Genomic DNA, 277,590 nt, shown 5'->3' with positions numbered 1-277,590 from the left:
ATTGTTAGTTGCTGTAGTTCACTCATTATCAGGGCTGTATAGTACTCCATCATGTGGAATATTACATGCCACGGTTTATTTATTTATTTATGAAGTCTACTTGCTGTAGACGTTCAAATCACTCCCAGTTTTGAAATACTATCAGCAGTGCTGCTATAAATTTTCTTGTAGCATCTCATGGTGTATGTGTGTATATATTCCTGTTGGTTGAGACTTAGGAGTGGCATAGATGGGTCATAGAGTTTTATATGTTTAGCTTTCTTTTTTCTTCTTCTTCTTTTTTTTAAGATTTATTTATTTGAAAAGCAGAGTTACAGAGAGAGGGAGAAACACAGGAAGAGGTCTTCCATCCGCTGGTTCACTCCCCAAATGGTCACAACGGCTGGAGCTGGGCCGATCCAAAGCCAGGAGCCAGGAGTTTCTTCCAGGTCTCCCACATGGGTGCAGGGGCCCAAGCACTCAGGCCATCTTCCACTGCTTTCCAAGGTGCATTAGCTAGGAGCTGGATTGGAAGTGGAGCAGCCAGGACTGGAACCAGCACCCATATGGGATGCTGGCACTGCAGGTGGCGACTTTACCCACCACATCACAGCACTGGCCCCCACCCCCTGGCACTGTCTTAACTGCTGCACCAAGTGCCTGCCCCCAGTTAAAAGGGTGTTTATTTATTTATTTATTTATTTATTGCACTTGCTGTACACATGTATGTCTATAAATGAAATAGGCTGTTGTATAATCTACGAGGCGGGAGACAAGCTTGTTTTTTATTTTGCCTACAGGTGTCCAGCCGAGCCAACTCTGGTTTCTGATGAGCCCATCTCTCCCCAGCCGGTCTGCAGGATCCTCTTCATCCTGCATATGTTTGTCTTTTCCGGATTCTTCCTTCTGTTCCGCTGGTCTCGGTTCCCCGTCAACATTGCCACCTTATTACCACGGCTTTGTTGCGAGTTTCCTGCCACCTGGCTTTATCTGTGTTCCCACTTTGCTTTTCTTCTTGGATGCCTTGGCTACTCTTCATACTTTGTGTCATTTTCCACTGAAGATGTGGAATCAGCTTGTCACACTTTGTGGGGGGAGAAAAAGTCTTGTCAAGGGTTTGATTGGCATTGCATTGAATCTTCGGATCCATTTGGGCAGAATCGACGCCGTAATTCTTTGCTACCTGCGCCTAGCACATAACTGAATTTGCACGGCGATCTTAGATCCAGTAAGCTTGCTAAATTTCCTTATTATTTCTAACACTTTCACTGCAGGTATTTTTCTGGATTTTCTGCATACAGAGTCATATTGTCTGTTGCTAATGAGAGTTTCATTGTTTTCTTCCCAACCCTCACAACTTTTGTTTGTTGTTCTTGCTTTGGTTTACTGGTTGGACTTCCAGTACAAGCTGAATAGGAATGGTAAACAGAGGATATATTTTTTTTTTCTGATCTCAGAAGGAGAGCTTTTAGTATTTACTATTGAGAAGTAGCTGAAGGGGCTGGCGCTGAGGTGCAGCAGGTTAAGCCTCTGCCTGTGACTCTGGCATCCCAGATGAGCGCTCCTTTGAGTCCTGACTGCTCCACTTCCAGTCCACTTCCACGATAATGCACCTGGGAAAGCAGAGGAAGATGGCCCAAGTGTCTGGGCCCTTGCACCCATGCGGGAGACCCAGATGGAGTTATGGAGTCCTGGCTTCAGCCTGGCCCAGCCCCAGCTGCTGTAGCCATTTGGGGAGTGAACCAGTGAATGGAAGATATCTTTCTCTCTCTCTCTCTCTCTGTGTCTTCCTTTCTCTTGTAATTCTGACTTTTAAATAAATAAATAAATACATAAACCTATCTCTTTTTTTTTAAAGTAGCTGGAGCTTTGATTTAAAAAATTAAGAAATTACTTATTGCTCCTCTTTGTTATGAGGCTTTTTTAAAAAAGATTTATTTTATTTATTTGAAAGACAGAGTTACAGAGAGAGGGGTAGAGACAGAGAGAGAGAGAGGTCTTCCATTCGCTGGTTCACTCTCCAAGTGGCCACAATGGCCAGAGCTAAGCCAATCCGAAGCCAGGAGCCAGGAGCATCTTCCAGGTCTCCCACACAGGTGCAGGGGCCCAAGGACTTGGGCCATCTTCTACTGCTTTCCCAGGCCACAGCAGAGAGCTGGATGGGAAGTAGAGCAGCTGGGACTCAAACCCTTGCCTATTTGGGATGTCGGCGCTGCAGGCTGGGGCTTTAACCCACTGTGCCACAACACCAGCCCCATGCTATGAGTATTAAATCATGGATTTATATTGAATTTTATCAAATGCTTTTTGCCATCTATTAAGATGAAAATACCATTCCCTCTTTTATTCTGCTTATGTGAGTTACACAGACTGATTTCCAAATGTTAAGCCAACTTGGCATTCTGGAAATCGATTGTGATGTGCTATCCTTTCTACACATTGCTAATTAGATTTGCTAATATTGTATTTTAGGTTTTATTTAGATTTTTGCATCTACAGTCCTCAGTCAGATTCATCTGCAGTTTTTCTCCTGGTAAGCATTCTTCTGATATTAAGATTATACAGACCTCATAAAATGAGTTATATAAGTATTCCTTCTTTTTCTATTCTCTGGAAGAATTTGTTTAAGATCGGAATTCTTTCCTCCATAAATATTTGGATCCATTTAAGGTAAGATTCGATTTAGCCTAGCAGTTGAGACACCTGTGTCTTGTATCTGAGTGCCTGGGTTCAATACACGGCTCGGGCTCCCGACTCCACCTTCCTGCCAGGTGGAACTTGGGCCCCTGCCACCCATGTGGGAGACCTGGATGGAGTTCCTGGCTCCTGGCTCTGGCTCCCAGCAGAGAGGAGCTCTCTCTGTCTCTCAAAACTTGTTTTTTTTTTGTTTTTTTTTTTGTTTTTTTTTTTTGTTTTTTTTTTTTTTAAGATTTAGTTCTTATGTTGGTTTTAAAACTCAGATTTTCTTCTGTCCAATTGGGTAAATTGTGTTTTTCTAGTAATTAGTCCATTTTCAAATTTATTGTCATAGTTTTCATAATACTCTCTTATTACCTTATTTTTTTTTTTAAAAGATTTCTTTATCTTACTTCAAAGGCAGAGTTCCAGAAAGAGAGGGAGAGAGAGAGACAGAGGGGAGGGGGAGAGAAAGAGGTAACTCCCATCCACTGGTCCACCCCCTGCGGACCAAGGGCTTCATCTGGGTGTCCTAAGTGGGTGCAGGAGCCCAAGCCTTGGGCCATCCACTGCTTTCCCAGGCGAATTTGCAGGGAGCTGAATTGGAAGTGGAGCAGCTGGGACTCAAACAGGAGCCCATATGGGCTGGCAGCACTGCAGGCGGTGGTCCAACCTGCTATGCCACAGCACTGGCCTAACCTTAATGTCTGTAGGTTCTATAATGATATTCTCTTTCCAATTCCTGATCCTAATAATAGGTGTTGGTGCTTCTCTCTCCTCTCTCTCTCTCTGGCATAATCTTGCCAGTGGTTTTATTAGTTTTTTGAAAGAAAACAGAATTTTTATTCTATTTACTAATTTTTGCTCTTATCATTGTCTTTTTTCGTCTTTCTTTGGATTTTATTTTCTAGGTTTTTTTTTTTTTTGAGCAGCTACACAATTGGTTTTCTTTTTAATTTGTTCATACAAAACTAATCACAGTTTTAAAGACATCTCACACATTTATATATGTATATATTTATTTATATAAATATTTATCAGAAAACTTTTCATTGGGCTTTGTATAAAAGTGGGAATTTGTATGGCATAACTAGGTTAAGTCTCCACCTGTGGCCCTGGCATCCCATATGGACACAGGTTCGAGTCCCAGCTGCTCCTTTTCCGATCCAGCTCTCCGTTATGACCTGAGAAAGCAGTGGAAGATGGCCCAGTGCTTGGGCCCCTGACCCTTTGTAGCCATCTGGGGAGTGTTCTGTGATTTTAATACTTTGGAATATGCTGAGACTTGTTTTATGGCCAAAACTAGCCAGGACTAGCCTACCAGTAAACGTTCCTTTTGAAGGCTGAAAGCAATGTGGACTCTGTGGTTGTTGGGTGTCCCATACACGTCAATTAAGCCAGCTTTGCTAATAATCTTCTAATCTTCTGAACAGTTACTGAGTTTTAATCTCTCTCAGTTACAAAGATGAGTGCCATCAACTTGCCATAGTGATTATGGATTCTCTTTTTTTCTTTTAGTCTTGTCAGTTTTTGCTTTATAAATGTTTTAAGATCGTATTATTGGGTGTATACAAATTTAGAACTGTAATATCCTCTCTCTCTCTCTCTCTCTTTTAAGATTTTACTATTTATTTGAAAGGTAGAGTTACAGAGAGAAAGAGAGACAGAAAGAGAGAGGTCCTCCTTCTGCTGGTTCACCCCCTCAAATGGTTGCAACAGCTGGGGCTGGGCCGATCCAAAGCCAAGAGCCAGGAGCTTCTTCCAAGTCTCCCACGTGGGTGCAGGGGCCCAAGAACCTGGGCTATCTTCTACTGCTTTCCCAGGCCATAGCAGAGAGCTGGATTGGAAGTGGAGCAGTTGGGTCTCAAACCGCACCACTATGGGATGCCAGCACCGTAGACAGCGACTTTGCCTATTACACCACAGCACCAAGCCCCTATAATATCTTCTTGTGGATTGCTCTCTTGTATTATTATGAAATATGCCTGTTTATTCCTACCTTAATGTCTATTTAAAGAAACTACAACCTTCTTTTTGTGGGTTTCTGTGGTGTATTTTTCTCCATAGTATTTTTTTTTTTTGACAGGCAGAGTAGACAGTGAGAGAGAGAGAGACAGACAGAAAGGTCTTCCTTTTCCATTGGTTCACCCCCCAATGGCCACTGCGGCCGGCGCACCGAGCTGATCCGAAGCCAGGAGCCAGGTGCTTCCCCTGGTCTCCCATGGGGTATAGGGCCCAAGCACTTGGGTCATCCTCCACTGCACTCCCGGGCCACAGCAGAGAGCTGGCCTGGAAGAGGGGCAACCGGGACAGAATCCGGCACCCCGCCAGGACTAGAACCCGGGGTACTGGCGCCACAGGTGGAGGATACGCCTATTGAGCTGCAGCGCTGGCCTCTCCACAGTTTTTTTTTTTTTTTTTTTTTTTTTTTTTTTTTTTTTTTGACAGGCAGAGTGGACAGTGAGAGAGAGAGACAGAGAGAAAGGTCTTCCTTTTGCCGTTGGTTCACCCTCCAATGGCTGCCGCGGCCGGCGCGCTGCGGCCGGCGCACCGCGCTGATCCGATGGCAGGAGCCAAGATCCAGGTGCTTTTCCTGGTCTCCCATGGGGTGCAGGGCCCAAGCACCTGGGCCATCCTCCACTGCACTCCCTGGCCACAGCAGAGGGCTGGCCTGGAAGAGGGGCAACCGGGACAGAATCCGGCGCCCCGACCGGGACTAGAACCCGGTGTGCCGGCGCCGCTAGGTGGAGGATTAGCCTAGTGAGCCGCGGCGCCGGCCCTCTCCACAGTTTTTAAAAAATATATTTTATTTATTTGAGAGGCAGAGTTACAGACAGAGGAAGAGACAGAGACAAAGATCTTCCATCCGCTGGTTCACTCCCCAAATGGCCACAACAGCTGGAGGTGGGCAGAGCCGAAGCCAGGAGCTTCTTCCAGGTCTCCCATGTGGGTGCAGGGGCCCAAAGACTTGGACCGTCTTCCACTGTTTTCCCAGGCAAATTATCAGGGAACTGGATGGGAATTGGAGCAGCCAGGACTTGAACCAGTGCCCATGTGGGATACTGGCATCGCAAGAGGAGGCTTAACCTGCTATGCCATGGTGTTGGCCCTGAATTCCATGGTTTTGATACTGTTAATTCTCCCTGTCCCCTGGTCTGGAAATCTACTTCATGAATTTGTATTTGCTCTAATGTTTGCCCTCCTAGCCCATTGACCCTGCTGAGAGCGCCTCTCAGCCCGTCAGTCTCCCTGAAGAACTGGCAAACACCCCCGGCAGAGAGCCGGCCCTGGAGCCTGACCTCGCCCACCCAGCCCGCCCTCTGCTCCAGATCCTGGTCAGGAATGCTTTGCTTCTTCTTAGCTCTCAGATGATTTCACACACATAGCTTCTACATGTTCAGCTTTTCCATAGGAGTGCTGTAGGAGACAGAACCAGAAATGGAAATCTGTAGACACATTTTTAATGTTTCTGTTGTATTTGATGTTATACAAATGGCCATAATTTATTCTGCCAACCTACACAAACACACACACACACATTAAAAATATATGTACATCAGGGCCAGCGCTGTGGCATAGCAGGTAAAGCCACCTCCTGCAGAGCCGGCATCCCATACGGGCGGACGCTGGTTCGAGACCCAGCTGCTCCATTTCCCATCCAGCTCTCTGCTATGGCCTGGGAAAGCAGCAGAATATGGCCCAAGTCCTTGGGCCCCTGCACCCACAGGGAAACCCGGAAGAAGCTCCTTGCTCCTGGCTTCAGATCAGCGCAGCTCTGGCCGTTTCAGCCAACCGAGGAGTGAATGAGCAGATGGAAGACCTCTCTCTCTCTGCCTCTCCTTCTCTCTCTGTGTCACTCTTTCAAATAAATAAATAAATATTTATATATATATATATTTGTCCTAACTGTTAAGACGCCTGCATCCCACATCAGAGTGCCTGGACTCCGTAGCTGCTTCCGGCTCCCGACTCCAGCTGCCTGGTAACGCAGACCCCGGCAGGTGGCGGTGACAGCCCGCGTGACTGCGTCCCTGCCACTCATGTGGGAGGCCTGGATTGAGTTCCCGGCTCTCAGCTTCAGCCTCGGCCTAGGCTGTCTCATACACTTGGAGAGTGGACCAGTGGAAGGGAGCGCCCCCCCCACCCCCACCCCCCCGCCTTTCCGCTCTTACCTTGCCCCTGCCTATCAAATCATTTTTAAAAGAACTTAAAAAAAAAATAAACATGTACTCAGAATGCAAACTTGCAAAGTAGCAGCGAATCATCAAGGTCCCTCTGGTTTCCCAGTGCCACCACGCTCGCTGCGAGAGCGCCTGCGCACTCCTGGCACACGGCGTCCCCCCACCCCGCCCCGCTCTGTGGCCTGCTTTTCTCCCTTACCAGGAGATCTTGGAAGTTATTCCACGTTTGTCAAAAACAACCCGTCAGTGAGCTAAGGCCCCACAGCCACACCACCGTGCCTCCCCCCTGACTTGGAGCTGTCGCCTTGCTGTTTGGGCCCTGCCAGCCCAGCCCAGCTTCCGGCTGAGAATCAGCAGCCTGGGAAGACGCCACGCGGAAAGAGACAGCCTTGCCTAGATCGTGGGGCTGACACGGCGGCCCCGCGGGTGAAGCCACCGCCTGAGACTCCTGCGTCCCACCTTGGAGCTCTGATTCGCGTCCCAGCTGCTTGGTTTCTGATCCAGCTCCCGGCTCATCTCACGCCTGGGAAAGCGTCAGAAGATGGCCCAGTATCTGGACTCCTGCCACCCACAGGGGAGACCCAGATGGAGTTCCAGGACTTCAGCCTGGCCCAGTGCTGGCCGTTGTGGCCATTTGGGGAGTGAACCCGAGGACGGAAAATTCCCTCTCTGTTTGAGTGTGCACGTGTCTCCATTATAGTCTTTCACACAAATAAATAAAGATCTTTTTTAAAAAAATGTTTGGGCTAGCAGCTGAGACATCCAAGTTGCCTGTCTCACGTTGGCCCAGCTCCTGACTCGGCTTCCTGACCCTCAAGTCCTTGGTCCCTAGCGCCATCTTCCCAGCTTCCTGCTTCAACGTAGCCCAGGCTTGGGTGTTTCGGACATTTGGAGAGAAGACCCGTGGATGAGCACTCTCTCTGCCTCTCAAAACAGACAAACAGAGCCGGCGCCGTGGCTCAATAGGCTAATCCTCCACCTTGCGGCGCCGGCACACCGGGTTCTAGTCCTGGTTGGGGCGCCGGATTCTGTCCCGGTTGCCCCTCTTCCAGGCCAGCTCTCTGCTATGGCCAGGGAGTGCAGTGGAGGATGGCCCAGGTGCTTGGGCCCTGCACCCCATGGGAGACCAGGAAAAGCACCTGGATCTTGGCTCCTGCCATCGGATCAGCGCGGTGCGCCGGCTGCAGCGGCGGCCATTGGAGGGTGAACCAATGGCAAAGGAAGACCTTTCTCTCTCTGTCTCTCTCTCTCACTGTCCACTCTGCCTGTCAAAAAAAACAAAACAAAACAAAACAAAACAAAACAAAAAAAACAGACAAACAGAAAACCTTATGGATATGTCAGTTCTTGAAAACATACCAAGTCTTGTTTTGCGTAGATGCTTTTAATATTATCATTAAAACAAAAAATGTAGTGGTATAGCCCTATACGTATGGAACGTTTGCCCCTCGTGGGCTGGGTGGTTTTTCCTGCATCGCTGCACAGCCTTCCACTAAAAACGTCTCCCACATCCTCCTTGTCCACTCCACTGACCATCCGGCTCCTGACCCGCATCCAGCTCCTCGTTAGGATGACGTGATGGTTGTAAACCTGGGAGCCTCGGCAAGACAGCTTTGGGAGGGGGAGGGAGGCTGTATCCTCAGCAGAAGCATTGCTGACCTAGGGAATCTGTGTTCTTTCTTTTAAAAAAATTTTTATTGGGGCTGGTGCTGTGGCACCAGTGGTGCCATGGCCCCGCCTGCAGTGTTAGCATCCCAGATGGGTGCCGGTTCATGTCCTGGCTGCTCCACTTCTGATCCAGCTCCCTGCTAATGCACCTGGGAAAGCACGGAGGATGGCACAAGTGCTTGGGCCCCTGCACCCACGTGGGAGACCCGGAGGGAGCTCTTGGCTCTTGGCTTCTGTCTGGCTGAACCCTGGCCATTGCAGCCATTTGGGGAGTGAACCAGCAGATGGAAGATCTCTCTCTTTCTGTAGCCCTGCATTTCAAATAAATAAAATAAATCTTAAAAAAAAGTTTAAAAATGTTTTAATTAAGTTATTTGAGGGGCAGAGAGAGGGGAGCAGATAGAGACAGACAGAGAGCTCCCATTTGCTTGCTTACTCCCCAAATGCCTGCAAAGGCCAAGCCTGGGCTGGGGCCGAAGCTGGGAGCCACAATCCGGGTCTCTCACCTGGGTGGCAGGAACCGTCACCTGCGCCATCACGGCTGGCTCCTGGGGTCTGCGTAAGCAGGCATACTGGAGCCAGGAGCTGGGGACAGATGCAGGGTCTCCGGTGGCCCAACCGCAAGGCTGGCTACCTGCCCTGAGTGTGTGTTCTTCCCAGGTCGCCCTCCGGGCAGCTGCTCCACTTCCTGTCCACCCCCGCGGGACCTGAGGGCCCCGACCCCCCTGCCTGCCTGCTTTTCCGGAAGTGCTGGGTGCTGCTTCGGTTCGCCTCCCTCTCACTGCCAGCCTCACTTTCCCTCACTGAGGTCTCTGTGCAATCCTTCGCCCAGCGAGTCGTTGGGTTTCCTGTCTCTTCCTTGCTGACTTGCAGGGCTTCCCGAAGCTTCTGGCTCCGACTATCTTCTCGACTTTGCAGTGTCCACGCAGACGGTCAGTAGTCTGTCCACTTTGTCCATGGGGCACTCTGTAAATGGCCAAATCCATTGATTTAAAATTTTGCCTTTATGCATTTTTAAAAATCTTCTGTTAGAGATTCTGCCAGCCCTCCGTAATAATGCTAGGCTTCTACATTTTCTGTGGGGACAGCGTTTACCCAGAAACTCCCAGCATGCATTCTGCCACTGAGGGTCTCTCATCAGCGGGCTGCTGGCATTGCCACCCCTCCGTGGGAACACTCCCTTCCCCTGCACTCTTGTTTCTGCCTAGGGCCATCGGGATATTTATAGCTCAGTCCACTGGGCCGCACAAAATGATCAACTTAAACATCAGCCTGCTAGGGATGGGTTTGCATCTCGAGCCCCGCCTGCAGGGTGAATCTCTGCGACTACCCATGAATCCCAGCTCTCTGGGCAGCGCTGCATCATGGAGGACCTCTCCCGCGGTCACTGTCTTTTTTGTGACCCCGGGAGTAAATTAGAGCAAGGCATTTCCTCCGGGGGGGGGGGGGTCCAGGCTCAGGGACAGTGATGGATGCATGGGCGGGACTCCTCTGCCTTGGGACTGGGCTCCCTCCACCTCCCCAACTCTCAGCACCCTCGTCCAGACGGGTGGCCTCCATCTAACTCCCCGTTGCCCCTCTTTGTCATCATCACCCACCACCCGCAAAGCCACGGGTGCCATTCATTCAGCAGCCTAGCACCTGGTCCACTATCTTTCTGGACCACGTCTCACGTGCCCTTTCTGGAGGACCTCACACCCCACGTCGCTACAGCACGCAGCAGGCCGCTTCCTCGCTCCCAGGAACTGCTTCTTCCTCCCCTGCGTCAGTGCTCTTTCGCTGTGGCTTTCTCCCGATCTTTGTTCTTCCTTTACTCTTCAAAGCTCAGTTCCGGGGTGATCATTTAGCCTGGCATTTAGGACCCCGGTTGGACTTCCCGCAGGCGCGTATCGGCGTGCCTGGGTTTGAGCGCTGCCCATGGGAGGCAGCAGGTGATGGCTCAAGGGCGCTTGGGTCCTTGCCACTCACATGGGAGAGCTGGATGGGGCGCCCGGCTTCCAGTTTCGACCTGATCCAGCCTTGGGAGTTTGTGAATGCTTTGAGAATGAACTAGTGGATGGAAGCTCTCTCTGTCTCTCCAGTAAAAAAAAAAAAAAAAAAAAAGTAAATAAACAAAAGCTCATTCGCTGAGCACAGAGCTCTCTGGTCACCTCCTTTCTTATTTCGGCTCACTTTTCCCTGCCATCAGTGCCTCTGCCTCGCGGGACTGTCCCACCCGCCCATCATGCTCCCGGCGGCCCCTCCCACCCAGCGACCCTCTGACTGCGGAGTCATCACAGCTGCTCCCTTGCGCCTTGTGAGGCAGAACTCTAACCCAGCTCACTCTGATTTCCCACTGACTCTGGAAACTGCTGGGAAGTCGTGCTCCCACTGAATCATGCCACTGAAAATTGCATTCATTTATTTGCGAGATAGAGAGTGCACACCCCACCTCTGAGTCACTCTTCAAATGCTCACAGTGACCCCAGGCTGGCGCTGAAGCTGGGAGCTGGAACATAGTCCCCGTCTCCCATGTGAGTGAGCCAGCTGCTGCCCCCCACCCCAGCCTGCATTAGTGGAGCTGGGAACCGAACCCAGGCACCCTGATGCTGGGTGTGGGCAGCCGACTGGCACCTTAACCGCCGAGCCAAATGGCTGCCCATTATCTCATTTTTAATTCATGACCCAATGTTCTGAGTCCTATTGACTTTTGTCTGGGAGGAACATTCTACCCGATGCCAAATGATTCGTTCCATTATTTAATTTGGGTCCCTGCCCAAATCCCCCCTTCAGAAAGGCCCTTCCTGATCATCCTATGAAATCCCTCTCTCCCAGCACTATCTACTTCCTGCCTTGATTCTTCCTCATAGCATTTATCATCTATTCCTGTCTATGCCGTATCCCGGCACCTAAGCAGCCTTGTCACGCCGGAGGTTCTCAGTAATGTTTCTGAAGCCAATGAATGATGACGGCTCCAGGAAGCATGTCGCCAATGTGTTAAAAAAAAAAAAATGGACCATCACCTGGCGTGTTTGATATTATGGAGAGTATTTTAGAATTCTGGTAGAGAATGTGCTTATGGATTAGTACCAGGCGACAGAAGACCAAATACATGAAATCAACAAAGCGCTGATCAATTCTAGGAAAATAAAAGTTATTTCCAGAAAGAATTGAAATTAGAGAACTTTACATGACTCAACTCTGAGTGTTTATTTGGTTGCAACAATGCACACAACCCCCTTTAATGGGTATAAGCATTGAGGGGATTGAAATGGTTCACTAGAAAATATGTACTTCATACAAAAGACAGAAGAAACAAAGGAATACAGAAATGTAAAGAAGACAAAAGCTACAGAAGTAAAGTCAACCTGGCAGAGGCAAATCCTACTTTATTTTCTAATAAAATTTTTAGATTTTATTTATTTATTTCAGAGGCAGAGTTACAGAGAGAGGGAGAGACAGAGAGAGAGGGAGGTCTTCCATCTGCTCGTTCACTCCCCAAATGGTTTCAGCGGCCAGAGATGAGCCGATCCAAAGCCAGGAGCCAGGAGCCAGGAGCCAGGAGCCAGGAGCTTCTTCTGGGTCTCCTACGCGGGTGCAGGAGCCCAAGGACTTGGGCCATCTTCTACTGTTTTCCCAGGCCATAGCAGAGAGCTGGATTGGAAGTGGAGCAGCCAGGACTCAAACCAGCACCCATGTGGGATGCTGGCACTGCGGATGGCAGCTTAACCTTCCATGCCAGAGCACTGGTCCCAATGTCCCGAATTTTAAAAATCAAAGGAAACAGCATTGTGGTACAGCAAGTTAAGCTGTTGCTGGTGACACTGGAATCCCATATCAGAGTGCCATTTCAGGGTAGTCCCAACGACTCTGCTTCAGATCCAGCTTCCTGCTAATGTGCCTGGAACGTAGCAGGAGATGGCCCAACCTCTTGGGAGACTAGAATGGAGTTGCTGGCTCCTGGCTTTGGCCTGGCCTATAGCTGGCTGTTGTGTGCATGTGGGGAGTGAGTCAGCTGGTAGAAGATCTCTCTCTTTCTCTGTCTCTCCCTCTCTGTTGCTTTGCCTTTCCAGTCCATAAATAAATAAATAAAAAACAAGGCCTAATTGTTCATGGCTGCTCTTGGAAACAGAGGAAAATCCCAGGGAGGAAATTAAAGAAGTTAAAATAGGAGGCTGAGTGCAGAGACAGAGGACTGAGTTCTCCATATCAGCCTCTGAGTGCCAGCAGCCTTCAGAAAGAACCGGTCAATTCTATGACTGTAATAAAGCATAAAAAATTCAATTTGTGAAAAAAAAATCAATCTGCACACCAAGAACCGTCTTGACAAGCAAGTGATAAATAAGAGGCGAGGGTGAAAATACAGTAGCGTGTTTCTCCAAAGATACACAAGGAGAGACAGGCACATGAAGAACGCCTCAGCATCACCCATCATGTTGGAAGCCACGGTAAACCCAGAGAAGATCTTCCATCTGCTGGCTGCCTCCCCGCTGGGCCAAGCCTGGAGCTCCGTCTGGGTCTCCCAGGTGGGTACCAAGGACTCAAGTACTTGGGTCATTGGCTGCTGCTTTCCCAGGCACATTAACAGGGAGCTGGATGGGAAGTGGAGCAGCTGGGACTCAACCCAACGCCCGCATGGGAGGCGCGTCACAAGCAGTGGCTTATCCACTGCACAACAGCACGCGCCCGGTATTGGGTGTTGACAGTGGTTACGTTCAGAGCAGCAGAGTAGAACGGTGGCCTCCAGGGGCTTGAGGGAGGGGCGAACAGGGAGTTAGTGTGCAAGAAGGAGAGCATTGTGGAGACGGCTGGTGGTGACGGCGCCTCAGCACCGGGAATGTGTTCCACCCCCATGCACCGTACACTAACATGCAAAGGCCAGTACATTCTATACGTGGATTTGAGCACGATAAAAACTGGAAAAATGGGGCCGGCACAGTGGTGTGGCGGCGAAAGCAGCCACCTGCAGTGCTGGCATCCCACATGGGCACTGGTTTGGGTTCCGGCAGCTCCACTTCCCATCCAGCTCTCTGCTATGGCCTGGGAAAGCAGTAGAAGATGGCCCAAGTCCTTGGGCCCGTGGGAGACCCGGAAGAAGCTCCTGGCTCCTGGCTTCGGATCTGCGAAGCTCTGGCCATTGCAGCCAATTGGGGAGTGAACCAACGGATGGAAGACCTCTCTCTCTCTCTCTCTCTCTCTCTCTCTGCCTCTCCCTCTCTCTCTTTGTAACTCTGACTTTCAAGTAAATAAATAAATCTTAAAAAAAAAAATGGGAAAAGTGTGGTAGCATGCACAGTTCCTCTAGAGCTAAAGTCTTAAACAGCAGAGTGGAAGCAAGAGACCCTTAGATCCTAGCCGACCAAATCGCGGGAAGAGGAACTGCCACTTCTTTTTATTCTTCCCCGCGAAAATCCCCAGGTGTTGGGTATATGTTCTCCTTTTTTTTTTTTTTTCAAGACACATCATTCCAAATTTGGGAATGGAATGTGTGACATCATGAAATGGGGAAATTTAGTAATACTTCGGGTGTTTGCTTAATGTTGCCCATTGAAATTAAAAAGAATCTCCGTTAGTAAGTTCAGAAACTTTTTGGCTCTGGATGCTAATTATTTGAGTGAGGTCATTTCATTAGTGTCTAATGGGTATAGAGTTCCACTTGGCAGGGTGAGTGCATACATGTTAAACATACTTAACACAGCTGAACTGTACACAGAAGAATGGCTGTTCTTAACGTTAGGTAATTTTTGCTGCAATAAAAAAAAAACTGCATCTTTTAGTTTACAAATGGAGGCAAAATCTGGCAGATGCAAGCATGGCCTTAAACTTCCATTGTGTTAAGTTGTTTCATGAAATAAAATAAAAATTGGAGTAGGCGCTTGTTGGGTGGTGACTCGGACGTGCCTGGGTTGCAGTCCTGTCTCCACGCCCGATTCCGGCTCTCTGCTAATGTGCCCCCTTCCTCCTGGCAAGCAGTGGGTCCCTGCCACCGATGCGAGAGTCCTGAAAGAAGTTCCGCACTTGTGGCTTCTGTCTGGCCCTGTCCTGGCTGCTATGGGCCTTTGGAGCCTGAACCAGCAGGTGGGAGAGCTCTGCCTGCCTATTTGTCTGTCTGTCTGTCTCGCTGCCTCTCAGATCAAGAAAGTGAATAAAAATTGCTTTAATTTGAAAACTGAAAATTGTGCTGTGATCCAGTTGTGCGTTGAATACCTCAGCCCCTGTGAGATTCAAATACTATGATAAATTTATTTTAAAAATTTGTGAACCTATAGAATTCTTTCCTTAAACTTTCTGGGTAACACTTCTAGAGTGTAGCATTTCTCTAATTATTATTGGAGATAGTATTCATATATTTTAATGTTCATGTAAGTTTTATAATCAATGCTTTGAGGACTGATGGGATAAAATGATACTGAAATACATCCACTTGTCCAAATATTTGTGAATAACTGGAGTTCAACAGAATACTGCTGTATTGATAGATAATTTTGTAAGGAAATTAAGTGTGCACATTTACCTTTAAAAAAAATGGATCCCAACGGCTGGTGTTGTGGCATAGCTGGCAAAGCCTCCATCTGCACTGCCGGCATCTCATATGGGTTCTGGCTGCTCCACTTCCCATCCAGCTCCCTGCTAATGCACCTGGGAAAACAGTAGAGGACAACCCAAGTGCTTGGGCCCCTGCATCCGTGTGAGAGACCCAGATGAAGCTCCTGGCCCCTGGCTTTGGCTTGGCCTAGCCCTGGCCTTCGTGGCCATCTGGAGAGTAAACCAGGGGTAGAAAATCTCTCTCTCTCTCTTTGTTTCCCTCTTCCTGTAACTTTATCTTTCAAATAAATACAATAATTTTCAAAAAAAAAAAAAAAGGATTGCTAAGCAAAAAACCTAAAATCCAAAAGGATAATTTTGTGTATACCTCAGAAATATGTATTTCTCTATATTCCAGCCCTTATTACTCATATAAAGCCCTATCTCCTAATAAATATTCTCTCTTATGTTTCCCTAGGGGTATGCTAAGAATCCTTTTGTTTTTAAAATAAGCACTGTTGTGTTTCATGGCCCAGACCTGTGAACTCCAAATCAGGTTGGAGTCTCAAAGAAAAGGAGAAAGGATTCACTGCTCCGGTACCACCTGCACCTGCACTTTAACTCTGCCTTCTGTCTAATTAGGAAATACACTGGTTCTTTCTCAAGCCCAAAATGTTATTAACTGCTAGTAAGATAATCAATGTGATACAGGTTTGAGCTTATAATTTCTCTATGTGAGATTTAAGTTTGTCTTAAAATGAAGGTTTTTAAAACTCTAAATCACTCAAACATTTAAAATATTTTGCAATAACATTCTCTCTCATATACAGGTATTATAAGAGCACTTCAAACATCATAGAAAATGGAATTAAAAGGTAAGTTTATTGTGGTGCAAAAGATTCCAAGATTCATGCTTGGAATCCTAGTTTTTTTCCAAGAACTTTCTCAAGACGCCTTAACTGTGTATGTGTGTGTCTCATGGAAATAACCTCAGTTTGCTTTCATTTTTTTCTTGTTTTCTGAATGATCCATTTAAAATGTTTGCCATAAGCAGTTTTTTTCTTTTTCTTTTTCTTTCTTGTGCAAAGTGTTGAACTCTTTACCTAGAATAGAGTTAATCTGCTGTGTATAAAGTTCATTGAAAATAGAGCTTAGTAAAAAAATAAGGCTAGGAATAGGAGAGGGAGGAGGAAGAGAGGAGGGAGAGTGGGTGGAAGGGTGGGTACAATGGGAAGAATCACCATGCTCCTAAAGTCATATTTATGAAATGCATGCAGGCCGGCACCGCGGCTCACTAGGCTAATCCTCCGCCTTGCGGCGCTGGCACACCGGGTTCTAGTCCCGGTCGGGGCACTGGATTCTGTCCCGGTTGCCCCTCTTCCAGGCCAGCTCTCTGCTATGGCCTGGGAGTGCAGTGGAGGATGGCCCAAGTGCTTGGGCCCTGCACCCCATGGGAGACCAGGAGAAGTACCTGGCTCCTGCCATTGGATCAGCGCGGTGCGCCGGCCGCAGCGCGCCGGCCGCGGCGGCCATTAGAGGGTGAACCAACGGCAAAGGAAGACCTTTCTCTCTGTCTCTCTCTCTCACTGTCCACTCTGTAAAAAAAAAAAATGCAAAAATAAATAAATGCTAAAGAAAGATGTTTGCCATCAGCCACTTTCTTTCTTTTGCCAAGTCTGATGTGTCATGTTTTAGGAGCCTCTTGGCTGTAGGACTCCAGCCCTAGAGGTCATTGCAAAGTCCTAATCTGCTGCTCCTTGACACCTAGAACGTCTCTTAGAAATGCTGACATTTCTAGGGCCGAGGCTGTGGCTTAGCAGGTAAGGCCGCCACCTGCAGTGCTGGCATCCCATATGGGCATTGGTTCGAGTCCCAGCTGTTCCTCTTCTGATTCAGCTCTCTGCTAATGCACCTGGGAAGGCAGTGGAAGATGGCATAGGGGACCCGAAAGAAGCTCCTGGCTCCTGGCTTTGGATTGACGCAGCTCTGGCTGTTGTGGCCAGTTAGGGAGTGAACCAGTGGATGGAAGACCTCTCTCTCTGTGTAACTCTGACTTTCAAATAAATACATAAATACATGTTGACATTTCTTGAGATGCTCCAGGTAAATTCTGGTTGGTCAGAGGCCACCTGGGTCTAGTTTAGCATATAAAACCCTCTTCCTCTGTGGTATAGTGGGCTAAGCCTCCGCCTGCCCTGCAGGCATCCCATATGGATGCTGGTTCAGGTCCCAGCTGCTCCACTTCCGGTCCAGCTCCCTGCTCATGGCCTGGGAGGGCAGTGGAGGATGGCTCAAGTGTTTGGGCCCCTGCACCCATGTGGGAGGCCTGGAAGAAGCTCCTGGCTCTTGGCTTTGGATCAGCATGGCTTCCGTCATTGTGGCCATTTGAGGAGCGAACTGGTAGATGGGGGACCTCTCTCTGTCTGTAACTCTGCCTCTCAAATAAATTAATAAATTTCAAAACAAAAAACACCTTTTTGTCGCGCCTGGTGGCACAGGGATCCTCTTGTCTTGCTGCCACCCTAGACGTGCTATTGTCAGTGAGTTCTTACGCATAGGGTTTTTTTTTTTTTAAGATTTATTTTATTTATTTGAAAGACAGAGTTACAGAGAGAGAGAGAGAGAGAGAGAGAGAGAGAGGTCTTCCATCTGCTGGTTCACTCCTTCCACTGGTTCACTCCTGCAATGGCCAGAGCTGCGCCAATCCGAAGCCAGGAGCCAGGAGCCAGGAGCTTATTCTCGGTCTCCCACGTGGGTGCAGGGGCCCAAGCACTTGGGCCACCTTCTACTGCTTTCCCAGGCCATAGCAGAGAGCTGGGTCGGAAGAGGAGCAGCCAGGACTAGAACTGGCGCCCTTATGGGATGCCAGCGCTTCAGGCCAGGGCTTTAACCCGTGGTGCCACAGCGCTGGCCGCTGTCAGTGAGTTCTTAATAAATTACCCTCTATGTTCCTGGATTTGGCCTCCTCTTTCTTCAATCTTTTGGCACCTTCTGCCTTTGGTGGCCACTTCTCTTATACTGAATTTTTCATTAACAATTGTATGCACACATATATAGATCAGATCTAAAAAGAAATAGCGACCAGCCCTGTGGTACAGCGGGACAAGCCACCACTTGCCACACTAAGATTCATACGAGCGCCGGATCGAGTCCCCGCTGCTCCACTTTCGATCCAGCTCCCTGCTAATGCAACTGGGGAAGCAGCAGCAGACAGCCCAAGCACTTGGGCCCCCACCACTCACGTGGGAGGAGCTCCAGGCTCCTGGCTTCTTTTGCGGCCATGTGGGGAGTGCACCAGTAGATGGGAGATATGTGTCTATCTTTTTCTCTCTGCCTCTCTCTCTCTGTAACTTTGTCTTTCAAATAAATAACTGCATTTTGTAAAAAAGAAATCAACATAAAATCTCCAATGGTTCTCAAGGAGAGAAAAGAGCTATGTAAAGTTTACAGTTATTAGCAGTTGAAGACCTCTGCATCCAGTTAAGACGTCTGGTTATGGCATCTGCCTGGGCTTAGCACAGGAAACCACACAGAAGCTGGTCTCAACGCTTGTTCACGACTCCTCCCATGGTCTCTGCAGAAATGTATTGACCGGGCTGGTGCTATGGTGCAGTGGTGCAGTGGGTACAGCCGCCACCTGCAGTGTTGGCATCCCAAATGGGCCCCGGTTCGGGTCCTGGCTGCTCCACTTCTGATCCAGCTCTCTGCTATGGCCTAGGAAAGCAGTGGAATATGGCCCAAGTCCTTGGACCCCTGCACCTATGTGGGAGACCAGGAGGAAGCTCCTGGATCCTGGCTGGGATTGGCGTGTCTCTGGCCATTGCAGCCAATTGAGGAGTGAACCAGCAGATGGAGACCTCTCTCTCTCTCTCTCTCTCTCTGCCTTGCCTTTTCTTTCTGTGTAACTCTTTCAGATAAATAAATAAATCTTAAAAAAAAGAAAAAAATAAACATATTGACTGGGGCCACGTTCATTGCTCCACTGAGCTCGTGTTTCTGAACACACCATGAGGTTTTAGTTCCAACATATCGATTCATCGGAAGCAAATTATACAAGGGTGCTTCAAAAGGTTTTGTGGAAAAGTGGAATTTAAAAGATACATTTATTTTGGCCCAAACATTTTTGAAATTTCATATATATTTTTTTCAGAATATGCAGTTCCCACGAACTTTTGAAGTGCATGGATTTAAAATATTTGCACCAATATAAACGTTCTCTTTTAATTCCATTTTGCATGAACTTTTTGAAGTTCCTTCGTATTCACACGAAGCTCCATTCCGTGTACAAATTCTTTGGCTAAACAATGGAAGCTAAACCACAGAGAATAAGTAACATTGTTTCCAGAGAGAATGAAGTAGAGGCTGTGGCGCGTTTGGATCTACCTTGTTTTGTAAGTTTACAGCTATAATCATACGAATGCTTAACCGAAGGGTAAATCAACACCTGTTGGTGATTGGCGGCTTCCTTTCTGTTTTCTTGATCAGTCTATCTACAGGCTTATCAATTTTATTGATTCCTTCAGAGAACTAGCTTTTGGCTTCATCGATTTTTCTCTAAGGTTTGTCTGTTTTCTATCGTATTGATTTCTTCTCGTCCTTCTCTCTCTCCCCTTTGTGTTTAATTGGCTTTTCTTTTTCTAGTTATTTATGATGGAAAGTTCATTTTGGAAAATCTCTTTCTCTCTAATATGATGTGTGCACAGCTATACATTCTCCCCTTGGAGCAGAACCTGTGTACGTGCAAGCGTGTGTGTGCGTGCGTGTGTGTGTGTGTGTGCTTCTGCGCCTGCGTGTGTGTGAACCTTTTGTTTTATCAAGCACAGCGCTCCGTGTCCTTAACAGTTCCAGGACTCTGCAGATTGCCAGTCTCCTCCTTTTTTTGGTTTTGATGATGTGTGGCTTCCAGGGACTTTTCCGGGACCCTGGCTGGCTGGCTCTGGCTGGGCGCCAGGAGCAGCTCTCCGATCAGGCATTGCCCTACCCCCAGGTCTGCACCGGACCTGGTTCAGGCAGGTTCAGGAGTGTTGCTTCTTCCAGGGCCTCCTCCGTGGACAGTAGGTGTGCACTGATACACCTTGGTGTCTGTGTCTCTCCAAGTTGGAAACCATGCACCCACACAACTGCTCTGTCCCAGCCTCTCCCGCTCAGGGCAGCTCTGCGCCTTCCCAGACCTGCAGCCCCCATTCTCCCGCAGACAGAAGCCTGGCTGGCCCCGTCTGGGATGCACCAGGTGATCTGATGACGGGGATGATCTGTGTGCACAGTCTCCCTGCGTGGCTTCTGCCTCCCCTCCTCGAAACTACCTCAGCCCTCCCTCGCCTTCCTCCCAGCGCCCGAACTCCGTTCAGTCCTCTCCTCCCGCCTCACTGCCCCACTCTTCCCTGTCCCAGTGCCCAGGTCTTTTCACAGTAGACTGTATCCTGGTGCATTGCTAGTAAGTTGAAAATATCATGTCAAAATGGGGTTTAATACACCTACCTCTGGAACATCCTACCTTTTTAAAAAAACAGGTTATTTGAAAGGTAGAGTGACAGGGAGGGAGAGGACAGAGAGAGAGAGAGAGAGAGAGAGAGAGGTCTTCCATCCACTACTTCATTCTCCAAATGCTCACAATGGCCAGGGCTGGACCAGGCTGAAGTCAGAAGCCAGGAGCTTCCTCTGGGTCTCCCATGTAGGTGCAGGGGCCTAAGCACTTGAGCCATCTTCTGCTGTTTTCCCAGGCCACAGCAGAGAGCTGGATTGGAAGTACAGCAGCCAGGACTCGAACCGGTGGCCATATGGGATGCCGGCATTGCAGGCGGTGGCTTTACCCGCTATGCCACAGCGCCTGTCCCTGTGTATGGTTTTATATCATGACAACACTGAAGAGTTGTAAACTGACCCATTTTAAGTTAAGGATCATCTCTGGAAGTTATTTATGTATCTCCACCTTGTATTCAGGGATACTGCCAAACTCACGTTATTAGCTCTGGTATCATTTCCCCTCTTTTTTGTTGCATTTATCAGTGGTTGGTGTTGGCTACAGAGCAGTATTCATTTTTCCAAAAATACCTGACCCTATATCTAGTCATAGTGTGAAATTTAGATTTTCAGTTGTCTTTCTTAGAGTGACACAATGACAGCTTTTGCTCTTCCTTACTAGTGCTTACATTTTTTAAGAAAATACTTATTTATTTGAGAGGTAGAGTCTCTCTATCTCTCTCTCTCCCTCTCTCTCTCTCTCTCTCACACACACACACACATAGAAAGAGAGAGAGAGAGAGAGAATCTTCCATTTGCTGGTTCACTCCCCAAATGGCTGCAATGCCCGATCCTTGGCCAGTCTAAAACCAGGAGACAAACTCAAGCCAGGTCTCCTACCTGGGTACAGGGGCTCAAGCACTTGGACCATCTTCTGCTGCCTTCCCAGGTGCATTAGCAGGGAGCTGGATCGGAGGTGGAGCAGCCGGGACTTGCACTGGCACTCATTTGGGATGCTGATGTCATAGGCGGGGGCTTAACCCACTGCGCCACGATGCTGGCCCCATATTTATACCTTTAAATGCCCTTGCCAGATGGAATTAGCTGGAACGGTTGCTTTTCCACTGAGGCATCTCTGCATCCAGTACAGTGCATGCCATACAGTAGACTACTCATCAAATGAGCCAGAAAGTGGCTCTAACTCCATCTCGTGCTATTCCGACCCTCATTCCTTGGCGCGGGTTGCCGGTTCCCCCGAAGATGCTGTTGCCGACAGCTGGCGCGCACCGTGAGGTTTCTACAAGTGTCACAAGTCGCCAGCGCTTTCCTGCACTTCCAGGCCGCCCATGTGCCTCTGCCCACAGGAGTCATATCTTACTCAAAAGCTCCTAGATGGGTGGGAGTTCGGTCTAACAGTTGACTCCCGTGTCCCACAGTAGTGTGCCTGGGTGCCAGACCTGACTCCGGCTGCTGATCCCAGCTTCCTGCTAATGCAGACCTGGGAGGCGGCAGGGGTGGCTCATGTCATTGATCTCCTGTCACCTGCTCAGGATACTTGGATTCAGTTCCCAGCTCCCACGTTGGCCCTGCCTAGTCCTGCACAGCTGTGGGCATTTGGGAGGTAAATCAGTGGATGGGAGCACTCTCACTGTCTGTCTCTTTCTGGCTTCCTGTCTCTCCCTCCCTGCCTTTCAAATAAAGTGTTTGTTTTTTAATTATTTATTTATTTGAAAGAGTTACACAAGAGAGAAGGAGAGGCAGAGAGAGAGAGAGAGAGAGAGAGAGAGAGAGATGTCTTCCATCCGCTGGTTCACTCTCCAATTGGCTGCAACGGCCGGAGCTGTGGCGATCCAAAGCCAGGAGCCAGGAGCTTCTTCCGGGTCTCCCTTGTGGGTGCAGGGGCCCAAGGACCTGGGCCATCTTCTACTGCTTTCCCAGGCCATAGCAAAGAGCTGTATCGGAAGTCTAGCAGCCAGGTCTTGAACTGGCACCAATATGGGATGCCAGTGCTTCAGGCCAGGGCGTTAACCTGCTGCGCCACAGCGCCGGCTCCAAAACAAACCATTTTTTAAAAAGCAGGGACCAGTGTTGTGGTGCGGAGGGTTAAGCCGCTGCCTGCGATGCCAGTATCCCATATGGGAGCCAGTTTGAGACTCGGCTGCTCCACTTCCAATCCAGCTGCCTTCTAATGCGCCTGGGAAAAGCAACAGACGATGGCTCAAGTGTTTGAACTCCTGCCACTCATGTGGGAGGCTCAGAGGACACTCCCGGCTCCTGGCTTTGGCATGGTCCAGCCCTGGTTGTTGTGGCCATCTGGGGAGTGAACCAGCAGATGGAGGATGTCTTTCTCTGTCTCTCCCTCTTTTGTAACTCTGTCTTATAAATAAATAAATAAATAAATCATAAGAAAAAGAAATCCCTGCATAGTTCTTCATAACATGCATTTTTCCTAAGTGTTTTGAAGATTCCTTAAACTCGTGGATTTCAACAATTTTTATGGGGGCCAGCGCTGTGGCACAGCAGGTTAAAGCTCTAGCCTGCAGAGCCAGCATCCCATATGGACTCTGGTTCGAGTCCCAGCTTCTCCTCTTCCGATCCAGCTCTTTGCTGTGTCCTGGGAAAGCAGTAGAAGATGGCCAAGTCCTTGGGCCCCTGCACCTGTGTGGGAGACCCAGAAGAAGCTCCTGGCTCCTGGCTTCGGATCAGCTCAGCTCTGGCCATTGTGGTCATTTGGGGAGTGAACCAGCAGAATGGAAGACTTCTCTCTTTCTCTCTCTCTCTCTCTCTCTCTCTCTCTCTCTGGCTCTACCTCTCTCTGTAACTCTGTGTTTAAAACAAATAAGATACATTTTAAAAATATTTTTTACGCCACGTGGCAGGCATTGATGCTGTGGTTAGACCACTCTGGGATGCCCGCACGTGCCAGGGCCCCAGTCCCAGGTCCACTGGCAATTCAAGCTTCCTGGGAAAGTGCACCTCAAAGCAGTCGCTGCTCACGTGGGGGACCCCGACTGAGTGCCAAGCTTTGACTTCAGCCTGGCCCAGCCCTGGCTGCTGTAGGCCTCTGAGGCATGAGCCCACACTGGAAGCTCTCTGCCTTGTTGTCTTTCAAATAAGTTCTAAAAAGGAATAAATGCAAATAAAAAGTATAATGCTCTTTAAGATGCTTTGCACCAAAAATAAATCTCTCCTTTAATTCCGTTTCCCCGCACACCTTTCGAAGCCCCCTCTTGCGTGCCCTGTCCTGATGGGTCGCTTCCAGGCTTCCCCCAAGATAAGCGTCACCCCAGTCCTACGTTCATCGTTGCCCTAGAGCTGTTGCACTGCATCCTGTGTGCACAGTATCCCCCCCCCCCATCTGCAGCCTCACTTTTGCCCTTTTGGTTACTTGGGGCCAACCACGTTCTGATAGCATTGAGCGGAAAATTCCCAAAATCAGCAGCTCCTGACTTTTCAATTGCGCCCACCCCGCATAATGAAGTCTTCTGCGCTCTGTCCTGCCTGGGGCATGAGTCATCCCTTTGTCCGGGGAATCCCTGCTGCGGAAGCTCCCTCCGGTTGGTCACCCAACAGCCTCCTCTGTCACAGTGTCGGTGCTGTGTTCAGCCCTTGTGTGACAGCCGTATTCAGAGTCCATCCTCACTTCCCTTTATTCATCTCACACGTCTCAGGAACAGAGGCCAGGACAATGCCAGGAGGTATTTTAAGATAGCAACCACGTTCCCATAGTTTTTATCACATTACGTTCTTATTATAACGATTCTGCTATTGTTAGCTGTTGTTGTCTTAGTGTGCCTAACTAATACATCGGACCTTTTCTTTAAAGATTTATTTTAATTATTTGAAAGACAGAGTGACAGACAAAGAGAGAGAGAGAGAGCGAGAGGGAGAGAGAGAGAGAGAGAGCGAGAGGGAGAGAGAGAGAGAGAGGGAAAGAGGGAGAGAGGGAGAGAGACTGAAAAAGAGAGAGAGAGATCTTCCACCAGCTGGTTCACTTCCAAATGGCTGCAACAGCCTGGTCTGCACCAGGCCAAAGTCAGGAGCCAGGAACTCCCTCTGGGTCTCCTACACGGGCTGCAGGGGCCCAAGCACTGGGGTCACTTTTATCTTCTCAGATGTATTAGCAGGGAGCTGGGTCAGAAGCAGAGCAGCTGGGATTTGAACCGGGGAATATTGGTGTCCCAAACAGCAGCCTCACCCCCCCTCCACAACACCAGTCCCTGAACTGGACCTTTGCATGCCTATAGGTATAGGTATAGGGAAAACGTAGGCTGTAGAGTTCACTGGGGAGCTTGGAATGTATCCCCTGTGGATAAGAGAGGATGACTGCACCTAACAATTATATATTTTTGTTTGAGTTGTTTTCAACTTTTTAAAAAATATATATATTTATTTATTTGAAAGGCAGAATTACAGAGAGGCAGAGAGGGAGAGAGAGAGATCAGTCTTCCATCTGCTGGTTCACTCCCCAGATGGCTGCACCAACCGAAAGCCAGGAGCCAGGAGCTTCCTCTGGGTCTCCCACGTGGGTGCAGGGGCCCAAGGACTTGGGCCATCTTCAACTGCTTTCCCAGGCCATAGCAGAGAGCTGGATCGGAAGTGGAGCAGCCGGGACTTGAACTGGCGCCCGTATGGGATGCCGGCACTGCAGGTGACGACTTTACCCACTATGCCACAGTGCTGGCCTGATGTTTTCAACTTTATGTAAAGGAAGCTCACTCTCTGTAGTCTTTGGGGCCTTTTTTTTTTTTTTTCAATTTATGTTTTATTTCTATGACTCATCCCTGCTTCTGTGTCTTACAGAAGAGGAGCAATCCAGTAACTAGATTTTCTGATCATTGCTTTATACCTGTGATGAATCTGTGTTGGTCATTGTGTATTGCGTTTTTTATAAGCTTTGGCTTTGGTTGGACATACCTTGTTTAGGCACTTTACATCTACATTAATGTGATTATCCTGTCTTACAACATCTTTGTCTAGTTTTAGCATCAGCATTATCTTTACCTGAAAGACTGAAAGTGAAAGCTTGGATTAAATGGGTAAATCTGTTTATTGAAAATTTGGTAGATTCCATAAAAATTTTTGGGCCTCTGGGAAAAAAAAATCTTTGGGCCTGGTGTTTTCCTGTGGAAAGATTTTTCAACCACTGATTAATTTTTTTCATAGTTATGGAAACACTAGCCTTTTTTTCTCTTGTTCTTACAAAATACACTTTTTTACAGTAAATTTTAATCATAGATCATTAAAACTATAGTTTATAGGCTGGTGCCACAGCTCACTTGGTTAATACTCCACCTGTGGCGCCGGCATCCCGGGTCCTAGTCCTGGTTGGGGCACTGGTTCTGTCCCGGTTGTTCCTCTTCCAGTCCAGCTCTCTGCTGTGGCCCAGGAGGGCAGTGGAAGATGGCCCAAGTCCTTGGGCCCTGCACCCGCATAGGAGACCAGGAGGAAGCACCTGGCTCCTGGCTTCGGATGGGCAGTGCGCCGACCGCAGCACACCAGCCGTAGCGGCCATTTGGGGGGTGAACCAACGGAAAAGGGAGACCTTTCTCTCTGTCTCTCTCTCTGGCTAACTCTGCCTGTCAAAAAAATAAATAAATAAAATAAAAAAGTAAAAAGCTATAGTTTATATAACTACTAAAACTATAGTAGTGTATCATTCTTTTTAAAGATTTATTTATTTGAAAGGCAGAGTTACAGAGAAAGAGAGGTCTTCCATCCGATGGTCCCCTCCTCAATTGGCTGCAACTATTAGGAGTCAGGAGCCAGGAGCTTCCTCCGGGTCTTCTGTACAGGTGCAGGGGCCCAAGAACTTGGGCCATCCTCTACTGCTTTCCCAGGCCATAGCAGAGAGCTGGATTGGAAGTGGAGCAGCCGGGTCTCGAACTGGCGCCCATATGGGATGCCAGTGCTTCAGACGAGGACGTTAATCCCTTACAGAGAGAGATTTATCATCCACTGGTTCACTCCCCGAATGGCCACAATGACCGGGGCTGGACCAGGCCAAAACCAGGAGCCAGGAGCTTCCTCTGTGTCTCTAACATGAGTGCAGGGACCCAAGGACTCAGTCCATCTTCCACTGCTTTCCCAGCCACATTAGCAGGGAGCTGATCGGAAATGGAGGAGCTGGGTCTCAAACCAGTGACCATATGGAATGCCGGTGCTACAGGTGGCAGCTTTACCTGCCCCAGTAGCGTAACATTCTTAACCACTCTTAACCATTCTGGTTTGGCAAAAGAGCGGCCACTGGGCGATGAACCAATGAAAAGGAAGACCTTTCTCTCTGTCTCTCTCTCTCTCATTGTCCACTCTGCCTGTCAAAAAAAAAAGTTTTACAAAACTATATTTGCAGCAATACTGTTCCATATGTTCCTTTCTTTTCCTTTTTTGTTTTCTATGCTTGTAAATTTTAGCTCCCACATATAAGGGAGAACACGCAGTATTTGTCTTTCTGTGTCTGGTTTATTTCACTCAACATGGTGTCCACCAGTTGCATCCATTTTGCTGCAAAGGGTAGAATTTCATTCTCTTTTATAGCTGAATAATATTCCATTGTATATATATTAACACATTTTCTTTATCGATTTATCTGATGATGGACATCTTGGTGGATTCCAAATTATGCTTATTATGAATACTGCTACTATGGACATGGCCGTGCAGGTATCGCGCGCGCGCTCTCTCTCTCTCTCTCTCTTTTTGACAGGTAGAGTGGACAGTGAGAGAGAGAGAGACAGAGAGAAAGGTCTTCCTTTTACCGTTGGCTTACCCTCCAATGGCCACTGCGGCCGGTGCTGCGCCAATCTGAAGCCAGGAGCCAGGTGCTTCTCCTGGTCTCCCATGGGGTGCAGGGCCCAAGCACTTGGGCCATCCTCCACTGCACTCCCGGGCCACAGCAGAGAGCTGGCCTGGAAGAGGAGCAACCGGGACAGAATCCGGCGCCCCAACCAGGACTAGAACCTGGGGTGCTAGTGCCGCAGGCAGAGGATTAGCCTAGTGAGCTGCAGCGCTGGCTGTCCCCTTTGCATCTTAAGATTGCTGTTTGTTTGAAAGACTTATCTGTTATTAATACGATCGCATCTCTGTTCTTGTAGTTTATGTTGGTCTGATAAGTCTTTGCCATCCTTTTACTTCTTCTTCTTTTCTTTTAGATTTATTTATTTGAGAAGAAGAGTTATAGACAGAGAGAGGGAGACACAGACAGAGGTCTTCCATCCGTTGGCTCACTCTCCAAATGGCCGCAATGGCCAGAGCTGGGCCGATCTGATCTGAAGCCAGGAGCTTCTTCTGGGTCTCCCATGTGGGTACAGGGGCCCAAGGACTTAGGCCATCCTACACTGCTTTCCCAGGCCATTAGCAGGGAGGCGGATGATAAGTGGAGCAGGCAGGACTCAAACAAACGCCCATATGGAATGCCAGCGCCTCAGGCAGAGGCTTAGCTCACTACGCCACAGTTCCGGCCCTCCGTCCTTTTACTTTCAATGCGTGTGTTACTTTTGTTCTGAGTAGGTTTCATACAGCTGGATTTTAAAAGTCCAGTATTTCCCTTGTTATCTTTCAGAGGAGAAATTAGGTCGTTTACGATTATTATAGGATGGCACTTCAGAATGTCTGTGGAAATGGACTTACCAGGTAAGTTTGGGGCAGGTATTTGAGCGAGTTAACGTGCCTGTGCCCCGCATAAGAGTACCTGGGTTTGACGCTTGGCTCGGGCTCCTCACTCCAGCTTCCTGGGAGGCAGTGGCGACGGCTCAAGAAAGCGGGTTCCTGCCTCCCATGTGGGATACCTGGCTTGGGTTCCCAGCTCCTGGCTTTGGCCAAGCCCAGCCCTAGCTATCGTGGACATTTAGAGAGTAAACTAGCAGACGGGATCTCTCCCTCTCTCTCCCTCACAAATAAATAATTTTTTAAAAAAATTTAAATATTTAAAATTTAAAAATGCATAAACATTATAAACAGCTTATTTTGGTGCAAAAACTTTTGAAATCCATGATTTTTTTTCTATTTATATTTTTTTCTATTTTCTATGAGCTTTTTGAGGACCTTTTGTATACATGGATTTCAAGTTTATTTTTACATTAAAATAAACTTATCTTTTGAATCCATTTCTGCAAACTTTTTGATGTACTATTGTAATTATTTTTCTAATTGGAAATGTTCCCACTAACTTAGTTGGTTAATTCTTATTTCTTTTTATTTGATCTTATCTTTAAAAAAATTACTTTCTGTATCTCCCCTCTAAGAAGACAATACTCCATCATAGCGCCTCTCTACATATATTGCCTCTTACTTTTCCCTTAGATTTTTTAATTCTTCTTTTTATTTCCTTTTATTTTTAAATAAATTTATTAGGCCGGCACCGTGGCTCAATAGGCTAATCCTCCGCCTGCAGCATCGGCACCCCGGGTTCTAGTCCCGGTCGGGGCGCTGGATTCTTTCCTGGTTGCCCCTTTTCCAGGCCAGCTCTCTGCTGTGGCCAGGGAGTGCAGTGGAGGATGGCCCAAGTCCTTGGGCCCTGCACCCCATGGGAGACCAGGAGAAGCACCTGGCTCCTGCCTTTGGATCAGTACAGCATGCAGCCAGAGCGGCCATTGGAGGGTGAACCAACGGCAAAGGAAGACCTTTCTTTCTGTCTCTCTCTCTCACTGTCCACTCTGCCTGTCAAAAAAAAAAAAAAAAAAAAAAAGAAATTTATTAATACATTAAATTCTCAGGGCCAGAGCAAATACATGATAATTGCTACAACACAATTCTCGCCAATTCTCATGTTAGTGTGATATTAATACAAAGAGAACAAATTCAGTGTAGTTCAGAGATATAATTCTAAGAACTGATACTTCCCTTCCTCTCTCCCTCTCCTTCCTTCTTTCCTTCTTTCATTTCTTTCCTTAGACTTTTTTTTAAAGACAAATCTGATTACTCTTAATCCATATATCTCTGATACTATCTATTTGTCTCTCCTACTATTTAAAAAACAGACTTCTAGGAGCTGGCCTTGGGGTGCAGCAGATTAAGCTGCCACTGGTGACATAAACATCCCGTATCACAGTAACAGTTCAAGTCCCGGCTGCTCCACTTTTTAAAAAAAAATAATTAATTTATTTGAAAGTCAGAGTTACAGAGAGGGAGAGACAGATATATGGGAGAGAGATATCTTCTATCCTCAGGTTCACTCTGCAGATAGCCACAATGACTAGCACTGTGCCCGACCAAAGCCAGGAGCCAGGAGCTTCATCAGGGTCTCCCATGTGGGTGCAGGGGCCCAGATACTTGGGTCATCTTCTACTGCTTTCCCAGATGCATTAGCAGGGAGCCGGATTGGAAGCAGAGCAGCTGGGACTTGAACCAGCGCCCAAATGGGATGCCCATGTCGTAGGTAGAGGTTTAACCCATTGCACACAGAACGCTGGCCCCTGGCTTCTTACTAATGCACCTGGGAAGGCAGTGGAAGGTGGCCTGAGTGCTAGGGCCCCTGCCACCTATGTGGGAGACCCGGATAGAATTCCTGGTTCCTGGCTCCAGCCTGGTCTGGCCCTGGCTGGTGCAGCCATCTGGGGAGTGAACCAGAGGATGGAAGATCTCTCTCTCTCTCCCCACCCCACCCCACTCCACCCCACCCCACCCCATCCCTACACGCCACTCTGCCTGTCAAATAAATAAATAACTCTAAAGCAAAAAAGAAACAAAGATAAAGAGCAGTGTCTAGCGCGGATCTTTGTCCCAGTTGAGTCCTAGACAGAACTGACACGGCTGAGCCTCTGAGCCCCTGCTGAGCCGCTGAGCCCGGAGCGGAGCCGGCTGGCTGCAGGCTGTGGGGGGTGGGTCTCTCTCTGTGCTAACCCTCTCAGGCCTAGAGCGCCTGGGGGCATCTTTTGTCAGGTCCTCATATTCGAGCGAGAGTGCAGATGGATGCACTACGTGAGCTGTCTAAATTCCTTCTCTTCAAAAGTCTTTCTGCGTCCAGTTCTGCTATGGAGGGATTGCTCCTTTGCACCCTTGATTCAATCTCTCCCGCCTCTCGCAAACTTGAAAACGGTTCTCCTTGCAACACTCTTCGATCGCCCTGTCCTTTGCAAGGGTGTGAGTTTTCCACATCTCCTTTGACTTCATGGTCTGTGTCAGCCTGTTGGTTTAATTCTAAGGAACTCACCTGCACTGGGTGTGAAGTCACTTCCTCCTCTCCGCTTCCCCACCCCCACCCCCCTTCTGCACCTGCCCTTGTTTTTCTGTTCTTGTTTTTCATTAGCAACACTTTTTTGTGGGAGGCAGAATAACGTCCTCCCTTGGGACATCCCACACCCTGATCCCCACAATCTGAGAACGTGTCCCTTTTCCAGGTAAAGGGGAAATTAGGGTTGACCTCGAAATAGTAAGGTCAGGCTACATTCTGCTGGTGGGACCAGTACAACCGGCAGGGCCCTGGAGAAGGTGGGACAAGGGGTTTTCTTCCGGGGCTCCCGAGAGCACGCAGCCACCCACACCCTCCTGGGCCTGACTCCCAGAAAGAACCGTGAGGTCACACATCCGGGCTGTTTAAGCCACCCCCACTCTGTAGCGATATGTCATACAGAAACCAGATGCACCTCCTTTTTTTCACTAACTGGGTTTTGTTTTTGCTACTTTTTAAGAGGAATTGCTTTTCTTGTTTCCTCTCCTAACATTTATTGAACTCACCGTGCCTTGTTCCTTTTTTTTTTTTTTTTTTTTTTTTTGACAGGCAGAGTGGACAGTGAGAGAGAGAGACAGAGAGAAAGGTCTTCCTTTGCCGTTGGTTCACCCTCCAATGGCCGCTGTGGCCAGCGCACTGTGGCCGGCACACCGCGCTGATCCGATGGCAGGAGCCAGGTACTTATCCTGGTCTCCCATGGGGTGCAGGGCCCAAGCACTTGGGCCATCCTCCACTGCACTCCCTGGCCACAGCAGAGAGCTGGCCTGGAAGAGGGGCAACCGGGACAGAATCTGGCGCCCCGACTGGGACTAGAACCCGGTGTGCCGGCGCCGCAAGGTGGAGGATTAGCCTAGTGAGCCGCGGTGCCGGCCTTGTTCCATTTTTTTTTCCACTAATGCTTTGCAAGGTATCTGTGTGTGTGTGTGTTTTGTTTTGTTTTGTTTTGGTTTTGGTTTTTTTTAGATTTTTTTAAAAGTTTGTTTGAGAGGTAGAGTTACAGGCAAACAGAGGGAAACACAGAGAGAGGTCTTCCATCTGCTGGTTTACTTTCCAAATGGCTGCAACGGCTGGAGCTGGGCCAATTAGAAGTCAGGAGCCAGGAGCTTCCTCCGGGTCTCCCATGCAGGTGCAGGGGCCCAAGGACTTGGGCCATCTTCTACTGCTTTCCCAGGCCATAGCAGAGAGCTGGATAGGAAATGGAGCAGCCGGGACTTGAACTGGCACCTATATGGGGTGCTGGCACCGCAGGCAGAGGCTTTGCCTACTGTGCCACAGCACTAGCCTCATCTGTTGTTCTAATGTTTAACCTTAATTTTTCACTGTTAAAAAGTGTTTACTTATTTCTTTTCATTTTATTTGAGAGAGAGAGAGAATCTTTCATTGCTGGTTCACTTCCCAAATGACTACGACAGCCAGGGCTGGGCCAGGGCCAATCCAGGAGTCACGAACTCTGTCCCAGTCTCCCACATGGGTGCCAGGGGCCCAGGGCCTGCACTAGCAGGAAGCTAGAGGGAAGCAGAGAAGCTGGGACTTGGACCACACTCTGTTATATGGGATGTGAGCTTCCCAAGCAGCAGCTTAACCACCATACCCCCCCCCACCTTCTATCAATATTATACGCATACTTAGTATAAGAGTCAAATCATAGGCCAGCGCTGTGCCATAGCAGGGCCGGCATCTCATATGGGTGCTGGTTCAAGTCCCGGCTCCTCCACTTCTGACCCAGCTCCCTGCTAATGCGCCTGGGAAAGCAGCAGAAAATGGTCCAAGTATCTGGGCCCCTGCCACCCACCTGGGAGACCCGGAAGAAGCTCCTGGCTCCTGGCTTCAGACCGGCGCAGCTCTGGCTGTTGAAGCCATCTGGGGAGTGAGCCAGCAGATGGAAGATCTCTCTCTCTCTCTCTCTCTCTCTGCTAATTCTTGATGTTTCAGTTTTGGTTATCATCTGTTGACTTTCCACTTCCACTGTAGAAGAAAAAAACATTGAACTCTTTCATGGTTACTGCACACACACACACACACACACACACCCTTCTGAATCCTCCCAAGTTGGAAGGAGAATGTCCATACTTTGGTATATTTGCACAATGGAATATTACACATCTTCTAAAAAATGAATGAACTGGGCCGGCGCCGCGGCTCACTAGGCTAATCCTCCGCCTAGCGGCGCCGGCACACCAGGTTCTAGTCCGGGGCGGGGCGCCGGATTCTGTCCTAGTTGCCCCTCTTCCAGGCCAGCCCTCTGCTGTGGCCAGGGAGTGCAGTGGAGGATGGCCCAGGTGCTTGGGCCCTGCACCCCATGGGAGACCAGGAAAAGGACCTGGTTCCTGGCTCCTGCCATCAGATCAGCGCGGTGCACCGGCCGCAGCGCGCCGGCCACGGCGGCCATTGGAGGGTGAACCAACGGCAAAGGAAGACCTTTCTCTCTGTCTCTCTCTCTCACTGTCCACTCTGCCTGTCAAAAAAAAAAAAAAAAAAAAAAGAATGAACTAACTATAGAACCAGCAAACAACAGGCACAAATTTGGCCAGTATCGTAATGAATGAAAAAGTGCACACAGGGTGGCTCAGCAGGTTAAGCTGCCTCTTGGGACACCCACATCCCGTATCAGGGTGCCGGGTCCAGTCCCGGTTGCCCTGCCTTTCTGACTGAACTTCCTGCTAACGCACCTGGCAGGCAGCAGGTGGCGGCTCAAGTGCTTGGGCTCCTGCAACCCGCGTGGGGGCCCAGAGGGAGCTTCCGACTCCTGCCTTGGGCCTGGCCCAGCCCCAGCTGTTGCAGGCATTTGGGGAGTGAACCCCTGCCCTCGTTTGCTCTCTTGCTCGCTCGCTCTAGCCCTTGCTCTCTCTCTTTCTGTCACTCTGCCTTTCAAATAAATAAATCTCTAAAAGCAACATCAATGCAATATTTTTAAACCTCAGAGTATAATCCTTTTTGTGAGGTTCTAAACCAAGTAAAAGAAACAGATACATTGTTCAGGCACCCATAGGGGTGATAAAACTGTTTTTAAGGAGGGGAAAAAAGAGAACACAAAATTCCAAAGGTGGTCACCTTTAATTGGGGCGTGAGGGGCTGGGGGATGGGAAAGACAAGGAGCTCATAGACATTATTGGTTGGGTGTGTGGTGGATTCATGGGTTCATTAAATTAAAAAGAATACATAAATGCATGTGTGAGAAAATCAAAGTAGACAAAATGAAATATAGTGCATGGGCTACACAGTAATAGTGTACTTTTTTTTAAAGATTTAATTTATTTATTTGAGAGGTAGAGTTACAGACAGAGAGAGGCAGAGACAGAGAGAGAAAGGTCTTGGGGCTGGAGCTGCGGCACAGCAGATTAATCCTCCTCCTGTGGTGCTGGCGTCCCATATGGGCGCCGGTTTGAGTCCTGGCTGCTTCTCTTCCAATCCAGCTCTCTGCTGTGGCCTGGGAAAGCAGTAGAAGATGGCCCAAGTGTGTGCACCCCTGCACCTATATGGGAGACCTGGAAGATGCTCCTGGCTCCTGGCTTTGGATCGGTGCAGCTCCGGCCGTTGCGGCCATTTGGGGAGAGAACCAGTGGATAGAAGACCTCTCTCTCTGTCTTGCTCTCCCATTGTCTGTAACTCTACCTCTCAAATAAATAAATTAAATTAAAAAAAAAAAAAAAAAGAGAGAGAGAGAAAAGTTTTCCAGTTCCCATATGGGATGCCCGTGCTGCAGGTAACAGCTTAGCTTACTACGCCACAATGCTGGCCCTGTTTTTAATTAATGAGTTTATTTATATGAAAGACAGAGGACAGAAAGATCTTCCACCCCCGGTTTCACTTCCCAAATGCCTCCAACAGCCAGGTCTGGGCCAGGCCTAGCTGGGGATCCTGGAACTCCTTGGTCTCCCATATGGGTAGCAGGGCCCCAAGTACTTGAGCCATTATCTGCTGCCGCCCAGGCACATTGGCAGCAGAGCTGCTGGGACTCGAACTGGCACTCACAGGGGATGCCGGCATCGCAGGCAGCAATTCAATCCACTGTACCACAATACCAGCCCTGACATTGTCTTCTTACATCCAATGTTGTAAACAAACAAACAAACAAGCTGATAAAAACTTGTGTTCATTTTTAGATCATCCTGACGATCTCTCTCTTTTTTTCTTTATTAAAAATTTCTCTTTTATTGTCAGTGTGAAAAGCCTCCACGCTGTCTCCAGTATAGATCAGCAAGGTTTTTTCCTTCTACTTTTCCTTTTTAATTGACAATAAAATTGTATATATTTATAGTGCGCAGCACCATGTTTTGAAATATGCATTCATTGCCAAATCGCTAAATCAAGCTAATTAACATATGCATTACCTCACATACTTATCATGTATTTGTGTTGTGAAAATCGCCTTGCAGTCTTCAAGTATACAATGTATTGTTATCAACCACAGTCACCATCCACGTTGTGCAATGGCTCTCTTGGATTGATTCCTCCTGCCTGACACCTTGTGTTCTTTGGCCAATATCTCTCCAACCCACTGTACCCCAGTCCCCACCAGCTCTGCCAGCCACCAGTCTGCTGCTGTCTGCTGCTGTGAGTTTGACTTTTTTAGAATCCACATGTAAATGAGATCATGTGGTTTTTGTCTCTCTTTTAAATTTTTTCTTATTTTGATAGAGAGAGAGAGAGAGATTGAGCGCACTCTCCTCCTCGGGTCCCTTCCCAAATGGCCACAATGGCTGAGACTGAACCAGGGTTGAAGCCCGCAGCTGGAAACTCCATCCGGGTGTCCCCCGTGGGTGGCAGGATCCCGGCCGTCACTGCTGCCTCCCAAGGTCTGCAGTAGCAGGAAGCTGGAGTCCGGAGCTGGAGCCGAGAACTGAACCCAGGTTCTCTGATGTGGGAATCGGGGGACTTAACCGCTCAGGCTAAACGCCCGCTCCTATTTGTGTATGTCCAGGTTATCAACATAATGCCTCCAGGCTCAGAATTTCCTTTGGTTTTAAAGGTAGATAGTGTCCCGCTGTGTATGCTGGACACTGCTGGACACCCGGGTGGTCTCCCTGTCTCAGCTATTGTGAACGGGATTTCCACAAACAGGAGAGGGCAGGTGTCTCATCTCCATTCAGTGTAGACCCAGCGGAGAGGTTGTGGAAACTGTAGCTGGAATTTTTTGCAGGCACCTCCTCCCTGAGCTCCATGACGGCTGTATTAATTCACATTCTCACCACCACTGTACGAGAACCTCCTTTCTCCACATTCTCCCCAGTATTTGTTATCTCTCATTTTTCTGATGGATCTTTCTTTTTCTTCCCTCTTGCGTGGTCTATCTTTCTGCCCGGTGGCTTGCATTTCAACTGTGTCTTTTCTACTCTAAGGTGTTTTTTTTTTCTTTTTAAAGGAATTTTTTAATACATTAGATTCTCAGGTCACAGCAAATGCATGCTAATTACTATGACACAATGCTCATCAATTCTCATGTTAATGTGATATTAATACAAAGAGAGCAAATTCAATGTGGTTCATAGATACAATTCTAAGAATATAATGACACCTCCCTTCCTCCCTCCCTCATTCTCTCCCACCTTCTTTCTTTCTCCTCTTTTTCTTTCTTTCCTTCTTGAGATGACATATCTTTAATTTACATTATAGTCGAAGGGTTACTGCTCTACTAAATACAGAGTTCAACAAATAAAAAGACCCTAGTTAAGCAGGAATACAGGCAAGGACTATGGACAATAATGACGCTTCAGATCAGGGTAGCTCCAGCCACTGTGGCCATCTGGGGAGTGAACCAGCAGATGGAAGACCTCTCTCTTTCTCTCTCTCTCTCTGCCTCTCAAATAAATAAATCAATCTTTAAAAAATGAAATGGGTTGCCTCTCTTCCAGGCCAGCTCTCTGCTGTGGCCAGGGAGTGCAGTGGAGGATGGCCCAAGTCCTTGGGCCCTGCACCCCATGGGAGACCAGGATAAGTACCTGGCTCCTGCCATCGGATCAGCGTTGTGTGCCGGCTGCAGCACGCTGGCCGCGGCAGCCACTGGAGGGTGAACCAACGGCAAAGGAAAACCTTTCTCTCTGTCTCTCTCTCTCTCACTGTCCACTCTGCCTGTCAAAAAAAAAAAAAAAAAGAAAAAAGAAATGATTTCCACTTCACTCATATACAGTAAATGCTAAAATAATCACAGCTCATTACAATTGTAGTAGAACATCATTCTGAACTATCAGTTTGAAAAAGATATAAAACAAAGTTTGACAGGTGTGGCGCTGTGGCACAGTAGGTTAAGCCGCTGTCTGCAGTGCCAGCATCCCAAGTGGGTGCTCTTTTTGTGTCCTGGTTGCTCCACTTCTGATACAGTTTCTTACTAGAGCACCTGGGAAAGCAGCAGAAGATGGCCCAAGGACTTGGGCCCCTGCACCCACATGGGAGACCTGATGAGGATCCTGGCTCTTGGCTCCTGGCTTCAGCCTGACCCAGCCCTGGCCGTTGTGGCCATTTGGGGATTGAATCAGCAGGTGGACAATCTCTCTCTCTGCCTCTGCCTCCCTTTCTCTCTAGCTCTGGTTTTGAAATAAATAAATAAATCTTTAAAAAGAACAGTTTGACAAAACTATATTTGCTGTAACACCGATACACACAGGCATTTCTTTCTTTTTTTATTTTTTTGCTTTTGTTTTTTGAATTTTTTCTGTTTTAATTTTAGCTCCCACATATAAGAGAGAACATGTGGCATTTGTCTTTCTGTGTCTGGCTGAGAGCTTCTTTTCTTTTCTTTTCTTTTCTTTTCTTTTCTTTAAACATTTAATTATCTATTAGCCAACGGCTTCAATTCATTATTTTGCAAGCTTTTATCTACCTGAGGGTATCCCCCATTATTCATGTAAAGTCGCGTTGTGTCCTCTGCTTGCTGAGTGAGGTCTCTGGTTCTGGGGTGAGTGTTTCTGTATTTGAATGTCCGTTACCTTTCTCAGAGGCCCTGCAATGTCAGAGGTAAGGGGTCCTTGCTTCTTGCTTCCTAGGAGGACTCTCCTTGCCTTTGGTAGCTGTGTGCTCAGCCAGCCAGTGCAAAGGACAGATCGTGATGGCACTGAATGCTTTTTGTCCTTTCAGCCCATCTCTGTTCCGCTTCCCTTGCAGCTAGGGCCGGTGTGTGACAAAGTTCCAGCCACAGAGCTAGAAGTGGAAGTCTGCTTAGGGAGTTCTGGGAAAATGATTGCTTTATTATAAAAGGGACACTTTTGGTTTTTTTAAAGATTTATTTATTTACTTGAAAGTCAGAGTTACACAGAGAGAGAAGGAGAGGCAGAGAGAGAGAGAGGTCTTCCATCTGCTGGTTCACTCTCCAATTGGCTGCAATGGCCGGAGCTGCGCCGATCCGAAGCCAGGAGCCAGGATCTTCTTCCGGGTCTCCCACGAGGGTGCAAGGACCCAGGGACTTGGGCCATCTTCTACTGCTTTCCCAGGTCATGGCAGAGAGCTGGATTGGAGCAGCCAAGATACAAACCAATGCCCATATGGGATGCTGGCACTGCAAGTGGCAGCTTTACCCGCCACAGCGCCGGCCCCAAGGGACGTTTTTATAAGGGAAATGTCAATGATTCTCTGGCTTTCTCCTCGCCTCTCCTTTGACACTTGCTGTCTGGGGAGGACAGCGGCCATTGTGGGACCACAGGGCGGCCTTCATTAAGGACGGTGAAGCGCTGTTTTGGGGGGAGCGTCACAGAGTCAGAAGCACCAGACCCAAAGACACCCACCTCTAGGCATCTCGCCATGCGCTTTAATTAAACGTCTCTGTGTGTAAGCTGTGATTAGTCATCTTTGTTATTAACGATTGAACAGCAGGGTCACCGCCGGCTACTTCCTGAATCTAACAGTCAAAGTGGAGGAAGGAGGAAGGGCAGGTTCTGCTGGGAGTGTGGAACCCCCCTTAACTATCCACCCCCAAGGGGGCTGGCTCTCCCGTCGCTGACTCACAGCCCCCAGGCTACTCTTCTAGACCAATCTTCTCTTGCTCATGGTTTGTGCTCCCTCAGTCCAGCCTCACTCGCCTTCATCTTTACCATGTCTGCTCTCCTGACCCTGCTCCTTGTGCTACTGCTGGACCATGATTGCCAACGTAACAGGACAGAGAAACCATGGGGCCGCTGGGAGGTGCCTGCGTTGGGACAGCAGAGGCCTTGTGCCTGGATCAGGGGCCGTATAAAACGGTTGGACTGAGCGACTCCTCCTCTTCTGGCGCCCCCACTTTTGGCCACGGGAGGACGCAGTGTTTAACCTCCCTGGAGGGACACGGTGTTGAAGGTGATATCATTGGAGGCAGAGACCAGGCCCTCGCCAGGCAATGAACCTTCCAGCACCTGCCCTTAGATTTTGGAGCCCCTGGACCTGGGAGAAACAAGTTCCTTTTCTGCACAAACTGCCCAATCTGTGGAATTTGGTTTCGGCAGCGCAGATGGCCTAAGGCACCTTGCTTTCCTATGTTGTCATGCTGGGTGCCCACTTCCCTCGTAGCTGATCCAGTAACTGTGGCATAGTTGTTTTTTTTTTTTTAAAGATTTATTTATTTTATTGTAAAGTCAGAGTTACAGAGAGAGAGAGAGAGAGAGAGAGAGAGAGAGAGAGAGAGAGGTCTTCCATCTGCTGGTTTACTCCCCAGTTTGCTGCAACGGCTAGAACTGCATCGATCTGAAGCCAAGAACCAGGAGCTCCTCCCGGGTCTCCCATGCAGGTGCAGTCTCCCCAAGTGTGCAGACAGCTGGATCGGAAGTGGAGCAGCTGGGACTCGAACCAGTGTCCACATGGGATGCCGGCACTGCGGGCAGCAGCTTCACTCGCTACACCACAGTGTCAGCCCCCCGGCATAGTTTCAAAAAGCAGAGTCAGTCTGCATTTAGGTACAGAAGCCCTCTTCTAGGACTCTGTAAAGCAATGGCAGAACTGTAGTAAACGTTTCCCAAGATTTCCTTCCCAGCAATGTCTGTAACAGGGTCACCATTTCACCAGCTAGCAGAGTCTCCCCACGGACACGGCTTTCTGTGCGATTTGGAGCATCCGCCTGCCGAGAGGTAGACGTGTGGGAAGGAGAAATCTGAAGGCTTCCTAGAATTCACCCTGTCTGAAGTTTGCATTTCTTTGAAATTGGGGTCTGTTCTACAGTCAGTGTTGCTGGTAACAGCTGTTGGCCAGGCAGCAGACAGATATGGTGGTCATTTGCCTACACACATTGCAAATTTGGCCCGAAGACCTTTCCTGAATGCCCTTCTCCAAAGGCTCAGGAAGCCTTGCGGAACGTATCAGCAGTTTGGAAGAAAATCCCCGAGGCTGCGGCAGAGGAGCACTGGTCAGAAGATTCCACCTCGGGGCCAGCGTTATGGTGCAGTAGGTTAAGCCGCGGCCAGTGACGCCGACATCCTATATGGGCGCTGGTTCGAGTCCCAGCTGCTCCACTTCCTATCCAGCTCCCTGCTGGTGCTCCCGGAAAGAAAGCAGAAAATGGCTCAAGTCCTTGTGTCCCTGCCACCCACAACGGATGGAGTTTCAGGCTCCTGGCTTTGCTCTGGATCAGCACCAACCCTTACATTTGGGGAGTGAACCAGAGGATGAAAGATCTCTCTTTCTCTCTCTCATAAATAAAACACAATTAAAAAAAAAAAAAAAAACCTAGGGAGGCCGGCGCCGTGGCTCACTTGGTTAACCCTCCACCTGCGGCTCCGGCATCCCATATGGGTGCCAGGTTCTAGTCCCGGTTGCTCCTCTTCTAGTCCAGCTCTCTGCTGTGGCCTGGGAGTGCAGTGGAGGATGACCCAGGTCGTTGGGCCCTGCACCTGCATGGGAGACCAGGCGGAAGCACCTGGCTCCTGGCTTCGGATCGGCGCAGCGCACTGGCTGTAGCGGCCATTTCTCTCTTTCTCTCTCTCACTGTCTAACTCTGCCTGTCAAAGAAACAAAAACAAAAACAAAACAAAACAAAAAAACCACCGAGGATCCTGTTCCAACAATACTCAGGCATCAGTTTGGTCTGAAAAGTCACACCTCTGAGCAGGAAAGGTGTTGAGAAGCCGCAGTGTCCACATCACTGTCACTGTCTCCTGTAAAGAAGTTTCAGGAATGTCTTCGTCTATTTCACTGAGAGTTTCCCTTTTACATATGGACAGGAGTGATCTGTGATAAAAATATGTGTCTAAATAAGGCTTTAAGTAGGTTTCCCAATAAGAATAAGCCACACTTCTACTTTGAAAAAGCATTGTTCGTACTTAAATGGGCAGCTTGTTTTCTTTCTTAGGAAACCGAAAATAACAAATGCAGCTTACAACCAGGCACCAGTTCCAGTGAAATGCAAAATCAGAGAGAGGATGGAGACAGAAAGAATTAATATCCAGCTTCTGACACTGGAAATAGACATTAGCCTTGCAAAGCGGGTGTTTGTTCTAAGAGGAAATAGGAATCCTCGCCTTTTGATCCGAGGTACACACAACCCCCTGGTTCGGCCTAAGTGGAGAAGACAGCACTTCTGGCTCCAGAAAGAGGGGTGTGGAGGCCTGCCTGTCTGTCTCAGGCCCCGGGGCGGGCAGGGGTGGGCAGTGGGGAGATGAGAACTGTGGAAGAGAGCAAGTAGGGCAGAGATACCGCTTGACCTGGAATAAGGGATTCAATAACTGTTGCCAGGGGCGGCGGGGGGGGGGGGGGGGCTTTGCCTCTCCCCTGCCTGGAGCCCCTAGGGGAGAGGAAGCCCTGCATCTCTTGGAGGCATCGGCACATCAGCTCAGTGGGCAGTTGGGCCACTTGCAGGGAGGCCCTGGCGTGCACCTTCCTGAACCTCTGCAGAGCCCCGGGGTGAGTGGGGCCCCCTGCTTCTGCCACAGGCTGTGGAGCAGCCGGGGTCGGGGGGCGGGTCACCCCGAATCCAGAAGGGGCTTGAGCAGAATCCCTGGCTGCAGACAGATAACCTTCCAGCGAGCCCTGGTCTCGGGAGCTACACGCCTTCCCCAGCAATTCAACGGCGCCCCGCCCAGGAGCACAGAGCGGCCGCTTCTGCTGGAGACGCCGAGCCTTGCGAGCACAGTTATTGGCTAGGAATAGATTTCTATCGATGATTGATTATCTATCTATCATCAGCCATCTGTCTGCCTGTCTATCTGTATCTATCACCTGTATTTCAAGAAGCAGACAGGCAGAGTTCCGACCTGGTGGTTCACTCTTCAAATGCCCACAACAGCCGGGGCTAGGCCAGGCTGAATCCAGGAACTCAGTCCTGGTCTTCCATGCGAGGAGCAGGGACCCAACTATGTGAGCCTCACTACTGCCTCCTTGGCTCTGCAGTAGCAGGAAGCTGGAGTCGGTAGCCAGAGCTGGGCATTGACCCAGATGCACTGATGTGTGATGTGAACATCTTGACCAATGTTTTTTTTTTTTTTTTTTTTTTTTTTTTTTTTTTTTTTTTGACAGGCAGAGTGGATAGTGAGAGAGAGAGAGAGAGACAGAGAGAAAGGTCTTCCTTTTGCCATTGGTTCACCCTCCAATGGCCGCCGCGGCCAGCGCACTGCGGCTGGCGCACCGCGCTGATCCGATGGCAGGAGCCAGGTGCTTCTCCTGGTCTCCCATGGGGTGCAGGGCCCAAGCACTTGGGCCATCCTCCACTGCACTCCCTGGCCACAGCAGAGAGCTGGCCTGGAAGAGGGGCAACCGGGACAGAATCCGGCGCCCCGAATGGGACTAGAACCCGGTGTGCCGGCGCCGCAAGGTGGAAGATTAGCCTAGTGAGCCGAGGCGCTGGCCTTAACCAATGTTTTAATGGCTAGGCCGAACACCTGCTCCAGGCAAGTTTGAAAGTAACTGATCCCAGCACTAGCCAGAGAACAGAACTCATGAAGACCCAAAACAACTTCACAGCTACACTTTTTTTCTTTGCATGCAGATATAGTTGAACTGCATTTTGAAAACCTACTCTGATAAAAATTAAAGTGTGGAAGTAATTACATGTATTGCAATAGAAGAATAGAAGAATGTTTTTTTTTAAAGATTTATTTTATTTATTTGAAAGACAGAGTTACAGAGAGAGGTAGAGACAGAGAAAGAGGTCTTCCATCCACTTGTTCACTCCCCAGAAGGCTGCAAAGGCCGGAGCTGTGCTAATCTGAAGCCAGGAGCCAGGAGCTTCTTCCAGGTCTCCCACAAGGGTGCAGGAGCCCATTGTCTACTGCTTTCCTAGGCCATAGCAGAGAGCCGGATTGGAAGAGGAGCAGCCAGGACTTGAACCGGCGCCCATATGGGATGCCAGCACTGCAGGCAGCAGCTTTATCCGCTACACCACAGCACCGGCCTCTGTCAGGTCCTTTAAAAAAAAACATTTAGGCCGGCGCCGTGGCTCACTAGGCTAATCCTCCGCCTAGCGGCGCCGGCACACCGGGTTCTAGTCCCAGTCGGGGCGCCGGATTCTGTCCCGGTTGCCCCTCTTCCAGGCCAGCCCTCTGCTGTGGCCAGGGAGTGCAGTGGAGGATGGCCCAGGTGCTTGGGCCCTGCACCCCATGGGGAGACCAGGAAAAGCACCTGGCTCTGCTTGCGAGCATTTCTTAGCTTTTTATTTTGGCCCACTGATCTGGACATGTAGTACCCTGCTATTTTAATTATTGCAGTTCTAGGAAATAGTCCGGTAATTGAAAGGGGCATGTTCCCCTTTGTGACTCTTTTTAAAACATTTATTTTTATTTATTTGAAAGGCAGGGAGACAGAGAGAGACAGAGACAGAGATCTTCCATCCATTGGTTCTCTCCCCATGTGTCCACAACAGCCAAGGCTGGGGCAGCCTGAAGTCAGGCAGCATTTCAGAGGGAGGGGGGGGGGGAGAGAGAGAGAGAGGTCTTGCATCTGCTGGTTCATTCCCCAGATGGCCGCAACAGCCAGAACTGAGCTGATCCGAAGCCAGGACCCTGGGACTTCTTCCAGGTCTCCCACGTGGGTGCAGGATTGGCGCAGCTCTGGCTATTGTGGTCATCTAGGGAGTGAACCAGTGAATGGAAGACTCTATTTGCCTCTGCCTCTCTGTAACTCTGACTTTCAAATAAATAAATAAAAATTAAAAAAAAAAAAACAAACCAGGGTTCTGACAAAGATAGCACCCTTTCAGAGGTGTCCTTCGTGTGGACAGATGATGAACTGGGGGAAATACAAGCATGGGGAGCTCTGGATCGCGAAGACACAGCCAACTCATCGCGCGATCCTAGCACACAAACTTTGCACTTACTCCCAGGTACCTGAGGAATGGCTGGGCTGCGGTGGAATCCTTTCTCTGCCTGGCCCTGCTGTGCCGCCCCTGCAAGGCTTCTGCCTCGCACCCAGAGCTGCAGCCTGCTCTGGGAGACGCCAGTGCCCCCGACAGGCCTGTGGCTGTCAGAATGCAAGTGTAGATGGGACAACCTTGAAACCCTGTGCGCCGTGGGTGGTAAAATGGCACAGCCAGCATGGAAAACAGCATGGGGGTCTTCAAAACGGGAAACATAGGGCTGGTATGTCGCACAGCGGTTGAATTACTGCTTGGGACCCTGTATCTCGTATGAGAACGCCTGGTTCAAGTCCCGGATACTCTGCTCTGATCCAGCTTCCTGCTAATGCATACAATACCCTGGGTGCCAGCAAGTGATGGCTCAAGTACCCGGATGGATGCAGCTTATTACATGCCTGGCCAACCCCTTTCTGCTGTAGGAGTTTGGGGAGTGAATCAGCAGATAGAAGATTCTCTCTCTCTCTCTCTCTCTCTCTCTGGTTTTGAAATAACATGAAAATCAAAAGTTTTAAAAGCAAAGCAAAAATAGAATGTCATATGAGTCAGCAATCACACTGGTCAGTATTCATTTAAAATCATGGAAAACAGGGGTTCACAGAGGTACTTGTACCCCTGTGCCCTAGTAGCCATATTTCCAATAGCCAAAAGGTAGCAGACACCCGAATACCCACTGATAGATGAAGAGACACACAGAAGAGAGTGAACCGGTGTACCCACGATGGAATATCAGTCAGCCCTGAAAAAGGACATTCTGACACCTGCTACACCTAAGGACGTTCTGATAAGTGAAGCAAGGCAGTCACAAATGGACAAATACTGTAGGACTCCACTTCCATGAAGGACCTAGAATAGCCACAGAGTTACAGAACCAGGAAGAAGGGCAGGGGCTGCCAGGGCCGGCAGTGGGGAGGGGAGGGGCTGGGGATGGTTGCGGATCCGGCAAAGTTTCTGTTTTGCAAGCTGGAATGTGTTCTGTGGTCAGACGGTCAGATGACCACCCAGTAAAGGTGTAGGTACTGAGTACCCTGGAGCTGTGTGTTTCAAGCCGGCTAAGACGGCAAGTTGAATGTTACGGACACCCCAGCTTCAACTGAGAAAATGGAAAACAGACAAGCAAAGGAATGATAAACACACTGTTCAGACCGGTGGTTACTTCTCAATGGGGGAGGCTGGGGTCCGGAGAGGAGAGGAGCCCTGGGTAGCTATTGGCAACGCTCCCGTTGGGGAGCGGGTTAACGAGGGTTGGTTAGAAATACACACACACACACACACACATAAATGCACACGTAAGCAAATGAAAGTCAATGAGATGAGAGCGCCCAGGCAGGGAGTAAATAATGATAGCTTGTCCTTAACCAAGAGTGACAATCTATCTTACTGCGTGCACAAGCAGCCCCAAAAAGTAAAAATCATTTTAAAAATGTGCTGGAAGCAAACAGACTGCTAAGTCACCCATGATTTATTAACTATGGTTAATGTCTTTGCAGGCTTCAATGTGCATGTGTGTGTGTGTGTGCCAACACTAGAATAGGGGAACATTTCTTTTTCATCTAACAGTAAGTTGATAATGTTTTTGCACACCATTAAATATTCTTTAATAACCTTTAAAATATAGTCATACAACTGCATGGTGTGGATATTTGAGGATTTATGTAAATGAAATAACTATTATTAGAATTTAAATTCTTCCTATAGCTTCCCTACTATTTATTTATTCTTTTTTTGTTCCAGCTTGCAATATTCTTGCACATTTAAGATTTTTGCTCTTTTTCTTTAGTTTATTTATTTGAAAGTGACAGAGAGAGAGGGAGAGAGAGACAGAGAGAGAGAGAGAGACAGAGAGAGAAAGAGAGGAATATTGTCCATCTGCTGATTCACTCCCCAAATTGGCCAGGACTGGGCCAGGCCAAAGCCAGGAGCCTGGAACTCCCTCTGGGTCTCCCACATGGGCAGCAGGGACCCGAGTACTTGCACCATCTTCCGCTGCTATCCCAGGCACATCAGCAGGGAGCTGGACTGGAAACAGACCAGCCAGGGCTTGAAACAGAGCTCATATACGACGCCAGTATTGCAGGCGGCAGTTTAACCTGCAGCATCAGAACCCCAGCCCCATGTTTATTGTCCTGAACTTTATTTATTTGTTTGTTTGAAAGGCGAGAGACAGAGACAGATACAGAGAGATGTCTCATTGTGGCCAGCAGGGAGCCAGGCTGAATTCAAGAACTAAGAATTCAATCCAGGCCGGCGCCGTGGCTCACTTGGCTAATCCTCCACCTGTGGCGCCGTCACCCTGGGTTCTAGTCCTGGTCTGGGCGCCGGATTCTGTCCCGGTTGCTTCTCTTCCAGTCCAGCTCTCTGCTGTGGCCAGGGAGTGCAGTGGAGGATGGCCCAGGTCCTTGGGCCCTGCACCTGCATGGGAGACCAGGAGGAAGCACCTGGCTCCTGGTTTTGGATCAGCTCGGTGAGCCAGCCGCAGCGCGCCAGCCCCAGTGGCCATTAGGGGGTGAACCAACAGAAAAGGAAGACCTTTCTCTTTCTCTCTGTCTCTCTCTCTCACTGTCCATTCTGCCTGTCAAAAAAAAAAATTAATTCAATCCAGGTGTCCCACAGGGGTACTGGGGACCCAAACGCTGGAGTCACCACTGCTGCCTCTCAATTTCCCTGCTATTAACAGATTGGGACAAATATCCTTGTAGGTCTATCCTTGTCCCTGTCCCGGCTTTTCTCCTTGGGGGAAACTCACGGATGTGTGGTGGGCTGAGATGTGGCAAAGCAGTTCAAGAAGCCAGCATCCCATATGGGCTCTGGTTCAAGCCCCAGCTGCTCCACTTCTGATCCAGCTAATGCACTGGGAAAGCAGTGCAAGATGGCCCCTGCAGCCATGTGGGAGACCTGGAAGAAGCGCTTGGCTTCAGCCTGGCCCAGCCCTAGCCATTGCAGCCATGTGGGGAGTGAACCAGCGGAGGGAAGATCTCTCTGTGTCTCTCTCTTTCTGTCTGTAACTCTACCTTTCAAATAAATAAATAAATCTTAATAAAAACAAGAAATGGATGTGGAAGGGTTAAGGTCTTTAATATCAAACAAATGATTCTCAGAAAAGGTTTACCAAAGCGCATTCCAGCAAACAAAATACACAAACAATAAAGAATCTGTTTTCTTATACCTCACCAACGTGGGATTTTTGAGTTTTTAAATCTCCAATTTAAAAAAAAATCTTATTTCCCTGATGTTCTAATTTGCATTTCTCTGATTACAACAGAGATTGAATATTAAAATGCTTCCACAGTTTAAAAAATTAACTAGTTTTTAATTGGAAAAGAATTCATCTACATGGTAAAAATACCAAAGAGCATAAAGCACCACACTGGCCAACAAAAGTCTCCTCCCTGCCTGGAACCCCCGTTGCCCAAGGCAGCCACTGTCACCAGTGTCCTGTTTCCCCTGATGGAACCATTACCTACAACGACAAGCACACGTACAAGAACAGACGCGCTACGTACACTTAGACCAGCCCTTTACACTCTGAAGACGTGTTTCTAGAACAAAATAGGAATTCTGAGCCTTGTCCGTCACTCAGATCCCATCTGTCCTTCCCTCCCCCCACCCCGGCTCCCTGAACGGCCACCAGGCGCCCCCCATGCTGCAAGCGCCTTCCTGTCTCTGGGACTTTGCCCTGTTGGTGTCTCCTGTCTCAACTCCAACGGCACCGCCTTGAGAATCTTCCCGCACCACCTGTTCTTTCTTCTATGGATTTAGTTGTTAATTATTTATTTATTTGAGAGACAGACATAGTAAGGGAGAGAGAGAGAGAGAGAGAGGAGAGAGAGGGAGGAGAGCACATACCATCCAATAGTTCACTCCACAAAATGCCTGCCTTGCTTGGGACTGGGCCAAGCCGGGGACACACTTAGAAACCCAATCCTGGTCTCCTACCCGGGTGACAGGAACGCAGCTACTTGAATCATGATCTGCTGCCTCCCAGGGTCCGCATTAGCAGGAAGCCGGAGTCGGGAGCCAGAGGTGGGTATTGAATGCAGACACTCTGACGTGGGACACAGCAGCTTCACTGGCAGGCCAAAGACCCCATCCCAGCCACTCGTTCTAAAGCAGCTCCCCGCACCCAAACTCTCCCTGTCACAAGCTTTGGTTGAGTGGCCGTCATAGCATCTGCCACTAGCTGAGATCTTGTCTGAGATTCTCTCCTTTCGGGCCAGTTTTGCTTGTTCATCGTCCCTCTGGTCTACCAGGTGTCGGCTCCGTGGCGGCCTGGGTCTGCCGTTTGCTTGCCTGTGTATCTCCAGCACCCAGGACAGCACCCAGGACAGTTCCTGATGAAGGGATGACCACTACGCGCAATGTCCTGTGCTTTGCGATTTTCACTTAACAATAAGTTTAATAGTCCAACAGTGTGTGTAGCCACACATCCATCAGCTCTAGGTTTTTGTCTTGTTTTGCGGGTCAAGCCTTTCGGTGACTTACACACTATTAGGTTTGTTGAAGCAGTCGGTCTTCCAACAGATTGGCCACGACAGCTCCGCCACCACATTCAGCTAAAGTTCACTCCCGATGAGGGCGACCATTTCTGCCATTCTTGTGCACCTCCCAGCCCCCCAGGACAGCCAGCTCGGCCTTCTTCTCCTGTTCTCCTTGGGAATGGCATAAGATTACGTCCTTACCACCACCATAAAGTCTCAATGCAAGACACAGAGTGAACCCCTTTTGAATGCTGTAGTCAGACAAAGCACACCCATCGTCCAGCCAAATTGACAGCAAAAACCTGCTGGCTGGTCAGGAGGAATTCCTTCCTTCTCCTGGTCTTGGTCTCTGTACTCTCTTGTATCTGAGGATTCAGAAGGATGGGCTTCCCTGTAAGGACTTACTTTTAATTATTTCTATTTAATTATTTGAGAAGCAGAGGGGCAGGCAGAGAAAGAGAAAGAGAGAGAGAGAGAGAGAGAGAGAGAGCGATCCCATCCTCTGGTTCACTACCCAAATGCCTGCAACACTGGAATCACAGCCAGGAATCAGGGATACGACCTAGGTTTCCCACATGGGTGGCAGGAACCCAAATACTTGAGCCGTCACTGCTGCCTCCCGGGGTCCACGTTAGCAGGAGGCTGGAATCAGGAGCCAGAGCTAGAGCCAGGATTTGAATCCAAAAACTTACATGTGGGCTATGGGCAGACAAACCAGTGGCTTAATCAACTAGGGCAAACACCTGGCCCTCCTGTAAGATTTTTACAAAACTGTGCAGGAGCCTGCATTGTGGCTTAGTGTGTAAAGCCACTACCTGCGACTCCAGCATCGCATATGGGTGCCAGTTTGAGTCTGGGCTGCCTCACTTCCAACCCAGCTCCCTGGTAACGGCCTGAGAAAAGCAGTAGAAGGTGGCCCAAGTGCCTGGGCTCCTGCCACCCATGTGGGAGATCCAAATGCAACTCCTGGCTCCTGGCTTTGGCCTGGCCCAGCCCCAGCCATTGTGGCCATTTGAAGAGCGAACCAGTGGATGGAAGCTCTCTCTCCCTCTCTCTGTAACTTTGACTTTCTAACAAATAAATAAATCTTTTAAAAGAAAATCTGCATCTCAGTGGTGCAAGAGAAGATTAGTTTTTTCTTAAACATGAGTTACACATCACTCTCTTGAGCTATCCATCTATCTTGGCCCAACCTGGCAAGACAGAACAGCAAAGGCACCCAGATTGCCTACTCTGGCCTCACTGTGCCTTCTAGTGATGAGAGCTACCTTGCCAGGCAGGTGGGTGGGCCCAGCAGGCTCCTGCTGTTCCGACTCCCATCGTCCTCTTTTACTTGTGAGTTCCATCGCGGTTTCTACTATGGTACTTCAAAAAGTTAGCGGGAAATGCAATTAAAAGAGAAGTTTGGGGGCCAGTGCTGACGCAGCAGCTTAAGCCACTGCTTGTGACGCTGGTGTCCCACACTGGAGCCGTCAGCCCCAGTCTCTGCTGTCCTGCTTCTGATCCATCTTCCTGCTCATCTGCCTAGTAAAGCAGCTGGAGACGGCCCAAATGTCCGGGCCTCTGCCAACCATGTGGGAGACCCAGGTGGAGTTTTGGGCTCCCTGCTTCTGCCTGGCCCAGCACCAGCTATTGCAGCCATTTGGACAGTGAACCAGTGGATGGAAAAATCTGTCTCTCATCCTCTATATAACTTTGCCTTTAAAATAAATAAGTGAATTTCTCTGTTTTTTTGAAAAAGATAAGTTAATTTCAGGGCAAACATTTTTGCAATCCATAGTTAGGCACCCTGGGAGGCAATGGTAAGCCTGCTACCCAGGGGAAGACCCAGATCGAGTCCTGGGTTCCTGGCTTCAGCCTGGCCCAGCCCCAACTCTTGCAGGCACTTTGGGAAGTGACCCAGTGGATGGGAGATCTCTCTGCTTCTGTTTGCCTTTCAAATAAAATGAAAATAGGAGCAGGCATGAAGTACAGTGGTTAAGCCACCACGTAGGATGCTGCGTACCACACTGTCATCTCTGGGTTTGAATCTCAACTTCATTTCTAGCCCCAGCTTCCTGCTAATGCACACCCTGGAAGGCAGCAGGTGATGCCCAAGGCACTGGAGTCCCTGCCACATGAGATCTGGACTGAGCCCCGGGAACCTGGCTTCAGCCTGGCCCAGCCCCAGGTACTGCTGGCGTTTGGGAAATGTACCAGTGGGTGGGCGATCTCTGTCTCTTTCTTTCATATAATAATAATAATAATAATAATAATAATAAAATGAAATGAAAAAAATTTTTTTAATTTTTGACAGGCAGAGTGGACAGTGAGAGAGAGAGACAGAGAGAAAGGTCTTCCTTTTGCCGTTGGTTCACCCTCCAATGGCCGCTGTGGCCGGTGCGCTGTGGCCGGCGCGCCGCGCTGATCTGAAGCCAGGAGCCAGGTGCTTCTCCTGGTCTCCCATGGGGTGCAGAGCCTAAGCACTTGGGCCATCCTCCACTGCACTCCTGGGCCACAGCAGAGAGCTGGCCTGGAAGAGGAGCAACCGGGACAGAATCCGGCGCCCCGACCGGGACTAGAACCTGGTGTGCTGGTGCTGCAAGGCGGAGGAGTAGCCTAGTGAGCCGCAGTGCCAGCCTGAAATGAAAATTTAAAAGGGTGTTTGTAACTGCATTTTAGAAGGTGAAAATAATTTATTTTTTAATTTATTCTATGTATTTATTCAAGAGTAGAGTTACAGACAGAGAGAGAAGAGACATAGAGAGAGGTCTTCCATCAGTGCTGGCTTACTTCCAAATGGCTGCAATGGCCAGAGCTGGGCTGATCTGAAGCCGGGGCCAAGAGCTTCTTCCAGGTCTCCCACGGAGGTGCAGGGTCTAAGGACTTGAGCCACCTTCTACTTCTTTCCCAGGCCATAGCAGAGAGCTGGATTGGAAGAGGAGCAGCTGGGACACCAACCAGCACCCATATGGGATGCTGGTGCCCCAGGAGGAGGCTTAGCCCACTATGCCACAGCACTGGCCCCAAACAATGAAAGTCTAAAAATATTTTAAAGCTCATAGAAAATGTGTATTATGAGAAAACTATGGGGTGGGCACTGAGGTGTAGGTGGTAAAGACGCTGCCTCCAGTGCCTGCATCCCATATGGTTGCCAATTTGAGTGCTGGCTGCTCCGCTTCCAATCTAGCTCTCCGCTATGACCTGGGAAAGCAGTAGAAGATGGCCCAAGTCCTTGAGCCCCTGCACCCACGTGGGAGACCCAAAAGAAGCTCCTGGCTCCCTGCTTCAGGTCACCATAGCTCCGGCCGTTGCGCCAATTGGGGAGTGAACCAGCAAATGGAAAACCTCTCTCTCTCTCTGCCTCTCCTCTCTCTGTGTAACTCTGACTTTCAAATAAATAAATAGATCTTTAAAAAATTATGCATGGATCTCAAAAGTTTTTGTACCAAAATAAATCAAACTTTTAATTCCATTTCCACGGTTTTTAAAAAGTTTTATAAATCAATCAATTAATGCATCTAAAAGGCAGAGTGGCAGAGACAGAGAGACACAGAGAGCTCTCCCATCCACTGTTTCACTCCCCAAATGTCTGCAACAGCCAGGGTTGCACTAGGCTAAAGCCAGGAGCCAAGAACTCCATCAGGATCTCCCACTGGGGTTGTAGGGGACCAAGCACTTGAACTATCATCTTCTGCCTCCCAAGTACATTAACAGGAAGCTGCATTGGAAGCACAGCTGGGGCTCGATCAGGGCACTCTCATACGGGATGTGGTTGTCCCAAGGATCCACTTAGTCCTCTGGTTCACAATGCTGCCCCCCATGGACTGTTTGAAGTATCCTCGTGCTCTCTTCCTGATTCTTGTAAGCACTTTCTTAAGTGTGGCAAGGAAGTTTCGGAATCTCCACCCCAAGGCTCAAGGTTCAAGGTTTTCAGGCTCATCCACCCAAAGCCCCACCCGCCTGGCGCCATGACTTTGACAAATGTACCAAGGCTGCACACTCAGCCTGCACTGGCAGCTCTCTCACCCCTACACTCAGAGGCTCACCCTGATTTTCAGCAGCTGGCCTGGAAGCTGCAGGAGCCTTAGAACCTGGTGGAAAGCTCCTGTGGCTTTTACCCGTGTTAAGGCGGCTGTTAGCTGCCTGAAACGGGCATTTGCTTTCTTGCAAGATTTCCATGCTATCGAGGTACTTCAAAACACTCATGGAAAGTGGAATTAAAATATGTTTATTTGGGGAGTTGATGTTGTGGCAATGCAGGTTAAACTGCTGCTTGAGACGCCACAGGCATCCGGTATCAGAGTGCTGGTGCAAGTCCTGGCTGCTCTGTGTCTGACCCAGCTCCCTGCACCTGGGAAGGCAGCAGAAGATGGCCAAGTACCTGGGCCCCTGCACCCATGTGGGAGACCAGGATGGAGTTCCTGGCTCCTGGCTTCGGCCTGGCCCAGCCTTGGTTGTTAGGACAATTTGGGGTGTGAACTAGCAGATGAAAGATCTGTCCCCTTTCCCTGTCCCTCTGCTTTTCAAATAAAAAAAAATCTTGTTTTTTAAAGATGTCTTTTTGGATGCAAAAAGCCCTTTGAAACCAATGCCTAGTTTTTCATGTATACATTTCCATAAACTTTTTGAAGACCTTTTTTTTTTTAAAGATTTATTTTATTTATTTGAAAGACAGAGTTACAGAGAGAGGTAGAGACAGAGAGAGAGGTCTTCCATCTGCTGATTCACTCCCTAGATGGCTGCAACAGCCAGAGCTGTGCCGATCCGAAGCCAGGATCCAGGAGCTTCTTCTGGGTCTCCTACATGGGTGCAGGGGCCCAAGGACTTGGGCCATCTTCTACTGCTATCCCAGGCCATAGCAGAGAGCTGGATTGAAAGTGGAGCAGCCAGGACTCGAACTAGCACCCATATGGGATGCCGGAGCTTCATGCCAGGGCTTTCATCCACTGTGCCACAGCGCCGACCCCTTGAAGACCCTTTGTAACAGTAAAAGCTAGCCTACTCTACATTTCCTAAAATTATCATTACTCCCAAACCAGCCAAATGTCACGGACACCCCATTTTCTGGCCCAATCCTGCCTTCCACTTGCACCCACCCCTGCTCAGCACAGGTGGTTCTGGTGCGACTTCACACCGAGGGCCATGGCTAACCTCCTGACTCAGTCCCTGTTGCCATTGGAACAGTCATGATTGGACTTCACAACCCCACCCTGAGACACTCCTTCCTAGGACCACTCTAGGGACCCGCTAGCTTAGGGGCAAGTGGTGTGTATGGCTATGGGGTGAGGTGCAAGGCACAGTGTGTGTGAAGCCAGGGCAGCCCATGCGGAGCTGGCCACGGTAGCAAGGCAGGGCCAGACACGGTCAGGGCTGAGGCGGGGTGTGTGTGTGTGTGTGTGTGAACATGGGGCTGGGAAGCTCGGATGAGGCATTAAGAGACGTCTGAGCCCAAGACAGATCATGGATTTTCTTTCTAAGCGAGCTCCCCCCATTTGCATTTATTGATGTCATGTGATGGATGGGCTCGGTCCTCACTCTGGTATCTTATCTGATGTCAGCTTTCTCCCCTGAGTGCTTCCTTTGTTTGTGTCTTGGGCTCTGCGGTGTGCGGGTGTGCGTGCGTGTTTTCTGGAGGCTACTTCCCTGCACTGGTGGCAACGTCGCGTGCTATTTCTCGGGGAAACCACCCGACTTTGTCAGGACGAGACATGTCACTATGCAAACATGCGAGCTGATGCAGGCAGCCTGCGACTGCAGGCACGTGCACGCTCCCTTTTGCTTTGCTGCTATGTGTTTGTGCCTGACACAGAAATCCTGACAGAGCCTTGTCCTCCCAATGCCCATCGAGAGAGGTGGGGGGAAAGGTCGGCGTGTTTGTAATTACATGCACAGCTTCAGCGAGACCATTCCTAAGAGAACTTTGATTTTGACTTGTGTTAATGAGAACCAAATCCTTCTCTTACAGTTTCACCTGTCTGATGGCTGGAAGAATTTTCTACATACTAGCTCATACTAGCTTCTTGTTCTTTGTGTTTCATACCTTGTTCCTTTTTTTTTTTTTTTTTACAAAATCTTATTTATTTATTTTAATTTTATTTGAGAGACAGAGACAAGGCAAAGTGATCATCCTCATTTATTGATTGACCCCCTCCCCCGCCATGCCCCTAACAGTTGGGGTGGGAGTGGGAACTCCATCCGGGTCCCCCAGGTAGGTGCAGGAGCCCAAGCACTTGGTCCGGCCTCCTCTGCTTTCCCAGGTGCATCAGCAGGGACCTGGCCCCGAAGCAGAACAGCCGGGACTTGAACCCATACTCTATGGGATGCTGGCATTGGGAGAGGTGGCTTAACCCACTGTTGTCACTATGCTGGCCTCTCAAATAAATTCAGAAAATAAATTTAAAAAATTTTAAAAGGCTGTTTAGTGATGAGAACACCAGAGCAAGCAGGGTCGGCCAGCCCGAGGAGGACGGGAGTGCTGAATTGTGGAATCTGAGGTGCCTGGATGCTGGATCTTTGGCTGCCTTAACAAAGATGTTAAGAAAGGACGAGTTTAGAGCAACAGAACTTTCTGTAATAACGACAAAGCTCTGCGTTTGCACTAACTGCCCGTCGCTATTGAGCACTGCAAATGTGGCCAAGGAGATGGAGGAACTGAATTTTAAATCTTATCTGGGCTTACTTAAAATTTAAGTAGCCACACATGGCTAGTCCTACCACGGAGGGCACCAGTACAGACAGCCTGAGCAGCCATAGAGGCCAGACAGGGGGCGGGGCCTGCCACTCCCTTAAACACAATGGCTGGGCCCATGGTGCTTTTAGAGACTGTTTTAATGTCTTTGAAGACCAGCAAGAAAAAAAAAATGTGTAAGCTAAAAGAGATGCTGTAATGTATAATATCAGTAGAGGCAGGCACCTTTATGCTAATGCAGTGGTCAAATAAAACATAAACAGGGGCTGGCGCTGTGGCATAGAGGGTAAAGCTGCCACCTGCAGTGCCGGCATCCCATATGGGCACCGGTTTGAGTCCTGGCTGCTCCACTTCCAATCCAGCTCTCTGCTGTGGCCTGGGAAAGCAGTGGAAGATGGCTCAAGTCCTTGGGCCCCTGCACCCGCGTGGGAGACTGGGAGGAAGCTCCTGGCTTTGGATTGGCCCAGCTCTGGCAATTGCAGCCATTTGGGGAGTGAACCAGTGGAGGGAACACCTCTCTCCCTCTCCTTCTCTCTCTGTGTAATTCTGACTTTCAAATAAAGAAATTAATCTTTTTTTTTTTTTTTGGACAGGCAGAGTGGACAGTGAGAGAGAGAGACAGAGAGAAAGGTCTTCCTTTACAGTTGGTTCACCCTCCAATGGCCGCCGCAGCGCACCGCGCTTATCCCAAGGCAGGAGCCAGGTGCTTCTCCTGGTCTCCCATGGGGTGCAGGGCCCAAGTACTTGGGCCATCCTCCACTGCCTTCCCAGGCCACAGCAGAGAGCTGGCCTGGAAGAGGAGCAGCCGGGACAGACTCCGACTCCCCAATGGGGACTAGAACCCGATGTGCTGGCGCTGCAGGCAGAGGATTAGCCTAGTGAGCCGGCCCAAATTAATCTTTAAAAAAATAAAACATAAACAAATACTAATGGCGGGAGTGCCCAGGGCCCAGGCAGGTGGAGGTGCGCTGAGGCAGGCGCCTCCCTGGAATTCCCCCATCTCTGTCTGGCCACCTCCCCTTCTGAACGCCCCCACCCCCACCCCAGAGAGCCCACCTGCCCCAAGGCCTGGTACAAAGACCCCTGCCCCCAGACTTGGAAACCTCACCTGCAGGAAGTGACACGGGTGGGCAAAAGGCATGGGGGGAGGGGCTGTTGCAGAGTTGCAGAAGGGTTCCTGCCCGAGGGCAAGGCCAAGTTCAGGAGAGTGTGCGGCCATTAATCTGTGACACTGACCCCATTACACAGAGGACCAAGCCGCGGCTCAGAGAGGGTGCAGGACCTGCCCAGGCTCCCGCGGCTGGGGGATTCCTCCCTTAGCCACGGTGGGGTCGCGGACAGGGCCTAAGAAGCGAGAAGCTTCTGTGCGGACCACGCTGAGGGCCGTCATGTCCACTACTCAGAGCTGACACCAAGAGCGACCCTCGGGGGCTCATTTTCTCCCTCGTGCATGTGCTGGAGCAGGGGTCTCCCTCTCGGCACAAGGAAGGAGGGAGAGAAAAGAGAAGCTCACAGCCCCGCCTCCCTGGCATCCCCTGCCGCGGGTCTTCCCCACCCCCGCGCTAGGCCCACCCCGCTGAGAGCAAGGTCTGGCGAGCAGGAATGCGGCTCGGCCCCTTTAAATCCGTCCGGGAACGCCCGGGGCCGGGCGGCGCCGTTCCGGGACCTGCTGGCCGGTGCGGGTCTCGGCGGGTGCGGGTCTCGGCGGCCTCCGGGTGCTTCCGAGCGCCGGCTCACAGAGGGCACGATGAGCCGCATCTACCACGACAGCGCCCTGCGGAACAAGGCGGTGCGCAGCGCGCGGCTGCCCGGCGCCTGGGAGCCCGCCGCCCACCAGGGGTAGGCCCCGCCGGCGGGAGCCGGGCCGGGAGCTCGGGGCTGCGGGTCCCCCTGGGCAGAGGATTCCGACCCCCACGCGGGGCTCCCGGGGCGGCGCTGGCTGCGGGTCCCCCACCGGCTGCTGGGCACCCCCGGGCCTTTGCACAGCGGCCGGGCGAGGGCAGGACCTGCTGGAGAGCCAGGGAGCCGGGAAGCAGGGAGGGACCGCCCCTTGGCAGTTAGGAGCAGGGAGGATTCGTGCGAAGTGAAATAAGTGAGACGCAGAGAAGACAGAAATCCTGATGATCCCGCTTCCAGGGGCCATCTGGAGCAGTGGAACTGAGAAGCAGAGAGGCAGTGGGAGTCCCCGGGAACTGGGGCTGGGGGGAGTGGGGGAGTTACAGGGTACCCAGGGCAGCTGTAAGATGAGCCAGTTCGTCACACTGAACGTGGTAGACAGCACTGACCCACTGCACACCTCGAGTGTACACAGGCTTTGTCAGCTGATGTTCTTGGGAAAAAAAATAGAATTTCCGGGGTGTGTGTGTGTGTGTTATCTGGGCTCTGAGTTTTGCCGGGGCCCCCATGAAACTGGTGTGTGACGGTGGAAGGGTGCAGAGGGGGGCACATTATCCCCTCCCCCTGTAGCCGTGTGGTTCCCCCTTGGGAAACCAGCTGCCCAGGGCCCCACCTTCAAAGGCCACAATTGGATTAAGTTCTTAATTAATCCACTAACAAAGGGCTCCGGGGATAGGCAGCGAGTGCCCTGCCTGATAGCCACCCCTCACAGGGTGGATGCGGCAGGGGGGAGAGAGCCCCTTTTCCTCTTCCCACTCCTGTTCGTCTTCCGTGGGCTGGTGACCGCGTGGCTGTAAGGACAAAGTGGTTTCACACAGGTGGAAATGGGAGAGCGCATACAGCAGCTTAGACGTCTTCCCCCACATCTGGTGAAACAAAGATAAAACCCTTTCTATGGAGTAAGCACGTCTGAATGTACATTCTCAGCTCGTCCCTGGAGGAGCAGCGAGAGGCGGCTGTGTTCTCCCCATTTTGTAGATGAGGAACGCTGAGGCTGTAGTTACAGTAACTCCCAGCAGCCCTGCAGGAGGGGCCAGAGCTGGGTTTCAGGGCCGTCTGGCAAGGTTCCTGCTGTGCTCTGGGCACCGCCCCAGGCTTTGAGACCCTTGGAGGGACGGGGCCCCCGTGGCCTGCCGTGTCTGGTGCAGGCCCTGACCTGGGCCAGCAGACTCAGCGGAAGCTGTTTCCAGGGCACTGCCATAGCCGGCGTCCCGTCTTTCCTCTCCTCGCCAGGGGCAGCGGCGTCCTCTTGGAGGGACAGCTGCTGGATGTGTCTCGACACTGCATCTCGGATGCCCGTGGCAGCAAGGTGAGGCTGTGTCCTCAGTGGCTTCTCCGTCTTCACTCCCTGGGCGTCTCCTTGTGCTGGGCTCTGCTCCTTCCTGGTGGACTCCTAGCGTGGGTAGGAACGGAAGCCCACGCTGGGCCACCGGCTGGATAGGGAACCGCAGGGCTGGGCTGGGCTGGGCTGAGCGGCAGATGGGTGCAGGAGCCTAGATTCCAGCCAGAAGGGCCTGGCCCCAGGTGGGAAGGCAGCGGACCAGGCCCTGACCCACGTGTGTGTGAAGGCTGCCTCGCAGACACCCGCTGGGCCATCAGTCCCACGCCCCTGCCTGTCCCTTTGCCCTTAGCCTCCTAACATGGACCTGACTGTGCCTTTTGCTAGTTATCTATTTTTGATGGACATGGAACAGGAATTAAATAACTTTATTTTGGTGTAAAAAGCCCCTGAAACCCATTCATAAACGGCCCTGGAAAATGCGGATAATGGAAAACCCACGTATGGATTTCAGCACTTCTTTGTACCCAGCGCACTTGTCCTGGAGTTCTGTGTTTTCCTGGAGCTTGTAGAAGTCCTCGCGTGTTTGCTTTGTCTCTCCTGAGCGCGAGACCTGCTGTCCACTGCCCTTCCAAACACCGCACTCTGATGTGCTGGCTGGCTGTTTCCCTCTCTGAACCCGGGCTCTACCGCAGGCCCTCCCCAGGGGCTGCCTGCTGGTCGGTCTCCCACGCCCGCGGGAGCAGCCTCAGCTCCAGCTCACTGTTGACCCCCGTGCCAGACGAGGCTAGGCTGCTTGTACCCTCGCCTCCTTGGCACGCAGTTCAGCAGGGGGGCACAACAACCATCCGGGGCTGCCCTGGTGGACAGGCCGCGCTCTCACCCACCTTGCTTGCTCTGGGTTGCTGGTTCCTCCCGGCCACCCAACTGCCACCCCGCTGTCCCCTCTTCCTCCCAGCCCGGGTGGGCAATGCCAAGCCCCTTCCTTGTCTTCCCCTCCCCTCCCTTCCTGCTCTCACCTCCACTCGCCTGTGGTGGACCTTCAGCCTCTGCCAGCAAAGCCTCACACCCGCCCTCCTGCCCCGGCTGTCCCCGAAGCTCAGCCCTGGCCCGCTGGCATCTCCAAGGCTCTCACTGCTGCCCAGAAGCCTTCCAGGATTCCTTCTTGTCTACCAGATAACTCCCAACTCCAGATGCCAGCACCAGGCCCCACTCAAACCGGTCCTACCGGCTCTCCCAGCCCAAGCTGCCCCAGAGCCTCCAAGGGCACTGCACTGCCCAAACCTGCACGTGGCCTTGGCCTGTGCTGTCCCGGGCTTTGCACTTCCTCCTCCACTCCACAGGCGAATCCCACCCTTCCTCCTCCTCCCAGGAAGTGGTATCAGCTGCTTGGATCGGAGCAGCCGGCGAGCAGCGTCGACGGCACAGTCCAGGCTTTGCACTGTGCTTGCGTGTAATCCCGTTCCTGACCTAGACGTTGTGTCACCCCCGTGGGGACACTGAGACTCGGGTGGGGGTGGGGCTAGGAGTGACTTGCCCCAGGTGCTGCACCTGTCAGAGAGGCTACCCTTTCCCCAGAAACCACTCCTACTTCACGGGACAGACTGAGCATCCCTGGTCCAAAAGTACAAAATCTGAAACTTTGGGGGCACCCATGTGATGCCACCAGTGTGTGTGATCCTTGGTGCCTGGGTTCAGGGGTACTGTACACACCTGTCTCTGGCCATGTGGAGACATTGAGGTCCAGTGAGCAGGTGAATGAAGGAATAGTTGAGTGTGTGGGGGGAGCATCTTCCCAACCTGGACGTCTTTGGGGGCTAAGGTGGGATTCCAGGGTAGAGGATGAGGTGGGTGCGGGCTGTGGTCAGGGCCTGCAGGATGTTTTGGAGTAGGGAGAGGATGAAGCAGCCCCTCCCTCTCTCTCTTTCCCTCTCTCTCTGCCTGGCTGCAGGAGCGCTATTACGTGCTGTACGTCCGGCCCAGTCGCATCCATCGCCGTAAGTTCGACCCCAAGGGAAAGGAAATCGAGCCCAACTTCAGTGACACCAGGAAGGTGACCACCGGCTTCCTCATGTCGTCCTACAGTAGGTGTCTTTCCCCTCTGCCCCAGTGCTCCGCAGCGGAGCCTGCCTTTGTCCCTGTGCCTCTTGGTCCCAGCTTCGAAGCTGGTGTCTGCCACAGGGCCCCTGCCCCCACTGCTCCTTGCTGCCCCCCAAATTCACTGAGAGACTCCCACTGCCCCACCGTAATCCAGGCTGGCCCTCCCAACTTCCGCCGTTGCCTGCAGCCTGGTAGAACTCTTGGCAACCTTGGCTGCGAGCTCCAAGCGCCTCCATGCAGAGCCCAGCCCAGGCCCCCAGCAGCCGCTGTCTCATCACCAAAGTCCTTGTTAGGCTCCTGGGCCCTGCCTTAGTCTGTCGGTGCTGCTAGCTGGTCATTTATAAACAGCACAGGTTTGCCTCTCACAGTTGTGGAAGCTGAGAAGTTCAAGGTCAAAGTGCTGGCAGATTCAGTGTCTGCTTCAGAGATGGTGCCTTCTTGCTGTCTCCTTGCCATAGCTGAAGGGCAAGGCAGCTCCCTTACCCGATTTTTTTTAAAAAGAGATTTATTTTATTTGAAAGGCAGAGTTTACAGAGAGAGAGGAAGAGACAGAGAGAGAGAGACAGGGAGAGAAAGATCTTCCATCCGCTGGTTCACTCATCAAATGGCCACAAGAGCCAGGGCTGGGCCAGACCAAAGCCAGGAGCCAGGGGCTTTTTCTGGGTCTCCCACTTGCATGCAGAGGCCTAAGAACTTGGAGTGTTTTCCACTGCTTTCCCAGGTGCGTTAGCAGGGAGCTTGATCAGAAGTAGAGCATCGAGGAATTGAACTGGTGCCCATATGGGATGCCGGTGCTGTAGACAGCAGCTTAACCCATGATGCCACAGCACTGGCCTCTGTGTTACTGATTTTATGAGCGTGCCAGTCCCATCCCTGAGACTCTGCCTTGGTGACCTGCTCCTAAAGTCCCCCTTGGGAAGACCATTGTGTCAGGGACTGGGTTTCAGCATCCAACATTTCTGCATCCAGACCCTCTCCAGCTCGGCAAAGATCTGGGGCCTCTTCCAGCTTTCCCTGTAGAAGGGAGGGCCTCTTTGCTGATTGCCGCTGTGTGAGAAGACTTTGAGGTTGAAGGCGAATCGGGCATTTCATTCATTCATTCATTCATTCATGCTGTTGGTTGCTCATTGATTCCCGGAACATCTCAGTGAGCCGCTGCTGGGCCCTGGGCCTTGCTGGGCACAGACGGGGATGAACGACACTCAGTCCTGCACTTGAGGTGTCCCAGGCTGGTGGAGGAGACCTGGGCTGGCGCGTGGGAGGCTCAGTCAGGGGAGCCCTAAGGTGGGAACACCCATGCTGGATCTTTCTAGATCAGCAGAAGCCAGCCTGTGTTCCCGGGGGCGGTGGGGAGGGGGGGCAGTGTGCCCAGACGTGAGCCCAGGTGTTCCATCCAGGCCACCAGATGTGTGTGATGCAAGGGGCAGGGGCCGGAAGGAGCTGAGCTCCCATGGAGGCTTTGAGGCAGCCCTTCCTTGAGTGGCTGTCAGTAGGGAAGCGATGCAATGCGATTTGATTGGTTTGAGAAATTCTCCCGGGAGGAAGACAGCTTGGAGAGCCGGAATGTGGGTGCTGAGTGATTGAGCGTGCAAAGCACCCAGCCTCCCCTGGCTGTGCACAGGCCCCCACAGGTGCTGCTGACGCGGCAATGCCAACCCTGTGTGCCCGCAGAGGTGGAAGCCAAGGGGGACAGCGACAGGCTCACGCCCGAGGAGCTGATGGCACTGGTGAACAAGCCCCAGCTGCTGGCGTTGACGGAGAGCCTGGCCCCTGATGGGACCGTGGCGTTCTGGATGCCTGAGTCAGAGATGGAGGCCATGGAGCTGGAGCTGGGGGCCGGGGTACGGCTGAAGACTCGGGGCGATGGTCCCTTCCTGGGTGAGCTGACCCCACATTGCTGGGTGGCCTCCGAGGGCCCCCAGCCTCCTCTGTGCTGCCCCTGCACCTCCTGCCCAGAGCTCGTGAGCGCTCAGCCTAGCAGGTTGGGCCTGGCCTCTGCTGGGGCACAACCCACCCCCTGGGATTAAACCCTAGGCAAGTGCCCTGGGGCCGTGCAGCCTGGGTATGCCACCCAATCCCATGGCTCCTGTGAGTGGCCACTTCCATCTAGCTCCTTGGGGGGGTTCCCACCCAGGGCTTTAGGGACCCCACCAGTCTGGGCCCAGCCCCCCAGCCCCTGTGTGTCTGCCATCAGCAGAGAGGACCCATCAATGTCTGTTCTTCTCTCAGAGTCATTAGCCAAACTTGAGGCTGGTACAGTGACCAAGTGTAACTTTGCTGGCGACAGCAAGACAGGCGCCTCCTGGACAGACAACATCATGGCCCGGAAGTCCTCAGAAGCGGCCACGGCGGAGGTCCGCGAGCAGGGAGACGGAGCCGCAGACGAGGAGTGGGTAGGTCAAGAGCAAGCCGTGTGCCTGGTCTTGGTGCCGTTGCACAAGGCGCTTCAAATGTCCACGGAAAATGGCATTGAAATACGTTCATTGGTGTGCCAGCAATTTAAAATCCGTGTATATGAGGGTCTTCAAAAAGTTCATGGAAGTGCAAATTATTGAAACGCTATGTGTGAGTTTCAATGGCCGGAGATGTGCCAATCCAAAGCCAGGAGCCAGGAGCTTCTTCCAGGTCTCCCATGCAGTTGCAGGGGCCCAGGGAATTGGGCCATCTTCTACTGCTTTTCCAGGCCATAGCAGAGAGCTGGATTGGAAGTGGAGCACTGGGACTTGAACTGGCGTCCATATGGGATGCCGGCACTGCAGGTGGTGGCTTTACCTGCTACACCACAGCGCCGGCCCCTAGATTTACCTTTTAATTCCATTTTTCTCCAAACCATTTGAAGTCCCCATGTATGCTCTGTTCACATCTCTTTACCATTTGGATTTCTCCCAGGATGACTGAGTTGCCGGGACACAGACACCTCCTGAGCCCACCAGCACCTCCTACAACACAAGTGGGAATGTCTTCCATCCACTACCACCACCTGGAGCTGGAGCCCACTGAGCCTTACCTGGTTCCTCCCGACGGCCGCCTTGCCTTATTGCTTGAACAGGCTCTGCTGAAACCAAATCCAAGACCGTGACATTGGCCGTGGGGCCCTCGCTGTGGCTCGCGGCGGGTCCTTCCTGCCCATGTTCAGGACGAGCCTTCCAGGATGGCAGCCTTGCTTCGGGGGCAGGCGGAGGGCAACTTCCCCTTGAGCTGCCCGGCGGAGCTGGACTCGGTCTTGGTGCAGACTTGGGGAGCGTCCCATGTCCACGTGCGGAGTGGCTCAGAGGAGTCGGGGGGCTCCCTGCTCCATCCTCGTTGCCTCCTGCTTTCCTTCCACTCCTTCCCCCTCCCTGGTGCTCCGTGCCGTGGCCTCTGCTGCCCTGTTCACCTCGCCCTTGGGTGCCGGTTCTTTCTCCCTTCCCTGACTGTCTCCGGGGCCTCCCTGGCTACGTTCCTGGAGGATGCTGTTGGCAGGGAGGCCGATGGTGTTCACAGGTGTGGCTGGCTGGTCTGCCTCGCCCAGGCTCACTCTGCCAAGGCCACATTTTAGAGAACACTTTTGTAGTTGTTTTGTACCTTGAGAACGTTTTATCACGAGTAAAGCCTCAGAAAACAATTTCTGCACACGGCTTCAGGGGTCAGAAACCTCGCAGCTAAGCCACGCCCCCGGGCCCGAGCATTGGTCACGAGCGTGCCCACGCTGGGAAGGGATCTGGGGTTGGCGTCTACGTGTTTTAGGGACTTGGTGGCAGGTGGATCCCATGTGACTTGGGAAAGGGGAGATGGAGGTGACCTAGGAATTATCGAGGCCCCTTCCTGTGCTGGCCATGGTAATCGCTAAACACACTGACTGCCGAGTGCTCCTGGTGCTGGTACTTGGCGCTAGGCGCTCGCGAGGTCTTCCTTGTCACAGCCATCCCCTGAGGTCTGTACGCTTGTCATACTTTTTATATAGGGCTGCAGCTGGGCTCCCTGGGCGGTCTGTGGAGGAGAGAGGAATTTAAACCCAGGCAGTCAGATTTCAAGACCCACATTCTTAACTCTCCGGACCAGTCTGCTTCCTTGTGCATACGACAAAAAGAGAAAAAGGAGCTGGGAAGAGGCTCAGCAACTTGCTCACAGGTGCAGAACCAGGATGGAAATCCGGAGCAGCCAGAGGCCAAGTTTATGCCCCTTGCACGTGCTCTGCTTCCCTCGTCTGCAGTGCGGTCTTTGATACAGGGGCCAGAGATGGCAGAGCCACCTCACTGGTGTCCAGCATCTGGATGGGGCTGGCTCCCAGGCAGCTCATGCCGGGGCCTCAGCTATGGGGGTGTTGAGGGAAATGAGTGAGCAGGAGGGTAACTGGGGCTACTGACCGGGCATGGAGGCCCCAGTGTGGGGGATCCTGCTGCCCGATGCACTGTGGCTAAAGGGGACCGCAGTCCCGTGTGCACAGCACCCTTCCAGACAAGGATGCCCCATGTGTCACAGAGAAGCAAGAGAAAGGGCTGGGGGTCTTGGATAGGATTCAGGAAGACAAAGGCTACTGTGGGGGAGATCGGCGGTCGGGGTGGGGCAGGTGTGTGGGAGCCGAGGCTGGAGGTCGGGTTTTATGCCATCTCCAGGCAGAGCTGGGATTCAGAGACTTCACCCTAACTTCTGGGAAGCTAGTAAGCCCATGGAGGGCGACCCGGTCTGCTCTGTAGGTTTTGGAGATCACATGGCCACGGAGAGCTCACTGGGGAGACCGCTGGTGTTGACCAGGTGAGCCTGCAGGGGGCTGATGGAAAGAAGAAAATGGCTTGAGGGGCATTCTGGGGGGTGGGGGTCAGGACCCCAAGGAAGTGAGGAGAGAGCAAGGGTTGGGAATGATGCCCAGGTCACAGGTGTGTGGAGGTTCTCAGCAGAGACCTGGCTGTAGCCCGCAAGCAAGGGAGCAGAGATCCACGCCCTGGAGAAGGGGACAGGAGCTGGGCTCCAGGCTGGGCAGGCAGGGAGACTGAGGCACCTGTTCCATCTGAGTAGGATGGGGGGGGCGGTGAGAAGCTGCTGTGGCCCAGCGGCTGCCTGGGCTCACAGGGCTCACCCTGGCACCCTGCACAGGAGTCCCTGTGAGAGCACAGCTGTCCCCAGCTCCCCAGCACATGGGAGGCCCACGGTCCTGGTTGTACTGTGGCTCCTTTGTGGGCGAGAAATGGCTGGGTGTTAGGGTGGGGCTGGCCAGTGGGCCGGAGCACCTGTAGACACGTGTGGGGAGCTGAGGAAGGAGCAGGGGCTGCACCCGGCTTCCAGTGCCCCCCCACCTCCAGGGCAGTTTTCTGAAAACACCTTGGCCCCCATCACGCCCTTGATGAAGAGTTCAAATTCCCTCTCACAACTCACAGAGCTCGTGACACTGCCGCAGTCACACCCTCCTTCCTCTGCCTGCTCCCTCCTTATCAGCTCTGGGCTGTATTCCAGAGTAGCTAGAAGGAGTTTCTGCAGGGGCTTAATCAATGCTAGAAACAGAAGGTGGTGGTGGTAGTGTTTTTATGATCCAGTTTGTTGGCACAATGTTAAGTTAAAACTCAAACACTTCTATGGGATTTCTTGGAGCCTTTAAAAAATTAATTGGTTGTTTCAGAGAGACAGATCAACAGAGAGACAGATAGAGACATAGCTCCCAGCCATTGGCTCACTTCCCCAAATGCCTGTAACAGCTGAGGCTGAACCAGGCCAAAGCCAGGGGCCAGGAACTCTATCCAGGTCTCCCGTGGGGGTGACAAGAACCTAATCATTTGAGCCATCGCTGCTGCCTCCAGAGGTCTGCATTAGCAGGAAGTTGGAGTCAGGAGCAGGGCCAGGAATGGAACTCAGGTACCCTGGGAGTTTCAATAGGCTAATCTGCACCAAAACTCTTCAAGACGGACATGGCTATGTATGCGCCATATTTGTCTGACCACAGAACTCCCAGTGAGGGGCATCTCGTGGGACAGCTGCCATGAGACACTAGTTTTGGAGAGCCTGCCCTGGTCCCAGGGAAGCCATGTCCATGTCCCCACCTCCTCTGTGTGGCTGGAGCTCTGTGGTCGGGAGGCCCCTTTCTTCCTTTCCACCTGGATCTGAATTCTTCCTCCAAGGTTCCCACCACCAAGCCTAATGATGGAACAGGACACGTCATTCAGATCTCCAAAGGAACCCAAGCAGATCCTTGAGCTCCCACTTGTACAGCAAACACATTTGAGGGATTAAACTCATCTCCATAAATAATGCATTTGGAAGCCACATTTAGGGGGCCAGTGTTGTACACAGCAGGTAAAACTGCCATGTGCAACCCTGGCATCCCATATGGGCGGCGGTTCAAGTCCCGGTTGCTCCTCTCCTGATATAGCACTCTGCTGTGGCCTGGGGAGGCAGTAGATGACTCAAATGCTTGGGCCCCTACACCCACGGGGGGACCTGGAAGAAGCTCCTGACTCCTGGCTTCAGATCAGCCCAACGCTGGCCACTGCAGCTCTTTGGGGAGTGAACCAATGGACAGAAACTCTCTTTCTCTGTCTCTCCCACTCTCTCTGTAACTCTTTCAAATAAATAAGTAAATCCTTTAAAAAGATCTAAAAATATATTTAAAGGGGAAAAGAACCCATATTTTCACTGTTATGTTCATAATTTGTAATATTTTGAATAATGTGTAATTTCTGTACATGATTGTAATGCTGTGCCTATACATAAAACTTGATTCTACTTTTATAGTTAATGTCACATAATCTCTTCCCATGCTGCTACATAGTCTTTATAGCCATCATTTTTAAGATTGACTGTCATGGAAAAGTTCTAGCACGGTTCAATGTTAGATATTTAAGTTGATCCCCATTTAGCTAATATATTTAACGTTTCAAAAAATGCCGAAATGTATAGTTCCCTCAACTTTCCCCTCCCACACAAACACTATATTTCTGGGTTATTGCTTTGGAATCTTTTGTAAAGTACTTGTTCTTTCGGCAGATTGCTTCCCCCAAGGGTTATTACCGGCAGTGTAGTTAGAGAACCATTTTCAAGCTACCCTTGCCAGAACTGGGGATGAAAACATTTTTTAAATGGTATCTGCTAAGGTAAACATTACTGCTTTAGGAGTGGATGCCCAGCCTCGCAGTCTGGACGCCCACATCCGAGTCAGCGCCTGGGTTTCGTTCTTGGCTCCAGCTTCCTGCTGCTGCAGACCCCGGTGGCAGTGGACCTGCCACTCCTGTGAGATCCCACTGCCAGCTCTGATCCCAGCCCAGCCCCCGCATTTGGGGAGTGAACCAAGCCATGGGGGGAGCTCTCTCTCTGCCTCTCAAATATTTAGAAATAATAATACTTCAGGGGTCGGTGCTGTGGCGTAGCGGGTAAAGCTGCTACCTGCAGTGCTGGCATCCCATATGGACGCTGTTTCAAGTCCCGGCTGTTCCACTTCCCATCCAGCTCTCTGCTATGGGCTGGGAAAACAGTGGAAGATGGCCCAAGTCCTTAGGCCCCTGCACCCACGTGGGAGACCCGGAAGAAGCTCTTTGCTCCTGGTTTCAGATTGGCCCAGCTCTGGTCTTTATGGTCATTTTTGGAGTGAACCAGCAGATGGAAGACCTCTCTGTCTTTCCTTCTCTGTCTGTAATGCTACCTCTCAAATAAATAAAATCTTAAAAAAAGAAAGAAAGAAAAAAAGAAAGGCAGAATCGGAGAAGAAAGTCAGAGAAAGAGAGGGAAGTCTTCTATCCATTCCCCAAATGACCACAATGGCAGTAGCTGGGCCTATCCGAAGCCATGAGCCAGAAGCTTCTTCTGGGTCTTCCACAAGGGTACAGGGGCCCAAGGACTTGGGCCATCTTCTACTGCTTTCCCAGGCCATAGCAGAGAGCTGGATGGGAAGTGGAACAGACAGGACTTGAACTCACGCCCATATGGGATGCTGACACTGCAGGGGGTGGCTTTACTTGCTACGCCACAGCGTCGGCCCCACAACTATTTTCTATGTTTAAAAATTTGTCTTACAAAAATTAGAATCTCTCTAATTGTATATGTTCTATTTGTGATTTTTTATTGCTCCTACAATAAATATATTCTCTTTTAAGATGTTTGTTTTCCATTTTGATTATTATTTGGTTTTATACTAAACTCTGCCTATAACTTAAGGGTAGGTATGAAATGATGTAACTAATTTGCCTATTTCCAAAGTGCTAACCAGTTATCCTAAAACTTTTTTTAAAAGATTTATTTATTAATTTATTTGAAAGGCAGAGTTCCAGAGAGAAAGGGAGAGACAGAGATCTTCCATCTGCTGGTTCACTCCACAGATGGCAACAACAGCCAGGGCTGGACTAGGCTAAAACCAGGAGCCTGGATCTTCTTCTGGGTCTCCCATGGGGGTGGCAAGAGCCCAAGCACCTGGGCCATCCTCTGCTGCTTTTCCCAGGCCATTAGCAGAGAGCTAGATCAGAAGTAGAGCAGCCGGGACTGGAACCGGCGCCCTATGGGATGCCTGCACTGTAGGCAGTGGCTTTACCTGCTACACCACAGCGTCGACCCGGGGGCAGGGGGTGGGTGTCTTGAGGCACCTTTTCACACACCCTCAGCCATTTTATTACAAAATCTAGAACTGGAATCTCCGGGCCTAATTTACATATTTAAAGTGTGTGTGTGTGTGTGTGTGTGTGTTTTAAATACATATTGCCAAACAGCCCTGGAGAGAGCTCTGCAGCTCCATTCGCTGTGTACGGACGGGCTGCACCTCACATACACCAGCTCACGAACAGAAAAAAGCAAGAACTTTCCCAACTTGGGACCGCAGTGCCTTCCACGTGGAACTGCATTAAAGACCTCAGAATCCGCCCATTCACCAGCTACCCCGGCAGCAGCCCTCCTACACCTGGAGACGACCCTAATTCACAGCAGCATTGTGCGCAACACTGAGAAAGAAGCACGAATTAACCGTTCCTTAGCCGAGGAACTCAGCGGATCGTCCCGGGAAAGGACTGCGGATTCGACGCGGACGGTGCCGTTTCTGCCTCCGGATCTGCTTTTCCGACGTGCTCGGCTTTTCGCCCCGGCCAGGATTCTGGATATGCAGCGGTCCGTGTGGACGAGGGGCTCAGGATCCGGATTCGCGTCCCATCCGGTCTCGCTCCTTGCTGTCCACATCTGCCCCATCCCCGGCGAGCTCTCCGCCCTCTGCAGGGCCTCAGGGGGCCCCGGACCCTTTAGTGCTCGGACTGCGGGGCGCCGGAGCCTAGTTTCCGGGCGAGGCTCTTAGCCGCGTACCAACCGGAAGTGCCCGTGTTATGACGGGAAGAGGTGCTTTCTGGGAACAGCAGGTGCTGAGGGGGTTGCATGGTCCGCAAAGATGATTCAGGCGATTTTGGTTTTCAACAACCACGGAAAGCCACGGCTGGTCCGCTTCTACCAGCGTTTCGTGAGTGCGGCCCGGCTTCGCCACGCCCCTTCCTGGCGTCTGCGCCCTCTTCCCTCCCCCTTTGGCCCCTCTGCGCGCCGCTTGTTGACCACTTCGGGTTCCTGCGCCCCGCATGACCCTCACGCTCTTCAGCTCCTTGCGTCCCCTAGGCAGGGGCCGACATCCGGCCCGCAGGCCACCGCCCCACCGCCCTGTTGTCCTATGTACCCTTTCGGGACCCCGGCGCTTCCCGGGGTGGAGCCGCGGTGGAGAGTGTGCCTCGCCGAGAGTATGAGTGCTGGAGCCCCTTTGTTTCTACTTTCTGGTTGTTGGCCGCAGTTGCATGAGGAGGGAAAAGCATTGATCTGCTTTAAATTCTTGTCTTAGCCGGGAGGACTGAGAAAGTCCTTTTCTTGCAATGGTCTTGGCTTCAGTGTTGGCTTGGGACCGCCCGGGCGCTTCTCTGCACCGTAGGGTTGAAGAAAGCCAGCTTTAGTGCGGGAAGTTGGTGGGAAATGACGGTTGCTGCCGCGGGACAGCTCAATAAATGATCATGTGAATTTGGATTTTCCAAAAAAAAAAAAAAAAAAACATTTCACGAGAAAAACACAAACACAGCTCACTTTTCCTGCTTTTGGCAAGCTAATAAACCTCTTCCGGACCTGTATTCCAGTCTCTGTCCAGTACAAATGAAAAACAACCCTAGCCTTTTCGTAGGATTTCTAAAGCGAGATTTTTTCAGACGACAGCGCGCTAAAAATGACAAGCATTCAGCCTCACTGTTAAACCTGTATTTGTGTCTGTGGATCCTCCGCCCGCCACCCCAGTGTTTTTCTGACAGTTGCTGAGATCCCTCACCCACCGCACGGTTCACTTACTTGAAGTGTGCATGCGGGGACGCGGCCTCGAGGTGCTGCGTGGGCTGCCCACCTGCCGTGGTGGATGCCAGACTTCCGGTCTGGGCTCCGCTCCTCAGTCCAACTTCTGCGGACCTGAGGAGGCGGCAGGTGATGGCTCAGCTCACCGAGTCCCTGCCACCCCCGGGGCTGGATTGGTTTCAGTCTGGGTGCCAAGGACATTTGGGGAGTTATTGCTGTTTCTTTCCGTCTCTCTGCCTCTCAAATACCTTTAAAAATACACTGTAGCTCCAAGTGGTTTGTAGTGTTCACAAAGGTGTGCAACCATCACCACAACTTTGCTTAGAAGCCCTGCCCTTAGCAGCAAATACTGCAGGCCTGGGCAACCACTTAGCTCCCTTCTGCCTAAATTTGCCTATCCTGGACAGTCCATTTAAGTGGAATCCGACAATATGTGGTCTTTTGTGTCTATCTTCTTTTACTTAATGTTCTTCCATGTTATAGCGTGTATCTGTTCTTCATTACTTTGTGTTGCCTAATAATACTCCATTGTATGTATATGTCACATTTTAAAAACACGTATTTATTTGGAAGAGTAGAGAGAGGGAAAGACAGAAAGAGGCCTTCCGTCCTCTGGTGTATTCCCCAAACGATCACCACAGCCATAGCCGGCCGGGCTGAAGCCAGGGGCTCCACTCTGGTCTCCCACCTGGGGGCAGGGCCTGAAGCACCTGGTTCTGCTTCCCCCAGGTGCCAGCAGGGATTTGAACCGGCGCTCACGGGATGCGGTGTCACAGGTGGCTGCTTAACCTGCTGTGCCACAGTGCTGGCCCTGGAAGAAAATGTTAAATCTTTTCTTTCTTTTTTTTATTTAAGAGGCAGAGAGACAGAGAAGGAATGCCCCAGATAGTCCCTGGCTGGCAGTGCAGCCCAGATCCAGGAACTCAGCTTCAGGTCTCCCACGTGAGTGGACCCAGTCACTTGGGCCACCACTGCGGCCACCCCTGCCCGACCTGCATCTGCAGGAAGCTGGAGCAGGAGCAGAGTTGGGCCTTGAACCTGGGACTCAGCTGTCCGACCTGGCAGCTTAGCTTCCAGGCCAGACACCTGCCCTGGGTCCCCCACCTTTTGGTGTCCATTCATCAGTTGGTGTTTCCTGCTTTGGCTCTGGTGATAATGCTGGGTGGACAGTGAGGTTTTTGTGTGAACAGAATTTCTCTCATTCCTCTTGGGTGTGTACCCAGGAGTAGCATTGCTGGGCCGTATGCTAATTCTATGGTGAATGTTTTGAGGAACTGCCAGACTGTTTTCCACGTGACTGCACGATGTTTCATTTCTGTCAGCTTTGTATAAGCCTTCAATTTCTCCACCTCATAATAAACATTGTCTATCTTTTTGAGTAAAGGCATTTTAGTGAGTGCAGTGTATCCTTTTTTTTTTTTTTTTAAGATGTATTTATTTATTTGAAAGAGGTAGGAGAGACAGAGAGAGATCTTCCATCTGCTGTTTGCTCCCCAGATGGGAGCCAGGCTGAAGCCAGAGATTCCTCCAGGTCTCCCACTTGAGTCAGGGGCTCAAGCACTTGGGCTATCTTCTGCTTTTGGGAGGTGGATCGGAAGTGGAGCAGCCAGGACTCGAACTGGTGCCCATATGGGATACCGGCATCACTACAGCACAGTGCTGGCCCAGTGCGGTGTGTCTTACCCTGGTTTTGATTTCTAGTTCCATGAATATCTTGTCTATGTGCTTGTTGGCTATTTGTAAATCTTTGACTCTCATAGGGTTTTTATAAGAAACTCACGAGTGAAGATTGCAGAAGATTAAAGATAAAAGGAGTTGATAAAATAACTGGAACATGCAAGCAACTGGTAGTTAACCTTTTTATTGAACTAGAAATTAGGTAGTCTGACCGTTTGACATCATTTCCCCTCTACCACTTCCCCTTTAGAGTTAGAGAATAAGCTTGTAGTTCAGAAGATGTTCCTGCCCGTTTTTTTTTAAAGATTTATTTATTATTTATTTTAAAGTCAGAGTTACACACAGAGAGAAGGAGAGACAGAGAGAGAGGTCTTTCATCTGCTGGTTCACTCCCCAGTTGGCCGCAACTGGAGCTGCACCAGTCCGAAGCCAGGAGCTAGGAGCTTCTTCCGGGTCTCCCATGTGGGTGCAGGGGTCCAAGGACTTGGGCCACTTCTACTGCTTTCCCAGGCCATAGCAGAGAGCCCATATGGGATGCTGGCACTGTAGGCAGTGGCTTTACCTGCTATGCCACAGTGCCTGACCTTGTCAGTTTTTAAAAGGTTCTGATCTCAGCACTTTTTGTGTTTCAGTGCACACAGCGTTAACCATTGACAGTATCCTGGCATCTGTGAACTCTTGTGTGTTCTTTAAATTGCAACCAGGAAAGTAGTGATTGATTTACTTGACTTTATACTAAGTTTTCATTTGGGACCAGTGTTGTGGCCCAGCGGTTAAACTGCTTCCTGCCATGCTGGCATCTGTGTGGACACCAGTTTGAGTCCTGGCTGCTCCATTTCCAATACAGGTCCCTGCTAATATACCTGGGAAAGCAGATGCTAACCCAAATCCGTGGGCCCCTGCTGCCACTTCAGAGACCTGGACAAAGTTCCGGGCTCCAGCTTTCAACCTGGTCCAGCCCTGGCCTTTGCAGCCATTTGGAGAATGAACCAGGAGATGGAAGATCTCTCTGTATCTCCCTCTCTCTGTAACTCTGCCTTTCAAATAAATAAATGTTTTTTAAAAATTGCTAAAAAAAGTTTTCATTCGTTCATTTATTTTTTTAATATTATTTTGAAAGGCAGAACTACAGAGAGAGAAGGAGAGCTCTTCCATCTGCTGGCCCACTCCCTAAATGGCTTCAATGGCTGGGATTAGGCCAGGCCACAGCAGGGAGCGAGATCTCCATCCAGGTCTCCTGTGGGAGTGGCAGGGGCCCAGGCACGTGGGTGCAGTAGCAGAGCTGGATCAGAAGCTGAGTAGCAGGACTTGACCAAGCACCATGACGTACCATGCCAGCTTTCCAAGTGATGGCTTTATCTGCTGCCCCACAAAGGCAGCCCCATTCTTTACATTTCATTCCTTAAATACTGACGGCCATTCTATACTCACGTTGACTTAAAGTAATTTCCCTGGCTTTTTTTTTTTCGCTCTCTCCCTATTTAATTTTTTTAAAATTTACTGGAGAGGCAAAGAGAGGGACAGACAGTGGTCCCTCCTCTGCTGGTTCATTCCCTACCTGTCTGCTGGTCTGGGCCAAAGTCAGGAGCCAGGAATTTGATCCAGGTCTCCTGTGTGGGTGGCAGGGACCACATACATGAGCTATTGCCTCCTGCCTCCCAGGGTCTGCACTGGTGGGAAGTTGGACCTGGGAGTCAGAGCTGAGGATCAAACCCTGGTATTTCATCTTTCCTGGGCCAAACGCCCACCACCCCTATTTCCTACCAATAACTAACGGTTTCAAGCTTAAACTCAATGCTGTAGAGAGAAAAGGATTAAAATTGCTTGAATCTGTTTTCTCACCCTTGAACAAGTTCATTCTGAAAGTTTGCTTAGTCTTGCTACTCAAGTGTGGTCCCCAAACCAAAAGCATTTGGGACCACTTGGAAGCTTGTTAGAACTGTGGTCTCAGGACTTAACCCAGACCTACAAAATCCTTAACGACATTCCCAGCTGATTGCACATTAACATTTGAGATTGAAGCACTGGTCTAGAACTTCTACTTACTTTATGTCTAGAAGACCAGTTTCTTCCTTCCATCATCCTTCCACACTTGGAAAACACATATAAATGAGTAGAAATCAAATGTGTGTTATCAAGTGATTCCATCATAGTTGAGCTTTCTCAAGTGTGTAGTCAGTGAAAAAAGAAATTTTGTTTATAGCTGTGTTCAATAATTGGAACTTTGTCTTTCTCAATACTACTTTGTTGGTGAGCCACACAGCATCTTATATATAGTATCTATAGTACCGGTACGAAAGGTAGCAAATTCAGGGTTTTTGTGTGTGTGTGTGGTTTGTTTGTTTGTTTGTTTGTTTGTTTTTTTTTTTTTTTTTAAGGATTTATTTATTTGAAAGGCAGAGCCAGAGGGAGAAGGAGAGAGAGAGGTCTTCTATCCTCTGGTTCACTCCCCGAATGCCCGCTGGGCCGATCTGAAGCCAGGAACCGGGAGCTTCTTCTAGGTCTCCTACATGGGTGCATGGTCCCAAGCACTTGGGCCATCTTCTGCGGCTTTACCCAGGCACACTAGCAGGGAGCTAGATGGGAAGTAGAGCAGCCGTTACTTGAATTGCTGCCCATATAGGATGCCAGCACGCATGTGGCGGCCTTACCCACTATGCTGCCATAATGCCAGCCCCGAATTCAATGTTTTGAAACATGTTTGTGGTACATCTTGACCTTCTTAAAGCATTAGACCTGCTGAGATTTGTTATTTAGCTGGCATGGATATTTTTCAAATGAAGACAAAAATATTTCAGGATCAAGCTTTCTAGTTATTCTTTAACTTTGAGAGTTTATCAGTCTCCACTCCTTGTTTGAATATCAACTCATCCATCTAGAGGTCAGTTATGACTGAGACGTCTAGGTAAATATATCCTATCTTAGTATATAATATCCTATCTTTTATAGCAGAGCCTTCTTGTCTATTTTTCCATGGGTTCATTCTGTATTTATTCTTTTAAAAGTTTTTTTTTAAGGTTTATTTATTTGAAAGATAGAGAACGTGAGAGCTCTTCCATGCACTGGTTCACTCCCCAAATGACCACAACAGCCAGGGCTGGGCCACATGGAAGCCAGGACCCAGGAGCTCCATCCAGGTCTCCCATGTGGGTGGCAGAGGCCCAAGCCATTGGACCTTCCTCTGCTGTTTTCCCAGGTGCATTAGCATTGAGCTCGATCAGAAGTGGAGCAGTGGGATGCAGCTTCCACCACAGTGGCCGGCCCCCTTTTCTCCTCTTTCCTGGAAGTGAATATGAATGGTTCGGATTGTTCCCGGCTTGGAAGCACTCCTCTCCCTGGCGCCACCCCCTCCGCAGGATGTCGTTTTCAGCGTTGCTCACTCTTGTGCTCTTGTTTGTGCCACAGCCAGAAGAAATCCAGCAGCAGATTGTGCGGGAGACTTTCCACCTCGTCCTCAAGCGGGATGACAACATCTGTAACTTCCTGGAGGGTGGGAGGTGAGCTTCCCCCACTCGGGTGTCAGGGGGACCTGATGCTCTTGAACCAGTCAGCGTGAATTGCTCATGAAGAGACCCAGTTCTCCCTGGGAAGCAGTTGGATTATTTTGCTTCCAGCATTACTCATTCTGTTTTCTGGTCCCTGGGGAGACAGGCAGGCGGTGAGGGGAGGTAAGGTGGCTTTAGGATCTTCCTCCAAACCTGGTAGCAGTGGCCTGCTTCTAGCTCTGGACCTTCCTTCACCTTTCCACTGGGCCCTCTGTTACCTCCTGGGCACAGGCTGATGGGTTTAATTAGAAGGCAGGCATTTAAATGTCTACTGTCTTCCACAGTTTGATTGGTGGCTCTGACTACAAACTGATTTACCGGCACTATGCTACCCTCTACTTTGTATTTTGTGTGGATTCGTCAGAGAGTGAACTTGGGATCTTGGACCTCATCCAGGTATGTGTAGTCCGCTCTTACGCTCTTTATAGAGTTTGAATGGCCAAGCTGTCTTTTTGTCGGTGTTGGGCATCATTGCCAGGTGTCCACCAGGTGGTGCTGTGGGACAGCTCCTGAGCCACCCTCAGGCTGAACACTTTTTTTTTTTTTTAAAGATTTATTTATTTGAAAGTCAGATTACACAGAGAGAGAAGGAGAGGCAGAGAGAGAGAGAGAGGTCTTCCATCCGCTGGTTCACTCCCCAGTTGGCCACAACCACCGGAGCTGCACCAATACAAAGCCAGGAGCCAGGAGCTTCCTCCAGGTCTCCCATGTGGGTGCAGGGGCCCAAGGACTTGGGCCACTTCTACTGCTTTCCCAGGCCATAGCAGAGAGCTGGATCGGAAGTGGAGCAGCTGGGTCTTGAACCAGCGCCCATATGGGATGCCGGCACTTCAGGCCAGGGCGTTAACCCACTGTGTCACAGTGCCGGCTCCAGGCTGAGCACTTTTGCTTTTACTGGTTTCTACCCGACCCTTGCACTGCCCTTGGTTTTCTTGTTTGGAATTTTTTTTTCAACTATAAAACCAAATGACATTTAAAAATTTACAGTTTTTATTTTCACTTATAATTCTAGCCCAAAGAAGCTTGTTGCTTTAGTTAGTCTGTGTAATCGCGACATGGGGAAATATGATTTTTGTTAAATTTTTTGAAAATTACAAGTTACTTCTAGGTTGTTTTAATTATCTTCACGGACACTGAGATGTGCAGGGACCCCAGCTCAGGAAGCACTAATTTAGTCTAATGGCGTCGTTTATTCCTGAGATTCCAGGTGGGCTGCTTCGACGCGGCTTCAGTAAGCTCCGCGGGTAGAAAGCACTTCAGTAGAAGCTTAGCTTGAAAAGCTGCTTAACAATTATGGAAAAGAAAACACCGACAAAATGGCAAGTTTAAATGCTTACAACTACTTACTGTCCTATTAAAATTAAAGAAACTACATTTAAGCCGGCGTTGTGGCTCAATAGGCTAATCCTCCACCTTGCGGCGCCGGCACACCGGGTTCTAGTCCCGGTTGGGGCGCCGGATTCTGTCCCGGTTGCTCCTCTTCCAGGCCAGCTCTCTGCTATGGCCAGGGAGTGCAGTGGAGGATGGCCCAGGTGCTTGGGCCCTGCACCCCATGGGAGACCAGGAAAAGCACCTGGCTCCTGGCTCCTGCCATCGGATCAGCGCGGTGCGCCGGCTGCAGCGGCGGCCATTGGAGGGTGAACCAACGGCAAAAGGAAGACCTTTCTCTCTGTCTCTCTCTCTCACTGTCCACTCTGCCTGTCAAAAAAAAAAAAAAAAAAAAAAGAAACTACATTTAATATATTTGGGGACAAATAAATGGGAATGTTGAGTGTATATTTTTGTTTCAGATATGCTAACTCTTATGGGAAGTGATGTTTTAATTGGACATAGCAACTTTTAATTTATGTGTGTATTTATACCCATTCACATTTGGAAAATTATTTAAGATGATTAAAGATTCATATATCACATTTGCTTTTTCATATGCAAAAGTATAAACAGGGGACAGGAGTTTAGCCCAAGGTGAATGGCTAAGATGCTGGTTAAGATGCCCGTGCCTGTGTCAGAATACGTGAGCGTCAGCTCCTTGCTCAGCCAATGCAGATCCTGGGAAACAGTGGTGATGGTTCGGTAGCTGGGTTCCTGCCACCTATGGGGAGACCTGGCCCAGCGCAGCCTCAAAACCAGCTCTAGCTGCAGGCATTTGGAGAATGAGCCGGCAAAAAGAAACACACACACACTTATTCTCTCCCTGTTAAAATAAATAAATAATTGTCCAAATGAGATCAACACAAAGGCATTAAAATAATTCAGTATTGGGATGAAATAGGAACTGTTGGGAAAAAAGAATTGACTCCTTAGTGGCTCAAAATAGATTTTTAAAAAATGTTTAATAAAACCTCTATGTAAATGTTACATTCCATTGTTTTTTAGTCTTGGATCAGAAAATCATACTACTTAAGTATATTTACAGAGTAAATTAATTATTATCCCCCAATCCAACTCTAAAAAGGAAAATGTTACTCAAATATTGCATATTAATATTAGTACAAAATTACTAAATAAAAATCTTAGCCAGAAGTCTATTGAACCAAGAGGTCGGGAGACCTGGCCTTTTTTTTAATTCTCCCATTTTAAAGATTTATTTATTTTTTTGAAAGGCAGAGTTATAGACAGGCAGAGGCAGAGAGAGAGAGAGAGAGAGAGGTCTTCCATCTGCTGGTTTACTCCCCTAATGGCTGCGTCGGCTGGAGCTGCACTGATCTGAAGCCAGGAGCCAGCTTCTGGGTCTCCCACAGGGGTGTAGGGGCCCAAGGACTTGAGCCATCCTCAGCTGCTTTCCCAGACACATTGGCAGGGAGCTGGATCAGAAGTAGAACAGCTAGGGCTCAAACCTGCGCCCGTGTGGGATGCAGGTGCTGCAGGTGGAGGCTTAACCTACTATGCCACAGCTCTGGCCCCTAAAAAATAATTCTTAAAAAGCTTTATTGGTCTTCAGTTTTCTAGTTTGGTTTGTGTTTTAACCCCTTATTATGTTAGGAGTTTTTTTTTAATCTACAGAGATACTATATATCTTCTCTAGCCCCAAATTCTTTATCAGGATTACTGCAGGCTAGAACAATTATTCATTGTGTTTAAGCAGTATTTATCCCTGGAATGTAAATCTATTGCAGGGATTTAAAAACAAGAAAACCAAAACTGTAATTGCATCTGCAGATGGTGAGAAAAGTGACTGTCTAGATTCCTGAGAAATGCTCTTCAGTTGGAATAAGAAGCATTTTTACTTGATTAGGGTCATGGCAAGCAAAGTAAGAGGAGATCAAATCCAGCACAGAAGTAGATGCGGTCAAGGAACAGAATAAGCGTGGCGTATACAGAGGGACTTCAGAAGTTTGTGGAAAATGGAGTTAAAACTCTTGAGTTTATGTTGGTGCCAAAAAAATGCAAGCATACTTTCTTCATAATACATTTTTTCTAAGAACTAATCCTCCGGGATTACGGATGTGTGTGTGTGTGTGGTACATTGTTGATGGAAACAGCATCATGTGGTACGTGACTGTTCAGAAATGCTGTTTATACTGCCTGTAAACCAGGTAAGTGTATGTTTCCTCTTAGCTCCAACACTGAAATGTGTCAGGCTTAATTTCTGCTCAGAGACAGAGGTACCTCACAAGTGTCTGAATTTTTGCTTATATAATGCCTACTTTTTACATGTGAGTTTACAGTGTTCTTGGCCATGTCAGCCTTCTGTAACATAATCAAGCCACTTGTCCAGTGTAGACTGGGTCCAGCTTTATCTATTCTGTAACAGACATGTCATCACACTTGCATGACTTTAAGTCAGGATGTATGTTACAGTGCGTGTCTTCTTAGGAGTGTGATTGACGGCATTGTCTGCCTGGTTCACACATAAAATAATGATTTGCCTTAAAAATCAATGATAAGAGGCCGGCGCCGCGGCTCACTAGGCTAATCCTCCGCCTAGCGGCGCCGGCACACCGGGTTCTAGTCCCGGTCGGGGTGCCGGATTCTGTCCCGGTTGCCCCTCTTCCAGGCCAGCCCTCTGCTGTGGCCAGGGAGTGCAGTGGAGGATGGCCCAGGTGCTTGGGCCCTGCACCCCATGGGAGACCAGGAAAAGCACCTGGCTCCTGGCTCCTGCCATCGGATCAGCGCAGTGCGCCGGCTGCAGCGGCCATTGGAGGGTGAACCAATGGCAAAAGGAAGACCTTTCTCTCTGTCTCTCTCTCTCACTGTCCACTCTGCCTGTCAAAAAAAAAAAAAAAAAAAAAATGATAAGATAATTCTCAGTGTATTTTGAGTTTACTTTAAATTGAATTTTTTTCCAACCTAATTTTTTTAAGCTGTTAAGTGTAAATAATCCATTTTTTACCCCCACCCCCATTGAAGAAACTTTAGTAGCCTACAAGGTCCATGTGATCTGGCTCCTCTGGCTCCACCTGGTGTCACCACACACACTCTTCCCTGCACCTTGCTCCTCCTCCTTATCGTTCTTCAAACACAAGTGCGTCTTTGCCTCCGGGCCTCTGCACTTGTTCTGCCTGCCAGTGCCCTGATCTGGGCTCCTTTACTCTTCAGCTCTAAGAGTGACTTCTTTTCATCATCCATGTCCGCTCCATGTTCATTCTGTTTTTATATATATATATATATATATATATATATATATATATATATATATATATATTTGAGTGTCAGAGTTACAGAGAGAGAGGGAGAGACAGAGTTAAAATCTTCCATCTACTGGTTCATTACCCAAGTTGCCACAGCAGCCTGGGACCCAGATGAAGCTTCGTCTGGGTCCTACCTGGGTCTAGGGGCTCAAGCACTTGGCCCATCTTCCACTGCTTTTCCTAGAATGTTAGCAGGGAGGTGCTCCACAGAAGTGGAGCAGCTTGAACTTGAACTGGCAACAAATGGGACGCTGGTGTGGCAGGTGGCGGCTTTACCTGCTGTGCCACAGTGCCAGCTTCGTTCATTCTTAGAGACTTGCTGGGCACTGTCTCTGTAGTAACCCCTGTTTACCTCCTTCAGAGCACCTAGGACAGTAAGAATGATCTTACTTGCTTTCTTGTTCTTCCCACACCCAGAATACAAACTGACAGAAAGTGGCCAGTGGGTAATAATCACTCATTATCTGTTGGCTGAATGAACACCTAACTCATTGTAGGGTTTTGTTTTAACACTTCAGTTTCTTCACCGAGTTATGGTTTTCTTCCTTGTATAAGAAAAATCGATTTATTCATTTGAAAGTCAGAGTTACACAGAGAGAAGGAGAGACAGAGGTCCATCTGTTGGTTCACTCTCTAAGAGGCTGCAATGGCCAGCTGGGCCAGGCTGAAGCCAGGAGCCAGGGGCTTCATCCAGGTCTCCTCATGGGTGCAGGGGCTCAAGCACTTGGGCCATCCTCTGTTGCTTTGTCAGGCACATTAACAGGGAGCAGGATCAGAAATGGGGCAGCTGGGTCTTGAACCAGTGTGCATATGGAATGCCAGTGTTGCAGGCAGTGGCTTTACTCGCCACTCCACAACACTAGCCCCAAAGATATATTTTGCTTTATGCATTCGTTTTGCATCATTTGGTTACTGTTTTAACATAGCTACATACCTTGTAAGACCAGCAATTCTCTTGCAGTGCGGTTCTTGTTCAGTATGTGCTCTAATATTTATAACCATGTGTACATCTGCATATGTTTCTGAATAGTTTGTAAAGGTCTCAGATGTTCCTGTTGGATTTAGAATGAGCAGTGAATTAAAAATAGCATTTCTCTCAATTTATTCATTTATTCTTTTGAGTTAAATATTTTGTTTTTATTCAAAATATCTTAGTATCTCATGGTTATTATGAAGTTTTAGGATATTAAGCTTTTTTAAATCTAATTGTGTATTTACATTTATTCATTCAGTTTCCAGGATTTTCATTTCTTTTTTTTTTTTTTTAAAGATTTATTTATTTTTTTGAAAGTCAGAGTTACACAGAGAGAGAAGGAGTGGCAGAGAGGGAGAGAGAGAGAGGTCTTCCATCTGCTGGTTCACTCCCCAGTTTACTGCAACGGCTGGAGCTGCACTGATCCAAAGCCAGGGGCCAGAAGTTTCTGCTAGGTCTCCCATGTGGGTGCAGGGGCCCAAGCACTTGGGCCATCTTCTACTGCTTTCCCAGGCCATAGCAGAGAGCTGGATCAGAAGTGGAGCAGCCAAGACTCAAACCAGTGCCCATATGGGATACCAACATTACAGGAGGTGGCTTAACTCACTGTGCCCCAACACAAATCAGATTCATTTCAATATATACCAAGCTGTGGAACTAAGTACTTTCTTTTCATATCATTGTCTACTTTTTCCAATAGTAGTTGTAAGATATTCAGTCTATTTTTTTGCTACTCCTAGTTTAACTTAAATTTCTGTATAAATTTAAGCCTGTTTCTGAAATTTCAAATATGTTGCTTGGTTTTGAGTTTTTGAAATTATACAAGTAGTACATGGATGAATACATTCTTGCTGTATGACATTCACAGAGTGAGTTTATTAAGTAGAATGGAAAAATCTTCCCCACCCCACATCATTTAGCCCTCTGTCTCATACACTACTCCCTTCCCTAGAGGTAATTCTTATTCTTCTTCTTCCTCTTCTTCTTCTTCTTCTTTTTTTTTTTTTTTTTATTTTTATTTTAGAGGCATAGAGAGAGAGAAAGAGCAAAAGCTTACACCTGCTGGTTTACTTCCCAAACGCCCACAACAGCCCTGAGCTTGGCTGGGGACCAAAGTCGGGAACTCAATCCAGGTCTCCCACCTGGGTGTCATCAGTGCCGTCACCTGAGCCATGACCACTGCTTCCTAGGGTCTGCACTAGCAGGAGGCTCAACTGAGTAGCCAGAGTGGGGCATCCAGCTCAGGCACCCCGCTGTGGGGCACTGGCTCTGAGTCGGCTTCTTAACCATCAACCTCTAGCTCTCACTATTAGGTCTTTTATTTTTCTATCTATGTGAAAGGCAGAACAACAGAAAGGTGGGGTCAGATCTTCCATTCACTAGTTCACTCGCAGAATCACTGCTACAGCCTGGACTGGGCCCTGCTGAAGCCAGGAGCCAGAAATTCCATCCAGGTCTCCGACGTGGATGGAGGAGACCCAAGCACTTGAGCCATCATCTGCTGCCTTCCCAGGCACATTAGCAGGAAGCTGAATTAGAAGCAGAGCAGTCAGGACTGGAGCCCGTGTTCTGATGTAGGATGCTGGCATCTCAAATAGTGGCTTAACCCTCTGCACCACAACGCTGGCTCTCACTAGTCAGCCTCCCAGCGCATGTACACACCGACCACGTATAAAAGTCAAGAGCAGACACTGAAAATCTACTTTTGAGATTTTATCCTACTTCCAGCTTTTGTGTGTTTGAAAAGTAGACTTTTGAAACTAAAAAATACATGTCCTTCTATAGTCCTATCAGGTTTAATGGAAACGAATTTAACCGATTAGTATACCAACAGGTCAGATCTGATATTTATGAAGAAATCTAACTTTTCAATAAATTAAGGCTGATACAAATGAGTACAGAGTTCCAGTCTTACAAGACAGATAGAGTTATGGACATTAATGGTGGGGATAGTTGCACAGCATTATGAGTGTGTTAAATTCCACTGAGCTGGACACTTAAAAATGATTGTGTGCATTTTACTACAATTAAAAATAAGGGAAGAGAACTTGGTGCGACCCCATACAAGGAGGTGACATCAGAACAAGGGTGGACGCTCCCAGACGTTAAGTCCGATCTTTTCCAGACTGCATCCAGTCCTCACGTTGAGGATGTGAGACCCCTCCTGCTGCCCTGTGCGTGCTGTGTGATTTTGCCAGTTCACCCTGTGCTGACTTCCCACTCGTCCTGTTGCTTCAGCAGCCTGTAACACCCAGCTCCGTCTTCCCCCTTACTGCCCACTGGTTTCCTGTATGTGATGTTTTGGTCCTTGTTTTCAAAGTGCATCTTATTTCATATTTCAGCAGACTGGGATTAGTCCCCACTGTTCTTTCCTTGCCAAAGCATTTTCCTTTTTTTCTCTTGTTCATCAGATTACACTGGAGGCACAACTGCGGGGTCATAATAGCTAGGTTCAGCTACTTCATCTCTGCCAACGCTGTGGCTTGCAGGGCTGACCCTTGGGCTGCTGCGGCTGTCTCAGGAGTGACTTGCATTCCCGATGCCAACAGGGTGGCAGCATCGAGAGCAGAATCTCCAGTAACTGTAGTGGTTTCTTGTTTTTGTGTCTCAACGTCCTGGTTGTTTCGTTGCCCTCTCCAACCTCCTCGTTAAAGCTGCTCCTGATCCAATGCTGTGTCTGCCTCTGAAGGGAGCTGGGCTGAAATCCGGCTTTGGCGTCTACAAAACCTTTCAGGTTCTTGACGCTTTTCTTCCCGTCTCAGCCTCTGTGCCTTGCACGGCTGCTGCTTCTGCCCCCGTGCCCACATCCTGATGCTGAGCAGGAGCGAGATGAGACTTAGTTTTCTTTTCCTCCGTCTGGATCAGTTCTCCTGCCTCTTCCACTCTGTACCGTGATGCTGCCTTTCGCAAGATGGTGTCGTATGTGACTTCCGCTTCTTGATGACTCTCTGTATCTGCTCCCACCATTTTCGGAGGAATTTTCTTTGTAATTATGTTCCTCAGATTTGTTTCTTAGGGGATTTATTTTTGGAACCATGTCTTGCCTTAGGACGATGCAGACTTGTTATTTTCCTATCTGAGTCTGCAGTGTCATCAGCTCAGGGTGTTTGTCCATTTACATTCTCTTTGCTGCTTTTTCCACCTCCTGCATTTTCTCCCTTCATTTTTCTTTTTTTCTTTTTTCTTTCTTTTTTTTTTTTTTTCACTTTTTGACAGGCAGAGTGGACAGTGAGAGAGAGAAACAGAGAGAAAGGTCTTCCTTTGCCGTTGGTTCACCCCCAATGGCCGCTGCAGCTGGCACACTGCGCTGATCTGAAGCCAGGAGCCAGGTGCTTTTCCTGGTCTCCCATGGGGTGCAGGGCCCAAGCACTTGGGCCATCCTCCACTGCACTCCCTGGCCATAGCAGAGAGCTGGCCTGGAAGAGGAGCAACTGGGACAGAATCCGGCGCCCCGACCGGGACTAGAACCTGGTGTGCCAGCACCACAGGCGGAGGATTTGCCTATTGAGCCACGGCGCTGGCCCCTTCATCTTCTGACTTTCCTTTTCTTTCTCTTGACTTTGATCATGACCTTGAATGATAAATGTCTTCAGGCTCTAGGAGAAACTGCTGTATCTAACTGCTCATTTTCTAGACTTCTATCTTGGACTAGTCTGCCTTGTCTTGCATCCCTGGCCTACCTGAGAAGCCAGTCCTCATTTCATTAGTCCTCTCTAATGAAATCAACCTTGGGTCAGTGCTACTGCAGAGTTGTTTGTTTGTTTTAGATTTAATTATTTATTTGAAAGAATGATAGAGAAGGAGAGACAGAGATCTTCCATCTGCTGGTTTACTCCCCAAATGGCTGCAGCAGCCAGCTCTGGGCCAGGCGAAGTTAGGACCCAGGAACTCCATTCTGGTCTCCCATGTGGGTGGCAGGAACCCAAGTATTTGGGCTGTCTCTTGCGGCATTCCCAGGTACATTATTGGGAACGTAGATGAGAAGTGGGGTAGCCGAGACTGGAACCAGCACGGTGGTTGGGATGCTGGTGCTGCAAATGGTGTCTTAACCTGCTCCACCACAATGCTGGTCCCTGCTCCAGAGTGTGAGAGCCTTCCCCTGTGCTCTCAGCATCACAGTTCAGGGTCCAGGCTTCCCGATTTCAAGAATTCCAGCAGCCCCTGACTCAGTTGCTCCATCAGGAGACCTGGGTAGCAGGCAGTGAGTCTGCCAATGTTTCAGTTTGTTTCCTACATTTATCTCATTAGTATCTATAATATATCTTAATGTCTTCATTGAGATAGGTAACTTTATTCCACCCCCCCCCCCCAAGGATAGCAGTTTGTCCAATACTGTCTCAGCACTGTTTATAGTGTTGGTATTTATTGAATATCAGTACTATGCATCTATTCTCAAATGACTTAAAATATCACCTTTAAAAAATTGAATTCCTTTTAACTTGTATATTATTGCTGTTTTTTTTAGATTTATTTTTATTTATTTGAAGGGCAGAGATACAGAGGAAGAAGAAGAGAGAAAGGGACAGGGATATCAATCTTTCATCCTCTGGTTCACTCCCCAAATAAGCACAGTAGCTGGGTCTGAGCCAGGCTGAAGCCAGGAGCCAAGAGCTTCTTCTGGGTCTCCCACATGGGTGCAGGGTCCCAAGCAATTGGGCCATCTTCTTCTGTTTACCAGGCATTAGCAGGGAGCTGGATCAAAAGTGGAGTATCCAGGACTCAAACTGGCACCCATATAGGATGCTGGCATCACAGGTGGAGGCTTAACCTTCTACACCACACCACTATCACTGTTTTCCCAAATTTTCTTTGCATAATATTCTCTCATGGAGCAAGCATTGTGGCATAGTGGGTTAAGCTGCCACCCTAAAATGCCAGCATCCCATATGAGCACCGGTTTGAGCCCCAGCTGCTCCACTTCCATTCTGTTCCTGCTAATAGGCTTGGAAAAGCAGCAGAAGATGGCACAAGTACTTGAGCCTCTGCTACCCACATCGGAGACCTGGATGAAATTCCTTGCTCCTGGCTTTGGCCTGGCCCAGCCCTGGCTGTTTTCGGCGTTTGACAAATGAATCAGTAGGTGAAGATCTCTCTCTGTCTCCCTCTTTATATATAACTGTATCTTTCAAATAAATAAAGCTTTTAAAAATATGCTCTTATGTTTCATCTTCTATAAGAACTTAATTTTTTTTTTCATTTATTTTTATTCTGTTTAAAGGACAAAGAGACAGAGAGAGCTCTTCCATCTTCTGGTTCCCTCCTCAAATGATTACAACAGCCAGGATTAGCCCAGGCCAAAGCTAGTTAACTCAATCCCGGTCTTCACGTGAGTGGCAGGGACCCAGGTATTTGAGCCATCACGTGTTGCCTCCCAGGGTACACATTAGCAGGAAGCTGGATTGGAAGCAGAGTAGCCAGAATTCAAACCAGGCACTTCCATGTGGAATGTGGCATCCCAAGCTTCCCCCTATAAGAACTTCAGACTTCAAGTTTCATTCAAAAAAATCTTATTGGAAGAGCCAGCTGTGTGGTGCAGTAGCTTAAGCCCACTGCTGTGATAGCAGCATCCCATGTGAGTGCTGGTTCAAGTCTCAGCTACTCCACTTCCCATGCAGCTCACTGCTAATATGCCTGGGAAAGCAGCAGAAATGGCCCAAGTGCTTGGGGCCCTGCACCCATGCAGGAGACCCGGAAGAAGTTCTGGCTCCTGGCTTCCGTCTTGCCTAGCCTGTCATTGTGGCCATTTGGGGAATTAACCAGCGGAAGGATGATATCTTTCTCCCTGTGTCTCTCCCCCTCTCTCTGTAAGTCTGCCTTTCAAATAAATAAATAAATCTTTTTAAAAAATCATATCGGAGACTTCCACACTTCTTAATTCATTTTCTTCCCTTATAACTATAGAAAATGGGGGCCAGCATTGTGGTGTAAGGGGTTAAGCTGTTTTCTGCAACACTGATACCCTATATGGGTGTCAGTTCAAGGTCTGGCTCCTTCGCTTCCCATCCAGCTTCCCGTTAATGCATCTGGGAAAGCAGCAGAGGATGGCCCAAGTGCTTGGGCCCCTGTACCCATGTAGGAGGCCTGTATGAAGCTCCTGGCTCCTGTTTTGGCCTGACCCAGTCCCTGCCATTGTAACCATTTGGGGAGTGAACCAGCAGATGAGATATACCTCTTTCAAATAAATAAAATAAATCTTTAAAAAAAAAAAAACTACAGACAATGAAGTAAAAAGAAAGCGTATACACAGAGAGGACAGAACAGGAAAGGAGATAATATCCACAAATGTTTTGAAAGCAGCAAAGAATGTGAATGCCTGGTAGTGGACTTGGCAAGCCTGAGGAAGCCACATCCCAGGCCAGCAGTGGGGAATTCTGACAGTCAACCTGATCCACACCACAGAACCCTCAAAATGCACAGAACTGGCAGTGTGGAGTCCCTCTGGGGTGTGGGTATGGAGTGGGCAGAGAAAGCTGTCTGAGACCAGTTAGATCCAAAAGTCCTTTCCCCGGTTTCAGTTCTTTGGGCAGTTGCCCTTCCCCTAACACAAGGCTAGAGGTGTGTTTTTTTTTTTTTTTTTAAGATTTTATCTATTTATTTATTTGAGAAGTAGAATAAATATCTATTTATTTATTTACAGTGAGAGGGAGAGACAGGGAGAAAGTTCTCCCATCCACTAGTTCATTCCCCAAATGGTCGCAACGGCCAGAGCTGAGCTGATCTGAAGCCAGGAGCCAGGAGCTTCCTCTGGGTCTCTCATGCGGGTGCAGGGTCCCACACTTGAGCCATCTTCTACTGCTTTCTCAAGCCACAGCAGAGAGCTGGATTGGAAGAGGAGCAACCAGGACTAGAACTGGCACCCATATGGGATGCTGGCACCACAGGGCTGGTCCCAGGGCCAGAGGTATTCTCTGTAGAGGATAAAAGATTCTGTCTCTGGTTTGAGGAACACAAGGTACAGCTAATTGTGTGAGTCAGGACTGATGAATGTGTGCATTCTAATTTGATGTCAAATTCTGACTCTCCCACCTTTTCCCCCCACTCAGCTCCCAAATTTCTGGCAGCTAGGCCTTTACTCTCCAGGCAGGACAGTCTAAGATTTCCCTAGGGAGTCTGACCAAGCCAAGGGGAAAGAAAGTTTAGAAATCTGGGGAGTCCCTAACAAATAGCCATGATTATAGCACTCTCTGCTCAGCCTTTTATTAATACGAATGAAAAAACAACAAGGGTTGTCAGATAACTGAGGAGGATCCCTAACGTGGAACAAAGTGGCAAACAGTAAGAAGCAACTTAGAAGAGATAAACAGAAAACACTAAAACAACAATAACAACAGAAACACAACAAAACCAGTCCTTAAACCACAGAGGAATAAGGATTAAGTAAATGGACACCAAACAGAGAATACTCAGAGAACAAAATGGTCTCTTAGAAAGGAAACACCGGAGGGGAAGTGGCAACACACACTTGCCTCAGTTAAAGGACTGAAAGATCAAGTTCAGTGGAAAAGTGGGAGAGAAACAGTAAGACAGTAGAAGGCGATTCAGTGCCCTAATAGAAGCAGCTCCAGAAAGATTGATTAGGGGTGTGGAAGGGAGGAAGTTCTCAGCAAAATAATTTGGTAAAATTTCCCAGAAATGAAGGGCATCAGCTGCTGCGTTATAGGGGTTCACCACGGACCCAGCACAGCGATTGCAGACAGGCCCGTATTTAACTGTTATCTTGCAGGGAAAGAATTAGGAATAATACTGTCAGCAATGCTTGGGTTAGTTTTTGGCATACGTGTGTGTGTGTGTGTGTGTGCATTTCTGTTAGGTATGGGTCTAGGTGCACAATTGCCAGGTCATGGAGTATGAACACATCACATCAAATGGTTTTCCAAAGTGGTTCGAAGCTGTGGAACACTGAACCTGTCTTGGTCAGTCCCAGCGGTGCACTCTGCCTTCCGCCCTTGTGTTCTTTTTTTTTTTTTTTCTTTTTTCTTTTTTTTTTTTTTTTTTTTTTTTTTTTTTTTTTTGACAGGCAGAGTGGACAGTGAGAGAGAGAGACAGAGAGAAAGGTCTTCCTTTGCCGTTGGTTCACCCTCCAATGGCCGCCGCCGCCGGCGCGCTGCGGCCGGCGCACCGCGCTGATCCGATGGCAGGAGCCAGGAGCCAGGTGCTTTTCCTGGTCTCCCATGGGGTGCAGGGCCCAAGCACCTGGGCCATCCTCCACTGCACTCCCTGGCCACAGCAGAGGGCTGGCCTGGAAGAGGGGCAACCGGGACAGAATCCGGCGCCCCAACCGGGACTAGAACCCGGTGTGCCGGCGCCGCTAGGCGGAGGATTAGCCTAGTGAGCCGCGGCGCCGGCCCCCTTGTGTTCTGATACCAGAATCCCCCAGGAAAGCACCTGCTCCAGCGCTGGGTGGAACAGCCGTTTGTTTACATGCTGCAGAGCTGGGCTGGCTCCAGTAGTGTGTGATGGTCCCCATAGCTAGTGGTGTCCTGGCAGCTGCCGCAGGGCAGCTTACCTGTGTTCCCCCCTCTGGTACTACAGGAGAAGGGTGTCCTTGGTCCAGGTCACTTGCAGGCCTCTGGTCAGACTGTTTTCATGCAGTACTGAACAATTGATGCTAGTCCTGACAGGGCTGTGGATAGGAGGCCATTCTCTGAGGGAGAAAACAAAACAGGGCGATACCTGGATGGGAGTTATGTGTTCAGCCTGAAAAGTCATCCAACTGAACCCTTATGGTTTGTGCACTTTTCTGTTACATTATTAAAAAGTTAAAATTGGGGTCGGTGCTGTGGTGTAGCAGATTAAGCCGCCCCCTGCAGTGCCAGCATCCCCATATGAGCACCAGTTCAATTCCTGGCTGCTCCACTTCTGATCCAGCTCCCTGCTAATGTGACTGAGACGGCAGCAGAAGTGGATCCCTGCACCCATGTGGGAGACCCAGAGGAAGCTCCTGGCTCCTGACTTCGGATCAGCTCAGCTCTGGCTGTTGCAGCCATTTGGGGAGGGAACCAGCGGATGGAAGGTTTCTCTCTCTGTCTCTCCTTCTCTTTGTCTATAACTGTGCTTTTCAAATAAATAAATAAATATTTTTTAAAAAAAATTTGTAAATGTATAAATTAAGTGTATTTGTGTGAATATGTTAACTGAAATTGAGAAGATAAAACTAATGTAATTTTCAAGTATACTAAATTTTTTAGACGTGTACATTGAGGCTTGAGGAAAAGTCATAGTGTTTATGGAGTTGGTATTTTGATTTGTTGTTGGGTATAAATTGGTGCCTTATGAAGCAAGGGCAGGAAACCACACATCCCTGCTGACTGGGTTGCTGTACTAAAACCAAGGCTTTCTGTCCTGGACCATACCCTCTGTGTTGGTGTAAGTACAGTGATCAGCTAATGCTGGGGTAGGGTTTGTGTTTTGATTTTGTTTTTTTCTCCCCTCTCTTTTTTTTGAGATTTACCCTAAATTAATTAGTGTCGTGACTTTGACCTTTACTTTCAAATGTGACATGAAGCCATGAATATGTTCCCATTTCTCTCTTCTTTATCCATGTCTTCCTGTTTCGTAGGTTTTTGTGGAAACCCTGGATAAATGTTTTGAAAATGTGTGTGAATTGGATTTGATCTTCCATATGGATAAGGTATGTGTCATTCCGAACCAGGATTCCTGGCAGACTAAGAGTCCAGGGCATCTCTGGCCCCCTCTACACCCTCATATTCTTTCTTTGACTTTTTGCAGATACAGTCCTCAAATCTATTTTGTTTAATCATTAAGTTTAATAGTTGCGACAGAGATGGCTCAGATCTGTTAATAGTTTCAACATAGAGATTATTCCTGGGCCTATGTCATGATTATTCTGTTCACGGAAAGACTTCTTAAATTGGGCAATGATGACAGTAGAGTAAGTGACTACTTGGCCAAAGGTGAGATATAAATAGTTTTATGTTGATTATAGAATGAGGTTCACAGGCATTGATAGTGAAGCTTTGGCATAATCATGACCTGGGGACTTTGCTTTAATTAGTAGGGTATGTGCCCTTGCAAGAGTCATAGCGGTACTAAGACATCTGTAAGGTCACATGAGGCCAAGCGATGCACCGTAGGAAAGCAGACCGTCAGGGAGGAATCGGAACGGTCCCAAGCAGGTGCCCTCAGATCTGTTTTGCTGGCGTAACTGTGGCATGACCCGTGTCCCCACGTGTGAAATTAACGCAGCAAGGGGCTAAGGATGGCCACATGTATCTTATTTGGCTGGGCATACTTGCTGTCCCCAGTGCTGGCACAGATGAGGACTAATGTATCTTGGATTTGCTTGGTCCTGGTTTTCTCACATGACTGTGGTTGCTGTGGTCCACGGCCCTTGCAGGGAAATGGGAGTTTTAGGGAGCTGCTGCAGTTGCTAAGCCCTGGCCCTTTACTGATCTGTGTTTCCATTGTGATGAGTCAGGAGCTTTTAGATCTGTTGCTGCTGGCACAGCCATCCAGAGGGCTTTCTTGTTTTCCAGCGGGACCCTCAGTCTCAGTTGCCTGTGTCGAAGGGTGCATATCCCACGTTGCATGCTAATGCAGTGAGTGTGTTCTTGAGTTCGGCTGTTGGAATAGAGGGTAGTTTTCTCTCTCGACCTCTGGCTTGGCTGTGTGACTGCATTGGCAGCCTGGGGAATCTTAGAGGTTGAGCCTTCTTTAGACACTCAGACTCCCTGACAGCCTCCCAAGGCTCCCAGGGTTCACGGCTGCTTCTGAGGTGGTCACTCACTTTCCTATGAAAGGAGCTTGGAAACTTCCGAAATCTCTTAGCAGGCACTTGAGAGTTATTTTGTGTTTGTCAGTTGTTAAAGGTACCTTTCTCCTGGGATTCCTGTCCAAGAGAGCCATGGTTAAAACGTAGTTCCCTCTGTACTGGTGAGAAAAACAGGTGAATATAAAGAGACTTAGAATATTAGGGGAGTAGAGGTGTGTCTTCCGTAGGCCTTATGGTTGTTATTTTTAAAAAATGTATTTATTTATTTATTTGAAAGGTGGATTTACAGAGTGGGAGAGGCAGAGGCAGAGAGAGAAAGAGAAGTCTTCCATCCACTGGTTCACTCTCCAAATGACTGCAATGGTGGGGGTTGGGTCAGACCAAAGCCAGGAGCCAGGAGCTTCATCCAGGTCTCCCCTGTGGATGCAGGGGCCCAAGCACTTGGACCATCTTCATTGCTTTCCCAGGTGCATTAGCAGAGAGCTGGATGGGAAATGGAGCAGCCAGGACTTGAACCAGCACCCATAAGGGATGCTATCCCTGCAGGCAGTGGCTTAACCTGCCAGGCCACAGCACTGTCTGCATGGTGGTTATTTTTAAACTTTTTTTTTTTTGGTGGGGGGGTTTATTAACATTTAATGAACCGTGAGGCTTCAGCCCTCCAAAGACACAGGCTCTCGCCACCCACCCGCCATGCCCTTAATCTTCTCAGCCCTCCTTCCGAAGGAGCTGGCTTCACAAAGATGGGCTGCTCTGGGAGCTTTCCCTTCGGCAGAAGGTTGCAGGAGCCCACGCGCACCACCTCATGAGGGAGCAGCTCCCGTGGGTTTTGTTGGCATTTACCTTGTGTCTGCTCACTGCACAGGGCCACAGCTTATCACGGCTGACAGCTGGTTCCTCTGTAAGTGGTAACATCTCACACCAGCTTTCCCAAAGTAACCAGGGTGGTATTTACTGAAGTTGATCCTGTAGCAATGCTGGCTACCAGCATTAGCCTGGTGCCCCACGTGCTTACCCAAGTGGCTGTGCCATGCCTCATAGGGCTGTGAAGTTTCTGGGTCTTCCTCAGTCTGGATGGTGTGTCAGAAGCTGTGGGGAGAGCTAAATGGTTTTTATTATTATTATTATTATTATTATTATTATTATATACAAGGTGCTACCTTTGGGGTTACCTTCTGGTGTGCAAACTGGACCCCTTTAACTTCTCAACATGGCACATAGATTAAGGGTCGGATTTTACTGGGAGAGCAGGCATTTTTAAGCAAGAGAAGATGCGAGGCCAGCACTTTGGCACAGCGGGTTAAAACCCTGGCCTGAAGTGCTGGCATCCCATATGGGCACTGGTTCTATTCCAGCTGCTCCTCTTCCAATCCAGCTCTCTGCTGTGGCCTGGGATAGCAGTGGAAGATGACCCAAGTCCTTGGGCCCCTGCACCCACGTGGGAGGCCCAGGAGAAGCTCCTGGCTTCTGGCTTTGGATCGGCACAGCTCCAGCCATTGGGGCCATCTGGGGAGTGAACAGCGGATGGAAGACCTCTCTCTGTGTCTCTACCTCTCTCTGTAACTGTGTCTTTCAAATAAATAAAATAAATCTTAAAAAAAAAAAAAAAAGAAGAAGAGGCACGCATTGCTGAGATCTTCCTTCTGTCCGCTTGGAGAGGTGTATTCGGGCTCTTGTGACTCCTCCCTGCCCCTCCCCCAGTGCTCTCTGGTAGGCTGAGAGAGACACAAAGTGCTGGGACACCAGCCCGCGTGCTTGTGATTGCCAGCCGTGTATAGAAGTTGTCTGGGAATGCCAGCTGCCTAAATCCTGCACGCTGGGATGGGAGGGGGACCCTGTGGACTGATGGCTGGGAGGAGGCAGTTGTAGGTCCTGTGGGAAGTTGAGTGTGGGTGAGCTCCTCCCACTGCAAGAAGGGGGAATGTTTCCAGGCCAAGCTGGCTCATCGTCTGGGCAGCCCGGAGTGTGCTCCCAAGTTGGCTTGCAGAATCCTCACTTACACTGCTCGGTGTCTTCTTCTCTTGCCTGGTGGGGCATCACCCCGCGGGATTTAAATGTATTGCTGCATACGATTCCATTATGTGAATATGCCACCATTTATGTATCAGTTCTATGGATTGGCTTCATTTTGAGTTTGGGGTTATTATGAAACATGTTGCCATAGGTATTCTTGAAAATGCCATTGTAGATGTTGTCCCTGTCCCTTGGAACACTTTTATAGAGGAGTTGCTGGGTCATAGAGGGGGCCCGTGGGAAGCAGAAGTGGAAGCACACGGGCATCAGTGGCCAACAGCACCAGCACACAGACCTGAGACCCCAGGCCTGATGTGGGTCCTGACCAGGCCACCATGCCAGCCACTGTGTTAGATATCGCCAGCCTTTTCCAGAGTGGTTGTGTCAGTTTTTACTCTCACTGTAGGGGTGAATGTTTCCATTGCTCCATATCTTCACCAGGAATCCATGTGCTCAGTGTGGTGCGTAGTAGTACTGTTAACCAAGTAGTTCCCGTGTTTTCTCCTCAGGACACATGGAAGAATTATACTTCCACCTCCTCTTGAAATTAGGTATAGTCCTGTGACTTGCCTTAGCCAACGAAGTATGAGTGACAGAGCCTTTTAAGTAGAAGTTTAATAGCCAGTACACAGATTGTCTTTTCTTCTGCTGTGGCGGTTGTGGGAGTGCGGATACAGAGGCTCCCTAACGGCCCCACAGTGGACATGTGCAGCATGAGAGGGAAAGTTGTTGAGGTGCTGAACTGCAGGTTGACCCGACGTGTCCTGACTGATGCAGAATTTAGATCTCAGTCTGAGATGCACTGAGTGTGTGCAGTGTACTTCCCTGTGCTCTGGTTGTCATTCTTTTGGTTACTCAGAAAAATGAGTCTCTTGGGGCCAGAGCTGTAGCATAGCGTGTAAAGCCACTGCCTGTACTGCTGGCATCCCATATGGATGCCAGTTTGAATCCCAACTGCTCCAGTTCTCATCCAGCTCTCTGCTATGGCCTGGGATAGCAGTAGAAGATGGCCCAAGTGCTTGGGCCTCTGCACCCGTGTGGGAGACCTGGAAGAAGCTCCAGGCTGCTGGCTTCGGATCCGTCCAGGTCCTGCCATTGCAGCCATTTGGGGAGTGAACCAGGGGATGGAAGACCTCTCTCTCTCTGCAACTCTGCCTTTCAAATAAATAAATAAATCCTTAAAAAAAAAAAAAAAAAAAAAAAAAAAAAAACAGGTCTTGTTCAAAAAATCTTTCCTGGGGCTGGCATTGTGGCATAGCCAATTAAGCCTCCGCCTGCAATGCCGGCATCCCATCCCATATGGGCGACAATTCAAGACCCAGATGCTCTACTTCGGATCCAGCTCTCTTCTACTGCACCTGGGATAGCAGTAGAGGGTGGCTCAAGTGCTTGGGCACCCGTACCCACGTGGGAGACCTAGAAGAAGCTTCTGGCTCCTGGCTTTGGCCTGGCCCAGCCCTGGCCATTGCAGCCATTTCAGCCATTTCGGGAGTGAACCAGTGGATGGAAGATCTCTGTCTCTCCTCCTCTCTCTTGCAACTCTGCCTTTCAAGTAAATAAAAAGTCATTTGTATGTGTATGTGTGTGTGTGTTTGTGTATGGGATGATCTTTCCTTCCCTGAAGTGATAGAAGTGTTCTCTGTATCTACTAAAAGTTTTTAGTCTCTACCTCACCTGGATTGTCATTTTTATCTGGTAGGGTCTGCTTTCACTTTCCGCCAGCACAGACAGCTAGGGTGTCTAGCGCTTCCAGCCCACTTCCTTTCCCTGCTGCTCTTCCACGTAACTTGGGTCACAGATTAAGAGCCCATGTGTGCATGTGTCTGTTTCTATTCTCTGTCCTGTTGTTTGTAACTGTTAAAGAGAAGATCCAGCCACTTTCTTCTTCTCCCATCTACTGATTCACTCCTCAAACGCCTGTAATAGCTGGGGCTTAGGCCGGAACTGAAACCAGGAGTCAGGAATTCAGCCAGGCCCTACCCTGTGCCAAACACCCACCCCTACTGATGATATTTAAATTCATCTTTTTTTTAGTACTGCTATCACTGTGGAAGTCATTACATTTCTGTTTGTTGATGTTGAAACCAAAGATTGTGTTAAACTGTTAATAAATCTGATTTTATCTGTAGACACTGTACCCATTGTTTTTCCCATCAGTGATTGGTTTATCTGTTTCCCCTCACCCTGATGACTCATACCTCCAGTTCCATGTTCAGTAGAGGTGACAGTGGCATCTGTCTTGTTCCTGGCTCCAGTGGCATCTTTCACCCTGTTCTGTGAAGCACATAGGAGCATTTGCTATACTTTTTTTGTAAATATTCTTATCAGGTTAAACAGGTTTCTTCCCTTTTCCTAGTATCTCGGAATTTTTAACCATGAAAGCATGTTAGAAGTTATCCAAGGCTTTTTTCTCCATCTCCTGAGGTAATCGAGTTTTACCTCCTGGTTCTGATGTTTTTTATGAACACCCGCAAAGGCAATGAAGTAATCCCACCACAACGTGGGACGTGGCTTTGCAGGGGAAGTAGGGAGCCATAAACAGGTTGCTCCTCCTCATGTGATTCATCTTCAAATAAGTGCCATAAAGTATTCTGCTGTCCTGCACATTCCCTTTCCAGTCGCTCACTGTCTCAGCCGTTCACGTGGCGTCAGGAGTGACTTCTCATGTCTGCTGAGGGAGGTGAGAGGCAGCGGTCTGAGGAGTCGGAGCCCACCCTGCTCGCCTCCGGAGGACGGCTCTGGCAGGCAGCCAGGAGGAAGCTCACCTTTGCCCTCACATGGAGTAGTTGTAAATCTGGTACATCTGCCGTTGGTAGTAAAAACTGGTCTTTTTAGATGGGCAAAAGACCTGTCAGCAGACAACAGAAAGGTCGCCTTCAACTCCATCCAAAAAAAAAAAAAAAAAAAAGATTTATTCATTTTATTTGAAAGGCAGAGTTAGCGAAGACCTTACGTCTGCTGGTTTACTACCCAGATGGCTGCAGTAGCCCAGGCTGGGCCAGGCTGAATCCAGGAGCCAGGAGCTTCCTCCAGGTCTCACATGTGGGTGGCAGGGCCCAAACACTTGGGCCCTGTTCCATTGCTTTCCCAGGTATATTAGCAGGGAGCTGGGTTGAAGTGAAGCAGCTGGCACCCACACCAGCACCCACATGGGATAATGGCATCATGGGCGGTGGCCCAGCCCTCTGTGCCACACACCAGCCCCACCTCTGTCCTCCCTAAATTGAAGAGTACCCCCACCTTGAGCTCGGAAACACCTGTCGTTTAGGAAAGCCACAGGGCGTTTGGGAGCTGCAGTGGACATTCCCAGGTAGCTGCCCATCCCCTTGAGCAGATGTGCCTGGAGCAGTAGGCACATCTGGTAGAGAAGACCAGATATGACTGAATTCCTGCTGCCCGGCAAATTCTTTCTTTCTTTTGATGTTTATTCATTCATTTTTGTCTTCTTGAAAGGCAGGGCATCAGGGAGAGAGAGATCAATCTTCCATCTGCTGGTTCTCCCCAGATGCCAGTGACAGCCAGGGCTGGGCCAAGGCAAAGCCAGGACCTCAGAATGCAGCCACATCTCCCAGGTTGGGGGTAGGGGCCCAAGCACTTGAGCCATCATCTGCTACCTCCCAGGAAGCATTAGCAGGAAGCTGGAATTGCAAACAGAGTAGCCAAGGCTCAAACTGACCTTCTGATATGGGATGCAGACATCCCACAATGACTGTCCCCCTCCCCCCTTTTAAATATTGTTTATTTGAAAGGCAGAGAGAAGAGAGAGTGAGATCACCCATCTGCTGGTTCAGTCTTCAAAATGCCCACAACCAAGGCTCAGCCAGGCAGATCTCCCATGTTCCAGGTCTCCCATGTGGGTGACAAAGACCCAAGTATTTGAGCCATTATCTAGTGCCTCTCAGGATGCACTTTAGCAGGAAGCTGGATTGGAAGTGGAGCTGAGACTTAAACCCACGGACTACAGTATGGGATGCAGGTGTCCCAAGGGACATTTGCTGTGCCAAATGCCTGCCTTGGCAAATTGTTTCTTTTTCTTTTGTCTTTTTTTTTTTTTTAGATGTATTTATTTGAAAGGCAGAGTTACAGAGAGGCAGAGGCAGAGAGAGAAGGAGAGAGGTCTTCCATCCGCGGCTTCACTCCCCAGATGGCTGCAACAGCTGGAGCTGGGCTGATCAGGAGCCAGGAGCTTCTTCCGGGTCTCCCATAGGTGGCAGGGTTCCAAGAACTTGGGTCATCTTTTGCTGCTTTCCCAGGCCAAAGCAAAGATCTGGATTGGAAGTAGAGCAGCCAGGACTCGAACCGGCGCCCATATGGGATGCCAGCACTGCAGGTAGCGGCTTTACCAACTGCACCACAGCGCTGGCCTGGCAAATTATTTTTAACCTCACAGCTACTTTTTTAGCATTCTAAATTGTTTTTGTTAATATCCTGTTTTTATCACTGCTTGTCTCTTCTTTACCACCTCTCCTTTTCCTCCTAACAAGGTTTGTACCATTCTGTTTCTGGAGCTATGTCTTCTTCTTGTCTCTCCCTAACACACACAATATCTTGCTTCTTCAACTAGTTTCTGAAGTACCTTGTGTGTCCCTCTGCCTCTGAAAATCTCCAGACTGCCCCCGTCTCTCCCAGAATGCAGCTCCTCCTGTGCTTCTACTGCCCCTTCCAACTGTAGTTGTATTTCCATCATTCATTCAGGACTTGTTGACTAAATGATTCACACCAAATTTTTCAGTTCTACATAATCTGTTCCTTTCCTGGAGCCCTAATACTTGTGTTTCTCTCCAACCCAGAATCCTCTGATGATTTCCAAGTCTTGTGTCCATTCCCTGGTCATCACCTTCTTTGATGTTTTTGTAGAGCTTGATGCTCTTAGTCACTCTAATCCCTTTCCACCCTTGTTTCTGTCTCATAGAACTCCAGATTTTTCTCTTACCCTCTTCCTACTCCGTACCAGTAAATTGTCAGTGTTATCTCATGTCTCCTTCCTTCTCCATTGTATATTTCTGTCATAGGTAGCATCTATTTATCATATTTAAACTATGATCTAGGTAGGTAGTTCTTGAACTGGTAATTCTAGGCCCAGTGGCCTCTTCTGGTATTTCAGAATGGCCTGAGTCCTATTCCACTATTTCCCACTTGCCTGAAGATATTTCTTTCGAATGTCTTTCGAACACCTAAATTTCTTGCTGTTTCTTCAGGGCCAGCCCTCTCTGAAGCGAGTGTTTTCGGTGCTTGTGTGCTTCCCCAGCTGTCTGTGAAGCACATTCTTGTGTGTGAGTTGTGCCATTCACAGCAAGATGGTTAGAAATCCATCTTGGAAAACCCAGGAGACTGGGCCCTGCCACCCCAATTTAGACCTGCTGGTGCAGCCCTGTAGCCTCCACAAAGCAAATGTAAGGAGCATCATCTTTAGGGAAAAAAAAGATTTATTGTATTTATTTGAAAGGCAGAGTTACAGAGACAGAGGGAGAGACAGAGAAAGAGAGATCTTTCATCCACTGGCTCACTTCTCAAAGGGCCGCCACAGCCGGGGCTGGGCCAGGCTGAAGCCAGGAGCCAAAAGCTTCTTCCAGGTGTCCCACGTAGGTGCAGGGGCCCAAGCACCTGGGTCATCCTCCGCCACTTTGCCAGGTGCATTAGCAGGGAGCTGGATCAGAAGTGGAACAGCTGGGACTTGAACTAACACCTATACAGGATGCCGCCACTGCAGGCAGTGGCTTTACCCACTGTGGCACAACGCTGGCCCCAAGGAGCATAATCTTTAAGGGCTGAAGAAAAATTATCATATGGAAGAAATGAACTGAAGTACTTGAGCCATCACCTGCTTCTTCCTAGCGTGTGCATTAGCAGAAAGCTGGCTTCAAGATCGGAGCAAGGACTCAAACCCAGGCACACCTGCCCCAGATTTAAATGCATAAAACCTTTGACCCAGCAATCCTCTTTTGAGGGATTTATCCTAAACCTAAAGGGAAATGAACCCAGTACTTAAAGGCTCTGTGGGAGGCTTATTGCCACATTCCTTGTTACAGAATAAAAAAAAGGCCCAAGTGTCCAACAGAGCACTATTTTGTAATGAATATAGCACCTCATTGTTCTTTTTTGTTTACATTTTTAATTTACTTTCATTTGATTTGAAAAGCAGAGAAGCAGGTAGAGACAGACAGAGATCTCCCATCCACTCTTCACTCCCCAAGTGTGTGCACCAGCCAGGGGTAGGCCAGGCCAAAGCCAGGAACTGAAAACCCCACCTGGGACCCCCCCGTGTGTGGCAGGAACCCAGTTACTGGAGCCATCGTCTGCTGCCTCTCCAGGTGCACATTAGCAGGAAGCCGTTGGAAGTAAAGAAGCCAGGGCTCACGAGGCGCACTAATACGGGATGCAGGTGTCCCTGCCCCAAGCACTCAACCCCAGTTTTACGTTTTCCCTATCTTTGCGTTTGTCCTTGGATGCCTTCCCAGCTCTAGCACTGTGCCAAACTGGGTGGGATGGTCTTCAGGTGAGTGTCCTTGAGGAGTTTCCCAAACATAGCCCGGTAGTTCATGATTTAAACTGTTAGAGGCTTGAGCAAGGTCTGATTACGTGGTCTCAGCCATTTAGTGCTTATCTTCCAGGGCTAGTTGGTTCCTCTTTGCTTTCAGAAATTCCTAAACTTAACTGAACTTCCTGAGTAGTGAGCTGGGTGTTGCTGTTAATTATGGTGAATTGAATTCTCTCCCAGGAATGTGGGTGATCTGAGCTGCTGAGACACCAGTGTCAGCAGGAAAGTTGGATGTGAAATTCAGTTGGGCTTTAAATTTTTGGTCATCAGAGTCAATTCAGTGACTGGATTGCAGCAATTTACGCAGCCTGTCTGTAGATTTCCGTCTGCACGGGGCTCTCAGGAGAGCTGGAACCTGTGCTTCTGGGAGGCCTGACCTGAAGAACTGGCGTGTGGAATTTGCAGTCTGCTAAGGGTAGGCTGCTGAAATGGAGAAATGCTGAGGTTCAGAATTCAAACTGTGAGCACCCTGTTGGACTGTGTTTCTCAGGTGTCCCTCTGGGGAGCAGTTTGTGATAACAAAGCTCACTAATGCCTTCCACAACCTGATGACCTTGAAGCGGGTGTCCAGAAACGCAGGGAGGAGTGAGGGGTTCGTGATGTGTGTTTTTCTCGATGAAGGGAGGAGCAGTTTTGGCCTAGAAGGAGACATTCTGTTTGAGTTTGTGTTCTTGTAAAACGTGCTGGTTAGCATCTCTGACCATCCCCTGGCCACCTCTGTGGCTCTGTCTGGATGGATCTAAGTGAGAAGCAAAGAGCCAAGGCCAGCCTGGCTTGTGTCCATGTGTCCCAGGTCCTCTGCTGTCGCCTGATAGGAATCTTGTGTCCACTTTTTTTTTTTTTAATTTGTTGCTTAAGCAGCGAGGAAATTCATTTTCTCACATATGCAAAGACCACCTGCAGGGTGGAGTGAGAAGATAATGGAGACAGCAGTTCAGTAGTGTCATCAGGGGTCGGCTGTGGCATAGTGGGTAAGTTACTACCTGAGACGCCAGCATCCCAAATGGGAGCCGGTTCAAGTCCTAGCTGCTCCACTTCTAATCCTGCTCTCTGCTAATGTGCCTGGGAAAGCATTGAAGATGGACCAAGTGCTTGGGCCCTTGCACCCACTTGGGAGACCCAGAAGACGCTTCTGGCTCCTGGCTTCAGCCTGGCCCAACCCTAGCCATTGTGACCATTTGAGGAGTGAACCAGCAGATGGAAGACCTCTCTCTCTGTCTCTCTCCCTCTGTATCTCTGCCATATATATATATATAATTTTTATTTATTTGACAGAGAGTTAGACAGTGAGAGAGAAAGAGAGAAAGGTCTTCCTTCCGTTGGTTCACCCCCTAAATGGCTGCTACGGCCGGAGCTACGCCGATCCGAAGCCAGGAGCCAGGTGCTTCTTCCTGGTCTCCCACATGGGTGCAGGCGCCCAAGCACTTGGGCCATCCTCCACTGCCTTCCCGGGCCACAGCAGAGAGCTGTACTGGAAGAGGAGCAGCCGGGACTAGAACCCAGCACCCATATGAGATGCCGGCACCGCAGGCGGAGGATTAACCAAGTGAGCCACGGCACTGACCCCTCTGCCTTTCAAATAATAAATAAATCTTTTTTTTTTTTTTAAAGTGTCCTCAGAGATGCCAGGTACTGTCCATCTCCTGTCTCCTTTCCTTGGTATTGGCTGCAGAATAGTTTTCAGAGGCCAACACCTTACTCCCTCAGGATGATTGATAGAGATTAGCAATAGTAAGTTTTTTAAATGTCTAAAACCTCTGTAGTTTATCTTTAAAAAACAACATTTGTGATTGCTCATAACTACACAAAATATCTCTATAATACCTCCCACTTTTCTTAAATGAACTTTTGTTTGAAAAATCTTTAAATTTATTTTTACTTATTATTTACTTGAGGGACAGAGAAAGAGAGGGAAAGCTTCCACGCAGTGGTTCACTCTCCAGAAGTCTGCAGTTGGTGTAAGGCCTCCCCTAGGCTGGGACCAAAGCTGGGAGCCAGAAACTCAATCCAGGTGTCCTGTGTGGATGACAGAAACCCCATTAGGTGAGCCATCGCCTCTGCCTCCCAGGGTCTGCCTTAGCAGGAGGCTGGAGTCAGGAGCTGCAGGTGGGTTGAACCTAGGCACTCACATGTGGCGTGCTCGGCCCTAACAAGTAGGCTGAGGCCTGCCCCCCTTACTTGAACTTAAACTGCCTTGATGTAGTCTCATTGCTTGCCTGCTACTTGAGATTCAGAGAACCTCTTCAATTTGTTTAGTCATTGTTTGTTACTAGGTAAGAGCAGGAGGATCATTATGTACACAAAACAGCAAAATTTGACCTTTAGAACTACCTGTTTGATATCTATTCATTTCCATAACACCTAGTGGTTATCAAGATTGTGATCAAGAGCAGGGCCTGTTATCAGTGGTATTACTTGCCTGTGTCTCAGATAAACAAATTGCAGATTGCTTTGGTAGTTGGTTTGTAGCTGCCCTCACAGGTTGGCATTGAGATTGAAGTCTATAGTGCTGTTGCTGTTAACTCTTACATTGCGGAAGAGGATAGGCTACTGTGAGGTAAGAGGGAAAATTTCTGGATATTCCTAGTTAAAAATCCTCTGCCAGCCTTGATGTTTGTACCAAGCAGTGTGGGCTCAGTAATATGTTACTCCAAAATCCCAGTCACTGCTGACAAGTTCCCTCTCATTCATGCCACGTGGCCATTGTGGTGTCTTCACTTACTGAAGTCGCTTAGGGGTCCGAGGTGATGGAAGTCCTCCTCAGCTGGTGTTTCCACTGGGCACTCCAGTGTTGGCTCTTAAAGTGACATACCCCACCAATACTCACTTCATTCGGTCAAAGTAAGTCGCATGTCTATGCCCCAGGAACTAGGGAAGTGCTGTCCTACAGGGTATCCAGGAGGGGAAGAACCTGAAATAGTTTTGAATAATACTATGGCTACCACTTTTTTTTATTTATTCTCTTGGATATTCTTAGAAGATTCTTAGAGAATATTCTCTTAGAGCTGATATTTTTATCCAGTATCACTTTATAGGAGGGAACCTAGGAATTCTAGTATTAGAGAAATAGAGGAACACCCTTCTAAGAAAGAAACCTAGTTTAGGAAAAGGCATACTGTGCAGCAGCTTTATAGTTTCTCTAACAGAACACTGGACATTCATTTTTGTTTTTTTAATGTTCATTTTATTTGAAAGGCTCAGAGAGACTGATGGAGAAAGATCTTCCATCCATAGGTTAAGTCCCCAAATGTCGGCAACAGTAAGAGCCGGGCCAGCCAAAGCCAGGTCTCTCAGGTAGGTGGCAGGGGCCCAGGTATCTGAGCCATTATCTGCTGCTTCCCAGGGTACACATTGACAGGAACCTGGATTAGAAGTGGAATACCTAGGACTCGAACGAGGCACTCTGATAGGGATACAGGCATCCTAAGTAGTGAGTTAACCACTGTGTCACTTGCCCACCCCACCTTGGACGTACTTCCCAGATGAATTTAAGGTGACTTAAGAAATTAAAATTTTAAAACCTCCTAATGTTGTGGCATAGTAAGTTCAGCTGCTGTGGGGAGCAATCCGGACTAGACTGAGTTACTGGAATTAAGACTTATTCTATGCATCTGCTCTCCCACAATATGGCGCTGGGAGAGAAGTAAACAGCTTCCGCACAGCTGCCTCCAGTTCAACTAATAAACTGTAGGACTTGCTATTGATTGGAGGAGAGCAGCGTACTCGGCGTGTGGGCAGCCGAGTTGGGATTGGCGGAGGAGGACTATAAAGGAGGAGAGAAACGGCATGCACCGGGAACATCTATGGGGAACATCTAGCTGAAGGAACACCTGTGCAGCCCCCCAGAGAACCGGCCGGCGGTGTGCCGCTCCCCTGCGGAAGTGGGGAATGTGGCCAGGGGGAACTGCCCTTCCACGGAGGTGGAAGGGATAGTAGCCAACCCGGGAAGAACCAGCAGCAAACCCGGGGAGGGCCGAGCAGACGAAAGAACAGCGCAGGGTCCTGTGTTGCTCCTCCACGAAGAGGGGGAGCGACATAATGGTGCCGTGACTCGGATATGAAGCCTAGGCAGGGCTTAGTGTCGTTCCTCCACGAAGAGGGGGAGCGACAAAATGGTGCCGTGACTCGGATAGGAAACTTAGGACGGATATGAAACTTAGGAGGGAAGAAACGGGAAGAACTAGGGAAAATATCGGAGAGAGAAACTAGCAAACAGCCTAGGGAAAATATCGGAGAGACTAGCAAACAGCCTAGGGAAAAGCCGGACGAAAAGGGTGCCGGAAGAAGCTATTGAAAGCCTAGGCATAGATTCGGATACGGACTATGGGGGGAAGCTGGGAGAAATCTCTAAGGTTGAAAGCGAAAGTGAAAGCTAGAACAAACAGACTCGGATGCGGACTGTGGGGAGAGGCCAGGAGAAATAAGGGAGGAATATTGTTGGAAGAAAACTTAGGGAAACATACCGGGTAGAGAAAAATGTTAGGGAAATTGAAGCCGTGGGGGGCAGGCCAAGGCGGACACGAAAGCCACTTTGGGGTTCTCAAGTTAGCCCGGGAATAGGGGGCGAAAAGTTGAAACCAGAAGCTGAAACGTGAGCCTGGTTGGGATCCGTCTGATTAGCCCGGGGAGCAAAGGACGGGAAGCCAAACCGTGGGGCGGAGACGTACGCTGGGTTGAATTCGCCAGGCTAGCCCGGGGAACTTAGATTGAATGCTAGTGGCGGACACGTAAGCTACGCTGTGTTACTCGCGGAAGCCGCCGCGTGCAGAGAGAGCACGGAGCGTGAATAGATAGGGAACGGGGCTGGCGTAGGCCGTGGTGCAGACGCGAAGGGCGTGGAGACCGCGGAGCGCGCGAAGCCAAGCCGCGCAAAGCCGGGAAGCTGCGCAGATGAAAGAGGCGCGGGCTGAAGCAGCTCAGCTGGGAAGCCGCCGAGAAGTAGCCTTGGGGCGGGCAGCGGGAAGCCGCGGGGATAAGAGAAACAGAAGTTTAGAAATGGAATGAGAGCGGGAAGCTGCGGGGATAAGAGAAACAGAAGTTTAGAAGTAAAGTGAGAGAAATAGGAATGCTGGTAGAAGTAAAATGGGAGAAATAGGAATGCCCGGAGATAGAGAAATAGAGAAAAATAAGGCCTCCCCTCAACATGGCAATGAGAAAGCTTGGATTCGGCCTGCCTGATTAAGTGAGGCGATGAGCACCTGGGCGGCTAGCAGCTTATGCGCCGCAGGTCACCGAAGACAGGCACGAATTAACATCAGTAAGGCTTCCCCACAATGTAACAATTAGAAGGCTTGGATTCGGTCTGCCCGATTAGTGAGGCGATGAGCACCTGGGCGGCTAGCAGCTTATGCGCCGCAGGTCACCGAAGACAGGCACGAATTAACATCAGTAAGGCCTCCCCACAAAAAGGCAATGAGAAGGCTTGGATTCGGTTTGCCTGATAGGTTTTGTAAGCCCCTGCGGGCAGAGCAGAGCATACGCTGCAGGGCACCGAACACAGGCACGCATCAGCGCCTAAAAACCTCCTCACAACATGGCGAAGAGAGGACCCGGATTCGGTTTGCCTGATAGGACTTGTAAGAGCCTGTGGCAACTCTAGCAAGTAGAACAGAGTGTGTGCCGCGGGACACCGAAGACAGGCGCGTATCAACGCTAAAAAATAAAAAGAAAGGGGGATCTGTGGGGAGCAATCCGGACTAGACTGAGTTACTGGAATTAAGACTTATTCTATGCATCTGCTCTCCCACAATATGGCGCTGGGAGAGAAGTAAACAGCTTCCGCACAGCTGCCTCCAGTTCAACTAATAAACTGTAGGACTTGCTATTGATTGGAGGAGAGCAGCGTACTCGGCATGTGGGCAGCCGAGTTGGGATTGGCGGAGGAGGACTATAAAGGAGGAGAGAAACGGCATGCACCGGGAACATCTATGGGGAACATCTAGCTGAAGGAACACCTGTGCAGCCCCCCAGAGAACCGGCCGGCGGTGTGCCGCTCCCCTGCGGAAGTGGGGAATGTGGCCAGGGGGAACTGCCCTTCCACGGAGGTGGAAGGGATAGTAGCCAACCCGGGAAGAACCAGCAGCAAACCCGGGGAGGGCCGAGCAGACGAAAGAACAGCGCAGGGTCCTGTGTTGCTCCTCCACGAAGAGGGGGAGCGACAAGCTGCCACCTGAGACACTGGCATCGCTTACTGGGGCACCAGTTCAGCTCCCAGCTGCTGTGCTTCTGATCCAGCTCTGATCCAGCTCTAGGAGTGAACCACCAGATGGAAGAGCTCTTTCTCTTTGTCTCTCTCTCTCTCTCTGTCACTCTGCCTTTCAAAGAAATAAATAAAATATGTCTTTTAAAAAAAATCTTCTAGGCTGGTGCCGCAGCTCACTAGGCTAATCCTCTGCCTGCGGCACTGGTACTCTGGATTCTAATCCCAGTCGGGGCGCCACATTCTGTCTGGTTGCTCCTCTTCCAATCCAGCTCTCTGCTGTGGCCCAGGAAGGCAGTGGAGGATGACCCAAGTGCTTGGGCCCTGGTCTCCCGCATGGGAGACCAGGAGGAAGCACCTGGCTCCTGGCTTCAGCCATTTCGGGGGTGAACCAACGGAAGGAAGACCTTTCTCTCTGTCTCTCTCTCTCTCACTGTCTAACTCTGCCTGTCCAAAAAAAAAAAAAAAAAAAAAAATCTTCTAACAGAATAAGTTGTTTCCATATCTGGGAAGCAAGTGCCTCCTTCATATATAATTATTATTTGAAAGGCAGAGTTACAAAGAGAGATAGGGAGAGAGAGAAAGAGAGATTAAGATCTTCCATCTGCTGGTTCATTCACTAAATGTCCACAACGGCCAGGCTGAAGCTAGGAGCCTAGAATTCCATCTAAGTGTCCCACATGGGTACAGGGACCCAAGCACTTAGGCCATCTTCCACCACTCCTTTCCCAGGTACGTTAGCAGGGAGTTGGATCAGAAGTAGAGCAGCTGGGTTGGGACTCAAAATGGTATTCTGACTTGGGATGCCTGCTCTGTGGTTTAACCCACTACCCCACAGCGCTGGCCTCACACCTCCCTCCTCACAGAGACTTCCTGCAAGTCATCTGTCCTGACCTTGGCTCTTTTTTTTTTTTTTAAAGATTTTATTTATTCTATTTGAAAGGTAGAGTTATAGATAGTGAGAGAGAGAGAGAGAGAGAGACAGAAAGAAAGGTCTTCTGTCTGCTGGTTCACTCCCAAAATGACCGCAACTGCTGGAGCTGCGCCAATCTGAAACCAGGAGCCAGGATCTTCTTCTGGGTCTCCCATGTGGGTACAGGGGCCCAAGGACTTGGGCCATCCTCCACTGCTTTCCCAGGCCACAGCAGAGAGCTGGATTGGAAGTGGAGCAGCCAGGACTGGAACCAGCGCCCATATGGGATGCCGGCACCGCAGGCAGAGGATTAACCTACTGTACCACAGCGCCAGCCCCCTGACCTTGGCTCTCAGATCTTGGTGAAATACTATAGTGTGTTCAGAGTGTTTTTGCCTTTTTTTCTCTGATTATCAGACAAGCATTCACTGTGAGGACTCCACGCTAAATATGGAGATACGAAGGTGATAAAGATGAAATTTGTCTTTTAGACAAAGTCTCCCCTCTCAAGAAGCTCATTGCCCAGCTGGAAAGATGAGTCAGATGAGTTTTGGGAAAAGTGACTTGTTCAGGAGAGGTGCTTCTCAGTAGGCCTCGTGCTGTGTGACGGAGCTGTCGTCTTGCACTGCTGTTTACAGCAGTGATCTCAAGTACTGCCTTAGTCAAATATGTGTGTGCAGTGTACCTCATACTGTACTTCATTAGGCTGAAACGCTTGTAAATTGTGTACATAGAGGAGTACAGTATTTAATCACAAGCTGTTATTCAATGGTATGACTCAGAAGTAGAGAAAGATAAATGGGACTCAGAAGAATATGGGCAGGTAGTCCATGTGCAGCTTTGGCTGACAGTCTGGGGTCCTAGATAGGGGAGTGTACTGCCCACAAGCTGTGTGAGGTGTGTAATGACACCTGCAAGGCTGGCTGAACACTGCAGATATGATTGGCCTTGTTCAGATGGGTAGGGGACGCTCGGGCTGGGTGAGGGAGATCAGTGCCGAGAGAGGAGCAATGAGGGCTGCATAAATTCCAGAGTCCAGAAGTCATTAAGGGAGGGGGAGTCACAGGAAGGGAAATTAATGCTGCTTGGGCGGTCACCAAGTGCCAGGCATTGTGCTGGGTGCTGTTTGTCAGGTCGGTGATAGCATTCCTGGGAAACAGGAAATCGAGACTTGGGCCAAAGTACCTGAAACTGAAACCTATATTTCACTAAGCCACAGAATTTGAGAATTTTAAAGCGTGAATATTATTATATGTGTAAACAGAGTATTTGTCGATTTCCATTTCAAAAACCAAAATTCTTAGAGACAGAACGGTAGGAATAAAGTCCCCCCCCCCCCCCCGGAATGTGTGAGTGTTGGGGATGAGACCACAAGGGCTTTGGAACTGGGCATCAACTCCAGCTAGACAGAGGGTCTCCCAGAGGAGGCACTGTTGCATTGTGGGCATTACTGGTATTTAGTGTCTCCAGCCCCTCCTACTCAATGCCTGTAGGGCCAGCCACACGGGTATGCGTGTGGGATTAATGGAGGAGATCTGAAGTAGAGGCCACGTGGTTGTATGAGCCTGGGCTGCTGTGTTCCTGAGTGCAGTGGATGTTTTTTCCAAGCACTTTTGATACTTCCTCATTTTTTAAAAAGATTTTATTTATTTATTTATTTGAGAGGTAAAGCCACAGACACAGAGAAGGTCTTCCATCCGCTGGCTCCCCAAATGGCCACAATGGCCAGAGCTGAGTCCATCCGAAGCCAGGAGCGAGAAGCTTCTTCTGGGTCTCCCATGCAGGTGCAGGCCATCTTCTGCTGCTTTCCCAGGCCACAGCAGGGAGCAGGATCCGAAGAGGAGCAGCCAGGACACGAACCAGCGCCCATATGGGATGCCAGCGCCGCAGGTGGAGGCTTGGCCTACTATGCCACAGCGCCATCCCCCAACACTTCTCATTTTTAAGACATTCTTTGTCCTCAGTTTCCATGAGACACTTTCACCTGGTGTGTTTTCTACCCTTCTGAGCATTCTTTCTGGCCTGTTGACTTCTTACCATTTAACTGCTCCCTCTTTTCTTTGCTTTTAGATAGCATCTCCTTAGGAACTCTTCATACAGCCCCCTGAGTTCATCTGTCTACCTGCTAGAGGGTCATCAGTTATCACCTGATCTCAGTGTGTCCCAAATAGAATCTCTAGCCGCCTGCATCCTGGACCCACGGTTCTGACCTCACCTTCAGGGAGGGTGGTCCTCAGAAAGCCTTGCTGCTCCTGCCCACCCCCAGACAGAGAGAGGTTTACTTGTCTTGTTCCCCCAGCACCCTGGGCTACATGTGTCACCACAGACAGGTGGTTTTGCTTATTTGCATGGGTAAGAGCAAAGATTGCAGAGCCTGTGTGGCCGGGCTTGAGTTCTGGCTCCACCACTCAGGAACCGTAAGACTTTTGCCTTGGGAACTGACGTGTGATCGCATGGAGCTTATGTGTGGCTGTGCGGATTAAACATAGGGCAGCGCCTACTCCTAGAATTTCGTCAGTCTGTTCGTTCGTTCTCTCCCCCTCTTCCAACAGCGTTGTGAAGATCGGGCTCCGCCTGTCTTGTTCACCACTGTCTCATAGCAGTTGGCACAGACAAGCTACTCAGTCCCTCTTGAATTCATGTATCCTTGCACTGTTCTGTATGCTGGGAAACAGTTAACAAAACATGCCTGTTTGTGAGCCCCACATGAAGTAGGGGAGACAAATAAAATGTATGTTAGGTGGTGATAAGTGTAGGGAAGACCACACAGCACCGTAAGGGTTGGATTGTTATAGAGTTGTCAGGAAAGGTGTCTGATAAATAGCATTTGAGCAGAAATTGAATAAAGTAAGAGATCTGTGATCTGTGAGGAAGAATATGCCAGGCAGGTGCACCAGAAGTGTGGATACCTTGGGGCCAGGAGCATGGTTGATAGGTTCGAGGGCTAGCAGGTGAGCCAGCAGGGCTGATCTGCAGGTGAGCAAGGTGCGGTGGGAGAGGGGAGGACAGGTTGTTGGGGCGAGGAAGCAGGTCCCTGTGGGGCCCGTGGCCTGAGGATCACAGGCAGGCCTAGCGCTACGTGAGCTTTCTTGCCTACAGAGACATTTAAATAGCTCTCTGCTACTCTAAGGCAAAGTCTCATGCCAGAGCTAGATGGACTGATAGGTTGTCTACAGATTGACCCTTCACCTTGGCCTTGGTACTGCACATCACTCCTGAGTGCAGGTGGGGCGGCTGGGAGAGTTACACAACAAAGGCACTTGGCCCCGGGTGTGCTCTGGGACACATTTTGGGGTCTGGGAGTAGATAATCTTCATGCCTGGTGGAAACAGTTACAAGTTAAATCTTTGTGACCTTATCAGCTTATGACTCCAGGAATCGAGGTTCACATTCTGTACAGAACAAGTTGTCAGACCTGTTACTGAGCTCAGCCAGGCCCACACCAGCAAGCAGCTTGTGGCAGAGGGATGCCCAACCTGCTTCTGCTCCCCATGCCCTGGGTTTAAGAGCAAATGGTGCTGTCAAAGCCTGGAGCTGACATTTCCTGGGTTTTACCGGTCATTACATAAGTGTGTCCCTTTTGGATTTACCTGGAGGTACCCTACAGGTGTCATGTTTGTGTTGGTTAGAGCCTCAGAGAAGAAGTGGGACAACTCTTTCCCGGCTCCTCAGAGCGAGTGGGGCAGTGGGCATATTGCCCCCAGCTCTGGCCCTGGCACTCCACTGGCTGCTCTCTCCATGCCTTTGTCCTCGTCCACTTTGACACTGCTGGGTCACAAGCCTGTGCCCATTCTGACCCGAGTTACAGGCTTGTGTTTCCACCTTCCTGTCTGGATCACCTGCCTCCACCTCAGACTCAGGATCCGCCAAGCCACTCAGCAGCCCCTCCCTGTGCGCCCCTTCCCCGCCTGCCCCGCACCCATCCTCTGCTCTTCCTTCCTCATTCTCAGCGACAAGGCATGAACTCGGGAATGTCTTCCTTTCCTTTCTTTTCTTTCATTTTCTTCCCATCACCTGAATCCAGGCACCTGTAACATCAGGTCTGGGTGACAACAGTACAATCTCCAGTCTTGCCCCACCTCCTTCTCCCCAGTTTCTCTTTTGTAGAAAGCATCCCTTCCACCTCCCCTTCTATCTACTTCTTCCCTCTGGCCTTCAGGGAGCCCTCCGGCTTCCTCTGCTCTGGGACGCAGAGCCCTGTGGTGCGTCGTCTTGTCTTCTTCTGCCTCCATACGCGTCTCACCAGGTCCCATCTCTGTCGTTGCTCATGTCAGTTCCCTGCCTCTAAATGCCCTCACCATCTCCAGCAGACTCTCCACACTCCAACACCCGGTCACATTTTCTTTTCTTTTGTTTAAGATTTATTTATTTGAAAGAGAAAGAAATTTTCTGTCCCCTGATTCACTCCCCAGATGACCGCAGTGGACAGGGCTGGTCCAGGCTGGAGCCAGGAATTAGGAGTTCCATCTGGTCTTCCACATGGCTGGCAGGGACCCAATACTTGAGTCATCTTCCACTGCCTTCCCAGGTACATCAGCAGGGAACTGCATTGGAAGCAAAGCAGCCAGGTCTCTAACTGGTGCTCCAAGATGGGTGTTGCGGGTGGCAGCTCAACACCAGCCCCCAACTCACATTTTACCTTTGATGAAGCCTTCTGTGAGCTCTAGTGTTATAATTCTCCAAGCAGTTTGTCCTCTTGCTCATAATCTGATGTTTCAGTCCCACTTGTTCCCAATGGGAGGTAAACTCCTTTGCAATGGTGTCGGTGTGTGACACTCGGTTGATGAGCACAGTAGCCCAGAGTGCTCTTTTTTTTTTTTTTTTAAGATTTATTTATTTATTTGAAAGTCAGAGTTACACAGAGAGAGAAGGAGAAGCAGAGAAAAAGAGGTCTTCCATCTGCTGGTTCACTCCCCAGTTGGCCGCAACCGCCGGAGCTGTGCCAATCTGAAGCCAGGAGCCAGGAGCTTCCTCCGGGCTTCCCACGTGAGTGCAGGGATCCAAGGACTGGAGCCATCTTGTACTGCTTTCCCAGGCCATAGCAGAGAGCTGGATTGGAAGTGGAGCAGCCAAGACTCGAACCAGCGCCCATATGGGATGTCATTGCTGCAGGTGGCAGTTTTACCCACCACAGCGCTGGCCCCTGTAGGTCTATTTTTAAAAACTGGTTCCTAACTAGACCTTGACTTTGAAAGTCGTAACCTGTGCATCCTTGCTTGTCTCCAGGGTGGACTCACTCACTTGCCTTTGCTGCCTGGAGATAGCAACCTGGATAGACTTGGAAGGAGCCTGGTGTCCTGGCCTGGGGCTGGTTCTGCATGGAGGGGCCTCCCCAGCTGTCCTACTTCGCAGCTATGTGATGTAGTGCCCTGAAAGACCTCTCTACCCCAGGTTTCTTCAGTTGTAAAACAGGGTGGTCCTATCCCATCAGTTCTTAGACTCACTTTTGGGGGAACACTTAAGATTTTAACATCTCAGATGTCAAGATTTGTTAAATGTAATAATTTCATTGGCAATATTTTTCTTCAGAGAAAATCATTGTTCTTTTTTTTTTTTTTACTATCAGTGAAGTCTTCAGTTTGATTAAATACATTATCGCCCACCATACATGGTTATTTTGAGGACTGGAATTCGTGAGTGAACGGTGAATTCGTCTTTTACTTTTTTCCTTCTGCTCTCTCTGCCTCCAGTTTTACCACATTCAGTCACTGCCTTGCCTGGCTCCCTGCCCTGTCTAAGTGGCAGCAATTCTCCCAGCCCCTACCTTGAAACCCTGCTGAATGTTAGTGGACACTGAGTGATCAAAGGGGTTGTGTTATGCAAGTGAATTTTCATGAGTGTAGAAAAAAGTTGGGGCCACTGCCGGGAGGAGGAAGCTGAGGTCTGTTGACCCAGGTAGGAAGACTGCTAGAGCTCTCCCAGAGCTCGCCTCTCGCCATTTTCCCGCTTTGAACTTGATGCTCCAGTGACACGGAACTCTTTGTATAACTTGGCTTCAGGGATGTGAGAGTTTTGCAGCTTTCTGACCTAGTATATAAAGGGCAGTGAATGAGCAAAGCCACGAGCTGTCCATGGGCAGTGGCTTAGAAGGAACCGGGGTGCCGGCGCTGTGGCTTAGCAAGTTAGGCTGCTGTCTGCAGTGCCAGCATCCCATATGGGCGCTGGTTTGAATCCCGGCTGCTCCACTTCCAGTCCAGCTCTCTGCTGTGGCTTGGGAAGGCAGTGGAGGATGGCTCAAGTCCTTGGGCCCTGCACCTGTATGGGAGACCCAGAAGAAGCTCCTGGCTTCGGATCGGCGCAGCTCTGGCCGTTGTGGCCAACTGGGGAGTGAACCAGTGGATGGAAGACCTCTCTCTCTCTCTGCCTCTCCTTCTCTCTCTGTATAACTCTGACTTTCAAATAATCTTTTTAAAAAAAAAAAAAAAGAACTGGAACTTTGGAGATGGAGACCATCTTAGAAGTTTGTGGATTCAGGCATGGCAGTTGGAAAATTTTTTTTTTTTTATCTGATAAGTTGTGCTTCTTTTACTACTGCTCAGCTGGAGACTGGGCAGCTCAGCAGAGAGCTCTCACCACAGCGGTGAGGGTCTATACTGTCTCGAGACAGTGGATAGATTCCAGCCCTGGGATAGAGGTTCAGAGGACTTGATTTTAATTACCAAGTTACCACCCATCTGTTACTTACTCCTCTTCGTTTCCTGCCTCTTTTTTTTTTGGGGGGGGCCTTAGAATAGGCCTGGCAGCCAAGTACGCTAGTTCTTATTTGTTCACACATCTTGGAAATGCAGACACTGGCGTCTGTGGTAGCCTGCACTCGACACAGAGCTGTGCCTCTTTCATCATCCTACACATGAGAAAAGACGCGCCTGAGTCCTGTTGGTCAGCAGAGAACCAGCCAGGGAGCAGGTCAGACTCAAGAGGACACAGTCTGGCTCAGGTCCCGTGCCCAGCACAGTGCTTGGCATTTGGGACCCATCCTGCAAATAGGTAGGAGATAAGGAAGATGAAACAGTAGGCTAGAAAGAAAAATCTTGCTGGAATTTATTTGGAAATTGATTCACAAGAGAATTCTGACTCATAAAAAAAAATTTTTTTTAAAGATTTTATTTATTTGATGAGAGGCAGAGTTACAGAAAGGTCTTCCATCCACTGGTTCACTCCCCAGATGGGTGCAATGGCTGGAGCTGTGCCGATCCGAAGCCAGGAACCAGAAGCATCTTCTTGGTCTCACACACGGGTGCAGGGGCCCAAGGACTTGGGCCATCTTCCACTGCTTTCTCAGGCCATAGCAGAGAGCTGGATCAGAAGAGGGGCACAGGACACGAACTAGTGCTCATATGGGATTCCAGTGCCACAGACAGAGGCTTAGCCCACTACACCACAGTGCTGGCCCCAAAAAATATTTTTTTTATTTTTTAATATTTATTTATTTATTTGAAAGAGTTACACAGAGAAGGAGAGGCAGAGAGAGAGCGAGAGAGGTCTTCCATCCACTGGTTCACTCCTCCATTGGCCGCAACGGCTGGAGCTGCGCCAATCCAAAGCCAGAAGCCAGGGGCTTCCTCTGGGTCTCCCACGTGGGGGCCCGAAGACTTAGCCCATCTTGTACTGCTTTCCCAGGCCATAGCAGAGAGCTGGATTGGAAGTGGAGCAGCCATGACTCGAACTGGTGCCCAGATGGGATGCCGGCACTGCAGGCAGCACTTTACCTACTACGCCACAACACTGGCCCCCTAAAAATTGTTTTTTAAAAGGGAAGGAACAGAGCAGGCACTGTAGTTCAGTGGGTTAAGCCAACACTTGGGATACTCTGATCCCAGTTTGAGTCCTGGCTACTCCAGTTCTGATACAACTTCCTGCTGGTGCATTCTGGGAGGCAGAAGAAGATGCCTGAAGAACTGGATCTCTGCCATCCACACAGGGGACCTGGATGGAGCTCCTGGCTCCTGGCTTCTGCCTGCCCAGCCCTGGCTGTCGCTGGCATATAGGGAGTGAACCAGTGGATGGAAGCTAGTATGCTCTTTCTCTCTCTGTCTCTTCTCCCCCCTCCTCATTTCTCTCTCTCTTTGTTCCTCTGCCTTTCAGGTAGATGGGGTATCTTTGCCACAGTCATAAAACAAGAAGCCAGTGAGTGATCCTCTTATTTTAAAAAAAGATGATGATGAATTAGTAGAGCATGGAGGATAATTAATGCGTTACTAGGTGATTTGCCACTCCTACTGCCTGCCTGCCTTCTCCTCACATCCTAATGAGTTCAGACCTGCTGTCCTCTGAACTAACAGCATTTTGTACTTGGGTCATGTACTTATTATCATAGTCTTCCTTTTATTGTAGTTAATTCTGTTTTATGTTTTATCTCCCTTCCTTGATTCTAAGCCCTTTGAGAACAGGGTCCATGTTTTATCTTCACTTCCTCAATTCAGGTCTCCCATATGGTTTGCGAGGACCCAAGTACTTAAGCCACCACCTGCTCCCTTTCAGGGTGTGCACATCAGTGGGCTCCGGCTTCGGCCTGGCCCAACCCTGGCTGTTGTAGACATTTGATGAATGAAGCAGCAGATAGAAGATCTCTCACAGTCTCTCTGCCTTTCAAATAAAATGAAAATAAATTAATTGAAAAAATAAATAAATAAATTGGGAAAAACCACCAAAGCTTGAGTATTTCATTATTGGCATCGTAGTGTTCCCATACGAACACCGTGACCTTGTGCTTTGTATTTGTCTCCTGTGTGGTAGCAGTTACTTTCTATTTTTATTTTTTTATTTTATTTTATTTTATTTTTTTTGACAGGCAGAGTGGACAGTGAGAGAGAGAGACAGAGAGAAAGGTCTTCCTTTGCCGTTGGTTCACCCTCCAATGGCCGCCGCGGCCAGCGCACCGCGCAGATCCGATGGCAAGAGCCAGGTACTTATCCTGGTCTCCCATGGGGTGCAGGGCCCAAGCACTTGGGCCATCCTCCACTGCACTCCCTGGCCACAGCAGAGAGCTGGACTGGAAGAGGGGCAACTGGGACAGAATCTGGCGCCCCGACTGAGACTAGAACCCGGTGTGCAGGTGCCGCCAGGCAGAGGATTAGCCTAGTGAGCCACGGCGCAGTTACTTTTAAGAAAGATGAATGTGTCAGAGTACAACAGACAGACAGGTGGAGTGTGAGTCCATCTCTTGTGATGTACGAGGCCTTTGTTGTCTAGTACAGTACACCGGGAGGGGCCGATGGGAGCCAGGGGTTCCTGTGGCTGTGGTTAGGTTTGGAGTGCTAAGTACATTCATGTGCCGCTGGTGTCTCAGGCTTTACCTACCCTCTCTGCCGAGAGTTCTGCTGGCTGGAGTCGAGAGCTGCAGGGTGCTCTGGGTAGCATGATGGATTAAGTCTGCCTGTGTGAGCTGCTAACCTGGGAACCTTACTTACTGTATTAATGGGAAAATGCGTTGTAAGTATAGTACTTAAACTTCTGGGACATGATCAGTTAAAGGTTTGGAGACTAAGTGTTTTTATTAGAGAAGAACAATTTAAAGGCCTTGCCTCTGCCTTCTTGTTTACTATCTTCAGCCTCCAGATCAGCTTGTTTTATGGTGGTCTCTCTCTCTCTTTTTTTTTTTTTTTTTAAGATTTATTTATTTATTTATTTATTTGAAAGTCAGAGTTACACAGAGAGAGGAGAAGCAGAGAGAGAGAGAGGTCTTCCATCCACTGGTTTACTCCCCAAATGGCTACAATGGTCGGAGCTGGGCCAATCCGATGCCAGGAGCCAGGAGCTTTCTCCAGGTCTCCCACATGCGTGCAGGGGCCCAAGGACTTGGGCCATCTTCTACTGCTTTCCCAGACCATGGCAGAGAGCTGGGTCGGAAGTGGAGCAGCCAGGACTCGAACTGCTGCCCACATGGGATGCTGGCACTGCAGACGGCAGCTTTACCTGCTACGCCCCAGCTTGGGCCCCAGTGGTCTCTATTGAATGGAGTTAGATCCAGATGTTCTTTGGCTTCGGTGAGAAACATAAGCAAGAATGGAACTCTTTTTTTTAACTTTTATTTAATAAATATAAATTTCCAAAGTACAGTTTATGAATTATAATGGCTTTCCCCCCAATAAGTTCTTTTTATTTATTTATTTAATAAACGTGAATTTACGAAGTGCAACTTTGGTATTGCTGTGGCTCCCCCCCCAACCTCCCTCCCTCCCGCAGCCCTCCCCTCGCCCACTCCCTCTCCCATCCCGCCCTTCATCGAGTTTCAAGAATGGAACTCTTGCTTAAGGGATCTTGAAGATCCCAGAGCTCCTGGCCTCGGGAGGGTTGTTGAAACTGACTTGTGTCTACTGCCAGCAGGTCAGAGCGAGGTTCCTGAGACACACCTGTGTCCTTGAAGTGACACTTTGATTTTTCTGTCTGGACTCCATCAGTCTTCCATCAGCTCTTACCTGTTGACGTTAGCTCTGTGTCCCACATGGTAGCACTTGTTTCATAATGCCAGGGTGGCAGCGTGTGCCAGCCCAGAATGCCTGAGCCCCCCACAGCCAGGGCGTGTGAGCACGACCAGCCTCTTCTTGCTGATCAGCCAGCGTTTATGAAACAGCACTTCCTCAGTGTGGTGCTCAGCACTGGAGACCCAGGGAAGAGTATGACGTAGAACCAGCCCCCAAGGGATTGTGGTTGCGGAAGAGGCAGAGCGACAGTGCACTGAATGAAGAGCCTCATGACACCCTCTCCACGTGCAGCAGTGTCACTGAGGGGAGGGCCTGGGCCTTTCCCAGTTCATCTGGCCCACGCCTTGGCTATTCAGCCTGTCAAGTCCTGGAGGAGCGTCCACCTGGTGCAGAACTCTGTCAGGAGCTGCCTGAAGAACAAGAGGGGAAGTAACGGTACGGAGCACAGACAGGGCACACGAGGAGCCCTGGCTCTCAGGTGGAGAAGTGCTGGCTGTCCGTTGGGAATCCCGGCAGGTCAGCCACTCCACTCTCTTCTGATGGCATCTGTCTTGCTTTCCGCTTCTGTGCATTTTTACTGTGGGGCTGCTGGCCAGGCCTGTGTTAGGCCGACAGCCTCTGGTGTAAGGAGTCCCAGCGTTGAACCGAGCCCCGGGAACCCTCAGCACTCCCAGGTGTGTTCTTCCTGTTTTATCTGTTAGTAAACCGAGGCGCAGCAGAACTGATGAATACAGAACCCCGAAGGCCCTGTCCCCCTCAGGACACTGCTGGCTGTGGGACTGTGGGAAGCTGTCACTGAGAGGAAATAATAGAGGACAAAGCAGATGCCCGCGGGACCCGGCTACCGAAGCGGGAGCCTTCAGGAGAGGGAAGGTTGTCTGACAGCTCCCAGGAAAGAGCCGCTAGTGGGACAAAGGCGTCCAGCTCCCTAGGAAGAGTAGCTAGCGGGACCTCGGCTCCCAGGCGCACTGGGAGGAAGCTCGGGGTTGCTAACAGTTAGACTGCCTTCAGAGGTCGACGTTCTGATTCACCATCATTCCTGCTCTGGACTCCTTTGAGGGCTTTCAAAACAAATTCAAATGGGACAGAACTACGACCATCAACTTCTAACTCACTAAATTGTGGCCATGGGGGCTGGCACTGTGGTATATCAGGTAAGACTACCTCCTGCAGTGCCAGCATCCCATATGGGCACTGGTTTGTGTCCTGGCTGCTCCCACTTCCAATCCAGTTTCCTAGTAATGACTTGGGAAAAGCAGCAGAAGAGGGCTCAAATGCTTGGGCCCCTGCCTCCCACGTGGGAGACACGGAGGAAGCTTCTGGTTCCTGACTTGGGCCTGGTCCAGCCTTGGCCATTGCAGCCATCTAGGGAATAAACCAGCAGACAGAAGGTCTCTCTCTTTCTCCCTCTCTGTCTCTCTGTCACTCTGACTCTCAAGTAAATAAATAAATCTTTTTTAAAAAAGAAAATAAAATGTGGTCATAAATGTGTATATGTTGATCTTGGAAAACATGAGTTTCCACTCCACGTTTTTCTTAAGATTTCACATTCACCACCCAAAATATCTTCTCCATTGCCTGCTCCTTATACCGGGAAATCCTGTTGGTTTGTTGGAATTATCTTAATCTTTAAGTTCAGATGAAACTTCCTGATTGTGGTTATTTCTAGGTCAGATTACTACTGAATTCTCCAAGAACTAATAAATCAGCAGCACTTTTGTTTAAGCTCAGTTAACCACTTCTGAGTGAATTTGCTGGTGTCATTATTTAGGGAGCTTGCTGAGTTAGCAGGAAGCAGCGGTATTATGACTTGATAGTTCATATTTGTTCAGGACACACCGTGTCAGGGAGTTTTAGGGCTCGTGAAGACCTTTGCCTCTTTGTTCTCTCCTGTTCCTGTGGTATTAAATGCCATCTCCCTGACTCAGATCTCAGAAGTCCTTTCCTGTCTGCCCAAAGTGCCCTTTGTTGGTCGGTGCCTCGCCTCTCAGTGTTGTCACAAGTATGCCTAGTTTTCTGCTGGCAGCCTCACGATTCATCTGTCCGTCACCTCCTGTCACTTAACAGAGCCCTCCTTTGTCCTCTGACTGTATCTGTACAGGTGTGTGAGCTCAGTATGAATTTTTGGACGCGTGCCGCCAACACCCATGCTTGGCAACCTCCAGCTTTCTGAAGTCCCCTTGTCTCCATGGGCAGCTCTGTGCTCCACTCTGCACTCTCACCGCCTGAGTTTCTGGATCTGGTTAAGCCTGTCTACTGGTTGTGTTAGAATTATGTAATTTGATTCAATGATGGCTATACTAGAAGTGAGAAGAGAGAATTGTTCTGTGCAAACTAAAGTGAATGCTTTGGAAAGGCAAGTTCCTTAAAACAAGAAACAAAGTTTAATTAGATTCAGGCAAGATGAGGACTGGCGCTGTGGCGTAGTGGGTAAAGCTGCCGCCTGCAGGGCCAACATCTCATATAGACGCCGGTTCGAATCCTGGGTGCTCCACTTCCCATCCAGCTCTCTGTTATGGCCTGGGAAAGCAGTGGAAGATGGCTTAAGTCCTTGGGCCTCTGCACCCACTCGGGAGACCCAGAAGAAACTCCTGGATCCTGGCTTCGGATCAGTGCAGCTCTGACCATTGCAGCCAGTTGGAGAGTGAACGAGTGGATGGAAAACCTCTCTCTCTCTCTACCTCTCCTTCTCTCTCTGAGTAACTCTGACTTTCAAAAAAATAAATCTTTTTTTAAAAAAAGATTCAGGCAAGAAAGCTGGAGGCAGAGGGATTCTGGAACTCTAGAAGGATTCTGTACTTACTGTTCCCTGGAGTCCGAGTTCTCCCTCTTTAGAGAAACAACACTGTGGGTAAGTTTTATAGAATAGTGGCATAGAGTGTTAATCAGCAGAAAAGATCTTGTCCCCTAATCACAAGTTTGTTCTAACAAATGATAGACTTGAACATAGAATGAGAAAGTCACAATAGAAGTTATAAGAAGGGATGAGTGTTGTATCCAAATCCCATATCAGGGTGCTCATTCAGGTCCCAGCTGCTCTGCTTGTGATCCAGCTTCCTGTTAATGTGCCTGGGAGGTAGCAGAAGATGGCCCACGTACTTAAGTTCCTGCCACCCATATGGGAGACCCACATGAACGTCCTGTCTCCTGGCTTTGGACTGGCCCAGTCCCAGCTGTTGTAGCCGTTTGATAAGTGAACCGGCAGATAGATCTCACTCCACCTTTCAAATAAATAAATAAATCTTTTTATAAAAGTCATAGTAACTGGGGCTGGTGCTGTGGTGTAGAAGGTAAAGCCTCCACCTGTAGGGCCAGCATCCCAAATGGGCACCTGTTGGAGTCCTGGCTGCTCCACTTCCAATTCACCTCTCTGCTAATGCGCCTGGGAAAGCAGTGTAAGATGCCCCAAGTGCCTGGGCCCCGAACCCATGTGGGAGACCCAGAAGAAGCTCTTGGCTCCTGGCTTCGGATTGGCCCTGCTCCAGCCATTGTGGCCACTTAGGGAGTGAACCAGCATACAGAAGACTTTCTCTCTCTCTCTTTCTCTCTCTCTCTGTAACTCTGTATTTCAAATAAATAAATAAATCTTTTTTAAGAAAGTCATAGTAACTGTCTTTATTACTTGTATTGTCTGTTTCAGATGCTATCTGAAGGCTGTCAGTTGTTGAGGGCCGAGAAATCCGTGCTGTTTTGCCTCCCTCCCTTTTCCCCTTTTCTTGTCCTAATTTGTGCTAATTGAAAGGCATGAGTTCAGGTTAGTGCTGTCGTCCTCATCCCATTCTAGTCTTACTCCTACCCTCAAGTAGCTTCAGTCTTCTTTTTCCGCCACCTTAGCCCATTGCCTTTTGTAGACCCCTCAGCACTCAGGGGAACAACCTGTCCAGGCTGTTCCTCTCGACGGATGACTCAGTATACATCTCTGAGTCACCTCATCCCCTTGAAAATGTTATGAAGATTGCTGCTTTTTTTTTCTTGCATTAAATATTAATGTGGAAAATTTTCAAGTTTTGTTCCCCTTTCTGTGATTTGATCTTTGTACCTGGGTGCAGATATCCAGAATTGATACCTAAGAGGTGTGTCATGGAGCCACAGTGCAGTGGCCTAAGCTGTGTCCTGTGGCACCAGCATCCCATACCAGTGCCGGTTCAAGTCCCAGCTGCTCCATTTCCACTGTGGCTCCCTGATAATGTGTCTGGGGAATCTGCAAAAGATAGCCCAAGTCTTTGGGCCTCTGCCACCCACGTGGGAGACCTGGAAGGAGTTCTAGGATCCTGGCTTCAGCTTGACCCAGCCCTGGCCATTGCAGCCATTTGGGAAGTGAACCAGAAGATGGAAGGCTTCCCATCCCACCCCTGCCAGTTCGCCTTTCAGATAAATAAATAAATCTTTTAAAAAAGAAAAGAAAACAGTGTTTCATGGCATTGGCGGGGGTCTGTTTTCCCTGGGATACACCGTGCTCTTGAGTGTGTAGATCCCAGCCCTCATGGAGCTCAGACTCATCTCGAGTTCTGTCTTCATGTCATCTTTAGGAAGAAATTTTAAGTATTTTTTCCATTTGTCTCCTTTGCTGTCTTTTCTATTTCCTTTCTGTGCCTTTTAGCTGTTTTTAATTTACTTTTTTCTTTTTAAAAATCTTTATGTATTTATTTGAGAGGCAGAGCGACAGAGAGCAGGAGAGGCAGAGATCACCCATCCGCTGGTTCACTCCCCAAATGGCTGCAACAGCCAGGTCTGGACTGGGCCAAAGCCAGGAGCCAGGAACTCCCTCCAGGTCTCCCATGTGGGTGCCAAGGACCCAAACACTTGGCCCATCTTCTGCAGCCTTCCCAGGCGCATTAGCAGGGAGCTGGATGGGACGCAGAGGAGCCAAGACTTGTATGTGATGCCAGTGTCACAAGCGGGTGTAACCAGGGAGGCACAACCCAGCCCTGTCGTTGCATTTACATTTTCCCATCTGTCACTGTCCCCTGCTGTCTCTTCTTGCCGCGCCTTCAGTCTTACCTTCACGTCTGGGCCAGTTTTTCCTTCCACTTCGCTGAGCTCTGTTGGATCCACCTTCTCGTCTTGTGTCCCCGCCTCTGCCGGAAGCTCTTGTGTTTGTGCTCTGAGCTCTTCCTGCAGATGGCCGTTTCATTCACTGGGCTTTCTCTTTGTCACTTTTGCAGAATGCTTTATCGTGGCTTTAACTGCTCTCTGGCGCCATTTTCCAGGGTGTGGTCTTAGTCTGCTGTTTTGTTTTCCTGTTTCTTTCCTGATTTTTTTCTTGTTGTACCTTTATATAGATCCTGTGCAGATTTATCTTTCATGCTTGTCCCTAAATAGATGCGTTTTTTAGGGACTGGCTATTTGCAGGATGCTGGAGCGGGGGCGGGGCTACGACTGTGCCCCAGGCTGCCTTTGGACTCTGGGTGAGTTCACTGACCCCGTTCTTTGTACACGGGTGGAGGGGAGCATCTCTGAGCAGTGGCTCCCTTGTGCCTGAGACGACTCTGTGAGGCACGCACAGCTTGTTTGTGTGGTTATTCATTTGTCCCAGCCCCGGGTCCCAGGAAGTTCCTGCTCCAAAACTGAGGGTGGGCTGAGGGCAGACCGGGAGCTGGGCGCTCAGTGCTGCTGCTGCCGTGCTGCACGGGGGCGTCGTTGGACTGACTTCTCCTCCCAGGTAACATGAGGGTTACCTACCTCAGGCCGCTGGTTAAAGTTAAAGTAAGTTGCAAAAAGTGCTTGGCGCGTAGTACTACTTTGCACCCAAGAAGGCTTGGTTAGCAAAATGAACAGAGTACTGATATCGAGGCCTAGTTCTTTCTTCGTTTCTTTCCTTCCTTAAGCAATTTAGTAAGGTGCACGTACATCAAGTTTGGCATCCTTGCCACTTTGAAGTTTGCAGTGCGGTAGCTTTAAGTACATTCACGTGGCCGGGCGTCCGTGACCATCGCCCGCCTCCAGAACTCTGCATCCTGCAGACTGAAGCAGTGTGCACAGGAGACAGCTTAGTCTCTTCCCTGCCATTCTTCTTTCTGTCCCTGAAGTGTGACCGCTCCAGTACATCCCGACCTCGTCCGTTGTGTCTGGTTTACTTCATTTAGCATAATCTCCTCAGGGTGCACTCCTGTTACAGCATTGGTTCCTGCACCCACGTGGGAGACCCCGATGAAGCGCGCCTGGCTCCGGCCTGACCCAGTACTGGCTGTTGAAGACATCTGGAGGGTGAACCAGTGGCTGGAAGATCTCTCCCTGGGTCTCTCCCTCTTTCTCTGTAACTCTTTCAAAATAAATAAGTAAATCTTTCTAAAAAGTTCATGAAGACACATATTATGAAAAAACTGGGCATGAATTTATTTCTTTCTCTCTCTCTCTCTCTCTCTCTCTCTTTCTCTCTGGCAGAGTTTAGACAGTGAAAGAGAGAGACAGAGAGAAAGGACTTCCTTCTGTTGGTTCACCCCCCAAATGTCCACTACGGCCAGCACTGTGCCGATCTGAAGCCAGGAGCCAGGTGCTTCCTCCTGGTCTCCCATGGGGTGCAGGGCCCAAGCACTTGGGCCATCCTCCACTGCACTCCGGGGCCACAGTAGAGAGCTGGACTGGAAGAGGAGCAATTGGGACAGAATCCGGCGCCCCGACCAGGACTAGAACCCAGGGTGCTGGTGCCACAGGCAGAGGATTAGCCTACTGAGCTGCAGTGCCGGCCTCTCCTTCCTTTTTAAGGCTGTATAATATTCTCCTGTATGTCAAGACCACCTTTAGTTTTTCCACTCATCTGTTGATGAACCCTTGGGTTGCTGCCACCTCTTGTTTGTTGAGATTATCTTTGCTTTGAACATAGCAGTACAAGACAAGGACACTGCATAAAGTTTGTGGGAAACTAGAATTGAAAGATAAGATAAGGGCCCCTGCGCTGTGGCACAGCGGGTTAACGCCCTGGCCTAAGGCACCGGCGTCCCATACGGGCGCTGGTTCAAGACCCAGCTGCTCCACTTCCAATCCAGCTCTCTGCTATGACCTGGGAAAGCAGTAGAAGATGGCCCAAGTCCTTGGGCCTCTGCACCTACATGGGAGACCCTGAGGAAGCTCCTGGCTTCGGATCAGCTCAGCTCCGGCCATTGTGGCCATCTGGGGAATGAACCAGGGCGTGGAAGCTCTCTCTCTCTCTCTCTCTACCTTTCTCTGTAACTCTATCTTTCAAATAAATAAAATTTTTCTTAAAAAAAAAAAAAAAAGGTAAGATGAGAGACAGGCATTTGGCACATGGGTTAGGCCCTGCTTGAGACACACACATCCCAGATCAGAGTGTCTGGATTTGAGTCCTGGCTCTGCTCCCAACTCCAGCTTCCTGCCAGTGTGCACCCTGGGAGGCAGCAGGTGATGGTTCAAGTGTCTGGGTCCCTCCCACCCATGTAGGAGGCCCGGTTTGAGTTCCTGGTTCCTGGTTTTGGACTGGCCCAGCCCTGCTGTCATGGGTGTCTGATGAGTCACTGGCTGCTGGGAGCTTGCGTTGTCTCACTCCTCTCGGCCTTAAAAATAAATTTAAAAAGAAAAAAAGTTATTTTGGTGTAAATAAATTGAAATTCATGGCCTGCGCCATGACTCACTAGGCTAATCCTCCGCCTGCAGCGCCGGTACTCTAGGTCCTAGTCCCGGCTGGGGCACTGGTTCTGTCCCGGTTGTTCCTCTTCCAGGCCAGCTCTCTGATGTGGCCCAGGGGGACAGTGGAGGATGGCCCAAGTGCTTGGGCCCTGCACCTGCATGGGAGACCAGGAGGAAGCACCTGGCTCCTGGCTTCGGATCGGCACAGCGCCAGCCGTAGTGGGGGGTGAACCAACAGAAGGGAGTCCTTTCTCTCTGTCTCTCTCTTTCACTGTCTAACTCTGCCTGTCAAAAAAAAAAAAAAAAAAAGAGAGAGAGAGAGAAAGAAATAAATTCATGCCCAGTTTTTTCATAATATGTGTCTTCATGAACTTTTTAGAAAGATTTACTTATTTATTTTGAAAGAGTTACAGAGAAAGAGGGAGAGACCCAGGGAGAGATCTTCCAGCCACTGGTTCACCCTCCAGATGTCTTCAACAGCCAGTACTGGGTCAGGCCGGAGCCAGGCGCGCTTCATCGGGGTCTCCCACGTGGGTGCAGGAGCCCAAACATTTGGGCCATCTTCCACTGCTTTTCCCATGCCATTAGCCAGGAGCTGGATCAGAAATGGAGCAGCTGGGACACAAACCAGTGCCCATATGGGATGCTGGCATTGCAGGTGGTGGCTTTACCCACTATACCATAAAGCCACTCCCCCCTTTTAAAAGATTTATTTGAAAGGCAGAGTTATAGAGAGGCAGAGGCAGAGAGAGAAAGAGAGGTCTTTCATCTGCTGGTTGACTCCACAGTTGGCCTCAACTGCTGGGGCTGGGCCGATTCGAAGCCAGGAGCCTCAAGCTTCTTCCAAGTCTCCCACGTGGGTGCAGGGGCCCATCTTCCACTGCTTTCCCAGGCCATCGCAGAGAGTTAGGTCAGAAGTGGAGCAGCCAGGACTTGAACCAGCGCCTAGGTATGCCGGCATTTCAGGCAGTGGCTTTACCCCTAAACCATAGTGCCGGCCCCCTCACAACCCCTTTCATGAATTTCTTGAGGACCCTTTGTATGCAAGAATATAAAAAAAATTTGCACCAAAATTAAACGTTAATCCCATTTTCCATGAACTTTGTGAAGTACCTTCATACAAGTATCTCCTTGAGTCCCTGTTTTCAATTCTTTAGCATTGAACATTCAGTGGACTTGCCACATAATACATTCAGTGGACTTGCCACATAATACGGTAATCATCTCTTCAGTGTTCTGAGGAACTGCCCTAGTGTTCTCAGAGGTCTGTTTCTGGACAGGGAGTATAAACTATGGAGTCCCTAGGGAGGAATCTTCAGACAGTCTGGTGCAACACTGTGTAGACTGTCTGAATATGAGGAGTGGGCATCACGGTGCAGCAGGTTAAGTCACTGGTTGGTCTGCACTTCTGATCCGGCTTCCTGCCAGTGCACATGGGAAACCCAGATGGAGCTCCTGGCTGCTGGCTTCAGCGTGGCCCAGTCCTCTTCCTCTCCCCCCACCCTCCACATCACTCTGTCTCTCGAATAAATAAATAAATCTTTAAAAAAAATACACAGATGTGCAGATGCATCTTTGTTCTCAGCTTCATTGGCAAGGAGACTGGTGCTTGGCTCTAGACTCGACATTGGGCAGTGTCTGGGGCCATGTTTGGTCGTCACACCTGGAGGGAGCTCCTGGCATCTAATGGGTAGAGAGCTGGTATTGTTTGGGTATAACTGACATACTTAATGCCAGTCGGTGTGGATGGTAATATTAGTCATGGAAACCATCGTTCCTTAAGTAGAACCCAGTGTGTGTGATGCATCGGGTAGGCAGGGTGCTCTACACAGTCCCTCATCCAGCTTTCTCCACACCCCTGCAAGGAAGCCGACACACTGAACAGACGCCAAGGTTTAGACACTACCTGTCCGACTGTGCGGCCTGTGCCCCCAGCCAGCACCTCTGCGGCTGCTACAAGAGGTTGGTGCTGCTGTGTGCCCTGACGTGGGAGAAGCCCCTCCTGGTCTCACTGGAGAGGTGGCAGCGCCAAGAGCTGAGGCGTCTGAGTTGTGACTGAGGACCTGGCCTTGTGTCTGACTGCTGGGCTGCAGCAGCAGGACACCCGCCCGCCTGGGCTGCACGCCGAGCCGCCCAGAGCTCTGACCCTGCGCATCTCTGCTCTCCGCAGGTGCACTACATCCTCCAGGAGGTGGTGATGGGGGGCATGGTGCTGGAGACAAACATGAACGAGATCGTGGCCCAGATCGAGGCTCAGAACAGGCTGGAGAAAGCCGAGGTGAGTCAGCAGCTGCGCTCACCCCGGCAGCGTGGAGAGGGGAGGCGCGCGTGTCGGTGGTGCTGTGGGGTGTTAGGGAATGCCCCCCTCTTCCTGGAGTTCACGAAACCGATCGATTGGCAGCTCAGCAGCTAAGCAGGTTTGAAATCTCAGACTTTGGAGCAAGAAGTATGAATGGAGAAACCAGACGGCAGAGAAAGGCACCCAGAGGGACCCAGAATGCCCCTCTCCGATTCCAGCGTTGTCCTAGTTTGTGTGCCTTGTGAACCTGATCTCCCAGTAGCCCTTTCTCGTGTGTCTGCCAGACCTCCGCGTTGCAGTGCCCTTTTTCCCAGTTAGCCTTAACAGTTGAGTTTGGTCTGGGTTTGCACCCCGACGTGGTGCTCACAGCAAGGCTGCCCCCCCATTCCAGCCTTGCTGGGAGCAGAGGTTACACGCACCGCTCTCCCCACGTGGCAGAACAGTCACCTCCTCATGCTCTGAGTGTCTGGAGAGAGCCTGGGCGTCTTAGGCAACCGCGAGCGCGAGCTCTTCGAGCCTGGGGACGGCGTCCTACTGAGGAAGCTTTCCCACCCCGGCCCCCGCGGCGCTGCGTCTCTTCAGAGATGCAGGCTGGGAAGCTTCCGGGAGGAGTGAGCGAGTCCGCAGCAAGGGGAGACACGGGGCCTCTGGCTGGGGTGCAGCTGCAGCTGGCTCCCTGAAAGCAGCCGATGGGAGTGGCCTTGAGTCTCCATCAGCGCCTCCCCTCCCCCCCCCCCCCCCCCCCGCACTGGGAGGGAGCCTGGAGGTTGGCGCCGACCGCGCGCACCCCTCACAAAGCGCCGGCGCCTGTCAGTCACCGGTCCCGCCATGGCCTCTACACCGCTTCCCGTGCTCCCAGCTCCTGGCCAGCCGTTGGCTACCTCACACTGGTGGCTGGCGGCTGGCGAGCAGTTGTCCAAGGGCCGTGATGGTTGTTCCTTTTCCCTGTGACTTTGCCCTTGTCTGGAGGGATCTCCAGCCTCCTTAGGAAAGGGTTTTGTTCGCCTCAGAACCAGGAGGGCGCGCAGTGCTTCATCTGACTGGGATAAAAAACCTATCGGGGAGTTATCACACACAGGAAGTCAGCACCTACCGCGCACCAGGCTCTGTTGGCGGGAAGTCAGCCCCCACTGCGCACCAGGCTCTGTTGGCGGCTGGGCCATGAAACTGCCCAAGACGCAGTCCCGCCTCCAGGGAACCGTGGTTTAGTTCAGGCCCGGGCTTCGGGTCCCTGAGTCCAGACCCCATCAAACCTCCCAGCTGGTGGTGGTGGCTGCCTTGAAGGACACGGAGGCAGAGTGAAACTTGGGTGTGCTCGGCTGGAACGTCCCCAGGCCGCCTCCCCGTCGCTGCCTGATCGTTGAAGCAGTGAGCGGAAGGCCCTGAGAGCTGTCTGCTTGTCCGCAGGGCGGCCTCTCAGCAGCCCCTGCGCGGGCCGTGTCTGCTGTGAAGAACATCAACCTGCCCGAGATCCCGCGCAACATCAACATCGGCGACCTCAACATCAAAGTCCCCAACCTGTCCCAGTTTGTGTGAGGGTGCAGGAGCGGGTGAACTGGAGCCCTGGAGTGAGCAAAGCCAAATCAGTCCAGAAGCAGAACCGTTTTGAGCCTTAGAAGTCAGAGGTCGGGACCTGAGCCTTTCTGTGTGGCGTGCAATGGGAAGGGGGTTCACGCTTCCACAGCTGGGCTCTGCTCTGACCTGTGGCCTCTGCGGATGGGAGGGCCTTGCCTTCCTCGGTGGGCATTGGCCCAGGCCACTCGCACCTTCGCCTCCCCTACCACGCTCCAGGGACTGCCTCCCGCGGCCGCTTGCTTCTCTGAGCCCACCACCAGGACCAAGCGCGGTCCCTGGCTGGAGTCTTCAGCCTTAGCTGAAGCTGAGCTCCAGGTGTGAGGTCCTTAGCACTTCCTGGGGGTGAGGCACCTCAGGAAGAGGGCTGGCCCTTCAGATTTGGGGTGTCGGGGTGGCAGGTAAGGGCAGGGCCTTACGAGAGCCGCCCCTCCGCTGGCTCTGCAGGTGCGTCACACCTCTGCAGAGCGTTCTCCCCACCTTCACCGCCCCACTTGTCACAGGTGTGGAGGGGCAGGACACAGTCCAGATCAGAGGCCTGGGGCATGCCCACCTCCCTTCTGTGGGTAGGGCGAGCACCCCATCCATGTGCCAGAGAGGTCCCTGGGTCGTGAGGAGGGCCCCGAGGCTGCAGAAGGCTGCAGCTGACGGCCTGTGGAACATCCCAGAACTGGGACGCTCTCCAAGTCTGAAATACACTCTCCTCACGGGAGCAGAAGGCCCAGTTGCTGTGTCCTGAGTGCTGAGTTGCATCCGTGGGAAACCCACGGGCGTCTGTGCCAGGGTCGAGTGTGGAGCCGGAGTTGGGGGGTCACAGTCAGGGTTCGGACAGAGGAAACACCCGGCTGAGAGCAGGCGCCAGCGCTGTGGGCCCCGCCCCGGGGGCTGCCCTCCCGGGGCTCGGGTGACATGTGATAGACCCTTTTCCAGAGCTGAGCTTGCTCCTGCCCCTGCGCTGTCACAGCCGGCTCTCAGCTGTGGTGCTGAGCTGCCCTGTAAACGTTCCCGCCGGGGGCGCTCTCGAGCCTGCGCGCCTGAGACTGCGCCGGGGCCGGTCACCCTCCGTTTCGGCCCGTGCCTCTCGTCCCCACGCTGTCACAACCTCTGGGGAGCCCCAGAGATGGCGGTGGCCAGAAGGTGGGAACCAGGGGGACTGTGGGTGAATGGGCCGGACGTCGCGCCCCAGCGGCGTTCGTCTCCAGGGCGCTGCTCGATGTGGCGGCCCGGGCGTCCTTCCACGCTTGCTGACGCGACGCAGGGGAGAGGCGGGAAGCAGCGTTGCTCTGCACCTGCGAGGGCCCGAGCCTTGCCCACAGCGTCCTCCTCCCCATTTGCAGGGAAGAGTAGATGCACTTTAGGACCCCCAGGACCAAGGTCTGAGACTGCCCACCCCCTGACCCTGCAGGCTCCCCCACCCTCCCTGTGCCCAAAGTGACTCCTCCCGATGTTCTCATCGTATTTGTAGAAAGGAGACAGCCTCAGAGCTCGCCAGGTAACTTCTCATGAACTCGGGAACAACACGTTTTGTGTCCCAAGGCAGCCAGTGACCGTGTCACATGGTGTAAGCACTGAGATGGCCGCCACGCCCCTCACAGTCCCTCCTCGCAGCTGCTGGGGAATCGGAAGGCCTGACTGAGGCGGGTCACTAAGCTGGACCCGTGTCATTGCTTTCCAGTCGAGTGGTGATGGGCTCCAATGCCTTGCGCAGGCGGCACAGGAGCCGGGTTTCCTGGGAGAGCCTGACTTCCAATGGCCTCGGCCTGCCAGAAACCGGTGGTGCCAAAACCATGGGCTGGCCCTGGAAGTCCAGAAGTGAGCACCCGGGCAGCATCCCTCACACGGCCTCTGAAAATGGCACAGAGCCCAGCCTGTATTAGTAGTTTGGAATAACTGTTCATTAACTACTTGTCTGCAACCGGCAAAGCCATTAAGCCTCTCTTTTTTTTTCAATTTTTAAGATTTTATTTATCCATCTATTTGAAAGGCAGAGTGACAGAGAGAGACAAGGAGAGGCAGAGATAGAATTCACTCCCCAGATACCCACAACAGCCGCAGTGGGGCCAGGAACTCCAGCCAGGTTTCCCACGTGGGCGGCAGGCACTCCAGTCCTCATGCCGCCACTCGCTGCCTCCTGGGCGCATTAGCAGGAAGCTGGAGGAGAGGCAGGGGTGAGACAGCCCCAGGTGCTCCAGGCTGGGGTGCGCACGTCCCTAGGGGCAGCCACCCCGCTGCACCGCAGTGCCTGCCCCAGCACCTTTCCGAAAAAAATCAGAGGAGGTCCTCACTGGCCTCTGGAGGCAGGCCTCGGTTTTGCTGCTGACGGACGTCGCTGGTGGGAATAGAGCTGGCTTTGAACGTGCTCGGGGAGTCCTTGGCCCTGCACGACTCACACGGAAGATTCCCGAGGCGGGGAAGATGCTGCGTTCTCAGGGCTCATTGACACTAACTAAACCCCACTCTTCCATCGTGCGACTTCCAAGTAGCTGGCGATGGCCAAGCTCTAGGCTCCGCTTCCGATGGTTGCCCCGTGAGGGTTGTTGACAGAACGGACTGTTGGGGTGGGGGCAGTTTGACTGTCAGCCTGACTCTGTGGAGAACAAAGTTTACATTGGTGACACTTGGGAAATCTAAAGGACAGTAACCTGTCTCCCGCCTTCGGCTGACCCCCTGTCCTGCGGGGCTGTGCCCCCAGCGCCCCGTCTTCCCAAGTCCCTGTTTTGTCACCTGTCCCTCCCTCCCCACCACGTCTCCTGCCACAGAGCCAGCGCCCTGGAAAAGGAGTGGGGAAAAGCCAGGTTGCCGGCTCATCTTGCCTCCAGGGGGGTTCCCAGGTGTGACCATCTGTGGTTTTCCCGACGGGAAGCAGCGTGAGCAGCCCGTGAAGATAAAGATCAGGTACGGGCCAGCGCCGCGGCTCACTAGGCTAATCCTCCGCCTAGCGGCGCCGGCACACTGGGTTCTAGTCCCGGTCGGGGCGCCGGATTCTGTCCCGGTTGCCCCTCTTCCAGGCCAGCCCTCTGCTGTGGCCAGGGAGTGCAGTGGAGGATGGCCCAGGTGCTTGGGCCCTGCACCCCATGGGAGACCAGGAAAAGCACCTGGCTCCTGGCTCCTGCCATCGGATCAGCGCGGTGCGCCGGCCGCAGCGCGCCGGCCGCAGCGGCCATTGGAGGGTGAACCAACGGCAAAGGAAGACCTTTCTCTCTGTCTCTCTCTCTCACTGTCCACTCTGCCTGTCAAAAAAAAAAAAAAAAAAAAAAAAAAGATCAGGTACGGGCCTGGTGCAGGTGCAGCAGCAGCCAGGGTGGAGGGCGCACAGCCACCCTGGGGTGCCCATCTCACTGCGGCTTGGTTACGCTGTGCCCACCGCTCCTCGAGCACCAGCAGGGGCGGCCCTTCCCAAAGACACCTGAACGTCTTTCCTAGTTCAGTTCTTCCCTCCAGGGAAGGAAATGCCTTCACGTAGTTCAGACTTTGAGAAAACAGAGGCTGCCCAGCAACTCTGAGCCCGCTTCCCTGGAAGCAGCAAGGTGTGCGATTTGAGGGGTTAATAAACAAAGTCCCTGGCGTTCCTTCACCAGAACCGGCTGTGTATCTGCCTGCAGGTGTGTTAAGTTCTATCTGACCTCGGCCTCGCCTTCTGCCCTGGCCCTCGCGTGCTGTGTTTGGTGTTTAACTTCCTGTTTCCCTGCTAGTACACAAGCCCTCGGGGCGGGGGCCCCTGCCCCGTGCTGCATCCGGGCTGCTGTGGACAGCGCCTGCACCGAGGGGGCACGCGGGAGGCAGACGGGCGTTCAGGTCATTCGTCTCCCAGCCTCGCTGCCCATGTGCCCAGGACCCTGCCCTCAGCACTGGGAGAAGAGGAACCAGGCAGAGCTGATGGGTGCTGGCAGCGGAGGAGGGGAGAGACGCGTGGGTGCCACATCGAGGAACCCCTGACCAGTTTCCTGCTAACGCACTGGGGAGCAGCGGGGATGGCTCAGTGCCACCGTCTGGTTCCTGCCACCCCCAGTTCGAGTGTCCAGGTCGCTCTCAGCCTGGCACAGCCCCAGCCACTGCAGGCATTTGAGGTGAGAACCAGCGGATGGGAACTCTCTCTCTCAAATAAATAAACTTGGAAAAAAGAAAGGTGTGATGTGGACACGTTCAGGTTGCAGTCTCCCAAGAACCCCTGGGGCAGATGTCCAGCAGCTGGCTGTGTGGGCAGGAGAGGAAGTGAGTGTCTGTCCCACACATGACATGGCCAAGCAGTTGGGGGGGTGGGGCTGAGGACGGAGCCCAGGGAGTGGAGGTGACTTGGAGCCCAGGGGAGACTTGAGTGGGGAGGGGACTAGGAAGAGACGACCTCTCAGGCTCGCGGCCAACCTGGCCAAGCCCTGGAAGTGACCCAGCCAAGTCGAAGAACTCTGAGGAGGGCCAGGGTCCTGCCTGCAGGGGGTGTGGGCAGGGTGGGTCGCAGTCAGCCTGCAGCCGATCCTGTCCTAGTCCACTGGAAGAAGATTAGCCGAGGGAATGCACTCCCCCGGGGCTCGGTGCACACTGGCAGTGGTCGTCCAGGGGCTTCTGCAGAGGGAGGGGCTGGCTTGGGAACCGCAGTATCTGGTGCTCAAGTCCTGGCTGGGGGTGGGGACTGGGATGGGGATGTGAGGTGGACGCCAAGGCGTGCCCAGAGGTGCTGGCCTGGCCCCAACAGAGAGGTCCCACGCACGTAAGCGGAGGCGCCACTGGATAAGGGGGCGGGGTCTGTGGGAAGTGAAGCTTCCCTTGAGATGAGGAGGGTTGGAAGAAGAGCGAATGTGATTGGTGGGACGGCCAGTATGGGAGCTGGCAGGGAGAGGAGCCCAGAGCTGCCCTCACAGAGGCCCAGTGGAAGGGCCTGGCATTTGTCCAGCACACGGGGTGGGATGGGGTCTCTGGCCAAGCAGGCCTGGTCGAGAGTGGGAGACCCTGGAAAGACTCCACACCTCCCCTGAGAAGCAGGGACCACCTGCTGTGTGGCTGAGGGCGCCCTTTCACGCCCACGAGGTGAACGCTCGGCCGCAGTGGGCTCCAAAGGTGCATCCTCTGGTCCCCCGGCTGGGGTGACAGAGTATCCCCAGCCGGTGTGGGCCCGGCACTGCCCGGGCAGAGGAGGTTCCGGCTGGGGAGCGTGACTGGTGGTTTACCTTGGCCCTGCTGCTGGGACCCCGCCTCCCTGAAGCAAGGGGCCCCCAGGGGCTCCACATCAGGAGGCTGGTCAGGCGCTCTGGGTGGCCTGGTCAGAGTCCGCTGCCCCCTCCCATGCCGGTGCTGTGGCGGCAGGGCCAGGCGCCTTCACCCTGAACCGTCCAGGGCTGGGGGTACAATGGCCAAGAAAGCCGTAAGCCCAGGGCACTGCTGCCCTCGCCCTGCGCAGCCTGGGGCTGGGGGCTTCTCCAGCTTCTTGCCCTGACCCCCGGCTGCAGGCCACACAGGCACAGCAGCTGTCCCCTACGCTGGCCAGAGGCGGCGCTCAGCCTGCGGAGCGGCCCTTTCATTGTCCCTGACAGGAGCTGGGCTTTGAGCTGTGCAGCCGGCTTCTCCTGAAACTTCTGTGGTGGGCGTGGTGGGCAGCCCAGACCCTCCACCAACAGGCCTGGCTCCTGGGGGCGTTCTCTGCTGAGGCTGCCCTGAGTGTCCCAGCCTCCATCGGCTGTGTCTCCACCCCAGCGCGTGATAGCAGCTGTCCAGGCCCCTGCTGGCTCCCCCACAGCCCCTCAGTGATCTCTGCCCCCTGCCCACAGCCACAGGGAACCTCCCAGCGCCGTCATCAGACCACCTCGTGGGTGTAGAGATGTCCCTCCAGCTCAGGACCAAACACGGGGCCTGCTTGGCTGGCGCCCACCTGCCTCTCCGTCTCCACCCGGCTCCAGCCTCTGCCTCGCCCCTGGCCGTCCACTCTGCCTGTGTCTGCGGTTCCTGGCTCCTCACTTCATTCGGGGGCCACCCCTCCCCAGCCACACCCCCACCCGGCCCCTTCCCCTTCCGGCTGCCTGCACCTGCTGGGAGTGCGCGAGTGACAGAGCTGTCCCCTGCTGTGGTAGAAGGAGAATACAGAGAAGCAACTCCTATTCCACTCTCCGTGAGCATGGAGCGCCTCACTGGCCCAGGCTGGAGGGGTCCTGGGGCCTGATGCCCAGGGCGACCCCGCACGAGTCGCTCCGGCTTCTAATCGTTAGAAACGCCAAGACAACATTCACCAGACAGATGGATGCAAAGCCCCGCATGAGACATGAACTTGGGCTGAGTGCTGCTGTGTGACCTTGGGCACCACACCTGACCTCTCTGTGCACCATTTCCTCATCTGCAAAATGGAAATACAGCAGTTCTCTTGCATCAGGCACATTCTTGGTTGCAAACAGAACCAGCCCAGAAACGGAATCCCCTGGAGGGCTATGGGAGGCTGCCACAGACAGGAGGCAGGCAGGGAGCGTGGAGCCGAGCTGGCTAGGTCGAGTCGAGAGTCGTCTGGGACAGGCCACTGGCACTGCCCATGCTGGACCCAGGGCCATGGACCCCTGCTGACCCTCCCCAGGGGGAGACAAACTCCTAGTGGGCTTTGGGACCCTCGGGTCACTGGCAGAGCCTCATAGCCTAAGGAGTAGGAGGGGGTGGCTCCAGGGTCACCCAGTGAGAAGACACAGGACGGCTCCCTGCACATCACACGTGGAAGGGGGTTGTGAGGACCGGGAGTCAGTCCAGAACTCGCATGCACAGCTGGTGGAGCCCGCTGGAGTTAACACACGCTCTGCCGGTGACTCAGCAGCCCAAGGAGCGCCCGTGAGCAGCAGAAGGCACAGAACCGGTGTTGGCAGCGTGTGCACTCGCACCTGGGAACTCGCACGGTGCCCACAGCGATGGAACACGTGTCTCTCGAATTACATACATTCACGGTTACTTATTCAAAGTGAAATCATACAGGCCTAAGGGGAGAAAGGGTGCCGTCCATGGAAGCGCTTGCTATGGCTCACTGAGTGCGCTGAGCAAACGCTCCGTGGTCGCCGTGACGTCACTGCTGTCCATGCAATCGCTGTGACGTCACGGATGACCGGGCAGCTCCTCTCCGCCTTCCTCATGGGGCAGCACGGGGGGAGGGGGCCTGGGAAAGATGCCCCAGAGAGGATCTCAGTTGACTCACCCAGGAATGCAGCCAGGGGAGGTGGTGTGGGTGGGAGGCAGGCCTCAGCCCAGTCGGAGATGGGGAGGCACCTGGCAGAGCAGGGGGCCCCACAGAGCCGAGCGAGCATGGCCGCCCCCAGCACCTCCACCCGTGTGTGTGCTTGGAGGGGACACCGGTTCTCTGTCCACTTTGCACCTGCCTCAGCGCACAGGGTGATGCAACGTTGGGGTCCACTTTGGAGGCGTTTGGGGGCAGCAGGCACTGAGAGGCCTCCGCTAGAGAAGCTGGGCTGGCCCAGGGGGACCGGCCTGGTGTGAGGCCCTGGCACCGTCTCCAGCTCAGGGAAGGGCTGAGTGGTGACAGCAGTGGCGCTGGTGAAAGTGGCAGCAGCATTCTTCCTGTTCAAGGTTTCGCTTGCCCCCCCCCCCGGGGAGGGTGGGGGCGGCACCGCTCACACCTCTGCCTTCAGGCTCGGCCGAGGGACTGCCCCTGGCCAGTGACGGAAGCAAAAAGCAGCTGTGCTACTTCTAGAAAGAAAGCTTTTTTTTCTTTCAGGTTTATTTTATTTGAAAGAGTTACAGAGAGATAGACACACAGAGAAGAGAGAGACACACACACACAGATCTTCCATCCACCATTTTACTCCCCAAGTGGCCACAATGGCCAGAGCTGTGCCAATCCAAAGCCAGGAGCCAGGAGCATTTTCCGGGTCTCCCACACATGGGTTCAGGGCCCCAAGGACTTGGGCCATCTTCCACTGCTTTCCCAGGCCACAGCAGGGAGCTGGATGGGAAGAGGAGCAGCCGGGACTCAAACCGGTGCCCATATCGGATGCTGGCGCTACAGGCCGCGGCTTCAACCTGCCGCACCAGAGCACTGACCCCTAGAAAGAAATCTCAAGAGTCACAGAACAATGGGGATTCAAACAAATCCATAGACAGTATGATAGAGGGGTAGCTTTATTTTGGTGCAAAAATATTTTATTTATTTATTTATTTATTTATTTATTTATTTATTTATTTATTTATTTTGACAGGCAGAGTGGACAGTGAGAGAGAGAGAGACAGAGAGAAAGGTCTTCCTTTGCCGTTGGTTCACCCTCCAATGGCCGCCGCGGCTGGCGCACCGCGCTGATCCGATGGCAGAAGCCAGGTGCTTCTCCTGGTCTCCCATGGGGTGCAGGGCCCAAGCACCTGGGCCATCCTCCACTGCACTCCCGGGCCACAGCAGAGAGCTGGCCTGGAAGAGGGGCAACCGGGACAGAATCCGGCGCCCTGACCAGAACTAGAACCCGGTGTGCCGGCGCCACAGGTGGAGGATTAGCCTAGTGAGCCACGGCGCCGGCCCGCAAAAATATTTTGAGAGGTCGGTGCTATGGCATAGCAGATAAAGCCGCCGCCTGCAGAGCCAGCATCCCATAATGGGCTCTGGTTTGAATCCTGGCTGTTCCACTTCTGATCCAGCTCTCTGCTATGGCCTGGGAAAGCAGTGGAAGATGGCCCAAGTCCTTGGTTCCCTGAACCTGTGTGGGAGACCTGGAACATCTCCAAGCTCCTGGCTTTGGATCAGCTCAGCTCTGGCTGCTGTAGACATTTGGGGAGTGAACCAGCGGATAGAGTGAACCATCGGATGGAAGATTCTCTCTCTCTCTATCTCTCTCTCTCTGCAACTCTGCCTTTCAAATGAGCAAATCTTTTTTTAAGATTTTTATTTATCTATCTATCTACCTATTTATTTATTTATTTGAGAGGTGGAGTTACAGACAGTGAGAGGGAGAGAGAGAGAGAGAGGTCTTCCATCCACTGGTTCACTCCCCAATTGGCCCCAATGGCCAGAGCTGCACCAATCCAAAGCCAGGAGCCAGGAGCTTCTTCCTGGTCTCCCATGTGGGTGCAGGGGCCCAAGCACTTGGGCCATCTTCTACTGCTTTCCCAGGCCATAGCAGAGAGCTGGATCGGAAGAGGAGCAGCCAAGACTAGAACCATCGCCCATATGGGATGCCGGCACTGCAGGCACTGCAGGAGGATTAACCTGCGCCATGGTGCTGGCCCCTCAAATGAATAAATCTTTAAAAAAGAAAGTATTTTGAAATCCATGTCTCATTTTTTTCATTACCCACATTTTCATTTTTAAAGATGTATTTATTTGTTTGAAAGGCAAACAGAGGCCAGTGCCGCGGCTCACTAGGCTAATCCTCTGCCTTGCGGCGCTGGCACACCGGGTTCTAGTCCCGGTTGGGGCGCCGGATTCTGTCCCGGTTGCCCCTCTTCCAGGCCAGCTCTCTGCTGTGTCCAGGGAGTGCAGTGGAGGATGGCCCAAGTACTTGGGCCCTGCACCCCATGGGAGACCAGGATAAGTACCTGGATCCTGCCATCGGATCAGCGCGGTGTGTCGGCTGCAGCACACTGGCCGCGGCGGCCATTGGAGGGTGAACCAACGGCAAAGGAAGACCTTTCTCTCTGTCTCTCTCTCTCACTGTCTACTCTGCCTGTCAAAAAATAAAAATAAAAAATTAAAAAAAATAAAATGAAAGGCAAACAGAGAGAAGCAGAGACAGAGATCTTCCATCTGCTGGTTTACTTCCCTATGGCCACAATGAGCGAGGCTGAAGTCGGGAGCCTGGAGCTTCATCCGGGTCTCCCACAATGGTTGGCAGGGGCCCGAGCTTCACCCTTTAATCGCCAGGTGACCTTCAACAACGAACTGAATCCCGAAGCGCCTCTGTCATTCGGGATGGGAGCCCAGCCGGTGCTGTTCCGGTAGAGCTGTCACTTTTTACTAAACATCTTTAAAATATGTATTTGTTCATTTATTCATATGAAAGGCAGAGAGAACAGCATCCGAGCGCTGATCTCGGGGCTACCACCAGGTGTGTAGCTTGCTCCCACCGCGTGCCGCCCCAGCTGGCGGCAGCAGCGCCATCCATTCCCTTCCAAGGCCCGGCGGGATCAGCGGCCCTTGTCTGGGACGCTGCCGTCTCTGACAGAGGTGGACGTGGACACAGCAGTGACATACGAGGAACCTTTGACATGTTCCTGCCTGTGGGATCTGGCGCTGTGGCACAGCGGGTAAAGCCACTGCCTATGATGCCGGCATCCAATACGGATGCCGGTTCGAGTCCCGGCTGCCCCACTTCCAATCCAGCTCCCTGCCAGTGCACCCGGGAAAGCAGTAGAAGATGGCCCAAGGGCTTGGGTCCCTGCCATCCATGTGGGAGACCCAGGGGAAGCTCCTGGCTCCTGGCTTCCGCCATTATGGAGCGAACCAATGGATAGACAATCTCTGTCGCTCCCTCTCCCCTTCTCTGTAAGTCCACCTTTCAAATAAATACATAAATCTTAAACAAAACAGCCCTTTGCTTCTGCCTAGGAATGGAATTTGTGTGTCAGCTGCAAGGGCCAGGAGTAAGAGTTCCTCCAGAAGCCTGGGGAGCCACTGGGGGCCTGGAGAAGATGGGCAGGCACTGCCCCCCAAGTCTCCTGGGAGAGAGGCTGCACCTGCACAGAGTTGGGGGAGGGGGAAAGCCACCTGCAGCACTTACCATGTGCTCCTTGGGGACACAGGTTCCAGCCCCCTGTGGCGGGGCTGCCGTGGCTGCCCGGGGTTCTGTCCTCCCCGCTCCGCCGTGGCCGCCCGGGCCCCGGCCTCCCCGCTCCGCCGTGGCTGCCCAGGCCCTGGCCTCCCCAGTCTGCCATGGCTGCCCGGGCCCCGGCCTCCCTGCTCCGCCGTGGCCGCCTGGGCCCTGGCCTCCCCACTCCGCCATGGCCGCCCGGGCCCTGGCCTCCCTGCTCCGCCTTCTCTGCTAGCTTGAGGTCCTCCAGCTGTCATCGGGAGATGACTGACGCCAGAGGTATTCATTTTTGCTATCACGGAGCCCTTGGGTCTCGGGCCACCTGCATGGGCGTCGGAGCAGGAGGCTCAGAAGAGAGAAGCGATGGGAGCCTGGGCGGGGAGGCCCCAGTCCTCATGATCAGGTAGCAGGTGCACCCGGCAAGCTTTTATGCGCGCGCACACTGAGCGTTCAGAGGAAACTGGGCTCCACAAACGTCCTTGCCCAGGGCCACTCAGCAAGCAAAGCCTGACCTTAACCACCACTGTCCACCTGCACCCCACCTGCAAAAGTGCCAGGGTCTGGCCCCACCCTCCCTTGAAACCTCCAGCCATGTGTGGACCCCAGGCCCCCAGAAGCCTGGAGTGGCCCGGCTCTTCCAGGGGCCGTGCAGCAGGTGGGGGGCCTCTGTTGAGGGAGCCCTCAGGTGAGAGCCTCAAACCACGCCTGCGTGCCCCGCCCGGGCACTGCCACCCCCGGGAGCTCCAGGTCTGCGGTGAGCAGGCCCACTGACATGGAGGCGGGGTCCCTAGTGGTGTCTTCGCTGCTACGCTCAGTGCCCACCCAAGCCTGAAGAACTCCTTCAGGCTAGGACAGGGGCACGCGTAATGGACGAATCCGGCTGGGCTGTGAGGCGGTGGGGACCACAAGGGGGCTGCAGTGGCCCTGAAGCGGGGACACCAAAGTGGACAGAGGGGGTTGACCCGACAGGGAGCAGGAGGCGATGGGCCTGACCCCACCCAGCCCAGGGCGCCCCGTGCAGGTGCCCAGGGCATGTGTGGGGGTAGGGGATGGTGTCCAGGGAACCGGGGGTGAGACTGCGCCCCGGCCAGGTTGGACTCACAGCAGAACAACAGGTGAGCAGGGGGTGGGGTCATGGAAGTGGCTGCGAGGCCGGTGACCTCCCACGGTGGCTCGGGTCAGAGCGGGTGGGCGGAGGAGGGAGTTCTGGAAAGCTCTCTGCCTCCGAGCCCTCAGGGGGAGACAGGATGGAGCAGGTGTCCGGGACCAGGAGGGCGGCGCCTGGGGGCGGGCGGGAGGGAAGGCTGCCCAGGATCTCAGATGCGGGGGGGGGGGGGGGGGGGGACAGGGGAGGGGCCGTGGGGGAGGGGCGGGGCGAGCTTCAGGTGCTCTGAGCTGGGGCTGGGCCCAGCTTGGTGGGGGACGGTGGGGGGCGTTGGGGGCAGGGCCTGCTGGGGTGAGGGGCTGAATGGCAGCCTCCCTGCAGATCTGGCTCCTTCCAAATCCTGGCCTGTTGGGAGTAAGGGTCGCAGGCACGACTATGGGTCTGGAGATGAGGTCATCTTGGAGTATCTGGGTGGGTCCGGGATCCAAGGACAAGCGGCCTGTGAGGCCGTGTGAGCACAGAGCCAGGGGAGCCTGGGCCACCAGACCCGGGAGGGCCACTCGCTGAAGGTCCTGCCCTGGGCTTCAGGGGTGGCCGATGGCCCTGTTGCCACCCTGGCTGCATAGCCCTGGTCTGCAGGGTACAGTGGGACAACGAGGAGCCCCAGCCCCACTGTGCTCCCCACGAGGTAGGAACCCAGTGCCCCAAGAGGGATTACAATGACAGGGCAGCACCTGCCCAGCTGTGGGCAGCGCCAGGGCAGGAAGGAGGAGGCCAGCCGCCCAAGCCAGTACGGGGGAAGGGGGAGCGGAGGGATGGGAGGGGCCTGGGGCTGCAGGAAGTGTGGCCCAGGAGGCACAGCAGGGTGGGGGGGTGTCACGTTTGGAGGGTCCCAGGCCAGTGCCAGCCCCTCCTGGGACACAGCCACCTCGGGGTCCCTCGCAGGCTGGGCCCGGCCACTCAAGGCGAGCCTCATACCCCTGGGCCTCAACTCCCGCCGTCCACATCTGCCACAGCAGGGAACATGGGAGCTGATGCCACAGTGACTCCCCCAGGCCACTCAGCGCAGGGCTCCCCGCTCTGCCTGCCTGCCTGCCCGTCACCCAGGTGGGTCTCAATTCCAGGATCCAGTTCTCAGGACAGGCTGCGCGGTACAAAGTGACAACAGAGCCCCTTACTCAGAAATTGCTCAGGGGCCCGCTGAGCGGGGAGCCCCAGGTGACGGCGCAGGGGCCAGGGGCCAGGCCACGTGCCTCCCCGTGGCTCCATGTACCCCTCTCCGGGCAGCACCACACCCCCGTCACCCCTAGGACTCCTCAAACCTGGGAGAAGGAGGAGGCAAGAGCGAGTGGCGGCTTCCCTCCACCCCCATCCCTGGCGGAATCAGCACCCTCCACGCAGCCCGGCTGGACGTGGCCATTACAGTGGCGCCTGGGGCTGCAGGCAGCAGCCGGGGCCTCCCCTGCTCTCTGCAGCCCGATGGGTCACTTCAAGAGGGACCCTCAGTGTGCTTCCCCACGGCCACCACTCAGGTTTGCAGGCCGCTGTCCAGCTACACTCCTGCGCACCCTCCCTCCAAAGCAAACACGCGAGCCCCGGGGCGGGGGGGGGGCCGCTGCAGGGGCACCCGGACCCCGCGGACCCTTCCCCAGAGGGCACTGCCAAGGTGGCACAGACGGGCGCACGGGCACGGCCCAGGGACAGCACTGCAGAGGTGTCCCCTGCAGAGGCCTTCTTGGGGGACACTCTGTTGGCTCGCTCTCGACAGCTCCCACTCTCCAGGAATCTGTAGTACAGGGAAGTGACCCCCCCCCCCCGCTGCCCAGGCCAGCTGCCGGCTTGTGCCAGGCCCAGAGGAGGGCTGCAGGGGCCGGCTGAGCCCTCCCAGCAGGGTCCACGCCCCAGGGGCCGTCCCTCCCTGGGTTCAGGGTCCCTCTGTGCTGTGCCTTCCACGCCAGAGAGCGGCACGCCTTCCCTACTTCCTGCCTCTCGGAGAAAGTTCTCTAAAAGCTGCTGTTTTTAATCAATTGGATAATAAAACCCAAACTGAGTTCTTGAAAACAACAGCAAGGAGAAATAATTTTGTAAAACATCTCTGGCTCCGGGAAGCCCCACCCCTCCTCTGTCCCAGCCCCCCTCACCCCTCCTCTGTCCCAGCCCTGCCCAGCTCCCCAGGCCCCTCGCCTGGCCTCTGACACTAGCCTATGGAATGAAATGTGGCCGAGCTGAGCCGCCCCCCACACACACCCAAGCCCTACCCTGCGCCCTGGCCTTGGGGGACCCTGCCCCCTCCCAGCTCCTCCTGCCCCTCACTTGGCTCCCTTCCCAGCTGGGACACCAGCAGGGAGCCGACGCCCCAGGAACCCAGCCGGATTCCCCAGCGCTGCATTCCTGGCTCCACCGCCCTCGCCTTGCACCTGAGCCCATGGGTTTGCACCCGGTGCTGCTGCTGCCACACCCTTCCTCCCCCTGCCCAACTGGCTAACTGTGCTCATTCCCCAGGACCCAGCCCCCACCACCCCACATTGGATGACCTCCCCAGGCCCAGGGAGGGCCCCTCCCAGCTGGCAGAGGCGCCCCGTGGAGCTCAGTCCCACCCTGCGCTAGGGCGGGGCACCATGGGAAATGGTGCAGGCGGCCCCCACGCAGCGGACTTGATGGTCCCCGCAGGGTTCCCTGAGGACAGGGCTCCCCTGTAGCCACAGAGTCCAGCTGGTGCCCGCCAGCCGGGAGCTTCTTAGACGCTTGTTGATCCTCCAGCCTCCACCCATCGGCTTCCATGAACCCCTTTCTTCCTCACTGTCTCGGGCAGGGGCAGGGGCAATGCTGTGTGGGCCTCAGAGGCGAAATTCCCAGCAGGCGCCCTGTTCTCAGAGGGGGCGCACTGCTCCGCAGGAGAGCAGGGGGCGTGGGGGGAGAGGATCCATGAGGCAGGAGAACCCCAGAGAAGAGGGAGGCACCTGTCTCCACCAATGGACTCCAGTCTGGGGCTCAGGGGTCCCCAACTCATGGAAGTGGGGGCTCTAGGGACGGTCCTCTCAGTGACCTGGTGCTGCTGCACCCAGGGCCCCCTCCCTGCCCGGGCTCAGCTCACCCCCTCCAGGCGGGGGTGCCTGCGATGCTCGCCAGCCCCTGCGCGACCCCTTGCGCCTCCCCCTCACTGGCATCCTTGTCTCCTTCTCTTTTGTTATATATATATATATATATATATATATATATATATATATTTGTTTTGGACAGGCAGAGTGGATAGTGAGAGAGAGAGACAGAGAGAAAGGTCTTCCTTTGCCGTTGGTTCACCCTCCAATGGCCGCCGCGGCTGGCGCGCTGCAGCCAGTGCACCGCGCTGATCCAAAGCCAGGAGCCAGGTACTTATCCTGGTCTCCCATGGGGTGCAGGGCCCAAGCACTTGGGCCATCCTCCACTGCACTCCCTGGCCACAGCAGAGAGCTGGCCTGGAAGAGGGGCAACAGGGACAGAATCCAGCGCCCCGACCGGGACTAGAACCTGGTGTGCCAGGGCCACAAGGCGGAGGATTAGCCTAGTGAGCTGCGGTGCCGGCCTCTTTTGTAATTTTTTTTTTTTTTTTTTTTTTTTTTTTTGACAGGCAGAGTGGACAGTGAGAGAGAGAGACAGAGAGAAAGGTCTTCCTTTTGCCGTTGGTTCACCCTCCAATGGCCGCCGCTGCAGCCGGCGCACCGCGCTGATCCTGGCAGGAGCCAGGAGCCAGGTGCTTTTCCTGGTCTCCCATGGGGTGCAGGGCCCAAGCACTTGGGCCATCCTCCACTGCACTCCCTGGCCACAGCAGAGAGCTGGCCTGGAAGAGGGGCAACAGGGACAGAATCCAGCGCCCCGACCGGGACTAGAACCTGGTGTGCCAGGGCCACAAGGCGGAGGATTAGCCTAGTGAGCTGCGGTGCCGGCCTCTTTTGTAATATTTTAATAGGTTGGGTGGTGCCAGGCGATTGCTCCAAAACCAGCAATTGTTCAGACAGTTTGGAAACCATTCAGGTGTATAAGCCAATTATCTCTCCTGTATCTCCGTCGTCGGCCCCACCCTCTGCGCCCAGGCGCGATAGTAAGGGCAGGAGCCTTGCCATTCTGTGCTAGCCGTCAGGGCAACAGCGATGCATCCTTCCTGTGGAAGGCCTGACCTTGGAAGTGGCCTCGGTCACCAGAAACTCCGCTCCCTGCCCCCTCTCCTTAATAGCTGTGCAATGTCCCTAGAGGGCTTGGAATAGCTTGCTTAGAAGTGGTGGCTCGGTTGATCAGTCAATCAACAAGCATCTAGATCATGGTGGGGGTAACAGGAAGCCTCCTCCAAACACATCTTTACTGGCTTCATCCCCCTCTGGGTTTAGGACAAGTTCCCCAGAACATATTTGCTGGGTCAGAGGGCCTATGCCTTTACATCTGGGGGCAGACGTGCCTGCATTTGGGTCCTGGCTCCAATCCTGAATCCAGACTACACACCCTGGGAAGGAGCAGGTGGCAGCCCAGGTGGCTGAGTCCCGGCCACCCACACTGGGCTCCTCCTGGCTTGGCCTCACCCAGCCTCAGCTATTGCAGGCATGTGGGGGAGTGAAGCAGTGAATAGGAGATCTGTGTCTGGGCCCAGCATTGTGGCACAGCGGTCAAGCCATGGCCCGTGACGCGGACATCCTGGAACACTGGTGCCAGTCTGGAGAGCCGGTTCTAGCTCCCTGCTGATGCACTTGGAAAGGCAGCTGAAGGTAATCCAAGTACTTGGGGCCCTGCCACCTACGTGGGAGACTTGGAAGAAGCTCCTGGCTTCAGCCTGGCCCCGCACCAGCCAATACAGCCATTTGGGGAGGGAGGGAGCCCGTGGATCAAAGATCTCTGTTGGTCTCTCCCCCCCTCCCCCTGTCACTCTTCCAAATAAATAAAAATTTTAAAAACTTTTTTTTGGTAGTCTTGCCATTTTACTTTCTCAGTGGTCAGAGACATTCACAAGTGCTCCCGGAGGGGCCGGAGCTGTGCCTTATGGTGCCACAGGTGCAGCCGCTGCCTGTGATGCCAGCAAACCATATGCGCTCAGCTTGGGGTCCCAGCTGCTCCACTTCCCATCCAGCCCCCCGCGAATGCACCTGGGAAGGCAGTGGAAAACGACCCAAGTACTTTGGCCCCAGCCACCCGGGTGGGAGACCTGAACGGAGTTCCTGGCTCCTGGCTTCCTTGTGGTCATTTGGGGAGTGAGCCAGTGGATGGAAGATCTCGCTCTCTCTGTAACTCTGCCTTCCAAATAAATCAATCCTTTGTAAAAAGTCCTCCAGGAGTGGAGGAACATTCCAGCTCCCCACACCCGACCACCAACTGCTGCCGCCATTCATTGTTCTAAACAGTTAAGGCAGAAACTGACACCTCATTGTTGGAAACTATGTTCCAGGGTGTGAGGAAGGTGGACACCCTCTTTATTTCTTCTGTGGCCTTGCTGATCTCATTCTTTACTTATCTTGCAATTGTGTTTTTCATTAAAAAACAAACAAACAAACAAACAAACAACTTGCAGGATCTTCTCAAATAGTATGGACATACATCGCTTGTTGCTTTATATGTACTGCAAATTTTTTCTTTTGCCATACAGAAGTTTATATGATCTTGACTGTGTATTATGGGAACTTGAAAACACACTTCCCAGTACTGGGAGCAGTGTGGCCGGCCCCCACATGTGTGTCTCAGTGCCAGCAGTGACTAACGGAGCCCGACCACTCCTTGAGCAGGAAACACGCCCCACGACCTCACTTGTGGCTGGTCCCCGTGTTCCCCTCGTGACCTCTGGTCGTGAGCAGCAGTTAGAAAGGGCTTGTCCCACTGCACTCTTACTACTAAGACAAGACAGAAAACATTCTCGTAGGAGTTTTAAGACACGGTTTACTATTTTAATTTTTTTAGATTTGTGTATTTATTTGAAAGGCAGTTACAAAGAGGTCTTCCATCTGCTGGTTCACTCCCCAGAGGGCTGCAACAGCCCAGGGTTAGGCCAGGCCAGAGCCAGGAGCCTGGAAGTCCACTCCTCCCAAGTGGGTGCAGGGGCCCAAGCACTTGGGGCCATCTTCTGCCACACAGCAGGAAGCTGGGTCAGAAGTGGAGAAGCCAGGACTTGAACCAATGCCTTGACGGGATGCTGGCATGGCAGGTGGTGGCTTAGTCCGCTATTCCGCAAGGCCAGTCCCTCATGTACAAATTTTAAGTGGTGCCATATTGTGTCTCCCATCTGAATCATGTCATAGCCCATCCCAGACATCAAATCATTTCTCCAAAGTACAGAAACTTAAACTTTTTGTAATATGTAATCTATTGCTCTCCTTGTCTTTTTTGTCTTAACTTTATTTTTTTAAAGATTTATTTTATTTATTTGAAGGGCAGAGTTATAGAGAGAGGAAAGACAGAGAGAGAGGTCTTCCATCCGCTGGTTCACTCCCCAAATGGCTGCAACAGCCATGGCTGGACCAGGCTGAAGCCAGGAGCCAGGAGCTTCTTCCAGGTCTCCCACATGGGTGCAGGGGTGCAAGGACTCAGGCCCTCTTCCTCTGCTTTCCCAGGCACATTAGCAGGGAGCTGGCTCAGAAGTGGAGCAGCTGGGGCTCGAACCGATGCCCAGATGGAAAGACGGTGCTGCAGGCGCTGGCCCCAATTTTATTTATTTACGTGGTCTTACACTCAGCAGAACCGGGCTGGTGTCGGATGGAATGAGTTAAGCTGCCACCTATGACACTGGTATCCCATTTGGAGCACCCTGGTCCCAGCTGCTCCTGACCCAGCTTCCTCTAATGCCCAGGAAGGCAGCAGATGATGGCTCAGGGACTTGGGCCCCTGCCACTCACGTGGGAACCCAGACGGAGTTCCTGGCTTCAGCATGGCCCAGCCCTGGCTGTTGTGAACCAGCAGACGGATCTCTCCGTCTCTCTTTTAAAAGAAGAAAACGGAGGCCGGCGCTGTGGCGTAGTAGGTAAAGCTGCCGCCTGCAGTGCCAGCATCCCATATGAGTGCCGGTTCGAGTCCCAGCTACTCTACTTACAACCCAGCTCTCTGCTATGGCCTGGGAAAGCAGTAGAAGATGGCTCAAGTCCTTGGGCCCCTGCACCCGCATGGGAGACCCGGAAGAGGCTCCTGGCTTCAGATTGGCACAGCTGCAGCCGTTGTGGCCATCTGGGGAGTGAACCAGCGGATGGAAGACCTCTCTCTCTCTCTCTCTCTCTCTCTCTCGGCCTCTGCCTCTCTGTAACTCTGCCTTTCAAATAGATAAATAAATCTTAAAAAAAAAAAAAAAACTCCTGCTGATTTGACAAGTGAAGAATATTTTTTGTAGCTATGATGTTCTCTGATCTCTTTAGGAGTTATTGAGCTGCTTTTCACACATTATTGGCTCATAGGAACCACCGTTTTCCACGAACTGTCTCCCTTTGAGACGTGGTTCATTCTTCTATGATTTCTGCAATCTTTGCAGATGTCAGAGACATCAACCGCTTGCTATATTATGGGTGATCTTTCTTTCCCCCCAGTTCGAATTGCACTTTTCTTGTGGTGGTTTTTCCCAAGGCACAAATTTCATCTTATTATATCGTTGAATTCAGTCTTTTTTTTTTTTTTTTTTCATTTAAAATATGTATTTATTTGAAAGGCAGAGAGACAGAGATCTTCCATTTGGTTCATTCCCCAAATTTTCACAATAACCAAGGCTGGGCCAGGCTGAAGCCAAAAACCAGGAAATCAATCTGGGTCTCCCATGTGGGTGGCAGGGACCCAAGTATTTGAGCCATTACCTGCTGCCTCCCAGGGTGCACATTAGCAGGAAGCTGGAGTCAGAGGGGAGTCAGGACTTGAACCCAGGCACCTTGATGTCTTAACTGCTTGGCCAAATGCCTGCCCCGAATTTTTTTCTTTGAGGCTTCTGGCTTTCTATAATGCTTACCTCCTGACTGGAAGATTTAAGAAAAAAAAAAAGATTTATTTTGAAAGTCAGAATTACACAGAGAGAGCAGGAGAGGCAGAGAAAGAGAGGTCTTCCAGGGGGCCAGCGCTGTGGCACAGCAGGTTAAAGCCCTGGCCTGAAGTGCCAGCATTCCATATAGGTGCAGGTTCTAGTCCCAGCTGTTCCAGTTCCGATCCAGCTCTCTGCTATGGCCTGGGATAGCAGTAGAAGATGGCCCAAGTCCTTGGGCCCCTGCACCCACATGGGAGACCCGGAAGAAGCTCCTGGCTCCTGGCTTCGGATCGGCGCAGATCTAGCCATTGTGGCCATCTGGGGAGTGAACCAGTGGATGGAAGACCTCTCTCTCTCTCTCTGTCTCTACATCTCTCTGTAACTCGTCTTCCAAATAAATAAAATAAATCTTTAATTAAAAAAAAAAGGGTTCTTCCATCTGGTAGTTTGCTCTCCAATTGTCCGCAAGTGCCAGAGCTGGGCTGATCTGAAGCCAGGAGCCAGGAGCTCCTTCCAGGTCTCCCATGTGAGTGCAGGGGCCCAAGCACTTGGGCCATCTTCTACTGCTTTCCCAGGCCACAGCAGAGAGCTGGATGACAAGTGGAGCAGTTGGGACTAGAACCATATGTGATGCCAGCACTGCAGGTGGTGGCTTTATCCTGCTGAGGCACAGCACTGGCCCCTAGGCTAAATCTTGAAAGTGACCTTCCCTCCTGTCCACAGAGAAAGTGGGGGTGCGCTGACACCAAGACAGGAGGATCCACCTCTCAAGTCCCCTGAGAGCCTCAGGTGCGGGAGGGAGGGGCCAGGTGGAAGATTGCCCCCGGCTGGATTTAGTCTTTCCCCACTTGTGAGCCACACAGGCGGCTCTGGGGGAGGGGCTCTGGGGGAGGATTCCTGGGGAGGGACCGGGCAGGCAGCAGCCTGCAGGGAGAGAGGAGACCCAGGGGGGCCTGGCCGGTCTCCTTGAGAGCCTGCAGAGTCTTACTTGACACACAATCCTTTGTCCCACTAACCTTGTGACCTGGTTTTGAAGATGAGAGCAGAGGATCAGGAAGGGGGGCAGGGCTGCGACTCAGAGACACCGATGGTCACTGTGGTCTCCAAGGTTAGAGCCAGTGCCAGCCTCACAGCACAGCCCAAACGCAGCCGCCCTTCTCCGCGCCGCGCCCAGAGCTGGCGAGGCGGCCGCGCCCCTGAACCTGCTTGGAAACCGCAGGTTCTGGAAGTCATCTTGAACTCGCCGCCCACTCCCGGAAAAGACACCCAGGTGTCCAGGCCGGTGTCTGTTCCTTGCAGGTGGACCTGAAGCGCTCCTCTGTGGTCTCAGAGCCAGGGGCCAAGAGCAGAGTGAGGACAAACCCTGCGGACAGGAAGGGGCCACCAGCCAAGGGCTGCGCGCAGCCCTGGACGCTGCGCCCAGAGCCCGCGGGGGGACGCTGGGGACTTCTCACCTACAGAACCGTGCCACGCCGAATCCGTGTGGCTGTGTGGCGGCTCTGGGAACACAAGTGCCACCTGGGACGCCAGCCCCGCGCTTCCCCGCCCTCTCCCCGACCACCATGCAGGGCCAGCCGCCGGCATCTGAAAGCACCCAGCGGTAGGGGTGCGCGGCTGACGCCGGGCGCCCTGGGCGAAGCTGTGCCCCTCCCCCGACGGCAGATGCGATCCAGATGCGGAGGGCGGGGCCAGGGGCTGGAGGGGAGAGCCGGGTTGGGGGTGAGGGTACCAGGGCCCCAGAGCGGTCCCAGGCTTGCGGGAGGGGCCGTCGGGGGAGCGGCCTGGGGGCTCCGGAGGGCGCGGCGGGCAGGCGGGGTTAGCCTGGGGGAGTGGTGCTGGGGTCAGGTTACTTCCCTTTAAAAAGACGGGACGGGAGGCGCCCGTCCAGGCGGGGAGCGGCGGGGCGGCCCGCGTCCAAGGAGCGCGCGGCTCAGGCAAGTGGGGCGCGGCCGGAGAGGCGGGCGCGCGGGGTGGGGTGGGGGGGCGCTGCGGGGCCGTTGGGTGGGCGGGGGCTGCAGGAGCCGAGGGCCCGCGACAGTCAGCGCGAGCAGAGAGCCGGACAGCTGCGCCGGACGCTTCCTTCTCAGATGGGTAAACCGAGGGCCGAGGGGAGCCAAGAATTCTCGGTGCCCAGCGCCCACTCGGATCTCACGGCCAAATGGGCGCCACCGCAGGCTGGACGACCTCCCATCCGGGGGCGGCCCCAGGCTGGGGAGGGGGCGGTGATCCCAGTGGGCAGCCAGGCCAGCTCTGGGCGTGCCGCCGACGGGGGTGGGCGGAGCCCGAGATGAGAGACCCTTCCAGGGGCTGCTTGGGGTCTCCGTCCGGCCTCCACCGGAACCGGGGTGCAGCCTGGGGTCGCAGGCGCTGTCCCTGGCCCCTGGCTTTTGCTGCGTGGGCGAAGCCCTGCATCCCAGGCACGCTGAAAAACTGGGTCTCTTGGTTTAAATGCCGGTTTCCAAGCCCTTGCTCTTTCCCATTGCACCTGGGGCGCCCCCGAAATAGGGCCTGCGGGGGCCTTATCCCTGCCCATCTTTGAAGTCCCCAGTTGTGCAAGCAGCATTGGCCTGGGGCTGGGGACTTGAGTCTTCTTTCTCCTACTCCACCGGTCCCAGCTGCCGGCACCAACCAGGCGGTGGGGATGGGTGGTTGGACAGAACACTGGTTCCTCACCTTCCGTCAGCATGGCTTGGCCCTGAGACCCTGGATCCTCCCCGGAGTCCCCTGGGCTTCAGTTGAATTAAACCTGCCAAGGTGGCTTCTGGGCTGGTGGGTTTGAGGAGGGGCCGTAGGCATGTATGTGGCCGGGGTTGGCCAGGAGGAAGTTGGAGGGCCAGCTCACTGCTGGCCGGCTGGCCCAAGCCCACTGTCATCACCTCCAGCCGCCTCCCCGAGGAGCCCTGGAGTCTGAGGCTGGCCCAGGAGCACAGGGGCCGCCCCAATGCTTCCATTTCACAGATGGGAAAGTTGGAGGCAGCTCAGTCCCCTTCCTGTTATTCCCCCAGCATCTCCTGGGGGTGGGGAGGGAGGGGCCAGCTCCCGAAGCCAAGTCCTCCAGCCCCTTTTGCTTCCAGAATTTCACTGCAGGACCCCCTGAGCAGGTCAGTGGGGATCCCTGGGCACTGGGCCCAGTTGCTCTGCTTGTGGCTTTGGACAAAGATCTGGGACCCCCTCGCTGGGGGCTTTTCGAGGCTCCTAGAGGGATGGCATGGACAGTGGCCCGCTGCTCACACAGCAGCATGGACACCCTTCCCTGGCCTGCGCCCCACCCCCTGTGTCTGTCCCCAGAGCCCCTGCAGGGGCCCTAGCCACACCTTTGGAGGCAGGGCCAGGGTCCCTGCTGGCCAAACAGTTCCAGCCCCCCAGTCCCCACCAAGTCCTGGTCTGCGTGAAAGGGTGCGTGTCCCCTCCTGTGGGCTTTAGCGCTCACGGGCAGTGCTAGAGGGGTACCTGGGGGCTGCACGGGGGGTTACACAGATGGAGCCACCAGGCAGCATCTGCAGCCCCCTCCCCCAAGGGCCCCCTCTGCACCCCACCCGAGCACTCTGTTTTAGGCTGGAGAAGCTGAAGGGAACCGATTTCCCATCAAGGCTTCTACAGTTCTCACAGGATGGACAACAACTGAGGGGCTCCCAGAGGAAGTGCCCTGGGGGCTGGCCCCGGGCCCAGACTGACACAGCTGTCTGTGCTGGGGAGGGGCCGTGTCCCAAGCTGGGCCCAGCCTCTTCCCCGCCCCTCGAGCTGCTCCTTCAGAGCAGACAAAGGGGCTGCAGGTTGTCCTGAGGCCCCGCCCAGCCGCAGGTGCAGGTGGGCACACGGGGAGTGAGAATGGGGAGGGCCCTGACACTGGCCGTGCGCGCCCAGGCCCTCAGCGTCTTCATGCTGGGACAGAAGGCATCTCTGAAGGCGCGTGTAGAACCAAGCAGCCTCCAAAGGCCAGGGCTGGGCCGGGCTGAAGCCAGGAGTCAGGAGTTGCCTTCGGGTCTCCCTCGTGGGTGCAGGGGCCCAAGCACTTGGGCATCTTCCGCTGCTTTCCCAGGTGCATTAGCAGGGAGCTGGTTCTGGAGAGGAGCAGCGGGACTGGAACCGGCGCCCATACAAGATACTGGCGTTGCAGGCGGCGACTGCCCACTGTGCCACAGCGCGGGCCCCTTATGGATTGTAACATTGGGGTTTTTAGTCTAGAAGCACTTTTGTGTCCGGAACGAGGACAAAGGAAGAGCCATAGAAAGGCTGCTGTGTTTGGATGGGCGGGGGTCTGGGCGAGGGTCTGGGCCCACGCTCCAGCAGCCACAGTGGTGCCGGCCCCAGAGCCACACAGAATGGCATAGGGGCCCCCAAAGCAGCTACAGGAAAATGGTAAGGCCTACCTAGGTGAACAGTTTTTAAACCAATAGTAGTGAATTGAAATGCATACCCCCCAAAAAAGTATAATAATAATAATTCAACCACAATGTGATGGTCTTTAAAAAAAAAGATGTATTTTATTTGAAAGGCAGAGTGACGGGGGTGGGGGAGAGAGAGTGCTTCTGTCCTCTGGCTTACTCTCCACACAGCAGCAATGGCCCAGGTTGAAGCCAGGAGCCGGAAATCCACCCGGATCTCCCACATGAGCGGAAGGGGCTCAAGCACTCTCCAGGTGCATTACTGGGGAGCTCCATCAGAAGTGGAGCCGCTGGTGCTGTCAAGGGGCTCGCAGGAGGCCAAGGTCACAGGCAGTGGCTTCATCCATTGCATTGCAGCGCCAGCCCCATTGTCAAGGTCTTACTGCTCCAAGGAAAAACATCAGCAGGCAACATGGGGAGCCTCGCCGGGGCTCGCAGGAGCCCAGGCAGGGGTGCGCCCAGGGCCACATTCCCGCTCTCACTGCTGTCTCTCGTTTTCATGTCGCACTATTTCTCCTTTTCCCCGTGTGCTGGGTGCTGTGCCTGGTGCGCAGGCGCTGGGCGGCCTGCCCTGGGCAGCACCACTCACGTCAGCCCACAGGACCAGTGGGCAGTAGACGGAGAAAAGGCGAGTCCCTGGGACCAGCTTGGGAGGGGACGGGGGAAGAGGTCAGAGCATGGAGCACAGGGTAGTGAGGCTGGAGCACACCAGACCTGTAGGCCACGGCAAGCATTGTGCAGGTTATGTCTAGAGCCACAGAGCCCGCCCTGGGGGCCCGGGTCTGCCTCGTGGTTGCCTCTAACCGCGTAGCTGGCCTCTTCCCAAGTTCTGCGATAGAGGTGTGAGTTGGAGGCTGGGGAGGCGTGGCCCAGATGCACTGCCGTGCCTGTTGAGAGCTGGGTTTTGAGGAACAAGTAGGAGTTTGACAGGAGGGAGGGAACAGGATGAGCCAAGGCACAGCGGTGTGCAAAAGCCACGGGATTCTGGAAATGCTGGCAGCTGGAGCCAAGGCCGCACAGACCGGAGCTGGGGTTTCCATCTGAAGGCCCTGAGAGGCTGGGGATGGCTGGGAGCAGGAGGGTCCCTGTGCTGAGGCATGCTGGGGGCAGGGGGTGGGGCCAGCCTGGGGCCTGCGCAGGCTGGCGTGGTGCCCTGAGCCCAGACCGCTCACCACAGCGCCAGCCTCGGGCTGCCTGCTGCGCCAGCCTGGAAGGCCAGAGGCCCTGTCCAAAAAAGAAAAGATTCCAGGCAGCTGGGCCCCGTGGTCTGCGTCCAAGGCAAACAGGAAGAGACCACAACGGGCCTGAAGCCTCTGCCTTTGTTTGCGGAAGGGATTAGGCCCCGTGGCCTTGTGGGGCTCCCTGCTGTAGGCGTGGGGAGGGGGCCCCAGGCTGAGCCGGGGTGCAGGGGCCGCAGGCTGGCCTCCCCCAGCAGGCTTAGCCCTGATGGAGGGTGGTGGGGAGCCTGTGCCATGTCGCCCTGGCAGCCAGCGTTGCCTCTGGAACCCACCCCGGGGGGCTTCCCGTTGGTGCCCAGGCCTGAGCAGAGCGGTGGTTGTTGGCCACCGCATCCGCTGGCCTCTGCCCACGCCCCAGGGGCTGCTTTCCACAGAACTTGCAGGCTCTGAGCACCCACCCACGCCTGGGACTCTCCCGGGAACCCGGTCTGCAGAGCCTGGATGAGAGGGTGAGAGGCGGCGGTCACTCACCCCCCTTTCCCACACTTGAACCTGAATGAATGGATCATCGTGTCCATCCACGGGCGCGTGCATTTGTTCAGCAAGGCCTCGTGCCCACTCCGGGGTGATGGGGGTGGCAGAGAATGAGGTGTTCGAGGAGCAGCCAGGCACGGGAGCCCCCAAGGCCCTGCCTGCCTGCCATGGGTGGCCAGGGGTTCAGAGATGCGGCAGGTGCGGGCCAGGGTCGGGAAAAGACAGAAGCCGCAGTCTCCAGCGAGGACCCTCTCCCGGACTCACTCAGGGTTCATCCGCCCATCCACGCTGTCACTCAGCCCTGACAGATGGGGCGGGAGTTTGGGCTGCTTGGGAGACCTGCACCCCCCATGCCGGAGTGCCTGGTTCGAATCCCAGCTCTTCCATTTTTGCTCCAGCTTCCTGCTAATGCGCACCCAACGTGGGAGACCCAGATAAGAGTTCCAGGGTCCTGACTTCTCACCTGGTCCAGCCCTGGCTGTTGTGGGCAACTGGGGAGTGAACTAGCAAAGGGGAGTTCTCTCTCTCTCCTCTCTTTCTCTCTCTCCTCTCTTTCTCTCTCTCTCCTCTCTCTTCTCTCTCTCTCCTCTCTCCTCTTTCTCTCTCTTTCCTCTCTCTCCTCTCTTTCTCTCCTCTTTCTCTCCTCTCTTCTCTCTCTCCTCTCTCTCCTCTCTTTCTCTCTTTCTCTCTCTCCTCTCTTTCCTCTCTCTCTTTCTCTCTCTCTTTCTCTCCTCTCTCTCTCTCCTCTCTCTTTATCTCTCCTCTCTCTCTCCTCTTTCTCTCTCTCCTCTCTCTCCTCTCTCTCTTTCTCTCCTCTCTCTCTCCTCTCTCTCCCCCCCTCTCCTCTCTCTCCTCTCTTTCTCTCCTCTCTCCTCTTTCTCTCTCTTTCCTCTCTCTCCTCTCTCCTCTCTTTCTCTCCTCTCTTCTCTCTCTCCTCTCTCTCCTCTCTTTCTCTCTCTCTCCTCTCTTTACTCTCTCTCTTTCTCTCCTCTCTCTCTCTCCTCTCTCTCCTCTCTTTCTCTCTCTCCTCTCTTTCTCTCTCTCCTCTCTCTCTTTCTCTCCTCTCTCTCTCCTCTCTCTCCCCCCCTCTCCTCTCTCTCCTCTCTTTCTCTCCTCTCTCCTCTTTCTCTCTCTTTCCTCTCTCTCCTCTCTCCTCTCTTTCTCTCCTCTCTTCTCTCTCTCTCCTCTCTCTCCTCTCTTTCTCTCTCTCCTCTCTTTACTCTCTCTCTTTCTCTCCTCTCTTTCTCTCTCTCTTTCTCTCCTCTCTCTCTCTCCTCTCTCTCCTCTCTTTCTCTCTCTCCTCTCTTTCTCTCTCTCCTCTCTCTCTTTCTCTCTCTCTCCTCTCCCTCCTCTCTCTCCTCTCTCTTTCTCTCCTCTCTCCCCTCTCTCTCTCCTCTCTCTTTCTCTCTTTCTCTCTTTCTCTCCTCTCTCCTCTCTCTCTCTCCTCTCTCTCCTCTCTTTCTCTCCTCTCTCCTCTCTCTCTTTCTCTCCTCTCTCCTCTCTCTCTTTCTCTCCTCTCTCTCTTTCTCTCTCCCTTTCTCTCTCTCTCTCCTCTCTCTCCTCTCTTTCTCTCTCTCCTCTCTCTCTCCTCTCTCTCTCTCTCTCTCTCTCTCCCCTCTCCTCTCTCTCTCTCTCCTCTCCTCTCTCTCTCCTCTCTCTCTCCTCTCTCTCTCTCCTCTCTTTCTCTCTCTCTCCTCTCTCTCTCCTCTCCCTCTTTCTCTCTCTCCTCTCTCTCCTCTCTTTCTCTCTCTCTCCTCTCTCTCTCTCTCCCCGACTCTGTCTCTCAAATAAAAGTGCTAAGTGCCAATGTTATGTTCAGCACCTACCACATGCCAGGCACCGTGCCAAGGGCTGGTGACCAGAAACAGCCAAGACCCTGGCTTGCAGGGCCTATGGTCCAGGCCTCCAGTCATCGTCACAAGAAGCAAACGGCCAAGCGTGCTCAGAGCCAGGGTTTGAGGGAGAAGGTTATGGCGCTGATGGAGCTCCTGGGGGCTTGGCCTGGTGCGAGCACCCAGGGCGGCTTCTCTGAGGGAGACGTGAAGGATGAACAGGGCAAGGTGTTTCTGGCGGCAGGAGGAGCAGCATGTGCCAAGGCCCTGTGGTAGAAGGCTGGAGTGGCCGGAACTGTGTGACGGGGGAGCGTGATGGGCCTGAGGCTGGAGAGCGGGCAGGCTGGTCGCTGCTAGACCAGGGGTTTGGGTCCCCAAGAGCCAAAGGAAGGTTTTAAGCGTTGGTGCGAAGCGATCTCATGTGTGTGGCGAGCAGGTTTGAGGGTCCCAAGTGGAAGTGGGATGAGGTGCGGCAGTACACAGGGACGGGGTGACGGGGATGTAGGGTGAGGGTCGCGAGGCGGGAGGCGTGCCGCTTTGAGAGCTCGGAGCTTCTCATCTCCCGAGCACGGGAAGAGCGGCCGAGCTGTGGGTCAGACGGAGGGAGTGGCCGCTGGGCTCTGCCTGTGGCGTCCAGTGTGGCTTCCCAGCAAATCTGTCATTAGAGGAAAGAGGTCGAGAAAGGAACCTGCGCCAGGTCACGGCTGGGAAGAGGTTAAGCTTCCAGCAGCCTCCTGGCTTAGGAAGAGAAAAGGCAGAGCTAATCACCCAGAGTGGAGTCCGGAGTCGCTTTATTCTGAGCTAATTGAGGACTTGGGACGGGCAGGGGCTGGGAGAAGTCCCTGCTGGGCAAGGACTGGCAAGGTGGAGGCGGGGCCTTGTGGCCCAGGAGCCCCTGGCTACTCCCTGGCCATGGCTGTGTGCTCTGTGCGTGTCCCATCTGGGGTGCCTGGGAAACATCTCCCCACCCCCTGACTGTAACCCCCATCCTACCGCTGCAGCTGCCCCTGGGGTCCGAAGCCACCCACTCCAGCCTGTAACCTGACACTGTTTGCCCCCAGCAGGCGCCCCTGAGCCACATTCCCAACACCGAGCCTGGACCAGCCCCTGCCTGGTGCAGTGACCTTCGCCTGTCTGAGCCTTGGTTAATTTTTGCCCAGTTGAAAGGCACGGGGCTCCTCCCCTTGGGGGATATAAGCCTGGCCCCGGGCTGCTCCGGTCCCTGCCTGGCCTGAGCTGCCCCAGCTCCCTCCCTGCCTCGCCATGGCCAAGGGCTTCTACATTTCCAAGTCGCTGGGCATCCTGGGTATCCTCCTGGGCGTGGCCGCCCTGTGCACCATCGTGGCCCTGTCCGTGGTGTACGCCCAGGAGAAGAACAAGAACACATCTCAGAGCCCCAGCATGGCCCCCTCAAACCCCACTGCCACCTCCTCCCCGGCCACCACCCTGGACCAGAACCTGCCATGGAACCGGTACCGCCTGCCCAAGACGCTCATCCCTGACTCCTACAACGTGGTCCTGAGGCCCTACTTGAGTCCCAACAGCCAAGGCCTCTACATCTTCACCGGCTCGAGCACCGTGCGGTTCACCTGCCAGGAGGCCACCAATGTCATCATCATTCACAGCAAGAAACTCAACTACACCATCACACAGGGGCACCCGGTGGTGCTGCGGGGCGTGGGGGGCTCCCAGCCCCCTGCCATCGCCAGCACAGAGCTCGTGGAGCTCACCGAGTACCTGGTGGTGCACCTCCAGGGCCAGCTGGTGGCGGGCAGCCAGTACGAGATGGACACCCAGTTCCAAGGCGAGCTGGCCGACGACTTGGCGGGCTTCTACCGCAGCGAGTACATGGAAGGCAACGTCAGAAAGTAAGCCGGGGCTGGGGCTGCCTGCCGGGGAGGTCCTAGGTGCTGAGGCAGAGCCCCAGGACTCCCCCCTCCGAGGGGGCTGTGGAAGGGAGCCCTCGCCCACCTGGGAGGGAGGAGACGCAGGTGTGCCCTGCACAGATGGGAGAGACACGTGCCCAAGCTCCCCAGCCAGTGCAGTGATTGGACCTGCGTAGACTTAGACTGAACCCCGAAGCAGCACCTGTCTCTTCCCCCAAGCCAGCTGGCGGGACGGGAGGCAGAGAGGGCAGGGATGCGGCTGGAACGGCCTCCCGAGCACCCCTTCCTCTGCAAAGCCCTCCCCCACCCCTGCACACACACTCCCCTGACTTCTGGGTTTGCACAGGGTGGTGGCCACGACACAGATGCAGGCTGCAGATGCCCGGAAATCTTTCCCGTGCTTTGATGAGCCGGCGATGAAGGCCACGTTCAACATCACGCTCATCCACCCCAGGGACTACACGGCCCTGTCCAACATGCTTCCCAGAAGTGAGTGGGTCGGCCCGGGCCCCGGGGTGCAGGGCGGGAGGGAGCGTGTGTCCCCACATGTTCCTGTGTTCCGTGCCCAAAAGGCAGCACTGCACTCCCAGAAGACCCCAACTGGACCGTCACAGAGTTCCACACCACCCCCAAGATGTCCACGTACCTGCTGGCCTACATCGTCAGTGAGTTCACGAACATAGAAGCTCAGTCACCCAATAACGTCCAGGTACGTCCTGGGCCCCGGCTAGCACAGCCCCACTCCAGCTTCTCCATGCTTAGGCACTGTCCGAACCCAGCCCCGAACGCTGCCAGACACGTGGTGGTGGCTGTGACCAATGTTATTCCCCAGAGACCCTCCCTGGGAGCCACAGCCCCTCAGGGCACCACCCCCCCACACCAGCTTCTCCGGCTAACCTGCATGGGCCCCAGCCCTGGCCCGTAGAGGGCTTCCCCCGGTCCAAGAGGGGCTTCTGACCTCTTTCTGCCGCCTTGCAGATCCGGATCTGGGCTCGGCCCAGTGCCATCAGTGAAGGCCACGGCCAGTACGCCCTGAATGTCACGGGCCCCATCCTAAACTTCTTTGCCAACCATTATAACACTCCCTACCCGCTCGAAAAATCTGGTGAGTGAGGGGCCTTGAGGAGGGAGGCAGGGGCTGGGGCGCCCCACCCAGAGGCCGTTGGCCCACGAGATGCCCTCTCTCCCCAGACCAGATCGGCCTGCCCGACTTCAACGCCGGGGCCATGGAGAACTGGGGCCTGGTGACCTACCGGGAGAGCGCCCTGCTTTTCGACCCCCTGGTGTCCTCCATCAGTAACAAGGAGCGGGTGGTCACCGTGGTTGCCCACGAGCTGGCCCACCAGGTAGCCCCCATCCTGGGGTGTGCTGGGAGAGGAGGGGGCGGGGCTGTGATAGGCTCTGCCCTGAGCCGCTGCAGAGGGAGGGGCCCTGGCAGGGCAGCAGGGAGGGGGTCCCAGTGATGCCAGGAAAGCCCCCAGGGCCTGGACCGGTGGCTGCTAGGCCAAGGGCAGGGCCAGTGCTGTCCCAGCCACTCGGGGAAGCGCGTGGCTTTGGGGCTGACTCCCTTCTCTGGCAGTGGTTTGGGAACCTGGTGACCGTGGACTGGTGGAATGACCTGTGGCTGAACGAAGGCTTCGCCTCCTACGTGGAGTACCTGGGTGCTGACTACGCAGAGCCCACCTGGAATCTGGTGAGCCAGCTGCACCTCCGGGGGTGGGGGCTGGGGCGGGCAGGTGGAGGAACCACGCCCACCCGCCAGGCCAGACTGCTGATGGCCGAGGTGGTGGATTATTGTGCAGAAAGACCTCATAGTGCTGAACGAACTGCACTCGGTGATGGCCGTGGACGCCCTGGCCTCCTCCCACCCTCTGTCCTCCCCCGCCGACGAGGTCAACACGCCCGCCCAGATCAGCGAGCTCTTCGACTCCATCACCTACAGCAAGGTGCTGCCCCGGCCCTGCCACGGTCATGGGCTCGGGGAGGGAGATGGGGCACAGCGGGCGGGACAGCACCCTGGTCCTCCCACAGCCTCCTCATCCCCTCCCTGGCTGCCTCCGCAGGGCGCCTCTGTCCTTAGGATGCTGTCCAGCTTCCTGACCGAGGACCTGTTCAAGGAGGGCCTGGCGGTGAGCACAGATTCCCTGGCCAGACCTGGGGGTGGCTCTCTTGGCTCTCCGCCCACCCCAAGCTTGGCACTCACACGGTCTGTCTTCCCACAGTCCTACCTGCACACTTTTGCGTACCAGAACACCATCTACCTGGACCTGTGGGAGCACCTGCAGCAGGTGCGTAACAGCCAGCCCCCGAGGACTTCAGCCGGGGGTGCGGTGAGGGGGCTGTCCTGAGTGCTGGGGGCAGCACAGGTAAGAGAAGGTGCTGGGCTCTGCTGTTTCCAGCTGGGGCAGGCCCCGGAGAGCCCTGGTTGCTCGTCTGTGCAATGGGTGTGCTGATGGCTCCAGGGACAGGAGCTTCCTCTTAGTGGGGAGGACACAGTCCCGGGGCTTCCTGAGCCTGGATCCTCCTCCCCTACCCAGAACTTTGGAGCCAGTCTTTGCCCGACTCAGCACTCCTGGCTGCCCTGTGCCCCATCCAGCTCCTGTCTGTGGCCAAACCCTTTGCCCACCACGCCCACCTGCCTGCCTGTCTGCCCTCGCAGCCACCCCGCCTGACCCCACCCTGCTTGGGGCTGGAGTCCACACTCCCCCCTGTGGGCCCCCCCATCCGACACCAGCCTCCTTAGCTGAGGTCGTGGCCTCTTTCAGTGCAAGAACCCATCCCCCACAACACTAGATTCCAGTCCAGCTGCCCCCTTCCACTCCCTGCTCCCCGTGGCCACTGCCCTGCCAGTCCCCATGGCCAGTCCCACCCGCAAGGGGCAGCCAGGGTCTTGTCCAGGCCCTGGGTCCATCCTGGCCATCTCCAGCCTGGCCTCCCCTCCTCTGCCCCCTCCCTCCCTCAGGCCTGCTCCCTGCATAGCTGCAGCAGGACCCTGGCTGCTGCCTCCCCCCCAGGACCCCCGGGACTGCCCCAGGCAGGTGGGGACAGCCTTGCACTTTGCTCTGCTGCAGGCTGTGAACAGCCAGTCGGCGATCCAGCTGCCCGCCTCTGTGCGCGACATCATGGACCGCTGGATCCTGCAGATGGGCTTCCCGGTCGTCACCGTGAACACAACCAACGGGATCATCTCCCAGCATCACTTCCTCTTGGACCCCACGTCCAATGTCACTCGCCCGTCAGACTTCAAGTGAGCATGCAGGGTGCCTGGGGCCAAGCCTGGTGTCTGAGACTGTGGGCAGGCGCTCACCGCCCGCTGCCGGTCTCTGGTTGCAGCTATCTGTGGATTGTTCCTGTCTCGTCCATGCGGAACGGCGTGCAGCAGCAGGAATTCTGGCTGGAAGGCGTCGAGCAAAGTAACCCTACCCTGTCCTCATGGGTGATGCTCACTCCACACTCCCAGCTGCGTGCTGGGGGCTGTGCGGGCATGGGGAGGGTCCCAGCCTCTGCTTTGCTGCTGCCCGGCTGTGTGACCCTGGGCAAACTACCATCCCTCTCTGCTCGCCATGTCAGCATCCGTGAAATGGGGCTGAGAACACTGGGCTGGGTCTTCAGGCACAGGCTGGCACAGGGTTGCAACAGTCCCACCCTGCCAGGCATGAGGGAGTGAAGGTCACAGCCAAATAACTCTGTCTGGGCCCAGGCTGGCAGTGAGAGGGAGGGAGAGAGCAGTGAACAGCATCCAGCGCCTGTGATTGGGCTACTGGGGTAGGGGGCTGGGAATGAAGGAACTTGCGTTTCACAGAGTAGTCAGGGAAGGCTTCCTGGAGGAGGTGAGCTAGTCAGGAAGAATGGGCATTAGCCAGGCTAACGCAGCCCGGAGAGGAGGCCATGGCTGCCTGAGCAGCCCCTTGCTCCAAAGCTCTGGTCCCTCCCACAGCCCAGAACTCCCTGTTTAGAGTGGAAGGCGACAACAACTGGATCCTTGCGAACCTCAACGTGACGGGGTATTACCAGGTGAACTACGATGAAGGCAACTGGAAGAAGCTTCAGACGCAGCTGCAGACCAACCCCTCGGTGGGTGGCCCCTGCGCCAGGACGCGCCGCGGGACTGCAGGGCCGCACGCTTGCTCCCGTGGCCAGCCCGAGCTCACACACTCCGCTTCCCTTGCAGGTCATCCCTGTCATCAACCGGGCGCAGATAATCCACGACGCCTTCAACCTGGCCAGGTGACGGCAGGTTCCCTCTCAGGGCAGCAGGCTCCCCGGGCTCCCTCCCTCGGTCCCAGCACACCCACTTCACAGATGCCACTCGGCTCGCAAGTGAAAGGGGGTGGGTGGAGTTCATAGCAGAGCCTTTTTCTTGTGAGCTGAGTGGCCTTGGGACAGTCAGGTCACTTCTTTGAGCCTCGGTCTTCTCATCTGTAAAATGGGTACAATGAGCGAGGGCCCTGGTTGCTGCATTCCCCATGGCAAATGCTGGCTCGCTGGGACCTCGGGCTCCTGGAAGGCCCATTCTTGAGAGCTTGGACTGGGTTTCCAGCTGTGGCTGAGCTGGGGGCCGTGCTTACTTGAGCGCCTCTGTTTTTTTTTTTTCCCAGTGCCCAAAAAGTCCCCGTCACACTGGCGCTAGATAACACCCTCTTCCTGATCCGAGAGACCGAGTACATGCCCTGGCAGGCGGCCCTGAGCAGCCTGAACTACTTCAAGCTCATGTTCGACCGCTCCGAGGTCTACGGCCCCATGAAGGTAGGGGCCCCATGAAGGTATGGCACCGCCCGGTGGGGTCCCAGGGTGTCCACGCGCCCAGCATCGGGAGCTGCCGGGAAGATTTCCTGGTCAAGTCCTTTCCTGAGCGCAGGCCTGATGGAGGGGGGCGGGAGGGAGAGGTCGCAGAGGTGGAGGGAGACGGGACTGAGCAGGTGCAGTGGTTAATGCAGAGCGGGGCGGAACGGCACGCCTGCGGCTTGCGGCAGAGTTTGCCACTTTGAAATGCGGGAAGAGAATGCTTTGGGCAGGCCCAGAAAAGGCCCCTGTGCAGGGGAGGTGGCCACAGAAGACCTGTCCTTGCACAGCTGTGTGGCCTGGCCACCTCCCCGTCTCGGCCCAGGGAGCAGGCCCCTCCCTGCCGGGGGAGGCGCTGGATGAATTTTATGGGAGGGAAGCCAGCTTGTTGTGGCTGAGGTTAAGTGGGTAGGGTGTTCCTGGCAGCGCTGTTGACAAAGACATGAAACAGACAAGAAACCCAGGAAACACTGGGGTGTCCAACAGCTGGGGATTGGTTAGGCTAAGGTAGCACCCCCGTGTGATGGGATGTTACGGGGCCATCAGAGCGTGCTTGAGGAGGTAATTTTTTTATGAAAAAAAAAAAAAAAAGTAAAATTAAGGATCTACAGCCAATCGTGGTGAGCGAGGTGCTTTGGTGGAGGAAGTTCCAAGTCTGTGACCTGCTTGCCCCGATGCCGTTCCGCCCCCCCCCCCCCAGGAACTCAAATCATAAAAGGAGAGGGGACTTCAAAACCTGCACTCCCCACCAGTGCCTGGGGGGGGGTCCGGCTCCCTGCTGCGGTGCCCCACCCCGGGGAAGCAGCAGGTGATGGCCCAAGTGCTGGGGTCCCTGCCACCCATGTGGGAGACCCTGATGCAGTCCAGACTCCTGGCTTTGGCCTGGCTCAGCTCCAGCTATTAGGGGAATTTAGGGAGTGAACCAGTGGATGGGAGGTCTGTGTGTGTGTGTGTGTTTGTGCGTGTGCGCGTGTGTTTCAAATAAAATAGTTTTTTTCAAGACTCATAGCTCATAGGAAAATGGAATGAAATAAGTTTATTTTGGTGCAAAGGATGTTAAGAGCCATCATTTTTCGTAATTCCCCCTTTTCCTGAGCTTTTTAAAGACCTCCTGTATATATGACTTAAGGAAATTTCTGCACCAAAATGAACTTCTCTTTTTCATCCCACTGTCCCGTGAGCTTTTGCACACGCGCTCGGATCTGAGCCCCTGCGGTATTGTGACTGAGCCCAATTCTCAGCTGAGCCACAGAGCTGAGTTCCGCCCACCTGTGACTGACAGGTGCGGGAGGGGACATCCGGGAGCTTGAGGTTTTTCCGGGGGGCGGGGGGTGCCCTCTCCTGCATGGCCCCTTGTGGTTTCTGAAGCCCAGGGAACTCTCTCCGGGGTTCTCTCTCAAGAGCAGCACGGCTTCCAGAAAGGGCGACTGGGCTTAGAGGCTTCTGGGTAGGCACATCGTGCCCCCCTCCCCGGGTGTTCACGGCCAGGGGCCTCTCCCAGAGGAGGGCTCTGCACGCGAGCAGCCGGGCTCTCCTCTCAGCCCTGGTGGGCTTGGCTGCGGCTCTGGCCTCGTCCTTCAGCTGCAAACAGCTAGGCGACCACGCTGCTCCAAGTTTCGCCCACCCGTCAGACCAAGCAGAAGTCTCTGGGTCATGGTACGGCAGGCACCAGGATTGCACTTCATCCCGGCGGGGGGTGGCCAGAGCCGCCACAGCGGGGACCCCCCGAGGAGTGATCCCAGGCGCTGTAGGCACAGGAGCCTGGGCTTTCTGCCACATTTCTTCCTTGCCCTGGAGGCCCCGGGCGCTCCCTCGGCCAATTTCTTCTGCTCTTGTCTCCCTGTGCGTTAGCTTCCTCCGCCGCCTCCCTGGACTGCATGGGGGGCTGCTCCTTGCACCCTCCTGGGCGGACATGGTGCCTGCCACCCCGTTGCTCAGGGCGAGGCTTCTTAAGCCTTCTTCCTCTCCATCCCCCACCCAAGTTGTCTCTCTCAACCGCTGGGGATCCAGCGTGTCCCCCTGCCTTGGCCCCTGCGTGTCTCACGGCCGTGCTCTGCCGCCGGCTCTCGGGGACTTGGCGGGCCCTGGTGTCTCTCCTTCTGCATTTCCTCCCAGAGGCATTGTTTGTTTTGGGCTCCTTTCAAGCTGGAGGCCAGCACTGTGCCTTTGAGTTTGAGAGCGAGGCCTTAAACGTGATTAGAAGCAGAGCTCTCTTTGGCAGCGCCTGGGGAACTAAAATTGGAAGGATCTAGATCCATTAGCAGCGCCCCTGCACAAGGCTCGCACGCAATCCTGAGCGGAAGCTGGGCGGGCCAGCTGGGGTTAGTCACTGCAGCTCTCACGGCCTCAGAGTTAGTCTAGGCAGGTGCACACTTGCTGGCGAGGCCACGCAGCTCCCCAGACCCTGGGAGCCCCTGTGGCCCTGCGGGGTGGGAACCAAGCCCGCCCTCCCACTGTGTCCAGGCCCCTTCCTGGTTCAGTCCCCCCATGGAGGCTGCTGAGCGCATGGGGGACTTGGGCGTTCAGTTTTCTCGCTCCGTAGACTGGCTCTGCCTGCCTGCAACTCCTGGCTCACCTTTGCCCCTGTAGACCCATCCCTTAAGTTCTTTTGAATTTATTTGTTTACTGAAAAGGCAGAGAGAGAATGAAATTTGCCATCCTCTGGCTCACTCCCCAAAATGCCTGCAAACAGCTGGAGCTGGGTCAAGGCCAAAGCCAGGAGTCTGGAACTCCAACAGAGTCCCCCACACGAGGGCAGGGACCCAACGACACAAGCCATCACCTGCTGCCTCCCAGGGTGCGCATTCGCAGGAAGCTGGAACCAGAAGCAGAGTCAGGCCTCAAGCCCAGGCCCTCTGCTATAGGACAGGGATGGTGTCCCGACCGACCGCTCTTAGCTACCAGGCCAAGGGCTGCACCCCAGCCCCTTAATTTGGAGCCTTGTCTCTCGAGCCCCCTTGCCTTGGGCGCGCCTCCCGCAGGTGCCCAGCTGTGAATTCTCCTGGGTGGCCAAGTCTGGTTCTGCGCGCCCAGCCACCGTGTCCTCTTCCGTTCTCGGGGTTTCTTCCTTCTCCCGCGGTTGCGGGTTCAGCCGGGCACGGGAGCCAGTCTGCCAGGCTGAACCTGAGCCACGGTCCGTGGAGGCGCGAGGCTGGCCTTCCGGGGCCAGATGAAAGGGGCCGTGGGCAGGATTGTAGATGTCCACGCGAGACACCAAAAGGTGCAGACAGCGGGGCAAAGTCTCCACCTTGGAAATGACGGTGGCGGGGGGTTGGGGGGGCTCCATGGGGCCTTCTCCCCCACCCTGTTCTCCTGTGCTTGCTGAATGCCCCGTGGTGGCTTTCAGCACTGGTGGTGGTGGGAGATGCCTGGACCAAGAGAGAGATCTCCCACCTGCTGGCTCCCTCCTCAAATGCCCACAAGTGCTGGAGCTGGGCTGGGCTGGGCTGGGCTGGGCTGGGCTGGCTGCAGTCAGGAGGTGGGAACAGAATCCAGGGCTCTCCCATATGGGGGACAGGGCGGCAAGGCATTGAGCCCTCCCCGCTGCCCCCCAGGCTGGCCATTAGCAGGATCGGAGCTAGGATTTGCACGCAGGCACTGGGGCCTGGGATGCAGGAGTCCCCGAGTGGTGAATGAACCACCGTGCCAAATGCCCGCCACTGCTGGAAGCTTCAGAGAGAGAGAACGGCTCAGCTCGGGCCTGGCGCCTCCTCCCAGCCGCGCGGCGTGGGTCTGTGAAACCGTGTCCTGTGCTCCTTCTGCAGAACTACCTGAGCAAGCAGGTCCGCCCGCTCTTCGAGCACTTCAAAAATATTACCAACGACTGGACGCGGCGCCCGGACACCCTGATGGACCAGTGAGTGAGACCCCCATGGATCTCTCTCTCTCTTTTTAAGATTTATTTATTTATTTGAAAGTCAGAGTTACACAGAGAGAGGAGAGGCAGAGAGAGAGAGGGAGAGAGAGAGAGAGAGAGAGAGAGAGAGAGAGAGGTCTTCCATCCTCTGGTTCACTCCCCAGTTGGCTGCAATGGCCCAGAGCTGCACCGATTTGCAGCCAGGACCCAGGAGCTTCTTCCGGGTCTCCCACGCAGGCGCAGGGGCCCAAGGGCTTGGGCCATCTTCCACTGCTTTCCCAGGCCGTAGCAGAGAGCTGGATCGGAAGTAGAGCAGCTGGGAATTGAACCAGCGCCCATATGGGATGCCAGCACTGCAGGCCAGGGCATTAACCCACTGTACCACAGCGCTGCCCCTGCCCCATGGATCTCAAAGGTCATGGTGACCCCCGGCCATGTTCTCCTGAGCTTTCAATGCCTGGCTGGGCTGAAAGAGGGCCTTCCCCATCTCCCTTGGAGCAGGGGCCCTGCCGGGAGGCGCTGCATGAGCCAAAACCTTTTCATACAGAAGCCCACCCTGAAGCAGGGCACCCCAGCAGCTGGAGGTCACACAGCTCCCAGGGGTTAAGGCTGAGGCCTGAGCCTGCACTGGCCCCTCCAGCCTCCTGGGCTGCTTTGGGGCCCAAGGAAACTAGGCTGAGCGGGCCAGAGTCTCAGACCCAAGCCTGACCTGGAGCTGGGGTACATCTCGGCCAGAGCCTGGACCAAGGGTGCTAACCACGCGCCACCCCTGGGGCAGGTACAATGAGATTAACGCCATCAGCACCGCCTGCTCCAATGGGATTCAGGAGTGTGAGACCCTGGTCTCCGACCTCTTCAAGCAATGGATGGACGACCCCAGTAATAACCCGTGAGCGTCTCCCCGTGCCTCTCCCGTCAGTCCTCCTGTGACTCCTCCATCAGTCTCCCTGTGCCTCCCCCGTCAGTCTCCATGTGCCTCCTCCATCAGTCTCCCTATGCCTCCTCCATCAGTCTCCCCATGCCTCCCCCCGTTAGTCTCCCCATGCCTCCTCCATCAGTCTTCCCATGCCTCCCCCGTCAGTCTCCCCGTGCCTCCTCCATCAGTCTCCCTGTGCCTCCCCTGTCAGTCTTCCTGTGCCTCCCCCATCAGTCTCCATGTGCCTCCTCCATCAGTCCCCCTGTGCCTCCCCCGTCAGTCTTCCCATGCCTCCCTCATCAGTCTCCCCGTGCCTCCTCCATCAGTCTCCCTGTGCCTCCCCCATCAATCTCCCTGTGCCTCCTCCATCAGTCTCCATGTGCCTCCTCCATCAGTCTCCCTATGCCTCCCCCTTCAGCCTCCCCATGCCTCCTCCATCAGTCTCCCTGTGCCTCCCCCATCAATCTCCCTGTGCCTCTTCCATCAGTCTCCATGTGCCTCCTCCATCAGTCTCCCCATGCCTCCCCCTTCAGCCTCCCCATGCCTCCTCCATCAGTCTCTCCTGTGCCTCCCCCTTCAGCCTCCCCATGCCTCCTCCATCAGTCTCTCCTGTGCCTCCCCCTTCAGCCTCCCCATGCCTCCTCCATCAGTCTCCCCATGCCTCCCCCGTCAGTCTCCCCATGCCTCCTCCGTCAGTCTCCCCATGCCTCCCCCGTCAGTCTCCCCATGCCTCCTCCGCCAGTCTCTGCCCCGCCTGCGGCCCCCAGCCCTGGTCTCAGCAGCCCCTTGCCCCCCTCTCCCTGATGCTGCTGCCCCACACCTGACAGCCGCACCCCCCCCCCCCAGGATCCACCCCAACCTGCGCACCACCGTCTACTGCAACGCCATCGCCCTGGGCGGCGAGAGGGAGTGGGACTTCGCCTGGGAGCAGTTCCGCAACGCCACCCTGGTGAACGAGGCCGACAAGCTGCGGTCGGCCCTGGCCTGCAGCAACGAGGTGTGGATCCTGAACAGGTGAGGCTCTGGGCAGGGCGGCCTGGCTGAGGCCTTTCCCACCCGAGCAGCAGCCGCTGGGCTCCACCTGCCTCACACAGGCGATCCCTGCACCCCTGTATGGCCGGGGAGAGGGGAGGGTGTTCCCATTTTACAGATGAGCACACTGAGGTGAGAAGAAGCAAAACTACTTTGCCCAAAGACCTTAAGGTTTCAGCAGTGACAGCCCCGGGTCTGGGGCTGTGTCCTGGGCCCTGAGTCCCTCTGCATATGCAGCCTTCAAGCCCCGTGACACTCGGCATAGCCAGGGACCCTGCAACCTTGCTGCCTCCACTCAGCTCCCTTCTTCTGGGGGAGGTGGGACAAGAGGCCCCTCGGTCCTCTGCACGCCAAGGGGATGTTGAGAGGATGCGGGAAGAGGGCCTGTGTGGGCACACAGCCGGGTCCCTGTGGGCCTGGCTTCCCTCCCGACCCGCAGGGCCACAGCCCTGCCAGTGGTCCTGCAGCCAGCACCCTCCCCTGCCAGGTACCTGAGCTACACCCTGAACCCCGACTACATCCGGAGGCAGGACGCCACCTCCACCATCAACAGCATCGCCAGCAACGTGATCGGGCAGACCCTGGTCTGGGACTTTGTCCAGAGCAACTGGAAGAAGCTCTTTGAGGAGTGAGTCTGGGGGGTGGGGGCGGGGGCCTCGGGCTGGTTGAAGATTAGCCGAGCTTGAGGGCTAGGGTTGGCAGCAGGCGTGGGAAGACGAGGTGTGCTGATGGGGCTGATGGGAGAGTCCTTGGAACATGGGGAGAGCCGGGACCCCTGCAGGCACCCGCCCTGGAGGCCCGTGCACCTGCTGGGCCGGGCCCCTCACGGCTCCTCTCTCCGTGCCCTGCAGTTTTGGTGGCGGCTCCTTCTCCTTTGCCAATCTCATCCGGGCAGTGACCCGCCGGTTCTCCACTGAGTACGAGCTGCAGCAGGTGAGATGCCGGCCTCTCCCGGGCCCCCTCCCAGTCCCAGGGGACAGCTGCCACCCAGCCCTGGCTGAGCATGGGCTCCGTGCGTCTCTGCGCGACCTGGCCTCCAGCCTGGAGGAGGAGGCCGAGTAGCCTGCCCTGGTCAATGCTGCCACTCTCATCAGAAAAATTCATTGTGGAATTTGGAGGTAGGGGAACCTAGGGTGAACCTCTACAGAGCCATGATCCAGGTTTAAAAATTACCAACATCTTGCCAACATTCTTTTGGGATAGGTAATTTCAAAACACATCACAGATAATTGATTTTATCTATAAAGACTGCACAGTCACAGTCATTAGCAAATCCAAGAAAATGGGCAATTCCTTATTGTCATTTTTTTTCTTTAAGTTTATTTATTTGAAAGGCAGAGTTAGACAGACAGACAGAAAGCTCTTCCATCTACTGGTTAACTTCCCAGATGGCCTAAACAGCCACAGCTGGGCCAGGCCAAAGCCAGGAGCCTGGAGGTTGGAGCCCCATTCTGGTCTCCCATGTGGGTGGCAGGGACCCCAAGCACTTGGGCCTTCCCAGGCACATGAGCAAGGAGCCGGATCGGAAGTGGGGCAGCTGGAACTCGAACTGGTGCCCATTCGGGATGCCGGTACTGCAGGCGGTGGCTTTACCTGCTGCGCCGCAGCGCCAGCCCCTTGCCATTCCTTTTTATGGCCAGACGATGCGCGTTTCGTCTGTGCAGCAGAAAATGACACCTGGGCCACTGCCCTTTCTTGGCTGTTACGGATAGTGTTGCTGGGACCGTTCACACAGTTTTGTGTTTTGTTGTTGTTGTTTTTTGTTTTTTTTGTTTTTTTTTTTTTTTTTGCAAACACATGTGCTCGTTCCTCCTGGGTGTATTTGGTGACTCTGTTGAACTTCTTGAGGAACCACCACGATGTTCTCCAAAGCATGCCTGCCCTGTGTGTGCAGAGGCCGGGCCCTCCATGTTCTGTCAACACTGGGCTTCTTTTTCTTTGTCTTTTTTGAGTATTGACATCCTGGTAGGTAGGAAGTGCTATCATAATGGTTTTTAAAAACATTTTATTTATTTATTATTTGAAAGGCAGAGAGAGAGAGACTCTTCATTTGCTGCTGCACTCCCCAAATGACTGCAGCAGTTAGGGACTGGGCCAGCCTGAAGCCAGGAGCCTGGAATTCCATCTGGGTCTCCTACATGGAGGCAGGGCCCCAAGCACTTGGGCCCTCCTTCACTGCTTTCCCAGGCACGCTAGCAAGGAGCTGGACTAGAAGTGGAGCTGCGGGGACTTGAACCAGTGCTGTGATACCAGTGCCGCAGGCTGCCCCTTCTTTCCTGTCTGGATTGCACTGAGATTATAATCCAGTTCAAAGCTGACCCAAGCCAATGACCCATGACACTTTCCGGGCCTCCCAGGGCTATTTCGCATCCAGAGGGTAGATGTGGGCTTTGCCCAGGGACTGGTGAATCACTGTCTCCCCCTGTCTCAGGGCCCCGGGGTGGGGGCTGGAGGGGGAGCTGGGGCAGGGAGGGGAGCTGAGAGAAGCTGAGACCCTCGTCTTGCCGGCAGCTGGAGCAATTCAGACTGAACAACCTGGACACAGGCTTCGGCTCGGGCACCCGGGCCCTGGAGCAGGCCCTGGAGCAGACGAGAGCCAACATCAAGTGGGTGCAGGAGAACAAGGAGGCGGTGCTCGCGTGGTTCACGGCAAACAGCGCCTAGTCCCAGGTCCTTCTTGTCGCCTGGCCCCCACGCCCAGGACCCGCCCACGTGTGCCAAGGCAGCGGCTCTGTTCCCAGGGCCTGAGGCACTGTGTCCTCCCTTCCAGGACCAAGTCTCCAGCCCAAGCCTTCCTGCTCTGCCCGTGGGGCCGGCCAGGCCGTCCCGAGCGCCTCCCAAGCCCCTGCCCCTAGTGTCAATCTCACCTGGGGCCCAGCACAGACGCCAGGCCCCGGGTAACTGATCTCAGGGAAGCCCAGTCCAGGGCCAGGTGGGCAGAAGCCCTCACTGGAAAAAGGACGGCCTTGAGGGGGCCGCCTGCACCCTCCCCCACCTTCCCATAAAGACCCCCAACCTGAGGAATCAACAGGACATCAAATCTGTATTTTTTTTTTTTATAAGAACAAATGTAAATAAAGTATTTCTAAATGAGCTTCGTGAAAGCTGTGTGAGTGCAACGCCTGGAGAGGCCAGGGCAGAGGGGAGCTGGGGTGCAGGGGGAACGCTGGGATTGGGGTCCCCCGGGAGCACAGATGGGAGAGGCACCTGCCCCGGCCCTTGTACAGGACTTGTGCACCTGGGCGGCCCTGTCTGCCTGCAGCCATCATTGCACTCTCAACGCCTGTGACAAGTTCAAGGTGCTGAGAGCTGGTGGAGGGCTCACAGCTGTGGACGCAGTGGCTCCCACGTGGGTAGTGAGTCCTGGGCCAGGCACAGAGCAGGTCCTGGCAGAGGGGAGGGAGGGCTTTCCCAGAAACCACCGGTCTTCACACGAGGCAAGAGAGCAGGATGCTAACTGCTCCTCTTCCACACAGCAGCTACAGTAGGGGGAAGGGTCGAGCCGGGGCTCCCAGGCCTGCTCAGCCGCTGATTCTTAGGCCCAGGAGGCAGGGAGCAAGCTGTTGGGCTGGTGAGGAGAGCCCCATCTCCAGACCAAGGCGGCCCCACCTGGGGAGGAGCTGGCCAGCACTCCCTGACCCCATCTGCACATCAAAGGGGAGGGCGGGCCCAGGGGCTGAGGCCAGCCCGGTGACACCGACCCGGAGGCTCCTGGGGCAGCCCCAGATTAAGCCCTCCAGCCCCTCCCCTCTGCGCCAGCCCTTCCTGTCGCCAGTACCCAGCGGCCATGGCTGGCACTTGACCTTCTGGGACTGGCCAGGGGAGGAGCTGGCCTCACCATCTTGGGTCCCTGTTTTCTCATCCTGTCTTCAGTAGCTCCCAGAGATAAGGGCAAGCTTTATCGCAGGTTCACAGACCCGGGTGGCTTGGCCCCCTGCTGCCTGCCCCTCCTGGCCGGAAGCCCAGCCCCCATTTGCAGCTGGGACAGGGTCTGTGACATCCACGCTGATGCTGACACGGCCTGACAGCTTCCAAGGCTGGCTGCAGGGCCCGGCGCAAGTCACAGAGCAGAACCAACAAGAACTCAGGCTGCCGACCCCATATCCCATCTGCCCCTGGGAGCAGCCAGAGCCTGCTGGGGGCTCCTCTGGGGACCTGGGAACGTGCCCAGGCTGAGCCAGGCTTTCTGCAAATGCAAAGCCAGCAAGACCTCTTAGCGGCAGCCTTGTGTTCTGTGAGTGTCTGATCTCTGGGGGACAGTGGCTGGGGTCCCCAGGAAGTGCAGGTGGACTGGTCACATGGGGCTTGGTGTGTCAGCTCCTCTCCCTCCCCGGGCAGGCACTAACCGAGGTGTAGCTAGAGCAGCACCCCCAGGGTGCAGCCAGGGACACGCCGAGGAGAGCTGGTGAGCTGTCCAGAGGCCAGGTTTGGCAACCACAGGGCCAGGCGTCCCCTAGGCCGGCTGCCTCTGCTCAGCCGCTCGTCACTGAGTGCCTGCTTGGGCCACCTGACAGCTCGGTAGGCTCTATCACGACCTCCATCTCACTGAGGCTTAGGGCCAGCACTGTGGCGTAGTGGGCTAAGCCTCTATCTGCAGTGCCAGCATCCCACACGGACACCGGTTCGAGTCCCAGCTGCTCCTCTTTGGATCCAGCTCCCTGCTAATAACCTGAGAAAAGCAGCAAAAGATGGCCCACGTGCTTGGGGCCCTGTCATGCACGTGAGAGACACAGAGGGAGTTTGCTGGCCCCTGGCTTCAGCCTCGACCTGCCCTGGCCATTGTGGCCATCTGGGGAGTGAACCAGCAGGCGGAAGCTGTCTCTCTTTTCCTCCTCCCGTCACTCTGCCTTCAAATGAGTCTTTAAAAAAAGAAGAGTCAGGGCCTCCTGAGCCTTGTCCATCAGGAGGTAAGCGCCCGAGGCTGTAGGGAAGGACCTGCCTGGTGTCACGGGCACCTGGCAGGCAATGGCTGCCACTCAGGTCACACGGAGTCTGCGTGGGGCCTCCTCCCTGCCCTTCTCTCAACCCGCACGGTTGTGGTGGCCACGCTGCCTGGCTCCAAGTCTGCAAAGGGGCTCAAGAGCAGCTCTGCCCAATCCCCAAGCCCCGGCCCCTGTCCCAGCCTCCAGCACCTTCCAGCACCCAGGAAACACAGGGCCGACCACCCCAGCACCAAACAGAGCCCTGCAGCCTGGCCTCCAAGCTCCTTTCCCAGCTATCTGCCCCTCCTGTCAACCTGGACACCAGCCGCTGCTGTTCTGGCTCGGCTCATGGCTGTGCCATTCTTCTCGCTCCTCTGGGCGAACTCCTACACATCCCTCAACACCCAGCTCCAAGGTCACCTCTTCTCCAGCCCCCCTCTCCGAGTTGGCTGCACTGCCACATCCACGGGAGCTTTGCCCAGTGGATTATGGCATCCGTTCCCCCAAGATCTGGGCATGCCTCTGGTTGTTCTTCTCCATTTTATTTGAGAGGCAGATAGACAAAAGATTTCCCGTCCCTCAGTTCACTCCCCCAAAGGCCTGCAGCAGCCAGGACTGGACCAGGCGAAGCCAGGAGCTGGGAACTCCACCTTCATCTCCCACATGAGTAGCAGGGACCCCGTGACTAGCACCGGCCCTCCTGCCTCTCGGGGTACGCACTGGCAGAGAGCTGGCGTCAGGAGCAGGGGCCGGGACTGGAATCCAGGCAGCGCCAGTGTGGGATGCAAGCCTCGTAACCACTCAGCCGAACGTCCACTCCCTGAGTCCTTGCTTGGGCGCAGGACCGACAGGTAACTCGGCCTGCCGTCACGTCCTCGCTGGTCGAGAGCACCTGGCCCAAGCCCACCTTTGCAGCCTGATGGCTCACTTTCCTGTCATCGGCTCTGTTGGTTGGGAAAAATTTCCTCTCTGGTTCCTAACACCAGGTGTTACGGGGCTGAACTGGGTCCCCCTAAAATGCATGTCTAAGCCTGAGCCCCCAACCCTGACTATATTTGGAGACGGATCCTTAAAAGCGGTAACTAAGGTTAAATGGGGTCCTCCTAAGAGGTGAGGACAGAGACGCTCAGAGCAGCAACCACGTGGGGACGCAGGGAGAAAGAGGCGGCTGTGGGCCGAGAGGAGAGGCCTCAGAGCGGCCAGAGCTGCCCCCGCCTTGACCTGGGCGTCCTGGCCCCCAGAACTGAGTTCTGTGTTTGTGGCTGCATTGACCCTGCTCTGCTCCCACGACGGGCCCTCCTGGACAGCAGCCTGAGGACCGCTCCGGATCCTCGTGCTGGAGCCGAGTCCCACGCCTCTGCGCTCCAGCCTGGCCCCTGTCTGTGCCCAGCCACAGGCGCCCACCCCCTGACCGGTCAGCAGGAGGCAGCGGTGACTGACGCGAGGGGGCGGGCCTAAGCCTTGAACCACAGGGGGAACCTGGGTAACGCACGGGCAGGTGCGGCCCAGAGCCTGGATTTGGGAAGCTGAAGAGTGTTGTGACTTGTTCCCCACTGGACGGGTCCAGTCTACCCTTTCCAAAGGCAAAACCAAACCAAGCCAGGTTCAAAGAAGCAAGACAGACAACCAGGCTGAGGAAGCAGGCTCCCCGTGACGTTACGCCATGTACACAGCTATCATCACGTGATGCCCCATAACTATGTATCTCTGAACAACACAGTGTCCAAAACGTAAGCAAAGTGCAGCCACACGGTGTATTTGTGTGCATGCGCGTGTTTGCAGCGGGATAAAACCACTTTACAGTACAGGCTTCCAGTCAGCCCTCACCAAGAAGCAGCGCAAGGGGCAAGGCCCCTACACCCACGCCCAACCGGCCCCAGCCCAGCCTCGCTGGGGGCCACGCAGTTCACAGGTGTGTATGGGGGGGCGCCCCCGCCACAGGCCCCAGTCCTGGCTGAAAGCGAGGCAGGCAAGGCTGCTAGTAGAAGATGCCCAAGTGGGTCCCCTCCAGGTCTTCTTGCCAAAGTTCGGGGCAGCCACTGAGCCGCAGGGCTGAGCTCTGCGAGGGGCTGGCTTGGCTGAGCGGGAAGGCAGGGCCCAGCGCCTGCTCCTGGGGGCCGGGGAGCACCTCCACACCACGGCCCCAGCACGCCCACTGGGTCTGAGGCTGCAGTCTCTGGCACGACGCGGGGGGCAGGATGGGTGGGCTTCCCAGTGGAGACACAGAGGAACTCTGTAAAACAGGAAAGAGCAGCTCAGGAGTGGGCCCCTGCCGGGGGGGGGGGGGGGGGGCTGGCAGCCAGGATCAACACTCAACCCCAGCTCTGCCCCTCACTAACGGTGAGACCTCTCCTGACTGCAGTGAGCCTCGGTTTTCTCATCTGTGAAATGGGCGAGATGCCAACATCGGCTCCCTAGGGGCGTTGCTGGGCAGGCTGAAGGAATTAACACAGCCAAGTGCCAAGACGGGGGCTGGGGAAATGCCCCAGCTCTGGTTATGAACTTGACCCTTTGCAGACTCAGAGAAAACACGAGGGTCATCAGCTGCCAGCCCATCTCAGAAAGTGCTGTCCTCACAAGTGGGCCTCCCTCCTCCCCACCCCCGAACTCGAACCGGAACCCGAACCCTCCTAGAGAGAATTTCTTCCCAGGGACCCCACCACCTTCCACCCTGACCTCTGAGTAAGTCGGGGGGCTCTGAGGACCCTGGGTGGCAGTGCCTACACCCCCCTCCCCGCTGGAGGTTCCTCCCACTCTCCCATCCACTAAGCAATCGCTAACCTAGAAAGTACGCCCTTCCCTGTGGACCTGACACCTCCGACCCCTCCACTTCCAACGCACCCTGGGACCACCCCGAGGGAAGTGGCGAAGCCCTAGGTGCATACCTGGTACACTGCAGCCAGCTCCGGGGGCGCGGGGGGCGGCGTCCAGGGTGCCGCGGGGTGCCCGGGCTCTGGGGACATCTGCGTCCCGGGGCAAGCTTGGGGTGGCGTCCAAGGCGACGCATCCGGGGCTCTCCCTCGGGGCTGATGCGCGGGTGACTGCATCGTGGGGCAGTACGGGGGCGTCACCCAGGGATCCGAGTCCGGGACTCTGCTCCCCACGTATTCAGGCGCGGAGCGGGGCCCCGGGCGGGCGTCCGGGGACCCCCAGGCGGCTCCGGCGCAGACCGCGGAGCCCACGCCCGGCACCTGCGCGGCGCCGCCGTCGGGGCAGAGCGGGCAGCCCCGGGGACTCGCGGCGTCGCTGCGCCGCCGGCGCGGGCGCCGCAGGCTGTCCTCGCTGAGGCCCAGCACGGCCGACAGGTGGCCGATGTAGCGGATGGCCAGGCGCAGCGTCTCGATCTTGGTCAGGCTCTGGCCGGCGGGCGCCACGGACGGCGGCAGGAAGCGGCGCAGCTCGTGCAGCGCGCGGGCGAGCGTGCGCATGCGCAGCTTCTCGCGCTCGCTGGCGCTCTGGCGCTGGCCGCCCGCGGGGCCGGGCCGCGCTCGTCGGGGCGCCGTCGGGGCGGCCGCGGGGAGCCGGGTGCGGGCGCCGTGGCCGGGGGCGGCGGGCAGCGAGGGGCCGCGGGCGCCGTCGCACGGGCAGGACCCAGACGAGTCCGAGGAGGAGGCCGGGGACGTGGAGACCGAGGACGCGTCCCAGCCCCAGCCCTGGGGGAGGACCCAGTGGTCTTGGCCGAGGAGGCCGTGTGGAGGCGGCGGCGGCGGCGGCAGCGGCGGTGGCGGAGACTGGGCCATGGCTCGCCGGCGGGGCTCTGGGCGGCTGGGCCGGCCACCTCCAAGCCGGAGCCTTTATCCGGGCCTGAGGTGCGAGGTGGCCCCCCGCCGGCTTACAGCGAGGTGTCAAAACCCACAGAGCCCAGGGACGGTCCGGGCAGGGGGCCCTGGGAAAGCGGGCCCATTTGCGGAGGTGTGGATTCTGACTCCTCGGGGGCTCTAATGGGGCCCGGGAAGTGTGGGAGGGACAATTCGCATCTGGATGGAGCTGCTAAGCTTCTCACCAACCCCCCCCCCCCGCCCAGCCCCGTCCACTGGGGAGTGGGGGTGCCACCAATGAGGCAGGTAGCGCCCAGGTGCGTGGCCAGGCGGTCCCTCGGGTGTCTCCCGGGCGCTGGTGAGGCGCCGCCCGGGACTGATCCTCTAGCCCACACAGCGCCTCCTGGCGCGCTGGATCTGGCTTCGAGTGTGATGGGGGTGGGAGGGTGGGTACAGGTGGACCCTCTTAGGGTCCCCCAGAACCCCACTGGCTGATTCCACGAGGGACCCCGGGATCGTTATCTCGGTGCTGCGAGTGGCCTGGAGAGGTCTGGGGTGCAGTGGGTGATGATGGGAGAAGCTGGGTGCCCAGGCCGGCCTCTTTATTGGTTGGATGACCTTGGGCGAGTCACTTAGAGGTCTGGGCTCTGGGGACCTCAGCAGCGCCCCAGCAGTAGCCAGGGTACCCAGCGCTGGGGAGGAGGCTGCTACGCTGTTAGAAGGAAGGGACTCGGGTGTCAAGGCTGTTCATTCGTCTTTCGTAGCAGCTGGCGACTGTCGGTGTCCCCGGGTGAACAAGCTCTCCTTGGGGTCAGTTCTCCTGAGATGCCTTTCTTGTGGAAAGGGCAAGTGAACCGGACAATGGATAACCAGTTGCCCCACCACGAACTAGCTGGGTGTCCTTGGGCAAAGCCCTTAACCTGTCTCAGCTTGAGCTTCTGGGCAATAAAACAGGAGTGAAACTTGGAGCATCTGCTCACAGGATCCCTGTGAGGGATGGTTTTCACTCCTGTGTGAGCTCCAGGGACAGGGCTGCGCAGGATGAGCCACAGGAGCAGGGGCTGGTGCTGTGGCGCAGCGGGTTAAAGCCCTGGCCTGTAGCGCCAGCATCCCATACGGACGCTGGTTTGAGTCCTGGCTGCTCCACTTCCCATCCAGCTGTCTGCTGTGGCCTGGGAAAGCAGTAGAAGATGGCCCTAGTCCTTGGGCCCCTGCACCCATGTGGGAGACCCAGAAGAAGCTCCTGGCTTTGGATTGGCGCAGCTCCAGCCATCGCAGCCAATTGGGGAATGAACCAGTGGAATGAAAGGCCTCTCTCTCTCTTTGGCTTTACCTTTCTCTGTAACTCTGTCTTTCAAATAAATAAAATAAATCTTTAAAAAAAGCCACCTGGGGTCCAGAGGCCATGCAGAGGTCATGGCTGGGCCTGGGGCCATGAGTAGGTTTTGAGCAGGGAGGGAGGCAGGTGGAGAGCATTCCAGAGGGGAACTGGATGGGGAGAGGCACAGGGCGAGCCCTCCCAGGGTGCCCAGGTACAGGCACTGCTGGGGTGGCTGGAGGTGGGCTTTGTTTCCAAGGTAACGGGGAGCTAGCCTTGGGACTTTGGAGCATAAAGTTGCTGTACTGAAAAGAAATTGGTAACTAAGGATCAGCATGGCAAGAGCAGATGAACCATCGCTGCCCCAAGGGGTGAATGACCTTGTCGTTTTTATGGCTGTTATTAAAAACTAACTTCATTGGGCTAATTATGCAACTTCACTGTAAGAAACAGTAACGCTGCACATAGTGCCAGAGTCCCAGGCTGCAGCTGTGGGGAGGTCCAGCGTGGCCCTCAGCGTGTTTACACAAACGTGTACCCTCGGAGGGTGCACAGTTCACGCGCGGTGCTGTCACGCACCTTGCACGTCACGCCTAGCAGCTTATAATTTGCTTGTTTTTTCTCTCATCCAGCAGCTTGTCTTAGATTGTTCCACATCAGGATGTGTGCAGCCGATTCCCCTTTATAAACAATAACCAATCGAAGTTTTACCCTGGATGAGCACAGATACCTGCTGCGGGCTATATACAAAAGAAAACTGCAGGAGCCGGCGCCGTGGCTCACGTGGCTAAGCCTCCGCCTGCGGCGCCAGCATCCCATATGGGTGCCAAGTTCTAGTCCCGGTTGCTCCTCTTCCAGTCCAACTCTCTGCTGTGGCCCAAGTGCTTGGGCCCTGCACCCGCATGGGAGACCAGGAGAAAGTACTCGGCTCCTGGCTTCAGATCAGCGTAGTTCCAGCCGTAGCGGCCATTTGGGGGGTGAACCAACAGAAAGAAGACCTTTGTGTCTCTCTCTCTCACTGTCTATCTGTCAAATAAATAAAAAGAAGAAGAAGACTGCAGCCCTAGTTTACTCGAATGTTCATCCATTTAGATAGTTTTTTATAAATATTTATTTTATTCAAAGGGCAGAGGTCCAGAGGAAGAGGGAGAGAGATTTTCCATCTGCAGGTTCACGCCTCAAATATCTGCATCAGCCAGGGCTGGGCCAGGCCAAAACCAGGAGCCAGAAGCTTCATCCGGGTCTCCCATGTGGGTGCAGGGGTCCAAGGACTTGGGCCCTCCTCTGCTGCTTTCCCAGATGCACTAGCAGGGAGCCAGATTGAAGTGGAGCAGCCAGCACTTGAACCGGTTTCCACGTGGGCTGCTGGCACTGAAGGCAGTGGTTTAACCCTCTGTGCCACAGTGTCGACCCCATTTAAATAATTTTAATTTTGGGGGGAAAAGTAAAATGGCAGGAGAGACCAGTAAACCTTCAAAAATAAAATGTTAACACTTTATCCCTCTCAGAACTTATTTCAAAATATGTTACAGAAATTTTGATGTTATAGTGAAGTAATCACTGACATTAAATAACATTGGCTAATGTATCTTGTTTATTCTAGTGGCTATGAACAATGAGAAAAAAAATTTAAGGTTTATTTATTTACTTGAAAGGCAGAGAGAGAGGCAGAGAGAGAGAGAGGTCTTCCATCCGATGGTTCACTCCCCAATTGGCCGCAATGGCTGGAACTGCGCCGATCTGAAGCCAGGAGCCAGAAGCTTCATCCGGGTCTCCCATGTGGGTGCAGGGGCCCAAGGACTTGGGCCATCTTCCACTGCTTTCCCGGGCCACAGCAGAGAGCTGGATTGGAAATGGAGCATCCGGGACTCGAGCCAGCGCCCATATAGGATGCCAGCACTGTAGGCGGCAGCTTTACCTGCTAAGCCACAGCGCCGGCCAGCACTGGCCCCGAGAAATTTTTAATTTGTAACGTGAAATGAAGATGAAATTGATTGCATACAGGCTTGATTTGACACAAAGCGGTTAGTATACAACATTGCATGAGTTAAAAGGGTTTCAATGAAGGTCAAACACATACACACACACACACACACACACAGACACACACAGTTTCCTAAGGGAAGTAGAAACGTCACAGGCTAAAAGGTTGAAATACTGGCAGGTGTGGCTTAGGTACATCGTTCGTTCAGCCAAGCCAGCAGCTCTGGACCTACTAACTGGCACGGAAGCCGCAGGGACTAGCAGGGAGCTAGCACGCTGGCACTTGACAGTCGTAAACAGACTGATCAGTTGTCACAGTTCCGTCCAGCTGCGGAGTCTGGTTGTGTTCCTGACGCACACATTTAACTGCCGTGAGGGACTGTGGAGCGGCGCGGACTGAAGGCAGTCCCTCTGTGTACGCCTTCCGCTGCCCTGCGCGTGTGCCAGGGATCTCCACCAAGGTCTGATGACCCAGCACCTCCCTCGTCCCCAGCCTTAATGCTGCATGGGCATCTGTTACCCACACAGAGCCCTGCACGTGGAACACGCTCCCCCTTCTCTGGGGTAGCCTGCCTGCTTTCTGCCTTGATTTGGGCTAGCCTCGGGGATGTCCGAGCTTAAACGTGGCCTTGGGATGGGTTTGCTATGGCCCCTGGCTCTTCAGTGGGCCCGAGTCAGCTCCGGAGGCATGGGACACACTGTCTGCCCGTCTCATTCTTCAGCGGGGAAACCAACATGGTAGCCCCGATGCTTAGCACAGGGAGGCAGTGTTGCTCAGTGGTTAGGGGGCTGGGCTATGGAGTCGAGTAGCTCCACCCATGGAAGCCGTGAGAACTTTGGCAGCTTATTCAACCTCGGATTTTTTCATGCAGGAAATAGGGATTCCAATCTCCCGTGTAATGGCTGGGGTAGTAAGATAATGCACTTCGTAGTACTTAGCACGGGGCTGGGCAAGTTCCAGGGGCAGGGTCGGGTGGGAAAGGGAGCGCGCTGGAGTGTGAGGACGGGGCTGTCAGCACGGGCCGTGGCCCGCCCTTCTCTGGGATTCACTCCAGTGGCAGCTGTCAGGCAGGGCACCCTCCACCCCTCCACCTCCAGCCTCTCCTCCCTGGGCCCAGGCGTGGGCTTGTCCTCAAAAGCACACCCACTCCTGACCTGAGCTGCAGGAAAACTCAGGTGCCTGGAGCTGGCGCTGCAGCTGACGGCCCCACCCCCACCGCACCCCCAGGCTAGGCTCGTCGTGGAGGCTCAGAGCCAGCTTCCCAGGGCTGGGGCCTGCCCAGGTGCCTGTCCATCCATCCAGGCCTGCAAGTGGTCCTCCCTTGGTGAGGGGGTGGGGCCGGGCCTTTACTGGCTGCTGTCTGCCCCGAGGTGCTGGGCCAGCAAGCTGGGTCTGGGTTCCACCCTGCTCTTCCACACATCCGCAGCCTCTGATGGAAGGAGAGACGAGGCTGTGAGCTGGCTGCTGGGTGAGGGGCTCAGCGCTGGGCCTCCGTCCTAGACAGGGGAGCTGGCGCCTGGATGACGGAGCTCCCTGCGAGAACTCACGAAAGCTAAGGGTTATGCTCCTGTGGCTCCGCCCTCTGCTATTTCCTCCCTCCCTGGAAAACGTGTTGGCTGCAGCTTCAGCTACTGTGTTGCACCCGGGGATGTTGGAGCTAGAGGGCGGAGGCATTGATGACTTCCCAGAACAGCCGCAGCGGCCCTGGGCTGTCTGTCTCTACCCTGAGAGAAAGTGACTCGCCTTGTGTTTTAAGTCGCGGGGGTCATTTTGAGTCTATGCTGTGAGCAGCTGCACACAATCCCTGTCCACGTAAGGACATGGCGTAGGGTTTCCCGGTCAGTGCATGGGGACATGCGACGGATGACAGGGAGTTAAGTGACACCACAGATAGAGCAGGTGCACCTGGAGCAAGGTCCCTGGTGACATGTGCTTGTCACAGGCAATATTATGATCATGTTTTAAAATTATGTATTTGAGAGAGAGAGAGAGAGAGAGAGAGAGAGAGAGAGAGAGATGCCATCCATCTGCTGGGTCACTCACTTCCTGCTGCAACAGCCGAGGCTGGGTGGGCCAGGCTGAAGCTAGGAGTCCAGGCCTCAGTCTGGGTCTCTCACGGACGGTGAGTTCCCAGGTACTTGAGCTGCCCTTCATGGTGGGGCCAGGATGTCCCAAGGCTGTGCACATCCCAGGTGGTGCCTTCACCTCTGGGCCACACACCTGCCCCAGCGTTGTAATCCTGAATAATTTGGAGGGAGCCCAAACCCAGGAGAGGAATTGGCTGCCAGCCAGAGATCCCGGCCGCCTAGAGCAGCCCGTGAGGTGGAATCAGATGGAATCCGCAGAGCCCTCCAAGTTCAGGGGCAGGCTGCAGCACGTAAGATGTGGGAGGGGCACAGGGGCCGTTGCTTCCAGGTGTCAAGGGCAAGGCAAGCAAATGGGACCCCAAGCTGCATTCAAATTCTCAAGAAGCAGGGGGTCTCCAGCCAAGGAGGTCCTGGCTTCTTCCCCCACCCTGGCAGGGTGGGCCACGCCTCGAGTAAGCTCATGAGGGTGGGGCCAGACCCCAGCGCAGGGCAGGAAGCCAGGTCACCAGAGAAACAGGCCCTGCGGGTGTTTAACACAGAAATAAAAATGGGGGAGGGGCGTGGCCATTGTCTCCAGAGGGCTTGGCCTAGGGGACCAGGCCAGGGACAGGAGGGGACTTCCCGGTGGGCTGGGTGCTGGGGTGCCCAGCTCTCAGTCCCCGCTGAGGGGGCTGGGTGGCCCTGATGTATTCAGAGCTGAGGCCCAGGACCAAGGAGAGGACTGGGGCTGCTGCTTCGTGGGCAGGTGCAGAAGGAGGCTGCTCCGGTGCATCCGGCAATGTGCCCACCCCTGCTGCGTGGGACGGGAGCCCCAGGATGCAGCTGGGCCCATGCTCAGGGCTGCAGCCACAAGGCCGCCACTGCCTTTGGCGAGGCTTGCCCGGGTGCCATGGGCCAGCCTGGCGCTGGGAGGCGGACAGTGCCCACCCTGACATTGCCCTTGCACAGGTGAGGAGACTGAGGGCCCCGTCCACCTCTGTCTGTGCACATCCCTGAACTTGCTCCCTGCCCCCACTGGTCAGGCGATGCCAGAGGCCACAGGGATGAAGCCCGGCACCCTCATCCAGCTCTAGCTCTGTGCGGGGAAACAGAGGCAGTGCCTCCGGCCTGCTCACCCCTGGCCTCAGCAGGCACCCGGCTACCCACAGCCACATCCCTGGGCAGGCAGCCCAGAGCCCCTGGACACAGGACCGAGGCTGTGGTGCCAGGGTGAGACCAGGCTGCTGACCACCGCCTCCCTTTCCTCTGCTCGGGTCCCCTCCAGGCCCGGGGGGGTGGGCTGTGGGGGGCTGTGGGAACGTGGGAGGGAAGGGGGGAGGCAGGGCCGGGAGCGCCTGCAGGGTCGTGTGGTATTCTCATTACTAGCCGGGGTCCCAGGCCACTGTGGCTGCCTTCACACCTCCCGGCTGCCTGTTGACACTAAGGCCACCTCCCTCGGGGCAGAAGGTGTTGACTTGGGAACCAGGGTGTGCAGGGGCCTCCAAAACAGCCGGGCAGCAGGTCCCCTCAGGAGCCCAGAAGGCACTTGTTCGGGGGTGTGGACTGCTGCAGGGTCTGCCCCCCCGGGGGGCGGGGCGGGCAGAGAAGGAGGGGGCCCCTGCAGGCACGTGACACTGCGCACAGCCAGGACGCCTGATGACAGGGCCCTGCCAGGCTGTGTCACGCAAGGCCCAGAGGCTGGTAGACAGCAGGGCAAGGTCACAGAACAGCCGCTGGGACAGGGCTCAGAGAGCTGGGCCCACAGGTCACTCCCACCAGGTTCCCTGGGCCAGGAGCACAGCCCACTGGTGTCTGAGACAGAGGCCTGGACACCACCATGCTGGGGCTGGGGCTGGGGCCAGGGCTGGGGCTGGGGCCGGGGCCGGGGCTGGGGCTGGACTGGGAGGAGGTCGGTAGGCTGGGAGCTGGGAGCTGAGCTGTGTGCTGTGTGCCCAGGGAGGCCTAAGAGGAGCTCCCTGCAGGGGTGGTCAGGGTGAGTGGGGGGGGGGGGGGGCGGGAGAAGGGACCTGAGGCTGCACATCTCTTCTGGGTGGAGGTGGGGCCGGACTGGGAGGGGCAGAGCTCAGAACTGCTCCAGGGTGGGGTGAGACCAGGAGAGGTGAAGAGGAAGCAGCTGGGAGCAGGCAGGCCTCAGTCTCCTCACCTATGAAATGGGTGTCCTTGCTTGCTGTGAGGTGAGGCACCCGGGGGCTCCACAGGGACCCTCCGAGTCCCTGCAGCTCTTAAGAAAGGGGGAGGTGAGGTGCCCCTTCCCCATGCTGCAGGCCCAGCCTCCCAGGCCTCAACTCTAGAGCCACAGGGGGGCTTGGGCCCCACTTGCTGGAGCGCGCACAAGCCTCCTTCTCTGTTTTGTTTTTTTTTTTTTTTTTTTTAAGTTATCAAAGCAATGCATTCTCGCTGTAAGAATGTGGGGAAATACAAAACCCTCCATGCGTCCCACCCAGAGAGGCACTTGGGCCTGTGCAGCGCAGGCCAAGCCTTTCCAGGCATTTACAGGAACTGCAGACAGAGGGGGTGCACCTTTTTATTGTTTGGTTTTCTTTCTCTTTTTTCTTTTTTTTTTTTTAAATATTTGTTTGCAAGGCGGGGTGACCCAGAGTGAGAGGGACCAAACTTCCATCTATTGGCTCGCTCCTCAAATGCCCACAACAGCCAAGGTTAGGCCAGGAGCGCCGTCCAGTTCTCCCTTGTGAGTGACAGGAGCCCAAGTACTGGGACCAGTATCTGCTGCTGCCCGGGCGCAGTAGCGGGAAGGTAGACCAGAAGCATGGAGTTGGCTCTGTGATTTGGGATGTGGGAGTCCCAAGTGGTGGCTTAACCCAGCATGCCTGGATGGCCACACCTTTCCCATTGTTTTAAACTCCTGGCATATGTATTTTTCTTTTTTTTTTAGTTTTTTCATTTATTTGACAGACAGACAGAGACAGCTCCCTTCTGCTAGTTTCCCAAATGCTCACAACGGCCAGGGCTGGGCTGGGACCAAAGCCGGAGCCAGGAACTCCATCCAGGGCTCCCGCTTGTGTGGCCGGAACCCAAGGACTTGAGCCGTCACTGCTGCCTTCCAGGGCCTTAAGCTGGCAGGAGTCAGGAGCTGGAGTTGAGGATCAGACCGGGGATCTGACATGGGGTGACGGTGTCTCACCTGCTTGGCTAAATGCCCACTCTTTTTTTTTTGATAGTCTCAATGAGATAGAGTTCACATAGGGTGCATCATGTGTTTATTTTTTATTTTATTTTATTTTATTTTATTTTATTTTATTTTTTGACAGGCAGAGTGGATAGTGAGAGAGAGAGAGACAGAGAGAAAGGTCTTCCTTTTGCCGTTGGTTCACCCTCCAATGGCCGCCACAGTTGGCGCGCTGCGGCTGGCGCACTGCGCTGATCCAAAGGCAGGAGCCAGGAGCCAGGTGCTTCTCCTGGTCTCCCATGGGGTGCATGGGCCATCCTCCACTGCACTCCCTGGCCACAGCAGAGAGCTGGCCTGGAAGAGGGGCAACCGGGAAAGAATCCGGCATCCCGACCAGGACTAGAACCCGGTGTGCCAGCGCCGCCAGGCGGAGGATTAGCCTAGTGAGCCGAGGCACCAGCCGCATCATGTGTTTAAAGTATGTAATGTGAGGTTTTTGTACGTTGCACTTTGAATTTTGCAACAATTACGGTGAAATAAGTATGACATAAAATTTGCCATTTTTAAGTGTACAGCTTGGTGGTATTCATATGTTCAAGTGCTATGCACCTGACACCATTTCTTCTTCTTTTTTTTAAGATTTATTTATATATTTGAAAGGCAGTTACAGAAAGAGGGCCAGAACAGAAAGAGAGACAGAGACAGAGATAGAAACAGACCTTCCACCTGTTGGTTCACTCCCTCAAATGGCCGCGATGGCCAGGACTGGGCCAGGCTGAAGCCAGGAGCCAGGTTCTCCATCTGAGTCTTCCATGTGGGTGCAGGGGCCCAAGCACCTGGGTTGTCTTCTGCTACTTTCCCAGGCGCATTAGCAGGGATCTGGATGGGAAGTGGAGCAGCCAGGACTCGAACCCATTGCAGATGCCAGCTTTACCTGCTACGCCAAACGCCCACCCCACCCCCCAGCACGAGATTTCTCAGGCATGCCCGATACTCCATGGTGTGGTGGTAACAGCGGAAGTTAACTGTGAGCAATTTCTCAGCGTTTCCTACCTGTGTACATCCTTGGACCTGTATTTGAAAAACTATTTTAAAACTGCACGTGTAATACAGGAATACAGTCTCCAGGTGAAACATGTAAGCCTAATTCTTTCTTGACCAGCAGCCAGAACCCAGGCCTGCCCCTGGCCACACACCTGGGCCTGGTCTGTTAGCACACACCGTCACGTGCCAGGCCCGCTGCCCCTCAGAGTCACATACATCACAGCAGGTCCGTAAGATTGCGTCACCCAGGGTATGACATCATAGTCATTTTAGTTTGCCTAAGTACAGACTCGCTATTGTGTGCACAATGACAAAAACATCCAATAACACCATTAAAGGAAGTACCCCTAGGTCCGGCGCTGTGGTGCAGTGGGTTCAGCCACCGCCTGGGATGCCAGCATCCCACGTGAGCGCTGGTTCTAGTCCCGGCTGCTGCACTTCCCGATCTAACTCCTCTGCTGGTGTGGTCCAAGTGCTTGGGCCCTCGCACCCATGTGGGAGACCCAGAGGAAGCTCCTGGCTCTTAGGTTCAGCCTGGCCCAGCCCCAGCCATTGAGGCCATTTGGGGAGTGAACCAGTGGAAGGAAGACCTCTCTCTCTCTCTCTCTCTCTCTGAGACTCTGCCTTTCTAATAAAGGCATTTTTTTTTTTTACAGACTGTGCCCCTGTCACTAGGAAAGGCATGCCCGTACTTGGCGAGAACACGAGGCCTTTGCCCACACACGTGCCCACGTACACACAGAGTCCACGGCGTGATTCCACGACAGGCTGGGTGGGGCTGTGTTTCAGATTCTTGGGGTTCCTGTGTTTGCTGTGTGGGTGGTGTCAGGCCGAATGGCCTTTCCTGCCACTTGCCTTTCGGTCTAAACCTGCCCCTTTAATCTCTGATGAGGATAAATTCCCATCAAGGGCAGGTGCAGGGCATGACGGGGCCACTCTGAAGCCTCAGGCCAGGCCCAGGGAGCCACACACCTAGGTGCTCCCGTGTACAACCTCCAAGACCCAGGCCAGGGCTGGATCTGGGTGACTTTTGGGCCCTTGGGCCTGGTTGTCGAAGAGCCTTCTCCTCGTGATGGAGCATCTGGCTAACTCCAGACCCCCCAACCCCACCCCCACCTCCCCCAGCCTGTCCAGGGCCGCCCCAGTCCCGCCAGCCCTCCGAGCTGCTCAGCTTTCACTGGGTCACAGGTGGGATACCTCAAACAGTGGGAAGCAGGACCTGAACGTGCCAGGGGTTTGGTGTCCAGCCCCTCACCACTGTGGCCTGAGACCTGTGCCTGGAGGGTGATCCGGGGAGCCGGGCTGGCTACACCAAGGTGGGCATTTGCATGTTGGGTGGGGCAGGGCCCTCCTGAGCCTTCTCCCCTCCCGTCATTCCTGTGGGCTCCAGCCTTGCTCTGGTCTGCATGTCCAGGCCCGTTTTTCTTGGTGGACAGAGGAGTAACGGGTCCGAAGAGGGCAGTGGTCTGGTCCATCCCACTGGCACTGAGCCGGGCTGCACCCACTTCTTAAGCCAGCCCCAGCAGCCGCCTGCCACCTCAAGGTGGGGGCCTAAGCTGGGTTCTGGCCTTGGCCCCTGGAATCAGTCTTCCCCAGAGACTGGCAAAGCACTGCCTTGATTCAGAGCCTGGGCGGCCCAGCCGCGCCCTCTGCTGGTTGTGTCTGGGAATGCAAAAGGACCCTGAGACATGCAGGGGTCGCAGCTCTGGCCTGGGTCCCCAGGGCATCCCAGCCGGCCCTAGGGAGTCCCTGGAGAAAGGGAGGTACTGTGAAATGTCTTCACATTTGCCTTGTGGTTGTTTATCACCTTAACCGCGTTGTCCCTCAGTTTCCCCACTTTTCCTTCTAAGGCTCAGCCCCACCACCACTTACTGGTTGAAGTGAAAGGGGCATACCTGGGAGCCCCAGGCAGGGAGGCACTGGCCCCACTTACTCTGCATTCTCTGCAGGCCCTCGGAACTGCTGGCACTTCCCGGGGGCCCTTCCTCCCTTCCCACCCCCTCCTCCTCGTCACCCTGCCTGTGACTTCCACTGCTGGGCACCCAGCTGGCCCGTGGCCAGATAATCAGATTATCAGGGACCCAGAATAATCTATTCCATATGGCCTGCCAGCTCAGTGGCTCCAAGGGCTAAAGGTGTGCATTTGGGAGGGGGAGGCGGCAGCATTTTGGGTGGAAGGAGCTCCCTTGGGAGGCTGGGGTGGGGAGGAGGAACAGGCAGGGGTGCTCGGAGCCCCTGTGGCTGGTTTCTGCTCTGGGACCCTGCCCGCGCTCAGCCCCAAGCTTCCTCAACCCAGGCAGGACTCGGGTGTGGGATCCAGGGGCCCAGGCAGGACTCGGATGTGGGATCCAGGGGTCCAGGCAGGACTCGGATGTGGGATCCAGGGGTCTGGGAGGACTCGGGTGTGGGATCCAGGAGTCCAGTCAGGACTCAGGTGTGGGATCCAGGGACCCAGGCAGGACTCGGGTGTGGGATCCAGGGGCCCAGGCAGGACTCAGGTGTCAGATCCGGGGGCCCGGGCAGACTCAGGTATGGGATCCGGGGGCCTGGGAGGACTCGGGTGTGGGATCCGGGGGCCTGGGAGGACTCGGGTGTGGGATCCAGGGGCCCAGGCAGGACTGACTCGGGTGTGGGATCCAGGGGTCCAGGCAGGACTCAGGTGTCGGATCCGGGGGCCCGGGCAGACTCAGGTATGGGATCCGGGGGCCTGGGAGGACTCGGGTGTGGGATCCAGGGGCCCAGGCAGGACTGACTCGGGTGTGGGATCCAGGGGCCCAGGCAGGACTGACTCGGGTGTGGGATCCAGGGGTCCAGGCAGGACTCAGGTATGGGGTCCAGGGGCCCGGGCGGGACTCAGGTGTGGGATCCAGGGGCCCGGTTACTGGCCAACATCTCTTCTCCGTGTTGCCTCGGGGCCCTGTTTCGTGATCCTGGGAGGTTTATTGTTCACAGCCAGATGCTGGGCTCCACATTCCAGGGATTGTGGTCTCAGGTCCAACTTCCGGCTCCTCGGGCTTCTGCGATGCAGGGTGAGGTTTGGTGGGGCTTAAGAGCTCCCAGGCTGCTCAGTCCCAGGGCTGAAAGTGGCCTGCTCCAAAGGAGACAGGAGACAGAGGGAGGACAGGACCCAGGCTTAGGCTGCCCAGAGCCCAGTGGTCCCCAGTTCTGCCCCTGCTTGCCCTGTGCGTGGGGCAGGCTTCATTCCCTCATTGACAGAGTACACCACAGTGGTGCTACTCACAGCGGGCAGTGACCCAGCCAGGCCTCTGGGACGCCCCGTGCAGAAGCAGCAGCTGGGGCCCTGCGACAGACAGACGGATGGACGGACGGACAGAGTTGCCGGAGCAGCTCGGGAGGCCATGACCGGACAGGGGACTCTAGTCACAGGGGCCAGACTCTTTGCAAATGCCATTCTCTCCCCGGGAGGTGGCAGGAGGGCACTGCTTCCTCCTCCTGGGGCCGCTGGCTCCAGTGAGGTGGGGGATTAGGGGCTGAAGGGGAACCTTTGCCTCGCACCTTTGATTAGCACTCCTCTGTGAGAGGGGCTGGGGGTGGGCGAGGAGCAGCGCCCAGGACACAGGCAGGGCCTGAGCCTGAGCTGGGGGTGGGGGTGGGGGGGACCCTGTCTTGCCTGCCCGCGTCCAGGCTTGAACTCTCACCTCTGCTCCGGTGGGGCTGCCCCAAGCCTCATTTCCCAGCCTTACACGCAGGCTGGCGAGGGGCGGCTCGGGCCAGGGCGGCAGGAGCCAGTGGCCCCGGCACTTGTCAAAACACAGGCTCCCATGTGCGAAGGCCTCACCCCAGCGGGAGGGCGTGTGGGCCCTGCCGCCTGCAGAACTCATTAACTCCGCAGAGGCCGATAAGATCAAAGGAGAGAGACAGGCTTGGGGACAGGGACAGGGAGGCTGGCCGGTGGGCGGGGGAGGGCCCCGGCTTGAGACTGGGGGTGCTCTGGACCCCGACTTGGCTCCATTAGGCCCACTGACTACAGCCCTCGCACTGGGTGGGCCCCAGGGTAACTTCCCAGGGGCAGCAGGCGAGGGAGGGGCTCTACCGCCAGCTCCAACGTGGCAGCCTTGAGGGCTGGGGCTTTGGGGGCAGCACCTCCGCCTTCACCCCCTCTCGCACCACCTTTGTGATCTTTGCTCCACACTTGGGACCCCAGAGGACTTCCCATCATGCACCACTCCAGGACCCCCTCCCTGCGTGGCTCGCAGGTGCTCAGGTGAAGCTACAGGGAAAGTTTCGGGTCTGAGAACTTCCTGGGTGCTCTGTGTTCAACAGATACACATAGGCGGCTCTTGTACAAACGCGTCTAGTTGGTTTTGTACTTAATCGGACACATTCTTTTAATAAAGATTCTATTTATTTGAAAGGTTGAGTTACAGAACAAGACAGACACAGAGAAAGACAGAGATCTTCCATGTGCTGGTTCATGGCCCTGACTGACCGCGACAGCCGGGGCTGGGCCAGGCTGAAGCCAGGAGCCTGGAACTCCATGAGGGTCTCCCACACGGGTGGCAGGGGCCCCCATCCGCTGCTTTCTTGGGAACAGCCGGGACTCAAATCGGCACTTCTATGGGATGCCAGCGTCGCAGGGGGTGACAAGCCAATGCGCCCACAGTGCCAGCCCCCCAAATTCATCTCAAAGAAGCCAGCACTGGTGGCATCCTCCTGGGCAGGCAGTTGGAAAAGGGTGAGGCAGGACAGCAAAAAGAGGTGTGATTCCTGCTGCACCTGGCGAGCCTTTTGACTGTGGAGCCATGTGCTTGAAGGCAGGACACCAGCACAGGGTTTGCGTCCCGCGAATCTTCTCCCCTGCAGGCTGCCACGTGAAACCACAGCCTGCGGGACCTGGGGGAGTTTCGACATTCAGAAGTCTGGACAACAGGGTGGCCCAGAGCCGCCTTTTTTTTGTTTTAATCTGAAAGGCAGAGTCAGAGAGAAGCAGAGGTGCAGAGAGAGAGGAGAGAGAGAGATCTTCCATTCTTCCATCCACTGGTTCACTCCCCCAAATGGCCACAACAGCCAGAGCTGGCCCAATCTGAAGACAGGAGCCAGGAGCTTCTTCTGAGTCTCCTATGTGGGTGCAGGGGCCCAAGCACTTGGGCCATCTTCCGCTGCTTTCCCAGGTGCATTAGCAGAGACCCGGATCGGAAGTGGAGCAGCTGGGATTTGAACCAGCGCCCATATATGGGATGCCAGTACTGCAAGCGGCGGCTTTACCCACTATACCACTGCGCCGGCCCCACCCAGAGCCCTCTGAGGGGCCACCCTCCCTGGCTCTTTCTCTGTACTCCCTCCCATGCCGGTGCACAACACACTCTTCCGAGTCCCAACCACTTGTTCCCTGAAGAGGCCCACTCACTGGGCTCCCATGCCTGGTTCTTGGCTTGGAAATGGAGCTCCAGGAGGGCATCGTTGGGGTCCAGTGGGGGTGGACCCCGCAGACAGCCGCAGGCTGCGGAGGGGCCTCCTGGGCCAGGCGCTCCCTCCGGTGGTCCACAGGCACAGGCCCAGGGGTGGGCTCATCCTCTCCTCAGTCCCCCAGGGCGGGGGGGGGGACACCCCTTCCTGTGGAGGTGAGCATGGGCGGAAGCACCCTGGGGCTACTGCGACAGAGGGAGAGAAGCAGCTGTAGACGATGTCAGAGGAAGCCAAGGGCAGGGGGCGGGGACGGAAGCTGGGGAGCAAAGATACGCGGGGACCAGACACCAAGGGCCCTGGCTTTCAGTGCCTCCAACCAGCCCTCCCATCCGTCTCACGGAGCTGGAAGCCACAGGGGTTGCAAGACACCAAACTCCTGGCACCGAAGAGACCCGAGATAACATTCAGGAGCAACACCAGACACCACGGCCTTCAGGGCAGCCACCCATCATGCACCTGCCAGGCTGCAAACGCCAACTCCTGAGGACCCAGGCACGCGGCGTAGAGTCGGCGCATTTTCTGCATAGACAACCGCGGTATCTGCAAACGGCTGTACTCTCTCCTCCCTTGCACAACCCTGGCCCTCCATTCAGTGGGAACAGGGGCTGTGGGAGCAGACAGCTCCACCGCATTCCGGGTAGCAGTGGAAAGCTGTCTCTGGCGACCGCCATTTACTTGCCCCCAAGTGGCAGGACGCCTTAGAAGCCAGTGGTGGCTGCCGTGCCAACAGGCCCCAATGCCCAATCCTGCCAGGCCAGGGGGTGTCCCTCTGCCCAGACGGCCTAGCGACCTGGCCAGCAGGGTGAATGCGCCTGGGATGGCTCCCTCATAGGACCCCCCCATGGCCTCCAGGGAGAGACCCACGCAGGATCAAGGGGGCTTCGATGGGTAACGGACCCCCTCGCTCCTCCACTTCAGGAAGAGGCGGTCCTCTCCCGGTTCTTAGTCCACTCCACAGCGCACAAGGGCGCGCGCCCACCTGGTCTCTCATTACACAAGTTGGAACCCACGAGAATTCAGAAGTTGTCAAAGGTTTCCCGGGGAGGGCGGGCCCCTAACCTAGGAACTGGACGTCACCTGGGCCTGCAGCGCTGGCCCAGCGTCTAGGGGAGCCAGGTCAGTGGGCACCCTAGAGGGCCAGCTTGGGGGAGCAGCCCCCACCCGCGTGGGGTTAGAGGCGGGCCCGCCCCGAGCCCGCTTTGATGTGCTGATGCTGCCTGGGAAGGGGCCACTTCACACCTAGGGCTCCGGATAAAGCGGCCGCAGCCCCAAGAGGGCCTTCGCCTTTGCAGCCATGGCCCAGCCCCTGTGCCCCGCGCTCTCCGAACCCTGGGTCCTCTCCAGCGACTGGAGCCCGGCCCGGCCGCCGCCGCCACCCTCCGACAGGGCCTGCGGGCGCTCCCCCGACTCGTGGGGCGGCAGCCCGGAGCCGAGACCCCCGCGCCCGACCGCGGCGAGGCCCCGCGGGGCCCGCGGCAGCCGCCTGGGCAGCGGCCAGCGCCAGAGCGCCAGCGAGCGCGAGAAGCTGCGCATGCGCACGCTCGCCCGCGCGCTGCACGAGCTGCGCCGCTTCCTGCCGCCGTCTGTGGCGCCCGCCGGCCAGAGCCTGACCAAGATCGAGACGCTGCGCCTGGCCATCCGCTACATCGGCCACCTGTCGGCCGTGCTAGGCCTCAGCGAGGACAGCCTGCGGCGCCCGCGCCGGCGGCGCAGCGACGCCGCGAGTCCCCGGGGCTGCCCGCTCTGCCCCGACGGCGGCGCCGCGCAGGTGCCGGGCGTGGGCTCCGCGGTCTGCACCGGAGCCGCCTGGGCGTCCCCGGACGCCCGCCCTAGAGGCCGAGCCTATGCCGAGGTGGTGTGTCCCGAAGGGCAGGCGATGGAGCCGAGCCGCTCGGCTCGGGTTAGTACCCTCTTCCCCGCGCCGTCGGGGAGCGGGGGGCGCCCTGGCCTCTCTCGCGCGCGCTGGGGAGCCACGCAGTGTGCGAGGGGACGTGGAGGCCACGCGGGGCACGGGGACTGCGGCCCCCTGGGGTGCGGCCCCTGCTGAGTGCTGCGCTGTCCCCTCTCCCCTTGCAGCTCTTCCCGGGCGACGTGCTGGCTTTGCTGGACGCCTGGACGCCCCCGTCGTCCCTGGAGGGGCCGCCGGCCTGAGGAGCCCACGGAGGACGGACACCTGGCCCCCTGGCTGTGAGCACCGAGGCGCCGTGGGCCTCGGCGCCTTTCCTGGACGTGGGTGCAGCGGCGACGCAGGCGTGGGCGTGCCCGGGGCTGACCTGTCCCGACCCGGGGCGCCCCTCCCCGCCGCTCCTTGGACGGAAGGACTCGGAATGGACGCTTCGCAGCAGGCCGGAGGCCCTGCCTAATGTGTATTTATTTGTGAATAAACTGTTTGTGGTGGCGTCACTTGGCAGTTTCTTCTTCCCCTCCGTGGACACGAAGCTGCCTCCCTCCCCTCTAAACAAGAACCCTGGGGAGGCCGGAGCGATTCTGGCCGTCTGCAGCCCCCAGAACGCACAGGTCCAGCCCCGTCCCTGGCCTGGCGCCCCCTGTTCCAGGTGGGTCAGCCTGGAAGGGCTGCGGTGGGCGTTAGAGGAGTCTTCCTTGCTCCTGGTGGGGGACTGGGTAACACCAGGGCACGCTGGAGGGAACAGGACGCCCTGCTGCGTGCTTCCTGGGCGCAGGGCGCCTTGCACAGGGCGGAGCTCGGCCCCTGGAATTCTGCTGGCTGCCTTCATCCTGGGGCCTGGGGTGGTGGGGGTGGTGCAGGGAGCACAGCACCAGCTCCAAGGGGTCCTGTCCGTGTTTCCGGAGCCCTTCTTCCCCTGGTGGTCAAGCTTCCTGGCCTTGGATCCTGGGGTTTTTCCTTCCTCCCTCTTTCTGGTTCCCTCCCATGGGAACCACAGTGAGCCAGTTCCCAGCCAGGTAGCTGTGACCTGGAGGCCCAGCCAGCCAGAGATGAGGGGCCTGATGGGGGCCTGCAGCCAAACCAGGCTTCGTGGGTTGGGTTCAGCTCAGGGGAACACTCACGCTACAGAGGCCAGCTGAGAGGCCGTCAGGCTCGGGGTGGGGTAGGGCAGGGCGCGAGAGGGGCCCCTTACCTTCTGGTCCTCCCCTGTCCCCCTCAAGTGTGTGTTGGTGTTCGTTCTGAGTATTTTATTGAGATAAAATTCACGTAGCACAAAATCCACCCTCTTAAAGGCGCCGTGTGCCGTGTGCATTGGCTGTGCCCACGGAGCCGGGGGACTGTCACCACTCATTTCACAGCGCCCCTGTCGGCGCTCGGAGAAGCCTTGTAGCTGTAAGCATCGCATCACTCCCGGGCCGGCAGCTGGCCCTCTGCTTTCCACCTGTGTCTGGCTCCAGCCCCCGCGGCCGGCGCTGCGGCCACCTCTCTCGGTCCTCTGCGCCGCTGAAGCTGCCCTGTTTGCATTTCCAGGGTCCCAAAGGGACAGGGCTGCAGGGTGGGGCTGGGGCCCTGCTCGGCGGTCCCAGGCTCAGCCTCAGCAGGGCACTCCCCGCGGCTGCAGAAAACGGGGCCCAAAGCTGAACCCTGTAAGGGTGGGGGGGCTCACGCATCTCCCCGCGCCCCCTCCCCACACCTCCCTTCATATCACGCTCCCCTCCCAGAACCCGAAGTGTCCCCTTGGAGCCACCCAGCTTAGAAAATCTATTTGCATGGCAAAGGGGGAGCAGTTTAGGATGGGGAATTAAAGTTATTAGCAAGTCTTTTCACAGATAAGTGGGGCTCATTGGCCCGCCCCCTCCCCCCCACCGAGGGTCTCTCGTCCGCTCCTAACCCGGGCCGCGCCCACTGTTTATTAGCACCCGGGTGTGAACTCTCATTAACACGTCCCTGCTAATAGCGGAGGAGCCGGGGGCCTGGAGATAGGCAGGGGCCACCTCCTGCTGCTCCACGGCCCCCTCCCCCTCTTCCTGTGTGTCCCTTCACGGTGACCGCGACAGCAACAGGCGTCCTGGCTGGGCTCACCCTGCGTCAGGTGGGGCCTCCCGCGTCAGTTCTCCGGCAACCGGCGGGGCGGGCCGGGGAAGGCGCCCGAGCGGACGCCACGCGGCAGCCGCCCACCTCCGCGGTTCTCGAAGGGGAGCTGGAGGTGGAGGGAGGTGCGGCCGGCGGGGGTGGGAGGCTGCCTGCCACCCGCACGGGGCGTGGCGGTGCCCCGTCTGGAGTGGCCGGGGCTCGGGTCTGCGGGAAGGCGGGCGCTCTGCCCTCTGCTCCCCACCGCCTCCTTGCTCAGAGAGCCGCTCTCGGGACTGGCCCTGCTCGGACGCGTGCGTAGGGCCCTGGTCTGCCAGCCATTTCCCATCCCGGCAAGGGGGTTGCTGCCTTTATGCCCATCATACAGGTAGGCAGACTACCTGAGCACCGACAGGCGGAGGGATTAGGCCAAAGCCAGTAGGGGGCTACAGGGTGGGGACACCTGGTCTTTGGAATAGTCCGGGCAGCAGGTGCGTGTGGGGTCTGTGTGTGTGTATGGGGGTTGTGGCACTATGCTGGCCGTGCCACGCTGAGCACACATGTGGCCCCATGCAGTGTCCTGTGGGACAGCTATGCCATAGCCACTGTAGATGCTAACACTAATAATGGGGCAGTTAAGTTGATCATTGCTTAGTCAATAATTTATTCAGGGGCCAGCGCTGTGGTTGCCACCTGCAGTGCCAGCATTCCATGTGAGCACTGGTGAGGTCCCAACTGCTCCTCTTCTGACCCAGCTCTCTGCTGTGGCCTGGGAAAGCAGTGGAAGATGGCCCAAGTGCTTGGGCCCCTGCACCCATGTGGGAGACCTGGAGAAAGCTCCTGGCTCCTGGCATCAGATTGGCCCAGCTCCAGCCCTTGTGGCCATTTGGGGAGTAAACTAGCGGATGGAAGATTCTCTCTCTCTCCCCTTTCTCCCTCTTTGATTCTGCCGTTCAAATATATAAATCTTAAAAAAAAAAAGAATTGATTCCAGGTACCAATTTTTTTTTAATATTTTATTTATTTGAGACAGAGTTACAGAGAGAGGTAGAGACAGAGAGAGAGGTCTTCCATCCGCTGCTCATTCCCCAGATGGCTGCAATGGCCCGAGCTGAACCAATCTGAAGCCAGGAGCCAGGAGCTTCCTCCGGGTGTCCCATGTGGGTGCAGGGGCCCAGAGACTTCGGCCATCTTCCACTGCTTTCCCAGGCCACAGCAGAGCTGGATTGGAAGAGGAGCAGCCAGGACTAGAACCCATGCCCATATGGGGATGCTGGCGCTTCAGGCCAGGGCGTTAACCCGCAGCGCCACAGCGCTGGCCCCCAAGGTACCAATCTGAACATGGGGCCAGAGGAGGAGGTGGCCAACAGCTGTCCACTTGAGCTGGGACCACCTTCAAGCCAGTGGGTGATGGCAGTCCTCTCCCGAGGCCTGAGCTGGGGTGGTCTGAGGACAGAGCCCCTGCTTGTCCCAGGGTTGGGCCGAGGCCGCGCTGTCTACACCCCCAAGGGCTGCACCCGGCCACCTGCTCACCCCGCCCCAGGCCCTACACTTCCCATGTTTCCCAGCTGCTCCATCTCCCAGGGCCTGCAGCCTTGGCATCCTGGCCACCCAGTGTGGGCCCCTCCCCTGTGCCTCCCGTGGGTCTTGGCCCACCCACTTGGGTCCCCAGCCAGAGGGGCTAGCAGTCATGGCCGCCAAGGACGGGAGCTGCACTGTGCTTGCTGCGGGTGCTCTGGGGCAGAGGCCTGCCTGTAAGGGGACTCAGCTGGGAGGTGGGGGAGGTCTCCGGGTGTTGTTTCCAACTGTACAGCTCGCCCCCCCCACCTGCTGTTGCAGGAGGCGCGTTGATATGGGGAAACCAGACAGGGCGCTGGTGGGAGCGCATGAGCTGGAATGTTTTGCCAGTGCTGCGTTGTCACTCCTGCCCCTTAACTGTCCATCTAGTGCAGCCTACTTTTCCCGAGATGCACCTGTGTCTCCTCTGGTCCAGGAAGGAGGGGACACCACGATGGCCACGTGGAAATTAAAGCTCCCCCTGTTAGGGCACCGCCCCTGCCATCGCTCAGGGCTTCGGGCCCTGCTTGCGTGTCCTGTGGTCTCTGCTCTCAGGCAGCCCTCTGGCCCACGCACAGTGGGCACCGTGCCATGTGGGGCGGCTGACACCCACGCGTGACTGTACATTCACACCCTCTCCCTTTTCAATAAATCCTGCTCATCTCTGAGGGCAGGAACAAAAACCTGGGATAAAGATTTCCATACCTCGGCCCCGACCAGTCTGAGCTGGGTTTCCGGCACTTAAGCTAAGTCACCCCAGCCTCGGTTTCCCCCTCTGTACCTGGGGACAGTGATAGCATCCGTGTGTCCCACGTGTGGCCATACAGGCTTCAGGGTAAAATACACGATGCCAGCAGGTGCTGTGCAGAGCCAAGGCCACAGTCCCAGGTCCTCCATCCTCCGCGGACAGCGGCCCCTGCTGCTTCAGTCAGGGGCGGGCATCTCGGGTGGGGCCCTGTTCACCCAGGCACATTCAGCCAGTCAGAACCAGCGGCATAGGAGGGTGTCCTGTCCCCTCCCTCGCCCCCCGCCCTTGGCCTCAGGCCGCATTCCTCACCCGGGAGCTCCTGGGGAGGCAGCAGAAGATGGCCCAAGTCCTGGGCCCCTGCCACCCACGTGGGAGACCCTGGTGGAGTTCCAGGCTCCTGGCCCAGCCCTGGCCACTGTGGCCATTTGGGGAGTGAACCAGCAGATGGAGGCTCTCTCTCTCTCTCTCTCTCTCTGGCCCTTTCTCTGAAACTCTGCCTTTCAAATAAATGAATTTTTTACAGAATTTTTTAAAAAAGCTTTTAAATTTATTTGACAGGTAGAGTTATAGACAGTGAGAGAGAGAGACAGAGAGAAAGGTCTTCCGTCCGTTGGTTCACTCCCCAAATGGCCGCTACAGCTGGTGCTGCTGCACCAATCCAAAGCCAGGAGCCAGGTGCCTCTTCCTGGTCTCCCATGTGGGTGCAGGGCCCAAGCACTTGGGCCATCCTCCACTGCCTTCCCGGGCCACAGCAGAGAGCTGAACCGGAAGAGGAGCAACCAGGACAGAATCCGGCATCCATATAGGATGCCAGTGCACACCGCAGGCGGAGGATTAACCAAGTGAGCCACAGAGCTGGCCCCACAGAATTTTTTTAAAAAAAGATTTATTTGAAAGGCAGAATTAGAGAGAGAGAGAATCTTCCATTCACTGGCTCACTCCCCAAATGGCCACAACAGGCAGGGCTCGGCCAGACTGAAGCCAGGAGCTAGGACCTTCACCCAGGTCTCCCATATGGGTGCAGGGGCCCAAGCACTTGGGCCATCTTCTACTGCTTTCCCAGACACAGTAGTTGGGAACTGAAACAGAATGGAGCAGCCGGGACGCGAACCGGCGCCCATATGGGATGCTGGCACTGCAGACAGCAGCTTTAACGTGCTATGCCACAACGTCAGCCTCATTTTTGTTTGTTTGTTTGTTTTTGTTTTGTTTTGTAACAGAAACCATCAGCTGGGGCTGGTGGAGTCTGGACTGGGGGCACGAAGGTACACACCACAGCAACGCCAACACTGGGAGACAATGACACTGTTTATTTAGGTGACACACCTGCACGGCAAGGTCCCCCAAATGCACCTTCGCCTCCTCTGGTTCCGCTGGGGGCTGTCACGAGTCCTCCCCGCTGGGGTGTCCTGGGGAGCGGCCTCCCTGGCGGGACCCTTTCACAGCACTCCCAGGTGGCGGGGGTCGCTCCCCAAGTTCTCCCTTTGCAGCAGCAGGGAGTACCTGCGCAGCCGGGTCCAGTGCTCCCGCTCCTGCACCTGCTGCTGCTTCTTCTCCAGCATCTGAAAGCTGAGGCCACAGGGCTGGGGGTGAGGCACCCCCCTCCTCCCGGCCCCCAGGCCTGCGGCTCCCACGTCCTCTTCTGCCCGTGATGAGGCCTCCGGCCAGCCGGAGCAGACGCTCAGACAGCTTTCACTGAACGGGCCACGGGGTCGGGTGGAAGTGAACTGAGGACCCCCAAGTCCATTTGCAAGCAAAAGGTGGGATTCGTGCACAAGGGAGCCTCGTTCAGCCTGAATAACGGAAGTCGTGACACCTATGGCAACCTGGTGGAACGCTGGGGACACATGCTAAGAGACATAAGCCAGGTACAAGGACGCACCACAGGGTTCTGCTTCCCTGAAGACATTCAGTTGAATCTTTAAAAAAAGAGTTTTTGGGAAAGATTTATTGTATGTATTTGAAAGGCAGAGTGACAGAGACAGGATGAGACACAGAAAGACATCTCCCATTCCCTGGTTTATCCCCCTAAAGGGCCATAGTAGCTACGTTTGGGCCAGGTCCAAGCCAGGAGGCAGGAACTCCTTCCAGGCCTCCTCCGGGAGTGGCAGGGACCACACTTGGACCATCAAGTGCTGCCTCTCAGGTGCATCAGCAGGAAGCCGGACTGGAAGCGGGGCGGCTGGGACTTGAACCTGCGCTCTGAGATGGGGAGCTGGCGTCACAGGTGGCGGCTTAACCTGCTGTGCCACAACACTGGTGCCAACAACACCTAGTACACCTTTTAAAATGTTCACACACGAGTTCGGACACGCACATAATCCTGAAAACTGGACATGGGAAGAGGCGCTGTGCGCTCTGGTTTTTCACATGAAATACATCCTGGTAACACCCGGGCGGCCCTCACACACCCGCCATGCTCTTTAGTCTTCCCGGCAAGGACTGGGAGGGTCGGGGCTGCAGTGCTGGGCTTGGCCCACGCGTAGGGGGAGGGCAGCAGGCCGGCAGCTAGGAGTGAGGTGCAGGTCAGAAAACCAGGCTTCTCATTCACGCCGCCCGCGTGCAAACCTTGCTCTTGGCGGGCCGGCATGGCGGCACAGCCTGCACCACTGGCATCCCATATGGGCACTGGTTCAAGTCCCGGCTGCTCCTTTTCAGACATGCACCTATGCTCTCCCTCCGTCACATTGCTTCAACCGGAGGCCGTGCAGGGGGCAGCTGGGCAGTTAGGTGGAACTAGAATATGGTCTAAAAGAAAGACCAGAACGGGTGACTTCTCAAACACCACGCTGGCCGGAGGAGGGCTTTCTCTAGAGGTGCGGTGAAAAACGCCACGCGAAAGTGCTGTGGACACAGGACCCACAGGACCAGAGCGTTTGCGCATTCGCACCACCAGAGGGCGCCAGAGCCTGGCCGGTGCGGAGGCGCAGCAGCAAAGCCCAGGGAAGACTAACAATCCCGCCAGCTGAATAAGCAGTGGTCGGGAAGAAAACCAAAATGCTGGTTCCAGTCCTTAGAATGGACTCTGGAGGCCGTTTAAATCGGGTTTCAGACGGATCTGCAGCTGGACTTAAAAATTTAAGAGGCAGTGGGGAGGAGGGGAGAGACAGAGTCACTCTTATCAGATCGCGCCTTCCTACAATGCTAGCAATGGCCCAGGATCTGGGCACTCCATCCAGCTCTCTCACACGGGTGGCAGGAACCCCGCATCATCACCACTGCCTCCCAGGGTCGACATGAGCAGGAAACTGGAGTGAGGAGGTGGGCGCCGAATCCAGACACTCCAGGATGGGAGATGCGCTTGGGCAGCGGAGCCGGCATGCAGACCTCTGGGGTGGCCCAAACTGCAGTGCCCTGGCTTTTGGGAGCCACCTGCTGCCCTATAGTTCCCTATAGTCTGAGGCCTGCCCCGTCCCTTTCTTACAGGACAGCTCTGCTCTGTTAGTGCTGAGCGGGGGCAGGCGGGGCTTGGTTTAGGTCTGCTGAGCTGGAGGGCCCCATGTGTAATTCTACCCTCCTAACCTCCTACTTGTCAATCAAAATGCCCCTTTTGCTGGATGCATTTGCTTCATCCAGGACCTGGGGGGGTGTGTGTGTGTGCCACGATATGGAGCTCTACGCGGAACTTGCGGAGCCGCCAGGTAATTCCCAGGTGGCTTCCCACCTGGAGAGGCCCCGCCCCCTCCCTCATGGAGGGGCCAGCATCAGGCCGGAGCTCTTGTTCTCTCTTGCTCTTCCACCACAGACCATGGCTGGAGCTGCTGCTGGCTGGGTGGGGGGTGGGGTGGAAGGGTTGGGGGGGCGGGAAGCCCTCTCTCCCCTCCCCCACCCCCTCCTTGCGGGCCCACTGCCCACCCTTCATGAGTGTGGGCAAGCCACGCTCGTGTGCGTCTGTGGGTTCACGCTCCCGTCATGTGAACAGATTTTCTGTATCACTTTCTGCACCGTATTCGTGCCTGCACTCGGAAGGTTCGCCTCCGTGCAAGGCAAGAGCCTGGACCCCAGCCCGCACCGGTGCCCACCACAACTCCCGACAAATAACTCACGGGACCCCCACCCGCTGGGGGGTCTTTAAATACCACCGCATTCAGTTCAATCTTACAGCGTGTTTTCGTGGCCCCTTGAATCTGTTTTCTTGGACTGCGATCCTAATTAGCCTCAAATAGAAGTTTTTTTTTTTTTTTTTTTTTTTCCCCTCTTGACTAGGCTGATTTCCTGCCCGGTTGACACAATCAAAATAACTTCAACCCAAAGCGAGAAAAGTGGCCACGTCCTGACGGGGAGGAAACGGGCGTCCACAGGGGAGAGGGGTCTCCAGTGCGCCCGACTTTCCAAGCTCACGCAACACCGAGCGAGTGGCTTCCAGCCCTTCCCTGAGTGCCTGGCCACGTCCTGTGTGCAAGACGCAGGGCGGGACGCGCTCACCGCCCCCTGTGCCCCTGCCGCAGCCTGGAGCCACCCCCAAGAACCCGCCTGCGGGACGTCAGGGAAGACTCCCCAGCACAGCGGCTGGAGCGGCGAGGGGCGAGGGGCGGGGCGGCCGGGCTGGAAGCAGGGCGGGGCCCGCCGCCCCGGCGAGGCCTGCACGGTGGCTCCCACAGCTCTGGAGCTAGGTGGGTGCTTCCTTGTTTGCTGACACGGGCCGCGGTGAGCACGAGCCGGTGGGCGGAGGGGACTGCCAGGGTGAGAGCAGTCAAGGGGCGGCGTGCGCCAGGCAGCTGGAGGCGAGGTTACCCCTGCCAGCCGGGGCAGAGGTGGCGGGAACACTGCCACGTGGGGAGCGCGGGGCAGCCACCTCAACCCTGGCTCTGTGCACTTCTGTGCCTAAGGATCTGCAGTAATTCACCCCCAGGCTTGATGCAAACACATGGGGTCACCCGCGAAGGCGAGGGGGTGGGGCCTGGACCTTGCTGGGCCTTGCACGCCACAGGGACTATGGGCCAAGAGTCTGCTGCTGTGTGTCCCACGGGGTCCTGAAAATTCTGTCCTGGTGTGATCACAGCGGGGGGCCGGGGCAGCTGGGTGGGGTGGGGCGGCCCACAGGCTGCTGACTGGCTGGCCACTGCAGTTCTGGAACTTTCCATCTGTTGCTACACAGACCCACTGCCTTACAGTTTCACCTAGTTTTAGGGCCAAGGACGCGATTTTAGACACAAGGAGTAAACGGGAAGAAAACACTGGGGAGCAAACTCCTTGGGACCCTCCCCACCTGCCCCCCAACCCCCGCCTCCGGTGGTGGGCTGTCAGTGAGGGTCTGGCTGCGGGCACGTCCCCCGTGAAACACCCGGGGACCTCTCTGGGAAGGCCCAGGCACCGACTGGAGCTCGGTGCTCCCCGGTCACCCGCGGCTGCCAGGGGCACAGGATTCGCGTCTTAGCGTCAGGGCCCTGTAGATGGTCCTTCAGGTTCAGGCTGAGGTAACCAGGAGCCCGGCCTACGCCCACCACGCACAGTCTCCTCCCCAAAGCTCGCCCCTGCCCATCTCAGCCCCCACCCTGCCCCACGTGGCTGCCGCCTCTCCTCCCAGCCGTGGGCTCTGGGGGGCCCTCGGCACCCCGCCCTTCCCAGGAGACAGCTGGGAGACAGCGAGGCACACGGAGGTGAGGGGCTGGCAGGGGCCTCGCGGCCCAGAGCGAGGAAGTCAGGACACAGGGACTCTTCCCACCGCCCACGGAGCCCCCCAGGAAAAAGTGAAGTCCCGCAGGGCCGTGTGATACCGGATCTACAAACAGTGGACAGAGGGCGGGCGTCTCGTGGAGTGGGTAAGGTGTCGCTCCAGACACTCAGGTCTGTATCGGAGCACCTGCGTTCCAGTCCCGGTTCCCTTCTGATTCGCTTCCTGCCACCACCCAGGGGAGGCAGGAGATGGCGGCTCAAGTCCTCCAGCCCCGTGCCCCACAGGGGAGACCTGAATGGAGTTCCGGGCCCCTGGCTTCAGCCCGACCCAGCCCTGGCTGTTGTGGACATTTGGGGGAGTGACCCAGGAAATGGAAGATATCTGACTTTCAAATGCAGTGGGAGCAAATACATTTTTTTAAAAAACACGTATGGAATGCGTTATTGTTTTTAAATGCATTCCCCTCACGGTAACCGCAGTGCTCAGTTTTCTGGTGGAAGCGCTAAGGCTGATAAACACTTCGTGGCTGTATTCTCCTGCTTTTTCAAATTTCTGCAAGTTCATACAGAACTTGGAGAGGGTGAACTCGCTTTCCTCAGTGGGTTCCGGTGTGGGGCTCTGGGTCTGAGGGAGCTCCGGGAGCAGGTTCAGCAGGTGGCTGGTGTCCGGTCACCGTGGGTGAGGGTGAGATGCTAGTGGGCGGGGAGGTGGGAGGGAGCCGCCCTGGGCTGCAGCCGCTGGCTCCGGCCCACGCCCAGGAGGGCAGCCTCTGGCTCTGCAGACAGGAAAGGGCAGGGGTGTGGCCAGAGTCCACAGCAACAGAAACAAGTTCAATAAACAAGGTCTGGGCCCTCTGTCAAGAGCACAGGCAAGCTGGGCCAGGCCCTCCCCAGGGGAACTGCTCCTGCGGCCACGATCTAACACCATGCTCCTGGCTTACATTTCACCATTTTTAAAAGGTTTATTAATTTTATGTATTTGAAAAGGAGAGAGAGAGAGAGATCTGTCTTCCATCCCCTCGTTCACTCCCTAAATGCCCACAACAGCTGGGTTTGGGCCAGCCCAAAGTCAGGAGCCAAGAACACTGGATCTCCCACGAGTGGCAGGGACCCAAGTACTCGAGCCGCCGCCGCCGCCTCTCTGGGTGCACACCAGCAGGACGCTGGACCAGGAGTGGAGGAGCAACTCAGCCCAGGCGCACTGAGATGGGTGTGGGAGCCCCCAGAGGCAGCTTCACCCCACACCACTGCACACTCCCCATGCACACTGTTGGTAGAAAAGTCGCACACAGGGAAAACACAAAGCAGAAAACCGCACACGCTTGCCTCTCCCAGATGTAGCCAGCGCCGCCATGGTTGTACACCCTGCCAGTCCCCAGTCACTCAAAATCAGGATTACATTACAAATATCCTACAACTTTTCCTTTTGAGAAATTTCAAAATCCATAAAGAAGTAACATTCTTTCTCTCCCTTTCCCCCTCCCCCCCTTTCCCTCCCCCTCTTCCCTTCCCTCTCCCCCTTCCTTCCCCTCTCCCTCTTCCCTCCCCTTCTCCCCTTCCCCTTCCCTTTCCCCTCCCTTCTCCCTTCTCCCCTCTCCCCTCCCCCTCCCCCTTCCTTCCCCTTCCCCCTATCCCTCCCCCTCTCCCTTTCCCCTCCCCTTTCCCCTCCCCTCTCCCCTCCCTTCTCCCCTCTCCCCTCCCCCTCCTCCTTCCCCCTCCCCCTCTCGCTCTCCAGATGTCCCTGATTTCATCGCTGTTAACCCTTTCACCATGTGTCTCGCCACAGAGGTTTTCCTGGACCACTTGACAGGCTGCCCGAGGTGGCTGGGGAGCCTTCCTTCTGCCATTTGGGTATTTATGACATCATTTGCGGGCCATACAAACTGTCAGTGTCAAAACAGCCTGCTACAGACGCACTGAATTTCAAGTCCCACCTGCTAGTGCCTTGGCAGGGCCAGACCCAGCGATCTCCCAGCCTCACCTGGCCCACGGGCCGGATGTCGGCCAGCCCTGCTCCGCAAGGCCAGCCAGGCCCCAGGGCTCAGGAGGAGCAAGGGCGGTTGTTCTTGGCACGTCTCTAGGACAACGTCTACCACTCTCTGCTTGGCCCTCTCTCCTGACACCACATTCCTGTCCTGATGAACGGGGATGCTTCTGTCTGGGAGACGCTGACAGCCACACAAGGGACCTACCAAAACTTGGAAAGGACAGGGAGGTGCCCCTGGCGCCTCCTGGTGGTGACATTTGGGATAGCAGCGAGAGGACACAGCACCAAGCCCGGCGCCGTGCACCTGCACCTGACATCTGTCATCTCATGCCACAGACACAGACACCACCAAAACGTCCTCACAGGTGCTCGGCACACAACAGATTTTTTTTGAATGACTGAGCATAACGGGGCTCTGAGAGGCAAATGAAGAGCTGGAGTTCAAACCCGAAGCTCCAAGCATTTGCCTTCATTCCTTCTGTGGCAAGAGTCAGAGGAAGGGGAGGTGGCTGCGACTCAGAGGTCCCAGGACACGAGGACATCTGCCAGGTCAGCCGGCTCTGGGTGACCCCACTGCAGCCCAAATGGTAGTCCCATCATGGCGGGAACCATCAACAAGATGCCCAAGTCCCAGCTGCCCGCATCTCAGTCCCGGCTTCACTCCCAACTCCAGCTTCCTGCTAACGCACAGCCTGGGAGGCGGCAGTGACGGCTCAAGGCGTGGGACGCCTGGATTGAGTTCTTGGCTCCCGGCTTTGGCTACCCTGGACATCTGGGGGCCTGCACCAGTGTGTGGGGTGCCCTCTCCTACCTGTCTGGCTCAGTGTCTCTGGTCTCAGCAGGAAGAAACCAGCAAGTGGAAGCCTCTTCTACCAGGGGGAGTCGACGGCTCCTCCTCTGCCGCCCGCAGGTGGACGCGGGCTGGCCCGGGGCTGGGGTGCGGCGGGGCCCTTACCTCTTCTGCAGTAGCAGCTCACATCTTCTCTCCAGCGGCAGTGCCTCGGGGAAGGCCATGGTGTCCAGCAGGTCCTCCTGGGGAATGGTGTAATTTTTTGAGAGGTTTTCCAGGAGTGGGTAGGCCTCGAAGTTGAAGTAGAAAACAGAATTGCGGGTGTCGCCAGCCTCCTCCTCGGATTTCGCTTCATCCGGACAGTCTCCTGCCATGACAGCAGCACATCGCTGTGTACGGTGCTGCCCTCCTGGGGACCGCGGCTGGGTGGGGATGCGGGGTAGGTGGGGGGTGCCTGGGTAGAGCCAGGAGGGGCTCGTGATCTGGGGGAGCAGGAGCCCAGAGAGATGCCCTTGTCGGCTTTTTATGAAGGCCCCCTGTGGGGCTTAGCTGCGGTGTCTTTTGGGGACACAGGGTGGGATGGATCCCAGGTGGGGCCACTGGGTGCCGGGATTGTGGAAGTCGGGGAAACAGCCGCAGGTGCTCAGGGGCCCCCCCTGTACCTTGGAGCAGGAAAAACGGAAGTTGTAGGGACACAAGAAACACAGGCTTCCAGGGGACCCCCACGCGGTGGGGCCTGGGGGGAGCAAAGGCACAGACGACCTCGGACTTGGCCACGTTCATGAGGGACATGGAGCCGTTCCTGGTAAAGATGAGCACCTAGGAGGCAAGAGGGCGGGGCGCGGGGACCTCGACTGGACTCTGTCCTTCCCAGGAAGGCAGAGGGCCCAGGGCGTCCAGTGAGGGCTGGACGTGGGACAGACACAGCGCGCGCGCGGCTCCTGGGCCCTGGTGCTGCTGAGGGCGCCGCAGCTACACGCGTGCTGGCTCCGCTGGGGCCCCTTCTGCATGCTTGCCCTCTGGCCCTGGCTTTTCTTTCTGGTTCTTTCCAGCACCCTGCTGAAGAGCTCCTGTCCACGAGGCCACCCTCCAGCTCCTCACTGGTCCTCCCAGCGCCCTCCTTCCTCCCATTCCACCCCGGAGGCACCTTGCGCAATCCAACAGCCACTCCCGGCTTGGGTCTCAGAGGGGCCTCTCTCCTGGCTGAGCCCCTTCTCTGGGCCCAGAACACGTGCTCTGAAAGTCTGCCTCGACCTCCACCCTCCGCCAGGGGCCACGGCACTGCCTCCGCACTGTCCTGCCCTGGCCCAGCGCTCTTGCCTCCTTCGTGTCCCTCCCGTCCCTTCTGAGCTCAGTTTTCATCACCCTGTAATTGATGGTGTTGCCCGCAGGGCGTCTGCAGGTGCCCGATGGTGAGCAGGAAATCTGTTTTCAGCCCCAGGCTCTCTGAGAGGGAGACCCGGGGGTGGGGGCTTGTAGGCCCCCTACCCCAGGAATCCCAGACTTTCTCTCCAGGCTGCCACAGGAGCCAGGCTATGGGGCCGGCTCCGTTCTCCAGCCCTTCTTGGCACTCGCCGCCCACCCCCACTCCACATTCTCCATGCTTCAAGCCACAGAGTGGCAGAATGCGCCTGTATCCTGCCCAGTGTTCAGGGCCCTGCCCAGCCAGCCTCCTCTCCACACCCCACTGCCTCTCATGCTGCAGCATCTTGACCCCGCTCGGTACTGGACTCACAACGCCTGCTCGGGCAAGCACACGCCCCGCCCTGCCGGCGTCCGCAGCGGGGGTGGGCGGCCCCTCTCTGTTCCATGCATCTCCTGCAGGAGCTCCCATGGGTGAGGGTAGCTGTTGTGAGCCCCGTGAAGGAGGCTGGGGCTTTCTCTTTTATGTCTGTTCACCAAAAGCTAGACTGGGCGCCTGGCATGTAGTAAGCCTTGAACAAACGTGTGTGGAAGCCAAGGCGGAGCCGTGCGTGGCAGAGGGCTGCGGAGCCCCGGGGACCTACCATACCAGGCAGGGCTCGGACCGGGGCCACCGCACAGATGGCTTCATCCAGGTGCTTCTCAGGCCTACAAGAAACAAAACACAAATGTTCTGGGCCTCTCCCAGGCATGTATCCTGCGGGAAACTCCTGATCCTGAACGCCAGGAAAACTCACAGCGAAGAAAATACAGAATTGGAACCACCAGCACCAGCGTGACTCATGAACAATGTTGCAGAGCAAGTTACAGAATAAACAGCTCTGACACACGAGGCAGAGAACAGAGACTGTTTTCATATATACATTTTCCAAATACACACAGCTGAATGTGTACAAGGGTTCAGGAAAATACACGAAGAAGTAAAATTAAGAGAGGTTAATTTTCTTGCAAAAATTTTTGAAATTCATGCATAGTTTTTTTTACATAATATGCATTTTCATGAGCTTTATAAAAAAGCTTTATTTATTTATTTGAAGGGCAGTGAGAGAGAGAGAGAGGGAAAGACGGAGGGAAGCTCTTCCATCTGATGGTTCACTCCCCAGTTGGCTGCAACAGCTGGAGCTGGGCTTGTCTGAAGCCAGGAGCCAGGGCTTGGCCAAGCTGAAGCCACGAGCCAGGAACTCCACCCAGTCCTTCCACATGGGTGGCAGGAACCCAAGTCCTTGGGCCATCATCTGTGGCCTCCTAGGCACATTAACGGGAGGTTGGATGGGAGACAAAGTAGCTGGTGCTCCAACCAGGCACTCCCACATGGGATACAGGTGCCCCAAGCTGCGGAGCACCGTAATACCTTAAGTGACAGCTCGACCCGCCGCGTCACTGCACTCACCCCTATGTGGCTGTGACGCTGGGGACCTTGGGACCACCACGTGTGGAGGCCTGGGCTGGCCTGCCGGAGGGAGGCGCCCCAGCCAACACTGCCAGGTGTGGGCGAGGCCGTCTTGGACTGCCGGCCCCTGCCCAGCTGCCTGCTGGGGCAGGTGTGAGACCAAGAGAAGATGGACCAAGTGCAGCCCGCATCGCTGACCTGCAGAACCAGGGACTAAGCCATGTTTTGGGGGTGGTTTTGCCGGTGTGGCAGTAATTAATGAGGTGGTTATCTGTGGGGTGGAGTGAGAACAGGTGACGAGGGATAGGCGTGCGGGAGGCTCAGTGGAACTGGAGATGATCTATTATGGGAAACAGAATGAAGAGATACCCATTTTTGGTGCAAAAATTTTTTTGGAATCCATGTAAGGGGGGGTCTTCAAAAAGTTCACGGAAAATATGTATTATGAAAAAGAGCTATGCGTGGGTGTCAAAACTGGCACCAAAACACGGATCTTTCAACTCCATTTCCACGAACTTTTTGAACTTCCCACGCACGCGTGAAATACGTAAACGTTTTGACAAAGGAAAGTGGCGGTCGCGGGGGAAGCGGATGAGAGGCCATTTCTTCAGGAAGGCGCCCCGGCGGCCTCCTCTGGGGTGTGAAAGAAGTCCCTGGGGCGGAGCACGAACACTGGGAAAATTGGTCCCTGTCTGTGACGTCATGATCTAGAGGCGTTCCCGGGGGCGGGGCCAGCTCAAGCCACCCACCTCTCGACAAGCACGCGGAGGGAGGGTCCCTGGGTCCCTCTGGCGGTCACCAGGTAGAGGGAGGAGTCTGTGCACAGCACCACGCATATCATTTGGGATTTCACTGGCGTCTCGGGGTACACGTTCTGACCGTCACGGACCAAGAAATATTTGAGGAAGTGCACGCTCTGGCAGACGCACCCCTCGGGAAGAGCGACGACCCCGAAAGAGAAGCCTGGAGGGAGTGAAGCAGAAGCAAGTCAGAAACGGGCAGGGGGAGGCGGCCACGGGCGGGCGCGCCTGTGTGCGACTCGTGGGACGTCCAAGCCTGGGAGAGCGAAAGCAGCACACCCGGGGCCCGAGCCACGAGCAGCCACTCCCAGGAAGCCTTCCGCGTGGAGCGGGGCTGGGGACGAGGTGACCCACAGACGAGGGCAAGCAAGCACCAGGCACCCAGGGTCTGACCTGCGACTGACCACGGGAGGCGGAGGCGTGTGGGTTCAGAAAAGGAAGGGGCACGCGTGTGCAGCCCAGCAGGGAGGTCTCAAGATCTCCCAAAGCGAGGAGAAGCACTGGCCGGGGGCTGGGGGAGCCGCGACCTCTCTTCTTGCCGTGAGCGGTCTTGAACCCTCACAGCGAGGCTGCTGGGCAGTGGCCATGTTTATCCTAGCCTCCCCTCTGAGATAACCACGAGTGTGCAGGCGGAGAGCAGCCAGGTCTGGAAGGTACCTTGCTGCCAAGCACCCAGTAAACGCTCAGGCAAGGGGGGCTGGCGGGATACGGTGGTCAGCAAACGCTGAGTGGATGAGACCAGGACCAGCTCCCCCATGGTGACTAAGCACACAGACGTCACAGAAGGCCCAGGGCCTCAGGGATTCCAGAGCTGAGGCAGACAGGGGCCCTACCTACAGCCAGGTCCCAGAGCGTGAGCACGCCGTCCTCGCAGGCCAGCACCAGGTAGGAGGAGGAGCAGCTGAGCTCAGAGACTGTGATGGGGGCAGCACAGGGCCACACGCCCTCGTGGTCTAGGAGGAGGATACACCAGGCTCTCCCTGAGACCCCTGCACCTGCCCATCACCTCCCCCCAACCCCCGCCAGCCCCGACCACCTGGGACCCAGACCCAACAGCCTGTCGGGGTGCAGCAGCAGCAGCTCCTGTCTGGACTCGCGCCCCCCTCCCCCCCCCAGTGTGCAGCGCTCTGCCCTCTCTGGATGACTCAAGAGGAAGTCACACTGTGGTTACAGTAGCATTAATGAGTACTTCCTAGGTGCTCAAGCTGTCAGGCACAAGGGCTGCGGTTCACCCCATGTTACCCGCGAGGCTCCTGAGGATGGGTGTGTGTGTGTGTGTGTGTGTGTGTGACTTGTTTGCAGCCGGTCAGTGCAGGAGCAGACGTGAGAAAGCAGTGGGCTGCTGGGCGCGGGGGGCGGGGGGAGACAGGCTCCAGTGTCCCTTCTGAAGTGTACACCAAACATAGGCATGCAGCTGCTTACGCAAATCCTTCCACGGATTTGTAAAACGACCACAGCTCCTGTTCCCTTGGCACAAAGAGCTTTCACAGACAGAAAGGCCCTGGGTTTTGCTCTCCACAGCGGCCAACAGCCATGGGGTGATTAGTCTGTTCTTTGTTTCAGGTCGGGGCACTGGGGGGCGGGGCGGGAAGAGGCCGCCCTGAGAGGCAGAGTTGGCGGCCCCTTGGGCAGGGACCAGCACTGGGCTTCAGAAGCCGAGCCTGTTTTCTTTACTTTTCCCCCCGCTGCTGGAGGAGCTCTGTGGGCCTGACTGTGGGCTGTGTCCCCCAGGGACCTGTTGTCTTTAAGAAACGTGACGCTTCAGGGACAGATCTTTGGGGTCGTGCCACAGCCACCAAGCCCCCACTTCTGCCTGCACACCGTGGTCCCCTTAAAAGGACCCTGGAGAAGGACACCCGTCTCAGCAGGCAAGTACCAACTTTATCCTTCAGAGTTCGGTTCAGCGAGTAGAGGAAGAAATTGTGACTTCCGGTCCAGCGTACGCCGAGGACACAGGCTACTCCTGGGGAAGGAGAGAAGGCACGGCGTCAAGTGGCGAGCGTGGGTGGCCTCTGGTTTGTGTGGAAGGTGCCCGCTCAAGCAGCAGCTGGTCTGTAGTCTTAGGGACCTGCTCTAAGGGATAGCAGTTTGTGCTGATGGGTGAGCTTCCCAAGGAAGGACTGGGCACCCCTAAGCAGGGCTGCTCCTTCCCGGGCAAGGGCCCTTGGGCTGCTTCCATATCTTCTAGAAAATTCATGCCCACCCGGCTGTTCACATCTGAAACGTTTTCTACAAGATGCGTCCAGAAGCAGCCTGGCAGCCAGCCGCCATGATCACGGAGTCCAGGCTCAGGCGCCACAGGTGCAAACAGAAACCAGGAAGCTGTGGCTCCACCCCCTCCCACCAGGCAAGCTCGTGCGTGGAAGGTCTCTGTGTGCAGGGACTCCCCCGAGCGACCCCTCAGCCAGCGCCACCTCTTGCTGCACCCTCACTTACCTGAGGCGAAGGAGCTCTTGGCTTCCATTGGCACAGCAAATACGCAGCTGGGAAGGAAGAAGTGGAAGGTGGCCATGCTGGGAAGGAAAGGCGAGGAGTGAGAGCCACGGCGGAGAGGTGGGCAGTTGGGAGGGGCCTCCCCGGGCACGGGGCCGCCAGGTAAGTTACACTCTGGGTGCCCATCCAGGTGGGATGAGCAGACCCTGGGCACTGGTACAGGGAGGGTCAGGGAACAAGGAGTACCCCCAGGCCAGGAGGGGACAGGGCAGAGAGGCCCCTCTGTCCTGGGGAAGACCCCGTAAAGCCAACCTGGGTGATCTGCATTAATGCTCTCACACCGGGGGCGATACAAATGCTGTGCTTTAAAAAAAAGACCAGTGATGAGTGAAGAAAAAGGGCCCTGATTCATAGGCTGTGAGTTCTCCCACAGTGAACAGCTAACAGCACTGAACAACTGGCTTGCAAACTCCTTCAGTGGCGCAGCTGCTGTTAGGGCTTGGCCTCGCGAAGTGGTGTCTTGGAGTGAGAAACTTCCAGCCCACTTGAGAGCAAGACAAGAGGTGTCACTTCCCAGGGACACCCACGGGAGCCCCGAGGGGAGCTCTTTCCTAAAATCAGCCCAATAAAGGACACTCCAAACACGTGGCCTCAGTTTTTCATGGACTGACGCACAGCAACGCTTTGTAATAATTAAACATCTGCAAGACACTTAGAAAGGCAGGAAGGGAATGGAGAATAATGGTAATAGTGGGGACTTTTTTTTAAAAAAAGATTTATTTATTTATTTATTTATTTGAAAGGCGGAGTTAGAGAGAGAGAGAGAATCTTCCATCTCCTGGTTCCCTCCCCAGATGGCCGCGATGGCCAGAGCTGAGCTGATCTGAAGCCAGGAGCCAGGAGCTTCTTCCAGGTCTCCCACTCAGGTGCGGGGGCTCAAGCACTTGGGCCACCCTCCACTGCTTTCCCAGGCCACAGCAGAGAGCTGAATCAGAAGTGGAGCAGCCAGGACTCAAATCAGCGCCAACATGAGATGCTGGCACTGCAGGTGGCGGCTTTACCTGCTATGCCACAGCGCTGGCTTCCATAGTAGTGACTTTTACTTCTGTCTTTAGGATCTTCTGTGTTTTTTAGATAATTTGGGGAAAATGTTGAAATACATATCACATAAAACTATAAAATAGATTATCTTTATCATTCCCATGGGTATCTATTCCTTCCTTAACATCCATGTTATCAGGGCGGGCATTTGGCCTGGTGGTGAAGATACTCACGCCCACACTGGGGTGCCTGGACTCAGTGTCTGCCTTGCTCCTGACTCCAGCTCCCTGCTGACGAGGACCCTGGGAGGCAGTGGGAATGGATGAAGTAACTGGGTTCCCACCATCCAGAGAGGAGACCTGGATTCATTTTCTGGCCGCCAGGCCCAGCCCAGGCCATTGTGGTCATCTGGGGAGTGAGCCAGGGGATGAGAACTCTCTCATGTGCTCGTTTGCTCTCTCTCTCCCAAATTAAAATAAATATAGAATAAAATAAAAATCCATGTTCTCAGCCTTTGTTCTAACTATAGTTAAACAATGTTCATGCACCATTTCAACAGATGTACTCAAGTTCTCTGAAATCCCCCACACCAGCAAGAACGTGTAGACTGTGTGTTAATTCAGGCTGACTCCGGCCTGTGCTGGGAGATGTGGGGCTCCCCGCGCTCCCCGGGGAGAGGGGCTCACCTGAGAGGCTCCTCCTCCCCCTCCCCATCCAGGAACTTCTTGTAGGAAGTGTTGAAGATTTCTGCCTGCTGCTCCCACTGACTGTCCTTGATGAAGTGATTCTGCCCAGAGCCCAGCCCGTGGCAGTCCTCGATCTTTGCGAAGGCTTCCAGAGGGCTCTTAAACGAGGTGCCTGGGTTGAGAACGATCCAGAATCAGTCATGGCAGCAGACCGCCTATCCTGACGTCCCCCTGCTGCACCTGTGCTTCCCGGCTGGAAGCCATCAGCCCAGCCACCTGCCCTCGGGGGTCTGTAAGCTCAGGTGTTCATGTTCTTCCTGGCCTTGCTCCCACCCCACCCGCACACTGGGCCCTGGCAGAGAGCAGCCGCCCTCCCTCCTCCTTCCACATCTCCAGCCTTCTGCCGATGGAGACTGTGTGTCACTGCTGCTGTCTGCCCAGCCAGGCAAGGTCCCCAGCATGCCAGTGACCACTGCTTCTCAGCGGCTGCTGAAGGCCCAGTCCCAGGCTCTTCCTCTGCTGGCATTCAGCCAATCACCTCCCTTTAAAAAAACCTCCTTTCTAGGGCCAGCACTGTGGCATAGCAGGTAAAGCCACCGCCTGCAGTGCTGGCATCCTTTATGGGCACTGGTTCAAGTCCCGGCTGCTCTACTTCCGATCCAGCTCTCTGCTATGGCTGGGAAAGCAGTGGAAGATAGCCCAAGTGCTTGGGTCCATGTACCCACATGGGAGACCCAGAGGAAGCTCCTGGCTCCTGACTTTGAATTGGCCCAACTCGAGCCATTGTGGCCATTTGGGAAGTGAACCAGCGGATAGAAGACTTTCTGTCTCTTGCTCTCTCAGTGTGTAAGTCTGCCTCTCAAATACATAATTAAACCTTGAAGAAAAAAAAAAGAGGCTCTCAGGTCCTGCTCCAGACCTACAAGGACAGGAACTCCACAGTGGGGCCTGCAGCCTGGTTTAATGAGCCTTCCGAGTGAGCCGGGAACAGCTCAAGTCTGGGAGTTGCAGTGACACACTGTATTTCCTGCATGTTTTGCCTGCATTCTCTCTTTCTCTTAATCATTTGTAGGAGTTATTTCTAAACATACTGTGGATATGGACCACTAGTGAGCTTCATGTTTTTTGCAATTATCTTCTCCCCCTATGTAGCTTGCTTTTCCATGCTCTTACTATGTCTTTGGGTGATTAGAAGTTCTTAATTTTAATGTAGTCAAGTGCATCCAAGGTCCCTTTTGCTGTAAGTTTTTTTTTATTTAATATTTACTTATTTTATTTGAAAGGCAGAGTTAGAGAGAGAGAAAGAGAGAGAAGAGATATCTTCCATTCGCTGGTTCACTCTCCAAATGGCTGCAATGGCCAGCGCTGGGCCAGGGCAAAGCCAGGAGCCAGGAGCTTCTTCTGGGTCTCCCACATGGATACAGGGGCCCAAACACTTGGGCCATCTTCTGCTGCTTTCCTAGGCCATTAGCAGGGAGCTGGATAGGAAATGGAGCAGCCTGGACTTGAACCTGTGCTCACATGGGATGCTGGCTCAGCAGACAACGGCTTAACCCTCTGGGCCACAGCACGGGTCCCTGTAAGTTCTGTGTTTTATTTTAAAAGTCTTCCCTTTTTAGAGGTTATAAAGGTAGTACTTACGTTACTTTCTAGTAATATTGTTTTGCCTTTCATACTTACTCCCACAGTTTATCTGGAATTTGGTGTAGTGTCAGCTGTGGGGCAGGGGTCAAGTTGCTGTTCCCCCTGCCCGGTGGTCCCACCTCTGTCACTCATGCTCCGGCCTCTACTTTTCCGTCTCTGTTTCTCTATTCATCTATGTTGCTATTACTTCCTCATGTTTAATCATGTTCTAGTTCCTGCGGCTTTGCAGTGAGTCCTGACAGCAAGTCCAGGCACAGTGAACAGGCTGTTCTCGGCCTCAGCGGTGGCCAAGTGAGTGTCCCGTGTGAGGTGACCACCCTTCTGCCTCTGTGAGTAACGCTACCAAGAGCATCCTTGCAGGTGCATCCTTGAGACCATGGTGAGGCTAACAGCACACACCCTGCGTCCCTGCCTGAAATGGCTGTCCCCTCAGCTCCTCTTTCTTTTCAATGATTTAGTTATTCGTTTACTTATCTCAGAGACACAGAGGGGAAGCTTGCATCCCTAGGGTTACTCCCCAGATGTCTAAATGAGCTGGGAGCTGGGAGCTGGGAGCTGGGAATGCAACCTCCAGGTCTCCCACGTGGGTAGCGGGAGGCCAGCTGTCGCTGCCTCCCAGGGTCCACATTAGCAGGAGGCCAGAATCCGGAGCTGCAGTTGGTCAGCAAACCCAGGTACTCAGATATGGGACTCAGGTGTCTTAACCACTGGACTAAGCACCCACCCTCTTGACTTAACTCCCGCTTCCTCTTTACAACCTTGCCCAAGTGTCCATTCCTCCTCTGCCCCCTCCATGGGCGGGAAGAGTCTCTCCTTGCTGTGTGCTTGCACGGCCCTGATGCTGAACTGCTCACGCCCTGCTCTGACGGCTCCCTCCCGCCCTTCTCGGCTAGAGCACAGGGGATGCGGCTCCACTGGTCTCTGCACGGGGGTGATGGGCACTCAGCAAACACTGCTGAATGTGTGGACGCAGGAGTATGGGAACAGCTGAACTCCAGCTGACAATCAGAAGCGACGTCTCCTTCCTGACTTTACAATGCTGCTAGCTAACGGCATGCCGCTACCACGTATATTGTGTGGCTTTATGAGTGTTTAACAATTTCCTCTTCAGAACTCATCTTCTAATTTAAATAGTGCTGCTGTGAACTTGGGGGGGGGGGTGGAATGGAGAAAGGCAAAGGAGGAGAAAAAAACCAGAGAAGTTGATAGCAAAAGGAGAGAGTATTAGCCGAGTCACCCTTACCTGCAATGGGCTTTGGTGGCTTGATTTTCATGATGTGAATTGGAAAGCTCAATTTAACGTCTCCTTTAAAAGATATACTCATATCCTAAAAATGAGGAAAATGCATAGCTAATAAGCAAAAAAAGGAGACGAAATAAAATCATTAAAACCACTCATTCTAAAGAAGGCAGAAAAAGAGGAAAGAGAAAAAAAAATATGAGACAAATAAAAACTAAACAGCAAGTTGGCATTTATTTTTTAAAAAAGATTTATTTATTGGGGCAAGTGCCATGGCACAGTGGGTTAAAGCCCTGGCCTGAAGCACTGGCATCCCATTTGGGCGTTGGTTCGAGTTCCAGCTGCTCCACTTCCTAGCTAGCTCTCTGCTATGGCCTGGGAGAGCAGTAGAAGTGGCCCAAGTCTTTGGGCCCGTGCACACATGTGAGAGACCCAGAAGAAGATCCTGGCTCCTGGCTTTGGATCGGCACAGCTCTGGCCGTTGTGGCCATCTGTGGAGTGAACCAGCAGATGGAAGACCTCTCTCTTTTTCTCTACCTCTCTTTCTGTAACTCTGTCTTTCAAATAAATAAAATAAATCTTAAGAAAAAAAACACATAAATGTGTATGCACCTAATTACGGGGTACCTGGCTATTTAAAAGAAATGTCAATGGAGCTAGAGGGAGACACAGACTCAATATAATAGTAATGGGGGACTTCAATACCCCACTTTCAATAATGGACAGATCAACCAGACAGAATATCAGCAAGGAAACAGCAGAGTTAATGGGCACTATAGACCAAATGGGCCTAACAGGTATCTACAGAGCTTTCCATCCTGCAGTCGCAGAATACACATTCTTCTCAGCAGTGCATGGAACTTTCTCTAGGATTGACCACATGCCAGGCCATAAAGCAAGTCTCAGCAAATTAAAAAAAAATCAAAATCACACCATGCACCTTCTCTGACCACGATGCAATGAGGCTGGAAATCAAACAACTCAGGAATCTCTAGAACATATGCAAACACATGGAGACTGAACAACATGCTCCTGGATGAACAGTGGGTCACTGAAGGAATAAAAAAAAAATTTCTGTAAACAAACCGGCGCCATGGCTCACTAGGCTAATCCTCTGCCTTGCGGCACCAGCACACCAGGTTCTAGTCCCGGTCGGGGCGCCGGATTCTGTCCGGTTGCCCCTCTTCCAGGCCAGCTCTCTGCTGTGGCCAGGGAGTGCAGTGGAGGACGGCCCAGGTGCTTGGGCCCTGCACCCCATGGGAGACCAGGAAAAGCACCTGGCTCCTGGCTCCTGCCATCGGATCAGCGCGGTGCGCCAGCCGCAGCACGCCGGCCGCGGCGGCCATTGGAGGGTGAACCAACAGCAAAGGAAGACCTTTCTCTCTGTCTCTCTCTCTCACTGTCCACTCTGCCTGTCAAAACAAACAAACAAACAAAAAAAAAAAAATGAAGAGCCAATACAACATCTCAAAACTTACAGGATACAGCAAAAACCAGTGTTAGGAGGAAAGTTTACAGCAATAGGTGCCTACATCAAGAAATTGGAAAGGCGCCAAATAAATGAGCTATCAATGCATCTCAAAGACCTAGAAAAACAACAGCAAACCAAACCCCAAATCAGTCAGAGAAAAGAAATAATTAACATTAGAGAAGAAATAAACAAAATTGAAACAAAAAAATACAAAAGATAAGCAAAATGATGAGCTTTTTTTGAAAAACAAAACAAAACAAAATGACATATCATTGGCACAATTAACCAAAAAAAGGAGGGAGAAGCCCAAATCAATAAAATTAGAGATGAAAGAGGAAAAGTAATAACAGACACCAAAGAAATAAAAAGGATCATCAGAAATTACTACAAAGAGTTGTATGCCAACAAACTGGGAAACCTAGAAGATATGGATAGATTCCTGGACACATACAACCTACCTAATTTGAGTCATGAAGACACAGAAAACCTAAACAAAGATGGAAATTGATTCAGTAAAAAAGACCCTTCCAACAAAGAAAAGCCCAGGACTAGATGGCTTCACTGCTGAATTCTACCAGACATTTAAAGAACTATCTCCAATTCTTCTGAAGCTATTTAAAACAATTGAGAGGGAGGGAATCCTCCCAAATTCTTTCTGTGAAGCCAGCACCACCTTAATTCCTAAACCTGGAAAACATACAACAGAGAAAGAGAACTACAGACCAATCTCCCTGATGAACATAGATGCAAAAATCTTCAACAAAATTCTTTTTTTTTTTGTTAAAGATTTATTTATTTTACTTGAAAGTCAGAGTTACACAGAGAGAGAAAAGAAGAGGAGAGAGAGAGAGAAAGAGAGAGAGAGAGGTCTTCTATCTGCTGGTTCACTCCCCAGATGGCCACAATGGCTGGACCTGTGCTGATCCAAAGCCAGGAAACAGCTTCTTCCAGGTCTCTCACATGGGTGCAGGGGTCCAAGGACTTGGGCCACTTCTACTGATTTTTCAGGCCATAGCAGAGAGCTGGATCGAAAGTGGAGCAGCCGGCTGGCGCCGCAGCTCCATAGGCTAATCCTCCGCCTGCGGCGCCGGCACCCTGGGTTCAAGCCCCGGTCGGGGCGCCAGATTCTGTCCCAGTTGCACCTCTTCCAGGTCAGCTCTCAGCTATGGCCCAGGAGTGCAGTGGAGGATGGCCCAAGTACTTGGGCCCTGCACCCCATGGGAGACCAGGAGAAGTACCTGGCTCCTGCCATCGGATCAGCGCGGTGCGCTGGCCACGGCGGCCATTAGAGGGTGCACCAACGACAAAGGAAGACCTTTCTCTCTGTCTCTCTCTCTCACTGTCCACTCTGCCTGTCAAAAATAAAATAAAAAAAGAAAAAGAAAGTAAAGCAGCCGGGACTCAAACCAGCGCCCATATAGGATGCCGGCACTGTAGGTGGCAGCTTTACCCTCTATGCCACAGTGTCGGCCCCAGTAAAATTCTAGCCAATTTAATCCAACAACACCTCAAAAAGATCATTCACCCAGATCAAGTGGAATTTATCCCTGGTATGCAGGGATGGTTCAACATTCACAAATCAATCAATGTGATACACCACATTAACAAACTGAAGAACAAAAACCTTATTATTATCTCAATAGATGCAGAGAAAACATTTGATAAAATACAATACTGTTTTCATGATGAAAACTCTAAACAAATTGGGTATAGAAGGAACATTCCTCAACACAATCAAGGCAATTTATGACAAACCCATGGCCAGTGTCCTGTTGAATGGGGAATAATTGGAAGCATTCCCACTGAGATCCAGAACCAGACAAGGATACCCACTCTCACTCTCACCATTGCTATTCAATACAGCCCTGGAAGTTTTAGCCAGAGCCATTAGTCAAGAAAAAGAAATCAAAGGGATACAGATTGGGAAAGAAGAAGTCAAACTATCCCTATCTGCAGATGACATAATCCTATATATAGGGGATCCAAAAGACTACACTAAGAGACTATTGGAATTCATAGAAGAGTTTGGTAAAGTAGCAGGATATAAAATCAACACACAAAAACCAACTGCCTCTGTATACACAATCTCATAGTTGAGAAAGAACTTCTAAGATCAATCCCATTCACAATAGCTACAAAAAAAATCAAATACCTTGGAATAAATTTAACCAAGGATGTCAAAGATCTCTATGATGAGAATTACAAAACATTAAAGAAAGTTAGAGAAGAAGATACCAACAAATGGAAAAATCTTCTATGTTCATGAACTGGAAGAATCAATATCATCAAAATGTCCATACTACCAAAAGCAATTTATAGATTCAGTGTGATATTAATCAAAATACCAAGGACATTCTTCTCAGATACAGAAAAAATGATGCTGAAATTCATATGGAAACACAGGAGACCACGAACAGCTAAAGCAATTTTATACAACAAAACAAAGCTGGAGGTAACACAATACCAGATTTCAAGACATACTACAGGGCAGTTATAATCAAAACTGCCTGGTACTGGTACAAAAACAGATGGATGGACTGATGGAACAGAATAGAAACGCCAGAAAGCAACCCAAGCATCTACAACCAACTTCTCTTTGACAAAGGACCTAAAATCAATCCCTGGAGCAAGGATGGTCTCTTCAACAAATGGTGCTGGGAAACTGGATCTCCACATTCAGAATAATGAAACAAGACCCCTACCTTACACCTCTCACAAAAACCCACTCAAAATGGATTAAAAACCTAAATTTACAACCCAATACCTTCACATTATTAGAAAACATTTGGGAAACCCTATAAGACATTGGGATAGGCAGAGTTCTTAGAAAAGATCCCAGAGCACAGGCAATCAAAGCCAAAACTGACAAATGAGATTACACCAAATTGATAAGATTCTTATTACAAAAGAAACACTCAGCAAAGTGAAAAAGCTACCAACAGAATGGGAGAAATTATTTGCAAACTATATAACTGATAAGGGATTAACAACCAGAATATATAAAGAGCTCAAGAAACCCAACAACAACAAAACAAACAACCTAGTTAAGAAATGGGCAAAGGACTTCAACAGGCATTTTGCAAAAGAGGAAATACAAATGGCCAACAAAATGCTCAGTATCACTAGCCATTAGGAAATGCAAATCAAAACCACAAAGAGGTTTCATTTCACTCCTATTTGAATGGCTTTCATACAGAACTCAACAAACAACAAACGCTGGTGAGGATATGGGGAAAAGGCACACTAATTCACTGTTGGTGGGAATGCAAACTGGTAAAGCCACAGTGGAAATGGAGATACATCAGAAATCTGAATTAGATCTACACTATGACCCAGCCATCCTGCTCCTGGGAATTTACCCAAGGGAACTGAAATCAGCAGATGAAAGAGTTATCTTAAAAAATAATAAAGCCTATTGCAGAAAAAAAAAAAGAGTTATCTGCACCCCCATATTTATTGCACTCAATTCACAATAGCTAAGACATGGAATCAATCCAAATGCCCGTCAACTGAAGACTGCATCAAGAAATTATGGGATACATACACCAGGGAATACTACACAGCAGTAAAAAAATAAAATCTGGTCATTTGCAGTAAAATGGATGAAACTGAAATAAACCAGTCCCAAAGGGACAAATACCATATGTTCTCCTTGACCTGTGATAACTAATAGAGCACCTAAAAGGCAATCTGTAGAAGTGAAATTGACACTCTGAGAGCAATGACCTTCAACGGCCCTCCTCTCAACCGTTAAGGGACAGGTTTTTTTTTTTTCCTACTATTTGTAGAACACTTTACTTAACATAGATTTAATCATATGTGTATGAAGTAATTGAAAATAGATCTTGGTAAAAAAAATTAGTGGGAATAGAAGAGGGAGGAAGAAGAGTAGTAGAAGGGAGTGTGGGTGGCAGGGTGGGCTCAGTGGGAAGAATCACCTTGTTCCTAAAATAGATGAAGTTTATGTTCCTTAAATAAAAGGTTTCTGGGGAAAAATCATTTTAAAAAGCATTTGGGAAGTATTTTGAATTGAATGAAAACTTATCAAAACATAAAGGACGCAGCTAGAGCAGTACTTATATATTTATAGCACTAAACACACATATCAGAAAGGAAATATTTCAGATCAATGAGCTTCTACTTAAAGAAACTAGAAGGCAAGGGAAAAACAACTCAAGGCATGCAACTCAAGGGAAATAATACAAATGATACTGGACAGCAGGAAGATAGCAGAAAAACGAGAGAGAAAAATACATGAAATCAAAAGCCTGCACTTTTGAGAAAATTAATAAAATCAACAAACTTCTGGTCAGGGAAATTCAGAAAATAAAAGAAGACACAAATCACCAGAGTCAGAAATGAGAAAAATGACATCACCACAAATTTGAGAAAATAGAATAATAATAAGGGACTATTACGAACCACTCTAAACCAATGAATATGGCAACTTAGATAAAACAAATTCCTTAACAGAAAAAAACTTCTTTTTTTGTGGGGAGCAGGGCCTGTCTCCCACAACATGGCGAAAAAAGTACTGAGACTACCGAGACTAGACTAGACGACTGAGACTATTAAGACTAACTCTATGCACCTGATCTCCCATCATATGGCGCTGAGAGAGTAAACAAATCTTACACAGCTGCTTCGTTAATTACCTGATTCTTGACCCAACCCCTTAAAAGGGGGAGAGAGACAACATGCGGGGCCCCCCTGAGAGAGTCGTTTGGAGAGCTCAGAGCTCGCCAGTGCTGCTCCTCCGCGAAAGCAGGGGAACCAGGGGAACGTCGTGGGTGCTCCGCGGAGGCGGGGGAGTGGCAGGAAAGAGAACAGCGTCTCGGGTGTCGTTCCTCCGTTCTATCCGCTGGTTCACTCCCCAGATGGCTGTAACAACTGGAGCTGCACTGATCTGAAGCCAGGAGCCAGAAGCTTCTTCCAAGTCTCCCACATGAGTGCAGGGGCCCAACTAATTGGGCCATCTTCTACTGCATCCCCAGGCCACAGCAGAGAGATGGATTGGATGTGGAGCAGCCGGGACTCGAACCGGTGCCCATACAGGATGCTGGCATCACAGCCAGAGGCTAAACCCCCTGCACCACAGCGTTGGCACCATAAACTTGTATTTTAATTTCATTTTCCAAAAACCTTTTAGAAGTTCCCTCAGAGACTAAGCTGTACAAACTCTGGGGTATCTACAATACGAAGTACAACATGCGGGCAGCAGACTAGGAAGACAAGGCAGGGTTATCTGACACAGGAAATCTGTGCCCACAGATTGATGAGTAAAAAAAAAATCCAAAACAGACACAGGAGGATGCTATGTATGCATAGAAAAAAATTCCCATAAATAAAACTGCATTTTCAAAATAAGCAAATAGGAGCCCGCACTGTGGTACAATGGGTTAAGCTGCTGCCTGCAGTGCCAGCATCCCATATGGGTGCCAGTTCAAGTACAGGCTGCTCCACTTCTGATCCAGCTCCCTGCTAATGCACCTGGGAAAGCAGTAGAAGATGGCCCACATGCTTGGGCCCCTGCACAAACACGGGAGACTTGAGAAGCTCCTGCCTCCTGGACTAGCCCTGGGTATTGCAGTCATTTGGGGAGTGAACCAGCAGATGGAAAGCATCTCTCTCTCTCTCTCTCTCTAATTCTGCCTTTCAAATAAATATATCTTTTAAAAAAAATTTAAAAATAAGCAGGGGCTAGCACTGTGGCACAGTAGGCTAAGCCTCTACCTGCTGCACTGGCATCCTATATGGGTGCCAGTTCACATCCCAGCTGCTCCACTTCTCATCCAGCTCCCCTTCTGATGGCCTGGGAAAACAGTGGAAGACGACCCAAGTGCCTGGGCCCCTGAACCTGAAGGGGAGACCTGGATGAACTCCTGGCTCATAGCTTTGGATCAGCTCAGCTCCAGCCATTGTGGCCATTTGGGGAGTGAACTAGTGGATGGAAAACCTCTCTCTCTGGCTGTAACTGTGCCTCTCAAATAAAGTTGCTTAAAAAAAAAATAAGCAAATAAAAGCAAAATAAAAATACAAATACATCCTTGAGGTCCAGAAAACACACACAGCCAGTTAATGACGGCCATGACCGCTGGAGACCTGACCCTTCCAAGAGGGAAGTGCTCGTATACTGTTTATGAAACATAATCTAATTCAAAAAGGGGGAAGAAGGGGCTCTGGTGGAGGCTGCCCTTTCAGAAGTTCACCTGTCCTTCCAGAGCTAAGCAAAGCACCGTGCGCTCCGTGTCGCAGAGCGGGGGCCAGGAAGCAGCCATGCCCTCGGAGGCATCCCAAAACACAGGCCGGGCCTCCGAAGGGGCCACAGGAGACCCACCCTGGATGAGGGACACGGGGCGGGGGGGCGTCGTCAGTGGATGAGATACACGGGGAAGTCAGAGGACCTGACATGCGCGCTCCGGCGGCACATTTACTAGTACTGTTGATGAATTCAAGTACAGAGGAAAATCTCTAGAAGGCAACTGAAGTCTCGCTGGACTCTTTTTTTAAAGTTTCTTACCGTTTCTAAGTTATCTGGAGTGATGGGACCAAGTGTGTTCTGCGGAGAAACACGAGACATTAATTCGCGGTGGGCTCAGCGCATGCTCCCTCCTCCCCCTTCAATGCTCCGAGACGTTCATTCTATCCCAGTTCCTCGCGTGAGCGGCGAGTTCATGAGGTAGACACGGGGGATCCATACTAGATTTTAGCATAAATGCCGATTTCCCCGATCTTCAAAGGTAGTTGGGTTGGGCAGTGGGAGAAGCACCAGCAGCCAGGCAGCCCAGCCTCGTGAAGACGCTCGGCACACCTGCCTTGCCTTCAAGGTCAGCTCTGCCGAGGGGCGGGGGGGGGGGGGGGGGAGCCCGAGAGGAGAGGCCGCCAGCGGGGTTGGTGGCTAGGCGGTAAGAAAGCCAAAGAAGGCAGCAGGGAGATGTCTAGGATAGAGCAATGTAAACAAAAGGGAGGAGAGGACAGAGTGCCCGTGATGACGATTTTCTTTTTAAAGAGGTGGCAGCATCGCTTCTCAGCTGCTTGATTTCTGGTACAAGCAGGAAATGATAGGATACTGAATTACAGGAAGCTTGGGCTGTCTTGGGCGTCACCTTGACCGCTCATAGGTGGTGGTGGGGTTTTCACTTAGGATCAGGACAAAACACGCCCCCCTCCCTGCAGAGAAATGCTTGCGAGTGGTCTTGGTGGAGAGGCCACTCCCAGAGGAGACGCTGGGCTGCCCACTACGGAGGACACATCCACATTTTAACATTCGGCTTTAACCAACACACGTCAGTTTGGAAGGCCTGGGCCAGTGCTCCTGCCGTCTTAGGCGGTCTCATTTGCCTGGAGATCCAGGGGAAGTGTAGGCTAGAAGTGGGTCAAGGGTAGGGGGTAAGAGTCGGCTGAAAACACAGCTGTTCCCTACCAGTTGCAGCTGTCTGACTTTTTTCTTTGGGTTTTGTGCGAGTTGGTAGTGCTCCACTTCCTTGAGCCAAGAGTCCTTGGGCAATTTATACACATCCAGCCAAACGTCTCCACCTCCTGCATTGGGAAACCGAGGAGCCGTTGGGCAGCAGCAAGCAGGCAACACGCTTCCCCTGAGAAGTGGCCTGTCTTCTCAGAAGCGCTGGCACGGAGACAGGCCACCCCTGCCGCCGGCACCAGTGGGACAGCAGCTTCGGCAGACGGAGGAGAGGTGGCTCAGCAAGTCCTCACGCCCCCAGGGAAGTCCCTGTGCAAGGGACGTGGGCTTTGCTCTCACACACAACACAGTCCCAACCACACTGCCTGCTCTGCCCTGCCCCAAGTCTTCTTCGATGCAAATGGCAAACTGCACTGACATTTTGCCTCATGGTCACAGCCTGTCTGGGAAGGAAGGTGGCTCAGGTAGTCAGCAGAGAGGTAGGGGACAGGGAAGGGTGAGAGTCGGAAGGGATACCTCCAAATAATTCTCGTGGCCGATATTTGAGGAGGTGACAACCTGTGGGATGCCGCGGGACCTTATCTTGTCATGGAGACAGGCTTGGCATCTGACTGAACACCTGTCGGCTTGGGAAAGGTGTTCTCCCACGGTACGGCTCTCAGCCAAATGTCTCCTTAACAGAGTCATCATCTGCCACTTTAATTCGACTGCTGCCTCCAGAACTGTGAGAGAATAAACGTCTCTCGTTTTCAGTCCTGTGCTTTGTGATGGCAACCTTGGAAAACAAATACAGCAAGTACAAAAGTGTTCTTTCATGCACAAAGCATTATCAAGTTTCCAATCTCTCTTTCTCAGGCATCTAACTCTTGAGAGGCCACAGGCAAGGGTATACACAGAGGCCCATGTACCATATGTCTAAACAGATAAATGTCAAAATAAACATTAGTATAAGGTATGTCCTGTTACCACAGTAACTACAGCAGGCAAGATCCGGTGTTGAAACTTTAAAGGAGAAGCAGATACTTGTATGGTCCCTAAGTATCTCCCCATCATCATCAGGGCGGACGGGACGTCCGTTCACTCTGCCCCTCCATGTGACGCCGTGATCACCCCTCCCTGAGTGAGGTGTGGACTTGGTGACTTGTTCTCACAGGGAGTGGTGCAGGAGCCTGGCAGACGCCACCTGAACAACCAGATCAGGCTTCTCTTGGCACGCATCCCTACAGTGGTGGAAGCGAGGAGCACTCCCCCCAGATCCTTAACCCCAGCTGGGTCAGGAGGAAACTGTCAAACAAGTGGAAACTGAGGGGCAACCCACAAGAAGTCTGACGGGTACCCTTCAGAGGTGTCAAGGCCATGACACAGGAAAGACACAGAAACTGGGGTAGCCAGGAGCAGACTGAGGAGATGTGGGGTATCCTGGGGCAAACAAATTTGATGACTGGGAGACCTGGAGACAATCTGTAGTTACCAGCATGGTGCCAATGTTACCTGCTTTGACAAACGAACCACAGTCACGCTGGATGTTGTTATCAGGGAAGCTGGCGGAAGGGCACGGGGGTGGGTTGGGGGGGGGCTCTCTGTACCGTTTTGCAACTCTTCTGTAACCTGATATTACCCCTACAGGAAAGCTTCGGTAGGGGACTGCAGCTGTCCGGGAGAGACTGCGGGTCTGAATCGCCTCTGGCTGATCTTGCCTTGCAGAAGGAAGGCTGCGAAGTCCCCTCCTTGCGAGAGCTCCATCTTTATACAGGTGGACTGCTTGCTGGCGTCATCCTGGAAAGCAAACAGGGGCTGACATGGTGAGCTCCGCCTGGGGGCGGAGAAGAAGGCCTGCGTACGAGAGGGCCTTCTGTGGGTCGACCCTGGAGCAGAACACTTTTACAGCTTGGATGTGAAAGATGCTTCACATGTTTGTACGTGCCCGGACAAGACGCTATGTAAAGTAGAACCCACTTTTCTGTGTGCAGGTTTCTGGACTTACTTCCTGGTTTCTTCAACAGGGCGATGATTTGTGGCATGCTATAGATCTCTGGGTCAGATACACACGTCTGGAAGCCTGAGCTGCCCCGCATTCAAATGATCTGAAAAAAGTGCTACAGGACACAGAAACTCTGGTGGTTGCTGGACAGAGGTTTTATCAAGACTAAGTAAAGACTGAATGGAAGCCCAGTATGAAATCAGCATGCGAAAATACTAGGGCAAAATTTTGCCCGCAAAACTTTTGGGCAACATTAGAGAGGCTAGGGCCTGCTGCTGTGGCACAGAGGGTTAAGCTGCAGCCTGCCACGCCAGCATCCCATCTGAGCAGCAGTTCAAGTCCTGGCTGCTCCACTTCTAATCCAGCTCCCTGCTAATGGGCTTGGGAAAGCACTTGGGCCCCTGCACCCACCTGGGAGACCAGAGGAAGCTCCTGGCTTCAGCCTGGCTGTTGTAGCCATTTGGGGAGTGAACTAGAGGGCAGAAGATCTTTCTCTCTTTCTCTCTCTCTCTCTCTCTCTGGAGCTCTGACTTCAAATAAATGAATAATTAAATAAATAAAATCTTTATGAGTGGCAGAGACACACACAGAACTCCCATCTGTCGGTTCACTCTTCAAATGCCTGTAATGGTTGGGATGAGCCAGGATGAAGCTGAGAGCGGGAAGTGCAATCCAGGCCTCCCATGTGGGTGGCAGTAACCCAACTACTCCAGCCATCGCTCAGTGTCAACTAGAGCGCACATTGGCAGGAGCTAGAACCAAGAACCGAGTTGGGACTAGGACCCCAGCACTCCGATGTGGGACTTGGGTGTCCCCACTGGCATCTTTTTTTTTTATTTTTATTTTTTTTTCATTTTTTGACAGGCAGAGTAGACAGTGAGAGAGAGAGACAGAGAGAAAGGTCTTCCTTTGCCGTTGGTTCACCCTCCAATGGCCGCCGCGGCCGGCACGCTGCAGCCGGTGCACCGCGCTGATCCGATGGCAGGAGCCAGGTGCTTCTCCTGGTCTCCCATGTGGGTGCAGGGCCCAAGCACTTGGGCCATCCTCCACTGCCCTCGCAGGCCACAGCAGAGAGCTGGCCTGGAAGAGGAGCAACTGGGATAGAACCGGTACCCTGACAGGGACTAGAACCCGGTGTGCTGGCGCCGCAGGCGGAGGATTAGCCTAGTGAGCCGTAGCGCCGGCCAAGGACCAATATTCTTGACCACAACAGGGTGAACCTTCAGTTACTCCAGATCTTTGCTACTATTTATTATGGTCAGTGCTTTTAATTTAATTTAATTTACAAATATTTGCAGTGGCATCTCATGTGACTTTAAACTGCATTTCCCTAATGACCAATGATGTTGAACATCTTAGTTGCCTACTATGTATCTTCTTTGGTGACCTGCCTTTCCCTTCCTCCCTCCCTCCCTCCCTCACTCCCATCCTTCCTTCCACCTTCACTCCCTCCCTCCCTTCCTACCTCCCATCTTTCCTTCCCCCTTCCCTTCCTCCCTCCCTCCCTCACTCCCATCCTCCCTCCCTTCCTTCCTATTCCCGCCCTCCCTCCCTCCCTCCCTTCCTTCTTTCCTTCCTCCTTCCCTTTCTCCCTCCCTCCCTTACTCCCATCCTCCCTCCCTTCCTTCCTATTCCTGCCCTCCCTCCCTTCCTTCCTTCCTTCTTTACTTCCTCCTTCCCTCCCTCGCTCCCTCCTTCCCTTCCTCCCACCCTCTCTCCCATTCTCCCTTCCTGCTTCCCTCCCTTCCTGCCTCCCTCCCTTCCTCCCTCCCTCCCTCCCTCCGTCATCCCCTCCCTCCATCCCTCCTTCCCTCCCTGCCACCTTCCCTCATTCCTTCCTCCCTCTCTCCCTCCCTCCCTTTCTCACTCCATCTCTCCCTCCCTACCTCCCTTCCTCCTCCCTCCCTACCTCCCTCCCTTTCCTCCCTCCCTCCCTCCTTCCTCCTTCTCTCCCTCCCTCTCTCCTTCCCTTCCTCATTCCCTCCCTCCCTCCCTTTCCTCCCTCCCTTTCTCCCTCCCTCCCTTCCTCCCTCTCTATCTCCCTCTCTCCCTCCCTCCCTCCATCTCTCCCTCCCTTCCTTCCTCCCTCCCTTCCTCTCTCATTCCCTCCCTCCCTCCCTTCCTCTCTCCCTCCCTTCCCTCCATCCATCCCTTTCCTCCCTCCCTCCCTCCAACCTCTTCCTCCCACCCTCCCTCCTTCCTTCCTCTCTCCCTCCCTCACTTCCTTTCTCCCTCCCTCTCTCCCTCCCACCATACCTCCCTTCCTCCCTCACTCCCTCCTTCCCTATCTCCCTCCCTCTCTCCCTCCCTAAATACCTCCCTTCCTCCCTCGCTCCCTCCTTCCCTCCCTCCCTCCTGCCTTCCCACTCTCCCTCCCTTCCTATATCCCTCCCTTCCTTCCTCCCTCCCACCCTGCCTCGCTCTCTCCCACCCTTCCTCCCTTCCTCCTTCCCTTCCTCTCTCCCTCCCCCTCTCCCTCTCTCCCTCCCTCTTCCCTCCCCTCCCTACCTCTCTCCCTCTCTTCCTTCTTCCCTCCCTCCCTCTCTCCCTCCTTCCCTCCCTGCCACCATCCCTCATTCCTCCCTCCCTCCCTCCTTCCCTCCCTGCCACCTTCCTTCATTCCTCCCTCCCTCCCTCCCTCCTTCCTCCCTCTCTCCCTTTTTTCCCTCCCTCTCTCCCTCCCTCCCTCCTTCCTCCCTCTCTCCTTCCCTTCCTTCCTCCATCCCTCCCTTCCTTCCTCTCTCCCTCCCTTCCTTCATTCCTCCCTCCCTCCCACTCTCCCTCCCTTCCTTCCTCCCTCCCTCCCTTCCTTCTCCCTCCCTCACTCCTTCCTTCCTCCCTCTCTCCCTCCCTCCCTCACTCACTGCTTCCTCCCTCCCTCTCTCCCTCCCTCCCTCTCTCCCTCCCTCCCTCTCTCCCTCCCTCCCTCCCTCCTTTCCTTCCCCCTCCCTCGCTTCCTCCCTCCCTCCCTCTCCCTCCCTCCCTCCCTCCCACCTTCCTTCCTCCCTCTCTCCCTCAGTCCGATTCTCCCTCCCTCACTCCTTCCATACCTCCTTTCCTCCCTCTCTCCCTTTCTCCCTCCTTCCCTCCCTCCCTCCTTCCTTCTTCCCTTTCTCCCTCCCTCCCTTTCCTCCCTTCCTTTTCCTTCCCTCCCTCCCTCCTTCATCCCTCCTTCCTCCCTCCCTCCCTCCCTCTCTCCCTTCCTCCCTCCCTCCCTTCCTTCCTCCATCCCTCCCTTCCTTCCTCCCTCCTTCCCTCCTTCCCTCCCTACCTCCCTCTCTTCCTCCCTTCCTTCCTCCCTCCCTCCCTCTGCCTCCTCCCTTCCTTCCTCCCTACCTCCTTCCCTCCCTCCCTTTCTGCCTCTCTCTCTCCCTCCCTTACTTCCTCCCTCCCTTTTCCCTCCATCCTTCCTCCCTCCCTTTCTCCCTCCTTCCTCCCTCTCTCCCTCCCTCCCTTTCTCCCTCCCTTTCTCCCTCTCTCTCTCCCTCCCTCCCTCTCTCCCTCCTTCCCTCCTTTTTCCTCTCTCCCTCCCTTTTTTCTCCCTCTCTCCCTCCCTCCGTTTTTCCTCCCTCCCTCCCTCTCCCTCCCTCCTTCCTCCCTTCCTCCTTCCCTCCTCTCTCCCTCATTTCTCCCTCCCTCTCTCCCTCTCCCTTCCTCCCTCTCTCCCTCCCTCCCTTCCTCCCTCTCTCCCTCCTTCCTTCCCTACTTTCCTTCCTCCTTCTCTCCCTCCCTCTCTCCTTCCCTCCCTCCCTCTCTCCCTCCCTTCCTTCCTCCCTCCCTCCTTCCTTCTCCCTCTCTCCCTTTTCCCTCCCTCTCTCCCTCCCTCCCTTTCTCCCTCCCTCCCTCCTTTTCTCCCTCCCTCTTCCTTCCTCCCTCCCTCCCTCCATCCCCCCATTCCTTCATTCCTTCCTCTCTCCCTCCCTCCCTCCCTTACTTCCACCCTCCTTCCTTCCCTCCTTCCTCCCTCTCTCCCTCCTTCCCTTTCTCCCTCCTTCCCTCCTTCCTTCCTTCCTCCCTCTCTCCCTCCCTCCCTCCTTTTTCCTCTCACCCTCCCTTTTTCCTCCCTCTCTTCCTCCCTCCCTCCCTCTCTCCCTCCCTCTCTTCCTACCTAAATTCCTCCCTTTCTCCCTCCCTCCCTTTTTCCTCCCTCCCTCCTCCCTCCCTTCCTCCCTCCCTCTCTTCCTCCCTCCCTCTCTCCCTCCTTCCCTTCCTCCCTCTCTCCCTTCCTCCCTCCCTCCCTCCTTCCCTTCCTTCCTCCTTCCCTTCCTCCCTCCCTCCTTCCTTCCCTCCCTCCCTTTCTCTCTCCCTCTCTACCTCTCCCTCCCTCCCTCCCTTCCTTCCTCCCTCCCTCCCTCCCTCTCTCCCTTTTTCCCTCCCTTTCTCCCTCCTACCCTTCCTCCTTCCCTCCCTCCTTCCTTCCTCCCACTCTCCCTCCCTCCTTTCTCCCTCCCTCCCTCCCTCCTTCCCTTCCTCCCTCCCTCCCTCCCTTTCTACCTCCCTCTCTCCCTCCCTTGTGGGGAGCAACTGGGAGCAACTTGGACTAGACTAAGTTACTGGAATTAAGACTTATTCTATGCATCTGCTCTCCCACAATATGGCGCTGGGAGAGGAGGAAACAGCTTCTACACAGCTGCCTCCAGTTCAACCAATAAACTGTAGGACCTGCTCCTGATTGGAGGAGAGCAGCGTACTCGGCGTGTGGGTAGCCGAGTTGGGATTGGTGGAAGAGGACTATAAAGGAGGAGAGAGACAACATGCACTGGGAACATCTATCCGAATAACACCTGAGCAGCCCCCGAGAGAGCCGGCCGGCGGTGTGCCGCTCCCCCGCGGAAGTGGGGAAAGTGGCAGGGGGAACCGCCCTTCCACGGAGGTGGAAGGGATGGTAGCCAACCCGGGAAGAACCAGCAGCAAACCCGGGGAGGGCCGAGCAGACGAAAGAACAACGCAGGGTCCTGTGTCGTTCCTCCACGAAGACGGGGAGCGACATAATGGTGCCGTGACTCGGATAGGAAACTTAGGAGGGAAGAAACGGGAAGAAGTGGGAAAATACCGGAGACAGAGACTAGCAAAGAGCCTAGGGAAAAGCTGGACGGAAAAGGTGCCGGAAGAAGCTATTGAAAGCCTAGGCATAGACTCGGATATGGACTGTGGGAAAGAAGTTAGGATTGAAAGCTAGGATTTAAAGTGAAAGCAAGAAGAAACTTAGACTCAGATACGGACTGCAGGTTGAAAGTGAAAGTGAAACCTAGAAGAAACTTAGACTCGGATACGGACTGTGGGGAGAAGCCAGGAGAAATGAGAGGGGAATATTGTTGGAAGAAAACTTAGGGAAACATACCGGGTAGAGAAAAATGTTAGGGAAATTGAAGCCGCGGGGGCAGGCTGAGGCAGAGACGTAAGCTAGCTTGGGATTCGTCGAGTCAGCCCAGGGAACAAGGGGCGAAAATCTGGAACCAGAGGCGGAGACGTGGGGCAGGTTGGAATCCGTCAGATTAGCCCGGGGAGCAAAAGACGGGAAGCCAAACCGTAAGGTGGAAACGTAAGCTATAGGTTGCATTTTGTCAGGTTAGCCCGGGGAACTTAGACTGAATACCGGTGGCGGAAACGTGAGCTAGGCTGTGTGATTTGCGGAAGCCGCCGCGTGCAAAGAGAGCGCGTGGGGCACAAACGAGGAGAGCGCACGGGGCGCTAGTAGATAGGAATGCAGTGCTGGCGCGAAGGCCGTGGTGCGGGCGCGAAGGGGCGCTGAGACCGCGGAGTGTGCGCAAAGCCGGGAAGCCGCGCAGATGAAAGAAGCACGGGCCGGGAAGCCGCCTCGGGGCGAGGCGCCGAGAAGCAGCCTCGGGGCGGGCGCCGGGAAGCCGCGGGGATAAGAAACAGAAGTTTAGAAGTAAAATGAGAGAAATAGGAATGCTGGTAGATAGAAGTAAAATAGGAGAAATAGGAATGCCCAGAGGTAGAGAAATAGAGAAAAATAAGGCCTCCCCACAATACACGTGGCAATGAGAGAGCTTGGATTCGGTCTGCCTGATTAGTAAGACGATAAGCACCTGCTGGCGGCTAGTAGCTTACCTGCTGCAGGTCACCGAAGACAGGCACCTTATCAACACCAATAAGTCTCCCCACAATACGACAATGAGAAGGCTTGGATTCGGTTTGCCTGATTGCTAGGGCTTGTAAGCACCTGCAGGCAGTTCTAGCAGAGTAGAGCATGCGCTGCAGGGCACTGAACTCAGGCACGCATCAGTGCCTAAAAACCTCCTCACAACATGGCGAAGAGAGGACCCGGATTCGGTTTGCCTGATTGATAGGGCTTGTAAGCACCTGTGGGCAACTCCACCAAGCAGAGCAGAGTGTGTGCCGCGGGGCACCGAAGACAGGCACGTATCAACGCCAAAAATAAAAAGAAAGGGGGATCTGTGGGGAGCAACTGGGAGCAACTCGGACTAGACTAAGTTACTGGAATTAAGACTTATTCTATGCATCTGCTCTCCCACAATATGGCGCTGGGAGAGGAGGAAACAGCTTCTACACAGCTGCCTCCAGTTCAACCAATAAACTGTAGGACCTGCTCCTGATTGGAGGAGAGCAGCGTACTCGGCGTGTGGGTAGCCGAGTTGGGATTGGTGGAAGAGGACTATAAAGGAGGAGAGAGACAACATACACTGGGAACATCTATCCGAATAACACCTGAGCAGCCCCCGAGAGAGCCGGCCGGCGGTGTGCCGCTCCCCCGCGGAAGTGGGGAAAGTGGCAGGGGGAACCGCCCTTCCACGGAGGTGGAAGGGATGGTAGCCAACCCGGGAAGAACCAGCAGCAAACCCGGGGAGGGCCGAGCAGACGAAAGAACAACGCAGGGTCCTGTGTCGTTCCTCCACGAAGACGGGGAGCGACACTCCCTCCCTTTCTACCTCCCCCTCTCCCTCCCTCCCTTCCTCCCTCCCTCCATCTCTCCCTCCCTTCCGTCCTCCCTCCCTCCCTTTCTCCCTCCCTTCCTTCCTTCCTCCCTCTCTCCCTCCCTCCTTCCCTTCCTCCCTCCCTTCCTTTTTCCTCCCTCCCTTTCTACCTCCCTCCCTTTCTTCCTTCCTCTCTCCCTCCCTCCTTCCCTTCCTCCCTCCCTCCCTTTTCCTCCCTCTCTCCCTCCCTCCCTTTCTACCTCCCTCTCTCCCTCCTTTCCTTCCTCCCTCCCTCCTTCCCTCCCTCCTTCCTCCCTCTCTCTCCCTCCCTCAATTCTCCCTCCCTCTCTCCCTCTTTCCCTTCCTCCCTCCCTCCCTCTTTCCCTCTTTTCCTTCCTTCCTCCCTCCCTTCCTCCTTCCCTCTCTTCCTCCCTCCTTCCTTCCCTCCCTCCCTCCCTCCCTCCTTCCCTTCCTCTTTCCCTCTTTTCCTTCCTTCCTCCTTCCCTCCCTCCTTCCTTCCTCCCACTCTCCCTCCCTCCTTTCTCCCTCCCTCCCTTCCTCCTTCCTTTCCTCCCTCCCTGCCTCCCTCCCTCCCTTCCTCCCTCTCTCCCTTACTTCCTTCCTCCCTCCCCCCTCCTTCCCCCTCCCTCCCTTCCTTTCTCCCTCCCTCCCTCTCTCCTTCCCTCCCTCCCTTCCTCCCTCCCTTCCTTTCTTTCTCCTTCACTTCCTTCCTTCCTTCCTCTCTCTCTTTTTTTAAAGGTTTATTCTATTTATTTGAAAGACAGAATTACAGAGAGAGGTAGAGCTAGAGAGAGACAGAGGTCTTCCATTCCACTGATTCACTCCCCAAATGACCACACAATGGCCAGAGCTGAGCTGATCCGAAGCCAAGAGCCAGGAGCTTCTTCTGGGTCTCCCAGTGGTTGCAGGGGCCCAAGGACTTGGACCATCTTCTACTGCTTTCCCAGGCCATAGCAGAGAGCTGGATCGGAAGTGGAGCAGCCGGAACTTGAACTGGCGCCCTTATGGTATGCTGGTGCCACAGGCTGGGGCTTTAACCCACTGTACCATTGCACCGGCCCTGGTGATCTGTCTTTTCAAATCCTTTGTCCATTAAAAAAATTACATTTTTTCCTTATTTTTGATCCTCAAGAATCCTTTATATATTCTGAATACAAGTCATCTATCAGATGGGTGATTTGCAATTTCTCCTAGTCTTGTCATTCTTTTACCAGTGCCTTTTCCAGAACAAAAGTTCTTAATTTTCATGATGTCCAATCTTTCCTTTTATAAATTACGCTTTTGGTATTGTATCTAAAAATTGTTTTGCCTAAATCAAGGTCACAAAAACTTTTTCCTGTTTTGTTCTAAAAATTCTCTACCTTCAGATCTTACATATAGGTATAGGATCCATTCTGAGTTAAGCTTTGTATGTGCATGAGGAATGAGGTTTTATTTTTTGCTTTTTTTTTAAGATTTACTTGAAATTCAGAGTTGAGAGAGAGAGAGAGAGAAAGACTTCCATTCACCAGGTCACTCCCCAGATGGCCACAACAGCCGGAGCTGGGCTGATCTGAAGCCAGGAGCTTCCTCCGGATCTCCCACAGACTTGGGCCACCCTCTGCTGCCTCCCCAGGTGCCTCAGCAGGGCACTGGATCAGAAGCAGAACAGCCGGGACTCGAACTAGCACCCATATGGGATGCCGGGGTTGCAGACAGCGGCTTTACCTATTAAGCCACTTCAGATCAGCCCAGCTCCAGCTGTTGTGGCCATTTAGGGAGTGAGCCAGTGGGTGGAAGAACTTTCTGTCTCTCTCTCTTTCTGTCTGTAAGTTTACCTCTCAAATAAATAAATTTTTTTAAAAGAAAAAACCTACTCTAAATAATATACTCTCTTTTTGAGATTAACTAATTAAGAAACACTTTTTGGGGGCTGGTGGGTTGTATGGCAGTTAAGATGGTACTTGGGGTGCTTGCATCCCCTATCAGAATACCTGTGTTCAAACCTGTGTTCAAACCCTAGCTCCTCTACTTCTGATCCAGCTTCCTGCTAATGCGCAGCCCGGGAGGCAGCAGGTGAAGGCTCAAATACTTGGGTCCCCACCACCCATGTGGAAGACCTGGACTGAGTTCCTAGCTCCTAGCTTTGGGCTGGCTCTGCCCCAGCTGTCATATGCATTTGGAGAGTGAACCAGTGGATGGAAAATCTTTGTCTATCTTTGTCCTTCTCTGCCTCTTCATAACAAACACGGAGAACCTACAGCCTAGTCTGCTATGCAGTGCGTTAGAGATAAGGGATGCAGAGGTAAATAAGACCTGGGCTTACACCCAGAAGCAGAGCGCTCATGTAGCAGGCACACAGGGTGCAGAATCTGTGACAGAAACTCTGTTCTACCTGGTGGCAGCACGTAGGAAGCACAGATCAGCTCCTCTTGGGTCTACCAGGAAAAATCCAAAACACTCATCGGATTCATTGCTCTGATGCTCCAGGGAAAAATCTGGACTGGAGTCCCTTGGTAACTTTCTTCTCTCGACAACAGGATAAACAAATCCAAGGCCTCTGCATGTCCCCTCTGGTGGTGAGGGATACCTGAGTTGGCTATTTTGGAAGAGGCTCTCAGAGGAGGAAGTCTCAATTTTTTTTTTTTTTCCAATTTAGGACTGCTGTCATTGCCTCCATACTAAAAGTCAACTTCATTTGCTACAGCTTTTGGCTCAACCAAATGTGAAAGAACGGAAACTCACCGCTTCATTAATGGCTTTGATTAGGAAAAGACCATCCTTGTACAAATAAAACAGTCTAATGATACCTGAAACAGAAAAACAAGTGGGAATGTAAGACAGACAAGTGAGCCAAAGAGGAATTGGAATTTTATTTATTTATTTCTTATTTACTTACTAGAGAAACAGAGAGTCAGAGCATGAGCTCCCACCCACTGGTTCACTCCCACAAGGGACCTCAGTGGGGGCCAAGGCTGGAAGGCAGGAACTCAACCCATGGGTCTCACATGGGTGGCAGGTCCCCAGTTACTTGAGCTGTCACCACTGCCTCCCAGGGTCTGCATTAATGGGAAGCCAGAGTCAGGAGCTTGGCCAAGAACTGAACCCAGGTGCTGTGATGTGGGTGTCTGAACCTAGCCCACAGGGCTGCCCCAGACTTTAGATAGAGTTTTCAGAACTGATCACCGGCAAGCGCCATGGCTCAATAGGCTAATCCTCCACCTGCGGCGCCGGGACACCGGGTTCTAGTCCCGGTCGGGGCACCGGGTTCTGTCCCAGTTGCTCCTCTTCCAGGCCAGCTCTCTGCTGTGGCCCGGGAGGGCAGTGGAGGATGGGCCAAGTGCTCGGGCCCTGCACCCTATGGGAGACCAGGAGAGGCACCTGGCTCCTCGCTTCGGATCAGCGCAGTGCGCCGACCACAGCGGCCATTGTGGGGTGAACCAACGGAAAAGGAAGACCTTTCTCTCTGTCTCTCACTGTCCACTCTACCTGTCAAAAAATTAAAAAAACAAAACAAAACAAAACAAAAAAAAACCTGATCATCGTAAGTGCACCCATTCTCAGGACTCCCTTGGGCCCTCCACTGCCTGTGTTGCTTTGCTCTCCCTGCCCTCTTCCCCGTCACCTGAGACCTTTCTTTTCTCCCTCCTGGGTCCTCTCCACCTACCCCAGCCCTACCTGCCTCCCTGGCAGTCTCCTGGGGCACATCACCCATAGCAGTCGGCACCACGACTCTTAGCTCCGTTTTCGCATGTCACCCACTCTGCTCCCCACTGTTAGCCAGTGTGTTCCCCCTGCCGGCTCTTAGGCTCTTTGAGGGAAAGGAGCGCATGTGCCTCACCACTCAACCCCAACAAGCTCCGCACGCACTTGATCCTGTTGAGTTAATAATTCTGTCATTCTAATTCCCATTTGCCCCAGTAAGACTAACACCCACCATGACTAAGGAATTCTTTCTTTAGGTGTTTCTCCCAGATATCTGCAACCAGCTTCCACATCTACAGTATAGACCGTGCAAAGGCATCCGGCCCACTATTTGTGAAAGTCAAACTCCATCCAATAAAGGTTCAGGGGGTATCTGCTCCAGGCCAGTGAACATCAGGGACACCGAGGCAGTCCGCCTTCTAATTCACTGTACGGGGGGTTGCAGACACACTACAGGTATAACGCAGCACGACAGTACGTCTGGTCCTAGGGGCACACGGGCACGGCAGCCCAGATGCTGGCTGGGATGCCCGCGTGTTGTGCTGGAGTGCCTGGCGCCTGTCCCCAGTCCAGCGGGTGGGTCCTTGCCACCCATGTGGGAGACCTGGATTGAGTTCCTGGTTTCTGACATGTGGGGAGTAACCCAGCAGATGGGAATCCCATCTCTCTGCCTCTCAAGTAAACAATTTTTTTTTTTGGACAGGCAGAGTGGACAGTGAGAGAGAGAGACAGAGAGAAAGGTCTTCCTTTGCCGTTGGTTCACCCTCCAATGGCCGCCGCGGTTGGCGCACCGCGCTGATCCGATGGCAGGAGCCAGGATCCAGGTGCTTTTCCTGGTCTCCCATGGGGTGCAGGGCCCAAGCACCTGGGCCATCCTCCACTGCACTCCCTGGCCACAGCAGAGGGCTGGCCTGGAAGAGGGGCAACCGGAACAGAATCCGGTGCCCCGACCGGGACTAGAACCCGGTGTGCCGGCACCGCTAGGCGGAGGATTAGCCTAGTGAGCCGTGGCGCCGGCCCAAGTAAACAAATTTTTAAAATATATACATGTTCCAGGACCGGTGCTGTGATGCATCGGGTTAAAGCTCCAGCCTGCAGCATCAGCATCCCATATGCGCGCCAGTTCAAGTCCCGGCTGCTCCACTTCCAATCCAGCTCTCTGCTATGGCCTGGGAAAGCAGTGGAACATGGCCTGCACCCACGTGGGAGATGTGGAGGAAGCTCCTGGCTCCTGGCTCCTGATCAGTGCAGCTCTGGTTGTTGCAATCATTTGGGGAGTGAACCAGTGGAATGGAAGACCTCTCTCTCTCTCTCTCACTCTCACTCTCACTCTTACTCTAGCTTTACCTCTCTGTAACTCTGTCTTTCAAATAAATAAAATACACACACACACACACACACACACGATCCTACCTTTAGACCAGTCCTTCAAGATGTCAACATTCCCACATAGATATGCACCAGGCACCTCAAGCCTGCATGTTCAAATGGAATTCTTCAACTCACAGAGCCCTGAGACCCATTTTCCTGTCCTTGTTAGCAAGGAACGGCCTCATCCTCGCCCGGCTGACCAAGGTGGGCAGGAAGGATCCTCCTTTCCCGCAGTCCCACAGCACTCCTCCCCACTCCATACGTGGGTCCCACCCCTCACCAAGTTGTTCAATTATATTTTCCTTTTCATTTTTAAAGCGTTTTAGCTTGAACTAAGTTTAGACTTAGAAAAACACTGCAGAAAATAGTAATAAAGAATCTCCTAGTTAGATCCCTCATCTAGCTTCCCCTAACATTAACTTCTTACACAACCACTGGATAATTTTTCTTTTCACTTTAACAACCCCTGCCTTGGTTCAGACCTTCATAAGTTCTCTCCTTAACGAACGTAACGGTGCTTCCTGGTCCCGCTGCGTCTCTGCACTTTTTCACACCCCTGTCAGGGCATCTTCCTAACATGCCAGGCTGGCCAGGCCACCCTCCTGCAGAGTTCTCAAGGTGAGCAAGTGCTTCCGGCTCCACGTGGCCCACCGTCACAGGGTCAGCTCCCTGACTTCCTAAGTTAGCTAACCAGCACGCCTCCGATGCCTCGTCTGAGGGATGGACGTCTGTGCTCCCTCCCAGGGCTTTGGTGAGGATCCGATGGGCTTACAGCTGTGCAATGTCCCAACACAGCCTAGGACACCACACTTGTTCTGCAGCAGGAGCCAGAGAACTTCCCATGCCTGGACCCACCCACACCTGGAGAGGAGATTCAAGTGAACACTCAACAGGCACGTGCGCGTGAGGTATAACAAGAAGAAGAAGAAGAAATACCCAGTTCATCCACCGGAGCAATGAGCATCTCGCTCCCCAGATCCGTGGCCCAGATGGAAGTGACATCAACCTTAAACTTCTCCCACACATATATTCGTTTAGCATTGTACAGATTATAGATGGAGAATCCTTTGGCTCCTCCAATAAACAGATAGTCTTGGGAAATAGCCATACAATTGGGTATTTTGTTGAGCTGGGAAAACAAAAACAAAGGAAAAAAGGAATTACCTTCAGCTGTCAGGGTCTTCACGTAATGAAGCTAACTTTTCAAAGACGGTTGAGGGCTCTTCCTACAAACATGGTGCTCACCTAACACTCGGGCCCATAACCAGGAAAGTCAGAGCACTCCACTTTTAGGGGAAAGAGGGTGGAGCAAGCCAACGAGAATAAATGCCGTTCACAGTAACAATCTTGTAAGTGAGGAAAGGTGCGGTTTCTGGAACAGTCCGTGTCTGCTATCCTGCGGGGGAAGGGCAGCACGCTGGCTTCTTGTCACCTCCCTTAAGCGCGCCCGCAGGCCCTGTGCACTGTGGGAAGAATGGCAGCCAAGGCACTGGCAGACTCTCAACCATCGAGCCAGAGAGTGGATTAATAAACACCTTAAGGGAGAGTCTTCAACTACCAACAGCTGAGGTCTCCTGTATACTCTTGTTAACCAGAACACCCCATTCCTGGCCATTACCAAATCCCATTTGAATCCCGGCGTCTTTGAAAAAGGCACCTGTCCTGTTGAATGCTGGCTCCCGGTAGGGATCCTTCCCTGGATAGGGTATTTTATTAACACCCAGCAGAGACAGGGACTCCCTACCTGAATCTCTGCGACAGGAGGGTACACGGTGGGCTGCACCCGGTTGCGCTCGGCTTCCCTCAGCGCGTCCCTCTCCTCAATAGCTTCCCAAGTCTGCTCGAACAGAAGGTTCACCAGCTTGCTGATCATCCGAAAAGGCTGGGGCAGGGACTCCAGCTCCTGATCCGGGTCCTTGAGGACGTAATCTGCGTCATGGTCCTCAGGCCAGTCCTTCTCCGTGGGCACTGGCACCTCCAGGGGTCCCTTTGGTGTGGAAACAGGCGGCTTCCTTTTCAGAGTCCGACCTCCCTTGGGGGTTGCCATCACAGCTGGTGGCCCTGGGGACCTCAGTGAGACTCCGGAAAGCTGATGGCGGAAGCAAGCAGAGGAACTCAGACAAGAAAAAAGGGAGGCAACGGGTAGCCAGCCCGCTCCCTTCCCCAGCACATCAGCAGAGGGGGGTTCCAGAGACTGGCAGTCTCCTCGCCTATCACAAGACTGGGACTGTATTTTTAGGATTTGGTCTTTGCATTACTAAGGATATTAGAAAAGGCAGAACCTCTCAAGCCAACCACAACAACACGTGCTGTGATGGAGAAGAGAAATTGGCCATCTTCATGCTGTGTTTCTCGGTCTCCGAATTAGAGCAGCTGTCTACCTGTCCCTAATGAAACTCACCCTTCACCTCCCTCACCTATGCCTTCTCCAGGTTCTCTGTCTACAAACGGCTACACTCGGGCCAGCCGGGCAACAAGCCACACGTCTCGGTCATCCCGTCGGATGTGGTTCATGGACTTGCAATCCTGGCTGTCTAATGTGTTTCCTGCTCTCCTTCCCACTGTTGCTACCCAGGAGTTTTGTAGGTACAGTGTTCAGGGCCACCAGAAATGTTGGAGAGGAGAAATGGAAAAAAAATTTGGCTTTAAAAAAAAATCCCACAAATTATTATTCTGTAAATAATAGTTATAAAAACACTTAAAGTGATGGGCTTCCCTCTGTGTATGTGTGTATAAAGTTCAAGTTGACAAGAAGACAAATCTGTGCTTAAGAAATACAATAGTGTATATAAAAAGAATTTCAAATGTTATAGTAAAAAAAAAAAAAAAGGAACATGGGATACAGCTGAAGCTGCTGGATCTGGGGTGACGCAGGGGCCCGCACCACAAGAGGCCCACGGATGTCTTACCACAGTAAGTGGTGTGTATGTATGTAAGTGGTATGTATGTAAGTGGTATGTATGTATGTACATGGATGTCTTACCATGGTAAGTGGTATGTATGTAAGTGGTATATATGTATGTACATGGATGTCTTACCATGGTAAGTGGTATGTATGTAAGTGGTATGTATGTATGTACATGGATGTCTTACCATGGTAAGTGGTATGTATGTAAGTGGTATGTATGTATGTACACGGATGTCTTACCATGGTAAGTGGTATGTATGTATGTAAGTGGTATGTATGTATGTACATGGATGTCTTACCACGGTAAGTGGTATGTATGTACATGGTGTGTACATGGTAGTGGGTAGCCCCACTACCGTCCCCATCCCTTTCCTGGTGGAGTCATCTGTCATGTGGCCACTGCACGGGTGTGACCAGAGATGACCATGGAGAAAGAAGTGCATGACGGGATGAGTGGGGACAGTAACCCGAGCTCACTCAGAGCCAGGAACAATGCCTCTCCCCACCAGCAAACTGGAAAACCCACCTCTTAATTTCCAGGCATTGGGTAGGACACTTGGAAGAATCTTGCCCCAGTGGTGAGATATAACAGTCCTACCATAAATGCTGCTCTGAGAACTCACCAAATTTAGGAGCTATGACATCAGACTGTTTCTAAGTAACTTAATTTTGCTTCCTACTTTACTGCAGTGGTCTGGAGCCAAACCTACACTATCTGCACAGTACGTCTATCACTGCTAGAACCTGTAGACATTTATAGAACAGAGAAGTCACAAAAGACATAAGGCCGGCGCTGTGGCTCACTAGGCTAATCCTCCGCCTTGCGGCGTCGGCACATCAGGTTCTAGTCCCAGTCGGGGCGCCAGAATCTGTCCCAGTTGCCCCTCTTCCAGGCCAGCTCTCTGCTGTGGCCCTGGGAGTGCAGTGGAGGATGGCCCAAGTGCTTGGGCCCTGCACCCCATGGGAGACCAGGAGAAGCACCTGGCTCCTGCCATCGGATCAGCGTGGTGCGCCGGCCGCGGCGGCCATTGGAGGGTGAACCAACAGCAAAAGGAAGACCTTTCTCTCTGTCTCTCTCTCTCACTGTCCACTCTGCCTGTCAAAAAAAAAAAAAAAAAAGAGTTGAACACTACTCCTAACTACTTTGATTTGATTGACAACTATAGAACATCCCACCCACCAACAGATGGTTACAAGTCCTTTGGAAGCATTTAGTAAACCATACTCTGGTCTATAAATTTAACAGAATTTAAGTCATACAAAATATGTTCTCTCTTGACAACAGATTTTAGAAATCAACAACAAAGATGTTTAGAAGTATATAAAATCTCAACTTTTAAGACAGTAAACAATACACTCGTTAATAGGCCATGGGTCACAATTCCATAACTAGTAGAAGGGTTACAATTTTAAAAGTACTGATAATACTAAGCCCTGGTGAAGACACATAGCAATGGGCCTCCCATACACTGCTTTTGCAAACATGAAGCAGTACGGCTTCTCAGGAGAAGGATTCGACGATGTCCTATGAGGTTAAACGTGTACTTCCCACACGGCCCAGCAATCTCACTGCTAGGAGTATGAGAGCTTAGACTCACACAAAAGCCTGAACACAAATATTCACAGCAGCTGTCCCAAGTGGGACGGATAAACAAGCCGTGGCATAGTCAGATAATATAAGCCTACCCAGTAATAGAAAGGGAAAAAACTATCGCTACGCACAACAATATGGATGAATCTCAGAGACTGAATTGCTGAATGAAAGCAACCAGCTTGATAGGTGCTGTGTGACCCTATTACTCAGTACTCTTGATACCAGGCACCAGTATCCCATATGGGTGCTGGTTCTAGTCCCGGCTGCTCCACTTCTGGTCCAGCTCTCTGCTATGGCCTGGGAAAGCAGCGGAAGGTGGCCCAAGTTGGGCCCCTGCACCCATGTGGGAGACCCAAAAGAGACTCCTGGCTCTTGGCTCTGGATCGGTTAAGCTCCGACTGTTGGGCCCATGTGGGGAGTGAACCAGCGGATGGAAGACATTTCCCTCTGTCTCTCCCTGTCTCTGTCTGTAACTCAGCCTCTCAAATAAATAAATCTTTTTAAAAAGATTTATTGTAAAGCCACAATAATGCAGACAATGTGGCACTGGTTTCAAAATGAACATCAATAAAACCAGAGTTGAGACTATGATACATAAGTATACGGACAGCTTATTTTTGACAAATATGCCAAGATGATTTAGTGGGAAAAGGATAGGGATAGTTTTTTTTGTTTTTTTTTGTTTTGTTTTGTTTTTGTTTTTTTTAAACAAATACTGCTGGGATCATCCATATGGGGAAAAATGAGCTCTGAGCCATACCTTGTACCACGTGCAAAAATTAACTCCAAAGTAGATTACAGACCTACATACGCTCGCGCTGACCTTACAGGGCTTTTCCTCGGGTAACATCAACTTTCAGGGTTCAACCTTTCGGCCTTCTTCATGGAAAACTCTGTCCTCAGCCCGTTCTCAAGCGAGGTCCGCACTCCCTGCACTCTAACCACTGGGGAACTGCTGGAAAGTTCTCGAGATGAAGGGACCACTCGGAACCCACCTGGGGTTCCGGGCGCCAGGCTCCGCGGGACACGCCGGAGGCTGAGCAGGCAGCCCCCTCGCAGCGTCCTCTGGAAGACCCCTCCCCAGCACACGCGCGGGAAACGCGGCAGCGCAGCCTCCGAAGCCCAAGTTCGGCCGCCCGGAGCCGGCGGCTTGGCGTCGTCCTAGTAACCACCACTTCCGGCCCCGCCCGGAAGCCCGCCCAGCCCCCCTCCGGCAGGCGCGGCCACGCCCACGTGGGCGGAGCGGCACGGCCCCGCCCACCCGGCCCGCGTCGCGAGACCGACTTTCCCCCGGGACCGGGACGCCCCGGAGGACCCGCGAGCGAGCGCGCTGCGACGCGCGGCCGTGGGCTGCGTGCCATGGACGCCTTCACCCGCTTCACCAACCAGACGCAGGGCCGGGACCGCCTCTTCAGGTGAGCCCGGTGCCTTTCTCGCCCCTAGCCCTTGCGCGGGTCCCGCGCTCCCGGGCACCCCGAGGAGAAGGAGGCGTAAGTCGGCGAGTCGAAGGGCCGCGGAGGGAGTTTGGCGCTCGCGCCCCGCCTCGGCCCGTGTTCCGTGGGGCCGGGCCGAGCGCCCTGGCCCGCGTCCTGAGCCGGGGACGCCGGGGGGCCGAACCTCGGGGCGCCCTCCGCCCCCCGGTCTGCGGAGGGCTATCCCTTCGAGCTGGCCGAGGCAGCACTCCACCCCGTGGTGGCAAGAAGTTGGGGAGACAGTTTGATTCCTGTCTCGACACTGCATGGTGGTCCGGTCTGTCTCGTGTCGACCCGCATGTGGAACAACGCTGTAGACCGGGGAACAGGCAGTGTCTGTCTCCCAAAGAACTCGCAGCCCCTCTCGGAGACACGCGGTGTCAGAGATGGTGGCTTTAATCCGGACACTGGTTCAAGATGTGTCTCTTGGAGATGTGGGTGATCTGCTTAGGGAAGAAAAACAGCTACTGTTGCGATTGTACCTTCCCCTCTGGTGTACAAATACAAAGAGACCAGTAAGAACAGCCCCCACCCCCACCCCGGGGGGAGGGGGGAGGCTTGGGGAGCCAGTTTGGAGCCAAGAATGTTCTCAGTGTCTTGCAATCATTTAATCCTCTTCACAGCCCTATGCGGTAGATACTCTAAAGTCCCCATTCACAGATAGGCCAACAGAAGCAGAAGGGGGTTGATAGGCACCAAGTGGCAGAGCCGCACTGTTCCAGTTCACACAGTCCACTCCAATGCCCACCTCTTAACCAAGCCGTGCCCCCTCTCCGATTCATTTGTTAAATTTTCAGAATGGCTGCATCCTGTACAGGTGTCATTGGCCCAGTGTACCCAGAAAGTACCTTGCAAGGCTTGTCCAAGAGGATCTTTAGAAATTTCGTAGAAAATGGAATTAAAAGACAGGTTTATTTTGGTGCAAACATATGTTGAGCTTCATGCCCATACAGGCTCTTCCAATAGTTTGTTGAGGAGCTGGTGCTGCGGTGTAGCGGGTTAAGCAGTGCCTGCAGTGCCAGCATCCCACATGGGCACCAGTTTAAGCCCCGACTGTCCCACTTCCAATCCAACTCCCTGCACCTGGGAAAGCAGTGGAAGATGATCCAAGTACTTTGGCCCCTGCACCCATGTGGGAGACCTGGAAGAAGCTCCTGGATTTTGACCCAGCCCAGCCCTGGCCATTGTGGCCATTTGGGGAATAAACCAGTGCATGAAAAATATCTCTCTCCCTCTCTCTCTGTAACTCTACCTTTCAAATAAATAAAATCAATCGTTAAAAAAAAAAGTTTGTTGAAAATGTATATTATGAAAAACAATTATATGCATGGAAATCAAAATTTTCTGCACCAAAATAAAACATGTTTTATTTTAAAATTTATTTGAGAGAGAGAGAGAGAACATGCACTCTCATCCACTGGTTCACTCCCTAAATACCCTCAACAGCTGGCTGAGGTGGGAGCTGGGAATTCAATCTAGGAACCCGGCCATCACTGTTGCCTCCCAGGATCTACATTAGCAGGAAGCTGGAGTTCAAGGCCAGAGCCCGTTAGGGAACCTATGTGCTCCAGTATGGATTGTAGGCATCTTAACTGCCACCCTACAGCACCTGCCCTATAAACTTATATTTTAATCCCACGTTTCCAACAACGTTTTGAAGTACTCCCATACTTACTCAGCAAGATCTGAGATTTCTAGCTTTCCTATGCCAACTGTCTTTATTATATGTATAACCTCTGTGAACAAACTGGCATTTGTAAAATAATGCCTTGCTTTGGGACCCACTCCTGTTGTTAGATGAGCTCTGAGAAAGGGAGGGGCAGGGGCAGGTGTTTGGTGCAGTGGGTGAGTCACCCCTTGGGAGGTCTGTGTCCTGTGTCAGGGTGCCTGGTTCCTGGCTGCTCCGCTTCTGATCCAGCTCCCTGCTGCTGTGCACCCAGATGAAATTCAGGGCTCCTGGCTTTGGCCTTTTCCCACCCGGGATGTTGCAGCATTTGGAGAATGAACCAGCAGGTGGAAGCTCTCTGACTCATTGTGTTTCGAATAAAATGAGAGTAAATAATTTTTTAAAGAGAGAGGTGCAGTGCCGTGCCCAGCTTGAGCCATCAAGCTAGGAAGATTTCTTTTTTTAATTGTTTCTGATTCCTGTCTTCTCATTTTACTTCATGCCCAATATTAGGTTCACCACTTTGGAAAATGTGCCACATTTTTATTGAAAATAAAATTTACAGCATAGAGAGATTCAAATGCAGTTACAGGACAGCAGGAACCAGGTGCTTTATTAAATGCACTGCCGAAAGCATTGGGGTGTTTGTGCATTCTGGAATTTCTCATTTATTCCATTGATCAGTGACTCATCATTACAGACAGGGCAATCATCTTTTTTGAATGGATAGCATCATTAAACAGGACCCAAGGACTTGGGCCATCTCCTACTGCTTTCCCAGGCCACAGCAGAGAGCTGGATCGAAAGTGGAGCAGCCGGGTCTCGAACCGGCGCCCCATGGGATGCCAGCACCGCAGGTGGCGGCTTTACCTGCTACACTACAGCGCTGGCCCCCCAGCTGTGGATTTTTGCTTTGGTTCTGGCTTGAGTTTGTGTCCTGTCACATAAAGAGTAGGTTAACTACATGGCAGAGAAGTTTGTTTTAGAAATTTGAAAAGTACCCTGGAGAAAATGCGGACTATGGGTCTCTGCAGACTTAACACCAGGCAGACTTCGGCTCACTTTCTTACCTTGACCGCGTGCGTTTCTCAGTGCCAGCCTTTGGGGGGGCTGTTCATTGCATGATCACAGAGTTCTCTTCCATAACCTGTCTGTCGCATTTCCATCACGTATTCTACCCTCTGCCCCGCCTGTGGAATCCCTGTGGCAGAATTTTGCTCTCATAAGGACTGCTATGTGAGCAATTGTCTTAGAAACGTTGCCTTTGGCAAGATACGTTTCTCTTCCCCTCCTTGCCGACTCCAGCTTTATTTGATTTGTCAATCATTCTCCTCGTGTTGTTTTCCATTGCAGAGCCACTCAGTACACATGCATGTTGCTTACATATTTGTTAGAGCCTAAGGCTGGCAAAGAGGAGGTGGTCACGAAGCTCAAGAAACTGGAGTCCAGTGTGAGCACTGGCCGTAAATGTAAGTACCCTGTCTTGCGGAGGGCAGCGGCTGTCGGCTTCGAACCCTCAGCCCCTACAGCTCACCGCTCTCCAGGCAGTCGGGCTTGGCGGTGCGGTCAGCCAGCACAGCCACCAGGCCCAAAATGCGGGTGTCCTGCAGCACACCGTTCTCGCACTGCCCTCTGTGTCCGTGTTTGGGGCGACGCCACGTCTCCCCGTGCCATTGTAACCAGGGGCACGGGAAGTGTTAGGTCACACTGCTCCCGGAATCACCCAATTCCTGAGCTTCTGCTCTCGTGAGCCCTGTTGTTCTGTGGAAGAACAGAGTAGCTAAATCCCAGACCACCTGCCTTTCCCCTTACTCCCTTGGGCGGCGTTTTCTTAGCCGTTTGTGGGGTTATCAGTTCCGAGGCGCAAAGCGAAGGCGGGGTCTCGCGCTCACTTCATTCACTCCAGCAGTAAACCAGCCTGGGAAGTCCTGTGCTGTCGTAGCAACTGCACGCCTGAGTCTGCTGTGACGAGAAGCAGGTGTCCCCGGGGCACGTCCATCCGTGTTCCTATGCACCTGCTTCCTCTAGGCGCAGTCCTGGGCTGTAGAGAGGAAGTCACGCTGTGATGGTGATGAGAGGTTTAGGGCGGAACATGTTGGCTGGGCACGAGGAAGAGAGAGGTGTTTTGCAAGAGTGGAGCTTGAGGTGTGGTTGAAAAGAGGGAGGAGGGCAGGTGCCTCTAGTTCAGGCTAGGGAGCGTGGCGAGCACTCTGTTGTTGCTGAACCAGTGTCAGACCAGCTGAACTCACAGGGGAGGGAGCTTCAGGTTGTCAAGGAGAGAAATGGGAAGGGTGGTGTGAGCTTTTCTTGGGTGGCTTTGAAGGCCAAGGTTAGAAATTCTGTCATAGATTTTTTTTTTTTTTTTGACAGGCAGAGTGGACAGAGAGAGAGACAGAGAGAAAGGTCTTCCTTTTGCCGTTGGTTCACCCTCCAATGGCCGCCACGGCCGGCGCGCTGCAGCCGGCGCACCGCGCTGATCTGAAGCCAGGAGCCAGGTGCTTCCTCCTGGTCTCCCATGCGGGTGCAGGCCCCAAGCACTAGGGCCATCCTCCACTGCACTCCCGGGCCACAGCAGAGAGCTGGCCTGGAAGAGGGGCAACCGGGACAGAATCCGGCGCCCCGACCGGGACTAGAACCTGGTGTTCTGGCGCTGCAAGGCGGAGGATTAGCCTAGTGAGCCGCGGCGCCGGCCTGTCATAGATTTTTAAGATTGACTTTTTTTGTTTGTTTGAATGACAAAGTGACAAGGAGAGGGGGACAGAGAGCAAGAGAAAAAAAAAATCTTTTCCACCTGCTGATTCACTCCTCAAATGGCTGCATCAGCTGGAGCTGGGGCAGACCAAAGCCGGGAGGGAGGAATTTCGTTAAGTTCTCCCACATGGGTAGCAGGGGCCCAAGGACTTGGGCCATCTTGGGAGCTGGATTGTAAGTGGAGCAGCCGAGACTTGAACTGGCACTCCATGCAAGCGGTGGCTTAACAGGCCGGCACCACAACACTGGCCCCTCAGACAGCTTTTACAGGTCACCCTGAGATCCAGAAGGGGCTTATCCAAGGTCCTTCAGTTAGTGGTATAGCCAGAGCTGGAACCCAGAAACCATATCCTCTTTTGTGTTATTTGCGGTAAAAGAATGAATACAAGGCACTCTTATGAGCTTATAAGTTTTCTGAAAGTCACTGCTTTTGAGCACTTACCGAGTCTAAGATGTAAGCCGACAATATCATTAATTGTCCTGTCTACTGAGTCCTGCCGTCTCTACTTTGTGTGTGACTTTTTTTTTTATTCCTTTGAGAAGCAGAAAGACAGAAACAGCTCCCATCTGCAAGTTCACTCCCCTAAATGCGCACAGTAACTAGACCTTGGCCAGGCCAAAGCTGGGGGCCAGGAACTCCATCCAGGCCTCCCACATGGGGGGCAGGGACCCAACTGCTCGAGCCATCACTGCTGCCTCCTAGGTCTACACTAGCAGTAAACTGGAGTCCTGAATGGAGCCAGGAGGCAAACCCAGGTAGTCCAGTGTCGGGTGTGTGTCTTAACCACCAGGGCCAACACCTGTTCCTCTACTTTGTCAAGAGGTAGTAGTGTGGAGCCAAGAGGAAGCTGGACTAAATAAACGGCAAGACGATAGTGGTGTTATTTTAAAAGGTAATCTTTGGCCAGTGCCGCGGCTCACTAGGCTAATCCTCCACCTGTGGCACAGGCACACTGGGTTCTAGTCCCGGTCGGGGAGCCGGATTCTGTCCTGGTTGCTCCTCTTCCAGTCTAGCTCTCTGCTGTGGCCCGGGAGTGCAGTGGAGGATGGCCCAAGTCCTTAGGCCCTATACCCTCATGGGAGACCAGGGGAAGCACCTGGCTCCTGTCAGCGCGGTGCGCCGGCCACAGCGTGCCGTCCGCAGCGGCCACTGGGGGGTGAACCAACGGCAAAGCAAGACCTTTCTCTCTGTCTCTCTCTCTCTCAGTGTCCACTCTGCCTGTCGAAATAAATAAGGCAATCTTTTGTCTGGAAAGTAAATGAAATGCAAGACGCCAGACCCCCAGGGACAGATGGCACCCAGGCTTCGTGTCACAGCACCTTTCTCCTGGAGAAGCATGGCCCGAGGGTGACCGACCTCGGCATGAGTGTGCTCCATCCCAACCCCGAGGGCCAGAGGGGCTGCAGAAGATTAATGTAAAAAGCCGCCGTCTTTATGCTTTCCAGGATCGTTGTCGGGGTCCCTGATGTACCAGGCTGTTCTTCTCCTTCGCTGAGCAAAGGCTGAGCCTGAAATGAACAGCAGTCGTTAAATAACCAGGGGGCACTCGGCGCGGCAGCGAAGTTGCCGCTTGGGATGCTCGCATCCCCCCTTGTGTGCTTGATCTGGGTCCCGGCGACTCTGCTTCCCGGCCAGGTTCCTGCCAGTGCTTCCCGGGAGGCAGCAGATGATTCAGGTCGTCGGGTCCCTGCCAGCCACGTGGGAGACCCAGACAGAGTTTCAGGTTCCTGGAATCAGCTTGGCCCCACGCTGGCTGTTACAGGCATTTGGGGGTGCACCAGTGTAAGGAAGATCTCCCTTTCTGCCTGTCTCTCTGCTTTTCAAGTAAACAAAAATTATAGGGGGAAAAACTGATCAGTGCCGACTCCTTACCCCGATCCAGGGCTTCTGCCTTCACACTGTGTACTGATGGATAACCGCTAATCATGTGGATTCTCCCTGCAGGGTTCAGGCTCGGCAACGTGGTACACGCTGTCCAGGCGACCGAGCAGAGCATCCGGGCCACCGACCCAGTGCCTCGCCTGTGCCTGACGTTAGCCAACCTGAACCGCGTGATTTACTTCGTCTGTGACACTGTCCTCTGGGTGAAGAGCGTAGGTCTCGCCTCCGGCATCAACAAAGACACGTGGCGACGACGGGCCGCCCGCCACTACTGCTGTTTCCTCCTGCTGAGCCTGGTCAGGGACGTGTATGAAATCTCCCTGCAGATGGGGCGGGTTGCACGCGACAGAGCCAAGAGGGAGAAAACGTCCTCCCGGGATCCCCCTGCCTACAGCGTGGCGGACGAGGAGACAGAGTGGCTGCAGTCCTTCCTCCTCCTCCTATTCCGGTCCCTGAAGGGCCACCCGCCCCTGCTCCTCGACACGGTGAAGAACTTCTGTGACATCCTGATCCCCCTGGACCAGCTGGGGATCTATAAGTCCAACGCAGGCGTCATCGGGCTCGGGGGGCTCGTGTCCTCGGTGGCCGGCATCATCACTGTGGCGTATCCTCAGATGAAGCTCAGGACCCGCTAGGGTGTCCTCAGGAGAGGACGAGACGCTGCCCTCACAGGTGAGCCTTAGTGGAGTGGACGTCTGCTGCAGTCCCAGGCCAGGCCGAGCCACGCGTAGCTTCCCGGTCCCCTGAGCGTCGAGCAGCCCGTGATGCGGGCAGAGTGGGGCCAAGGCTGCAGGAGGGGAGTGTGAAGATTTAAACTCGCATGTGACTGTCGGAGAGCTGGAGTCCCCTCGGGATTCCTAACACCTTCCGTCATCTAACACTCAGTGAGCGTCTCTTACGTGCACAGTGGGAGCGTAGCGTCTGCCCCCTGACTCACGATCAGGAGGAAAACCAAGTGCAAACGGCCCAGTCACAGGGTGACGGAGCACTCGGCCGTGGGCACTCTGGGGTGCGTCACCCATTGGTTTTGCAGCACTCTGGGATCTGGCCCACTGTACCCCATCGCCCCCCGTGGATGTCAGCCACGCATGGCGGGAGCTGGGCTTGGAGCCGCTTAACTGTTGGCCCTCAGAGCTCTGCACTCGCGTCCCTGCTGTGTCCAAAGTAGAAGCAGAAAAGTACCAGGCACCTTCATGTTAGAAATCGTCTGGGGGCAGAGGGCATTAGGCAGTGCCATGACTCGGCAAAAATCAGAAACAGACAGAAGGGACTTGAGGTGACAACAGGTGGAAGGTCGCAGTGGGTGCCTGTCCTGTGGCCCGTGACAGATAAGGAAACCGACTCAGAAAAACAAGCAAAACTCCTCCTTCCAGTTTCCAACCCCTTGTCCGTGGTCTCTTGCCGCCTTCCTGGCAGAGTGAACGCGTGAGGCCCTCCAGAATTCTGTGTTGTCTCTCCACTTGCCCAGATTCGATGCTTTCATTGGTCCATGCTTCCTGTTCTATTCTACAAAAAATGAAAACCTTCTAGACTTGTGAGCCAGATTGTTTTTGTTCAAAGCCATATAACACTTTGGGCAATTCTGCATTAATTTTCACCAAAATGTATGCTGGGAAAAGTGTCATCATTTGCTTTGATAATCAGATTCTCACTGTGGGGTGGCTGGGGGAGGTGGGAGAGGGCAGGCAGGGGCCAAGCAAGAAGACGTTTACCTGCGCCCTGGGTGTCCGGTTTTGTGGTGATGAATCCTTCAGTTTGAGGGAAGTGAGGTGGGCAGGCAGGACGCCAGCGGGTCAGGGCCAGTGTCGGTCCTACCGGGAAGGCCTTGTCATTCCTCTGGATGGGAATGGGAAAAGAAGTGTGCACTGAAGGGGTTAAATTCCCATAGATGTGATTAAGATTCTTGAAAAACAGACTCAGGTCCTTGGCTCTCTTCTAAGCGATCATTCAGGTCCGGGATTTGGAAAAGAACGTTTTGGGGACTTTGAGAGAGATACAAGGTGCTGGACCCGGGCAGATAAAAAGTTTAAATGACTGTTTTTGCCTTGTCCAGATCCTCTACTGTAACAGGTTCATCATGTCCAATAAATTTCAAGACAAACTGACTGGTGTCTGCGAAGGCCCCACCCCCACCCTGACCCCCACCCCGACCACCCCGCTGGTAGAGGGAGCTCTGGGCAGAGGAGGAACGCGGGGAAAGATCTGGCTGCAGAGCTGCTGGGGTGAGAGGCACCTCCAAGGAGACCTCAGCCACACCACTGCCCCCGGGAGGGGGCCACAGCAGCCCTGGCTGGCTGGCTGCGCTGCCTGGAGGTGCCACGGCGCCTGTCTCCTCGTGCAGGTCAGGGTGGTGACGGGCAGCCTGGGAAGCACTCTGTCTTCTGTAGGCACCGGAGACTTCCATGGGTGCCCTGAGCCGCCTCCCTGTGTGCTTTTCCCTCCGCTGAGCCTCCATGCACACCAAGGCCCATAGGAACTCCTGGTGGATTTAGAATCCTAGTGGATCTGGAGCCTCAGAATCCATCTTCCCAGCCAACGTCCAAGTGCTGTGCTTGCTTTTGGGAATCCGCCTGTGAACAAGATGACCCAGACCCTGCTTTTGTGGTGGGGGCTGGGGAGAAAGGAAGGGAGAGAGCACCGTGTCCCGCAAGCCGCTGCTGGCGAGCTGCCCTGCCCTCTTCCCCAGGGACTCTCCGGGCCCTTTCACTGCCTCTCACCTCTCACCCACATTCTAGAATCCCAGCCCGAGCGGCCAAAGGACCAGCTTTGTCAGCAGAGCCCTGTACGATACTACCTCTGGCCCGGAGCCACTGCTCCAGGGACTGGAAGCTGCCCTTTGGCCCGGGTTGCTGTGCAAACACAGCCTCAAGTGTCATCTGGCCTGACCCTTGTGGAGAGGGGGGAGGCACTTGTTAAATGCTTCCCTGCATCTCCGTGGCTGTCCTGTACGTGAGGAGCCCAGGCGGGTGGCTACGTAGGCACAGTGGCACAGTCGCTGCTGCTTGTGGGGGCTCCCGGCCCTGCCTGCCCTGTCGCATCACACACACAGGACTGAACACTGAGGATCTATCATACGCATTGTTTCTTTGCAACCCTGCCTCTCTCTCCTGTCGCCCACGGCTCACGGCTTTGCAGAGCCCATCGCGTGTGCAAGTCCACCAGCCACGAGGACTGTTAAGTGCTGCCCTCCCAGGATCCTTTCGCGGGAAACAGTGGCTTACGCCACAGTGCCCTGTCGGTTTTGAAGCCAGGGACTAGAACCTGGGCTTGTGCCTGAGTCTTTGCCAAGGACGGTGCTGCTGATGGGAACAGACTCCTGGTCCACCCTGTCACTGGCCCTCTGTGGCTTTAACTCATGCTGTTTAGGATTCACTCTCAATAGTAACTGAGGATGGGGAAATGGATAAAAATCGCCCCTCCCCCTGGGAGGCTCTGTTGGGAAGGACTCAAAGACGATGGAACTCTCTGGAACTTTAGAGCCTCTGATTTTATTTTATTTATATATTTATTTGAAAGGGGGAGACAGAGGGAGACACACAGGGGGAGGGCAAGGGTGATCTTCCATCCTCCAGCTTACTCCCTGCATGGCCACAACAGCTGGGGCTGGTCCAGGCTGAAGCCAGGAGCTCCATCTGGTCTTCCACGTGGGTGGCAGGGACCCAAGGACTTGGGCCATCTTCTGCTTTCTCAGGAGCATTAGTAGGGAGCTGGATCAGAACTGGAAGAGCAGGTCTCAAACTCACTCCAGTATGAGATGCCAGCATCGCAGGCGGCGGCTTAGCTTGCTGTGCCACAATGCCGTTAGCAACACATTAGCAATGGGTAGCCCAGTCTTTTCCAGAAAGCAGGGTGGGCTTTTGGTTTTTTTCCCTTTTGCAAATGGAGGGCCAGAAATATTTCAGAATGGATGCCTGCAAGGGCTTGCAATCAGCAGGCCTCTGCATGGGCATCGCCTTCGGCTCTGTGCTCTCCCTCCCTGTTGGCTAAATGTCCTTACAGAAGTTGGGATATAAACCCAGGGGACCCTGGGTCAGACCCGTGGCCACGGCCGGCCCAGCTTCCTCTGCCCCTCTGCCCCTCCGCCCTTCCCTAGCTGGGAGGCCCGACTCACATTGCCCAAGACTCCCTGGAGTGGCTGGAACTGTGTGTGCTCCGGGGGCACTGCAGCCTGGGCTCCTGCAGAGGCAACGGGCGCCGCAGTGAGTCGGGGCTCCTGGGTGGATGGCATGAAAGGGAAGAGGTGGGGGCCGGGGGTCAAGGCCTTCTGGGGATGAAGAGGCCGTGAGGAAAGTGAGGGAGAGCGCCAGGTGAATGCAAGCGGGTGGGGGACCTGCGACCCCAGCCTTTCCCTGAGCAGCTGGAGCAGCTGGCCTTGAGAGTGGCTGCACACGTTCTTTTAGCCTCTTTGGGGCCACCATTTAAGAGCCTCGAGATTCCTCGCAAACCTTTTCTCTCCCATGGTTGCCCGAGTTTCTCACTTCTTTCCCCGGCCCCTCCTAAGAAAACGTCTGTCTGAGCCAACAGCCCGTGGAGCACTGCTCTGGGACCCTGAGGGGTGACCTTGGACGTGATGTTCACCCTTCAAACTTCTGTGCTGGGCAGCCGAGCTCTCAGGAAGCCTGGGCCCAGCTGGTGGCCATGAGACAGTGGCAGGGGGAGCTGCCCCTGTGGAGCTGAGGCCCAAGGGTTTCTGGTGGACCTGGGACTCTCTGTGTTGCAGCGTGACGAGCGAGCATGGCAGTGAACAAGGGCCCGACCTTGCTGGATGGAGACCTCCCGGTAAGTGATCTGGGATCGCAGGACGTGGGGATGGACAGTGGAGGGAGAGGGAGGGGCAGGGCCAGGGCAGGGAGGTCCTGGGACCTCAGGAAGATGTGTCTTAGGTTGTGGTCCTAGCCCACTGCCCGCTATGTTTGAGCCCACTGCTATCCGCGGGGAGATCTGGGTGGGAAAGATGCCCAAAGAACCTAGAGAAAGGCTGGGCGTATTGGCTGGGGGTGGGGGGAGGGCTGGAGGGGACGGGTGCTGCTGTGTCCTGCACCCTGCTGCACCCCCCGGCTTGACCACCCAGGTGCACTTCAAAAGGTCTGTGGGAGGCACAATGAAAGGAAAGTTTATCGTGGTGCAAAAAACTTCTGAAATCCATGCATTTGTCTTCATGGAGAACTCATGTTATGGAAAAACTATCCAACTTATCTTTGAATTCCATTTTCTATCGATCTTTTTGAAGTCCCCTCATCTGCTCAGTGCAGAGCCACTAGATTCTGCCACTCCCAATGTCATCCATGTGGCGAGATGGCACTGCCTGGAGTTGAGCAGTGCGCAGCCTGTGCCACTGTGTGTGGGCATGGGCTGGACATTCAGTGTGTCCCGCAGTACAGCTCCGATCTGGTTTTTGCTATGACCAGAAGGGTCCTGATACTTTTTTTTAAAATATTTATTTTATTTATTTGGAAGACAGAGTTACAGATAGAGGTAGAGCCAGACAGAGAGAGCTGTCTTCCACCTGCTGGTTCACTCCCCACATGGCTGCAACAATCAGAGCTGAGCTGACCTGAAGCCAGGAGCCAGGAGCTTCTTCTGGGTCTCCCACAAGGGTGCAGGGGCCCGAGGACTTGGGCCATCTTGTACTGCTTTCCCAGGCCATAGCAGAGATTGGATTGGAAGTGGAGCAGCCAGGACTCGAACCGGCGCCCATATGATATGCTGGCACTGCAGGCTGGGGCTTTAACCCACTGCACCACAGTGTCAGCCCCAGGTCCTAATAGTGCCTGATGCTTCCTGGCAGGGCCTTCCTGCTTTGGGCACTGTTCAGACAGTGCAACCTAAGAACCATGAACCTGTACAACACCCATCTGGTCCCAAGTTTGGCCGCTTATTCCCGCCCCAGGATCCCTTTCCACCTTTGAAAACAACCCCTGAAGGCGCTATCCAAAATGCTAAAGAAAATATGTGCTTGTTTAAAGTCACGGTGTCTTGCCAGTTCCCATTTCCAAGTTACCTGCAAGATGAAAAGCTGAAACACCGTGGCCTGCTCTGTCGAATGGACACACAGGTGTCCCTGGGGGCTCTTCCAGCTCGGTCGCCTGCAGACAGCACAGGCCAGGGCCTCTCCTGCAGAGCAGAATTGTGCCCGGGTCGGGTTCAAAGCCGCAGAGGCAGCTGAGCAGCTTAGCCTGACCTCAGCGGAGAATTCTTGATGCTCGCCATAGACACAAGAATTTTTTTTTTTTTGACAGGCAGAGTGGACAGTGAGAGAGAGAGACAGAGAGAAAGGTCTTCCTTTGCTGTTGGTTCACCCTCTAATGGCCGCTGTGGCCGGTGCGCTGCGGCTGGCGCACCGTGCTGATCCCAAGGCAGGAGCCAGGTGCTTCTCTTGGTCTCCCATGGGGTGCAGGGCCCAAGCACTTGGGCCATCCTCCACTGCACTCCCGGGCCACAGCAGAGAGCTGGCCTGGAAGAGGGGCAACCAGGACAGAATCCGGTGCCCTGACTGGGACTAGAACCCGGTGTGCCGGCTCCGCAAGGTGGAGGATTATCCTATTGAGCCATGGCGCCAAGAATTTTTTTTAAAAGATTTATTTATTTGAAAGGCAGAGCGAGAGAGAGAGAGAGAGAGATTGACTGATTCTATCTGCTGGTTCACTACCCAAATAGTCCAATGGCCAGGGCTGGGCCAGGCGGGAGCCAGGAGCCAGGAACTCCATCCAGGTCTCCCATGCGGGTAGCAGGGGCCTAAGCACTTGGGCCATCTTCCGCTGCTTTCCTAGACACATTAGCAGGGAGCTGGATGGGAAGTGGAGCAGCTGGGGCTTGAGCTGAGCTCATATAGGATTTAGTGTCGCAAGTGGCAGCTTAACCCCCTGCATCACAACGCTGGCCACCCCCCACCCCCCCACCCCCCGACATACACACACACAGAATTTAATGTAATGCCGTTTTAGACCTAAGTTGGAATCCTGGCCCGGCCGTATACTAGCTGTGCAATCTGTGGAAGTCACTTCATTTCTCTGAGTCTCAGTCTCTCATCAGCAAAGTGGCGCCAGAGGGTCACTGTAGGCACTCAGCGAGCTCAAGTCACCGAGGCACCCGGGCCAGTGCCTGGAGCTCACTGTCCCCTAGGCAGTCAATGTCGGTTCCCTCTGTGCGGCTAAGGGTGAGCTAAAGTTGAATCATGTGACTGCTGCCGAAGTGTGTTAATAGCACAGCGCCCCAATAACAAGAGCACTGCGCCCCAATAACAAGGGCACAGCACCCCGATAACAAGAGCACTGTGCCCCGATAATGAAGACTTGTGGGTCCGCCACAGCCAGCACGTTCCGCTCCCACCTGCAGGCTGCCTTTGAGTCTGTGTGCTAGATTTGAAAGAAAGACAGCTCCAGACTAGTCTGTCCAGCAGAGACGGCCACCAGACCGCGGGGTGAACTGCCCACAAAACCAGGTTGGGGCCGGCGCCACAGCTCAATAGGCTAATCCTCCGCCTGCGGCGCCAGCACCCCGGGTTCTAGTCCCAGTCGGGGAGCCGGATTCTGTCCCGGTTGCTCCTCTTCCAGGCCAGCTCTCTGCTATGGCCCGGGAGTGCAGTGGAGGATGGCCCAAGTGCTTGGGCCCTGCACCCCATGGGAGACCAGAAGAAGCACCTGGCTCCTGGCTTCAGATCAGCGCAGCGCGCCGGCCACAGCAGCCATTGGAGGGTGAACCAACGGTAAAAGAAGACCTTTCTCTCTCTGTCCACTCTGCCTGTCAAAAAAAAAAAAAAAAAAAAAACAGGTTGGGACCTGGAGCTCCTTAGCGTGGCGAAGGGACCTCTTATGGGTGGCACTTTTAGCTTCAACTACGGGAAGAGCCAACCATGAGGGATGAAATAGGCTTGCCCAGTGCTGCTCCAGGGGCAGAAGGTGGGCTGAGGGCTGGAGGTGGATTTCGGGCCCTCAGAGCTGGCCGACAAAGGGCGCTGGCCGACAAGGGGCGCAGGCCTCTCTCTCTGAGGACAAGTGCGCCCCTCCTCTCCAAGAGAGGGGAGCCTTCCAGGGGAGTGGGGCGGGGCTTCCTACTGCACGCCCCCTGGAGGCCCAAGATCTGAGCTTTCCCATTCTGCTCTGTGCAGCCCCGCTTGTTTAATTTGGCCCTGCTTTATTGAGCTGACATTATGGGCCAGGCCATCTGGGGGTATAGCAGCGACAGGCACTGGGAGAGAGGGCCAGGCATACACAAAATCACAGCACGGCAGGTCCAAGGATGGCCACCCAGGGGCAGCTGTGTAGGACGAGGACCGGGAGGTTCACGGGGCAGTGACGGCCGAGCTGGGTCCCGCGGGAAAGGGCACGGCTGGGCAGAGGGGGACCTGGATGGAGGGTGAGCCTCCCAGATGCCGGGGCCGGGGCACACAGGCAGGGGGCAGTGTTCCAGACAACCGGACAAGTGTTCAGGCGAGGCCACCGGTGCAAGGTGAACCAAAACGCCAGACACATATGGCAGCAACACTTGCTCTCTCCTGCCAAGTTCAGGAGGGGTGGCCGGGGAGGAGGACAGGGGCTGCCTCTGTCTCTGCAGCACTCCAAAGCCTGGCTCGTGACCTTGAGGCGCTGTAGGTGCATCTTACCTTCCCTGTGGCTCCCCGTGTCCCCGTGACTGTTGGCATCCGGAGACCTCTTTAGCCTTGGTTCCTCCCAGGTCACTTAGGCTCAGTGACTCACTATGGGCTCCCCAGCCTGGGCTCACCTTCCCAGAAGGCTGGAGAGAGAGGTGCGACAACAACGCGAATGGGTTCCTTCCCTGGCAGGAGCAAGAGAACGCGCTACAGCGGGTGCTGCAGCTGCCGGTGGTGAGCGGCACGTGCCAGTGCTTCCAGAAGACCTACGCCAGCACCAAGGAAGCCCATCCCCTGGTGGCGTCCGTGTGCAATGCCTACGAGAAGGGCGTGCAGAGCGCCAGCAGCCTGGCTGCCTGGAGTATGGAGCCAGTGGTCCGCAGGCTGTCCACCCAGTGTGAGTCCCCACTGACACTCGTGGCTGTCTGTCCCCCGTCTGGCTGTCCCATCACCTGATAACTTGTCTGTCTACCCGACCGCCTACCCAGGCCTACATCCCATTCCACGGTCTTCTCACGTAGAGACACAAAGATGTAAATATAGCTCCCTGTCCTTGTGTAGATAGATGCCCCATCATTACCCAGCTGGCTGTCACCTGGGATGACAATGACGGGGCAAAGAACTGGCAGGGGGAGGGGTGGGCGGGGCTAAGTGGCGATGGTGAGACGGGGGCCCGTGGCAGGTCAGACACCTGCTCTCACTACGAATCCAGTGGCTCCAACAGCAGGACTGGTGGGCACCAGTGCTGGGAAGGGGGGGCATTGGCTGAGCCCCACAGCTGGTGATACCAGCTCCTGGCACGTGGGGGCAGCAGAGGGCCATCAGCCAGGGACCAGGACGGGAAGACGGCTGTCCATCAAGCCCTAGCGGCCCTGTCCCTTCAAATTGCTCAGCCCAACTTGAAGTGAATTCTCCAAGCCGTGGCTCTCGATGGGGCTGAGGGAACTCCCAGCAGCGCTGAGAAGTCTGGCTCCCTCCTCGCTGCTGGCTGGAGAATGAGGGGGATCTGAGGCTCTCACCCAGCCCACAGGAGAGGAGGGCGGGTGAAGGCCCCTGGCCCTGGGCTGGCCTCCCTCCCTCCACCCTTTCCCAGTCCCGAGACAGCCCAGTCACCAGGGCTTGAGCTTTCTCTGAAGGAAGATAAGATGCCCGGAGATGGCATGTATGAAAGAGCATCTCTTGGCCGGCGCCGTGGCTCACTAGGCTAATCCTCCACCTAGCGGCACCGGCACACCGGGTTCTAGTCCCGGTCCGGGCGCCGGATTCTTTCCCGGTTGCCCCTCTTCCAGGCCAGCTCTCTGCCAGCTCTCTGCTGTAGCCTGGGAAGGCAGTGGAGGATGGCCCAGGTGCTTGGGCCCTGCACCCCATGGGAGACCAGGAGAAGCACCTGGCTCCTGCCTTCAGATCAGCGTGGTGTGCCAGCCATTGGAGGGTGAACCAACGGCAAAGGAAGACCTTTCTCTCTGTCTCACTCTCTCTCTCACCGTCCACTCTGCCTGTCAAAAAAAAAAAAAAAAAAAAAAAAAAAGGCAAGGGCTGTGGAGAGCCCATGGCAGCTGTTGCTGACAGTGTCACCACTAGGATTAAGCAGCCCCAGACTGGTGCCACCAAGGCCCTGCCTCCCACCCACACCTCCGTGCTGCCTCTTCCTGCCACCCAGGCCGAGCCCCTGGGCAGCCAGGGAGGGAGGGAGCTATGAGGAAGCCGAGGCACACACAGGCTGTGGCTCACCTGAGGCCACACACTGTGTGGAGGTGGGAACTGAGCTTGGAGTGTGGGCCCGTCCCAGCGCAGGTCGGGGCTACTGACGGCAAAGGGCTCAGGGTCAAGGACACCTGGGAGGCAACAGGGCTGGGCCCCCAGGGCTCTGAGGAGCTGCCTCTGGCCCAGAGGCCACTGCTAGGTTCTTACAGTGGGGCCGCACCCCCACCCCACCCCCACCCCAACATGGTCCTTCCCTTCCAGTCACGGCTGCCAATGAGCTGGCCTGCCGAGGCCTGGACCACCTGGAGGAGAGGATCCCCGCCCTCCAGTACCCTCCGGAGAAGGTGAGCCCCCTGCTTGGCCCCTGTGCCTGCCTCGCCCTCGGGTGCACTGGCGCTGGACTCCCTCCAGGCTGGGGGAGGCCCCTACAGCTGCACAGTGGCTGCTTTCCCTGCCCTTGGAGTCAAACGGACACAGGTTTTTCCCGGAGCAGCAGGCACAAGCCCAAAGGCAAACAAGCAGGAAGTCGGAGTGGGGCCCTCTGGGAGTCACACGCATCGGGAAGACAGAATTGTGGTGTCTGCGAGAGCTCCCAGCCTTGACGGCCCAGAGCCCGAGCAGGTCCCTTCACAGGGAGCCATACTCACGGGGCAGCTGCCTGTGGGGGAATGAGCTTCCATCTCTGACCTCATCCATCCACCCACCCAGGCACTGTCCGAGCCCCCAGCCCCCCGGCATGAGCTCTCCCACTGACCCCCTCGCCCACTCTCTGGGGAAGGGGCCATGTCCCCAGAGTTCAGAGGCAACCACCTTCAGTGGAGCCCGGCAGGTGCACCTCTGCCTGGGACCTGTGCTCTCCACTCCCCCATCTTTCCAGGTTAAGGGCAGTATCTTTGTCACAAAGGAGCTCCCAGGTTAATGAAGAGAAAGGCAAATTATTTCAGGGTATAACTTGTGGCAGGAAGATCAACCATGGCTATCAGCCTATAGGAAGGCAGATGGGACTATGAGCGGAGAGGCCCTGTGGGCAGTAGGGCGTCAGGTGCAGCCCAGGAGGAAGACCTGGGGACTGTCCGCAAAGCCACAGCAGTGGTCGCTGTGAAGGGGCCAGAAAGTCCACGAGGCTGGCACGGCGAGGTGGGAGCCCTTTCCCTCTAGGGCCCAGCATAACGCAGGGACCCAAATATCGGTACCCAGCACCCTGGGCCGGGCTAGGGAGCTGAGCCCAGAGGGTGGCCTGAGCCCCTCCCGCCACGACTTCCCCAGATCGCGTCCGAGCTGAAGGACAGCATCTCCACACGCCTCCGCAGTGCCAGGAACAGCATCAGCGTGCCCATCACCAGCACTTCAGACAAGGTCCTGGGAGCCGCGCTGGCTGGCTGCGAGCTCGCCTGGGGGGTGGCCCGAGACACGGCCGAGTATGCTGCCAGCACCCGGGCTGGCCGCCTGGCCTCTGGCGGGGCCGACTTGGCCTTGGGCGGCATTGAGAAGGTGGTGGAATACCTCCTGCCCCAGGCCGAGGAAGAGACAGGTACCTGCGTCTCAGGACCCACAACTTACCCTTGCTGCCCGGGAGTCAGAGGGAGGCGGAGGAGGCTGGATTAGGAAGGGCCCAGCAGGACTGCCGGGTGGATGCTCTGGCCCCTGGCCCCTCCCCACCTGTGGGAGGGGGGTGAGTGGCGCAATCCCCAGGGAGTTGGTGGTGGCCCCGCGACCACTGCCTCCAGCCCCAGGCTTTCCCCAGCCCTCTCTGAACTCTTTTCCTCTTTCCCCACAAATCCCCACCCAGCCGCTGCTCCCGGACGCCAGCAAGGCCAGAAGCCTCCCAAGGCCAAGCTGAGCCTGGCGAGCAGGGTGGGGGCCCTGGCCAACACGCTCTCTCGACAAGGCATGCAGACCACCGCCTGGGCGCTGAAGCAGGGCCACGCCCTGGCCATGTGGATCCCGGGTGTGGCGCCCCTGGTAAGTGTCTGCCTTGAGCTCAGTCCCGCCTGCCCCCCACAATCCCAGGAGCCCTGTGGACCTCTGATTCCTCCTGTCCCCCACCCACGCCCCCACCCATCCTGGGAATATTCTCTCTCCCAGCCTTGGGACTTGCGGTCTGAGGACGAGAGTCTTTGGAGGAGTGGGGCTGGTCCTCCAGCCAGCTTTGCTAGGGTGGTCCTGGCCCCCATCCTCACCCCGAAGCCAGGCCTCCTGCTGTGGGCCCTCCCACCTGGTACCCAGGCATCTGGCCGTGTCATCCTTAAACAAGCAAAGCATGAGGCTTCATCCTGTGCGGCAAGCACCCAGTTGGCCCGTGTCCCTGACTTTTCCCTTCTAGAAGCTTCTAATTTCCATCTGCACTGCACCCAAGGGGAAGAGGCTGCCTTTCCCAGGCCCAGGGAGGGCTGACACCCCACTGCTCCCCACCCTCACCTCCCCATGCATTATAAGAAACTAAGTGCAAAAAAGGAAATAAAAACATCAAAGCATGCAGGTCAGCAAACAAGACGACCACTTTTCTTTTTTTTGACAGGCAGAGTGGGTAGTGAGAGACAGAGAGAAAGGTCTTCCTTTTGCCGTTGGTTCACCCTCCAATGGCCGCCGCGGCGGGCGCGCTGCGGCCGGCACACTGTGCTGATCTGAAGGCAGGAGCCAGGTGCTTTTCCTGGTCTCCCATGGGGTGCAGGGCCCAAGCACTTGGGCCATCCTCCACTGCACTCCCTGGCCACAGCAGAGAGCTGGCCTGGAAGAGGGGCAACCGGGACAGAATCCGGCGCCCTGACCCGGACTAGAACCTGGTGTGCCAGCACTGCTAGGTGGAGGATTAGCCTATTGAGCCACGGCACCGGCCAAGATGGCCACTTTTCAGCCACCATAGGAATGGCACTTTTTTTTTTTTTTTTTGAGATTCACTTATTTTATTAACTCAAAAGGCAGAGTGGCAGGAGAGAGAGAGATCTTCCATCTGCTGATTCACTCCCCGAATGGCTAACATGGCCAGAGCTGGGCCAGGCTGAAGTCCCGAGCCAGCAACTCCATCTGGGTCTCCCAGGTGGGTGGCAGGGGCCTAAGCACTTGGACCATCTTCTGCTGCTTTCACAGGCACATTAGCAGAGAGCTGGATTGGAAGTGGAGCAGCCGGGACTCAAACCAGCTCTCTGATATGGGATGCCGGCGTTGCATGCAGCAGCTTAACCCACGGTGTCACGTCACTGGCCCCTTGAGTACTTTTGAAAGCATTGCCGGGCCTGGATCACTCATTCCAGCAATTGTCTGCTGAGAACTTACTGTGTGTCAGATGCTGTGGCCTCTCGTTCCCTTTTGTCCCCTGTGCTGAGAATCATTTACCAGTGAGGGCTGAGACAGACAGACACACACACACACACACACACACACACACACACTCTCCCCCTGGCCTGGAGGGGGCTCACACATACACACACACACACACACACACCTCCCCCTGGCCCAGAGGAGGCACACACACACACACACACACACACCCCTCCCCCTGGCCCGGAGGAGGCTCACACACACACACACACCCTCCCCCTGGCCTGGAGGGGGCTCACACATACACACACACACACACACACTTCCCCCTGACCCAGAGGAGGCTCACACACACACACACACACACACCCCTCCCCCTGGCCTGGAGGGGGCTGAAACACACAGACACACACACACACACACACACCCCTCTCCCTGGCCTGGAGGGGACTGACACACACACACACCCCTCTCCCTGGCCTGGAGGGGACTGACACACACACACACACCTCCCCCTGGCCTGGAGGGGGCTGAAACACACATACACACACACACCTCCCCCTGGCCCAGAGGAGGCTCACACACACACACACACACATACATACCTCCCCCTGGCCCAGAGGAGGCTCATACACACACACACACACACACCTCCCCCTGGCCCGGAGGGGGCTGAAACACACACACACACATACACATACCTCCCCCTGGCCTGGAGGAGGCTCACACACACACACACACACACACCCCTCCCCCTGGCCTGGAGGGGGCTGAAACACACAGACACACACACACACACACACACCCCTCTCCCTGGCCTGGAGGGGACTGACACACACACACACTCCTCCCCCTGGCCCAGAGGAGGCTCACACACACAAACACAACATACACACCTCCCCCTGGCCCAGAGGAGGCTCATACACACACACACACACACACACACACACCCCTCCCCCTGGCCTGGAGGGGGCTGAAACACACACACACACACACACACACCTCCCCCTGGCCCGGAGGGGACAGAGTCTCAGGTGCCACCATTCCCCTAGAACAGTGATCTGAAAGCTGTGTAAGGAGACCCTGGTTTGCAGAATGAATGCTTACGTCATGTCAGAAACATTCCAATTGGCTTTATCCTTCATTGAGAACTGGAAACAATGCAAGTGTCCACCAGTAGAAGAAGGGGTGAACTGCAGTGATTGCACACCATAGACTATCACGCACACATGAAAAAGAAGGAACTGGGGCCAGTGCCGTGGCATAGTAGGTTAAGCAGTTGCCTCCAGTGCCGGCATCCCATATGGGCACCGGTTCGAGTCCCGGCTGCTCCACTTCTGATCCAGCTTCCTGCTAATGTGCCTGGGAAAGCAGTGGAAGATGGCCCAAGTGTTTGGCCCCCTTTACCAAGTGGGAGACCCAGAAGAAGCTCCTGGCTTTGGATCAACTCAGCTCCCGCCATTGTGGCCATCTAGGGAGTGAACCAGCAGATGGAAGACCTCTCTCTCTGTCTCTCCCTCTCTCTGTAACTCTGCCTCTCAAAAAAGTAAATAAATCTTAAAGAAAAAAAAAAGGAACTACTTACGTATGCAGCAACAGGGGTGCCTGTCATGCCATTCCATGGAGCTGCAGACACTATCATGGGGGAATGCACGTTGTGTGATCCATTTGCACAAAGTTCTAGCATAAGCAAAAGCAATGCATGGTGAAGCAGTCAGAATCCTTGGCCACTCTTGTGGGAGTGTGGATGAGAGGGGGCACCGGGGCTCCCTGGGGTGTTGGCAGTGCTCTCCGCCTTGGCCTGCGGTAGTTACACAGCTGTGTGCCCAAAAGGAAGGATGCACCGTAGCCTGTGGAAGTGACCACTCAACGAAAAGTTAAAGAACATCCTGTTAGGGCCCCACCTTGCTCTGACCCTGGGGCCAGGGACCCTGGCTGTTGGGGCTCGCCGGCCTCACCAGTGACACGCTGCCGTCCCGCCCTCAGAGTAGCCTGGCCCAGTGGGGCGCGGCGGCGGCCATGCAGGTGGTGTCTCGGAGGCGGAGCGAGGTCCGCGTGCCCTGGCTGCACCATCTTGCTGCGGCCCAGGAGGAGGAACACGCCGACCAGACAGACACAGAAGGAGAGGAGACAGAGGAGGAGTCAGAGTCGGAGACGGAGGAGTACAAGCTCAGAGAGGTGCGGGGCCCATGGGAGCTCAAGGTCCCTCAGCCCACAGGGGGGAGGGGCAGAGGCAGAGGGGGCAGTAGGGGTCTCTGCCCCAGCCTCGGGCCGTGGGACATGGCTGCAGCATGCTTCACCCCGCCCCAAACGCCCAGGACCTCCCTGTCACTCTCAGCGGTCCCTCACGGCACCCCCGGGAAATCAGGCAGGGCGGGGAGTCTTGGCCCTTTTTACAGATCAAAGCACTGAGGGGCAGAAAAGGGGGAGGGACAATCCTAAGGACACACAGCTGTGCCAGAGCAGGCCCCAAGTATCTTCAATTTGACGTCCACATGTTTTCCCCTCTGACTCTAGGGCAGCCCTGGTAGCCAGGAGAGGTGGGGGGGGGGGTGGGCAGGGGAGTCTCTGACTGCGCTCTGGCCCGCAGGTAGCAGCCCTGCCCAGCCCGCAAGGCCTCCTGGGCAGCGTGGCGCACACCCTGCAGAAAACCCTGTATGGCACCATTTCGGCCGTGACGTGGGCACCCAGGGCCGTGCTGGGCACGGCAGGGAGGATGCTGCACCTCACGCCCGCCCACGCTGCCTCCTCCACCAAGGGCAGGGCCATGTCCCTCTCGGATGCCCTGAAGGGCGTTACTGACAACGTGGTGGACACTGTGGTGCACTACGTGCCGGTGAGTCTCACCCCGGGCTAAGCGGGCACTCTCTCCATGATAGAGTTCACTGAAGGGGCTGCAGACCCTCCATCCCCTCAGCCCAGGGGACTAACCCCCTGCAAGCCGCAGTGCCCTGGGAACATTCACATATATGGGGGTCCCCCAACCCCGGGAGCAGCGTGGCCCATGGCCTTGGTCACTGTGCCAGCAGGAGTCTCCCACCATCCCTCTGAAGCTTCCCCCAACCCCCAGCTGAAGGATCTGGCAGGTCTGGGGGCTGCTGCCCAAGCAGGGGTTGGAGGAGTTCTGCACCACACAGGACAGGTGGGGCACGAGTTTCAAGGGTTACCAGTGGAGTCCATTCCGATACTGTCACCCAGAGGAAAACCCCGAGGACAGCATTGCCATCTCTTGGGGCCCATTCCCAGAGCAAGTCACATTGTGCAGGCTGGTGGGGGCTGGCCAGGGCCAGAGGCGCTGTTAGAGCCAGCAAGGAGCTACATCACTCAGTCTCTGCACCCCGTGCATCTCGCCGCCCCCCACCCCAACATGACCAGACAGAACCCCGGCCCCTGGGCGGAGTCAGTGTGTAGACCACGCAGCTTGCAGCTCTGGCCCAAGAAGAGTTAGGAAGGCCCAAGGGACCTGTGGGAATCGGGTACCAGGGCCTTCCCCGCGGAGAGCTCAGTGCAGGCGCCACCTCAAGGGTCTCCCTGCACTCCCACCCCCTCCCGCTGTCCCACACCCCAGCCTGTGCCTTCCCGATGGCCGCTCCGGGAGTGGCAATGAATGGGGGGTGGGGTAGGCAGAAGAGGGTTGGAGACCCAGGGACGAGAGCCACGCCGGGGCCCCTAACGTGACCGCCGGGCCCTCAGCTCCCCAGGTTGTCGCTGATGGAGCCCGAAAGCGAGTTCCGCGACATCGACAACCCGCCGGCCGAGCCGGAGCGCAAGGGGTCGGCGGCGCCTCCCGCCAGCCCGGAGCCCGCGCCGCGCCCCGCGCCGCCCCGCGGCGGCCTGCGCAGCGCGCGGGGCCCGGGGCTGGAGGACAAGGCGGAACCGCTCGCCGCGCCGCGCTCGGGCTTCCTGGCCGCGCCGCGCGAGAAGCCCACGCGCAGGGTCAGCGACAGCTTCTTCCGGCCCAGCGTCCTGGAGCCCATCCTGGGCCGCGCGCAGTACAGCCAGCTGCGCAAGAAGAGCTGAGGCCGCGCGCCGTCCCCCGCCAGCGAACGGAACCCGCGCTGCCCGGGGAGCGCCGGGCGTCTTCAGAGCGGCCCCTGGGGACCCCGGCCTTGTTCTTTCCCGCGCTGCCGCTCAGGCACGCATCATTGTTGCAGCACAGCCGAGCCAGTGCTCCGAGGGCCACGGGCCATCTCAGCTTCGGTGGCTTTTTAAAAAATGTATTATTGTTATTATTAGCGTCGCGCCCCGACCCTCTGATGATCTAGGCTGTCTGCTCTCTGCAGGCCGCCTTTGCAGGGAGCGTTTATTTAAAGCACTGCGCTGCCCTGCGCAGGCCCAGTCCCAGGCCTGGCCTCTCTAGCGCCACCCCCTGCCCACAGCCGCACTCGCATTCGCATCATCCTCACTGCCGTCTGCTGTCTGTCCTTGGAACGCCGGTAGGATGTCCTTTCGCCCAGTGTAGTCTGTACTGTCTGGGCCACATATAGAGGTTCTACACTCCACTTCAAATCCTATTTTTGGAAATGTTAGTACTTGGTCAATCTAGGAAATGCATACATATAAATAAAATATTCAAACATTGCAAAAGGATGTGCGTTTTCCTCCCGGAACCCCTACCCCCACCCAGTTCGCCTTCATAAGGACAACCATGGGAGGGCCTCTGGTGTGTCTTTCCATCCCAGAATACCCACGTGCACCCGCTCAGCTGTCCACTTCCCACCTTTGCTTTTACGGCTATGAGTTGTCATACCAATCTGCTTCGCCACTGAACCATGCACCCTCGAGATCTGTAAATCCAACTATCCAATTTACTCTGCTTTTTTAAAAAAATATTTTATTTACTTAGACACAAAGATATCTTTCATCCTCTGGTTTCACTCCCCAAATGGCCCACAATGGCCAAGACTTGGCCAGGAAAGCCAAGAGCCAGGAGCTTCTTCCAGGTCTCCCACAAGGGTAGCAGGGGCCCAAGCATTTGAGCCATTTTCCCAGGCCAAGTTAGCTCCCTGCTAACTTGGCAATGGAGCAGCCAGGACTCGAACTGGTGCCCACGTGGGATGCTGGCATCGCAGATGGCAGTTTTACCTGCTATACCACAGTGTTGGTCCCCAACTTACTCTTCTTTTCAAAAAATATTTATTAGAGAGAGAGTAAGCGACAGAGCACTTCCACCTGTTGGTTCACTTCAGCCTGCAGTGACTGAGAGCAGACTGAGCCAAAGCCAGGAGCCGGGAAAGCAATCCAGGTCACCCGTGTGGATGACAGGAACCCAGTGTCTTCATCCATGAACGCTGTCTCTCACTCGCAGGAAGCTGGAATCAGGAACCGGAGCTGGGTATTGAACCCAAGTCCTCAGGATAAGGGACCCAGGTACCTCCACCAGTATCTTAACCTCTAGGCCAAACACCTGTCCCCTACTTGCTCTTTTGAGTGGCCACGTATTAGCACTATTATTACACACTGGACAATATGGATGTGCCGCATTTGCTTTAGCAGTCTTCCTCATGATAGACTTTTAGTTGTTTCCAATGCGTCTACTCTTGCAAACTGTGCTATAGTAAAGATCCTTGGGGCTGGCACTGTGGCATAGCGGGTAAAGCCACTGCCTGCAGTGATACCGGTTCAAGACCTGGCTGCTCCACTTTTGATCTAGCTCTCTGCTGTGGCCTAGGAAAGCAGTAGAAGATGGCCCAGGTCCTTGGGCTCCTGCACCCGTGTGGGAGACCTGGAAGAAGCTCCTGGCTCCTGGATCCTGATCGGTGCAGCACCGGCTGTTGCAGCCAATTGAGCCAATTGGGGATGGACCAATGGATGGAAGACCTCTCTCTCTCTCTCTGCTTCTCTCTGTGTGTAACTCTGACTTTCAAATAAATAAATAAATCTTTTTTAAAAAATCCTTGTCAAAAATGTCTCATGCACATATGTGAATATAACTCTGGGATAAGCTGTTATTTGTAACTAAGACAGGCTGGGTGAACAAGTATGTGCATTTTAAACATTGATAAATCAAACCAAAGCCTTCCAAACCAAACCCTGTTTTTAGTTTTTTTTTTTTTTCATTTGCAGCTACAGAAATGTGCACAGGTAATTACGAGGCCCCAGCCCATCCTTCCTTCCAGGGTCTCTCACAGACCATGAGCACCCCCCGGCCCCCACTCTGGCGCACACCCGAGAGCCCTGCTCCCTGGAACTGACTCTGGTGGACCTTTGGTGAAGTGAGTTATGGACCTTGATGTGTGATTTCGGAGTCTAAAGATGCCAAGAACAGGGGACATGACTGGCGGGCGCGAACAGGGCCTCCCCACCTTGGGGATGCCCGCCACCCCACTCCCAGCTGTTCCCTGGGGGTGGAGGGGTATGGATCCAGCAAGGGTAGCCCTTAGCATGGCCAGGCTGGGAAGAAGTCAGAGCCCAGGCTCGCCCTGACAGGGCTCCAGGGCAGCTGCTGGAGAAGTGGCTCAGGCTGGATGTGCAGAGAGGAGCGCCCACCTTTCCAGGCCTTACCGGCCCTCCTCCTGTCTTCTTCCTCCGTTGTCCTGCAGCTTGTCTCCCTGGGCCAGTCTCAGCAAGTGCTCACTGATCCAGTCCCAGCAAGCCCTGAGAGTGAGGCCAGAATGGCGCTGGCCCCAGCTGGGGTGTTGGGGGCCAGGCTGTGGACCAGGACAGCCCAGGGGCCAACATCGTACTTGCAAGAGTCTCTTTTTGGGGCTGACGCAGTGGTGTAGTGGGTAAAGCTGCTGCCTGCAGCACTGCCATCCCATATGGCCGCTGGTTCGAGTCCCGGCTGCTCCTCTTCTGATCCAGCTCCCTGCTTATGTGCCTGGGAAAGCAGCGGAAGATGGCCCTGTAGAGGATATAGGGCCACAACCAGAGACAAAGAAAGAGAAGCGGACCCCTCCTCCCAGCACAAACCTTGAAAAGTGGCTGCTCTCGGTTAACCAGTGAGGGAGCTGCCCACTGTGCCCTTGTCTATGGAGGAAGACGTCCAAGTTCTGCTTCTGTCTACTCCACTCATAAACCTGTCCTAATGAATCTGCCCCTGGTATCTCTCTTACAAACACCCCGGGCCCACCGACCACTGGAAGTGTGGTCCTACGTCACGTAGGCTGCAATGTAAACCCACCAATGGCGTAACAGCCGAGGTGTGGTGCTGACGAGCCTATAAACATGGTAAGACACTCGGCATTGTTGCTCAGCTCTCGGGAGATGGTTCCAGCCGAGCCTGCTGGCGTCAATACACCGCTCAGATCCTCCACTGTCCGTGGGGCCTGTCTGAACAAAGGCGGTCTTCCCACCCCAGGTTTCTGTGACAAGTGCTTGGGCCCCTGCACCCACGTGGGAGACCTGAAAGAAGCTCCTGGCTCCTGGCTTCAGCCTGGCCCAGCCCTGGCTGTTGTGGCCATTTGGGGAGTGAACCAGCCTCTCCGCCTCTGCCTCTCTGTAACCCTGCCTGATAGATAGATAGATAGATCGATCGATCTACCTTAAAATAAAAAAAAAAGACGCAGTGTTTAAAAAAAAAAAAAAAAGAGAGAGAAAGCCTTTTTAGTGATGGGAGCCTGGTGCTCAATATTTCTGGCCAGAACCAAGGACACAACAACTCCACAAAGTGGCAGAAGTTTACTTCCTTGGTTCCAGGCTCCATGTGGCTTCTGTGTCCTGGGAGGCCTCACCTTTATTAAGTGGAGTAATACATGTTCTTCTAAGAGCTGCATCTTTTTGCTCAAAATTGTGTTCCTGAGATTCATTTTCTTTTTATTTATTTATTTTTTTTAATTTTTGACAGGCAGAGTGGACAGTGAGAGAGAGATAGAGAGAAAGGTCTTCCTTTGCCGTTGGTTCACCCTCCAATGGCTGCTGTGGCCGGCACGCTGCGGCCGGCACACAGCGCTGATCCAAAGGCAGGGCAGGAGCCAGGTGCCTCTCCTGGTCTCCCAAGTACTTGGGCCATCCTCCACTGCACTTCCGGGCCACAGCAGAGAGCTGGACTGGAAGAGGGGCGACTGGGACAGAATCCGACACCCCGACCGGGACTAGAACCCGGTGTGCCGGCACCACAAGGCGGAGGATTAGCCTAGTGAGCCGCGGCGCTGGCCTCATGAGATTCATTTTCATAAGAGATTATTTGTTTTTTATTTTTACTTATTTGAGGGGCAGACTCTCTCTCTCTCTCTCTCTCTCTCAGAGAGGGCGCCTGGGAAAATTCCCATCCTCTCTGGTTCACTCCCCAAATATGCCCCCAGAGGCCTGGGCTGGGCCAGGATGAAGCTGGAAGCCAAGCACTAAATCCAGGTCGCCCACATGGGATGGCAAGGACTTGAGCTATCACCTGCTGCCTCCCAGGGTCTCCATTGGTAGGAAGTGGAATTGGGAGCAGAGCCAGGACTTGGACCCCCGCACTGATATGGGATGCAGGCGTCCCAAGGGTTGGGATCCCACAGCAGTTTAAAGATGATAGCGAGTTAAGTCCGTCTCAAAGAAAGGCCCCAGGACAAGGGGCTCACAGTGACAGGGACTGAGCCTCCTCCTGTCTCATTATTCTGCTCTGATCTGCTTTTCTGAAGTCAATGCATGGGCCAAAATGACTGTTCCAGACCCTGCCAGAAACTCCATATTCCAATTGCAGAGAAAAAGGGGAGGGAAAACAGCACCCCGTCTCCCTCCAATCCCCCAAATCAAACAGGCCACTCCTGCTTATTGTTGCCGGGGAAAACTCACCCATACGGGCACACCCAGCCTAAAAGGACACTGGGGAAGATCAGGGGTCCTGGAAGGCGGGAAAGTAGCCCCCAGGGCTAGGTGGCCGCTTGCAGCCTCTGCCACACCCCTCTCCCACCTTTGCTTGTGTGCATTGTTTACTGTTTCTTACTTAGTAGCAGGTGCACTCTCAAGGCTGTCTGAGGTACTGCCAATAAGAGTGAAATTCCTAAAGCATACAGTGACAAGAACTTGACAAATTATGTCTTGGTGTGGTTGTTCTGATTTACATTCCCCCCAGAACGTGAGACCTCGACCTGTGTTCAGCTTCCTCACCAGCTCCTGGTATTGTCTAATTGCAGCTTCTGTAGATCCGATGGGTATTATCTGGGGTCTCCCTGGGGCTGTTATTCCCCGAGCAGCAATGGCATTGGGCAGCATCCATCACGTCTGGTGTGAACACTAGGATTTCTTCTTCTGTGTCTGTCCATCTGTCCAAACCTTCAAGCGTCTCTCTGTTGGCTACTGTCTTTTTCTCATTGATTCGTACGAGTTCTGTGTCACAAATATATTCTTTCAGCTTGTTGCTTATCTTTTCATTCTCTTTATGATTTCTTTCAATGAAGAAAAGTTATTATTTATTATTTAAAAACTTTTGTTTATTTACATAAGGAGAGAGAGCAGTCAGTGCTGTGGTGTATTGGGTAAAGCCTGCAGCGCCAGCATCCCATATGAGCAGCGGTTCAAGTCCTGGCTGCTCCACTTCCAGTCTAGCTTTCTGCTATGGCCTGGGAAAGCAGTAGAAGATGGCCCAAGTTCATGGGCCCCTGCACCCACATGGGAGACTCAGAAGAAGCTCCTGGCTCCTGGCTTCAGATTGGCTCAGCTCCAGCCTTTGTGGCCATTTGGGGAGTGAACCAGCAGATGGAAGAGTTCTCTCTCTCTCTCTCTCTCTGCCTCTCTTTAACTGTGTCTTTCAAATAAATATTTTTTAAAAATGGGGGGGGGGGAAGAGCCCACTCACTGATTCACTCCCCAAATGCATGAAATGGGTCAAAGCTGGAAGCCAGGAAAACAGTTAGGGTCTCTCATGTTGGGGGCACCTGCCTGCACATTATAAGGAAGTTGGATTGGAAATGAACAAGCCAACAGACTTGAACCAGGCACTCCTTTTATGGGATCCCTGATGCCAGCACTGTGCAAATGCCTGCCTCTCCCCTGCATTTTCTTCTCTCTCTTTTTTTTTTTTTAAGATTTATTTATTTATTTATTTGAGAGGTCGCGTTACAGAGAGAGAGAGGGAGAGACAGAGATAAAGATCTTCCATCCCCTGGTTCACTCCTCAAATGGCTGCAAGGGCCAGAACTGGGCCAGACTGAAGCCAGGAGCCAGGAGCTTCTTCCAGGTCTCACACCTGGGT

General features: G+C 53.9%; 8 protein-coding genes and 4 long non-coding RNA genes across 43 annotated transcripts; 6 read left to right on the top strand and 6 right to left on the bottom strand.

Annotated features, from left to right (window-relative positions):
• Positions 1-56,604: 56,604 nt before the first annotated feature.
• On the top strand, positions 56,605-63,900 carry ARPIN (actin related protein 2/3 complex inhibitor). Of its 2 annotated transcripts, XM_008275338.5 has the most exons (6): positions 56,605-56,860; positions 58,151-58,226; positions 60,148-60,280; positions 61,968-62,174; positions 62,526-62,689; positions 63,186-63,900. In XM_008275338.5, exons 1-6 carry the CDS (start codon positions 56,769-56,771, stop codon positions 63,192-63,194), a joined length of 681 nt encoding a protein of 226 aa, XP_008273560.2. In that variant the 5' UTR covers positions 56,605-56,768; the 3' UTR covers positions 63,195-63,900. The 2 variants fall into 2 exon arrangements, with proteins under 2 accessions (XP_008273560.2, XP_008273559.3); XM_008275337.5 differs by lacking the exon at positions 58,151-58,226 and having other exon boundaries at positions 56,646-56,860.
• Positions 63,901-69,521: 5,621 nt separating this feature from the next.
• Positions 69,522-130,371, top strand: AP3S2 (adaptor related protein complex 3 subunit sigma 2). 8 transcript variants are annotated; one of them, XM_051834275.3, is made up of 6 exons: positions 69,522-69,592; positions 75,630-75,721; positions 76,054-76,165; positions 90,933-91,004; positions 127,947-128,054; positions 129,483-130,371. In XM_051834275.3, the coding sequence occupies exons 1-6, from the start codon at positions 69,560-69,562 to the stop codon at positions 129,609-129,611; spliced, it is 546 nt and encodes a 181-aa protein (XP_051690235.1). In that variant the 5' UTR covers positions 69,522-69,559; the 3' UTR covers positions 129,612-130,371. The 8 variants fall into 8 exon arrangements, with proteins under 8 accessions (XP_051690235.1, XP_002721538.1, XP_008273564.1 ...); XM_002721492.6 differs by having other exon boundaries at positions 69,555-69,690; XM_008275342.5 differs by lacking the exon at positions 90,933-91,004 and having other exon boundaries at positions 69,555-69,690.
• On the bottom strand, positions 114,857-123,418 carry LOC149123187 (uncharacterized). The gene is made up of 2 exons (XR_016218338.1): positions 123,194-123,418; positions 114,857-115,064 (listed from the first exon to the last, which is right to left on the bottom strand). It is a non-coding gene; the product is annotated as an uncharacterized LOC149123187 (long non-coding RNA).
• Positions 130,372-151,230: 20,859 nt separating the features above from the next.
• ANPEP (alanyl aminopeptidase, membrane) lies at positions 151,231-172,897 on the top strand. Of its 2 annotated transcripts, XM_070053247.2 has the most exons (21): positions 151,231-151,337; positions 158,397-159,200; positions 159,565-159,707; positions 159,791-159,927; positions 160,197-160,323; positions 160,410-160,564; positions 160,798-160,911; positions 161,021-161,164; positions 161,282-161,347; positions 161,441-161,506; positions 162,290-162,465; positions 162,552-162,631; positions 163,156-163,292; positions 163,390-163,445; positions 163,817-163,964; positions 167,765-167,856; positions 168,635-168,745; positions 169,619-169,786; positions 170,292-170,432; positions 170,656-170,737; positions 172,316-172,897. In XM_070053247.2, exons 2-21 carry the CDS (start codon positions 158,596-158,598, stop codon positions 172,466-172,468), a joined length of 2,901 nt encoding a protein of 966 aa, XP_069909348.2. In that variant the 5' UTR covers positions 151,231-151,337; positions 158,397-158,595; the 3' UTR covers positions 172,469-172,897.
• A 3,564-nt stretch (positions 172,898-176,461) lies between these two features.
• On the bottom strand, positions 176,462-178,481 carry MESP2 (mesoderm posterior bHLH transcription factor 2). The gene is made up of 2 exons (XM_070053393.2): positions 177,612-178,481; positions 176,462-176,959 (listed from the first exon to the last, which is right to left on the bottom strand). The coding sequence occupies exons 1-2, from the start codon at positions 178,464-178,466 to the stop codon at positions 176,705-176,707; spliced, it is 1,110 nt and encodes a 369-aa protein (XP_069909494.2). The 5' UTR covers positions 178,467-178,481; the 3' UTR covers positions 176,462-176,704.
• Positions 178,482-192,474: 13,993 nt separating this feature from the next.
• Positions 192,475-196,144, top strand: MESP1 (mesoderm posterior bHLH transcription factor 1). Its single transcript, XM_070053392.2, has 2 exons — positions 192,475-195,371; positions 195,548-196,144. Exons 1-2 carry the CDS (start codon positions 194,766-194,768, stop codon positions 195,620-195,622), a joined length of 681 nt encoding a protein of 226 aa, XP_069909493.2. The 5' UTR covers positions 192,475-194,765; the 3' UTR covers positions 195,623-196,144.
• A 2,304-nt stretch (positions 196,145-198,448) lies between these two features.
• LOC149123186 (uncharacterized) lies at positions 198,449-199,990 on the bottom strand. Its single transcript, XR_016217632.1, has 2 exons — positions 199,786-199,990; positions 198,449-198,668 (listed from the first exon to the last, which is right to left on the bottom strand). It is a non-coding gene; the product is annotated as an uncharacterized LOC149123186 (long non-coding RNA).
• A 1,052-nt stretch (positions 199,991-201,042) lies between these two features.
• WDR93 (WD repeat domain 93) lies at positions 201,043-247,511 on the bottom strand. 20 transcript variants are annotated; one of them, XM_089309507.1, is made up of 18 exons: positions 247,146-247,511; positions 243,393-243,737; positions 242,585-242,777; positions 239,318-239,382; positions 229,390-229,468; positions 227,696-227,811; positions 226,793-226,831; positions 218,805-218,889; positions 215,918-216,089; positions 214,194-214,270; positions 213,634-213,720; positions 212,591-212,710; positions 211,707-211,920; positions 210,152-210,215; positions 208,808-208,964; positions 208,311-208,512; positions 201,635-201,671; positions 201,190-201,321 (listed from the first exon to the last, which is right to left on the bottom strand). In XM_089309507.1, the coding sequence occupies exons 1-17, from the start codon at positions 247,509-247,511 to the stop codon at positions 201,662-201,664; spliced, it is 2,391 nt and encodes a 796-aa protein (XP_089165633.1). In that variant the 3' UTR covers positions 201,190-201,321; positions 201,635-201,661. The 20 variants fall into 20 exon arrangements, 10 of the variants coding, with proteins under 10 accessions (XP_069910632.2, XP_089165634.1, XP_089165638.1 ...); XM_070054531.2 differs by lacking the exon at positions 201,635-201,671 and having other exon boundaries at positions 201,043-201,321; XR_016217623.1 differs by lacking the exon at positions 218,805-218,889 and having other exon boundaries at positions 201,183-201,321.
• Positions 247,390-256,026, top strand: PEX11A (peroxisomal biogenesis factor 11 alpha). 2 transcript variants are annotated; one of them, XM_070054544.2, is made up of 3 exons: positions 247,432-247,565; positions 250,642-250,757; positions 253,985-256,026. In XM_070054544.2, the coding sequence occupies exons 1-3, from the start codon at positions 247,510-247,512 to the stop codon at positions 254,554-254,556; spliced, it is 744 nt and encodes a 247-aa protein (XP_069910645.2). In that variant the 5' UTR covers positions 247,432-247,509; the 3' UTR covers positions 254,557-256,026. The 2 variants fall into 2 exon arrangements, with proteins under 2 accessions (XP_069910646.2, XP_069910645.2); XM_070054545.2 differs by lacking the exon at positions 250,642-250,757 and having other exon boundaries at positions 247,390-247,565.
• LOC149123185 (uncharacterized) lies at positions 255,573-258,171 on the bottom strand. 2 transcript variants are annotated; one of them, XR_016217630.1, is made up of 2 exons: positions 258,033-258,171; positions 255,573-257,706 (listed from the first exon to the last, which is right to left on the bottom strand). It is a non-coding gene; the product is annotated as an uncharacterized LOC149123185 (long non-coding RNA). The 2 variants fall into 2 exon arrangements; XR_016217631.1 differs by having other exon boundaries at positions 255,573-257,639; positions 258,033-258,164.
• PLIN1 (perilipin 1) lies at positions 257,980-272,060 on the top strand. 2 transcript variants are annotated; one of them, XM_070054541.2, is made up of 9 exons: positions 257,980-258,120; positions 258,642-258,700; positions 262,704-262,908; positions 264,477-264,559; positions 265,482-265,746; positions 266,005-266,177; positions 269,460-269,651; positions 270,064-270,309; positions 271,167-272,060. In XM_070054541.2, the coding sequence occupies exons 2-9, from the start codon at positions 258,656-258,658 to the stop codon at positions 271,491-271,493; spliced, it is 1,536 nt and encodes a 511-aa protein (XP_069910642.1). In that variant the 5' UTR covers positions 257,980-258,120; positions 258,642-258,655; the 3' UTR covers positions 271,494-272,060. The 2 variants fall into 2 exon arrangements, with proteins under 2 accessions (XP_069910642.1, XP_069910643.1); XM_070054542.2 differs by having other exon boundaries at positions 258,095-258,228.
• On the bottom strand, positions 268,006-269,460 carry LOC149123184 (uncharacterized). The gene is made up of 2 exons (XR_016217633.1): positions 268,468-269,460; positions 268,006-268,124 (listed from the first exon to the last, which is right to left on the bottom strand). It is a non-coding gene; the product is annotated as an uncharacterized LOC149123184 (long non-coding RNA).
• Positions 272,061-277,590: the final 5,530 nt, after the last annotated feature.

This window comes from Oryctolagus cuniculus, chromosome 12, assembly GCF_051225735.1.
Source record: "Oryctolagus cuniculus isolate XC-2025 breed Fujian yellow rabbit chromosome 12, ASM5122573v1, whole genome shotgun sequence".
Classification (NCBI taxonomy): domain Eukaryota; kingdom Metazoa; phylum Chordata; class Mammalia; order Lagomorpha; family Leporidae; genus Oryctolagus; species Oryctolagus cuniculus.
The sequence above is the reverse complement of the archived record's forward strand: the minus strand, read 5'-3'. Positions and strand labels throughout refer to the sequence as shown.

Coding starts and splice junctions, on each gene's coding strand:
- ARPIN (XM_008275338.5), top strand. CDS start 56,769: ATGAGCCGCATCTACCACGACAGCGCCCTGCGGAACAAGGCGGTGCGC. Junction 60,281..61,967: donor CTTCCTCATGTCGTCCTACA/GTAGGTGTCTTT, acceptor GTGTGCCCGCAG/AGGTGGAAGCCAAGGGGGAC. Junction 62,175..62,525: donor GGGCGATGGTCCCTTCCTGG/GTGAGCTGACCC, acceptor TTCTTCTCTCAG/AGTCATTAGCCAAACTTGAG.
- AP3S2 (XM_002721492.6), top strand. CDS start 69,622: ATGATTCAGGCGATTTTGGTTTTCAACAACCACGGAAAGCCACGGCTG. Junction 69,691..75,629: donor TCCGCTTCTACCAGCGTTTC/GTGAGTGCGGCC, acceptor TTTGTGCCACAG/CCAGAAGAAATCCAGCAGCA. Junction 75,722..76,053: donor AACTTCCTGGAGGGTGGGAG/GTGAGCTTCCCC, acceptor TGTCTTCCACAG/TTTGATTGGTGGCTCTGACT.
- ANPEP (XM_070053247.2), top strand. CDS start 158,596: ATGGCCAAGGGCTTCTACATTTCCAAGTCGCTGGGCATCCTGGGTATC. Junction 159,928..160,196: donor AGTCACCCAATAACGTCCAG/GTACGTCCTGGG, acceptor GCCGCCTTGCAG/ATCCGGATCTGGGCTCGGCC. Junction 163,965..167,764: donor AGGTCTACGGCCCCATGAAG/GTAGGGGCCCCA, acceptor CTCCTTCTGCAG/AACTACCTGAGCAAGCAGGT.
- MESP2 (XM_070053393.2), bottom strand. CDS start 178,466: ATGGCCCAGTCTCCGCCACCGCCGCTGCCGCCGCCGCCGCCGCCTCCA. Junction 176,960..177,611: donor AGCTGGCTGCAGTGTACCAG/GTATGCACCTAG, acceptor CCTGTTTTACAG/AGTTCCTCTGTGTCTCCACT.
- MESP1 (XM_070053392.2), top strand. CDS start 194,766: ATGGCCCAGCCCCTGTGCCCCGCGCTCTCCGAACCCTGGGTCCTCTCC. Junction 195,372..195,547: donor AGCCGAGCCGCTCGGCTCGG/GTTAGTACCCTC, acceptor CTCCCCTTGCAG/CTCTTCCCGGGCGACGTGCT.
- PEX11A (XM_070054544.2), top strand. CDS start 247,510: ATGGACGCCTTCACCCGCTTCACCAACCAGACGCAGGGCCGGGACCGC. Junction 247,566..250,641: donor GGCCGGGACCGCCTCTTCAG/GTGAGCCCGGTG, acceptor TTTCCATTGCAG/AGCCACTCAGTACACATGCA. Junction 250,758..253,984: donor TGTGAGCACTGGCCGTAAAT/GTAAGTACCCTG, acceptor TTCTCCCTGCAG/GGTTCAGGCTCGGCAACGTG.
- WDR93 (XM_070054530.2), bottom strand. CDS start 247,511: ATGGCACGCAGCCCACGGCCGCGCGTCGCAGCGCGCTCGCTCGCGGGT. Junction 227,812..229,389: donor CGCAGCCTTCCTTCTGCAAG/GCAAGATCAGCC, acceptor TTCCCAATGCAG/GAGGTGGAGACGTTTGGCTG. Junction 214,271..215,917: donor GGGGAGGAGGAGCCTCTCAG/GTGAGCCCCTCT, acceptor TTTCCTTCCCAG/CATGGCCACCTTCCACTTCT.
- PLIN1 (XM_070054541.2), top strand. CDS start 258,656: ATGGCAGTGAACAAGGGCCCGACCTTGCTGGATGGAGACCTCCCG. Junction 264,560..265,481: donor TCCAGTACCCTCCGGAGAAG/GTGAGCCCCCTG, acceptor CGACTTCCCCAG/ATCGCGTCCGAGCTGAAGGA. Junction 270,310..271,166: donor CTGTGGTGCACTACGTGCCG/GTGAGTCTCACC, acceptor CCGGGCCCTCAG/CTCCCCAGGTTGTCGCTGAT.